Genomic DNA, 262,391 nt, shown 5'->3' on the forward strand with positions numbered 1-262,391 from the left:
TCTGTTTTTACAAGATGTCTAACAAAATCTGCAAACTTTTGCATGCTGGTGTCTTCTTAGGTGATAAATATTTAAGATCTTATATTTAAATAACTGTAATACAGATCCAAATACTCAAACAGTATGTTTGACCAATTTGAAAACATTGTATATCTACTGTAAGATTTTTTTTTATGTTGTAAATTTATACTTTTTTGTCAGAAAAGGATGCATTTAATACATCAAAAAACACAGTAGAAACTGTTACAAAAAATAAAAACATTTTAAATAAAGTGGGTTCTTTTGAACTTTTCATTCATCTGACAATTCTGAAAAACAATGTTTACCACAAAATATTAGAAAAACAGTTTGAACTGATTTTTTTTATGTCTCTTGAGCTACATATTAACATATTAGAATAATTTCTAAAGGGTCATATGACACGGAAGACTGAAGTAATGGCTGGTGAAAATTAAGCTTTGACATGACAGCGATACATTACCTTTTAAACTATATTAAAGGTGCTGTAAATTTTTGACTCTACTAAAGCTTAAAAATACCATAATATGTTTGCAGATATTTAAGAAACATGAAAAACTGAAAACCAATGCTACAGTCAGTTAATAATCTTTGAAAACATGCGTTCCGGGCCAGAATATCAGTCTCTGTATTGGTTTGTGAAACCCGCCCACTGCTCCCGAGTTGTCAGTTGGTGGGAAACACAGCGTATTTAATTTCAGTCATGGAAGCTGGCAAATGAAAGGGGTCACAGTGGGAAATAGAATGTTCTGCCCATTCTAAAAAGCCTTGTCATCCATTCAAAAAATGTTATGATCAACAGCGGTATAATAAAAGCAGAATAAATATTGGAAATGCTTTCCAGCGTCAGGTGTGCTCATTCCTGTTGGTGTAGTCAATCTGGCAACTTGCCTGTGTCAAGTCTGAAGAGGAGGGAACGTGAATAAAAACTCTCTCCAATATTTTTAATTTAGACTGCAATATAGTTCAATCACTCTGTGTCAATCCTACACTTATTTAAAATGTTAATAATGTTTCACAATATTACAGTATATTAATCAAAAAATGCAACCTTGATGAGCATAAGTGACTTCTAAAAACCTTTAAAAATCTTATAGACACATTCACACACAATCACATTTTCCCGTTTTCCATGCCATTTCGTAATAAAAAAATTGTAACATGAGGAAATGTTTTAGCTCAATGCATGCATGTATGTATTTAAGGTTCTTTTTGAATGTGATTCTTTTACTATTAAGTAGACTTAATCTAGTGTTTGGACGTCTGGGTTTTTGTTCATTCTACTAAGGTCAACATGTGACTTAGAGTTCCTGCTTTTTGTTTCTAATCTTTAATCTCTTTGTTGCTCCCTTGTGAAATAGGAATATGGCCCTTGACCTTCCCCTTCCACTTGCCACAATTTATAAAGAAGCACTAAAGGTAACATGTGTCCATGACAGAATTCATTGCTGAGTGATGTTACATATTATACACATGGGAGCACAAATTTTATTGTCCAGTTTACAAAACCAAGTCTCTTGTGCCTCTGTTAGCAACATTTAACAAAAGACATTTTAAGAAAATTTTCATCAGTTTACAAAATAATTCCCCTCACATTTAGAGAAAACATGCATCCGTGTTTCTCAGAAATCTGTTCATCCCACAACATCATAAGATAACACAGACATTCTTTGGAAAAAAGAGACACTTACAATTCATTTTGACTAAATAACCAATTAATTTACAGAGGCAGGATAAGACCCCCTCTGTAAGAAATGCTCTTCGTTTTCCAAAGGACAACACAGACAGATGGAGATTCTCCCAGCTCCATTAGTTTTGTTCTATCTCAGAGTTTTAAACTTGGGGGAGCTGGTGAACACTGTTTTAGTGAGAAAAGACAGATGCAATCAGATGATTCGCAACAGAAGCATAAATTTAATTTATCATATCCTATTCAGTGGGGTGTCCTGGGGTTTATTGTTTTATTAGAGCTAACAGATTTTTATTTTTTATTTTAATTTTGTTATATTAAAATCTCTATAAAATGATTTAGAAATCTTATACCATTCATTCATTATTTATTATTATTATTGGTGTTTCAGATGCATTTTATATATAGATTTTATTGTTCGCTTTCCCAGACACAGACTTTCAATCTTGAAAATTAATTAAATTAATTAACTTTCAATCAATATAAATTACTTTTAAAACTATCATAATCAAAATAAATTATAGAATAAATCACTTTAATATTTACTGTAATGTGTGAAAAATATTGTCTATTTTACTGATTCACAGTTTTGCCCCTATTAACAGATTTTCCAGTGTACTTATTTTTACTTAAAATTAGGACACACATTTCCAGACTGTCACGGTATGATGTTATATAACTGCTCGAAGAAGATGAATAAAAGTAAACAGTCTTTAATTAATCCACATACAGGTAATCCACAAAAAGCAGGCAGGAAAAAGCTAAAATCACGCTTTGAGTGTATATAGGACATGTTCAATTACTGGACACATTAAACTAGTCAGAGTGAAAAAGAAGTGTTATTAATAGAGTTTATATAAAGCCCACAAGGCCAAAAGTTCCTATTTAGCTGAAGAAACGAGATCATCTTTCTTGATTTAAACCTTCATACAGCTTTAAATCATGCTGATGGATTGGATATTCGGACTCTTAACCTGTGAATGCCTGTGAAAGTCAGAAAAATGCAGCTTTAAATCTAGAAGAAAACTGAACATGCACTTTAAAACTTGCTAGAAGAAAAAAGTCAGTGTATTAAAGAGTTTTATGGCTTGTTAGATGGAGATCTATTTCCCTCACAACATTCATATGACTGTCGCTGAAACTGCATTAGTTTATCTATATTTCATGTCACGAAAAGTGACACAAAACACTGCATGGATTCCATTTCTGCCGTCCAATAACGGGAATACTGTAGTGCTGTACTTATAAGGCAAAGTCTGAATACTGTAATAATGAACGCAATCCAGGCCTACTCCTGTCAAACTTTCTCAATTTGAGCTGTTAATTATACAGCGCTTTGTAGCTGTAAATGGGCAAGCCGTTAGACTACGATAGGGCTAAATTATTTTACTATGGATTTGCTGATTCTGACACTGACCACAGTCACAACCATAATTTTAAGGTCACTGTTAAAGGAAAATACATCCAATAAGACTTTTAACAAACATTCTCAGTGAGTGGGCACTTGTGGTTTTGATGCCAATGTTGGAGCCAGTCCTGGGTCTTTATATCTCTTTTATAGACATAGGGTTTCATTCACTAGCTGATTGTGTGTTAGGCACAGAATCTCTCCAAAATGTACTTTATATTCCCATTCACACTCATCTGGAAGCGGAAAGGGTAGGAAACATAAACTTTGCATACAACATGGCAGTGCCCAAGAACGTTACTTGCAGGCCACAAACTGCCTGGTGGCTAAAAAGGCGAATGCTTGGAAAGAAATATGAAATTTCTTGGGTGGAGCTGTGCATCAAGCACTTAGAGTCATTCAAATAAAGAGCTCTTTTTGTTAGCTCTTTTCAAAACTCGACAAAGTGCATGTTTAATCCAGCATTCCTTTAAAACTGGGCTCATGTAATGGCATTTAGGGGTCGATATAAGCAGTTTAACTTTGAGATCCAAATCTCTGCAGCTTAGCCATTGAAGAGTCGTTCACTGTTTTAAAAAAAAAAGAATATAATATGTAAAAAATATAATACAAAAAAAAAACTCTGGGATTAAAGAAGTTTCTAAATTTCTGAAATTATGATTTTGTCGTGGCCTTTATGTGCGTTTAACTCCATAATCTGATCTTTCCAACATGACTATATACCCAACATTGTATGACTGGTTATTAATAAGAGTTGAATGAATTCCAACAGAACATTCAGAATAATATTCATATGAAAGAAATTCAATCAGCATCAGTGACAGTATCAAACTGAAAGTTTGAGTTTATTCAAAATGCAACATCCTTGTTTATATAAATTAAATTGCTGCAGTCCAAGATTTAAAAAAAAAAAACATTATATCATCAAAGTGCACAGTTACTGTTGTTAAAAGCAAATGTAGTTAGCTATGCACTCAATTAACTCAAGTGCATTTTTATCAAGTGATTCTATAATTTGTCATCAAAAAAATGTTGGTGACTAAATGTCTCATTTTAGGAGCCAATGGTTCCCTAGTCAGTTGTATTGTCTGGAGCTCTGCTGTAATAATGAAGCAACTTACAATCTAAACCATAATATTATTCAATTCTGTTTTCGTGGTTTGTGGGCAATCTGTAGTTAATGAGTTTGGTTTTGAATGCATTTGTGGGAGAGGGGAAAGATAGAAATGATGAAAGGCAGCAGAACAGTATAGTCTTTGTTCAGTGTTATGATGCCCTCTACATTCCTTTTCTGTATGACACTAAAGACCCCGATCAGCATTTTTCCCTCCGTCACCCATCATCTTCTGTCTCCTTCCTTCTGTTTTTCCCTTCCAGGTTCCCCTTAATCCTGCACCATACATTCTATACAGGCACATCGGTCTGTTTAAAGACCTTTATGGAGCTCATAGTTTTTGAGTTATGATCCATACTGTTTTCAGTAGCTGCAGATTCCCAGGATGAGCAGGGAGGATAGGAAATATAAAACCTATAAATTTGTTTTCTTTAATGTGTAACGGTTACAGTTGTGCTCACATTTTTAACCCTTTATGAGAATGTGCATTAGGAATGTGCAGTGTGTTTTATTGTCGAAACCAGCCATCTTATCCAAATAGTCCACTAAGGTCTCTTTGGACCCATACATTTAAGCCCCTGTTGTGTTTATGTTTCTCCATCTACTATAAATCAAAACATCTCTTATGCACTTATTTGTTTTTTTAAATACAGTAAACACAGTAATATTATGAAACATTATTAGTGTAAAATAACTTGTCAGTAGCCATTGCAGCCTTCAGTGTCACAGAATCCTTCAGAAATCATTCTATTCTGCTGATTTGATGGTCTAATAATATTCAAACGGTTTTATTTTCAGGGTTAGGGGTGGGCGATATACCGACATAAGACATGATTAACCGAAAGAAATTTGTCAACCTGTAGAGATTTTTGACTGTTGTCTCTATAGCAGTTACACATCACTTGTAAAAATAGTTTGGTTGCTGTGCTACGTGGTCACGAGAACTTAGCGTGAAGACAGTGCTCGTATATAGAGAACAGGAGTTCTGAACAGGAGTATTGATCTATTTTTCTTCCTTTTTGGCCTTGAAAGGTTAAATACACACACTTGTATGTGTCAAAATGCCCATCTTTGCAAGTATCCATGTAAACACAGTAATTTAAGTCTTAAGTGAAAGCAAACAGCTTAAGAAGAAAACACATAAGAGTATATTGGATTTGGTCAGCTCTTAAAGTGACAGCAGTCTAATATTCCTGCTGTCATTCATGTTAATCAAAAAAAAAAAAAAAAAACGAGAAAATATCTCACTGCTCTTAAATAATCCACTTTTGTAACTCTAAAAAGAATATATATATATATATATATATATATATATATATATATATATGAAGAATATGCAGTGTTTTTATACATTTTGTTACTTTATATACAATTTATGTAGCATTTCTCATTTATAACTATATTGTTATTGTTATTGTGAAATGATATACTCATATCATGATATACGATTTTGGTCATATCACCCAGCCCTAGGGTTTATATACTTTATTAAAATGGTAAGGACTATGATGCAAATGTAGACTTGAAATGTATTCAGATTCATCATATACTGTAGTTTATCCATCAAGGAGCATTGACAGACTATTGCATGCAACATCTGTATGTCACAGATTGTTGTCGATACTGGCTGCATGGTTCCTGTACTCCATGAGTTTCCTGTCCCTCCCTGTAATCTCTCTAAACGGCTCGCTTTGCTCTCAGATCTAGTCAATGAGATCCGTCAACCGTCTGCACAGAATACAGACGTGGTAATGAGTTGACCAATTTACTTCCATCTCAATTAGGAACTTCCTGTTTTATCTATCCTTGAAATCCAGAAGAGCACTGTTACATTTAAAAATGTAGGATTTTCCCTGAAGACAACAGTGTACGTGGGGAGTTAGATTAAACTGAGTTTGGGATTCCTGCTTCACTCTGCTAAAATGAGTTTGTACAGTGGGCCTGCAAGCAAAATGATATTCATCTGAGTAAATTATTGCTGCCATGAGGCTGTATGAGATAAGGAGCCTGTGCCAGTCTTCTTAGTTTACAGTGAGCTCAGCATTTTTATATAGCCTAGTTTACAGTGAACTCAGCAGTTGCCTTGCTTAATCTATTATTCATACACAGCTTCAATTATCAAAGTTACTTAGCAAGTAGAGAGATCCTTAATGCTCTTTAATGATGCAAGCAGCGGAGAGCAGGAATAATTGTTAGGCTTTTAGCATTTGCTTATTTATTACAATTACTGTATATTCCAAACATATTAGCAGCCATTACCCAAGTCAGTTAAATTTATAACACAAGTCAGATACAGTTTAACTAGAAGTACACTAGACTGATGTAAGTTGAATAAATGTAACATTATGATATTGTGTTATGATAAATGTAACTGTGAATAAAAAAGCTATAATATGCACATACAATATACAATTACATATAATACATTTTTATTTAAGAAGTTAATACAATTTGTGTAGCATTTCTTATTTATAACTATCTATATCTATATCTATATCGAACTATTTTATTATAAGCTAAAACTAAACTAAAATTACAATTTTAGTTGTATTTTAGTAAATGTTTGCATGTTTTAGTGCTGTCACATGATTAATCGCATCCAAAATAAAAGTTTAAATGTGTGTGTATTTATATATACACAGTACACACATACATTATGTAATCAAACTTTTATTTTGGATGTGATTAATTGCGATGAATCTTTTTACAGCACTTGTGTTTACATTTCCATTAACCATTATTATACAAAACAAATAATGGCAAATGAAGAACAAATTAGTAGAAAATATAACAATGCCAAATAAGGTATAATTATAATGTGCCAAGTAATTAATAAAATAAGCTATGCATTTTGACACAAAGGTTTAATGCAAGTTATTTGCAACTTCCAACAGACAATTAGTTTCCTTTCTGTTTTTGTTAAAACTGCCCTCCTCCTATGACTTCCTGTAGAGAATTCTTAGGTAAGGATGATCAGTTTCCACAAACAGTAAAATAAATATTTATTTTTTTGTACAGAAAAGAAGGCTTTGTGGAGTTTGTATGTTTTTGGTTTTCCCTTACTGTCCATTCCTGTCATCACTGGGCCGCTACCTGAACAATGGAAGAGGGTTACATCTTATTTGATTTAGTGTGTGCAGTCTTGTTACACAAAACACACACATGCACACACTTTAGACCTCAGGCTGAAATGATCAGATTTCACACAGAGGCTTTGGAATGAAGTATAAGGCCTGGTTTCTATTAACCCTGATCAAGAGGGCAGTGTTACTAGTCTTGAGGGTAAACCGAGCTACCTAAACCCCAAAAGAGATCCCCTGTGTCAATAGCAATATGATCTACTTCTGTTCCTGCTTATGGTGAAAAATGTTTCAAGAATTGGACCATTATGTAAATTCACAACCATTTTCAATATTGATGATAATAAGAAATGTTTCTTTAGCATTAAATCAGCATATTAGAGTGATTTCTGAAGGATTGTGTGACAAGAGTCACACAATCTCAAAACTCAGGCAATTTGATAATACCTAGAATATCAAAATCAACTGCAGGCGGAAGATCCTTTTCCTATTTGGCGCCCAAACTCTGGAATAACCTACCTAACATTGTTCGGGAGGCAGACACACTCTTGCAGTTTAAATCTAGATTAAAGACCCATCTCTTTAACCTGGCATACACATAACATACTAATATGCTTTTATTATCCAAATCCGTTAAAGGATTTTTAGGCTGCATTAATTAGGTAAACCGGAACCGGAAACACTTCCCATAACAACCTATGTACTTGCTACATCATTAGAAGAATGGCATCTACGCTAATATTTGTCTGTTTCTCTCTTGTTCCGAGGTCACCGTGGCCACCAGATCCAGTCTGTGTCCAGATCAGAGGGTCACTGCAGTCACCCGGATCCAGTACGTATCCAGACCAGATGGTGGATCAGCACCTAGAAAGGACCTCTACATCCCTGAAAGACAGCGGAGACCAGGACAACTAGAGCCCCAGATACAGATCCCCTGTAAAGACCTTGTCTCAGAGGAGCACCAGGACAAGACCACAGGAAACAGATGATTCTTCTGCACAATCTGACTTTGCTGCAGCCTGGAATTGAAATACTGGTTTCGTCTGGTCAGAGGAGAACTGGCCCCCCAACTGAGCCTGGTTTCTCCCAAGGTTTTTTTCTCCATTCTGTCACTGATGGAGTTTCGGTTCCTTGCCGCTGTCGCCTCTGGCTTGCTTAGTTGGGGACACTTCATGTACAGCGATATCGTTGACTTGATTGCAAATAAATGCACAGACACTATTTAACTGAACAGAGATGACATAACTGAATCCAATGATGAACTGCCTTTAACTATCATTTTTGCATTATTGACACTGTTTTCCTAATGAATGTTGTTCAGTTGCTTTGACGCAATGTATTTTGTTTAAAGCGCTATATAAATAAAGGTGACATTGACATTGACAAGAGTAACCTGCTGAATATTCAGCATTGCCAGCACAGGAATAAATTATATTGTAAAATATTTTAAAATAGAAAACAGTTATTTTAAGTTAATAAAAATATTTCACAATATTTACTGTATTATTTTATCAAAGAAATGCAGCCTCTGTGAGCATAAGAGACTTTTCCTAAAAGCATTTCTTATCAGCTTCTAAAATGTTTCATCCAATAACAGGATCAAACATATGATATTATTGTCTGGCCTAATAGGTGTGATAATATGCTTTATTTTTACAAAATAGGGAAAGGAAAAAATTACAGATACTTCTGTCTTAGTGGTAAAACTGAGACCTGCAACCCTTTTGATTAGAATCTCTTGAGACGCAGAGACGGCAGCTGTCACAGGGTGGTCTATTGTGCACGGTCACCCACTGCGGTGGCCTTTATGACATTTCAGTTAAGATTCTATAGAAGTCTGTGGGTGGAGTTACTCTGGTTGTATACAACAATGCTCTCTCTTTTTTTCTGGAACTCCATTGCTCTTTGTTAGAATGCTGTACTTTTGTTCTGTCATTGAAAAGCTGGCAGCAAATAAAAGATCAAAAAAGAAAAAAATATATCACTGGAATGGTGACCTGAAAGTGTTATTTAATAAATGTATTACTCTCAACCTACCAAACTAAGCTCTTGAATGACTAGGACAACTCAGCAGTAGTCAAAGATGTAGCATATTGTCTTTTTCCACTAGGGGCAGTAAGATTGCAGGAGCGTGACTGAAGCTCTGCAGGAGGTGCTCAGATTATCAGTGAGGCACTAACAAATGCATACATTACACATATACTATTGTAGATATAAGATTTATTTATTTATAATAAGTAGATCATTGTGTGTGTGTGTGTGTGTGTGTGTGTGTGTGTGTGTGTGTGTGTGTGTGTGTGTGTGTGTGTGTGTGTGTGTGTGTGTGTGTGTGTGTGTGTGTGTGTGTGTGTGTGTGTTTATTGACAGAAGTCTCTCTTGGTAAATGCCCACCGAGACTACATTTATTTGATCAAAACAGTAACAGTAACAATAAAATATTTTAATATATTTAATATGCAATTTATTCCTGAAATGGCAAAGCTGAATTTTCAGCAACCATTACTCCAGGCCTCAGTGTGACATGATCCTTCAGAAATAATTATAAAATGATTATTTGGTCCTCAATAAACTTTTAGTATTATTTTTAATGTTGAAAATAGTGGTACTACTTTATATTTTTTTGTGGAAACTGATACATCTTTTCACTGATTCTTTGATCAAAAGAAAGACATAAAAAACAGCTTTAATTTGAAATAGAAATCTGCCTTATAATGCCATGTTTGTGTTTTTGAGATATAAAATGGTATGATATGATAATGTGCAAGAGGTGCATGTTTTTAGAGGGGGAGAAGGGGGAGCTGTGATCCAAGTTGGCAGAATGGAAACATCAAGGCCTGTGCTGGACATGATGATGCTTGCAATCTGCAAATCTCCTGCCCGTCTGGTCTCTGACATGATGGGGACATGAGACACAAGCTGCTGAATTACCCATCATCATCTACCACCCGCATTTTTGTCAGTTCTGGGCATACTAAAATAGTCCCCTTGATCAATAAGGAATTATGAATTATGAAGTATGAAATTTGATTTAGAGAGATCAAAAGAGATCTGAAGGAACTTGAGTAGATCCTGTCCATAAACACCTCATCCTGAATGCAAGTCAATTCACCCATAAACGATGACCTTAGGCAGTGATCCATAAGAACTTAATTCCCCTGTAAGCCATTTTATGTGAGTAGTGGGGCATTTCCAGACCACCTTCCTGTTAAGGTCACAGACAGGAGGAAGTCATATTGAACATCTGGAAAAAGTGTTGTGAAACTACTTTATAAGGCATTTAATTCCTTTTTATGTCTAAAAACAAATCTAATGTCTCAAAAACTGACATTCAGACTGTGTAGGAACCCGATTTTTCATTTTTCAAAAATTCCGCTTTGTCACAACAGAAATTACCTTCATATTTGCAGAACAGGGATTGATGAAAGAGCAAAGATAAAATTCCACTTTATCTGAGGTTTACCACTCTTAAAGTAAATTGCTCTGATTTAACAAACTGGGCCTATGTGACCATTTTAATTAGCTTAATTAGTTTAATTAGTTTATTTTTTATTTTTCATTATTACTGTACATTGGGTTCAACCACAACTGAAACAAATAGGTTGATGTTTGTGTTGGCCCTGGAATTAACTTTGAAAAGTTTCCGGTCAGTTTGGTGATTTCAGACATTTAAAACTCTGTAGCAAAGCTGCCAATAAATCAAAGCTGTCAATAATTTCCAGACAGTTGTAGATGGTGCAAGACTGTGTCCATGGTAACAAGCCTGAAACGAGAGAAGAGAGCATCTGGCATGTCAACAGGTCCAAGTGTGGTAAAAAACATGGGATGGAGGAGTGTAAAAATTTCCTAGTGGCTATTCACACATAACTATTTTTTTCATTCCACTGCACTACTTTTGCATTGTTCGCACACACTAGATGGATGCATCTGACCATTGCACTTATCATTAAAGTTGTGGTGTGTATTTTTATCATTGTAGCTAGTGTCACTCACAAAAACTACTTTTTTTGTCATTCCACTGCCTAAGTCTCACATTTTTCAAATAAAAAATACTTCATTTGAGATGTTTTTTTTGCAAATACTCTTCGCTTTCATAGTCTCCAGCTTTGCTTATAGCCGAAGCCTGGGTAAAGATCAAAAGAAAAGGCACATTTAATATGCATTAACATCCCCCCGTTTTAATTACAAATCTCTGAGGAAATAAAAATCCATTTCCTGCCCTTTAATCTCATCCTATCAGTCTTTCTCCCTCTCTTTCTCTCTCACTCGATGTCCACTGCTGTCCAGTCCCATTACATCACCGGTGTCATTTCTCTGATTAGGGATCTCAACCTAAACGCTGCAGGAAAAGAGAAATGTTGAAAAAAAAAAAAAACGTCCTAACCAGAAAAGAAATTACCAGGCTGAGTAGTTTTGAAGTAGGTCAGGGAAATGTGGTTTGGCTGACTATGAAAATTGCAAACAATAAAAAATGCCATTATGTACTTAAAGCCACTGCAAGTGGATTAAAAGATGCTATCTAATTGGTGAAGTAGATTCAATATATGTGGGTGAAGTCACCAAAAGGCACAGGATGAGGTCAGATTACATATTCACAGCTGTACCTCAGTGAGTCATGCTTTGTGTTGGAGTACACCATAAGAGGAGTGTGTTGATATGTTTTTAATAGACTGAAATGCACAGTAGTGGGCAGAATATTTAATATCTCAATACAAAAGAGCAGGTGTTTTTAATCCTAAACAATTTACAGTGAATGTGTGCAGTGCTGAGAGAGGGAGACTGTGCTTCCAGTAACTGTGTAATTTCTGTCACACCTCAGAGGGATTTAATTAGGGTTTTTATTCATTATGCTTCCACTGTTCCCTTCCCCTAAAATCAATACACAGACCGCACCTGGAGACACATGCAGAAGCACATGAGTCTCTGGGGTCCAGATTGTAAGAGGTCTGGAAGTCTGAGACCACTTATAAAAAAGCTTTTGTTTTGACTTTGTCTAATTAATACAAAATATTTCTTTACAAATGAATTGCAGCATTGCACTGATGCCTAAATTATATCATCACATCTTTTATTGTGCTGATGTTCCTCTCTCTTTCCAGTCAGTGTTTCAGTCATTAGATCAGGAGCACTGGCTGACTAAAGATCGTTCTTGTTCCTGTCAGAGCAATTTGGCTTGTATTAAATTGCAGTACAGTAAAGAGACACACCCCTTGTTTGAGTCCATAACTCCCTAATAAATGTATTTAGACCTTCTTGCTTCCTGACATCCCTTCATTTTCTGTCTTCTTCTCTTGTTGCATTCTTTGTGGACAGATACTTGAGTGACATTAAATACTCTAGGATGACTATGGAGTTCTGTAGCAGAAGTGGTGCTTCACAAATGTGACAGTAGTTTATGCGTTATGAAAACACAAGGTATAATATAATATAATATAATATAATATAATATAATATAATATAATATAATATAATATAATATAATATAATATAATATAATATAATATAATATAATATAATATAATATAATATAATATAATATAATATGTAACTTCTTTCTATAAAGTACAGGTGGGGAAAACTATGAAGTAATGTGCAGTAGAGCAATGTCTGATCTCAGTAAACTTTGAAATATATATTTTCACATTTTAATAATAAGTTCTAATAATCCAAACCACTTATCCAGAAGCATAGGATACATAACATAACATAACATAACATAACATAACATAACATAACATAACATAACATAACATAACATAACATAACATAATCTCCAAGCCACTTATCAAGAAGCAGGGGATATATAATATAATATCATATCATATCATATCATATCATATCATATCATATCATATCATATCATATCATATCATATCATATCATATCATATCATATCATATCATATCATATCATATCATATAATATAATGTAACTTCTTTCTATAAAGTACAGGTGGGGAAAACTATGAAGTAATGTGCAGTAGAGCAATGTCTGATCTCAGTAAATTTTGAAATATATATTTTCACATTTTTACGGACAATATTTTACAGAGATACAACTATTTGAAAATCTGGAATCTGAGGGCGTAAAAAAATAAAAAATACTGGGAAATAGCCTTTAAATTTGTCCAAATTAAGTTCTTAGCAATGCATTTTACTAATCAAAAATGAATTTTTTATATATTTACAGTAGGAAATTTACAAATATCTTCATGGAACATGATATTTACTTAATATCCTAATGATTTTTGGCATAAAGGAAAAATCGTTAATTTTGACCCATACAATGTATTTTTGGCTATTGCTACAAATATACTCCAGCGACTTAAGACTGTTTTTTGGTCCAGGGTCACATATTTTAAATAGATATTTTTGTTATATAGTTGTTTTATACAGTTTTTTTTTTTTTTTTTTTTGCTTTATTATTACCCTATATTTTTCATGGGCACCTGCAGTAAAGCACAAAGAGTTAACACCACCCGTCCTTCACAGTGATGGAGGAACGCTGGGCCACTCACCTCGTCCAATAGCAGCACTGGAAGATGATGTCATGCGGTAGGAGGGATGCTGCTGCTGATGCTGCTGAGCTCTTGTATCCGAGGAGCAGCAGGCACAGAGCAAAAGAGAGGGAGGTGAAAAAGAGGATACCAGGGAGAGAGAAAGAGACAGAAAGAGAGAGAGGGGGAGATAGGGACAACACCTCATCAAGAAAAAAAGGTAAGTGTGGGCATCACAAAATCAAATGAGAGGAGACTTGCTTTGCTCTGATGTTTTTGTGATTTGACTTGCATTGATTATTAAAATGATAAAGGTTACCTTAGAGTTAAGACTAAATGTGCCGCACCAGAGGTCTAGAGGGAACTCATTGTTCTTATAGCATGCTCTGTCATGCCATCTATAATGTATGCAAAGCAACTTGAAAATGGGAATGTATTGCAAATGTTTTTGAATCTGTGTGTATACGCAACAATGTGTTAAAAGATGACATAATTCAAGGGGTCACTAGATTATGTCATTCCAAGGCAAGAGTCCGTAAACAACTTTATCAAACAAAACAACCGCATAAATAGCACTGTCTGCATTGATTAGGGTTGGACTTTATTTATTTTATTCTGTTATGTATTAATGTAGTCATTTGAGAGTGGATTTTTACATGCGTTTAGCCTGACATTATGGGTATTTGCCATTTGGGGCATCAATTATGTAAAGTTGTAGTATCAGTATGTTTTGTAACAGAGATGTGAGAATATAGTTACAAATACAGTTACTGAAAAGCATCTTTACATGCAGGTCTTTGGATAAATAGTGTGTGTTTATTTATGTACAGGGCAGGGCAATGCTTTTCTATTTGTGGTCTCTCCATAAGCTTATATGTCAGTTTTGCTCATGGTTTTAGGATTTATGTCATGTTTAATGTTTATTGTTTTCTAAAATAGTTTTGTATTCTGATAAGTGGCAGCTTTGAGGCAGAGTAACAGTACAGAGATGGTGCGTGACACTCCCTGCTGCTCCTCATCTGAATTCATGCTCCTCTTTCACCAAGTGTCCCGCCACATCACAACACAACAAGCTCCTTTTCAGACATCTCATGAATAATGGATCTGCATTTGAATATTTATTTTAAAAGTACTGTATTTTTTAATTTAATGGTTAATAATTCTTATGTTTCAAAACATTTACTAGGCCAGAGTGTTTTATCATTGTGCAGGACTAAACACACACACTTTCCTAATCTTCTCTTTCTCTCTCTAAACAGGACAGAGTGACGAGTTGTAAACTATACACAATTCTGCATAAACATGACCTTGGCAGGTAAGCTACAAAAGTCCTCCCTGATTCCCATACTCCAAAGCCTCCATAATCAAGTTTAATATTTTTAAGGCCCCCCCTGCAGGCCTTGATTGTTTTCTCTTGTACTAAATGTTAACACAAGAGTTTCAGAAATAGAACAAATTCGATTTTTTTTTATTACAATTATATCTTGATTAACTTAAATTATAATTTCAAAAAGTATATTTTGTTTGTGTATTTTGTACATTATAATAGTATATCCAAGCGAGAGCTCAGCAGGTTCTGTTTTTTATCTCCAGAGAAACAAATATTATGCATTATTTTTAAGCATATTTTTTACGTTCTATAGACTATATTATACTGTTATAATTATATATTTAAAAATTGTTATTTAAATGCAAGTAATTTATTGAAATGAACTTGTTTCCAAACAGGTTTCCTAAACACTCCCCCAAACTCCCATTGGTCAAGCAAACATATAGTTCCACCCCCAATAATCACACCATTGGTTGATTTTGTGAAAGAGGCGCCTTAAATTTTTGTACTTGGCTAATGTAAGTTTTATTAGCCTACAAAAAGTGATTGATCGGTTCTGTTTACATTTAAGCATTTCACAGACGCTTTTATCCTAAAAAACTTACATTCTATTCAAGATAATTGTATTCATTCCATGGGAATCGAACCCATAATCTTGTTCTATTTGCTCTAATTATCTGCATGTAAACCAGGTATGATCAAGATCTTTGTCAAAATGCAAGCGTTTGTTCTTGTTTACAATGTATTTTGTACTTACCTGACGTTTCTCCGCACAGCATATCGAGACAAGGTGAAGGAGCTCCCTCTAGTGTCACTTTTGTGCTCCTGCCTCAACTCAAACCCTGCAGAAAATCCCACATACAAGGCTGAGGGTAAATAATAAAACTTTACTCATTGGTATTTATACTTTATTTATACTCACGGTACTCTATGTGTGCTCACTCTTGAAGATGCAGTGGATCTCAACTGGTGTGTGATCAAAGATATGGAGGTCATCGAGCTGAACAAGCGGGCCTCGGGTCAAGCATTTGAGGTCATCCTGAAACCCCCCTCTTTTGACGGCGTGCCTGAGCTTAACACATCAATGCCCCAGCGTAAGGACCCTTCTCTGGAGGAGATCCAGAAGAAACTGGAAGCCGCTGAGGAGAGGCGGAAGGTTGGAATTTACACTCAAAATAAACTCCCAAACCATGCCTCTCTTTGGTCTGACTTTGATGCTAAAACAGTATTCTTCTCTCCAGTTTCAGGAGGCTGAGATGTTAAAGCATCTTGCAGAGAAGAGGGAGCATGAGAGAGAGGTCATCCAGAAAGCCTTTGAGGAGAACAACAACTTCATTAAGAATGCTAAGGAAAAGTTGGAGCAGAAGATGGAGGCCAACAAAGAGAACCGCGAGGCTTTGCTTGCCGCCATGCTGGAGAGACTACAGGAAAAGGTATGAACTAACTGAAAGGGATGTAAAGTACTTTACTACAGCACTTAGTCAAGGTGAATTGCTTTATTTTTTTTAAATAATAAAAATAAATGATTTAAAGATTATTTCTAATGAAAATGTTTTTCATTTGTCTATGCATAGCTAAAACATTCAACTTTACTAAAAACTTTTGTTACTTAAAAAAAATATAATTACAATCAAATATGGAAACTTTTTTTTTCTTTTACCTTCATACATATAATTTTTCATATAAACTCACTACCAATCCAAAATTTGGGTTTTATAGGATCAAAAAGAAAAAAAAGGTTTAAAGTATCTTATGCTTACCAAGGCTGCCTTTTTCCTTTTTTTTTTTTTTTGTAAATATGTTTTAAAAAATAGTAGTAGTTAATTGTAAAAAAAAAATTATATTTGCTCACCAAAGCTGATTTTTATTGTAAAATAATAAAAATAGTAAAAATATATCAAATAGAACTAGTATAGTACAAATAGTAATATTTTAAAATAAAATTATCATTTGAAATAGCTCTTTCTATTTCCGAATATTTTTTACAAATAATTTAAAATGTAATTAAATATCTTTTTAAATAGTAAAAATATAAAAACCAGTAATAGTTCATATTAAAAAATATATATATTTTGAAATAACAGGTTTTTATTTTAGAATATTTTAAAATGTAACTTATACCTGTGAATTTCCCATTACTCCAGTCTTAAGTGTTACATTGTTCAGTACTCAAGAAATATTTTTAATTTCATAATTTTTTTTTTAAAGAAACGACATGTATCCATTTTTTTTCAATTAACATTATAAATGTCTACTATTATAAATGTTTACTGTCTGTTTTGTTTAATTTAGTGCACCTGCTGAATAAAACTATTTATAATATATAGAACAAAATATAAATTATAATATTAAAAATATATTATATATTATAGTATTTAAATTATTATTGTATTTAAATTAAATTATAATATTATATTTAAAAATATTTATAGATTACAAATTAGTCATAATAATAAAGTGTCCCGAATTTTTGTGACAATTACACATTCAGTGTTTAATTTTCCTGGCCTTTGTGCTTCTGAGTCCCTTCCCAGTCTAATTATAGAATGAGTATGAATATTGCATTAGAAAGGGGTGGATTGTTTGTTTCTCCAGTTTGTTTATGCCGCTGTATTTAGCTTCCCTCAGGCAAATTAATGCATGCATGAACACAGGTTGAGTAAGTTTTCTTTTGTGTCTATTTAGGACAAACACGCAGAGGAGGTGAGGAAGAACAAAGAGCTGAAAGAGGAGGCTTGCCGGTAGAAGACTGCTTTGACTATAGCCAAGGGAGATCAAACCAGTGAAGAGAAAATATAGCAAACGGTAGCCAACACATCTAAAAAAAGGGGACACATTGGACATTGATAAGGACAATTTGCATCACACCAAGCTTTTGTGGGGTTTGACAACAACAAAATGACTTAATATTATTAAAAACAGAAAGATATTGTCTAAATGACAATGCAAGGTGCACAAAGAGTACGTTACTTGGTAGAGCCCAAAAGGTTGCTTAAGAGAAAAAGATTGAAAATAACAAACCAGTCTTTAGAAATGACACGAAGAGGACAAGAAGACAAATTGATGAAGAGATGCTTTTTATTACCTCCATAACCAGTACAGATAAATATGTTAACATAAACTACATCTTAAAGTCACTCTTCATTAATGGCAGTATCATAAATGAATCTTTTTCCGAATTATGTGCCATCTACTGAGGCTTTGGCTCATGCTTCTTTAAAAATCGCTTGATATTAATATTCAGTACAATAGGGTTTCATAGAACCTCAGGCATACCTATACAATACACATTATTAAGCATCAGTAATCAGGTGACTAGAGGTTTATCTATCACATTATCTATCACATTTCCTGTTGTGACAATGTGAGGTAAAATATGATTTAAAAAAAATTAATATTAGATTAGAATTCTAGGTGCCTTTAAATCCAAAAGCTAATAACCCTCTCAGATACATTAAAAGTGGAGCACAGTGACACTTTACGCACAACTCAGAAGCACATTTAGCTTTTTTCAGTCATTAAATTTTTTATTATGATGCTCATCAGTAGGAAAACACATAATGGCATCTCAGAAATGAAGAATGATATCACTGAAGTGTGAGAAAAAGATCCTCTTTGGATTTGGGAAATGGTTTTAGATATGAATGGTGCACTTTGCTTTGGCATGTCACTGAGCTTTATTCTAGTCATTTATTTTACTCGTTCTATATACAAAGACAGAGGAGTTTGATGTTGGTGCCTGCAGCATCAAAAAAGAGCCGTTGTATGTGCAATGATGAGAAATGTTGTTAATCGACCAGATTTGGTGAGAAAATGGAATGTAAATGCTCCCTGTTTGTAATTTCAAGATGAGTCAAATAAATGCTTCTCTTAACTAAACCAAAGATTTTATTTTATTATGAATGTTTTTTGGGGGTTTTTTTGCATTTGAACTTGTACCATTCATACAATTGTTGCACTGAAACAGACTATTATAAAGCAAAACTTAAAAGAAAATGTTACAATATATTTTATTAATCAAGATAATAAATATAAGGCTGATCAAAAGTGGCACAGAAGTTTGCTGTACCTATAAGCAAATTAATACAACAATATACAGTTAGAGTACAGAACTAGTTCTGAGGCACAACGACAGGTTGGACACATGTACAGCCTAGACTAATTATTTTAGTCTCCAACTGAAGGGTGTAGTGCGTAGCCTTTCTATCCTTCACTCTCTTCAAGATGTTGATCTGGTAGTAGATGGGTTTAGATTCCAGTCCAAAGTCTTCCTCTCCATTTTTGGTTAAACAGCCTGCTTTTTCACATTTTGCTTCAGAGATTTTGGATGGGATTCGTGAACTATCATAGGAATCTCTGAATGGAAAGATTAATAAAAATTCTGTTATAAAAACGTCAAATTAGCTGAACTACTCAAAAGAACTCCAAATTGTTACAATTCATGTATTTGATACACAAAATCCTCTGCACATCACACACAAGATTAAAGTGAACAACTGTAATGATTTATCAGATCAAAGACTCACTCATATGTCCATGGTGACAAAGATCTGTTTGGAGACGGGGGGACATTCATTGAGAGGTTCAGTGATGGATCCAAGATTACCCACCTTCCTTTCTTTTGATACAATGATTTTCTGTTTCTTTTAGACTTTTTTTCAGAAGAAGCACTATTTAATAACAGGGCAAGCAGGTAAAGCAGCAGCACGGATCTGAAAACCTGAGGAGATGGAGACCAAGAGTGGTTGAATGGTTTGTTTTCATATTGTTCACAAAAACTCTAACTTCAGGAGTCATTTTTACATTTTAGACAGTTTATGACAATGACATTTCTGTTGAGTACTGTTGATGTACTGGGTGGTTGAATTCAATGTCAGTTAAAGTGAAACGTCTTCAAAATAACGGGTGCAAATCCCAAAAGTTCAACAGAAGATTCAGAGTCAACAACAGCAAGCCTTTGCAAACTTTTGTCCTGCAAGTCAAATTTTAAATTCAAGTAGATTATTTCTTGCTTAATTAAACTTGGCTAAAATAGAATAAAAACGACATCATTAGAGTTTCATTAATTGGTGTGTCAAACTCACCAATGAGAGCTGCATCTTCAGAATAAAAATGTAAGTTCCCTGGTGGCTCTTCAGAGCTGGTCTAGCAAGTGTCTGAGCCCTGCATCTAATCTTCTTTTTATATGGGCTGGTGAGAAAGCCTCAAACTTCCTGATCTTGATGTAGACGGAGACAAATCTAGAGTAATATAGATAGTCATCTTGAGATCACTGAACTCACTGACAGTGCGATCAACCTGCAATGGAAGTCTTTTTGCAATATAAATGCAAATTTTTTTTTTTTTTTTTTTTTACATGTAATCTGAAAGTTTGGCTAGAAGGCTGTTCATTAGATGTTCTTTTGTTGCACTATATGTTTCATTAGACACTTAATTCTGTGCCCTCCTGCGCGCTCACATTTCACTCATCTACTGAACACATCAACGGACTTCTGAATAACAAATTTGTACACCAGCAGTGCACTGAGATGCATTTTATATGGGTCAGCAGCCTGACAGGATTGACAGGATATGTTGATTTTTGCTGCTATTGTGAGACAAAGTGACCCATATACATGTGATTGAATGCATATACATTTTCCAATTATGGCAATGCACATAAAAAACCTAAGATGTCTAATCTAACTGTGTCTAGCCTTCCTACTGAGATCTTGTTTCTCAGCTGATAATCTTTTTGACCAATGTAGTTAGACTTTCACAAAATAACTGGGAAAACTTTTCCATTTTTTTAATCTTCTGAATTCTAGTTTCAATTATCCATGTCTTATATTTTGTTATACAAAATAACCTCATTATAAAACCCCATGAGGACTCTTCTTTCTATGTGTTTAGAGCAGTTTCATCCGTAACACAGTCAAATGAACACATTAACTCTTTAGAGTAAGGTTCGATTTTTTATGTTTTAAAAATGTTCATTTATTCATCTGGGTTAATGTTGATTTATACATGCAGTCTTTGTAATATTTGAACTTTTCAAAAGTTTGGGTCTCTACAATGTGTTTTTACAAGTAAGTTACAATACATTTATTCAGTAATGATGCATTAAATTTGTCAAATGTAACTGAAGATTTTTATAATATGAATTATATGTATAATATGAATTTACTAATACACAAATATTTAGTAACTATTTTAAACACTGATAATAAGCAGAAATGTTTCTTGAGCAGCAAATCAGCTTATTAGAATTATTTCTGAGGGATCATGTTACACTAAAGAATTGAGTAGTGGCTTCTGAAAATTCACCTTTACTATTACAGGAATATATTTAATTTTAAAATATAAAATAAAATAGATAAATATAAATAATTATACTTCTAATACTTTCATTTTTTTACTTTTGTATCCATTGAAATCAACAGGAAGTAACATTAATATTATTAATAATGCTGTAAAATTATTGTAATGTCTTGTGATCTGCTTTCTTCATGTTAACACAGCCCTAAAGCGTTAACTCTAAAGCGTTAGTGTTCATTAAGGAACATTCTTGAAAGGGTTACAGTTGGTGAATCAGTGTTAAATTTGCCCCAGATACACCAACTGACACTTGTAGCCCTACACAATGTTCTTATACACCCCCACTAATTTCAATGTAGGTCACTGAAGTGCTGACTTGGTTCTTGAAACAGTATGTTCCAGCAGCCAACACTAGCACGACCACGAGCATATGATAACATCTCCTGAGTCATTTTTAGAACATCACAAGCAGATGAGGAAAAAAAACAATGGTATGTTTAATGTTTAACTGCATAAGAACCATTTGCATAGAGTTGCAAATATGTACATTCTGCCATTTACTCACTCGCAAGTCATTTCAAACCTGAAACCTGTCTCCTGTCTTTTTGTCCCTATACTGTACAATAAGAGTCAGTTTGTTTGCCCCCCCCCCCCCCAAAAAAAGAATAAAATATATACATTATATTAGGAATATATATATAAGGAACACCTGTTCAATTTCTCATTAATGCAATTATCTAATCAACCAATCAAATGGCAGTTGCTTCAATGCATTTAGGGGTGTGGTCCTGGTCAAGACAATCTCCTGAACTCCAAACTGAATGTCAGAATGGGAAAAGAGAGGTGATTTAAGCAATTTTGAGCGTTTCATGGTTGTTGGTGCCAGACGGGCCGGTCTGAGTATTTCACAATCTGCTTAGTTACTGGGATTTTCACGCACAACCATTTCTAGGGTTTACAAAGAATGGTGTGAAAGGGAAAAACATCCAGTATGTGGCAGTCCTGTGGGCGAAAATGCCTTGTTGATGCTAGAGGTCAGAGGAGAATGGGCCGACTGAATCAAGCTGATAGAAGAGCAACTTTGACTGAAATAAACACTCGTTACAACCGAGGTATGCAGCAAAGCATTTGTGAAGCCACAACACGCACAACCATGAGGCGGATGGGCTACAACAGCAGAAGACCCCACCGGGGTCATGCCTTGTTACCACTGTGCAGGCTGGTGGTGATGGTGTAATGGTGTGGAGGATGTTTTCTTGACACACTTTAGGCCCCTTAATGCCAATTGGGCATCGTTTAAATCCCACGGCCTACCTGAGCATTGTTTCTGACCATGTCCATACCTTTATGACCACCATGTACCCATCCTCTGATGTCACAAAGCTCGAATCATTTTAAATTGGTTTCTTGAACATGACAATGAGTTTACTGTACTAAAATGGCCCCCACAGTCACCAGATCTCAACCCAATAGAGCTCATCTTTGGGATGTGGTGGAACGAGAGCTTTGTGCCCTGGATGTGCATCCCACAAATCTCCATCAACTGCAAGATGTTATCCAATCAATATGGGCCAACATTTCTAAAGAATACTTTCAGCACCTTGTTGAATCAATGGCACGTAGAATTAAGGCAGTTCTGAAGGTGAAAGGGGGTCAAACACAGTATTAGTATGATGTTCCTAATAATCCTTTAGGTGAGTGTGTGTGTGTGTGTGTATATATATATATATATATATATATATATATATATATATATATATATATATATATATATATATATATATTGTCTTGTCTGTCACAGGTTTGTAGGTTTTGCTCACTTACTGTAGTTTCTCCAGCTCACACACAAACATAAAGGTTACAGTCAGCAGTTTAAAAGAACCCGGGAAGCTGGACAGAAAAAAGACACATCTTGAAGCAACTCGAGCAGAAAAGATGATGAATGAGGAGCTGCACTTTGCATTTAAATCATCATTTGCTCTACATCTATGAGACAATCCAGTCATAATGATACAGACAGACTCTACCCACACAAGACTGAAAGGGCAAAGAGGGCAAACAGTAACTGTAATGACTGGGACATGTCTAATGCATGACTAGTTTGAGGTTATGTGGCTTAATGGTGTTTTATGCAAAAGAGCAGAGATTTATGTAAAGCTAGATTTTGATCAGTATTCTTTTTGTATATTATCTATAATGTAGAAAAAAAAAAAAATTTAGTCAATGAGAAAATCTTTCAGACACTTTTTATTAACAGAGGCAGAATAGACAGGACACAGAAAATATTGAGAGGGGGAGATTGAAACTCCCCACAACTCTAACTGAACAATCTGAAGTCTATTACTGAACATTATTCTGACACCAGGTTTTTTTTATTTTTAAAACAATATATCAGTATTTACAAGTTAAAAGTAAAAGAAAAGAAAAAATAAAATCTGCAGACACTGGTCCAAGCTGTTCTTAAGAAAAATATAAAACACTAAGAAAAGACAACTTTCAGAGGAATACTACCCAAATCTGAGAATGCTAATATACAAATGAATGTTACAGAGAGAAAAATATGATATATCTAATGAAAATGTCTTGAGTGAATAAAAATGTTAAGAAATATATGCATGTGTTTGCATGTACTAATGTATGGAAATATATATATATTGCAAATCTTCTGAAATAGACCTTCACTTGAACTTTTCTATGTCTCTTATTCTCCAAAAAACACACTTATATAAGGAAGATGATGTCATCGGCAACCATAACCTGGTTGTCGTCTTGCATGCGGCTGAGGGCAGCACGGACCTCAGTTTCTTTAAACGGTGATGGGAGGCTCTTGTTGATGCCTTCCATCAGAGCGATCATGCCAACTGACTGAGCATGAGAAGAGCGGAACACCTCCAGCAACGCGGTTTTGAACTCCTTCAACCTAAAGCAAAAACACAAAACGGTGCGTCAAACATACCACATCCGAAACAATCAGCCATCCAGCAAGCGATGCAGTTTCTGTTTAGAACTTAATCAGAAACAGTGCTTCAAAAGAATGTGACGACCCTTTAAAAAAGATGAGTGTAGAGAATAAGATCAAACTCTGAATGCTTACCTGTCGTCAGACAGCTCTGTGTGACCGTTCTGATCAGGAGTGTCCATTGGCTCCTCATCCTGCCTCGCAGGAGCAGGGGACTGAACTGAGAACAAAAAATAAATTAATGAATCAACTGAATATGCATTATGACGAAAAGTGATCTTCTAATTCAATTAAAATACTATGTAATTAATTATAATTTGAATTTGTTATTTATACTCATTTGAATTACTTAAAAAGTATTTCTTCAAAAAATGAAATTTAGAATGAATTTAAATGTAGTTTCAACTGTATCAGTGAAGTTTCTATTTTAATACACGTGTAAAAAACATATATATTTTTTTCAATAATGATGTTGTATTTACTTAAAATCATTAAAAATCATTAAGAACAAATTTAACCCATTCAATATAAGTAATATATAGAATGCTTGTTGTTGGTTTAGCTTACTTTGTGGTACATCAGTCTCAGTATTGAAGTCATATGGGTCATACTGCTCGCTGCCCTGTGATGCTCTGCGCTCAGAATGACGCCTCCTACAGGACAACAAGGAGAAAACTCGCTCTGAAAATTCAGATTTTCCATCACAGAAATTTTTTTTTTTCAGAATATTGTTTTCAAAAGATTTCAGAATATGTTTCTAGTCATAAAAAAAGCAGTCTCCAAGCTTTTGAACAGCAGTGTGTCTTGGAAAATTCATAAAAAATGATTTTGACAAGTTATTATGGAATAACACTAGACCTTTTTCTCTGTGTTCGAGGTGTGTCTTGTGCTTCATCTTCCTCCTCCTCCTCTGAGGCTGCATCTTGCTCTCCATTTCTAGAGCGTTTACGTTCCTTCTCCAAAACCTGAGGAATGGGGAATAAGGGTCGAATATACTCATTTAATAAATATGAAATTAACTAAAGTGCAACATAAGTACAACAAATCAATAAGTGGAGGTCTATAGATGCCATGTATGTCTATATCTCTAAAAAGCACAGATATACTTACATATTGCTGAACTGAACTAGTAAACAAGTGTGACAAATGAGCTACAGTATAAACAAACATACCTTCTTGAAATAGGCAAACTGCACAAGCTCCACAGCGACTTCAGTGTCCACCAGTTCCACAACTTTGCTCATTCGAGCTTTGGCATGTGCTGTAGAAAGACGGATCAGAGTCTCCAGGGTTCTAGCAGTGACCGGTGACGTCTGAGGACAAAACACAGCACAGATTCATCAAATTCGTTATCTGGTAAGATAAAAACTTATACTGACTCTTTACAATACCTGATCAGGAAACCATTTCATAAGCTTGTTGAGTTTGTCAATGCGTCTGTATTTACCCGTGCAATGTCAGAGCCGAGCTGCTCCTGGTTGCGCAGTCGTGAATACTCCTCTGCAATGTGATTGGCTGCGTCTTGAGTCAGAACAGGAGAAAGAGCCTTGGCAATGTGGATGTACTTCCTCATGAACACCTTACTCACCACTCGGTCCCTAAAAAGACCACAAAAAGACATTTAGCTGTGTGTAACTTAATAGTTATATTGTCATTTGTATTAGAGAAGAAAGCACAGAAGGTAAAGTAAATGAAGTGGGCACTTCTCCTTACTTGAGTTTTTTGCTGCCATGGAGGAGTGGATTGTGTTTCTCATACACTTGCAGCTCCTCTTCTTCCTCCTGAGTTGCATCAGGGTCTTCAGTGGCCAGTGCATCGATTGTACCACCAAGAGAAAAAGCTGAAGCACACAAACGTTAAAATACTGATGACACTGACTGCACAGAAATGGCACATCTAACACAAAATATCAAGCATAAAATCTTCTCTCTATCAGTTGGTACCTGCTCCATCCTGCTCATGAGGATCTCTGTAGCGGTGCATGCGCAAGACGTGGTCAGAGATTTCACGGTCCTGCTCTGGGTCCATCTGATCCAGCATGATGAAAAGCAAATCAAAACGAGACAGCAGGGAGTCCTGCAGACCGATGTTCTCCATGGGCGTCTTATACTGATCATACTGCAGACGAAGAGAGAGAAACAATGAAAAGACGCAGGCTAATTCAAAACAATTCAGGAAAACACTAGTAATGACTAGGGGTGTAACAGTAAGCAAAAATCACGCTTCGGTACGTACCTTGGTTTTAAAGTCACGGTTCGGTTCATTTTCGGTACAGTAAGGGAAAGAAATGCAAACATTAAACTGCAGGTTGTTTATTACTATAAAATACTGCTGCAAAGTTCTCCACTAAATAAAATACTCTCAGTCTCAAACCAATATCATATAATAAAATATAATGAAAAATATAAATAAATATCTATGATTACAGTGCAGCATTACCAATCCCAGCTTGTAGGCCTGCTCATATTTAAAAAATATAACTTCCAAAGTGTAAAGTGCAGCATCAACAGTTTCAGTTTTTAGACCTGCTCAGATTTCCTTTTTTTGCGTTGGATCGATCGGAATTAAGAGCAAAGGTCTGTTTAAATGCCGACGGGAGCTGCGTTTGAATTACAATCGTTTTTTTCCTAGTTGTAGTGATGTTCACACTCGCGTGATGCCTTTTGAAAACCTTAGGCCGGTGACACACTGGCATATTGCACCTGTCAAACACCGTCAATACTGTTGACGGTGTCCTTTATCAGTAGGCTTTATATTTATGCTCAACATGATGTATAGATATTGTTGTCGTGAAGACAAGATCCTGGTCTGTCGGCGGCCTCCCTTTATGTCACCTACAGCAGCAGCAGCGCGCCAGCGCCGCGTCATGCATGATTCTGGTGTGTAAAGACACAGAAAACGCGAAGCAGCCGTCACGCAACTGACACGCAGCAGAAACGCCACGCTCACGCCACGCAGCCAGTGTGTCACCGGCCTTAGAATCAGCTGCAGGGCGGGATTTGCGCTGAACGCGGAGACTTCCGCCACTTAATATGTTCGTTTGTAAACACGAAAATGTACCTATGTTCCGCAAACAAAATATTGCATTCGGTCATTCGGTACACACGTGCATCGTACCGAAAGCCCTCTACCGAAACGGTCCGGTATGAATACACATACCGTTACACCCCTAGTACTGACTAGTTTCATTTTACTCTGAAATTTCAGATTTCCAAATGAAGCACTTACTCTGCCATAGACGGGGTTGGCAGCTGCCAGGACACTGCAGCGGGCGTTCAGTCGAGCGTGGATGCCAGCCTTGGCGATGGTGACGCGGCCCTGTTCCATGACCTCATGGATAGCAGTGCGATCCATATCTGACATTTTGTCAAACTCATCAATGCAGACCACACCGCGATCCCCTAAAACCATGGCACCAGCCTCGAGACGTCGCTCACCTGAGAGACAGACATGACTTAATATTAACAGAATAACCAAAATACGCAAATGCATGGTTTCTTGTGTTGTCAGAGCGTGTGAAACGCAGTACCTGTCTCTTGGTCAGTGGTGACGGCTGCGGTCAGACCTACACCTGATGAGCCCCGGCCTGTGGTGGGAATGGCACGAGGAGCAGTGTGCAGAACGTACCGGAGCAGCTGAGACTTGGCCACTGAGGGGTCACCTGAGAAATAGAGAGATTTATGCTGAATTTAAACACGTGTCCATTTAATAAGCATTTTATGTGAATCGATTAGGTTTGAAGCTACCAATTAAGAGTATAATACTCTCAATAATATTTTATCCGACTAATATATTTCTGTTAAAATCCATACCACAAATTTTTCCTCATAATCAGTACATACATTTACAAACAAACAGATTTTTACACTGGTCTCAATCCGTTATTGTTTTAAAACCCAGAAAATGAATAAACTGTGCCATCTGCTTGCTCTGTAAAGAACAGCACTCAAAGACCTCATCAAAGCAGTGAAAAGTTCTTTTAAATCATTTTAATCCCCTTTTTAAAATGTAAAAAGCATATATATATATATATATAAAAATAAATATATATATATATATATATATATATATATATATATATATATATATTAAAAATCATTCTCTACAGAAAAGCAAAAAAAATTACAATAAAATAAAAATCAAGAGGGCTGCTAAAAAGTCAATGTAAATTATGATATAGTTCTATTTAAAAATACTTTAATTTAAAAAAATAATAAATAAAAATAACATTTTTACAGAAAACTGAAAATTTGCTAAAAGTAAAAATACAGGTTCCATCTAGGCCTAATTTAATAGTTATAGATACTATAGTTAGTTTATTATAACATTGCCTGTCCAAATCTAAACGAGTAAATACCTATGAGAAGCACATTGATGTCTCCCCTAATGCGTGAGCCGTTCTCCAAAACCTTCTCCACCCCTCCCAGAAGCAAACACAGGATCGCCTTCTTAATGTACTCATGACCATGAATACTGGGGGCCAGGGAGCGAGCCAACTGATCAAACAAATTCTACAGGAGTAGAAAGACAAATAAAGCATTCATATTAAGAGAACAGAACATACCTTTACAAAACACCAGTGTCCAAATTAGTGCTGCATGTGCACTAGGTTTCATGTGCAAATCCTAGACACATTCCATCCTCTTACCTTCGAGCGAGTTCTGCAGAAGCTCTTGATCTTGGCCACATCATCTGCAGAGAAGTAGTGAGAGACTTCTTTGCTCATCTGTTTGGCGTGGCAGGCGATCATGATGGTCCTGAACAAACACACATGGGGAACAAAACTTGTCAAAGCTGTAACAAATAATATTATAAATACTGATAGATTTTAAATACCAATTCTACAATAAAACTGATTTAACACTTAGGATATTTTAAAACAGCTTTACCTGAAGGTGCCCGAGGTAAATCCACCCTTCTTGCCAGGCAGGCAGCGGTATGTGCCGATCACTTGCGTACGGTCCCCTGGCTTTACAGTGTCCACCAAGTCATTGTCCAGGATGATGTCCACAGAGCGGGGCAGCTGTCCGGCAGGGGCTTTCTCCGGCATCTCCTGCACTGTGATGGTCTGGTGGTCCTTATAGATGGACAGACCGAACTCAGTCTCCAGTGGATTGTTTTCCTCGTCCTGAATGGATCAAATATAGAGAGTGAGAAAATTCAAGAAAGCATTTATGAACCATCTAACCAGGGATTATCAAACAGGGGTCCAGAAGGGTGCTACAGTAAAGTTTCTAGTAAAAACTTTCTGTCTGTACAATACCACACTCACTATTTCTCTCACAGACTCTAAATATGTATCTATAAATACATATGTGACTATGCATTTTAGAAAGCGGTTCCTTGCAAGCTCATCATCAAAATATTTTAAAACTTATTGTCCTCAATATCTATGTGCTATTCCACTAATCGAAGTGGTAAGGTGGGACAAAGTACCTTGGTGGGGTAAATGGCACTTGAAGGAAAGGCATCCAGAGAGGTCATATCAGTGTATTTGCGCTCCATGATCTTCTTAGTTGCTGGACAGTAGTGCACACTGCGTACTACTTTGGGACGCACCAAAGAGCCTGTGAATAGAAAGAGAACATTCTATTAATGCACCATCCATGCAACATATGAACTCTTTAAGTACAAAAAATAAGATGGGACCTACATTTGGTGACGATGCCCTCCAAACACACCATGCTACCCAACAGCCGAGAAGTGAGGGTTCGAGGGGAGACGTGTTTGCTGCCGAAGCTGCCCTCCAGACCGATGAAGAACTCTTCGTGCTGCTTGGCATAAGTGGCATCTATCGAACCCACCAGATCTTTGAGAGCACGCTGGAACGCCAGGAGCTCTTCAAAAGCATTATTCAGCAGCCTGAGGACCAAAGATTGCTCGATTCAAAGAAAACATGCTCACAATTTATGCACGTGTACACTGTACTGTAAAGTTTACGTGTTAAATAAGGCTAAACATACTTGGCTGCTCGCTGTTCGTTGCGGCGCCGGAGGTCGTTGAGGTCCACAATGAGCCTGGATTTGTTTTCACTGATCATCTGTCGTACTTTGCTCTGATAAATGCCCTGGTCTTGCTGGGAAAAGGTAAAAACGCAAAGAAAGTTGTCAACAAACAAAAAATATTTTAAAATAATTTAAATTATGCTTCATTCGAGTGGGCCTTTGTTCCTGTAACTCACACGAACTTCTGTAGTTTAACAGTTAATAAACATATAATTAATGCGTTATACTTACATCATCGTCAAGAAAATCCAGATAATCCCTCTGCGCCTCCCTCATTTCCTGATCGTCCACCGTTTCAACAGCCATTGTTTTCTTGTCTGGCTTTCCAAAGCGTTGAGAAATGGTTAGTGCAGAACACCTCGTGTCGGACTCGGCACTGTTGTGTGTCTTTTCGCGCCACCGGGCTTCTCTCGCTGTGGAATCCAAGTGCTGATTGGACGACACACCGGTGACTCATCAACATATTCCGTCTCCTGGGTTGCGGCGTCCAATCAAATTCACAGAATGAAGATTCGCCAGGCCCGCTTGAGTGTTTCCCGCGAAAAGAGTGGTGGTGCTGCGCATGCGCTCACATCAAATACAGCATTTGCGGAGGAGCTGTTGTAGCGAGTAATAATGGTCGTTGCCGCCAGCAAATATGTCGATACACTTTAAAATGAAGTATATTTCGGTGGAGGCATTAGTTCTGTCAAATGCTATTTTGTATTTTTAAATACAGGCCTAAAAGTGTTATAGTCGCCACCATAACTAGCAGTATAATAATAAAACGTGTTATTCTACCCTGGGGCGTAGGAGTGATTTTGAACCTGGGGGGGACAGTAAATGCCAGGGGGGGGGTTCGGGGGAAATTCCCCAGATTTATATATATATATATATATATATATATATATATATATATATATATAGCACCAAAATGCTAATTTCTAATGAACATTTGTTTTCTAATTTATTAAATATTGATGAAAATAAATATAAAGTATATATATATATATATATATATATATATATATATATATATATATATATATACCGGCTTTATATCAGCCATCAGCTGATCATAACATAATCATAACAACAACTAGTTAAATTAGTTGGACACAGTTCCCATGTATTCTTTTATCCTACAAAAATTAGCATTCTGTCATATTCCCATTACCTGTTTCTCACTTGGACCTAACTCTCCCTGTTCTGTGGTCTCTTCATCTCCTGTCTAGGAAAGTAACATGTTTGAGGACACAGAACTGGTTTCAATGCAAACTCTGATGACATGCCGTTGCCCTAATTTTACTGATCTAAAGTACTTTTACTATGTTTATACTATGTATACTATAAAAACTGTTCAAAAACCGCCAAAATGCACACAAAACCCCCAAAAATATGTTAGCACTGATCAGTATTTATTTCAGTATTTTTACTTCCACGTTTTTCTTTCCTACTATGTTACGGTTGGTTACATTTACATACAAGAAATAAACACTGGCTGCCGAAGCATGCATAAAATAAACCGTTTTATGTGCATTAGCGCCACCTTTTGGACTGGAGTCAAAACCTTACGGCGAAATGAAAATATCCTCCACACACTCGTTTATAAGGTGGCCTCCTGTATCTTTGCTAGTCGATTTTATTTAATCCAGTGACATGATGGGTTTTAACTTCATTCAGGAGATTTTGGGTAACTGCACAACTGACAGACTTTGAGCGCACCGCCAACGGTGCGTGTGTGTGTGTGTGTAACCATAGGGACAAAACGACCAACTTTCGGAACCTGCACTTAAGCCTATAATTTCGTTTTTAAAAAATTAAATATGCATTTAAAAGTTTCAGAATGGATTAATTTGGAGACTCTGAAATCGGCAGAGATAGGCAGGCAATGCAAAACAAAATCTGACATTGGGAATTAGTGAGGGGGACAAAACTTAGATTTTGAAATGTGGGGGGGACGTGTCCCCCTCACGTATAATGGCTCCTACGCCCCTGATTCTACCTAACAATTTTTGAATTTGATTGCTCTTCATTTCAGTCAAGCATGAGTTCTGTTGGACAATTAATTTTTTTTGAGATAATCATGCAAGGCTACTGTAGTGTTTTTGAAGCTGTATCCTTTTATTCTTATTCTTGATAATTTTTTTTATTCGAACAGTGAACTGAGTGATTATGTCTGCGTGTGAACTGAACTGAGTCATTTGAGATATTATTTGTAACCCCGCCCAGATTCACGGAGCCGTTGGCACAACAGGTCCCTCTTCGGACGGGCACAGCGCAGTTCTCAAGGGTAAAATGCAAAAAGTCTGAGGACCGGATTTAATCTTTGGGTCGATATGAACCCCCTTAGCCTATATCTTTAAAAAAATAACTGAGAAGAACGAAGAGTGACTTTGATCCGGTTCCGCACAGGTGAGAAGCTGCTAATATATTAGGGATGATAACTAGGCTATTTACTCCCTTTTACTTAAAAATATGAAGTAATGATTTTCTTTTTTCTTTTCTTTTCTTTCTTTATTTATTTTTACCACGCACACAGATAGTTTACGTCGTTTTGAAATAATGTTTTCTGGTGTATGAAATGTCTCATAGACTTTTCTTGCTCTCTCTTAACCTGATCAGGAATGATTAAAAGTGTAAAGTAATTTTCTTCTCTTTGATTTTATGCGTTTATTATCTATAAATCTAAACAAGTTTTGCAAACTGGTTAAAATCCCTGTCTGCTTTAACTGCAATAGTGAAGCAAGGTGTGGTAGCAGTAGATCATACTATCATAAACAAAGAATGAAGATGATGTCTGTGTCTCAAAACATAGCGAGCTCACTATCTAGACAGCATTTTCAGTGTTTTAGAATACAGAATGCTGCTTTGGAGCACAATGTGAGTATACAATGATCAATTCAGCCAGGCCAGTTATTAACTTATCAAGTTTAAGAGGTTTACTTCGGCAACAATCAGCTCTTTGTCTGGCAGAGTTCTGAATCATGGCATGCTGATTTTTCAATATAACTTATCCTCGTGCTGTTTTCTGCTTCTCGTTGCAGCTCATTTTTTGACACTGATCCAGAGTTTCACCATGTCAAGTGGAGCTTTGGCCCGTCTGAGTACGCTGACTTTGAGTATACAGCAGCTGGGTCAATTACCACACTTGTCGCACTGGCTTCCCCGTCTACCTTTACCTCAAGCCACCGTACTCGCCTCTGATGTACCGAGCCTGTTTCGTGAGCCCTATATCTTGTCAGGCTATCGTCCAGTGCATCAGGAATGGCGGAGCTACTTTTGTAGCCTCTTTCAATGCCACAATGAGTCACTCAATGTATGGACACACCTGCTGGCAATTCCTGCCATTCTACTCCAGTTTTCTTTATTTGCAGGGACATGGGAGCTGAAGCTCAATGTGGTGTCTTTGCCTCTGTTTTTGTACGTGTTGTCGTCACTTACCTACCTCAGTTTCAGCGTGGCTGCCCATCTGCTGCAGTCACGGTCTGAACTGTCCCATTACTCCCTTTTCTTCGTAGACTACGTTGGTGTAGCTATTTACCAGTATGGCTGCTCACTAGGCCACTATTTTTACTGTTCAGAGCCAGTATGGAGGCACAGCCTAGTGGGTGTTGTGTTTCTGCCTGGTGCTGCGGTCCTGGCCTGGTTGTCCTGCACCAGCTGTTGCTACGCTAAATTCCGTTACCACCGCCCGTACCCGGTCCGCCGGAAGATCTGCCAGATCATTCCTACCAGCATGGCGTACATGCTCGACATCAGCCCCATTGCACACCGCCTGGTCACCAGATCTTGGGATGAGCCGGTGTTGGTGTTTCATGCCCTACAAGTGGTGTTTTTCATGCTAGCGGCTCTGTTTTTCTCTTGTCCTGTTCCTGAACGCTTCTTTCCAGGGAGATGTGACATTGTGGGCCATGGACATCAGATCTTCCATATCTTCCTGGCTATGTGTACTATGTGCCAGCTGGAAGCAATGTTTAGAGACTTTCTGGTGCATCGGCAGTCTGTTGTAGATGTGCATGGAGAACATTTCATTATGTTGGCTGGAGGATCGTTCTTCTTGTTGGTGCTGTGCAGCGTTCTGACTGCAGTTCTTATGAGAGGAGCTGTGCAAAGGCAACTGAAGAAAAAAGACTGAAAACTATTTTGAAAAGATTTTACCAAGCATTTTTGCTTAGTTATGTACTGTATTACCAAGAGTTAAATTTATTAATATAAGTTGTCAAATTAAAATAGTTTATTTTAGTGCATTTATTATGAGAATTGCGATGGGAAGTCTTTTCTTTCTTTCATTTTTTATTTTAATAGCCCTACAAATCAAATGAAACTCATACTAAATGGGGTTTTCCCACAAATTAATTCACTGCTGAGTATAATCTTCCACTTAGCCGACATTCCTCTGAGATCCAGTACTGTATGGCTTTGAAGAACTGGCTTGTTTATAGAAGTTTGAGAATGAATTTTTTGAAGGCAAAAACATTCAAGTTAAGGAGAAAAGATGGATTTGGCCCAAATTAGAATGAGGGAGAGTTGGAGGGGTGAGGGATAAGGGAAACAAAGAGGCTACTTTTATTTTGCACCCAGTGTTGTCAGGCAAGGTGTTGTGGTGGAGGAATGGATCAGCTCTTGTTTGCTTCTTGTTTATCTTATAGAACATTCAGAATATAAATACTCTGTTAAAAAAAAGCCATCTGTAGGCCTGAACAAAAAAAAAATCATGCTTAAATACTTTGTTGTCTGTGTGTGTTGTTATATACTGTGGAGTCCAACAGTCTAGAACCACACTGAAAATCAAGTAGTCAAAATCTGATTTAAACCTAGAGAAAAATAAAGTTTTATAATAAAAAAAATGTAAAGCAACAAAACACTGTAACGTAAAATGTTACACTGATAAAATAAAGTTTTTTTTTAAACGCAGTAATTGTGCAATAATTCTTCTGAACATGAAATATTTTTCACCCATGATGTATGATGAACTGTATTTATTTAACAACAAATCAATTCTACCTCAGTTTAACCCTGTTGTTTAAACAAAAAGGTACCTTACATATTGCTTTGTTCTTTAATAAATGTAGCAATAGCCAAAAATACATTGTATTTTGTATGAGTCAAAATTGTTGATTTTTTTTTTTTTTATGTCAAAAATCATTAGGACATTAAGTAAAGATCATGTTCCATGAAGACATTTTGTAAATTTCCTACTGTAAATATATCAAAACTTAATTTTTGATTCGTAATATGCATTGCTAAGAACTTCATTTGGACAACTTTAAATCCGATTTTCTCAATATTTAAATTTTTTGCACCCTCAGATTCCAGATTTTCAAATAGTTGTATCTCTGCCAATATTGTCCGATCCTAATAAACCATCCATCAATGGAAAGCTTATTAATTCACCTTTCAGATGATGTATAAATCTCAATTTAGAAGAATTGACACTTATGACTGGTTTTGTGGTCCAGGGTCACAAATGTTTACATTATAATCAATGTAATAAATCTTTGGTGAGTTCTGATTTTAGTTAAGTAAGTTGAATTATACTTAATATTTGTATATCATATAGTTATTATTTTAGCGTATCAGAACAGTAGTGAAATACAGTTTATCAAACATCCTTTGTCCATTAGGAGGCAGCAGTGTTCCATACATGAACTGAGACAAATTTTTGTTTTAATTAGGTGTAGATATCATTCAGAACAGAACTAACCCTATTTATATATAAAAATCTAAATAAGAATAGAGAAATTATACTTTATTTTTCTAATGAACAAGTATGCGAATTAAGTGAATTGTTTTGAGGGATGTATGGATTAGGCACTGAAGTGACAGGAATCCAGGATGAGGAAGTGTGACTTTGTCAAACCCCTGTTGGATCAGTGTGTTCCTGCTCCCAGTAAACCCTACAGTAGCTTCGTGTAACTGAGGTAATTGGATATTCCCTTTAATTCTTTTTAACAAACTGAGAGATGGCGGCTGTTTGTAGATATTAGTTTATGCAAATTCTCACACAGATGATGTACAATATCAGTGTTTGAATATCTATTTGAAAGATCTGTATGCTTAAGGTCGATTTTACACTACTTTTGGTATTACTCTTTAATATTTCTACTTTTTAGGCATTACTTTTCATCCACTACTGTTTCCCCTTGAATTTCTTCAATTAGTAATACAGTTAACACTGCAGTAACACCTGTCTGTGTTAACATGAAAGAGAGGTGTGACTTCTACAAGTACTCGCCTGTATAGTCATCGTGATCGTGAGAACCGTAATAACTGCTTACATTATATTTGCTTTCATACTTTTTACTCGTTGCCCCATCAACAATCTCACTGAGAATGGCAGCTGTTACAGATCACTGAATTGACTTTCCCTCAGTTCTGACATTTCAGTCATTACAGAAACTGTATGAAGAGGGATGGATCCTGTTGAGGAGGGTCTGGTCAGCTGGTTATCAGGTTGTTCTTCCTCACTTCTGATTAGCATTGTGTCAGCCCTCTTCATCATCATTTATGTCACAGTCTACAGCCTTTGTACAAGCTGTTTCAGGTAAGTCTCTTATTTTCTCTTTTTCATTTGTTCTTTTTTTATATATTTTCATGCATATTTAGGAATTTGGTTATCACATTTTGTGCTGATTCAAAACACACCCAGGAGAAGGGAGTGATTGTAACAGAATGCTGTGAGTAAATGGGTGGACTGTGCAATGACAGGTCCAGAAGCACAAGTCACTAAGTGCATGTCACGCAGCATGAATAACGTTGAGGTTAAGAAAAGCAGAGACTTGTTTGTCAACTCCAGTACCTTTGTGTTTATGTAAAAAACCACAAAGATGGACTGATAACATGATGTTTGCATGCAGAGACCATGCAAAAAATGTCAGGAAAATAAACAGGATCAAAAAGGTGGATTCTACTGTGTGTCTGTAACATTTGAAATAGTGACTTTTCTTTTTTTTTGTCTCCAGTATATCTGAAAGTGTTTCACCCAGGCATTTGCACAGACGAGAGAAAACAAATATTCCATCTGCACCCCAACAAAATGTAAGAGACTGAAATAAGGCAAAACTCATACTCAGAATACAATATATTAATTAGTATTACTCTTGGTTGTTGGTCCAATGGCATATTGTTCACTATTAAAATATACTGTAAAAAAATATTTCACTTGAAAACAGCTAAATTACTTTTATATATTATATATTTTAACTCAAAATTCACCCCAAACATTTAAATTTGCTGAAAAATCGATAGATGAGTTTGTTTCTTCATCAGAACAGATTTTGCAAGTTTAGCTTTACATCACTTGTTCACTAATGGATCCTCTGCAGTGAATGGGTGCCATCAGAGAGTCCACACGGGTGATAAAAATAATCCACAAGTAACTCACACGACTCCAAGTCCATCAATAAAGTGTTTTAACTTTAAACCATTGCTTCTGGCTAAAATAGCAGTCCATATTCCATAATAATGTTTGCACCAGTGACTGTGAACTGTTTTGGACTGCGTTTTAGCTTGTAAATGTTGCTTGATCTGTGCATATTTATCTCCTGAGTCAGATGATTTTTTTTTCTATGGAGAAATCTATATTATTAATAAAGGGCTTGTATTCTAGCCAGAAGCAATGGTTTGAAGTTAAAAATATATTATTGGTGTATATGATTTGTGTATAACAAACATGCAAATTGTGTATTACTTCCATTATTTGCTGCTTGTTGATCATTTTGATGTTTTTATTAGCTGTATAAACTCTCATTTTGATGACACCAATTCACTGCATTCATTGGTGAACATCATGGTCTCTAAAGTTTTTTTTTCTAGCAATACAAATTTTACCATGACCAATGATGACAATTTGCTTTAAAAGGACAAACTCACTTTTTCCTGCTATGAGACCATTTGCAGGACACTATTGAACCATATCTATCCTATTATGGTCAATTAAAATCATTTAGTGGTAAATTGCAGTGAATCAGCAAGAGAGGATAAGTAATTTCCAGAGAGTTATTGGATTAATCTTCTAAAGGAAATTACACTGTAATGGAAAGCGGATAGAGAAAGCTAATAATGTTTTATTTATAAGTAAAACATAAAAGTTATAGTATGTGATAGTGATTAAAAAAAAAAAAACGAAACGATACATAATTGTTCTTACAAACTAATGTCCTTATTGCAGAAACTACCTGAGTCCCAGAGTGTTGAATATATGCCAGATGCCAGGGATCTGACTGATCATATATACTCACCCGTGGAGGCTCAACTGAATGAGGAAAATCCTTATGAGTGCATTAGTGAGCCTCCATTACAGCCTCCATCTGACAAAGCTGAAGGGGAGAATGAGAGCCCTTCCCCAGCAATGACAAAGCCTGATCATAATCACTCTGTCTCAGCCCCCAACGAACCAGTAAACAAGCAGGCAGCGGAGCAGCCTGATGCTTTACCTCAAAATCTGACCAACTCTGAACTGACTGCTGTCTATGCTGCAGTGAACTGGAAAACCAAGAGTCAGAAGAACATAGCACCTCTGTTTGATACGGATACTGTGGTTGATATGAGTGATATTGCTAGGGAGGCTGTCCCTCCTATTCCTGACAAACATTTCTAGTATGAGAGAATTTTAATTTAAAATACATTATTTGTATTTATTCAGATTTTGCAAGCCTTAAAACAAACTTGCAACACAAACATGTCATTAAAAATAAATATTTAGTATTTATTTGAGTTTTTTTTATCATGTGAACTATAATATGTCTATTCATTGCCATAACTTCATATAAAACTATAAAGGAATCCAACCATGTCTGGGTTATTGTAGGTCAGTGTGAGTCACATGACACAATGCCTCGAGCCAATGCCCAGACTGGATTCAGAGACTGAAACCCAACATGCTTGTGCTGTCCAGACCTAAAATCCCCTTTGGAGGATGAAGACCGTCGGGGCACGGCCGCCGACAGAAGAAAGCTTATAATCCCCAGACATCATTACATGATTAATGCTTTCTTCTAAATGTCTGTTTGCAAATACACAATGCTGAATATGTAGGAAATAGACCAAATGATGTAGGTGAAAGGTGACATGCCAATGGACCGCTCTGGAAACTGAAAAATCTGTCTATTCACACACACACACACACACACACACACATATATATATGAATAAATTGAAACAATTAATATTGTGGAATACTTTTTTATCATGTATATTACATTGGAAATAAAAACAATACTTTGAACTATAACTGTGAAACAGTATTGATTCATAAAACATGATTTTTTTTGTTTATGTTTCTATTTTTGTAAGAGTTGATGCAACATACCAGTATTAGAGGAGAAGCAGTTAAAATAACCCTTTTTTAATTATCTTATTTTCGTATACACCATAACATGATAGTACCACACAATCAATTAGTTTCTATTAATAACTATTAATTAATAAGAATAACACTAGTGTGTGTGTGTGTGTGACCCTGGACCACAAAACTAGCCAATAATACATTGTATGGGTCAAAATGATTGATTTTTATTTTATGGCAAAAATCATTAGAATATTAAGTAAAGATAATTTTCCATAGGCCTATAGCCTATAGATATTTTGTAAGTTTACCGTAAATATAGCTATCCAAACGTATTTATTGATTAGTAATATGCATTTTTAAGAAATTTATTTGGACACCTTAAAAGGCTATTTTCTCAATATTTAGATTTGTTTGTACCCTCAACTTCCAGATGTTCAAATCTTTGTATCTCAACCAAACACAACCCATGCTATATAAACGGAAAGCTTATTTATTCAGCTTTCAGATGATGTATACATCTCAATTAAAAATAAAATAAAATTACCCTTGTGACTGGTTCTTTGGACCAGGGTCACACACACACACACACACACAAACAAACAAACACGTAAGCTGCGCGAGCGCGACGCGCACAGCCCCCCGACTGACTGACGGCGGAGAAGCACGGATGAGCAGCAGACAGCGGCATCTCTCCCTACGAAAACATTCAAGGTAATATCTCTAAACACGCCGGTTTTTCAGTGATGGCATGGCCAATATTGAGTGTTTATTTTACTGCATGTCTACAGACTTTTCCCACTAAAATTATATAGCAGGTGTTTATGTGAACTGGTCTGATTTTAATCTCTGTCGAGAAGATACGCTGTTTAAAATGATCTGTTTTGGTGTGACAGCCTAATGCATGTGGTTTAATATGTTTTTATATCTGCATTTTCAATAATAATGAGCACAAATGTGATTTATTGTATTGCAACTGTCTGTTTTGCCTATTGGACTGTGTACATTGACGGGGGTTGAGCAGAAACTCGTGTACGAACACGTTGTTGGGCGAAGGTGTGTCCTTCAGGGAACCGAGTCAACCAATCAGAATGCAGCTTCCGCCTCCAGTGGGAAGGCTGTTTTTTGCTGGATGTATACACCCATTACGATAGTCAGAGCTAAAATGTGGATCTGGATTTAACAAATTGCATAGTTTAATATAGCTGTTCCGAATATATTCAAACTAGAAATAGCATTTCCTGAAGAAAACGCAAAGTGTTTGCAAGGCAGCAGTTTTTAGACAAGCCTTTGCTTTCGGCTTTGGCTTTGTGTAAATGATATTCTCTCAGCAAGCATCTTATTTCCTGTCAGCTTTGATCGAGGCGAGAATCACTTGTGTATGCCACTTACACATGCAAGTGTAAAGATGGATATGAGCTGGTAAATACGTTCAAAAAGACAAAAAGTCACAAAACAAATAGATGGTATATTGTCGAAATGGATGAAAATACGATACAGACTTCGAACTGGTGGTTTCTAACGAATCGGTTGTGTAAGTGATTCATTGAGTCTCTAATAAAAGACTCGCCTAACGTGTATCCAATCAATGGTATGGAGCTATAGAATGAATCAGCGAATGAATCTTTTTAGCGAATGGATTCAGGCCCGGTTCTAGAACCAAATCACTGAGGGTGCTTCTGAATATAGTGAGGGTGCTGCTTACATAATCGTAGGAAATAGCTCAGTCATCAGTCTTGAAACATAGTATCTCAAATTTGGGGATGTTGTATACAACAATACTACTGTAATTGCTGTTATGTTAAACATCATACGATCTGACAGTAAATTATAGAATAGCATATAAACAAGCAGCACTCTTCACTTTGCAAAACATTAAAACATGCCACACATAGTCTACCTACACTGTGGTGATACCATTGTTGTAACCGGCTTCAACTTCAATTGAACACTCTAAGAATGGCCAAAAGTCACTGCCTTACACACGTCTCTCTCCAAGACGGTGAGAGACACATTTTTACATAACAAGGCAGAAAATGTACCAAGAACATCCAACCTAACTTGAACATAAACACACGTAACTTTACTAACACAAACCCCAACCATATTGCTGTAATAACGCATAAATTAAAACTCCCAACAAACAATTACCCATAATGCACTAGCGCTGACTGCCGGGTCTGTACAATATGACAACCATGACAACACATCAACACCCAATCAGTCATTCATTGTTAGCGTTATGCATAAACATATTGATAAAGCACTGCTGCAGTAACGTTATTACACCAAGGTATTGCTGCTATATTCTTTATGACAACTCCAATAACAACGACAAGCAGTTCAAAACAATTGACAGCAAAAGACCAAGAAGCTGCGCTAGCTTAACGTTACACAACACACATAACGTTACACAAAATACTTATTGAGCATGCTACAATTATTAATAATAATACTTACAGGTTGTGATTCGGAGGAGGAGGAAGAAGCTAATCCAAATATATTCAGTACTGTAACCTTCCTTCAAACGGCTTGCGAATCCAGACTTGAAAGCATTTATGTTGGAGAACATTATGTTGGAGAAACGTCATTAAAATGACGCAAGGTTCGGCCTAAACTTCTGTGTTAGTAAATATGAACTGTAGCCACAGACTCTTCACATTCTTGTCCCTGGGCAGTGGAAAAAAAAAAAGGTCACAGAACACAGCGCGTCTTGTCGACATGATGTTTATCAGCTGAGGTATTTTGAATGTTTTTACGTTTTCCCTGGTGTCTGCAAAGTGGGCAATTAAAGAGACAGCTTCACCTTTTGCGTATCGCGATCACGAAAGGACAACTACAATGCATTAAACTTGAAAGCATAACGAAATAATTTATTTAATATATATATATATATATATTTGTTTAATTTTATTAATTTATTTATTTTGTGTAGGCCATCCTATTATAGGCAAGAGTGTGAAATCCGTCTGTGTTTTATTTTCGGCAAAATCTTGTTTATGTGTGCTATTAATAATTTTTCATCTGAGGGTGCTTTCACTTTTATTCGAGCACCCCCGTAGAACCGGGCCTGAATGGATTCAAAACACTCGAGTCACAACGATGAACCCGAATTCCGATCCGGGATTTTGATCTCTCAACGATTTCACTCCCTAAATCCGGAGTTACAGTATCTGAGAGGCTCATAGTCAGGGGGTGTGTTGCCCTAAAAAAAGTAAAGGCACCGAGCAATATCCGACTGCGCAGCTTATCTGTATGCAAAAATCTATCGCGTGTATTCGCTAAAGGTATTTTTGATTGTTACAATACATTGTTGTCTTTCTCATGTTAGTTCTGAGTAATTAATTTATACTGAAAGTCTAGTATAAGTGCTTTAGTTTTTAATAGAGGGTGTTGCTTGTAAATTCCATTATTTATTTATTATTTTCCACGTTTTCATGACCTCGTGGCTCTGTCGCAGAGCTTGTGAGTTGTTATAAGCCAACTTGGCGTTTAGCTTAAAACATGCACTGTAAATGCACGGTGTTTTAACATGCTTTTCCCTGCTTTCTAGCTTTTTGTGCGGAGAGCCAAAGCCGACTGTTTAGCTGAGAGGGCACAGCATGGCAACGGTGGGATCCAGAGCAGGACTAGACACGATATCGATGTGCACAGATGGCCAGGACGGATTGGTATGTGTCATAATAAATGATGATATATAGCCCCTGTAACTTATACATAGATAAACCTAAGTGTGTAATTGATTGTTTCCGATCCTGCAGGTCTACATGCAGTGTTGTGGTCAGGGAGAAGGGGTGGGTGTGCAGAAGAAGCTGAAAACAGGGACAGAGTGGTCAGCTGATGGAAACGCACAGCAAACAAACCTTTTATCCTTCCCACGGTCTTCCGGTGTGGACTTACTATACAGGTTAACCTACAGATCCATTTCATCTGTGTAGTTCGTTGTCTTCTAAATATAATGTAATACCAGCCTTTTTCACTTTAGAATAACCCAGACTCTGTTAGAGCAGAATTACTCTGCAGATATTGTATGATAATGGTGAAACATTATTGTGGGCAATCTTACTTCATAGATCTGTAATGCAGTGTAGTGTAGTCGTGTGAAGAGTTTTCACTCTCTGCCTTGTTTCAGAAGTCCTGAGTCAGTGGAGATGGATGAGATCATGGCTGCAATGGTTCTCACCAGTCTGTCCTGCAGTCCAGTGGTCCAAAGCCCCCCACAGAAGGACCTCCTACCAGGTGAACTGGTTTCTTTTGCAAACCACACCTTGCCAAACACGGAACACTTTGCAGAGTTTACTTGACAAACCACTGCAGACAGTTTATTTTAAACAAAGTCTCGTTAGATTCTCATCTAGTATATTTCTCTACTCTTTCAAATGTATTCATGTTATTATTTGTACTTTTTAATGAAGTGCATCTTATATATTTTCAATGATTTTGTATAACGCACAACCCAACAATTAATTTAGCAATTCTTTAGATTTGTCAATCTTTCCATTTTTGTATGTTTTATTAATTTGCTTTTAAAGTATGCACTCAATCAATTATATATTTATTTAGAATATTAAATGTTTCAGTTTTATTTTACAGTATAAAACACAACCCAAAAATTATTTAAGGAGTTATTTGTTTTTGTCGCTGTATTTTTTGTTTGTTTGTTTTATTAATATCTCTTTTTAATTATAAACTTATATTAAATCTTTATATTATAATTTAATTATAAAGTCTAACATGCAGCCTAATAATTAATTTAGCAATTTGCTTTCATTTTTCTTGGCTTATGAATTTCCCTTTATACACTTTATATTAAATTATAGAAATATTTGATGATTATGTAACATTTTACACATATATTATACAGTCCAACATACAGACCAGCTTTACAACCCAACAACCCTTCACACATGTAATTAAAAAAACAACTTGTTATTTTTTCTTTAATTATACACTTAATTATATAAATATTTAATTATTATATTACATTTTATTAAACAGTCCAACATGGAACCCAACATGTAATTGACCAATTCTGTGGTTTTCTCACTCACTTTTGTAAAAAATAGTTTTATTAATTTAACTTTTTTTTTGTATCTAACATTTAATTATAAAATGATTGTGTTACATTAAACAGTATAACACACACCCCACCACTTAATTTATAAACTGTATGGTTAAGCGTGTTATTCACACGTCTCTTTTTTATCTGTGACTACAGGGGACATGGAGTGTTGTGGAGGTGAGCTGTCTGACAGCGGCAGCAGTGGTTACTGGAGCTGGGACCACGGCAATGTCAGCCCAGCCCCTTCTCCATCGGTCACTGAGATGGACAGGAGCCTGGGCCAACCAACAGATGAAGGACTGCACATGGAGCTGGACCAAGCCGCATGTGAGGAGCCTGAGGCCAGGAGGTGCAAGGTGAGAATGAGAAAACTGTCAGACTGCAAAACCTCAGGGTGAAGAGACTCTAGAGTTTTAAGCTGACGTTTTAAAAATACATGTGAGTCACTCTTTGTTTTTCTTTCTCATTCTCAGAGCTTGAGCAGGGGAGCATACAGGTGTCTGTGGCCTGGCTGCGGGAAAGTGCTGACATCACGGGTTGGAATGAAACGGCACATTCGCATTCTTCACCTGGGGTGAGTATGTCCTCACACACACCAAACTCTTGGAACAACCGCAATACCAGTGTGTATAATATTGAAAAACCATGTATAATTCTGCAAGTTTACATTATTTACTAGGCCTGAAAATAACATTCAAATAATGCATTGTATTTTTTCCCTTTATTTCTCTTAAACAGTGGGGGCTCAGAGCAGTCACACAGGGAGGAAGACTTCTACTACACAGAGGTCTCCTCTGAAGATGAGGAAACTGCACCTCCATCTCCTGCTCCATCCTTCTCCAGCGGGGCCTGGACCTCCTGCAGCTCCACACAAAGCCAATCCACCCCAGGACCCCAAGATGCTCCAGTTCAGTCAAGCCCACTCAGCAAATCAGCTCCAAGCAGCGTGTGGCAGATCCACACTGAACATCTCTATCAGGTACAGATCAGCTGAGATAGCAGCTAAAATCGAGCGGTTTAGTCTAAGTCTAATAAACAGATTTAATTTAATGGGTGAACTATCCTTTTATTATTGATTGTAGAAAAAAGAAAAGTGATTTGTTTTTTCCATCACTGTGTTGTTTTCTGCAGGCCTGTGCATCCATTCAGGTGACGGTCTCTCCCGGCTCTCCCACCTTTTGTAACTGGACCCCATCTGGTGACATCCAGCAGAAACCTCAGGTTTGTCTGCCTCTCCAAAAGCAGTTAACGTCATAGATGGTGCATTTTAAAACACTTAATGCCATCTGTGCTTTTATTATGATGTTGATCTGTAGATTCCAGCATCTCGCAGCCGGTCGGTGAGTGTTGGGGAACAGTGGCTACAGAGGAACAGCGCCCCCACCAGATCACAGACCATGAGCGCATCTCCCTCCAGAGGGCACTGTTCATTCAGGTATTAGATCATGCTCAGTTAAATGCTGCCCTCTGTAGCGAAGTAAAACTGTTAGCCCAGTTAACTTAGTATGTTTTGACGCCTTAAATATTAATATGACTGATCATTCTGACTACAGTGTGTTACACCACAAAAGTTATATTAGATAACAACTGTACATTTGAATTTTTTCAATATGCATTTCTCCTTTTATGTCCTCAGGAAGGGCCGAGGTGAGGCCAAAAAGTGCCGAAAAGTGTACGGCGTGGAGCGGAGGGACCAATGGTGCACTGCCTGCCGCTGGAAGAAAGCCTGTCAGCGGTTCCCAGACTAAACAAAAAAAAGACTTTAGGAGATGAGGAAGAATCTTCATTTTATTTCTTTCCTCCAACTCTTTTCCTGCACTGTAGAGGACCCGTCTTTTCACTTTTCTACCTTTTTTGTTTTCCTAGCGGAGTTAAAAGTGTTCTTGTTATGTTTTCCCACAAAGTGAGCGCTGGTACTAGCTGTTGAGACTGTGGAGTAGTAGGATCCCAACCCTTCAAAGGTGAATTCTGCCCTCTCACGAGACTAAAGTGTAATCCTTTATCTGATCGAGGTGTTTTTCTACCCCAGTCCTGCACTTCATCCATACCTGAGATATTTAAGTGATTGTTGATTTTTGTATACTGTGGACAATGTATTGCTTTGAGCATTTTCATGATGTTTTTCTATTGCCGTTTTGTTAGCCTGAAAGGTGTAACAGTGTAATGTCATGTATTGTCTTTATTTTTTTCTATTTACCCTGAATTTAGTCACAACTTTTCGCAAGGTTTGACTAAGGTCGTATGCCATAGCGCTTCCTAATCAATCTAAACTGCCAGATATAAAGCTACAGTGGTGTTGAGTGAAAGATGTGAATGATGCTGGCCACATTGGTGGCCACAGTATGTTTTCTGATGGAGATAAAAAGTGCAGCTATAACCTTTTGATTGAATACCAAAGTGCTATTGCAAAGAGTTAAAGGGAGCTTGACTGAATATTGCCCGGAGAATAGATCGGGCTTGTTTCCTTTTGTACGTTTCTTGTCATCCTTCCAAAAAGTGTTAAGGTCTTGTACAATACTGGAATCATCCCCTTGGGAACATCTAAAAGGATTTGAAAGTGTAACATCATACTGAAAAAATAATAATAATTATGTATGATTAAAAGACAGATAAAATATGCAAATATCAAAAGCTTGTCATTTGTGCATGACAAATAACAAGAACCATGTAAAATTATTTTATTGGCCTTTGTGTGCATTTCATGTACAAGTGGAGAGGATTAAAAGAAAAAAAAACTCACTTTCTGAAAATGCTTGCAGAATGTGTTTGAAATTAAAAAATATTCACAAATCCAAGATGTCTACACACACAAAACCGTACATTTATGTGAAGAATACTGTAAAGTAAACTGAAAGCCTATCTGCTAGTTCTTTCTTTACATGTGGGGTGACAGTTTTCAAAACTCGTAATGTGAGGGAGAGTCTGTCAAGCACTAAAGATGACCTCAGTAATATATGTTCATGCATAAACAAATATCAGAAAGCTTGAACACATGCTAAACCGAAATGCCATTACCATCAGGATGAACCAAACAATTAAAGGCGACTTTTTGGCAACATACATATTTTTAATGTAATGTAATGTAATGACTGAGTTGTTTTTAAAATAAAGTGATCTTTTATTTTTAGGGCAAACTGGTTAATCCCGCTCCCAAACTCACACTCATTTTGGTGAGGTTTTGATTACAAAGCCTAAAGTTGTAGTATATTTTCAGCGATATTGTCAGAATTTGTATTTTTTTGTTGTTGTTGTTGTTGTTGTTTTTTGCGTGGCATTGCACAAACATTCGGAGTATAATTTCGAGTGTACACTCCAGGGGGAAGCATCGATCCAAAAAACGTCAAACAGCCCATAGAAACGATCGTTCTTTCAATAATGTGCTACATCACCCATTAGCTCGTTTGATTGCTCGTGTAAATTTTAAGACAGTTCTGTGCATCAAGGACGTGTGCAAAACAACCAATCTTAGCACAACACAGTGTGCAAGGATAAAATATAAAGTGCTTTTCTCTCAAACAGAACAAGCAAACCCCATCCTCCACTACAAACCACTGCTCTCATTTGTAACTGATTCAAGTGCTCGATTCAAGTTTCACTGCTTTGCCTTTTATTTTTTTCACAATGCTTCAAGGTTAATTCTAGGAGTTTTGATTCTGTAATGAACAATCAGTTCTCATCAGCAATATTTGTCCTAACGACTTGATTGAGATGTTTTTGATGTCAGGAACAGGACTGTCAATGGAAATGTCAATGATAAAAACCAACGCTATACAAAATATTCCGCTTCTTTGATTAAACACAGATTTAGCTAGTTCTGGGCTGTTGTGGATGATAGATGTTCACAGTTACTGATGGCTGATGAGCAGTTGAGCTGAGGTAAGTGAAAAGGCCAGGGCCTGTCCTCTAAGGCCAGCTAAACTTCATTCTGTCTTCAGATTCTAGTGGAGAGGTTGCTTGTGTGACCTGAACGCCCCGAGCGACCCGTCAAGCTCAGGTACTGCCTCAGTAGCTGACTCACACGCTTCTGGTTGTTCCACTTGCGGGCAGATTTCCTTATCCCTATGAAGCCACCGTAGCGTTTCTGCAAAGGCCTTCCGGAGCTCACCAACTTCCGGAAACCGTGACGACCTTTCATAAAGCCTCCAAATCGCTTGGATATGCTTACGGCTGCTTCACCGCTCTTCTCTTCTCCTATACCTTCCTGGTCCTCCTCTGTCCTCGGGTCAAGGTCAGGGTCATATGAAATTTCCAGTTTCTCCTCCTCTTCCTCTGAAGGCTGCTGGCTGCGGAGTGCTTGCACAGCTTGTCGAAACCGCTCCAAAGCCTCAGTATACTCAACACCATTGTCATTTTCTATGCTCACTGTGGCCAGAGGCTCCGCTTCATCCTCAGAGCGCTTTGATGTTTTCTCCTCCTGTAATGGTAGTGAAAGCTGGTTCAGACCTGCTGCCTGGTAACACAAATCCCAGGTCAATGCAGGAGATGCCTGTGCTTCACATTCCAGGATACATACCTGCAAAACAATGACAAAATATTTTTAAATATTTAAATAAAATTGACAATTATTGGTTCAACTTTAATGAACATAATCTCTCTCTATTAAAAAATGTATATATATATAAAGTAAAAATAATACAGTGACAGTATTGCTTCAGTCTCCAGCGTCACATGATCCTTCAGAAATTATAATATGCTGATTGGTGCTCATGAAACATTTCTTATTATTATCATGTTTATTAAATGTTATTTAAAATGTCTTTATTCCTGTTTTGTATGTATGTGTATATATATATACACACATACCGTGGCGCCAAACCCCCTCACGAAAGAAAAAAGACGTAGCATTTATAACTGTGACGACTAGCGCTTATTAGGATCAACTAAACGCTGAAAAGTATGTGAAATATTTAAGGTTTGCGGCATAGAAACTTTAAAATATGTCAGAGAGTTTTATACGTCTGTTATTGTGGAGACATTTCCACGCCTCGAAACGTGACGATGAACGAAACGAACTGTGATTGGTTGTTTGACAAATCAGTCAAACAGCCTGATGGGCGGGCCTTGGCCAATAAGAGCTGCCATGAATACCAGACCTTCAGTCTGAAGCTATGGTCTGAAGGTCTGGCTACGTGAGACTAATAGAAAAGTGGCACAATTCTGCATGCAACGGTCTGAAATACTACTGAAGTTATGTGGCATTGGTGCAAGAAATGATATGATAATTAAGTGACTAGAATGGGATAAAAATCATCAGCTGTAGACAAATGAAGGTTCTTTCCACAAAATGTTTATGTCCCTATTAAGGATGGGTATGTATCGGGTGAGCCTTTTTTTAATCTCCCATTTAAAGGGAGAAAACCATAAATTGTACAGGGGCTTATAACAGTGGACTGAAACTAAAAGTTGAATGCATGGAAAGTAATAGGCCACAGCCCACTGCGAAATTTAATGTTGATGGCAAATGAAAAACATTCAGATAGAAGACAGTTACGAAATACAGATGTGTATTACTTAAAAAAAAGAATGGTTCTCTATGGGCATAGATGGTTCCATGAAGAACTTTCAACATAAATGGAACCTTTCCTTTGTACAAAAAGTAATTTATAGTGGAAAAGGGTTCTTTGGATTTTTTAAATGTTCTTCACAACAAGAAAAAAATAAGGCTAACATAAAATTTTCTTTGGGGGAACTAAAAATGGTTCATCTGTCAAACCCCCTTTTTGGATGTGAGTGTGAATGCACTATCTTCTAAGTCTGTGTATGAATCTGTTGATGAAATTTTAACATCTGGCACCACTGTGGTGTCACAGAGTAAAAGCATGCCCACAAGGACCCATCTGGTAATGGCAAGAGCTCCTCCACCAAGTGTCAATCACTGCTACCCACAACATCAGCAGCTGACAGCACCACAGCAGCCAGTTATGGGCTGACATTACCCCAATCACCCCAGTCACAGCTGTTTGGTCTGAACAGTCATTAGCAACTTGAGTACAGCCACTATCATGACAGCGACCAACTTTTAACAATGTTAATTTGTATCACCGTTTCTCATCCACTCCTGCAGTAAGATAAGACACCTCTGACTTATTACAATTTAGTTTCAAAACCACAAATATTAATAGGGAGTTTACTTTTATGTTAGTTAGATGTGGTGCTTACCAATGTGTTAAACGCTTGGTGTTCAGGTAGGATGAGTCCACAGGTCAAACAGTCCCCTTGGCAGTCGCTGTGACCCGAGGAGCACAAGCATAAGAGCAGCAGGGTCCAAAATGGGGTCTTCATGACTTCTTCACGGAACACACACCGGAAACAAACAAATGAAGCAGGAACTTAGTCAGAGTAGCCAATGGGATATCTGATGAAGGAAAGAGAAGAGTAGAGGGGTGAGATTTTTCAGTGGTAATTATTATTCAATTTTCCGCTTATAACATTAACTTTTACTGTATAGGGGAGAATAAATGAATGATTCTCCAGATGCTCTAAGAACTTTATAGTGGCTGAGACAGTGTAGTTTCATAAAATAACAGAGCAAATTTTAAGTGGCTCCAAAATATTCAGAAAAGAAAATCTTAAAACTCTAATGGAATATGTTAAGCAATTTAGCAAGTATGCATTAAATTAATCAAAAGTGACAAAGACATTTTTTTTATTTTAAATAATATTTTTCTTTTGTGCTTTCTGTTTGTCAAATAATCCTAAAACTGTTCGACTGTTTTCAGTATTGATAATAATTTGAGTTATATATGATATATATATATGAGCACCAAATCAGCATGATTTCAATTATTTCTGGAGTAATGGCTGCTGAAAATATAGCTTTGCGTTCACAAGAATAAGATGCATTTTAAAATACAGCCTATCTTGAAAAATCTTGAAAGTGATAAAGGTATTTTCATACATTTTCTAATTATTTGAATGAACATTTGCTAATGATCCATGATTTAACTGAGTAATATTCTTAATAAAAACATTAAATAATACCAGGCAATTCTGTTTTCCCCCAATCTTTCACTTTCTTTTTCTATTAAAAGGTTCTGATATTCATGAACATTCATGTAACTTTAATATCACACAAAAAGGTTCTTTATAGTGGAAAAGTGTTTTTAAATATATATTTTTAAACGTTCTACACACTAAGAAAATAAATGGTTCTGTACTGCACACTGAAAGGTTCTTTGGGGAAGCAAAAATGGTCCTTCTTCTGCGAAAACCGCATTTTGGAACCTTTTTTAAGAGTGTTGCTGAATCTATATATGTTGAAAACACTTGGTCTAGAACATTTCACAAGGACGTTCATAGGTTTGTGTGTGCACATTTGCCAATTTGACCTGTAGCTATAATCCGCTCTGGAAACACCTTTTTTAACCTATGTCAATCAGCTAAACGAATTCCTGCTAATCCCAGATATTAGGACTGATAATCAGGCATTTTAAAGATAAAACCCAGAAATGGGTCCAGTTTCCCTAAAGCCAAACACATGTGCTTCTAGAGATAAGATCACCTTATGACAATCACAATGAACACAGAACCAAAGAAGTGGATCAAACATATCTGAAAAATACACACATTAAAAACGTATAAGGTAATGATCACCACCACTACTGTCACCACTGAAACATGTCAAAATTTGCAATTCACCATCTGTTTTTTCCCCCACACATACTGAAGTTCATTAAGGAAACTCATCATAGGCCCTAATTAATGTCTGAATTAGTGTGTGTGTGGCATAATGAGAAGGAAATGAGTGCGGGAGAGAAAGAGCGGGACTGCAGTTTCCATCAAACTCTGACTCACGCACTGCACCAGCACACATTAAGTCACGACCGCATTAGGAGAGAAACGCACACATGTATGCTCATCTCTAAAAGCTTTCTTTGATGAAAGCCAAAAAAAATATTTCGGTGAACTCCAGAGCAGTGATGAAAAGTTGACAATAAAAGCCAGTTGAGAAGTCTCTGCTCAGTGAGCAAAGAGTGTAATTATAGCCCTTCATGTAGAGCACTCTGAGAGAAGGACTACCAAAAAGCTCAGCACCAAAAAAGTTTTTCCAACCAATTAAATCCCTTGCATCATTAATACAGTTCAATTTGGAGAGTGATTTGATGGAACCTTTTTACGATCATCCCCTGCTACAGTCTCTTATTTGTCGGAGATAATGGAAAACATGAAAACAGCTGGAGGGAAAGTGCAAAAGCATCAACCTCAGCAACTGTCATCTGCAGTACTAATACTGTGCCTATTATTTAGCAGAAAGATAGAAGTGTCCTGTTTGACCTGTAAGGTACTTGTTGACCCCCAATTTTTATAAGGCGTAAGGATATATAGTATGTCTTTAAAATATTAGTGATACATGTCGTACAAAACTCTAAGGCTTTCTACCTTAAGTGTTTTTTTATTCTGTCCATACAATGTAAGTTAGTGGGCTCCAGTGTCGTTTTGATAACTTTCTTTTTCTGGACAAACAATTTGGGACAGCATGAGGGTGAGTAAATGATGACAAAACTTTAACGTTGAAGCAGTGTTGAATTATTGTACTATTTTTTTTATATTTTTGTACTACTGGAAAAAATGATAAAAAATTAATATTTTAAATGCAATTATGCATACATACATACATGCATACATATATATATATATATATATATATATATATATATATAGACAGACACACACACACATATTATGCTTAAATGGATTATTTTAAATCAAAGTTGTAATTTATTTTTCTAGTTAATTCAACTCATTTAGGACATAAGCCGAGGCTGAGCTGAAGTTCTGTCCAGTATAGAAGCAAATAAAATAAAACATAAATAGTTAAATAATATGAGAAATAAAGAATAAAGCAATAAATAAAACACTGATCCATAATGAGGAGTTTTGTTCACATCATTAAAGATGGTTGTTTTCGAACCCTGTTTTTGACTTCGATAGTTTGAACAAAAAGGTTTGGATTGACATGAAGGTGAGTAAATGATGACAAAATATTAAGGGGGTGATTTTTTTTGTCGTGATGCAGTGCTCACAGAGGAGGTGCTCTGTCTGCAGTCTTTGACTAATCTAAGGGAATGCGACTAATCTGATTTGACCGGTCTGCTCGCCCTCTCCTACAGCCACCTGATCGTATCACCTCCACGGCAAACACCAAACCCCATTCTCATTCTGTTCCCGCACCGTGGCTGAAACACAAACGTCTGAGTCAACACTAGATTCTTGAAAAGCTGCTTTTCTTCTGCTTTCTGTCTTTGATTTTTCCCATTAACATTTGCGTTGGTCAACTGTGTCATGACATGTCAAGAAAGAGCAAATAATAATTACTTTTATTTATTTGCTACACAGTAGATGGAAGGAGGACCATGACCTCTTTTTCATTTCTCATCCACATTAATATCATCCCCTGAATGCGAAGGCACTTCATCTCGGATTTATTATGCAGTAAATGATAGCTCACCTGTTTGCTATATCTAGCAATTTTGCCATTCGTAATAGCATTGTATCAAAATAATCTAGGCTCTTCTCATTGTCATAACCATTTCCGTTGAGGAATGGGGGATTCGCGTGGTAACTTTAATTGAGAGCACAATGATTGCCAGAGGGCTCCGAGTCTGCAGTCCCGTTGCAGATGATCATGGTTCCCCTCCACACACACTGCCTCTTTACTGGCAGAACAGCAGCAATCATTGCATTATCCTCCCCGTGGCCATGACAATGAGCTGAGAATTTACCATAAAAAGATGGGGGGAGGGAGTGAAAAGTTTCTTTCTTTATGGATTTTTGAAGGACTATGGGCATGATATTCCAATAGCAAGGATATAATGCAATAAATGCCACTGTCACCAAAAGCAGTGGTGAAAGTAAATAGCCAGATGCATATATTAGACCGATTGACCCACGGAAAGTCACAATTTCTTCACAGTGTTTGCGATTTCTGAAATCAAAAGAAATAAGCTTCAGAAAAAGGGTTTTTGAATAATAATGCTCGCAATGAGCTGTAGAGGTGTAGAATGAAGTTTCTATGCAGGGCATATAATTCACCATATAAGAATACACAAAGCAGTATTCAGGATGGCTATTGTATGATAGAAATACTACGACACAGTATATAGTCCAAGTTCAGAAGCAGCTGAGATCATGTGGATGGAATAAAATACAATCAAGTGTCACAATTATGCATAATTACAAGTAATAGAAAAAGTGAATATCAGATATTGCAGCTTTGACCTTATACTGGTTCTATCTGAGTGTTTCTTTAATTCAGTGCAATTGTTTTGGTCATTGCAATTAATATTGAACATGTAGCTCAAGCTTAAATGTAGACAGCTTTTGGAAATCCAGAACACTAATTGATTTAATAAATTTTCTCTTGCCTGTGTAAGAGTATACAACTCTTATTGATAGATGTATGTAATTATGCATGCAACACTTCTGCTCTAATGGATTTTACATGACGTAGGTAATTAATCTGAGGAAACCTAGTCTCCCTAATACAGTGCAAAGTTTTAAAATAATTACACTAAATTAGACAAGCAGCTTTCATGTTTAAATTCTATTTTGCATGAATTTGTTATGGCACGCATAATATGCACAATTTGGAAGATTTATTTAGACGCGGTGTACACCTTGACTTTGCCTTGATGCAAGTAAAAAAAAAAAACCTATTGAAACAGAAATTGATTCAAAATATATGTGCAAATTTCCATGTATGAATACGTGAAGACATTTGCAGGCCTTAAAAAGATATTGGATTGGTTCATATGGAGTATAGACTGCTTCACAGAACATGAAAATAATGAAAAATCAATCAAGTTTAAAAAAATTCAATCATTCAATATATATAAAATCTGAAATTAAGCTTTATTTAGTTTTATATAGGTTAATTTTCTAAATTAAATATGGTTTGATCATTCTTATATGATATATTTTTATAAAACAAAATATACTTAAATAATAAACCATAACCAAACCATTGTGTTATTTAGTGTAAATGAATTGTCATGCTAAAAGCACGAAACATTTATGCAAACGAATAGCGCACTTGTTGCTATTCTGCGCAGGCTGTAATTGCATGAAATACTGGAATGAGCATTATGCACAAAATGCTATGCTAGTTGATTAAAGGGAGTCTCAGTGGACACATCGTGTTAAGATTAGTTTAATTACTGCAAATAAATAAAATTAGAAGTAAATGGAGTCAAAAAAGCTGTGCTTCCCTCATTCCCTCATCACTGACTTCAAACAGTGCACTCAGGTCCCTGTGATCAAAGCTTTGAATGAAATACACTTGTCCAGCACTGTCTTCTAGAGTGTTATAGTGTTATATGGAATTTCAGTCAATTGTCAGTAGAGTAATAATTTTGAAAGAGTCTGTAACACTAACCTCTCTAACCTCCAAAACAAACATAATCCAGACAAGTTCTGTTTTGTTCTTACACAGAAAAACATCATTTGAAAAAGTAGCTTATTAAACAAAGAAATTTTTTTAACGAAACGAAACGAAAACAAAACAAAGCAAAAAAAAAAAAAGTAAAAAAAAAAAAGAAAAAATTTATTTTTTACTGATTCATGCAGAAAAGCTATGAGTAATGGAAAAAAATGTTATTTACAGAGCAGCACTAATCATTAAACGTCATCCAGGGACCTCGTCACAATAATATTAGCCTAATCGCACTTCCATAAGAAAAACAGACTGTGATTACAGCTGCAGTCACTTTTGCTTAAACAAATATTAATATTAATAAACAAGCAAAAAAAGTGTCTCAAAATATTTATCACATCAAGCAAAACAAAAGAAAAACAACAACTGACCCAGCAAAACTGTTCTAATCCTCATTCTGTCACTGTGGAATTAAATCAATACAAAAATACAAAAGAGGTATCGCATGACCCCTTGCTTTACCTACTGTCTGTGATAACGGGTCAATCTCTCTCTCACTTTCAGGTCTTGAGGTGTGGCGGTTATGTCCAATCTTCAGCTTCTTGGTTTGTTCAACTGCTTGCCTGCTCTCTTTCTCTCCCCTCTTATAACGGCACACCCCTTCCTCTGGATCAGCCCCCACCACCCCCCCTCTGTGGATGGGGCTACACCAAGGCAGGGTATTACGCACAACCTGGACAGCCATACAACCCTTAGTCAAGACTGACGTACAAGACACTACCAACGTCACCTCTTTCCCCACCCCAGAAGATATTACCTGGGCTAAAAATACACATCATTCAATTTGTAATGGACTAAAAATGCATTGGTTTTATCCAATGGCATATTGACTGCATATGTCCAAACATAGTTCCCATCAATTAACTGATGATCAGAAACTTAGATATCGTGCCTTTAACAAGCTAAGCACTGGCTTGGGAGTGCGAATTGCAAATTAAGCCCGAAATGCAATTTACAGTTGAGCGGTACATACAGGAAAAAAACAAAATCTCCCAGAGGCAAATAGAAATCTCAGTGGACGATGAGACTTCACATCCACTGCAAAAGGAAAGACATGATTGTGCCAACAAGAATACGAGGAGAACACTAACAACAAGAGTTATGAATCATACAGCTATACAAATACCTTGCTTTAATGCAGCATTTAAATAAAATGCATTTGCTTTTCAGTCAAATTGAGCTCATATCTGAGCATATCTTGAATTCAGTTGGCACTTCTCAGTATATAAGTTGCAATTTCAGTTGGAACTGAATAGAATTGGCAACACCCCACATGAAGTTAAAATGAAATGTAAATATGAATGACAGATAAAGGAATTGACTGAATTGATATTCTGAGAAAATCACCTAGTCCTAAAAAAAAAACCCACCTCAACCAAAGCACTGGGGAAAACTGAAATACTGTAACATTGTGTTCTAGCTGATAATTATTTTGAATGGGCATATATAATTGTAAGTGGTCCGGCATTAGGAAAAGCCTGTTGAAAAATAAACTCATTTGGGTAAGACCAGTAGCTAATATACGTAGGTCTGAATATGAGCACCCATTAGGTTACAATAGCTTGCTTTGATCTCCCTAATCATGTCATTTTAGAGGCTGTTAAATAACATGGATTAGATACAAAAAATAAACACAAATCCTGATTTGTAATTAATCTCTAAATGAACAGTGATTATGAAAAACATGTGTCATGCATTTGCGCCACTGAGGAAATTAACCAATAAGCATCACAATTATTAACGTGATGCATCCAATATTCAGTCTTTGATAACTCATTCCTAAATCATAAACAACTCAAATAACCCATCACCTGAGTCCCTGTCCCAAGCATTTGCATACTGGTCCACGCAGTAAGACTGGAATGATAGATTATTCAAAAACAAACAGAAATGCACCATGCCTCTACAAAGGAACTCATCAGATTCTGTGCCACATCATATTACAGCAGTGGATGAATCACAGAACCAGCAGCTGAATGCATTGTGGTGAGACACCACCTCAGAGTAAAATTCAGTTCTACACAAGATTTGCAATTATACGAGTGGGCTTATTCACCTCCGTGATGCAGAATGATTGGAGGCCTCTCTGGTCAATGTTGTTTCATTCCCTTCATCATTCCAGGGCAATGTTTTATTGTTATATGAGGCGATGAAGACTGCTGAGGTATGTCCATGTCCCTGTGGGAGACACAGCTATGTTTTATGGGAGGCCCTTGGCAATAATTTCCAATGATGACTATTAATACTAGACACTTAATTGATTTCAGCAGAATAACTCATATGACTCAGTATAAGAAAATATGTAAAATACAAAGCCTGTGGATGACAGAGCCAATGTTGAAAGACATTTAAATATTAGCTGTATTTTATTTCACATTTTGTACATTTGAATAAATAAAGACAAAAATGCAGTTCTGAAAAGACTAGGAAATGTAGCACACTAAAACCAAGCTGGAACGTATGCACACTGGGTGAGAAATGAGAAATTCTTTGGTTACTGGTAAGACATTGGTGCTGCTATAGTTAGCAGAGAAATAAAAGAAGAAGAAAATAATTGGTTGAGTATTTTCTGTAAAGTGAGAATGTGGGAGTGACAGCCTGGTCAGACGGTCAGGGGTGTTCTTGGGTTATCATGGAGGTTTCCTTATCTGTGTCTGACATTTTGGTTAACTTTAGGCAAGCATTAAAGAGCCACCTTGTGTCAGGGGTTTTATCACATTTTAAAAGTTGGAAAGAGTTCGATTCTTATGGGGGATTTTAGTGCTTTTAACCCAAAATTGCTATATAAAAAAAGTTTAATCCTAGCTTTAGAGTTGGAAAATCCTTGATTTTAACAGGGTATCTAGGGGAGACCAGGGCTAGTTGTTAAAAACAGCTTTGACGTTTTATCACAATAAACCCAGTATGGGGTAAGTTGTGACAGTGGAACCTGCGTAGACTTTTCGGTTAAGTTAAATCTAAAAAGCGACAGAGTAAAAGGAAATGAAGTAAAATGTCAAGTAATTGTTTAAAAACTAAATTATATAAATGTACAGAATTTAAAACATGTGACAACTTGCCCCCAATACGATTTTTTAAGTAAACTACTCTGAGTAACGTTACACCGTTCAAATCTAACGTTACATACCTGCATTATGTAACTGTCTTGTAAATATATGCATGTTTTTTGTGCTCACTTGTTTGCCCAACAGCTATGGGAAAAATCTTATTAAACCGAATATTAAGCTTGGCAATTCACCAAAATATTATTCATTTGGGTTTTGAGCACATCTGTGTAATGGCTTTTTAACTCATAACTCTACGGAGATTTAGTCCCTTTAAAAATCATGTATCAACACCAGCCTTGTTGAAAAGAGAGATGATCGTATTACTGGTCACTTTTGAATCGGTGTTGTGACGTTTTCGTATCTTATTGGTGACCACGGTCAACTGCAACGGTATTGACCAATAGAAACGTAGAACAGCACCAGACGCGCGAAGATCTAAAAACTACGGAAGTGTTATTACGGAAATGCTGTTTACGTTGTACGTTGCTATGTTGTTGTTCAAGTTGTTATAATTACAAGTGTGTTGAGATAGCACGTTGTTAATACGTTTTTATATTATTATATTAATTATACTTGGATCAAAAAACTTAGAGCAACGACATCTGCCGTTTGCTGCAGTTTAATGGGTAAGTTCATTACTATTGTTGACAACAAAAAGAGGAGTGTAAATGCTGAATTAATTTAATAATTTGATTGCGTCTTTTTTCTGCTATTGTAAAGGAATATGAATATTTATATAATAAGAAAAGTAATTTAGTCCTGTATTGTTAATAAGAACTGTAAAAACGTACAGGTGAGTTGTCCAGTTAAGGGGGTTTGTTTACATTTTAATATCCGTGTCGTGTGTATTTGTGCGTGTGTGTGTGAATATATCTATATATCTATATCTATATATATATATATATAGATATATAGATATAGATAAATTGTGTATAACGTAACACCAATGTAGTTATTGTAACTAATTTTATTTTACTCTGCTTGTAATATCAGAACAATATAATAAAACACTCAACACTTGAGAAGACCAGCGAATCTCGCATTTGATTCAGTGAACTACAAAGGCTGTTAGGATGGATGATATCTATACTTTGCAGCAGGAAGTGGGACGAGGCAGCTATGGAGTGGTCTTCAAGGGACGTGTGACAGAGACTGGGTGGTGGGGCGAGAGGGGCGACACGGTGGCCATTAAACGTCTACCATGTTGTAACCCAGAGAGTATAGAGCTTTACCTGCAGGAACTGTGGGCTATGAGAATCACAGCACGAAACCATCCCAATGTCATCGCTCTATACAACTGCCTCTTACAGACTGGACCTAGAACACTGCAACCCCTGAAATCAGGGAGGCTTCCTTTGGATTTAGTGGAGAGTGCTCTCAAAGGAAGAGTGGTGGACAAAGACACAAAAACCCAATTGAAGAATCCCTCCAGGTCAAAGAGGAGGCTGATGTCCACAGAAGAGGTTCCCCGGCGCTGCTTTGCCCTTTGGTTGGTGATGGAGTACTGTGAAGGAGGGGATTTGAGCCAGTACATCCTATCCAGGCCGCCAGATGCTGAGTGCAACTATGCAGTGGTTCAACAACTCGGCAGTGCCATTGCATTCCTGCACAGGCATGGAATAGTGCACCGTGATATAAAGCCAGATAATGTTCTTGTCCGTCTTACTAAAACAGGACTGGTCATGAAGGTACAAAAAGGATGCAATCTATTCTAAATAAATATTTTTATATCAAATTATGCTTTTACTGCAGTGTTACAAGCATGTACATCTAAGAAACAATAATATTGGTTAAAATGCTAATGGATTATGGAGTCAAACTAAGTGCAGTTGTCATGGGACCGAATCCGATTTGCATTTGTACAAGCTTTCATGTTGTTTTTGAAATGGTCTATACTGCTTTCAGAGCCACATTGTCTTTTTTTTCTACCCCTTTCCCTTTTTATTTGATTTGTATTAGTCTGGAGGCATGGAAAATGTTCCACTATTAACTTGGCTGTGACAAATAACAAAGCATTACAAAAGTACTTTTGAACTTCTATTTGCATGATAGACAAAGCCTTTGGTATTGCCCTACAACATGAGTCACAATTCATGGTTTGAAGCACCCAGAGAACATTTTATGCGATGGATGATAAGAAAATGTGTTTGGATTATTGCTGGTGCACCCGTAAACCAGATAATGTTTTTTCTCAAAAAAATTTTTTTTTGTATGATCAGGATATGTGCCTGAACATTTTGAGCCTATTCTGTAAATCAATACAAATACCAGCAAAACAGTCACTATAGACAAAGCTTGAAATGGATTGTCTTAAAATCCATTCTTCTAAAGTTTCAAATAATGAGTTTTTACATTTCATTGCACGTAGAGACAATCAATGTAGTGTGCTTTGAAGCGACAGATGAATTGTGCTCTAAATGTGTACCATTCAAAAAATTAGGCATAGCACACAGTGGATAGTGAGTTGCCCTGGGCTTATCTTGAATTAGAGTTATCAGTTGTTAAAATAAATGCTTTTGTAGTTTCCAACATTTTCCAGCTTTGTCAATAATATTATACTAGATTTTAAGGTTGTTGTTGTTGTTTTTTTTGAAGAAAAAAACATGAATAGCCCGAGTCCCTTGTTCATTGAAACTGTCCTATGAAGTGAAGAAATTATTTGAATATATATATGGTTTTGTAGATTTGTTAATTTGAAATATTTTATTATTTTAATACTATTTAATATTTAACTAAATACATTTAACAGTTATTAATTAAATATAAATATGAAAAAAATTAAAATATGTTTCACTCCCCATATCTAAAAGGTGGTCCTATTTAACTACTTCTTTATGTCTTGCAGGTGGCAGACTTTGGCCTCAGTAAGATGGTGGACAACCCTACTGATGGTGTCCAGAGTAGACTGGCTCTTTCCTCTACCTGTGGCTCAGAGTTCTATATGGCTCCAGAAGTTTGGGCAGGTCGTAGTTATACAGCCCAGGCTGACATCTTCTCTCTGGGTGTGCTTTTCTGGGCTGTGCTGGAGAGAATCACATTCCTAGAGGATGGCACCAATCAAGAACAACTGGGTTAGTTTTTTTCCCGGGGGGGGATTTACTTTGGCTCATTTGGCAATACCCATTTAATGTTTTTAATGTTTTCATCTTTGTTATTTAATCAGTCTAGGTCCATGATGCATGTATTGTTATGATTAAAATTAAAGAGGAACTTGTATCTGGAGTAAATTAGGTCTTATGATGGGTTTGAAGATTAATATAAAACCCACCATCTTGTGATTGTCACAGCTACTTCACAGAAACGAGAATAAAATTAGGTACAGGAATAGTACACCTGACAATTTTCAGAGCCTCGCTTTACTAGCATTCGGAGGCAGGTGGCTATTTCGGTTTCTCTTCTTACTGGTTACCTCATCCAGACTTCACTTTATACCGCTGTGAAAGCTTTGTTGTTAAGCATTTGACAGTAGTTCATTATCTTAATGCATAAAAGCTCAGATAAACTAAAGTGGTCTGAGGATGCAGGTTTTGGATGGAGTGCATAAGCTATTCAAGCAGTCCTCAGTAATTACTCGAACCCAGCGACTTTCTGCGCTGCTAGCAGGAGTACAGAAAGGTCAGATGTCGCAGCTTATTTATATAAGGGCAATTAACATCCTTCCACCCATTAACCTCTCTGTGGTGGGTTTGCCTTGAAGTTTTGTGAATAATAATGAGTTTGTGCCAGGCATGTGCTTTGAAGAAATGCACTGGATTGTTTTTATTGCCGCTTTTTAGTGTTGTTGAACTAATGGTGCAAATTCAAATGCACCAATTAGGAGATCAAAGGAAACTCCTCATACAGGAATGAATGAACAAAGGACCGGTTTCACAAAATGCTTCAAAATTGATTAAGCATAACATCTGTTTCCTGTTTATTCCATGGTGTTCTAGGTGCATATGTAATGCGCGGCCGCTGGCTCATCCCGTTAGGTGAGGCTCTGTGTCAGAATCCCGACCTGCAGTTAATCATCCCTATGAGGGCACGACGTGCTCCGCCACTGCCGCCACCTCCAAACCCTGCTATGTGTGAGCTGCTGATGGACATGCTAGATTGTGACCCTGACATCCGGCCTACGGCAGACCAGTTGGAGAAGAGGGTCCAGCGTGCCATGGAGGTCCACTGATCTCAGAGCAGCATACTAACAACCAGTCTCCTTTATACACTAAAAAACTTGAAGATAAAGCCAAAAAAAGATGAAATTGAGATTTATAGATTTGTGTTATTTGTTTGAATTTTCATTTAGTCCCGTGTGTCTGTTACTGTGTGATGCTTTATGATTTATAATATAATTAGTATATAGGGCTGCATGATACACATACAAATATCACAAATTAATAAACTGCTATATGCATTTAATGACTTGCGATAATGGAATGATTTTAATACTTCTAAAAGTTGCCACTCTTAAAGCATTATCATACAGCCTTCAATATTGTGCAGCCCTATTAGTGTAACTAAGCTTTATTTTTCTTATTATATATAAGCAATTTTAGGTATTTGAGAAGTCAACGAAAGAACAATATAAAATAAGTAAAACAATACAATACTGTGTTGAAAAACTTATTTTCCCAGTCCAAGCTTGCTTTATCTGTAGAATTTGTAACACAGCTTTCATGCTTATAAGAATAGCCAGTCAGAATCGGTTATAGTTGTGTTGTCAGACGCAGCAAGACACGAGAAACTGAGCATTCAGAATGGTCACACCACAAATCGCCACCTTGAAGCGACAGTGTAATTATAGAAAGTCAAAATGACTGAAACCTTTGAAGTTTCATAGCTGGTGGCGCATGTTCAATATCAAGATTGGAGGGGAAATTATTTTGTTTCCTGTAATGTGTATCTGTGAAAAATGGCACAAGTATCAATCATTCAGATCGCCTGTTTTCCACTGACAGAATTGTCATGGTTTCTGTGGCTTTACTGGCCAGTCTCGTAGATGGTTTTGTCTTTACAGGATGCTTCAGATAGTTTTCTGGTTGGGGAAAGCGCTCCATCTTCCACAGGAAATTAAAGTCCTCATTGTGATGGATATAAATGATATTTGGCTCAATTTGTTGTTCAATACCTCTCAGGTCTAGAAAATGAAAAACTTCTCTAACACTAAATCAGCTGATTTTGAAAAAAAAAAAAATATATTTTTTTTTACAGATCTCTGTGATCAAGACAAAGAGCAGTTAATTGCGGTGTTGAGCTGATGGAGGCCAATAATAATGCCAAAGTTGAATATTAATGACTTGCGAGAGTGTTCAAGGGTTTCAAAACCTTACAGCCTCACCGGCAATAACATAAAGCATCTGAGAATCCTTCTAAGTGGATCTCATCTGTGACTGTGACATTTCCATCTCTAGAGACACCTTGCCCTTTTCCCTCACGCTTCGCTGGTTTGCAAATGAAACGCTGCGATGCCTCATCTTGACCTCGGTGGCGAAATATGCACATTATCTAAACACAGCACTCGTTCATTCCCTGAGGTCATCATTTCGGCTACATCAGTATTATTCTGCATTGGTAAGACTTTAAAGGAATCATGACAGTTATGAGCCAGTGTAATTAACGCAACTTGTTCTGGGATTGTCTCGTTAGAACTTGCTGAGATTTAGTGAAAGCTGGTGATTAGTGTGTCGGATGACAGTTTGATGTTCACTGTTCATCGTATTAATGATGAGGTTATTAAGCCATTAAAGTCCTAACAAAAGTATGTGCCTGGAAATTACGAATTATGTTAAATCATCACTTTATTGTGGGGTGGTGGCAAAGCAACATCTTGCCATTTATTGGAAGCCATTTCTCTAAAGACAATCCTCTTACAAGTGTGATCTGACTGAACTTAGCTTTAAAGGGTGGTCGGTCATCATTCGCCTGACACCTAGACTCACAGACAGAGATAGCGATTTAATCTGGTATTGCGATGTCAAATGAAGCAATAAAAACCCATCAGCGGACATATCATGAGGTCTCCTGCAGAAGAGCTCTCGCCACACCGCACGACATTTCTCAGAAATTGGTGGTGTGGTGACAGACACTAAAACGCAGCGGAGTAGTTCCAGTGAACTTTTCATTCTGTCAAAAATAGAAGCAATTGGATTTCAATCATCTTGGCTATAGTTTTTCATATCTGAGCCAGACAGGAGAGTGCTGCAGATGATTTCTTATCCATTAATTTCTTTGAATGTTCAGTGATGGCTGTATTGTCTATTCGACTCCATCCAAATCGTCTGCCTTTGTGCCAACATGCGATTTATTACAATGTACAATCATGTGGTTACTGAAATCCTGGATAAATGTCTTTAACAATAAAAAAAAGACCAGATTCATTCATGCACAGCCAAGAAAACATGAAAATGCAATCAATCCATCTTCAAAATTAACAGAACAGGAAAAAATGGTGGATTAATCAAATGTGCCAAGCGGCAAGCATATTATTTTCCCCTCCCAAATCCAAAAGAAAACTATGCGCATTTATAATGGGATAACTCAAAGCCTCTACAGTTTTTTTCCCCCCTCCATTATGGCCAATGTTGTCAGTAGAAACCAAAAATAATGAGTGTTATCCCAGAGAAGTAAATGCACTGGCAAGTATGCTAAGGCCAAGGGAGAATGGTGTATTTTTCTAGCAAGCACGGATACTTGCATCATAGTCTTCATAAGAGAACTACCGAATACTCTCTTTGGCTGGCATGTAACAGAATAGTGCAGTCTGCTTTGGTTTGACCACACACATGCACTATTTAGTCCTTATGCCCAGTCCAATTATAGGTGGGGTGTAAAGATCCCCTTAAAGACAGTGTCCTGCATGCCACACAATATTCTCTATGGAGTCCTCTCTGCTTCAGTAAAGGTTTTTCACCATATATGGCCCCTCCAGTTCATAACCCATTTTTCTGTAGTAATTCCTTGTTCCAACACCTGAACCAAAAACAAAACAAAACATGAACAATGACAAAAAATTCACATTTACAGTAGAAAATAATCTTTTTTCAATAATACGTGCTCTAATGGAGGCACCCTGGGGAATTGTCATTTGGACCAAAAACATGCAAATTTGAGAAAATGACAAAAACAATAAATTAATCAAAAGTTCAACATTATAAGATATGTTTTTTGAGCACCAAATCATCATATTAGAATAATTTCTGAAGAATCATGTGACACTGAAGACTAAGAACATCTGCTAAGAATATAGCTTTGTAGGGTGCCCCTAAGGTGACTTGGTCGGTTTATTTAGTTTTGCCATGGCCACGACATAATAACTCGTGGGAACGTGATTATATGTTGTGGCCACAAGATATTAATTCATGGGAACGTCATATTAACTCATGGGAACATCATATTATGTCATGGCCACAAGATAATTTTGTTGAGGTAAGGACATCCTTATGTCGTGGCCTCGAGATGTTATGTTGAGGGAACAAAATCCATTTCTCGTGGCCACGAGTTTAATGCGTAAATGCGTGACCATAGCAACCCAGGATTATCAGAGATGTATTCATTAATATTTAATTTAGAATTACAAAATTATTATATTATAGAAAATATTAAATTATAAAATTATTATATTAACCGTATGCCTTGGCTACTGGATTTTTTTTACGTGTGATAATCAGCATTCAAATGAAGTTTATCATGAATAAATGTTACATAAAGTGCATAATATAAGAAAAAAATGTTATCCACCCTACAGTTTTGTCCATTAACTGATCGTCTTTTCCGTAATATTTTTGTATATTATTATTGTTATTAGATAATTCTTATTGGTTTTATTTTATATGAATTTATATTCCTTTTTTCTTTTTTTAGTTTTTTTGCTTCATTTCGATCTCTATACTTGATGTTCTGAATACTTTTGTAAATAATAACCTACTGTAAATTCTCGAAATGCAAATCAAGCTTTGATTATGCTGACTGCAATTTTTGCTGGAATGCATTTTAAATGCAACATATTTCATTTTATTTCGGCTAATTAATAGACCACAATTATAAATACAATAGTGTTTTGTTGAGGAATTAATCATTCACATAGTTTCATTTGTTAATTAAAACAAAACACACTCATTTATCATCATATCACGTCATAACTTTATAGGCATAATTGTCAGATAAATGATAAATGAGGCTGTTGTGTTTTCATTTACAAATTAAACTATGTTTTGTGCCAGGGCTATAAGCAAGTTTCTGATGTGGCTATAGCCAAAGTCAAGCACCGCCCTAGCGCCGCCACTGGCACGTAATAATATAATACAATACAATCATTTAATAATAAAAATATTTTCTATAATAAATAATATAATATTTTCTTAATTCAAAATAAAATATTGATGAATACATCTCTGATAATCCCGGTTTGCTATGGTCACGCAGGTTTGTTTATTCATTTAACTCGTGGCCATAAGAAATGGATGTTGTTCCCTCAACAGAACATCTCAAGGCCACAAAATAAGGATGTCTTACCTTGACAAAATTATCTTGTGGCCACGGCATAATATGACATTCCCACAAGTTAATATGAAGTTCCCACAAATTAATATCTATTGGCCACGACATATTATCACGTTCCCATGAGTTATTATGTTGATGCCACGACAAAACTAAATAAACCCACCATGTCCTCTCCCAGGCACCGTAGCTTTGCCATCACAGGAATTCATTAAAAAAATATTAAAACAGAAAACGGTTATTTTAAATTGTAAAAATCAATATACATCTTGATATTAATACATTAGCTCTGACTGAACGAAAAAAGAATCACCCTTTTTAGTCATTTAAGAGGAAACATAATACCAACCAATGCTGCCATGCAGATTCAAAATATTTAAAGCAAGAAAACAACACTGTATTTCCAACACATTCTATAGTTGTATGCAAGTACAAAAGTTTTATTAAAAACGCATTAAAGCGTCAGAGCCAGAATAATATGAATACAGATTTTCATTTATTTTCCAATTGCTGTTATCTCCATCCAGCAGCTGATTTGGGCAGTTGCATGTCAACATTTTTTATTCATTCTTTTCTAGCCAGGGCAAGAGAAGAACCAACAAAATGAATGTGCCATTCCGTTAACGCTGAGAATATTTTTGATACCTGAGATAACAGCCAATTTGCTTGAGCCGTGCTCATCCCTGGCTATCCTCTCGGCCTCCTCCATCAACATCATCCCAAAACCCTACAAATGCACACAAGGAGAAAAAGAACATTAGAATGTGCGGTCAGTGAGACTATGTCAAACAGATGACAAGACAAAAGCCTCAAATAAAAATTTAATATTAAAATGTACACATTTATCGCCATTCATTTTGAATTTAACAATTATTAATGACAAATCATGTGTTTGTCATTTTTCCAAGTGACAAGTAAAGTTACTTTGCCTTGTTTTACTGGCAGAAATAAGGTGTCTACCTGATGCTGAAACTTGCTGGGGTCTCGGCTGCTGACAGGGACCACGCTTCCGTAGACATGCAGCTCCCGAACAATGGAAACGCCACCCTTCAACTCGGGCCGGAAGGACTGTGGTGAGCAGCGACGAAGACGCAGGAGACCAATTAAAATGTCCTGCTCGGGGTCCTCATAAGACAGGAAGGTCTCCCAGCCCCCATTAGCCACATAGTCTCTGCGGATCAGCTCGACCTAAGAGAAGCACAGAAATGATTTTCAATCGCTAACTCTACACACTTTAACAACAAGTTTCTGCTAATTGGTTACACAGAACATGAAATACCTGATATGGTCGAACTTTGTGATGAATCTCTTGTATGCCCACTTCTCTGGTTCGTACATCTCTACACTGCAGGGATCAACAGCAGCTTGTACTTAATGGCCTTGAATTCATACATCAAACGAACTAAATGATTGATAATTAAGGTTACCTCAGTGCCCATGTCTTTCATTCTGGCCAATGCCAGTTCTCTCAGATTCCCATGTTCCACCCCAGAGCTCACCAATGGCATTGGGATATCCCTGAAAGAGGCCAGAGATCATCAGCTCAGCAAAACTAAATGCTGGTCACATTAGAATGAATATAAGGCAACAGGTAAATATTTTGTTTTGGGTAAATAATTAGTTAGGGATGCATGATACATTGATACCACATTGGTTATTCATTTTAATATTTATCTCAATTGATTCATATGATTTATTTTTTTTTAATTTACTAGTATCATTTGATATTGGATATTTAATTGTTAATGCACTTTTTTTTTTACATTCAATTTAAAAGTTAATGTTTCAAAACAGCAATATTTTATTTTTTACAAATAAATGTAATCTTTAATAAATAATAAATGTAATATCTGATATCTCATAATACATCAATTTTTTACACTGTACTTTATAATGTTTTGATGCATAAACTCCCTTATTTTACTTAGTTTTTAGTATTTTATTTAAAATTCATTCTCATACAAAATAGCAAAGATTTAAATATCAGCCAAATTTCAGCCACAACATGAAAATCATTCAAAATTAGCTTTTTCTTCATGTTTGTGAGGTCAGTTTATTTGTTTAGATACTGCCTTACCTCTGTACACGATACACGCGAGTCCATGGTGGGACTAGAGCTAGAATTCGTGCAACAAGATCCACTAAGGCACTGGGAGAGTAGCTTTTATAGCGGCCCGTTTTCCACAGCTCATACAATCCAGTGCCTCGAATCACCAGTGTAGGGTAAAGTTTGAGCCCGTCTGGTCTGAATGCAGGATTCTCAAAAAACTCCTGGTGACAGAGACAAGAGTTTTAGCAGAGCAGTGCTAACATGAGACTAAGAACCAGTAATGAGTACGAGTTTGTTATTGCAACACTGATAAAGACATTAAAATCATATTCAATTACATTTTTGGGGGTAATTTTTTTTTCATTAAATATTTCATTGACATTATAAACTAAAATATCTATGATATATAGGCATAATATCAGCCATACGTCTAGACTTGTGCCGGTATTCGGTAATGAGATATATCATGGTAATGAATATGCACAATATTGTTATCGTGGGCACTTCTAAATACCGTGAATATTTATATATTACAAATTATTCCGAATTTGGAGTGCATTTTAAGAATACTATTCCCATCAACTGTTCAAAATGCACAACACCGCTGTATGCTGCTTGAAAGACTCTGTGCCCTCTGATGTAAATAAGCACGTAAGAGAAGCACATGGAGGAACACGTGAGAGATGCGCTGAATGAAAGCACATTCACTCTCTGACAACAGATGGCACTAAACTGCAGAAAATGCAGTCCTTACCCTTGAAACACCACAAATAAACCAGCTGCCCTACTTTCTAAAACATATTTGTAATGATTTAACACTTCGTAATCATCGGGAAGAAGGAGGCGGGAACCGGCGGACAATCCAATAACATTTTAATAATGCAAAATAAACACAAAACAGCGCACCAGCCCCTCACGGACGACTGGTGCACATAAAATGAAACCAAAACACAACTAAAAGCCCAGGCCTGGTCCCCCCCTGTCCTTCACTGTCGTCGCTCCAGTTTTATATCCTTCCATCTCCTCTGTGGGACTCAAGACCGGTGGTGGGTCGACAGGTGTAGCGGATTTCCCAATCACTCCACCGGCCTCCCTCGTGTTCCCACATCCCTCGGCCCCGCCCCACTCGTTACAATATTTAATAATTATAAATAGCCAATCAGATTTGTGTATTTGCTATGATGTTCATCACAGTGCCAAATACTTAAGTATTAAGTCTTAATAGGCTATTTTAATCTGGACTACAACATGACATCGAAATTGTTTGAAAGTGTTTAATTTTTTTTATAGTTAATTTACATTTTACATTAGGGCTTCATTTTTAACATTAGTTAATTCATTAGTTAACATAAACTGCCAATGAACAATTCTTCTGAACATTCATTCATCTTAGGTATTCCAATATTTAATAACACGTTGATAAAATATAAAGTTGCAACTGTATTATTTAATGAGCTAAAGTGAACTAAAACTTTTATTTTTTAACAAAGATTAATAACTTCTGTAGCAAATGTAGCTATTTCTCATTGTGAATGTTAATGGTGAACTAAAGAGATCTTATTGTAAAGTGATACCTATGGGTCTTTATAGTTCTTTTGCACTTTAATCTGTGCAAAACTTTTAACTTTATATATTTTTATGTATAACTTTATTGTATTAAAATGTTCAGTTATTTTTGTTATAAGAATTTTTTTTTAACCTAGTATATACTGTATTATGAGCATTTAGTTTAGTTTTTTTTTTTAAACTAAATTTCAATACCGTGGTAATACCGTTTACCGTGATAAAAGCATGAGCAATTAACCGCAACAGGAAACTTTGATACCGGCATTCCCCACATAAGTCACTGTGCTCTCAAATTTTTGGAATTTGCCATTGAAAAACCATTGACCACTCATAATAAAGACTTCACTTACGGTATTATAACTTTCGAAAGTATAACATAACAAATGTATATTTTATTAATATGTTTAACAGTTATCTTTTTCCAAACTGTTGTTACTAAAGAAGTCTTAAATTGAATAAAAAGCTGTAGGCATGAGTTCTTTAGACAATTCTAAGCAGAAAATAAGCATATTCATCTTATATTGAATGCTGATAAGCTTTGTACTAATTTTGTACTTGGAAAGTAATATCATTCACGTTCAAGAATTTGGTTAAACTGCTAACTAAAGTCCCATGACCTTTAACACTGAACTTGCTTACGTCTTCTACTTAATGTATAATTGTGAGGGAATCTGTTTTACCCTTGTCACTTTGAAAAGCTCAGGGGTCACGGAGCACACTCAGAAACATAACCATTACAATCAAAGAGACAATGTCAGTGGTCATTAAATTGGTACTGTCCTGCTTCCTGACACACAAGTGAATCATCGAACTGGACACTGGTGCGTTTAAACTAAACTCTAAATAGCACAAACAAACAAAAATAGTTGCCTTTAACAGACATATTGAAATGACGGATTATTTGAGTCATGACTAGTTATGCGCTTTGAGCTTCTCCTTACTCTAAGAGTCAAATGAAGTCTTTGTGTGATATATTTACGCTGAGTGTTATTTTGTATGTAGGGAGGGGAGCCTGCAAACAGTCTGATAAGTGTGCAGTGAGAGTCGGACGAGTCAGTAATGGGATTCCATTATCACTGAGCCACGCTCCTTTCCACCGCACACTCGTCCTGAGATAGCGCCGACAGGTTCCCGTCTCAAAGTGGGGGAGGCGTGACGGAGAGCGAGAGAGCAAATACCGAAGAGGGAGGGAAAGAAGAGAGCACGAGCATCACAGAAAGCAGGTTAGGTGAGATAAACCGGCCGAGCACTGCTGGTGGGTGACACAGGTGAGGTTGTGTGGGCACACGGCGGCGGAGGAGGAGAGCTGATAGCGGTGGGGTCAGAGACCACCTTCCACAGCCATTAATCTCCCTCTCTCCCGCTCTGACATACTGCCTTCTAATGGCTCTCTATCACAGAGATATCACAACAGGTATGTGAAAGACGAATTAATATACACTCAAACATATGTGTGAAAAGGATTCCAATAACGCGCGGATGGAATTAATAGGTGGAATGGTAAAGCAATGAGCCGATTATCGTCAAAACCATGCTTTGAGTAGGTGCTTATTACTGAAATTAAAAAAGCAACAGCATTGTCAGGAATATGAAGGAAAGGAATATGAAGAAAAACAAAATGGCAGGCACTTTGTTCTGATGAACACACTGAATATTATATTGCAAGTTCTAGTTCTAGTAATGACTAGAACATGAAAATAACGGATTGTGCTTAAATATCAGTCATTTTCACTTAACAGTCATAACATGGTGATTAATCATTTTATCCGTGTTAGAATAATCTTGGAAATGTATCATTTAACCACCATAACATAATAATAATTAATAATCTTATCAGTATTAGCCAGAATTTTAATATTGGTAATTTAATGATTAATGTCCAAAGTAAAAATAATTAACTGTGTTAGGCAAAATTTTAATAGCAGTCATTTATCATTTAACAGCCATAACATTTTATCTGTGTTAGAATAATATCAGAAATGTATTAATTTAACCACCATAACATGATAATTACTCATCTTATCAGTATTAGCCAGAATTTTAATTTCTGTAATTTAACGATTAACCTCCAACATAAAAATAACTAACCGTCTTATCAGCATCAGGCAGAATTTTTATAGTGGTAACTTTTTGATTATTGGCCACACCATGATTTGTAATATCGGCCATTTAACATTATAACAATTAATTGTATTACCGGTATCAGCAAGAACTAAAATATTGGTGCATTCCTATACTAAAGCCACAAAAAAAAATTATGTCAATAAAATAATTGTTGAGCACAATCTTTGACCCTTTATTGGCAATTTTCCTGAACTTTGATTAAAAAAAAAAAAAAAAAAAAGTTTATTTCACGATTCAGAAAACTGGTAAAAGAATCACACTGGTTACATTTTATTTAATCAGAATTCATGCCTCCAAATGCTATTTTTTTTGGTACAAGAAACACTGGCTAACATTAATAAGGAGCCCAAAAAAAAAATCACAAAAGTGTAAAAAAGGGAATATGGTTTGTACCTTTAGCCTCTAATTGCAATATTACAATTACAAATTGTACAAATAAAGAGTAAAAAGGTATTGCTGTCCAAATATTTTGGAGCTGGCTGTTGATGGCAGCAGTGTGGAGGCAGTAAGAGCCTCCCAGGGGGAAATGAGGTAGGTGTAATGTGTGCTTGGTACAACAATGTAAAAATCTAAGCAAAGACTTCCGAGACTCTAGAGACTGGATGAATGCAATAAAAAGTTAATGGTTCTTTTTTTACAGTTAAGTGGCATTTATGTGACTGTTAATGCAAAATATTATTTATATAATTGCACTCAGTTAATCATGATGTTTCTTATGCAACATTAACGTCATTCACTTCATTCTAGGCTCTTCTGTTCTCCTAATGGGAAATAATCACCCGCTTTAAAATCGCTAAACTCCCAAGATCGTACACTGACAGTGCTCGCTTAAGACATCAAAGAAACCTGTTGGCACCTGGATTGCTCCCGGTTGGTGTTTAATACAGTCTTTCAGAGAGAAGCACTTTGAATGGGTTCCAGAGCACAGTCACTGATTGGATCTCCATGCTTCGGTAATGAAACCCACCATAATGAATGCTCTATTCACTTCACATAATGAAGCCCCTGATAATGCGAACCAATGCGTCACAGCTGGACATTGACAGAGGCCATAAAAGAGCAGCCTGCCATGACACAACACTCCCCACTTCATTTACATTTATCCATCATTCCTGCTATGTAACAATTAGCTACTGCACCCGATAAAAGTGGATTTCTCCTCAGGATAGAAATGTTAAGTCTTTTTCTGTAGTGTACATCTCATGTGTACAACCAATTTAGTCTCTCCGCATTGTAACCTAGGGCTGTGTGTGATATGGGAAACTTTTTTCATTTTTGCTATTTATTGTTTATTCAAACTTTTCTAAAGGAGCGATATTTGATTTCACATTTCTTGTCCTAATACTTCTGTGAAGCCTGCTCGATGACGACTGTGGCTCAGTAGTTTCTGATACTTTGAGTGTCAAAGTAAATAGAGCACCCGAAAGTAATATGGAAATTTTGGATATCCCAAAAGCCATTTCACAGAAATGTTGATTAATTGAAGTCCTTAGTTGATGAAAATGACATTTTGAAAACCACCTGCGTAACCCGTGAGGTACACAGAGATAAACCTTTGCATTTAAATAACCCTCTGCAGTTGTCTCTCAGCTCCTCAGTTCATTTACATTAAAAGAACTTACAGAATAAACAGTTGTACGTTTGAGAACCTTAAATTACAAAGCACTACTTCCCATAATCTCCTTGAAGCTTATGCATGAGTCTTATTTGAAGTAATCCAAAAATGATTATTCAGTTAGCACTTTTGAAAGTGTTTAAGAATGAAAATTGTGTCATTACTTCCTCACCTGCATGACTAATTTTATTCAAGCAAACACCAAAGGAAACATTTGGCAGAAATTGAAAAAGTTGTAGTTGAAGTTGAAAAAAACAACAACACTCTTCACTGAAAATCTCATAAATATGCCATGGTTAGTAATACACACAAAAAAAAACAGTGATGCTTGACATCAAACCTGCTGTGACGTGTCTCTCTGCGCCTTTTTAAAATACACACTACCATTAAAAAAAAGTTTGGGAAAGAAATCTTTTAACCTCTCCAATGCTGCATTTTTTTGGACCAAAAATACAGTAAAAACTTTAACATTGTAAAATATTACAATTTAAAACAACTTTTTCCTAGTTGCCTAAATAACTGTTACATGATCCTTCAAAAATCATTCTTATATGCTGATTTGGGCAAAAAGAAACATTTGTTATTATCAATGTTGAAAACTGTTATGCTGCCTAATATTATTATTAATATTGGAAACCATGATACTTTTTTTCAGGGTTCTTTGATGAAGAGAAAAATAGATTTTTTTCTGTAACATAAATATCTTCATTATCACTTTGGTCAATTTAAAGGTGACATATCATGAAAATCTAATTTTCTAGGTTTTAAGTGCTATAATCAGGTCCCCGGTGCATCTTCCAACCAAGGAAACGGTGGTTTAGGGTTTAAAACCCATGATTTCAGCACGATAAACATGATAATCAACCAAAACAGATGTTTTTTTAAGGGGCGGGGAGCAGCAGCTCATTTGCATTTAAAGAGACATGCACAAAAAACAATGTTTTTCTGCTTCCACTCAAAATAGGCATTTTCAAAATAAATTAATAAATTATCTGTTGGCTATTTTGTTCTGAAACTCCACAGACACATTCTGGGGACACCGGAGACATATTACATATTGTAAAAAGGGACATAATATGTCTCCTTTAATACATTCTTAAAAAAAAAAAATTCATACTAACTCTATGCTGGAAGTGTGGACGTGCTAATGGAAGTGTATATGAATGTAAATGACTTCTAAGACTTTCTACTTTAGTAGTGTTTCTAAACACCCCACAAAAGAAAGTCATACAGGTTTAGAATAACATGAAGGAAAAAGTTGTAAGAGGACAAAATGTTCATTCTTATGTGAACTATTGATGTATTGTACACCAAACAATTTTGACTAGTAAAAGAGTAATACTACCAAAATATAAAATGACTCCATGATTGCACTCATTTTCACATTGTGTTAGGTGAATGCAGTAGAATTGCACTGATCCATAAAGTACTTACTAGAAACTGCTCGACATCTCTTTCCATACCGACATTGGGTAAGTCTGGCATCATGTGGGCTACAACTTTAAAACCAGCATCCTTAGACAGGTGGAAAGATTCACACACAGCCCGAACGGTATGTCCTCTGGAAAAAGTTAGTAAGTTCCGTAACATAGTACATAAGTTCAATATAACCATGCCCAAGATACATGCAGTTACTAAAGAAATATCATCATTAGTTTTGTAAGACAAAACATAAATGACCAAAACAAGTTTTAAATGGTCATATGGCTGTATATTTTAATCAATCATGTTTTTAACAAGGTCATTTAAATTCAGCACAGCACTTACAACTACACCAAAGAGAATAAGTATAGATTAATTAGCATAGTTGATAAGTCTACTAATTCCTCAAAGGGATTCCTAAATGACACATAATCAATCGAGTAAACTGAAATTACCAACATGAGCTAAAATCTGTTGGAACAAAATGACTCACTGAAAGTCTTAACACTGATGTTACACTAATAGTATCCCTGGATCAACTTTATCCAATACTAAACACTCATCTTCTAGTCTGTGGCATGTCCAATATTATAAATGCAACAAACTCTGACCTGTTGGTATCACGAGCCACATCCTCATAAACACTCTGTACGCCGATCTCTAGTCTGGTGCAACCGTAGGCCAGCATATCACTCAAGTGTCTCTTCAGGCAATAGTCTGGTCTGGTCTCAATCGTGATGCCGACACATTTGGTGTTACTGCGTTCAGAGTATCTGGGGAAAAGAATATCAGCTCAGAAATTCTGATATTATTTTATATATGCATGTATTCATTCTTTAAAAAAAAAAAAAAAAAGAAATTAATAGAGAAACATTAAATTGTTCAAAAGTGACAGTAAAGAAATCAAAAATGCTACAAAAGATTTCAATTTCAAATAAATGCTGTTCTTTTAAATTTTCTTTTCATCAAAGAATCCTAAAGAAAATGTATCATGGTTTCCACAAAAACATTAAGCAGGATCTGTTTTCAGCATTGATAATAAGAAGAAATGTTTCTTGAGCACTAAATAATTTCTGAAGAATCACGTGAAACAGAAAAAAAATGTATGACTGATCTACAAAATGAACAAAAACAAACAAAAACTGTTTTTTAAACTTCTGAATAAAATGGAAAATCTTCCTTTTACGGTTTCTGAAGATGATATGAAAACTATTTTACGACTGAACTGGTTTCAATTGGCCAATTGTATTGGTTTGCATCAATTTAATAATAATTCTGAAATGCATGGTTTTTGGCTTCCTGTCATGCCTGACATTGGTCTGAAGTTTTAATGGACATTTAATAGCCCCAAAACTCTTTCTGTCCATTTAGCTCCTGGTTCTATCCCTAGATTTCAAACAATGTAGTTATGAAACCAACAGAGCATTTCTCATTTGTACTTATTCTCTTTATATCCCCCTCCCTCCCTCCCTCCCTCCCTCCCACACACACACACACACACACACACACATATCATCTGCCGAGATAAGCAATGGGCCTGAAATCGAACTGTTGTCTCCTCCATCTCTGGCTGATTAGCCGCCGGAACAATTATGGCAATCGTGTCATCTTAACAAACCTGCTGATAAGCTGTGGTGTGCCGACAATCCTGTGGATCTCTGTCTACGTGCGCACACACACACATACACACACTCTCTCTATCTCTTATGAAGAAAATAAATAACAAAAAAATCACTGCAATAAACTAGCAGCGCCCTGTAGTGGCAGTCTATCCACATCCTGCTATCATCCCTTTTGCCTTTCATTCTAACTTCAAAACTTTAGCTTTCCTCAGGGAGCTGATGTCATCAGGGTGGTCAGCAGCATTTGAGTCACCACTTGTTCAAATCTGACGCAAAGCCTTTGAGAAAAGATATCAGATCTTATCAGAAACTTAAAAAGATATAATTTTTTCAGTTTTGCTGGATAAGTTAGTTGCACAGAAATCACATACGTCACCTTTATACATATTTAGACAGACATAGACTAATGGTCAAAGTGAAAAGACGGCTTTTATTTGCTTGGTTAGCCATTAATGTGCAAGATAATTTCGGCTAAACTGTTAAATTACATATTAGGAGATTGACAAATAACACTCTTTATCTTGTCGTCATCATTTAAGCAAAGAGCCCAAATGCCACATTCTGTCTTATTGTTCTGTGACTAGGCAGAAAGCAGAGCCAGTGCAGCTGCTCTGATAGTGGAAGACTGGTCCAGAAGCCTCCCAATACTGACACACTACCAAATTTGCTCACCATGAGGTTTTTGGCACTGTGCTTTAACTGATCCAAGGCCTGCATTTGTTCATTTTGCTTATACCGATTTATATTATCCAAAAACAAAAACACTGGCCCCAAGTCAGAGCTTATTAACTAGTGATTTTCCCTAGACACACATAAGACAACACAGCTGCTCCATCCCCTATGCTTTTATCTAACACTTGCACTTTAATTCCTGCACTAATTGATTGATCTTGGATCAGTTGTGTAATGGGCTGAAGACAAGTACATTTATGTGTAATTACTTCTGAAGAGTAGGCATTCATGATTTACTAGTCACATCAGTCATTGGTCAATATTAAGTAGTTGTTGTTTTTTTTAATCTATATTGGTTGATATTGTATATATTAGCCAATACTGCATATTTATAACCTTTTATTACATTTAGACTACCTTTTTAATCATGAAATGCTCACTAATAATTTATTAACACTGTTAAATGCACCCATTTATAACCAAGAAATATTATATTTCTGATTTATGTTGCTGATTTATATTAATTATATATATATAGATATATATATATATATATATATATATATATATATATATACACACACACACACACACACACACACACACACACACACACACACACACAGAGTTATAATATAATATTTAAATATATTGCAATTTTGTGGAGCCTAAATTTATTTGAATAAAAAAAAAATAATTAAAAACTTAATTTCAAGCAACATTTGACATTTGTTTTTATGATTTTATCTTTTGAATTTTTTTATCCACCTTATTTTTCCTATAAGAGTGGGCCTACAGGATTTACCGGCATCAATTGCTCTCAGCTATTTTTAACTGTAATAAACAGCTTGTTTTGCGGTTTAATATAGCAAACTGGTGTGTCGTACCATATCATTTTAATGTGTTATCTTAATTATGAACACACTGGTTTGCAGTTTTACTGTTTACTGCACTTTGTTATTCTTGTTATTTCCCTACTGCAGCTAATGAACCAGAAATCTCACACATTCACAGAAAACAGCTTATATGAAGTCTGTAATAAATGTAATAACTGAAGTCAATAACTGTGAAGTTGTGTTGAAAAATAAGTTGGAATTTCATTCACTGCATGTCATACTCCGCATGGTTGTGTGAGACCAGTAAAATTTAAGTGACGCCTAAATTCACTTAATATTAGTTTTTTGCGTTGTATTTTTAATTTAATTAAAATAGCAGAGAATGTTCAATACATGTTTTAGGAATGTCAGGGCCAATAAATTTTTTTTTAACTGATCATTATCAGCTCTCCTGAGCCCGATCCTTATTTTATGACACTTGTCATGCTGCTTTTATGCAGCAGGAGTTGGTATGCACTTTTAAGTGGGTTTGCAAACAGCCATTAAAAGGAAAAGAAAAGGCTCAAATGTGCATGTTTGACACGTGAGGAAAAAGTGAGGTTTGTTCTAGCCTGTTATACACGTTAGAGCTTCCGTGTTCAGTATATTTGAAGTGCACTTTTGTAACAATCATTCATTCATTTATCGTATACTTTTATCTGCCATCTGAGACATCTTTGATATAACTAATATGTTTTAACACACATATATGCGCTTGTCTTTGTAAGAAATAGTTATTTCTTAGTTATATAGTTATAGGCAATTTCTTTTATGTATCATCAAATGTTGCTTGAAATTATGTTTTAATTCATATATGTATATGTGTGGTACTAAGGATGTTGTCACCAACAGGTGATAGACTGTTCCTGGCACTATGAAATTTGTGCCACAAAACTTATAATTAAGGGTGGCCTGATTCTATCAGTCAAGTTTATCATGGGGCGTTGGTACCTGACAGCTTCAGTGACATTGTTGGACGTGTGTCCTGACAGCGCGTCGTGGAGGTTACGGATGAAATAGTCCCTGTACTCCTCTGGCAGAGCCATGAATGTGCCTCCCATCACAATAAACTCCACTTTATCCACGCTGTGACCCAGCTGTTTGAGCTAGATGTGCAAACACAGCAGCATAAAGACATTAACACCATCCAACGAGTGGAAAAGCTGAGAGGATCATCAACCGTGCAGATGTATATCGTAAAATCAAAACCATTAAGTAGCTTATGATCCCTTAAGATTTTTACTGTACAATGCCAAAAATGCAGCTCATGAATATGTATAGTGAAGATGACTCACCTGTTCTACTCGGTGCCTAGTCTGGAGGAAAGGATCATATCGTGCACGGATGGCTCTCATTGACGTGGGCTGTGTAAGAGGGGGAATAGACGATCAAAATGAAGCATACAGCATAACATCAGTGCAAAACTCATAAAAAAGAACATTTGTGACAGCATTGCTTTAGGATACAGAAGGATAATTACCTCATATCCCGTGTAAGACTGTGTGGAATATTCAAAATCCGAGTCCGGACCCCCTGGGCAGTAGCTGTTTGAGCAAATGAAAACAAACACACCACATAAACATCAAAACTAAGACCAGTCTTATCACTATATTTTGCTCATAAAAGTTTACCCATCAACTGATACTGTAAAAGGTTATTGGTGTCGTTCTTTACGGTGAATAGCTTGTGTTGAAGAATTACTCATTTGTAAGTCATTTTGTATTAAAGCACAGACTGAATGAATAAATGTATGCTATTGTTCAAAAGGTTAGGGATTGGTCCAAAATTCTAATGTATTAAAAGGAATCTCTTTGATCGAAATATACAGTAAAAATATAGTAGAACAGAAATACTGTGAAATATTATTACAATTATTTACAATCTCTATTTCAATACATTTACATGCACAGTACTTTTCAATACAAATGTAATTTATTTATGATAGCAAAGCTTCAGTTTTCAGTGTCACATGATCCTTCAGAACTCATTCTAATATGCCGATTTGGTACTTAAGAGTTTGTTAATATTATTAGTGGTGAAAACAGGTGTGCTGATTAATGTTTGTGGAATCTCTGATAAAAACAACAACTTTTGAACGGTAGTGTAACAGAACAATGAAACAGAAATACAAGGACGCATTATTTAAGTCGTACTCACACGCAGATGTTGCCTGTAAAACTGATGTGTGGGCAGCGGTGAGGCTTACACATCACAGCGACAACTGCAATCTACAAAGAAATATGAAATCAAACTCTGTGCAGCCGTTTCATTTCTACATTATGGTATCTTTACATCACACTAATACAAATAGCGAAGGGGCAACATGCCATCCTTACCCCACTGGCAGTCCGAATGGGTTTGGCCTTCAGTTTGGGCACCAAGGCTCTTCTGTAGTGAGGTGGCACTGCAGCAATGATGTCCACCAGCCGTGGCTGTGCTGAGAGACCATATTTGGCTGATGTCTTCGTCTTGACTCTATAAAAACATTAGCTGTCTTAGTTTACCGTCATCCAGTGAGAAAACAGCTCCAGAAACTTTAAAAATGCACTGACTTGTTAAGGTTAATATCTTTTCCCTGTTCGTGGGCCTCAACCAACTGCTTGATGACATCTGCAATTGTCATCATCATCAGTTCTGCACGGCTCAAGTCACCTGAAGTGGACACAGAGATTTAACCAGACAGATAATGTTAGAGAAACATTAGTAACTAGCTACCTTCCTGAACGCTTCTATAACAACAACAAAAAAAATTAAGTATTATTTTACAAGACTTTGTTGACTTTCTGTCACATTGCCATTTAAACAGTGACAAACATTTACGAAACTGCTTGTGTTAAGAAATCAATTATAACATTTCCTTACATGTGATGTTAAGCATACAAACAAAATGCTTTCAACATCTAACAGAAAACGTAGCAGTGAATACTTACTCTTCTTTTTCGGCTTTCCCATTTTGTTAAAAAGCTACAAATAATCCAGAACTCTTATACAATAAACACTGAAATTTGCACTTAGTTATTTGCTTGAACTACGAATTAAAATGTCAACATCATTGAACATGCTACACTCTTCCGTAAAGCGATTTGCGTGACGTGTGTCGTAAAGCAACACATGTAAGTACAGTTATCGTAAAGCTGTCACGCACTCTCAGCAGCTCTGCAGTGCACTGGAGGACCTCTAGTGTTCAGACAGAAAATCTCTGTGCTAGAGACATTTTGTCTCATAGGGTTATTGTCTAATACAAATCCCTCACATTAAGTGATATAGAAATTATATTGTAAGAAAATACCGTGAGAGATTGTTATGAGCGCCATAAAAGGACTACTGTAACAGAGTATCGTCAATGTTTCAAAGCTGCCTCTGGCCATCAACTAGTACGTCTAATACGTACGTTTTTATACAGTCTATGGTCTAATATCTGATATCTGATTCTCTAACATGTACTAAATTATAATAATTGCTGTGCGGTCTTTTGAAGGTATATATATTTAATCCATTGCACTATATTTTCACTGTTTTCTTTTTATGTAAAATCATTTTCTAACTGTTTTTAAATTCATTTAAAGTAATGTTTTAATAATTTTAAAAGTTTTAAAATTGCTTGTTTTATTTTTGTTATTATTTTTCTTCATGATTATTTTACTTTCTTTTATGTAAAGCACTTTGAATTACCATTGTGTACGAAATGTGCTATATAAATAAACTTGCCTTGCCTTGCCATATCTGACTGCTGTAGTAACTCGCTATATTTAGGATGATCTAGGCCTAGGGATTTGTTTCTACAGCTGTATAAAAATTCTACGTTAGCTGTATCATATTAACATGCAATAATAATAATAATGCTATTAGTACAAATAAAAAAAATATATTAGTTATAATTAAAAAAAAAACATGCTATCTATCTATCTATCTATCTATCTATCTATCTATCTATCTATCTATCTATCTATCTATCTATCTATCTATCTATCTATCTATCTATCTATCTATCTATCTATCTATTCAAGAGTTGTGAGTAGTTATAGGCTATGATATATGATACATACAGTTCATAGTGCCATGAGAAATGGGAAGTTAAGCATGAATTACTAAATGCAGCCTCTGTTGAGTAATTCTTGCCAGTGAGTCACACACAAAGAGAGAGGGAAGAGAGAAAAAAACCTTCTTGAGTTTGTGTACTTTTGGGTGTGTCCTTCTAAAACGAGAAGGCACCTCGGGCAAATACCCTAGTCCCTCCTCCTCAGCACAGCCCTGACGTCTTACATATTAATCCTGATACAGTGGTGAGTTTCAAGCGATAGTGGAAATAAAAGTATGACTACTATAGTTTAACTCGGTGGGGCAATAAGGCAGGGTCTGTTTTCTCCAGCTGTTCTTCTTCCGCAGTTTGCCTGCAATCTTCGGGTCCCGTGCAGTAAATATATAAATACGGTATACATCGCTTTTTATTATGTATCAGCTTATAAGGAAATTCGTGTTCACCGAATCGCATTGCATGGAAGAGGACAACACGAACAGTTTCGAGGAGTTGTTTGAGAAGCTGGATGTTAACAAAGATGGGAAAGTGGATGTTTCTGAGCTCAAGACGGGCCTGGCTGCTATGGGCTTCTCTATGGGCAAAGGAGAAGCGCAGGTAATTCCAGTTCACCGGCTCACTGCATTTCTGTTGTTGACTCACTTATGTCGTAGATCTGGGGTTTGCTGCAGTATAAACCGCATAAACCAATAAACCACTTTGACAGGCTGTCGGGTTCCTATATTGTTCGCATGCAATATATGATGGGAAATTATGCATTTAGTGCCAGCCCACAACCTCCTCTTATTCCTCCTCTAGTAATATTTGATGCTATTTAACTTAGGAGTAAATATAGTCATGCTTTTTATTGCACATAGAAATAGTCACCAAACTTTCAAAATAACAGACAATAGCTTATTTGCATCAACTTTCCCCTAAAATCTCAGCTGTCATTTCAGAAAGGGTTTTTCCAGTCATATACAGGTAATGCCATTTCCTGTCTTTGGCATGGAAGTGCACTTTGAGTAGAAGGGTGGGAAAGACACTCCTGTACTGCTCATGCTCATATTAAACCTATGTTCCATTATCCTTTGACATTCCTTAGTCCTGAGACAGGAGATATAACCCCACCTTGCTTAAGCAAATGAGACTCACTGTATCAAAGTTCAAAGACAGAGTATGCCAGCAAACTCATCAGGTCACATAGATACATTATAATTTTGCTTGTTTTGTCCATATTGATTTTGAGGAGAAATTTGCTCATCAAATTGCTCATTTGATTTGTGTTAACCTGAATTTCTGCATTGCACTGTGAAGAAGTCTATGATTGCATCTAAATGACAACACAGGGTGGCAGTGTTTTTAAAGTTTACATTGATGTCAGATCAAACTGAGCTGGGTTTGTCTGTTTGAATTTGAAAATGAGGGCTAAAAGTTTAAAAAAAAACTACTATAATGTTGAGATGTCGTTGTTTCCAGAGAATCTGTTTTATGTGCAAAATATTCATATTTATATTATATTTAGGATCTAGTACTCAGTGATGCACATTTTCCAGGAATCTCATGGACTGTGTTTTGTTCCTCTCTTACAGAAAATTGTTGCCTCTGGAGACACTGATAAGGATGAAGGGCTGGACTTTGAGGAGTTTTCAAAGTATCTGAAAGAACACGAGAAAAAACTCAAACTGACCTTCAAGAGTCTGGACAAAAATCAGGACGGTAAGATTAAAGTATACAGTGTTATTTTATTTGTTGTTGTTGTTGCTTTTTTCAGGACTAATCAATTTTAACTATTAAATGCATAGGATAATTTGTACCCTAAAACCACTCTGTGTTATAGCATCAAGGCATTATAGACAACAATACAACTTTCTGTAAAGCTGCCTTTGAACTGTGTATATTGTAAAAGGTGCTATATAAATAAATTTGACCTTAAGTCTTACATCCAGTAATGTAAATTCTTACAACCACTAACCATGCTAATTTAGAGACGGAAACACTTGTCATTGCACCTATCGCTTTTGTTGATCATAAAATAATACAATAATTAACAACATTAATTGCATATGCAGGTTGCATCGATGCCAAAGAAATCCAGCAGTCACTTAAAGACATAGGCATAAACTTGACAGATCGAGATGCAGAGAAGATCCTCAACAGGTACTCCAAAGACCTGCTCACAACAAGAAGGAAATGAATGAAAAATTTAATGAGAGGTCTAATGAATTAGACTTCATTTCATTTATAGCAAAGCAGCCTAACTCACTGGATAATAAAGATTACACTCACTTTGCAAAATATTACACGCCTGATACAAATTTCAATTGCTTTAATGTAATAATAAAGTGATAGCGTTTACTTATAAATGGAATAGAACATTTATTTAACACATGTTGTCAGTGATTAGTAAAGTAAAGAGTAGTATAGTTTTTGCTTGTGAAATACTCATGCTTAATCTAAATAGTCCACTGATAAAGTATAGTAGGGGGCAAGGTTTCTTAAGATTTCTATAGTTATCATGAAGGAAATGATTATATATGACATACTCATTAGGCTTTAGGATAACTTCATCACTTACTGTAGGTGACCCTGGACCACAAAACCAGTCATAAGGGTCAAATTTGAGATTTACATAATCTGAAAGCTAAATAAATAAACAAATAATGTTTTCCATTGATGTATTGTTGGTAAGGATAGGCCATTATTTGTCAGCGATACAAATATTAGAAAATCTGTAATCTGAGGGTGTAAAAAAATAAATAAACAAAAATTGAGGAAAATCGCCTTTAAAGTTGTCCAAATGAAGTTCTTAGCAATGCATATTACTAATCAAAAAGGAAGTTTTGATATATTTACGGTAGGAAATTTACAAAATATCTTCATGGAACATGATCTTTACTTAATATCCTAAAAAAAATGGTTTTATCCATACAATGTATTGTTAGCTATTATTACAAATATACATGTGCAGCTTATGACAGGTTTTGTGGTTCAGGGGCAGATAGGACATGATAATCCAGGTTCACATGTCTTCTCTAACTTGACCCTTTGTTCTCCAGTATTGATGTGGATGGAACCATGTCTGTGGATTGGAATGAATGGAGAGAGCATTTCCTCTTCAACCCAGCAGATGACCTTCAGGAAATCATACGCTACTGGAAACACTCAACTGTAAGTTCCAAACAAACATTATACCACATTTTGCATACATTACCATCTGATTTGAATCAGGTATCAGTTAGGAAGATCACTAGATAGAGTGTAGTCAAACGATCACATGTCATCGGCCCAGTCAGACGCCCGTGGAGTTGTCTAGCCAGACACACAGTTCAGTAGCCCTGTAATCAGCTTGGGCAGCCATTTATATCCCTCTGTCAGTGGGAAGGATTGGGGAATCATGGGAAAAGGGTTGAGACTGGCAAGGATGAGGAGTCTCTTGATTACGTGTCAAAAGTAAAGTGAAAGTGAGTGACACAAATTGCAAGACAACTTAGCATCTCTCAAATGTAGCTATATTAATAAGGACATACTATAGACTTACATTGTTTAAAATGAAATTCATTATAAATCCTACTGATTACCTCTAACATAAACCAAAGCCCTGTAATAATACAGTTTTTGGTTGTCCATTTTTTTTTTAAATCTAAAACCTTTTCCAGTTGACTTAAACATTTTTTACTTAAAATAAGCTTAGGCCAAAAGTCACACTGGGTGATTTTCAGATTTTTGAGCAGTCGGATTCAGCTCGAGTCATCTCAGCCAATTGCAGCGAAGCTAATTTAAGACTGTCCTGTACTGGGATTATCCCTGGATGCGCTTGTCATCTGACTGCTGCACTGATGGAAGAGCAGCAAGGTTGGGTAGAGATGAAGAAGTGAATCAGGACTGTAATATTGTGAAGAGAGCAGTAGGTCTTCATTGCAGTTGTCAGCATCCACGGCTGGTGTCAGACAGGCTGGCAGCAGAGTATCAGCATGGCTTTGCTGCAGGAGCACAAGAGAGAATGTCTAATCATTGATTTTGAGGATTAAGAGGCTATATATGTGATGGATGTAGATATGGTAGGTCCTCTGAACCAAATTATTTCGTAGAGGCCAAAGCATTTTTGGCCCATTGAGCTATAGCCCCAATGTAATATATAAAGTGACAATATGAAATTGTTTCATGGTAGAAATTGAGATTTTTTTTATTTCTAAACTGCTACATTTAATATAAACAATTGCATAGTTTACAAAAAGTCTTTATGTAAATACATGGTTTATTTACTTACCCTTGTGTTGTTCCAAAATTGTATGACTTTTGTATGACAAAATTACCAATGACTTTCATTATGTGGACTAAAAATACAGTGGAAGTCAATGGGAACCAAAACTGTTTGGTAACCTACTGTACATTCCTTAAAATATCTTCTTTTGTGGAAGAAATAAAGTCGTACAGGTTTGGAACGAAATAATGGCAAGTAGATGATGACAGAATATTAATTTTTGAGTGCACTGTCCCTATTCTTATTAAAATGAATGTAACCCTTGTAAGTCTGTGATGCAGTACTGATATGTTACATAAGATGATGGCACTGATGCCATTAGATCACACCAACTTGGATTAGGAGCAAGGTTGTAATTAATCGTCCCTTGCAAATGATAAAACTTCAGGGAGTCAGTAACTGTGCTGTGTGAAAGGTTAAAGGTCACAGCTAAACCAGCAACGAGGGCAGTGTACATTCTACTTCTGCAGCTTTCATTTCATCCCTGATATTTGCCTCGTTATCATATTCTTTGCATATTATATGGACAGTCACAAAATGTTAACAGGATATTATTTTCATACTTCAACCCAACACTTTTTTTCTCAGTTTAAACATTTCTGCAAATCTGAAATATATTTGACATTATGTATGGATCAGTGTGGTTCAGTAAGTTGGTTAGTAACTAACTTCACCTCTGTTGTGTGCTAGGTGTTGGATATAGGTGACAGTCTAACTATTCCAGATGAGTTCACTGAGGAGGAAAAGACCACAGGCATCTGGTGGAGGCAGCTTGCTGCTGGGGGCGTGGCAGGGGCGATCTCTCGAACAGGCACCGCCCCCTTGGACAGAATGAAAGTCTTCATGCAGGTGCATTTAAACCCACATTTATACTTCAAAATACTTTTCCTTATCTAATGTTTATTTGTTGTAAAATATGCACTCATCCTTAAAACAAGACGCATTTACTTTAGAATAAAATTGTGTGAAGTAATAATAAAAAGTATTTTTATGTAGTTAATGGCAATGTGTCTTGTTTTAAAAAACGTTTATGTAGTTTTATTGGAAAACAATACAAAATACTGATGAAGAAAATTATTTGACTGAAAAAAACTGATTGCTTCAGTAATTTATGACTTATTGAAATTTAAATTGTCTGATACATATTACAGTATTTATATCTACTTGAATGGCACAATGACAGTAAATCTATTCTTTTTTTAGGTTCATTCCTCAAAAACCAACAAAATCAGTCTGGTGGGTGGGTTCAAGCAGATGATTAAAGAAGGGGGCGTGGCCTCTCTGTGGCGGGGTAATGGAGTCAACGTCATAAAAATCGCCCCAGAAACTGCAATCAAATTCATGGCATATGAGCAGGTGAGAAAATAGAGAAAGAATATTTCCAGCTTTGTTCTTACATATCTAGTCCAATATGAGACTGAGAAAACCACGTTACCAAGAAACCCACAAATACTGAAAACCACTTCCACTTTTGTATTTTTCTTTGCCACGATCTCCCTTTTTATCTTTGTAGCTAGTATTTTTCCTGGTGAAGCAAAACAACTGATCATATTGGATGAAATGTCAGTGTCTCGATATTAATTTGTAGATTACGGAACTGTTTTACTGAATAACGACACGCCTGTGATTTACAAAGGCCAAATTCTCATGTGACAGCATGTCAATGAGAGCTATATTAACTGCAGCCATTCACAAAACCCTGGACTGGCAATCCGGTGTGGAGGACAGAGGATGATTGCAATAAAGAAGATCGCATTTCCTTTACCTAATGAAAAGATTAAACCTATTTCATTTTTGCTCGGATAAGTTTTACATGCATAATGTGTTTTGGGTTGTGCTTTAACAGTATAAGAAATTGTTGACCAAAGATGGTGGGAAAATCCGGTCACATGAGCGGTTCATGGCTGGATCTCTGGCTGGTGCGACCGCTCAAACCGCCATCTACCCCATGGAGGTGAGAAATTAGATCCATGGAGATGGAATATTGTATAGATGTTCTTTAAAGAAAGAATAGTGTTTTAATGTAGTGTATTGTGGCTCCAGCATTGGCCATTTAAAATTAACTGTAGCCCTCAGTGGCAATAGTGACACATGGTGCACATTTGAAGGTAAATGATTATGATAGTAATATTTTTAATTGTAGGTAATGAAGACCAGACTTACTCTGAGGAAGACTGGCCAGTATTCTGGGATGTTTGACTGTGCCAAGAAGATTCTGAAGAAGGAGGGAGTGAAGGCCTTTTATAAAGGCTATGTACCCAATATCCTGGGAATTATTCCGTATGCTGGAATAGATTTAGCAGTGTATGAGGTGAGTACAAACTCTGGAACGCTGTGAAATACTTCAAGTTTATATTGTCAGACTGCATATCCGTTTCTAAATATCATATCAAGTTTATATTTTCAGACTAGGTTATTGGGCACCCCCCCCCCCAAGTGTTTAGGTTTGCAACCTACTTAAAATGCAGCAGATGTTTGCATATTTGTAAATGATTTGCCCCTTTTTTAAGAAAATTGGAATGCCATTAGAATATACTTTTCATTTAAGATATGTATTTAAAACAAAATAAATTTTTTGCTTCAACTGGTCAAAAGTGAGAAAAACAGACTGAATTTTTTAAACATTGGGTATTAATAATATAGGTAATCCTTACAATTGTTTCCCTTATTGATGGGTGGTCTGTCTGTTAACTAAAAACTAAAACTGAAAAATTGTTTTCATTAAATGAAATAATGCTGATGTTCTTTCTGAAAGCAGAAATGTTCCTTTGGCAACTAACTGAAATAAAATATGTTTAGGTTGAAGTACTCAAATGACTGCTAAAATGACTAAAATAAAAAAATTAAATTTTTGAAATTAAAGTAAATGTAAAGCTAAATAGCTAAAAAATTTCAATTTTTATTAAAATATTAAGATAAAATCAAATTCAAAAAATTAGTAATTACTATAATATAAAAATGACTAAATTCACACTGGTCTCTTGCTGATTGTATCTATACACTGAATTAAAACAAGAACAAGAAACTAGTGATGCTAAAACTATTGTGTGTTTTTCAAAATTCTAATTCTGCAATATGGGACTGATTTGTCTGTGCTATCTTCTTATACAATAACATCCTTTTTTTTTTTTTTTAAATGAAACATTTTTACTCTTTTTCTCAAACAGACCCTGAAGAACGCCTGGTTGTCTAAGTATGCTAAAGACACTGCTAACCCAGGGGTGCTGGTTCTTCTTGGCTGTGGGACCATTTCTAGCACATGTGGCCAGTTGGCTAGTTACCCTCTCGCTTTGGTCCGCACACGCATGCAGGCCCAGGGTAAATATTCAGACCAGAATATACACAGGATATGTCAATTTAGCTCTGTGATTTGCCTGACATTTTCCTTTTATTGTCCCCAGCATCAATGGAGGGATCGGAACAGGTGTCCATGTCCAAGTTAGTGAAGAAGATCATGCAGAAGGAGGGCGTTTTTGGGCTTTACCGTGGGATCCTGCCCAATTTCATGAAAGTGATTCCAGCTGTCAGCATCAGCTATGTGGTGTATGAGTACATGAGGTCTGGACTAGGCATCTCAAAATGACCAATGTCTTGCATGTTTTAACCTCCTTTCTTTGAGAACACCCTCCATGATGGGACAAAATGTTTGTTGAGTAACCAAAGTGTTTAACATATCACAATGACAGTATCTTCTATTGAGGTTGGGGCCCAACCTAATTCATGTTTACACTGATATAGAATTGTACCTTTATATGTAATTTAATGAACTTCTAAAATATTTTACATTCGTCCCTGACCAAATCAGTGAAGCCATTGTGAGCCAGTGCACTATAATGTTTTACATTCAGTCTCTGTTTTACTGATAGATAGATAGTCAGACAGACCATGGAAATCTGCCTTTTTTTACATAAACTGTACCTAAATATATAGTGTTTTTTTTAATGAATTAGGTTGATTACGTTGGGTCGTAGTCAAGTCTTTACATGCTGCAATCAGTACTGTTTGTATTTGTTCTGTGAAAACCGCTAAATACACACAGTAAAACAATGAACACAGAAACAATGCAAAATGGGAACCCACATTATGACATAAAGAGTTAAATGTGTCTTATATTATTTGATTGATCTCTGTGTGGGTTCCTTTACTATACATTGGAATTACAATTAAAATTTTTGTGTTGCCTTTATGCCCCAAAGTTTGCTTATTTTAGAAACTCTTGTTGATATTAAAGGCTGTATTTTAATAAAATGTGTTCTGATGTCTCATTGCACATATTTTAAAGAAATTAATACTTTTTTTTAATTTTTTTTAGCAAGAATGCATTAAATTGATCCAAAGTTACGGTAAAGACATCACTTTACAAATGACTTCTGTTTCAAAAAGGCTGTTCTGTTGAATTTTATATTCATCAAAGAATCCTGAAAAAAGTTTCTTTTTTTTCAACATTGATAAAGGGAAATATTTCTTGAGCACTCAAATCAGCATATTAGACTGATTTCTGAAGGATCATGGGACACTTATTAAAGACTTAATAGTGGTGTAACCTAGGAGTAACTGTATTGTGCCATCTGCTGGTGTAAAAACATATTATTAAACACAACAATTAGGGTATTTGTATGAAGAGATGAAAAAATGATTTTAGATTTTTGTGTAATTAAGACATAAATATTGTTAATATAATCAATAAATACAGACAAAAATACACAATGAGACCTGTACGATTCCCTTTTTATTAAATTGTCCCTTTTTGTTTTGAGTTTCCTCATCACCTTTCCATGAAATATGCATGCACTACCCACTATTAACAACCATAACTCAATTAACATTGTTTACAAAGGGAAATTTAAAATCAAATTGCATTGCTACCAATATTTTAAACAAATGAAATTCCAAAATTCAAAACCTCTCTGAGAATTATTTGATTGTCATAGAACACTGAGTGCAAGGTTGACTTGAATTGACCCATGGCTCTGTTATGTCATCATAACATGTGCATGCCTGACCTAATGACAGCAGCAAACAGGTGTCTCAAACATATAATACATAATATACAGAGCAAACAAAATGGCACCTGATCATTACACATATACAGCAGTAACCCCAGGACTTCTTGCACTATTGTGGAATACTGAAATACTGCAAATGACAGCGTAGTTCATGTGGTTCATGCAAGAGCAACAGGCTTTGAAACACAGAACAATAAAGCTATGCATGTGTAGCGTAATGTCTCTCACAATCTACAATTTGCAAAATTGTCTGCAATATCTGACAAAATAAGTTATCTAACTCAGTAACTTAACCTATTAAAAAAAGAACAAAACAAGAAAATAAAAACAAAACAAAAATAAACAAAACACAAACCAAGTAACAAAGTAAATGAAAAAAGTGAAACAAAACAAAACACAAATAACAAAATAAAATAGATGAAAATAAAAACAAAACAAACAATAAAACAAAATAAAGATAGTCCATTAAGAGCTGATGCAGCAAATAGAAATATAAAACAGATTTTCTTCTGCCATTTTTTGGACCAAAAACCAAAAAGTAATAAAAACAAAAATACTCTCCAGTACAGGAAAATTATACATCAAAAAACATCAACAAATGAAAGATAAAAATCAAAATAAAAAAATAAACAATAAACAATAAAAGCAAGAAAATTAATTATTTTCTTTTTTAAATGTACATTAGGTTTAATGGGACAAAACACAGCAGAGGGTTAGTTCATTTAAAGCAACAGACTCAAACTTTGGCAATAACACAAGACAAACAAACATCTCCTTTATTGGGATATTCCAATTTCAAGACTTCAGTAGCAGGCTGATTGAATATTGCACCGTTCTTCAGCTCGTCCCTGGGGTGACTTTCATTTACAGTGTAGCAGGTCTATCACTAGGCTGGTAGCACAGTATCATTGCACGTTAACTGTGTTGCTGGTTCAATATAAACCCTAACACTAAACGCAAACCAATATGATGTTTCTTTGGTTGAAGACATTATTGCTAATCCAAACATCAATAATACTAATCTAGTCAAATGCAACTTTGAGAGCTTTTGTTGGTTTTTATGAAGTTTATTAAAGCTAACTAATAGTTCTAACTGAGTGACTGATAGCAGCACTCACAGAGTCTGTTCTTCGGGACACCTGTAGGAGGCGCTGTATGTCACTCCCCTGTGTGCATTGGTTCGTGCTGATCCTGAGTGTGAGTGGTCACGAAATTCCAACCAAGAGAGGAGGCATGTTGGAGGGCGGCTCCTGAGACCTCACCTGAACAAAGAGTGTCAGATAAAAAACTTATAATCACTAATACTGAACTGTAAAAAAAAATCTTTTTTTAGATTATGCACAAACAAATAAACAAAAACTGCTTCTGTAGTTTCACTTCAAGCCAAGAGAGGGCAACATACAGTGTGATGACTATGTTATTGTCAGGTCTTTCTGACTAGTCTCAAAATGAAAAGAGCTGACTGACATGATGAATTCCCATCTGACTGACTGGATTCTCCTCAGTTTAGGTGCATGACACGTCATGCTGATGGTCAGCCGTCTGGTTATGTGAGATTAGGGCATGCATGTGTTGCTAGACAAACACATACACACTATCACACACATATACCCAGAGCGCTGTACCTCTATCAGACCAGGAAGGAGTGGATGGGACCGAATAGAAGGATGAAGGGAGAGGGGTGCAGCCTAGACAGGCAATCTTGAGTTCATTCTTCTGGAATAACTCAGAAGACATAGAAATACACAGGAGAAGGAAAATAACCCGATGAGAAAGAACCAGAGACTGTCTATTCAGCTAAAAACCATTCAGAGACACTGAAAAGCCATCTGGGCTTGGGTTGTGCCGATAGACTATAGTATTGTGTATCGACGATAATTAAGAGTTATTGCATATGGTTGATGCCTATTAGGTCGATCATTATTATTAGGCTAGTATTGAATGAAGTATACTCATGAATGGAATAGCCAATCAGAGGCATTCAGACGAGTCATCGCTGAAACACCAGAGTTTTGCTGTTGAGTGTGCATGCTCGCTGACTGAATTCTGCTCTCTCGCAAACTCTCTCATCATAAACAACAAGTGTCGATGTACGTGCGAAGTGAGTTTAAGAGATAGCTTCACTGATTATAACAAATGTTTTTTATAATGCACTATAGTGATGATGTTCTATGATAATGTAAATGTTCTTTGCTCGTTTTCTGTAGCTGAAGGAAATGTAAGCATTATAATTAGTAACTTACAATAGTTTTTATTCAATTGCGATCATGTTAAATATAAATTCAGTCATATTTAAAACATTTTATGACATGACATCCATATGCTACTTGACTGAAAATATAGTATAATGTGTAGTTAATAGATTACACTAACATTAAGCTCCTTTTAGCCTGTGTATCGTGATCTCAGAGGCGTACGATATGACTATGGAGCGTATCGCCCAACACTAATCTGGGCTACACATATTTGAGTGTGTAACAGAGAAAACTTGTTTTACAAATAAAAACATGCCCGAGATTGTAAAAGAAATGCATGTTTGAATTATAGAAAAGACTCACCTCTAGATTTGAGCGAGCTTGTTTCAACACATCTCGTGTTCTTGACACTAGAAATAAATGAAAATAAAGTGAAGAGAAGAACAATAAACATCAACACAGAGAACAGAGAGGAGATTAACTCACATTGAGTGACAATGAATTGCTCCATGCTGTCTTTAGTGCGACTGGAGGTCCTTAGATTCTCCATCGTGTCCCTGAGGAGCTGCTCTTTTTCTGACAACTTACGCCTCAGTGCGACAACCTCTTTTCTCAATGGCTGCTCCTACACAAACACATTTATAAGAAACCTTTAGGATTACAAAAACATCCAACATTCAACATTATGTAAATGGGCGCTGCTGAAAACTGTCACTGTCAGCACAAATTTCTCTAATAGGTGCATGCAAAATGATGTCTCAGGAGCAGAAAAGTGGGTCTCCCCTTTAACCTTTTTGAGCTGCTGGGCTGAGGCCTCAGTGCTGGGCAGAGCCGCCCTCCAGAACATCTTTAAGAGAGAGCTTGTCTCCTCCAGAATCTGCTTCAGTGTGTTAGTGCTGGTGTGCAAGTTCCTCATATAACCCTGTAGAGAGAGACCGCGTGTGAATGACAATTCATTTGGAATATTCAAACATTTTAGCAAGTACTGTTTTTAATTTCAGGAAACCATTACATTAAATGTAGTAAGTGCATTTATTAGATTAAAATGATTACACATGTTTAAATGAAAATGAAATAAAAGAAAATATTTCATTTAGTTTATTAAAGCACAAAATATTTTTTATATTCAGTCTCTAATGTGTTAATTTAGCATGATGAATTATTTTTTAATAAGAAAAAAATCACAACCATTCATGGCCATAAAAAGTACATAGATTAACAATTAAAATAATACCACAAATCTACATTCGAAAATTGTTATGTGTTTATGTAAAATAGTGGTATATACAACTGATTCCCCTACTTTTTAATCAGCTGAACCCCTTTGAATTAAAAGATATTTAAAATATTGAGGATTATTTTTTTTTCAATACTTTATACATTTATTTACATCTTCCTGGTTCAGTGATGTTGGTTAATGTTTAAATAGAATATTTCCCTTTTTTAGTGAGTGTCTTATTTTAACTGTTTTTATTTTTAAAATATTTATTTTCATTTTTAATAATTTTTAATCATCAGCTTTCCCCCTGATAAATGCAATTAATTTGATTATTTTAATAAATTAATCATCATACCCTGCAATTAATTTAATTACATTTTTTATCATTTGACATGCCTGCTAAAGAAATATATATCTCAGAATTATCCCTCCACTCATTATTGCACCAGCCTTTCATCTTAATTCAGATCTATATTCTGACCTCTGGTAGGTTAGGTGCTTCTGTGCTGGACTGCAGTGCTGCTTCTATCCTGCGGATGACAGTCTTCCCTTCCAGTAGCTGCTGCTGCAGGGCACTGAAGTCATCCACGTGACCAATCATATGACGCCCAGTCTTGCAGGCGAAGCAGCCATCAGGGACCTCAGCACCAGACCTAGATGAGTCTAATCAGAAGAGACGCATTGATTAATCAGTTCTCTGTGTCTTGCCCTTATTTGAGTGAATTGTATATCTTTTATAAAGCATCATAAGTGTTTAATATAAAACTCTTACCACTAGCAGAAGACTTTGGCTCATCTGTTTCCACAGCTGGTGAAGCAGGGCTGGAGAACCCTGTATCTCGAACAGGAGGAGAATGTGATTGGTCTACAGCAGACAGTGAGACCAGGGTAAATTAAAATATTTATAAATATGTCACAATTCATCCACAAACGTGCAAATTGAAGTCATGATTTATTATTATAATTAGTTGTCTCACCATGGAAGAGCTGTTTCCTGGCTGAGGAATGGGGCATACACCGGTCCAGCCTCTCTCTCAGCTGCTGCTCCAACAAATGTATGTTAGACTCTCGCTCTCGTAGGTCAAAGGTCAACCTCGATCCTGAGCCTGCAGCAGTAGAGGGCACAAGACATTTTAATACTCTGCTTATACAATCCAAAGCTGGTTGCTCAAGACTTTAGCTGTAATTGTTCCATCTAAAACAAATTTCAGTCATTTTAAAATATTTATTGAGTTTGTAGGGCAAAATGAGCAATATTTGATGCCTTTGATTGAGTTTCAGACAGGTGCAATTGTTTCTTACCTGTGTTGCTCTCAGTAGTGCCACAGACTCTCTGATACACGTGTAGTTCACACTGCAGAGTGTGCACTAGACACTGAGACTCACTCAGCTGCTGCTGGAGAACATTCACTTCATGCTGTAGCCTGTTCACAGATGTATACACACTAATATTATTCAATGCAGTCTGACACATTTTTGTCGAGAGCCAAATCTCAAAACTACTAATTCATTTTCGAGAGGATACAAAGGGGTATTGTAGTCTGACACTGTACCTGGTGCTGTTGTCCAGACTGTTCTGTTTGTCTTGTTTGAGCTGGAGTACTGCCTGAGCCTGCTCTCTAACCTGAGACTGCAGCTGTCTGCACTGATCCGCCCACCGGTCCGCCTCTAGCTCCGCCTGCTTCAACTGGCCACACCCAGACAGCACCACCTTTCTCAGCTGCTCCATCTCTTTACTGGCGTCTGCATGTGAAACAGACACAATAAAACAACACCTGAAATATAACTAATAATGTTTAATAATATATATATTTTTTTAATTTCCAAGATGAATGCCTATATAGAATGAATACTGTATGAACTAAGCCATATGACTATTCCATTGTCAACGCTGACAAGAAAATATGCTTAATTATTTACTTCTAATGCACCTGAAGTTGCTGTAGTACTACTGATAGCATTCCTTATGAACATAGCAGGACTAAAATTCTACCTGTCCTGGCCTGCTGGAGTTGGGTTTGGAGGGCATGATTTTCCTCTTTCAGTACTCGAATCTCATTGGACAGTTGACTGACAGAATCAAGGCCTTGGATATAGATGTTAGTGGGCGCTCCCCCTGCTAGTGAAAGGTAGGAGAAAATATACATACATTTGAAACAGACAAGCTAGAACATGCACAAGTATTACAACATAAACACACTGATTGGGTTAATTTGATTGTGTGAGTCTCTGACCTCCGTTTCGCCCAGAGGAGGCCAGTCTCTCCTCCAGCTGTTGTCTCAGACGGTCATTGGTCTGGATAGAGTCTTCTAGACGCCGCCTGAGAGTGCGGATCTCCCTTAAGTGTTCTTCCATTAAGTCTGTGCCTAAAGCATTGAATAAAAATAAAAAAACCTTGATAAGTTTTACAAAACATTATATGACAACAATATGTTACCATTATAATTGACTCTGAGATTTAACCTGTATGGCCTGACTGATATCCAGAGGAACCAGAGGAAATGTCTCCATACGTGCCTGGTCTTAAAGGTCTTGGGCCATACATCATATCCCACATTGCACTGCTTTCCAGAAGGCTTGCCCCTGATTTCATAGCGGGACTGCTGTGCTGGCTGCTGAAAGGTGACTGTTCGAAGGCATGATGGGATAGGGGGTGTAAGCTGCTATGGTCAGGCTGAGTATGGGAGCCCAATGGAAACGCAGGAAGGGGTTTGATCTGAGGACCATGGTAGCCTGTACCGGGATAAGAAAACATTATCGGAGACTATGTAAATATATATATATATATATATATATATATATACACATTAACGATCAAAGCATTTGGGGGTTACCAAGACTGCATTTAATCAAAAAGTACAGTAAAACATTAATATTGTAAAATAGTATTACAATTTAAAATAATGGCTTTCTATTTTTTTTAAATATATTTTAGAATGTCATTTATTACTGTGATAGTAGAGCTGAATTTTCAGCAGCCATTACTCCGTCACATGATCCTTCGGGAATCATTTTAATATGCTGATTTGGTCAAGAAACATTTCTGGTAGTTATCAATGTTGAAAACAGTTTAATAATTTTGTGAAAAATGTCTAACGGTTTTCATACAATTTTTAAACTGTTTTCAACATTGATAATGTTGTTGAATTTGTTGAATAGAAAGTTAAAAAGAACAGGATTTATTAAATCTTGTAAAAATTACTGTCACTTTTGATCAATTTAATGCATTCTTGCAGAATGTAAGTATTAATTTATATATTAAAAAAAAAGCAGGTTAAAAAAATGAGTAGCATGATGAAGATGAAAATGTGAGCGAAGCTACCACACAATGTATGAAAATTTAGGTGCAACTAATACAATTTTGCATGCTATATTTTTTTCATTAGTAAATCATCTCTTCAGTTCAATCTTGTATAAAGGATGTTTAAATAAAATGCTTAAATGATTTAAGCATGCATATTAGTGATTCAACTTTCAACAACTGCATATTGCATCAATGACTTCTTAGGTTTGTTTGACAAAAAGTTTGTGTTAATTTCATTTTTTTTTTTAAATTCATTCTCTGATTTCTGTTTGTCAAAAGCATTATTCCAGTTAAGGTTCAAATCTTGCCAATACTTATTCATTGTCACAATTAGTATGAATCATTCTGTGCCACACACACTCAGATGCAGGCTCACTGTTCCCAAGCTGTCTCTGGAGCATTTGAAGCTCTCGGTGAACCTCTGCCAGTGAAAATCCCCCACCATAAGGGTGACGGGTTCTCAAGGGTGGAGTTTGAGGATCAAACAAAGGTGGAGAAGACATTTGTGGACAGTGCAGTGAAGTGGAGAAAGAAATGGAGCTGGACAGAGGTACAGTAGAGAGGCCTGATGGGAAAACATAGAGAAACAGCTAAAGGTACTTCAATGAATGCGACTTTGTATGCCTAGAAGCAGGCTATAAGCTGGTCAGTGCAGATAGAGATAAAATAACATTGTTATGAGAGATACTAAAAAGGGCATATGTGATTTGGTACCCCTCACTCTTCCTACCTGTCTGTGCCTGGGTTTCCAATGGCCTATGTGGTGTGCAGTGCATGCTGGGACAGGTGTTGGAGGAGGACTGGTGGCTGTGTGATGAAGTGATAGATGGTGGATTGGATGGATGTAATGAGGCTGAGCCTCTATGATCACGTGAGTCTAAAACAAAACAGGCAGACAATAAAAAAGTTGGATGAGAAACTATCCTGATGAGGACATGATAAAATATTGAAATTTGATGTTAATAGTCAAAAACCTGTGACACTTCTCGTTGCCTCCTCTTGGCCATATTCGCTGGGAGCATCTAGTTCGGAGCACAGCTCTAGATCCTCATTGGTTGAGCCGTGGTCATCTGATACAAAAGAGGTCCTGTCTGTTTGGTCGGTGGCCACAGAAAGGGCATGACTGCTAGTAGGTGTATCCGATCGTTGCTGCTGGTCAAGTTTGGAGCGTAGCGACTCGATTAGCTTGTCTTTCTGTTGTAGCTCCTTACTTAGCCTGAGAACAGACAAAAATGACATTTAGCAACTGTTTAATGTAAGTATAGTTTAGAGGAGCAGTGGCTTTGGACCAATATGTTTTCACAGTGGACAGGGCTACCCAGCAGCAGAAATATAAACCAAGTGATCAACAAAACATCCTGTTGCTTTACGTAGTCATGGCTAGTTACTCTGGTTATTACTAAAACGAACAATGAGCACAATCTGCAGACACAAGATATCTGTAATTATGTTGTCAGAATATAACCAAAATTCTCACTTTTCAGAATTAATTCAAAACAGTAGACTCCTGCAATTTACCACATATGTTTACTTTTGTTAATGTGCCATACATGTGATGAAGCAATTGTGCCACGCTTCTCCTTTTCTGTAGGTCAAAACTGCAAAACTAATACATGCAAATGTCAGGGTCTGATAAAAGTGAGTTTTGGGTTTATTATGCTTATGTGGATACAAATTAAGCATGTTGTACATGCAAATTGTCACCATATTTTGTTTGCCATGTGCCAGGTGTGTCCTGCATGCTGGGCATTAGGCTAATTTTGTACCAACAATTCATTCCAAGCTGGATTAATTAGGACCTGTTTTTGTTCCGTCAGTGCCAAAACACACACACACACACACACACACACACACACACACACACACACAGTAGCGTCCTACCAGTGTGTGCCACCTCTCTCACATGTGATCACTCTCCAGTTATATTTACACAGGGCCAATGCACCAAAATTGAACATGACCAGCACCAACCAACATAGACACCTGTCTTCTAACATCCTGATTGTGAATATCATGAGACTGATTTTAAAACACACTATATATTCACCTACACTCTACATAATAGAGCACCTCATGTAAAATGCATGGATTTTTTTTTTTTTGGGGGGAAGATATTTTTTGCTCAGCAAGGATGCGTTATCAAATGTGTAAGACATTTATAATTCAAAGTTTATTTGAACTTTCTATTCATCAAGGAATCCAAAACAAATACCAAATTTTAATAAAATTATTAAACTGCGCATATATGTGAACATTAAACTTTGATAATTATAAAAACAATTTCTTAAGCACCGAATCAGCATATTAGAATGATTTTTGAAGGATCATGTGACACTGAAGACTGTAATTATGGCAGCTGAAAATTTTAGCTTTGCCATCACAGAAATAAATTACATTTTTGAGTATTTTAAAATGGAAAACAATTGTTTTAAATTGTAACAATATTTTCAGTATAACTGTTTTTACTGTATTCTTTAAGAAATCTTAAACAGTAGAAAAACACAAATATTGCTTTAAATAGTTAAGTTTTATGATTTTTTTTCACCTACATAAAACACCCCAAAGCTCTTACTTCTCCATCTGTCTGTGCAGCATTCTTTTCTCCCTTTCTGTCTGCTTCTTGAGAATGGCCAACTCTCTTTTCTGCACCTGCCATTCCCACAGAGAGAAGGAAAAGAGGGAGTCGCGGTACAGGGGGCTGCTTTTGGACAGCATGGACTTCCATAGCGGAGCCATGGCCCCCCGACCTGCCTGAGCCCTTATGCTCCTTTGAGACCCGATCACAGCCACTTCATCCTGACCTTCCAAACATTTGGCTGGCTGGGAAACACAGAGGAGCAGGTCAGGGGCCGCAGGACCGGCAGCCGATGTAGCGCTTGTCAACTGGGTCTCCGTGATAACTGGGTCGTGATCATTCGTGTGATGAAGGCTGGGGGGTTTGCCCAGATTGCGAGTAGTGATGGGGGAGGAGTTGGGAATCTCCAGCAGGCAGTTGGATGACGAGCAACGCAAATCCCGAGATTACAAATCCCAAGTGCTGCTGAGAGACAGATCTGTTTATTCCCAACCTCAACAGAGAGTTTTAATACATCCACAAATGCAAAAATACCAACTGTTTTGACATCCAGCATGGTCTGGACATTCCAAACATCTCTTCCTTTTCAAGTCCTTGCTGGACAACAGATCAAACACATCCTTGCGGAACTAATAATCACAAACTCAACTTAAAAATTCCTAAAGTCCGGATTTCAAAGAAACAAAAGCTGCTAGGGTTGAATGTTCAGTAAGTCCTTCTTCTCAGAAACCAGTTCCTCTGTGCTTTTCTATTTATTCCCAAAGGAGGAAAAGGGTCATCAGAGTGTCTTCCTGAAACGTAACGTCCTTCCCCATGAGCTCTCAAACACAACAAACCCTCATGGTGAAGTGCGCGTGTGTGTGTGGTCCTTGCCGTTGGGCTGATGCGTTCCTCTGTGCATAAACAGGGTGCTTCAGTCAAAAGAGACACATCTGTGTTCCAATAAACAAACATAAAGCATATCCAAACTATTATATGCTTATAATAGTAGGACATCTAAATCAACTTATCTTGTAAATCATTACAAAAAAAAACAGAACATGTCCTTATTGTTGCTCATGGTAAAATTTGCTTCGTATTTTTCCATGGTGCCGTATCTGTAACCATCCAAAAGGAAAACCGAACAGAAAATCCATTTCTATAGGCAGGTTAATATCAATATTCTGTCGTCCCTTCTCTTCTGGCATTTAGTCATGCTCTTCTTTCACATGTCCTCGCATGTGGTCTTCTCCTTCCACCATCTTCTCATCTTTATTGCTTTCTCTCTCTGTCAGCTTTAGCTGTCTCTGACCTATTTCACTCATGAGGTTTTAATAACTTAACCTGATTACCGCTGAAGTCAACACCCAATCCAGAGCCGGGTGTTCACAGCACAGCTACCAACCATGTGACACAGCTCTGTCCCAGGGCAAATGTTCACAAGAGGACATGAAAACACACATAAAACACTTAGGACATCAAACCAATGCAAATCCCCCTCTGTTTTCTCTCAATTACAAACCCCAGCTAAATGAGCTGACTGGCAACAAAATACGGTTAAGTCCAGTCGTGCATCTGGTTGGCCATCTGTGCACCCTTTCGCTCTCTTTCACCTCATTAAGGGCTGCAGTATTAGAGACAAACAGAGACATTTCCACAAAGAGATTACACACTGGAAATCATCCATTTCTAGCTGTGAGCTTCCATTACGCTACGATGGAAATAAGAGGCGAGGAGGTGACGTGCACTACCAGATCAGATCAGAAGAAGGTTTTAAACTGCAATTAAAACCATGAGGAAGATAACAGATTGACTGCAATGCATCATACAGGTTAAATTGGTCCTTTGGAAAATATTAATGTTTTGGTGTAGCAGGGATGGGAATCATAAAGAACTTAATGGTTCTGGTTCCTGTTTTTTTTTTTTTTTTCTTTGGTTCAGCAAACACATCCAGCAAACCGATCCATCTCAGCTTTGGATGATTCAAAGTATCTCCAGACAAAAAAAAAAAATTAGAAACACCATCTCTACACCTTTCCATTCAATATACAAAATAAGTATTATCCAAACAGGACAGATCCTTCCAGCTCATGCAAGCTTACCCACTGACTACCGCTCAACACAATGCATCATGACGTAAGGGAAAGAAAAACAAGGGTCATCTCCTGTAGCCATTCTGAGGGGGTACGGAATGAGGACATGAATTCCGCTGAAATGTCCTTCGAGTTTTAAACATTCCAGAGATGCCCTAGAACCAGCGGTGACATTATGTAGCAAGCTTCTGACAGTTCACATTAGCATTAGCATATAGCATCGCTCAACCAAGCCTGCAGGCAAAGTCAAATAAGTTCACTTCAGTGCTCATGAAAGGGTAGAAATGAAGTGAATGAGTTACAGAGGGTGGTGTAGGGGAAGATATTATGAAACAGGAAAAAAAAGTCTACTGGAAACAAATGTCTGTGTAAAAAATGTGTAAAGTAAAGTGCAAAAATGCCATTCTCACATATTTGATTCTTATAAATTGCATAATGGAGTCGAACTTCACTGTTACAACAAAAATATATTGAAACACAATGTAACACATGAGCAGCCTGAGGATGTACAGTATGTAGGATGCAAATGCCAGTCATTGACTACACAATGTCTCATTACTGAAATAATCTCTCACATTGATCCATCCAAGCGAACTTTTCCATGATGCTTACTGGGTGGGAAACTCATCACAGCTGGTGTCCAAGTCAATAGGATGTCAGAAATCTCTATGTTCGTGCCACCTAATACACTCACTGCTAAAACTAATCATAACATTACAAGCTGATCTGCTTTATGGACATGCAAAACATACGTTTAATGCACAGCAAGCAATTTTACTGAGGAAAAGATGCTGCGCTAAGGCTCTTTATTAGGAGTTGAAATTTGTGTCAGTACAGTTTGTCAATATTAAACAAATCTCAACAAATCAATATGGCCCATGTGCTATACTCATCACATGTTTTGGCTGATTGGGTGTAACTGGCAGCAAGAGGGGAACCTGATTCAGTTCTGAAGTAATATAATGACAAGGTGTGATCGATAAAATGTTCAGCTGACTCACCGTATTGCGAGCAGCTCATGGCCTGATTTGTCATCTGGGACTTCAGAGTGATCCCCTGTAATGTGATCAAGTAATTAATTGCATTGTTTTTGTTGCAGAAAAACATTGAGAGATGTATGTTGGTAAGTATGCATGTTTCACTCACGGCCGCTGATTTTGGTGCTGACTCTCTGAGCGAGTGAGATGCTCTGAGAGAGCTGGTCTCTGAAGCTCTGTCCCATGTAGTAATCGATGTCATTGGAGCGCAGCAGCTCTTCAAAGGTCTTGGTGGTGTCTCCCAGGTGCTGAGTCAGAATGTGGCACACTCCACGGCCCTCCCGCATCCTCTGACGCAGATGAGACAACTCACGGGCCTGAGCCTGGATCAGCGTGTCAAACTTACTGCAGGGAGAATGGTGAAAATAGCATTTATTCACCAGTATTACTTACAGTGAATATACATTATTGAATACATAATAAACTGAATAAAGTTAATTAATCACAATTAACCACATTATATTTACAGATTATTTTTCCTGATCTTTGAGAAATCAGTAGTATATTTTCAATATATTTAAGTGTATTTTAAATATCTGTAAGATAATATTTGTAATATTTAAATGTAATATTTAAAACCTTTTTTTTTAAAGAATCACTAATTACTAACATATATTTATACCAATATATTAATATATAATCATATATAACATATTCTTTAAAATATATACATATATAAAACAAACATCATATTGCAAACAATACTAAATTAATTACTGACTAAACATGATGAATTGCTATTACTCATGCATTTATTTAAATGAAATTTAATGTAATTGTAATCTTAGAATGTATTTAAAAAAAGCAATATTCCTGTAAAGAAAAATAGAGACAAAAAGACAGAGAGACAGATATAGATAGATAGATAGATAGATAGATAGATAGATAGATAGATAGATAGATAGATAGATAGATAGATAGATTGATTGATTAAGGTTAATAAAGGTTTTTATGGTACTGTTTTCCTGCAAGAATATAAATGTACTCACCCTGGCCAGTTCACAGCTTTGCCATCTTCTGCATGACCTTTGCCCTTCTTGAGCTGCTCCTCCAGTGATGTCACACGAGAGATGAGCTCCTGCAGCTCTCGGTCTTGCTTTGGCTGGCGGGGAAGAGACCCAAAGCCGTCAGACGACTGCCAGCCTTCGTCCTCCTCAGCTGTGCTCTGTGCCTCAGAGTGATCCAAGCCCCAGTTGACCTTACGAGTAGAGCTGACTGGAGTGTGAGCACACTTTTGGGCCTGCAAGCTACGGATCAGAACCTGAGATTGGGAGAGCTGACCACGCAGGTCCTCTACCAGCTGCTGCAGGTACGTCACGTCATGTTCAGTCTTCCCAGAGTTCAGTGAGCTGGACCCAGCCCACCACTGAGAGCCTCCATCACGATATGTAAGAGATGTGCACAGCTCCAGATCATCAAACTCTGCAGCAGAGGAAGACACACAAATTTTATTTACAAGAAGTTGTGATGTTTTGATACAGTGTTTAGAAAGTGAAATTAGGCACCACAATTTTAAGACATGAGCGCCCCCTGGTGGTAACACCAAATGAGATTACCTGGGCTGCTGGTGTCTTCTCTCTCTGCCTCGTTCTCACTTCGGCCACACGTCTCATAGCCCAGATCCTGGATGTCCACCTGGACCTGCTTATTGTCCTGCTGTACTGATGTTTCCGCTAAACGAAAGAGCAGAAACGTTGGTGCTTTAGGAACAAAAACTTTTTATTCATGCTTGTGGGTCAGTGCTAATACACATACACACACAACAAAATGTATTTGAAAACTGTGTTTGTTTTAAAAACCTCTCCTAAAATAACTAAACATAGTTGAATGTACTATTGTGATAATTCTGTTTATTTTACATACATTTGTTAGAGAGAGATAGAGAGTCGTTCCAAGTTTAAAAAGATCTAAGTTTAAGTAACATTTGGATTTGTGGTATTATGTGCGTTAGTTGTTAACAACCATTTCTTTCAGTGGTTTCATAGACGAGATCACGTGTTAACTCACTGAGGAGTTCTCTGTAGTCTTTAAGCTGTTCGGCTTGGGTTTGAACTGTGGCCTCGGACACCATGAGTCTCTCCTGAAGCTCTTTGCTCTCCTGCTGGACCTGCTCAAGGTCAGACTTCAGTCGCACTGTCTGGTCACACACCGCCTGCCTTTCATTAGGCTGACACACAAACATGATTTAAGGTTTGCAGTAAAAACCCACGGATGCTATTTACTATCACATGTAAAGCAAACTCACCTCTATGCCAACTGCATCCACCAGCTGTCCATCGCACCTATCTGAAGTGCTCTTCTGTCCATCGCTCTGAGGCTTTCTTCCTGTCACCATAATCTTGAGCTCTTCATTTTGAGAGCGTAGAGTAAAGAAAGCTTTCCTGTTTTAGGAGTACACACACATACAAATAAGAATTTCACACTTTTAACATTTCTTATTTGAAAAATAGCCTTTTGTGACTTTGTTGCATATTGATAACTTTACCTCATTTGAGAGAGAGAGGAAAAACCAGCCTTTTCCAACTGGGACTTGAGCTCCATCAGTTCTCTCTCGACTGCCCTCTTCTGCTCCACCAGAAGCTTGACCTCCGCCAGCCCTGGACCCTCAGCTACTGCATCCTGGCAGCCCCTAAGACCTCTGTGCTGATCACAGCTCTATAAAATGGAAATAAAGTATACAGTGTACTCTGTAACATATAAAATGATACTTTTTATATGGATTAATCCACATCTGATGTCTTAAAGAAAACCACTGTCAGATAAAGGATCTGCACTTGCTACAACTTCTTAATGAGATGTAGTTTATTTTTATTTTACAACAGGGCAATCGACAATCACCATGATGCTTTTAGAAAACAATGATTTTACCTAGAATTTTGATATTATAAACTTCAGATGGATGTTTATTGTTAAAACTGTTAACTAACACTACGGAGAAATAAAATAACATAAAAAATAAAATCTGAAAAACTAAAAATAAATAAGAAATGTTATTGAAACTAAATGTAACTGAAATAAGTTTAGGCTGAAATAATAAAATACTTACTGAAATAAACTTACAATCAAATTTGAAATAAAACTAAAACTATTTAGTTAAAGATATAGAAAGATGTTTAGTTATGGAAATGTTTTTTTTTTTAAACCAATAAAAATGACAAATGCAAAAAATTAAGCTAAAATAGATTTTAAAAATAAAAATATAAAACGCTTAAAAAAACAAAACTAAAAACATAAAAATAAACGCTAATTCAAAATAATAATACAAACATTTATTTGTATTAGTTTATTTGCATTTGTGTTATTTTATGCTTTTGAACAGTATGTTCTTAAAAAAATGTATATTGACTTATACATGTTTTATTTTTTTCTCTCTCACTACATAAGATTAAACACTGAATTACCATTGTTTAAATGAACCAATATTATTGCATAGTATAAGTCAGCATGGTTGTAGAACTGAATAGGTTTTTAGATTTTGGTTATTGTCTTTTTTATATGTTGCATTGTATAGTATACTGTATAGTTAGCTAAATCTTTGAACCTCAATATAAAATCTAAATATGTTTAAAACGTGCTGTATATACATATTATACTTTTAGACATAAACCTACATATACAAAATATATTTCTAACTATGACCAAAATACATGCAGTACCATTATACTGTAAGCATGTTGTCATACCTGCACGCTGAGCAAAGCCTGAGAAGTCAGTTTGGAGCGCTCCTCGTCTTCTGCACTGTCCGCAAACTCACTAATGCAGTTTTCATCATCCTCCTCTCCATCATCTGATGTAACACCTAGAGGAAAAAGTATTGCATTGTTAGCACTGAAATACACCCAAATGCATTCACACACTCATACAGACACTATGCGCTGACTGTTGCACGTGTCACTATGGAGACTAGTGAACATAAAACTCTAATGAGGCTCAACTTACTGACAGTGGGCTTCTCTGAGTAACCTTTCATCTGCAGCATATTCACAGACTATTCTACCATAAAATCAAACTAATCCAGGACCATACTGACTCTCCGTGACAAACTGATACTTCAGACCAGTATACACACAAAAAAAACAAGCAGAAAGACAGGAAGAGCCAGAGAAAATAGATAAAATCCTCATTTCCTGAGTGGCAGCACGGCCCACTTCTGGATTCATTCCATTACTGTACAAGTTAACATGATTTGTAAAACTTCTGCAAAAGCCTATTTTGGGTACTATATTGTAAATTCAGTGGTATATTATATATTCTGAAGGTTATATATATATATATATATATATATATATATATATATATAAATAATTTAAATAAAGTATAGATGTTATGGATAAGTATACGACTAACGGCAAGCTAATTTCTCTGGATACTAGAAAAGAGTTTTAGCTGTTTATAGCCATCAAGGTTCTACTATCAATGAATATTAAAATATAAGCTTTATAAAAGGGAAGCTGCTAACATGCTATCATATTATGAATTAATGCTTAGTGTGCGCTGCATTTACTAATGAACAGTATAATGTGACAATTTCATGACACAGATTTAATACGAATCAGCGACTGGCTTCTGTTCAGATCTGAGAACCTCGAGTGATTTACGGTATTATTCTGGATTGTGTCACAGGACAACAATGAGCAATGATCTCTTATTTATGTTGTGTAGTATCCAAAACAGCATCTCTAGGACTTTATGGATCATAAACGGATACTAACAAAATGTGTTTGGTTAGGTTAGCATTAAAACTTGGGTATTAATTGTGCTTGTGACTTTAGGAAATGGGAAAGAATGGAAAGAGAAGAGAAAGACACAGAAGAGAAAAGATCAGCCCAAAGGCCCAAAATGTCCCAGTATATATAAACACATTTTCACCACAACACCCCAATGTTTTTTTTCTTTTGATTCAGTATATTTCATTAAATAATTTACTGAGAGTCAAAATGATCATGGTACATACAAAAAAAAAAATGCACAACACATATATTATTTAAATATCCATAATCGCATCAGTTAGGCAGTAATGTGGTATATTCAGCTCAATGCTAAGTGCAAATGACATGCTACAAACATCAGTTATTTTGCATGCAGACATACTTATGTTAACATATATTAAATATATGTTCTAAACCTACTCAATAAATCATTCTAAAACAACACAGCAGCAGTTAAATACAATAAAACTCATTCTGAAGTATTACAGTGCATTTTTTTACAGGTTTCTACGGTAAACACAGTGACGTGAGACTCAATTTTGCTAGCCCTCAAATGTATGTACAGTATTAAGGTTTTAGATTATTTCTGCTTTAAATTAATAAATTAAATTAAACAGATGGAACATTAGAAATTAAAAGAGCTCAAATACAAACGATTGGACACTGCTGAAAATAAAATAGGACATTAAAAAACGTCATGCACACATGTAAGATTAAATATACTGTAAGTAAACAATGTTGTTAGATTTCATTACAATAGTATCTACAAAACTCTAGTGGCTTCAAATAAATAAAAATGCACAAATCAGTCTTTAGTAGTTACTATTTAAACTTTTGTTAAGCTCAGCACATGCCTATCTAGTAATTATAATTGCGATGCAATGCACAAGGCATCATTTGTCCTCTGCAGCCCAGGAGGCCACATTACAGACCAAACTGCAGCTTGTCCCCACCTCCAAAATCAGCATGGGATTTAGCCTCCTGTCCTGTTTCCATGGACACCAGAGGATCCAAAACAGCCTGCTTAAAAAATAATAATCATACAGTATATGTATAAACAGCTGAAATTGTACAGCACCAAACAAGTCATGTAGTTTAATGCGGATTCAATTTGTTTCGTTTAAACTTAGCCTTATTTTGTTGATATGCTTACCTTGTGATTAATGCAGGTGGCGTCCTGATGTTCCACCTTCTCTCTCAGCATCTGTAGCTCTTGGGTCAGTCGCTCTACCAACGGTAAATCTGACGGATCCACCAACTGCATCTGTAAGTCCTGAATAAATCAAGTAAATTAATGGCCACTCCTACAGAAACATAACTATTTTAAACTCAAAGGCTAAACACAAACCTTGATGATTTCCTCTTTGATGCTCATACTCCTGGTCAGAGCTTCTATATCTGAAGCCTGAGTCTTGAGTTGGTCTTGGTGGGAAGCCAGGGTGGCGTGCATGGTGGTAAGCCGGATCTGGGCCTCTCGTTCTCTGCGGAGAGTCAGTCGGAGTTCATCCTGAAGAGTTTGTATGTCTGCTTCAGTCAACTGTGGGTTAGCTGACCCAAGTTGCCTACGCAGCTCCTGCAATCGAGCGGTCTGTTCAGCCATCACCTGACCCACACGCCCTGCAGAATCCTGGGAGATTGAGTGGGATGTTAGTGTTGTCACGGTACCAAAATTTCAGTATTCGGTACCGATACCAGTGAAAATCCACGGTTCTCGGTACCAAAGCAAAACACAAAAATATTCTAAAAAAATAAATAAAACTTTTTATCACTAAAAATAAAACCAATAACATTCTTTATACTTATTTACAATTATGTTTAAAGTTTTTCTACAAGTAATATAATTATGAAAAATAGTAAACAAGTTTCACCCAAATTTAATTTGTCTTTTAATTAATGAAATGTAAACATTAAATTTTTTTGATAAATAAAGGGGATTTGCTATTAAAATTTAAACATGGAAGAAATATTGCGTGATTTATTTCTTTAAAAAATAAAGCTTTATAAATTTTTTCAACAGTAGTAGCAGTATCACATACATTCTACTAAAAATAAAAATATTTCTAGTACAATGCCTTTATGTAAAAATGAACTTTTATTTTGACGGGCTACTTTTATTTTGACACTGGTTTTACTCAAATGAAACGGTAAAATGCTTGTGAAGTGACTCAGAACAGTTCTGGTGATGTTTATGTATTTCTGTCCTCATTGAGACGGCAGATGCTGAAATTACTGCAAGCGGCATGCGCTTCAGTCTATGTAGTAAACAAACCATTCATTCATTCACTCAGAGACGTGCAGAACATGCAGGATTCATATTTCAACCCACTTTGGCGGCTTAACATATACAGATACTGGTCCATATGGAGATTTGATTTGATTAATTTATGCTAACTTTGACAAATTCCGTGACTGTCCATATTAAAATGTAAGTTTCATTATCAAGACTGTATTTTGAGATTCCGTCCGCGTTTTCTGCTTCGCGGAAATCATAGCGCTGTATGCGTCAAGAACTAGGGTTGACTGGGTCCTAGTTACCACCGGTACTTAAAGAAACCTGGTACCGTCACATTTTCATTTTTTTAGTACCTACTTGGTACTGAAGTACCGGATCTTTTGATAACACTAGTTCCAATGCATGTCAGTGGTTGAGAGTTACCTTGATGTACTGCTCCCGTGCACTGATAGTGTTAAGCAGGTCTTGGACCTGTGAGTGATGCTCTTGAGTCAGTCTGCTGCGGTCTGACAGCAGCTCCTGGAACAAACGCTCTTTGAGCTGAAGCCGAGATTTGAGCTCCTCAGCCACCTCACCAGTTCCGACTGACACCTTACTGAGAAGAACCGCAGTCATCTCCTGCAGAGAGATGCATGTTGGATGGAATGAAGTTAAAGAGTTCAAAAGAACACTCATGTGCATTATATCTGAAGCGTGCATTCACCTCTGCCTCTTTGGTGCGTGTGTGTAGCGACATCTGCAGCTGGCTGATCAAAGTGTCTCTTTCTCTCAGGCTGCGTATGTGTGACTCTTCTCTCTCACGCTGAACGCCCTGAGCATTGCGCCAGGCCTCACACACCTGCTCCAGCTCTAAACCTTTACCACGCAGCAACAACTCCAGACTCTGCACAGATAAGCACATGAATATAGTTTTAAGTGGAAGGTATGTATTGCTGATATTCATAAGTTTTGCAGTATCATCAATACCGTGATGGTTTCCTCGTTGTTGGACAGCACACATCGAAGTTGCTCCAGGTCTCTTTCTTTCTCTCTCAGCAGCAGTTGCAGTTTATGCACCTCGTCTTCCTTCTGTTCCATGCATGTGAACTTATCGTCTATCGCTCTCTAAAACAGGTAAGGCAAACTTTACTGATATAGCACATTTCATATACAACAGCAATTCTAAGAAAATAAAAATGATGATATACACTACCATTCAAAAGATTGAAAGAAACAAATACTTCAAATTAATTAATTTAGCAAGGAATCATTAAACTAATCAAAAATGACTAAAGACATTTATAATTATTTTTATTTCAAATAAATGCTGTTGCGTTTTTCAACACTAATTATAAGAACCAGAATATTAATGTGATTTCTGAAGAATCATGTGAACTTCAAGACTGCTGATAATTCAGCTGTCATCACAGAAATAAAATTAAAATACACAGTTGTAACTCTTAATATTTCTCAATAATACTGTATAATATACTTGGTAAAGAAATAAATGCAGTCTTCATGAGTATAAAAGAAAACATTATAAATCTAACCAACCCTAAACTTTGTAGTGTATAAAAAGCTATTTAAAAATAGTTAAATAGGTCAAATAGCTTGTATATGTGTGTTTATGTACCTCCAGTGCTCTATCTCTTTCCTGAATGCGTTGTTTGAGCTTGTGGATGAGGTTGTCTCTATTCCCGACAGGCTCTTTCTGAGCATCCACCAGCTCACTGTAGTCCTGCTCAAACAGAAGAGTACATTGTATTAGAGATTAACATACTTACAGAAAGTCTATCAGTACTAATACTAGGACTAATAATCAAAATGTCCTTTGCATGTCGTACTTCTATCAGACGTTCTTTATGCTTTAGTGAGGTCTTCAGTTCTCGGATGGTCCTCTCTCCTTCCTCAACCTCTTTCTCTCGTTGTCTCCATTCGTCTCTCCATTTCTCCTCCATTTGTTGTACCTCAAGGCGAACCTTCTCTAAAGCACCCTGTAGATCCTGGCTGTGTCTTTCTCCCTCTTGGTGCTGTTGCAGGGCTCTCTGCAGGTCAGCTTGCAGGCGCTGGTTTGCACGAGCCAGGTCTTCTTCTCGCCTCTGGCCCTGCTGCTGTGCCCTTCGAAGGCCCTGCAGCTCCAGCTGGGCTGAGAACAAAGAGCCCTGGAGGTCCAACAAATCAGCCTGCAGACGACTCGGAGCCACTCCAGACACCTGCACCAGCCAGCCGTTGGGAGAAATAACCAGCTATAGTCACTAAAATCTTTTAACATTGAACTTAACAGAACTTGACAATAAATAGTAAACTCGGAGGAGTGTGATCTTTTAATTTTAGGAGGATTCCCACCTGCTGCTGAAGCTGGTAATCGTTGTTCTGTTGCTTCAGGGAGCGCAGAAGTTCCTTCTGTTCTTCAATAAGCAGGTGGAGATCAGTAATCTAGCATGAAAATATATGATTTTTCATTACTACAGTCTGAATGGCAGCTATAAAAAATTATTCATCAATTAAGGACTGCAAATGGATTTAATTACACACTAATGAAATAATCTATCATCGAGTGTTTGAGATGTTTATATAACAAAATTAAGCAAAAAGTACTTAAGTTATGTAAAAGTTTTGTCATTTTTGATCTAGTCCTCAGCTTTTTAATATTTTTTTTTACTATTTATACTAACAACCCAACTGCCAAACCGTGTAGGAGGAAAGCCTGATGTTCAAGTGACCGCTTTGAACTTTCGGGGCAGACATACCTCACAGTCTTTAGTGTTGAGTGAGTCACTCAGGGTCTGTATTGTTCTCTCCTGACCGCATGCTGCTTCTCTGAGAGAGCGTAGTTCACCTTCCATGTCCCCGAACCTCTGTTGTAACTTCTATTTAGACACACAAACAAAGAAGCTCAGCACAATGACGGTTTAATGATTCTCATTCCTGCTGAGACATAACAACACCCTAGCAACAACAGTACATCATAATAACTTGCCAGTCAAATGACTGTCAATTGCCTGGTGAAACATCACATTTGATGTCAGTACCTTATTACTGGCCTCGCTTTCTCGGATCTTGGTCTGGAGAGACTGGACCTGCTGTTGGGCCTTCTGCAGCTCACTCACACACTGACCTGCTGCGTTCTCATACTCTGCCAGCTGACACTGCTGCTCCTCAATCAACCTCTGAAACAGACAGGTCATAGAAACAAATATTTAAAACTCTAGGATTACAGCTACTTGTTTTAGAGACAGAGAAATGTATTAAAATGTCATTTGATTTGACTTTTCTGCTAATGCAACCCTGATCAACAGTCAATGAAAATGCAAGCCTTCATTATTTCCTACTCAGTATTCATGTTATATAAATTAAATACTCTGCAAATTCTGTTTCATGTTTTCAGGATCAATAAATACTTTGCATAGAATCTAAGTCGACCACTAAAGAAGTATAATTGTGAGTGAGAGGACACATGCAGTGCTGAACAAACACTTATGACCATTGCCTGCCTCTACAACTTCCTCAGGAAGTCCTATTTTTCCATGGCGGCATGCCATTCACTTCCTTGTTTTTCATTTTCACTTACATTATTTATCTCTCTATTTACTGGCTTACATTCTTATAATAACAAATATGAATGAGTCTCTATAATAAACAGAGACTTTATTGTGCAGAAAAATAAAAGTTAGTCTAGCACAATAGTAGCAGAGCAATTAATTAAAGGATAATGTTTCTGAGCCCTGTCTATGGTAGCATACAGTGATTACTGCTGACTGTGAACACTAAATATCAGATTACTCATGTTGCTTTATCTGTCATCACATGGACTCACACAATTGGTGATTACCTATTAATGGATTAAATTAAAAACATATTGCCAAAAAGATCATATATCATTCATTCTGTTTTTAAACATATATACAATACTGTTCAAAAGGGGTTGGAAAGATGTTTTATTGTATTTTTAAAGTCTTTTAAGCTTACCAGTACTGCATTTATTTGATCAGAATTATTTAAGTATTTATTTTTTTTAATTTTACAATTTAATATAACGGTTTTATACTTTAATATATAATTTATTCCTGTGTTAAATTTTTTAGCAGCCAGTCAATGGTGAATTTTGTTAACTCCAGATCCTTTAGAACTCATTCTAATATGCAGATTTGGTATTATTCTTTTTACAGAATTATTTTGCAAATAGAAATTTCAAAATAACAGCATTTGAAACTGAAATTTTAATTATTTTGCAACATTTTAAATATTTTACTATTACTTTTAATCAACTCAATTCACCCTTGCTGAAAAAAAGTATAAAATTCTTTAAAAAAAAAAAATCTCACTGACCCCAAACTTTTGATTGGTAGTGTAAATATAGAGCCAATGTGTATTCATCAGAGGAGTGAGAATACAATGATCTCTTTAGAAGTAGCCAGTGGCAGGAAGCACTGTTGCTCACAACAACAGTTGCTAGGAAAGAATTGCTAAGAATATGATTGGTAACCTAGTAATCAAAAGCAATCAGAGAGCTGGAGAGCTCTGGGAGGAAAAAAGGCCTGAGGGAGTTCTTCACCTACTCATCTAGTTTATGCTCTATAAATTCATGTTTCTTAATATACTATGTACAGACAGTCCACAAAAGATCCTTTTCAAACAACCCTTATAAATTTCTCCTTTTCTTCATTCTGATGGTTTTATGAGAATCCTTAGGTCTTCCTGTGTACCTTCTGAAGGCCCAGTGGCTTGCACTGCACATACTCATCTAACCACAGGTCTTCCATTTCTGCCAACTCAAGCTGAAGCTCCTGCTGGATGCTGGAAGGAGCATCTGGAAGATGGGGAGAAATGGGACACTCTATCCCAATGGGAGGCACCTGTAGCAGAGGGTAAGGACTCTCCATGGCTGTAGCATTAGGTTTGAGGAGCACAGGAATTCGACTACCTCTGTGACTCTGGAGAGGGTGATATTCAAAGCTTTTAAGCAAGCTGACAGCCATATCAAGTCCACACACAGAACCAGGCCTTGTGATAGCAGATCGTTCCTCTTCAGACTCTCCCTGCACGGTCTTAGGATGAACTTTTGCATAAGACTCTTGGGTGACATCTACAGCGGTGTCCAAAGACTCCACAGAGGAGGCAGGACTCACGCCGACAGGCTCTGGTGGAAGAGCGGATAGGACGGTTTCCTCAGCACTGTCCAGAACACTACCCGAGTACCGTGTGGAGGGCCCACAGGAAGTGCTCCGACCCACTTTCCTGGGAACCTTGCAGACAGCCTCATAATCTGAATCTGCCACTCGCAGTGCAGCGCACCCTTTGCACTTCCTGGGACGGGGACCTGAAGTGGCGTCCACTGCCGCATGGCATTGATGGTGAACAGAGCATTGGTGGTCTTGAACCTGCTCTTGAGCGCCTTGCTCAGCCCAGGACTCATAAATAGAGTATGTCAGATCTTCCTGCAGTAGAGCACTGTATTCAGATTCAGCCAACCTGGAGAAGTCAACTACAGACGAGTCCGCAGCACCGCTATCCAGTCCAAAATCATCAGCGTTGTTTTTGCGGTACAGTCCACCAATGCACTGTCTGAGCCTGTCTTTCTCCAACAAGAGCTTCTGCATCCGTTCAATGGACAAGGCCTCAACCCTGGCGATCACAGTGTCGAAGCGGTACATTCGGTCCAGCATGAAGGCACACTTGCTGCAGGCGAACTCTCCCCTGCCGTCTCGAGTCATTTCCCTGCCCAATGCATAGGACAGCAGCACCTGCAGACTCAGCTTGGCCGTTGGGTGGAAGATCCATCGCCGCTGGTTACCATACAGCTCCCTTGCACAGATGCGACACACGTCCTTCATCTTCGAGTCCAACATTACAAATCTTCAATAATTTTTTTTTTACAGCAGTTTGTGGCAAGAGCAAAAGTGAAAATTGCATGGCATTTTCAGTTCCTAAATTTCAGTTCTTCTCCAGTGCCCAGCAATGAATAAGGCAAAGTAACAATTTAAAAATGTAACAGCAATATTATATTATTTTTTTGATTATGTGACACTTTTAAATAATTCCAGTCAATCCACTAAGTCTTAAAGTTGTACTGTTTTTTATCCTTTTATGTATGGCCTTCCGATTGTTCTTTAAAAGGATATATCGCTGGAAATAAATGTCGATTTTGATTTCAATGTTGAGATGCTCGTCAGCGGAAATAAAGATGCGTGTTTTGTCCTTCACTCTCGCGCTCCAGATCATGTTTCATTCGCTCTTCTGTAAAGACGCCGACATGACAGGACATCATTTAAATCAATCCCACCGCCCGACTCCGGTTTAAAACCGTGTCCTTTTTATATAACCACCGCTACCCGAAATTAAGACGAAAATAACATTATATTCTGTCCCCGATCAGCCACACTAGAGACTGCCAGTATTTCGTGTAACCGGGTCTCACAATGTAAAGACAGCGGAGAAGCAAACGATGTGGCAAGTGTGAGGCAGGAAAAATGGCTCGTACTATTTTCTGGACAAAGAGGGGTGTCCTAAACGTTCGTTTTAACAATACATCTTACTTATTTAAAACGTTATAACGGTTACTAACTTCATAACACGCACTTATGTAAACCGCCTTATAGATTCGCGTTTTATCGTCCACTGTTTGTCAACAGTGTTTTTGTAAATTATTCGATTACCCCTCGGTGTACCCAGTGGTATCGGTATCACATAGAGAACAAGCCAAGCAAAGGATGACACTGCTTTACATGTATTTTCATTTTCGACAAAGAAAAGCAACTGGGAAAGTGATTTGTGTTTCGACGTACATGGATCTATCATGACAATTTATATAGGGATGTAATCATATTCAATATTGGGGGAGCTACTGAAAGAGCTATTCTATTGATTATAGATAGATACAACTGAATGTTTTATGGTGAAATTTGCACATTTTGGCAGTTGTGTGGCGTCTCTGTGTGAATTTTTCATTCGAATGTCTTTAGAATGTATACAACGGAGACAGAACACAAACTGCCCTTAATCAAAAACCTATTTATCCTAATCAAGCAAATGTAGCATTATCTCATTGTTTATGTCAAACAGTGATAGTGATGGCAAGGAGTTCCCGAGAGACAGTAAACTTAACAGAGTTTTCATTACTATACAGTGTGATGTAATTTAATGTTTATTTTTAAAACTAACCGCAAGTCAAACAAGAAAGTGAATACTGCATTCCTTTACTCACTTAGTTGTATGATTTTTTTTTCTCCATGTTATGACAAAAATTATTTACAAAGAGCAGCAATGAAAGTAAAATGCACGAAAATAGTAGTAAAACAAGCTTGGATTAAGTTATTTAAAATACAAGGAAGGAACCAACTGTTACATTTTTAAAACAGTTTTAAATGGGTGTGCTGGCGTGCAGTTTCAGCTTGCTATGAATGTAAACCGTCGCTAGATGTCGCTCTCAGCGCACTGGTAAAGCCATGTATTATATTAAGAATCTGCTAAACCTCCATAATATTTATGTGTAGATTACATACAAATAGTAAAAAAAAACACTAACTTGAAAGAAAACATAAATAGAAGAAAAAATCTTACTTGCATCTGCTCTGTATTGCCTTTTCCATGATCCAGTTCTTTTCTAGTCTAAAACAGAGAAAATTATGTAGCCTGCTGCCTGACAAAATAAGCCATGTAATGTCACTGTTTAAAAATGAAAATTCAGAAAAAGATTACAGAAGGCATGTAGTAGATTGTGTCTGCAAAGTGTTGATCATATTGATAATTTAGAGGCCTTAGACATTTGCGTATCAAATGCGATTGAGCAGGCTTTGCAGGGTTAAACAATTTCCTTTGAATTTGTCAATTCCCATGTTTTGGTCAATTTTAGTTCATTGTTTATACAGTGTTAAACAAGTTTATCTACACACAGGCTTTAACAATTTTATATGTCTCAGTTTGCATATGAATCTAAGGCAAAGTTAATATAAATCTCCTTGTGTATGTGATTTATACCCACACTGTAAATATACTAATCTGGGTGAAGTATTGAATCACTCCTGCATGTGCCATGGTGCCATGACCTATTTGCAATGGCATGACTGTGTGTGTATGTGTATATAAATACAGTCTGATATCCGAACCCATTTTCCCTTTAGGGGCTGAATAGGGGCCAGAGGCCAAAGTGACCTAGTTAGTTGCTGGCTTTTAACCACATTGAGGAATACAGTACAGCTAGATATTGCATGCACAATCTTGATTTGAGTGTGTATGCTATTTGCCCAAAAGCATTACTGTGACACATTGGCTGCTGGAGAGGTGGGGTGACATTTAAAAAAATGTTGCTCAGTATCAAATCTATGTGTGCATTTTAATGGTTGAGATATTATACACGCTACCTGTGTGTGTTTCTCTCTCTGCTGGAGGGAAATGTTAAGGCTCTGCACTTGCTCTTCCAGTTGAGCTAGTTTTACAGTAAGTGTGTCCTTCTGTGCACTCAGATCGGCTGCCTCTTGCTCTCTCCTGCATACGGTTTCATTCAGTTCTTCTATCAGCCTAACAGAAACAAAGAGGCATCAGATACTGTTTTTTATTTTTCATTCAGAAATCTCAGGATGACATTTAGTACAATTTCTGCACTGTTTACCTGTCCTTCTTAGCCATCTCTTCATGTTGTGCCATGACAGACAAGTTTTCATTCCCTCCTTGCACTTCCATCATCATCCTCCTTTCTAGGGCCAAAAAGCGCTGGGACTCTGAATCTGCCAGGGAAGCCATTTTTTCTGCTTCACTTCTTGCCAGTTGAGCCTCCTGAAAACAAAAATCACATAAAACGCAATGCAATGAAATAAAATGCAAAAATGAAATAAGAATTTGGTCTCTTTCAACAGAATTTGCTTCAAAACACATAAGAATAAGTAACCAAGAACAGCAAAAGCGTTTCAAAAAGTAAATGCTGGAAATATGGATTTCATTGTAATGAGGTCAGTTTATTGCGCATAGGAACACAATGTGCACCTCCTGCAGAAGCTGGATCTTGGTCTCCAGAATCTCTTGCATGTGTCCGATCTCCTGCTGCCGCTCCTCACAGCGACGCTGCACCTCCACCTCATTCTGATTGGTCAGACTTTCTGCTGTGCTTCTGCGAAGTGACACAATGCAAACAAATTGCTTTAGTGAACAATTCGGAAAGAATGTATCAAAACAAATCCATCGATACAAATTAAAAAAGGTCTGAATTTTGGTCTGAAAGCTCAGAGTTAACTAAAATGCTAAATTAGTGAATTACATCTTCCATGATCAACTGAAATGTACACTATTGCATTTTTTTAAACAAAACTGTAGAAGGCAAACAACACCGAATCTATAATAAGTCTTAGTAACATAGAAAGGAAGTGTGTTTGCACTGAAACAACTGACAATTATTTGATTTAAATTAAATGGAACAGTGCATTTTGCACCTGATTAAACTGGCCTGTGATTGGAGGGCACCATACAATGAAATTGTACAGCACCTAAACTGGAACAAATGTTAAGTGAATTCACCACTAGAAAGTAACTGACTAGGACAAGAATTATTCTTATAATTATTCTCATTATTTATTATCAGTATTTGTTCTGATTATTATTATTATTATTTCATATTATTTCATAATGTAAGATTATAATGATAATGTACTTATATTTATAAATATTTATAAGAAATCTAATACAAAATTATAAAACAATGTAAAAATGATTTCAATCTAAAATTCTAGATTCAAAAAAATAATGCAAAACCTGTACTTAAAAACAAAAAACAAACATGTTTTGGGTAGATTTATCTGTGTCCTTCGGGAAAAAATCGAATGATAGCGTTAATCTTTGTCCCTAAGTACATACCTTTCAGACGCTGTAAAAGTGTTTCATTTAGTTTTTCAATCCTCCAAAGTGTATTAAAGCAAAATAAGTGAGTCACAAAGGTGAGTCGTAACAGTCTTTGCTCATGTCTCCTCTGGGATGTGTTTAGCAGGTCTTTGTGTGTTTGAAGGGTGTTGCTCTGACACTTCAAGTATTCTGGAGTGTCTATGAGAGCCTCTCACCCTAGAACGCTCTCAAGGACCTCGTAACGGCTTTTCCAGACTCCTTTGCTGCATTGCAACAGAGCTGTTTTTGAACGTGATGATGGCTGCGGCTCTGACCCTGCTGTAATTGTTCAATCCTAAGCAAACGGCACCTCTGGGTTTTTTGAATGCACCGCGCCAGGACATCCATTACTGCAACTAACGGTCGTCCCGATCAGCCACTACATCAGTTAGTGTTAGTAATCACAACCTACAGGCAAGTCATTTAACTTGGAAGGTGATATCATTCAGTTCTGCTTGTTTTTTTAGCCCTCAGAGAACCGAATGTTAGTTCACTCAGGTCACTGGCAGACACATCATCAGAACTGAACAGATTGTGTGATGGAAATGACACATAGCAACCAGCCCTTCAACAGAACAATGATGTCATCTGAAGAATAACACAAAGGAAGGGGCTCTCATTTATAGGTAATCCCCCGAAGGCCCATGCATCCTACTGTAAATTTAAACATTACTGACACACTCCCACTGGACCGTACAATAAAAAAAGTCAAGCATGAATCTCAAAACCGCTAATGTGTGGACTGAGTTGCTCATCGTGTGTTTTACTGAGAATTAATTAGCTCTAGTTGCAAGTGTGTTTGTGTACTGTAGTGAACACACTAACGTTCAAAAGTTTGGGGTAACTGACAATTTTCAGTGAGAATGCATGAAGTTCACAAGTGACATGACTTACAATGTTAGAAGAAATTTAAAATTCCACAAAAATAGTAAGCAAAAAGTTCCACATATTAAGTTTCTTGAGCACTTAATCAGCATTTCTGACACTGATGATACTGTTATAATGGTTGCTGAAAATCCAGCTCTGCAAACAGGAATAAATCATATTTTAAACTATTAAAATAAAAAATATAACTAAACCAAAACTTTTGAATGGTAGTGTATGTATGTATTTGTATCTAAAAAGGAGCAAATATCATCTCCATCAGCAAAAAGGGTTACAGGACCTTGTGCACCTTTTAAAGGGCATCATGACACTCTGCTCTGTCCCCCCAAACCTGATAAGCATCCAACACAGACTTGGCAGTGGACTCTGGTCTTTTGCAATTGGCAGGTCAGCAAGATAAGTTGCACATGCCTATGAGAAGCAGTTATGCTAGTTGGCAGCAGAACAGCATTCTGGGTGAGAGAGAGGATCACCAGACTAAAGAACAGACAGATTCATAGAACACAGACTTGTTTTAGCCAGTTTAACTCTTTTCCAGATTATGTTTGGCTTCACTATCTGGACTCTTAATTGCATAAAGACATAATGATGTCAATAGCAGTAAAACAAAATATTATTCAACATGATTTTTCCCCCTTATATAGCTTGACAACTAAAAGTCTACATTCACATGGTTGGTGAACCATGTATTTTCTAAGAAATATGATTTTTAAATCATACAGCAGCTCTCAAAATGCAGCAGCTGTAAGACTTTAAGGGTCAGTTCATTTGTACTTTAAATTATATTTAAACTGTGTAATAACTGAACTGAACTCTTTGGACTGACTGACAACCATATTCTGCTGTAATTGTAGCCCGACTGTAACAGATATAAAGAATCTGTCAACCGCAACTATATAAAGATATAAAGAATATATTTGTGTTGTTTGATACTTACAGTGCCTTTTCAAGCTGTTCCTGTCTTTCCTGAAGATCCTGTTTCAAGCTTTCAACCTCAACCTTCAGCTCAATGTTCTGAAAAAGAAAGGGGTTAAAAAAAATTTCATTGCAGTCACATTTTACTCTCCTCTTACAGCAATACTAGCTCTATAATGCAATATCTGGAGACAAATGTTTTGATGTTGTGCTTTTGAATGTACTGCATTCAAAAATTTGATTTTCAAAAAGCATGAAAAGTGTGCGAGTTTGCATGCTATTCAACCACATTTCCTGTTTTTATCTGTTTGCTTATAATAAACTCTAATACATATTCCATTAGAAATTCATGCAACATTTACAGACTTGTTTCATGGATCTTCTCTGCTGAGTCTGCAGAGCTCAGCGTGAGCTCTCTGCACGTGCAGTTGGAGTCTCATGGGTGTGGGGAGACCTTAAAATAGAACAAGAGACACCAACCACCTGCTGTTTCACTCTCTCTGACATGCACTCAAACCTGACCTCTCTATTTTTTCCTTCCCACAATGCACCAGGCCACAGCAACAGAGACTTTTTTTAAACTCTCACCACCAGATACTCAGTGTAGCTGGCATGAGATCAGTGCCTAGTACTTTGTGTGTGTACTGGTTTTTTTATTTTAAAATTATACATACACATTCCATTATAACCCTCAGGGACGTTTGCCAGTAAAAATGACAGCACTTTCATGTATCGGTTGTTTCAGTATGATTTGTGTAGCCTATATGGGTCAGTGGGACTAATATTTGTTTTATCAGGTTCATTTGAAAAGGTCAGACACAAAAATAGCATCGTTTTGGCACCTATAGTGCATCTTTCGGCTTTGTTTGCACAAACAAAATTCAGTTGTAGATGCACATTTATCTAATTATTCAAAATGAATTATAATGTTAATTCAAGTCTCTGAAGACTTGTTCTCTGAATACTGTTGGATCATGTATGCTGTAAAAGTGTGGTTTTCATTACAATATAAATTTTACATGCAATTACAATATACATTTTACACTTGTGTATATTATATTAGATCCATGCACCACAGGAATAAATGGCCTCCATGTATAAACTTATGTGATGCATAAATATAGAGTCTGGGATTGCTAATGAAAATTCTTCTGTTTTGCATTTTGTATAATATATATATATATATTTGGTTACACTTTATTTTAAAGTGTCCTTGTTACAGTGTAATTATATATTTAAATACTGAGAAATATTAATTAACTATATGTACTTACTATATGGTTTGGCTTAGGGTTACTTGCATGTAATTATGCATAATTTATTGTTATTATGATAGTAAGTACATGTAACATGCATAACAAGTACACCGTCAAATAATGAGTTCACAAAAAGTTTCCATTACATTAAAAAAAGTTTAGGTTTCATAATCACAGATTTCAATGTGATCTCAGACTTTCACTCTACATGCAATAACAATAAGTTTAAACAGAGATAAACTCTTTTTTGTGTGTGTGTTCCATACTGGTATATTAGGGTACATTAGAATATGGACAACAGCTGCTAGACAGTGTCACCTTTACTTCCTAACAGTAACCAGACTCAACCAGAGTCATCCAGTCTAACCCTCTACCCATAATCCAGTTTTTCCAGTGCTGATAGTCAGTTTGTGACAGCTGCAGCAGACTGCTGATCCACATTAATGTTGTTTATTTAAACAGAGCCACATTTCCAGGCTGCAGTTGTTGTGCACTACAAATGTATAGATGACTGGCGGTCTGCAGGCTATTTTAGTCCTTTGCATTTGCCAAGCCAGCAAAACATATGCCGCAGTACTAGAATATACCTGTGCAAATGCTTATTGTCAGCTCCAACACAAAGAAACTGTACTAAAACAGGAAATTTAGTGACAACAATCATGTTTCAAATGTTATACATTTATTCTATACATTTATTAATCACAATATTTGTTGGATAAAACAATGGTTTGACATTTTTGCTTGTTGTTACTTTTTACAATTTATGCTTTTTCCATGTATTGTTTGAATTTGTGATGAATAATTGGTTAATAATTTGTTGAAAAAATGAATTGGTTAACTTTCCCTCAAGGTAACAATCATGCAATAGCTTTATTCACAGTATCCCAGTGATACTCACCCTGCGGTGGACATCCTCACTGCTGCTGTCCTCAAATTTCTGCTGGAAACGCTCTTCCAGGAAGTAGATGCGAAGCTTGAGGCTGAAGTTCTCCTTCTTCAGGTCATTGAGGTGCTGTGAAATAGTACGGTAGCCGTTAAACATGACCGCTCTTGTCACGTTGGGGTTCTCAGACCCCTCATACCTGTGCCATACTGTCTAAATCACACGCTCTCTTTATTTGCAAATAAAAATATCTAAAACAAGCCAACTAAGATGTAGTAGGTTTTCTAATACTAGAACAAACAACATCAACATGAACTGCAAGTGAAACACTAAGGGTCCTCCTCCTGAAAGGGGTCTACCCCATGCATGGTGAGTGCAGAAGGAGTGGGTGTCAAATTGATATGGGGGGTCTTTTTTTACTTCAGCAACCACCAGAAGTATTTTCTGTAAGGATCACTGGCATACTTGATGTGTTAACTGATCTGGATAATAAAAAAAATAGAAGAGAAGGCTTATGTGCTAAAATTCAGACTGCTCATTCCATTCAACTAGATTCAACTGGATTTACAGTTTACACAAACCTGTTCCTCAAGTTTCTCTCAAACTGCTGTGAGCTTCAGTATGAATGTGAATATGCTTAAAAAAAAAAAGAAACATCTGAAATGTTTCTTAATGACAGTTTTTCATTTTACAAGACTTAATTGAAAACATTAAACTGATCAAAATTGACCAAAATTTACATTTAAGCCATTTATAATTTTAATAAAGATTTGTATTTTAACACAAACTCAGTTGTTATGAACTTTCTAACTAAAATGATTTCTGAAAGATCATGTTACACTGAAGACTAGAGTAATGGCTGCTAAAAATGCAAAGGAATAAATTACCTTTGAAAATATATTAAAATAGAAAATATAGTTACCTTAAATTACAATGATATTTCACAAGATTACTATTTTGATTCCATTTTTCTCAAATAAATGCAGCCCTTGTGAGCATAACTAAACTTTTAAAAATCGTACAGACCCCAAACCTTTGAACAGTATTTTCACATCTTTAAAATCATGAGTTTAATACGTTATCCTATATATGAATAACAAGAATTTACTTACATGTTGATATGCACTTTATGTTTATGTTAATGTATTTTAACCATAGGAGGGCAGTATGGCTCTTAACTCTGAAGAAAGTGAGCTTTAGTGAGACTCAGGACTTTTCAAAGTTATTTTCGGTATTCTATACCAGCTGTCACTGAGGAATTCTGGACTACCAACAACAGCCTCTTCGAACCCCAACCAACATTAACCAGCTGAACACTTATTTGGAAATACATTCACTATTTCTAAAAAAAAACCCAAATAATAATAATAATATTTAAGGCCCACATTCTATATGCATCTCTGTTGGGAGCATCTGCCTTCTGTTCCCAGCTGTGGTTCACCATTCAAGCATCAAAAATTGTTTTTGGTTTTGAAAAATTGCTGCACAAATCAATAGATGGCTTAAATAAGGTGAAGGAGTGGATGCCGAGTTGCCATATCCTTCATACTGATATTAATTATATTATTACATGATTTCTTGTTTGACTATTAATCAAGTTATGGCAAGAGTGAAATGTGTAACCTTATGAGCGCTTATGAGATATTAAAGAATCCTGTTCTACCCTGTATTTCTTTTCCTCAAGATTAATGTCCACATATTATGTACAGTATGTGTATCCAACCGTAATGATAAGACACTAGCCAGTGCTAGAAAGCCTTGAATTTCAGATAAGTTCTCTGTGTATGTGTGTTAATATCTGTCTGTACAGGGAGAAGCTCAGACAGTCCCAGGACAAACGATCAACTGCCAGTGTCCAGCGTATCAGATATACGTCTTTGGAGAGTTTATCTAGGTTTTGGAACCAATCAGAATTTTGTTGACTTATGTATTGACGCAATTAGTATCCTCTGTCAGGGTATAACTGTGGTTGATTTTGAGTTGTACGGGGGCGGCCTACGAACTCCATAGAGAGTATTGAAGCTGACTTCTGCTGATGAAATTGCAAACTATTTTCTTCAAGTAAAATTATTATTATTAATTGAACTCATCTCTGACTCCTGGTCTTCATTGCGACATATCTGGTCCTTGGGTTTTAACTGTAAATTCCCCTACAAAGGGAAGCTGAATATGATTGATTTCATTACAAAGGGAAATTTCATATGCACAAAAGCACAGCAGACTAAACTTCAAAGACTAGGATTGACAACTGGAGCCCACTAAAAACTCATTAGGGGATACATAAATTTATAGGTCATATAAATGTAAGGCAAACCCTATTCTTTAAAATCTGGATTCAGTCTTACCGACAAATGCATTTGACTTTGTTAGAGGCAGTGGGACTGGATTACATAAATGATTGCGTTTCTCATTCTGTCAGCGAGGGAACTTGAGTTCTGCAGGTCTGAGGTTTTCCTTTGTGGGGGGAAAATGGGAGGTTTGACATGTTTGTAAAGAGACACATCGGCGTCTGGACTCTGTCTTTCTGTCACTGTTTGACCGGGGCAGAGGTCTGACATGAGAAGACCAAAGACAGTGAGCTTCTGTGTATTGTACTGAGGTTCATTTGCACGCAATCTCCAGTGCTGACTGACTGACTGACTGACTGTTATTGACTGCTTTGATATTATGAGCAAGTTAATGGGAACTGGTTTTGAAACAGTCGTTTAAAGGATTACACATGGCAAAACAATGCAAATGAAGGGATTCGTCTGCCATAAAAGTAATACCAGATGACAAACTCAACAAGCGATATGGAGTTCTGGTTAGAAATTAGGAATGAAAGTATATATTAATCATTACTAGAAGCCATTAATCATTATAATAACTAGGTATAAAGACAATGAGCAACAAACACAGAACCTCAGTCAGCAGGTCCTGTGATATTTCCCAGACTCACAGTTCATTTAAATCCAAGCCTTATTAATCAAATTCATCTTGCTATGGTTACAATGTCTTAAAAATACAACAGAAGAGCTATAAAAGAAATGAGGAGTTTGCAATGAAGTGCATCTAATAAAGCCAGGGTCGTTCTTGTTTCTGTGCAGGAATGCATTCATGAACAGTTCTGTGTCTGCCTCATTTGCATTTACTGTAGACGGTTTAACGTTGCCATGGTGCCCGGTGTCAGACACTCGCTTTCTGAGTCCCAAATGCTGCTTCGCTCCTCTCATGTCTTATCAGTATCCAGCAGGGTTTTTTTTTTTTTTTTTTTTTTGCAGAATACTGCAGTGACAAATGGATTAAGGATTGAAACGTAATGTGAGAAGATGACACGGTGCCAAAAGACACAAACACAAATGATTTCATCTCTCGTTTTCATTTTGTATTAACAAATGAGATCACTTTGTAAGCCCAATTGTTTCTCATAGACAGCAGTAAGATTACATGAAGAACAAATGGAGACTTTTGCTTAATTGTGCTGCATTTCATTTGAGAAAAAATCACCTTCAAATTTCTATAGGCCAATACAAAATAAGCCAATAATTATTTTTAATGTAAAAGCCAATGACTAACAAATGTCCAATATTACTGTACCATTCAAAAGTTTGGGGTCGAATAGACTCTTTTTTTTATGTTTGAAAATTTAGAATTTTCTATTTATCAAGGAATCCTGAAAAAAAGGTTAAAATGAATGCCATCTCAGCATAAGAGACTTTTGTCCAAAAACATTTGAACAGTAGTGTATAAATATATACCATTTTGTTTAATTAAATGAACCAAAGTCAATCATTTTAAATATGACAAATGAATTTAGGCATCACAACATTATAATGTACAGTATGAAAAATAAAGATTGATTTAGATATTACTTCAAAGATTAACTTTGAGTGTTAGGTGATTACAAATGACATCTAAATGTAAAAGTAGGCAAAGTGAGGCATTATAATACCAGCTGATATATGTCCTATAATAATTCATTTCATAATTCTACGATCAATAATTGAGCAACTGCTGAGAAAATTTTTTTCTCTGGGACAATATGCAATGAATACGTGTACAAATACACACACAAACAAAGCATAAAATGAGGCAAACTAATTCTGAAACCCTTCATGTAGTGAAATATTTCAGCTATTAAATTATAAATGAGACTAAGGAAACAGCAAGCCCTCTGCAAATGTGGTCTTTGGGCTCAATGGGGAAATGCCTTTAGATAATGCTATAAAAACATATTAAACAGCCTGATGTGCTATAAACATGCTGAACGCCTGCTACGGCTCTCATCTGATATAAATTAAATCCAGAACAAATTATTTAAACTACAATTTTACAGTTCAATAAAGACATCAATTATTTTGGACCATTTCTGTGTTTATTTGAATCTTGTAATTATGATGACCGAAGCACATGGCTGATGTGTTTGTGTGAAATTCAGCCTGACAGGCTAAGCCTGAGAGGGTTGAGAGCTCATAGCCTGCGCTCTATTTAACACTGACATAAATCAAGCAGAAAATCAACAGTCATGGCCACTCCGCTCTACACAGCCGAGAATCTACAACTACCGTTGTATCATCCCATGTAATGATTGCATTGAGTCACATTACGTCTGAAGGAGTGGCGCAGCAGCAGTTTGTTACTGCATTTTCATGGGTTTTCTGCCCTTAAGAGGGTTTTCTGAAGCTGATCTTACAGAGGCCCAGATTCCAGAGCCAATTCCACGGGACATCCTTCTTGTTGCCATGGAGATGGAAAAGATGGATGGAAGAGAGGCGGAAGGGAATCTCTCTTTGAGTTGAATTCATGCTATTGTTTTATGAATACAAATCTAAAACAATTCTTCTTAATTAGTGATATGCAAAAAACTTTGCGAGTTAGGGAGATTGTGCACCCAAAATTTTTAATTTTGTCATCATTTACTGCTTTCTTCTAAGGAAAACGAAAGAAGATATTTTGAAAAATGCACATTAAATAAACTAAAGAATAAAGCAATTCTGTGAAGTCCATTTTTTCCATTGTTTTTTCATTGTTTGGACATAAAATATTCTTCGAAACATCTTTTCTGTTCCATAGAAGTAGAAATCGTTTAATTTTCCGTCTTTTCTTCATATAAAGGTACCATATGGTTTCAGAAGACTTGAAATATAGCATAAGAGTCATGTGAATCACTTTGATGATGGATATTTTGATTTTAATGTCAGATAAAAAGGTCATACGGGTTTAAAATGACATAAATGAGGACTGAATTTTCAGTTTTTAAGTGAACTCTTTCAAACCCTTTTTCAATTCCCCCTATGCAACCTCTGTTTCTTTTCCATTCACAACTCCCCCTCTTCTTCTCTCATTGGTAAATAATTTCCAGATGCAATGGCACAGGATGGTGCTAGTGGTACGTGTACAGTAGAGCCTCAGCCTGTTTGCCAGGATCATACTGAGGCGAGGGGAGAGCTTTTCCACAGTCAATGCCAGGCCCTCCGAGTCTAACACGCAAGCACAAGCACTCCCAGAAAACAAGAAAGCCATACACGTACATATGAACACACACTCCAACACTGCTATGCAGGGAGCAGGTTCTGTTTTCAAACCAGTATCCCGGCCCCCTACAGTGGGGACTAAATTTTTGAGAAAAAAAATCGAGATCCCTCTTATTGACTTCAACACTTTATTGGAGGAACAGGCATCATTTATGAGGCAAATTTGACTTGGGAACTAACACCCAGGAGCTAATAGGACAAACAATGCCCAGTGCAAAGGTAAAGGTGTCAACAGATGTCGCAGAATGAAAATGTTCAGAGTAGCTATATCACCCTTCAAAAGTCAGATGTGTGTAATCAGTGAGATGCATTGTGGTAACTGTAGTCCAGGGTGATCTGTGACAGTCTGTGTGGCACAAGAGTCAATGTAAGGCACCGGCAAATTCTGGTGGCGAACGGACAGAAGACTACAAACCAGGTCCGTTACAGTAGAATAGGATGAACAGAAAGTAGTCTAAGAAACCAAAAAGACCCTAAAAACATTCAAACCTTCAAGAGAATATTACTGCACGAGATACTGCACAGCTCAGTTGGTTTGCAGCTGCTTTCTTTGCACTTCTAGAAGAAATGAAGTCAGAACATCACATCCTGGTGCCATTTACGCATCCAAACCACACATTTTAACAGTGAGATTACTTTTCAGCTTGACACTGAATACCAGACTAGAGCCTCTTGGCCAAAGATCTGATGCTCCAGCCGAAGTTCTCCGGCCTCGGCCGGCTTGTGATATTTCACCCAGGGAAATGTGGACGTCTCTGGGCATGGAGTGTGAAGGATGGCTCTCAGCGTTGAGCTCCAAACCACTCGCAGCAGACCAAAACTCCCGCTGAGACACTAGGCTTCGTTTCAGGCTTCAGCACAACAACGGCTGCAAAATGGTCAAACTGCACAAGATGACTTATTCTCATATCTGACTTTGTATGTTAATTTGTTTACTCACATCTTTCCTCCTTTTGCTAAATTCCAATTAATGCCAAGCCTCTTCGCTGTGACTCACAGGAAATACATCATACATCATCACTTCGATGGCAGCACATATTACTTTCTGACAGAAATCGATTCAATATTTCCACATCTGTTTTCAGTAATAAAAGGAAGGACAGTAATCTGAGTTTTAAAGAAAGGCTTAGCTCCACAGTCAACAACATAAAGCCATTAGAGAAAACAGGGATCAATTCATCATGCTGAGTGAAGCGAGTCTCTGGTTCTTTAAGAACATCTTATAATTTAAGCCTCATGTTAATGTTTGATGTCTGGGAGACCCCAAGGCCCTTTTGCTAACTTTAAACATACTTAATATTGGTTTAATACTTCATGACTTTTTCTAATCTTATGATAACTGATTCTAAACTACATGTGATAACATGCTTTAAAATTAAGCCTACTATATGAAAGCTTCAGGCAGAACAGGTGTTGATGGTTTTCTATACCACATTGGTCATACTTTCTCCATTCCTAGTAGGAAAAAGAAGTATATGAGAGAAAGATAGGGCGTTTTATGGGCAAAACTGAAATATATAAAGTTGTGCCAAGCAGAAGATCTAAAGCCTGGCACTTTCTCGCTGTTATTGCTCTCTCTATCCATCTCATGTCATCCTTCAAAACACATTCAGTGGTGTGAGTTCTGAGTTCCTGCCAGGAGAGGAAGTAAACTCAACATTTCTAGTGGAAACAGAGGAATGGAGGAAAAAAGCAGTAGGTGCAGGTAAGTTACAGCAGGCTTCAGCTATCCCCGAGATTTACAGGCAGGTGCAATTGAATCATTTAAAGAACACTACCGTTCTAAAGAAATACCTTAATTTAGCAATGATGCATTAACTAAAAGTTACAGCAAAGATTTTTTTTTACAGTATAATGTTACAAAATACTTCTATTTCAAATAAATGCATTTTTTTCTGTTTTATCAAAGATTCCTATAATAATTTATTAAAGTTTCCACAAACATATAAAGCAGCACAAAAAACAGCGATAAGAAGAAATGTTTCTTAAACAACAAATCAGCATATTAGAATGATGAATCATGAAGAATCATGTGACACTAAAGATTTCAGTAATGATGCTGAAAATATCCTTTTTAAAATATACTAAAAATAGAAAATAGTTTTTTTTTAAATGTTTAAGTTATTTTAAAAGGCTTTTTAAACCTTTCAAAAACAAAAAAAAAAAGTTTTCATATGCTGCACTACATTATTGTGTCACGGTTGGTAAACTCTGGGTTTTGCACTGAAGTCTGTGTTACGCGTCAGCACTGATTAGTTTGTGGGCGTCTCCGTTAATTGTCATCAGCAACAGCTGTCACTCATTACTCATCCCTATATATTGGCTTGTCTAGCGTCTTGTGTTCGTGAGAGCGTTGTTTCATGTTTGTGACCTGTGCTTTGCTTTCTTGTGTGTTTCTGCGTTGGATGTCTGTGTCTCCCCGGAACCCCGTCCACTCTACGCAACCCACCACCAAGCAACACTACTTACCTTCGCTCGCTTCCCCGCAGTTCCTGTGTCATCCTCTCCTGCTGCCAACTCACCTCCGCCTTCCGGATTCGTCACTCATCACCACCATCTTGTACTGTGCATTCCTCCCAGCGTTATTTGTGTCCCAGTATTGTATTGTTTCATTGTTTTCATTAAATTACCTTAACCTCGCACTTGCTTCCTGCCACTCCTTCACCCCAGTCGTTACATATTGATTCAAATGCACTAAATAAATGTATACATTCATACACAAACTTATAGCATTTAGCATTACTGACGTCAAATCTGAAAAAAATCATCCTGATGCCACAACTTAATGTAAGCAAACAAAAACAAGTGTGAAGCATTAAATAACTTAAATTAATTAGTTAAACACATTGATTCCCATACAAAGCTGTTCTACTAAGAGCTTCTCGTCACTGTATTGTTTTGCTATATCGACAAGATTCTGCCATTTGTAGCTGAATAACAAACAAGCAATCATCTTCATATGTCTAACAGAAGTATCTCATCTCAAAAGAAAAATCACTTAGCGAAGGAATAATCATGTTTATGTAACATAAAAGTCACTATAAAACAAATCAAGTCATTGTGATCATACCAGCCTTCCTAAATGAAGTACAACAAAAAGCGACTGAGATTGACTACTGGGTCATAAGCTATACAGTGAAGCATTTTTCCTGAACCAAACCGTAAACACAGCGAAGGAGACCTCCTCTGTGAAAGCATTTTATGTTACAGACTGAATTCTGTTTGGAAGAAGCAAAATAAAACACTGGTTTTTCGATCACACTTCAAAGACCAACTCTGCCTTTAATTCAGCGTGTTTATGGTGAGACTAAATTATGGGATCAAGTTCAACCAGCTCTGAAAACCGCTGCCAATTGTCATGGACTTTTGCATTGGATGCTATTGTCCATGTGTGACGTACAACACAATTTCCCCTCGAACTCTCTTTGTTTTCTGTCTACTTCTGCTTAACATGATTGGGAAAGTTGCTTCAAATCAAACGAAGCTCAGAAACAAAGAGAGCAGTCATTCTTTAAAACCAAAGCATGTGAAAAAAAGCCAACAACCAGACCTCCACCGTCACTGCAGTCTTCCAGCATCTGTCCGTGTGGATTCACTAACTCAAAAAAGAGAAATTGCAAGCCTTTGAAATATAGACAACACAGATTTCTGCAGTTGGAACAAATGTGTCCTTTATAGCTGATCTGGGTACAGTGTCAGTTTTGAGCTTTTAAAAGCTGACTTTTAAACACTGTGTCTAAGAGACTTCATTGGGTTAGTTTAGAAGTACAATTTCTGGCTTTCAAATATAATAAAATGAATACAGTTCACGTATATATATATATATATATTTTTATATTGATTCTATTCTTCAGTCTAATTTATTTAAATAAATTAAAATCAACCTGAAAGCAGGTTCACAGTGTGTATGTTTTTTTTTTACTTGTCTAATATTGCTAAACAAAAACATATACAAACATGAATGCAACAGTATTATGTTGTCCATTTATAGTATATGCGATATAAATGGACAGACCTTGCATTAAGGCACTTTAAGGATATATGTAGAGAACACGCTGCTGTGGAAAAGCTTCTGGAGTGCTCAGCATGCTCATTGTACACGTGTACATAACCAAATCCATGAGAGATATTGAGAAATACATAATACTGTATATGCACAGGATGATGGTGCCTGACATATTTCAATTATGCTTGCCATATATCATTATATATAATTACAGAGTGATGCTTGAAAGCACTACTGTCAAACACAGAGTACTCAACTGAACAACAGACCATCTCCATCTTTCATGGCTTCCCTCTTTCAAGCTTTTATGAGAATCAGCAGTCAACACATTCAGCCAAGTGCTTCTTGCTTTTGCCACAAAAGTCAAAGGCTTTTTTTAATTTGGCTTGTGAAATGCAACAATGCATACTAGAATCTCTAACACTTGCACTAAAAAAACTATGTTTTTAAGAAGTTTTTATGCATTTAAAATTTCATGGTCAGTACTGCATATGGTGCTGTGCAAATTTATATAATTCTTGTGAATATTTAAGCTTCAGAAAGAAAAAAAACCTGGCAGACAGTCTACAAGTCTAACTGGATTGAGATTTAAGTAGAAAAACAAAACAATTCTTAATCAGAATAAAACAATCTTTGTCTGATTTATTCTATCTTAGTTGTATGCTTAATTTAGGAGAAGTGGAAAAATAGTCTGAAATCCAATTAGACAGAGTAAGTCAACCCTCGGCATTTCCTGACCAGCTAAATGTTTGATTATGGCCTTAAAATATCAACAAGAATAACACAAACACACCGGTGCAGGAGAACCGTATGGACTCAGTGCGGCTCCATGACTCTGAGCCATGCTCTTCTTAATTTTACCTTCCTGACAAATTAAATAAACGTTCATCTGGTTCCTATTACTGGCGCATTACGGATAATTGGAGTGGTATTTACAAACACCGCTATTCCATCCTCCCAGGCCTGTCATGGCCCACCGTTTCTACAAAACCAGCCAGAACACATAACAGCCCTGAGCTTCCACCGCACAGAATCATCCCCTGAGCTCTGAGTGCTTTAACAAGGGTTTGATGGTTCAATTCTTGTATTTCATAGGCAGTTAGAATATTTTCACAGGGGGTATAAGGGCACTCGAGTTAGCTCATTAAAGCAGACGTTAGGTATATTTTTAAAATCGGATTACGGCCTCGCCTGAGAACATGCAGGCCTGTGCGTTTGATGTCAAAACTGGACCGAGATCTCAAAATATGATCTCACGGCCTTTAAGTTTCCCCCAGGAAATAGTGCCTCTGGTGAAATTAGTATTATTACCATTCCAAACTACCACGCCAGAGCGCAAGCATGGCGCAGACAGAGAAACTAAAGAACATTTGAGCACTGGCAAGATGTGAGAAAATGTAACTGCATAAACTGCAAAACCTGAGTGGGCCAAGGAAACAGAAGATGGAATGAATAAGAAAACCACCAAATACTGGAACAAAACAGAGCTGTTTGAAGAACCCAACAGCAAAACAGCTGGAGTAGAAAAGGATTTAACATTAATATTAAAAAAGAGCCTAATTCTGCTATACCCAAATTAACAATGAGCTAATAACCTTTTAAATATATACATCTTAGTGCTGTCAAACTTTTAATCGTGATTAATCATATCCAAAATAAAAGATTTTGTTTACATAGTATATGTATGTATGATGTGTATATTTATTATGTATATATCAATGTACACACAGGCATGTATATATTTCAGAAAAAAAAAAAAAAAAAAAATATATATATATATATATATATATATATATTTTTTTTTTTTTTTTTTTTTTTTTTTTTTTCCTGAAATTTATACATGCCTTTACACAAATTTATACATGCCTTTTAATTTATACGATTATGTTTTGTAGAAGAGACAGAAAGGCAGTTGAGTTGTGTGTCATGGGTCTGGCCTAAAGTACGCACTCCTATTTACACAGCGACTCACTACAATGATATATGAGTGCTGGCATACACAAAAGTCAGGTTACATTTAATTAAAAAAGTTGGCTTCATGATTTAAAAGCCTTTTTGAATCGAAGAAAAAAGGCTCGGCCGATCTTTCTGTCATTCAGGAATCCGACCGCAGCTCATTCATCATCCGAGGTCTCATTAAATCTGTAAATTTGAATGTTTCTTCATTTTTTTTACCCAGCTCTGCCATGCAATGAGGCCAGCAACTGTCAAGATTTACAGAGTACAGTTTGGTTTGCTGGTTCTTTGACCTCAGTTAACGTCTTTGCTTTATTGTACAATAATTGCTGCATTAGGTCTGCCACTAAGTGCTGAAGCAATTCATAATAATATGGCTTTTGCCCCTCCCTGCATATTTTGTTTGTAATTGGTCCCATATGGTCTCAAGGAATAATAAAAATATTGAAATGGAGATGGGATGGTTTACGAATTCAAACTCAATCGTGCACACTCATATAGCTATAAACGCACACAGATACTGTGACACACTCTTCCTCTGGGAAATACATACAATACTCAATCTGTGAACAATGTGCATACAGCTCGAAATACAGATGATTTTAAACCTGCAGTGGGATCCAAAAGTATGAGACCATTACAGTGAAAACATATCTAATTTCATACAATACATTCTCTTTACAAATCATATTATTTATCATAGCAATTTTAGTAATTATTTTTTTTAAATTAAAATTTAAAATAAGTAAATTCATTCATCATTTCTTAAAATTTGGTTTATCCTCCATTGAAGGAATTCACATGGTCAAATTTATTTAATAATTTAGAAATAGTGTACATTTCCTATTCATTTTACACCACAACGTTTGCTTTCATTTTTCCCAAAAACTTGCTTGCAGCTTTAAAACAGATTTTGAATCCTGTATTTTTAATGTGGTCTCCGACATTTTACTGCAGATCAGGCTTGTCAAATTACTAAATATTTGTACCAATTTCACAGTTCCTAATATCAAATTTGATACCACGATATAAATTGTTAATTTAAATATATATATATATATATATATATATATATATATATAAAACAGAAGGTAATTAATATTAATATAATTAAAATGAATGAACATGTATCAATTATGTGTTGATATTTTTCAACAACACATCAAAGATGCACATAAACTAAATAATGCTTTAATCTTTTTTAAGGTACTTAGTGAGCATGTGACAGTATCAAAACTTCAAATCATGATAATTGCTGAAGCTTTTATTATAGTTTTGAATTACATTACAAAAACTGGTTAAAAATATAAATAATATAAACAAACCCTAATCCTAACCCTGTTGTCCCTTAAATAACAAGTATAACTTTTTACAAATAACAAAAAGAACCTCTAATAATTTAATACAATAAAAATGTATAAAGTAAAAATGTACACAAACATAAAGAACGATAAAAGATTAGAATGTTTTTAATCAATATAGTTATCGTTTCTGGGCTGGCATGTCTTGGTCCATATTAAAATGCAAAAAACAAAAAATTGGCATTGTGATGTTGTTTTATAAACACCATAGTGAATACAAAAATGTGAATAATTGTTTGAGCAGAAAGTGTGATTATGCTAGATATTTTCGTTTATTATCGATTTGGTATTGGACCATCTTACTGCCAAGATTTTTTCCCAATTTTTTCTTGCATCACCACAATCTGTCTGATACTTCACAATGCAACAAAATACACAACATATAGGGGTGATCTGTGAGGATTCAGCAAATAATACAGTAGAAAAACCCTAAATTAACATGGTGCATCGAATCTGTAGACAGACATGGTGCAGATTAGATCAAACACTACATTATCATCACCATCAACCATGACTGTCTCCATAATTTACACAGCATGATGGCTCTGTCCCTCTGATGCGGACCACTGATTTACTACAAAGATCTGGCTCAAATTAAGCTGTCTGGCCTCAGTTCTCTCACAGTATGCTTGATAGTGCTGATCAGTGAGAGTGTGGGGGGAAAAGGAAAAGGAAATGGGGTCAGGGGGTGGATCAAATATACGCTGTATTAAAACAAACCAGTAGAGGGCAGTGCAAGACACTTATGGGGCTACATGCGCTTTCCAAAGTCCAAAATCTAACAAAAAACCTCCCACACAAGATCCATAATCTTAAACATTTCCTCCCACCTCCTCCTTCCAGGTTTTATATAGCTGCTATATTGGAAACGAAAGCCATTTAGACAGACTGTATCAAATATCACTCACATGTCAGAGAATAATAACCCAACAATCCAGATGAATTTGAAAGAGATGAGAGAAAAAAAATTCAAAAGATAGCTTTCCATATGTAGAGATGGGTAGAGAAAGGCCACATGTAAGTGATTATACCAGTTCTTACTAAGCAGATATTAACCAGGAGCCTATGATATCCAGTATGCTTGGTAATAATACTGAAACGATTCCCTTAAAAGACCAAAATGCACTTAAATACACCACGTGTTTATAACATTTATCATTTTGTGTATTACCTCTGCTGGCATTGTTTTAGTAATAATTAGCAAATAAACCCTCAGTCATTTTGCCTTTGTGACATTAATCAGACATGAAGAGCAAAAAAACATGAATGCTTCAAGGCATGTATTGCTCATCATGCAGAAAATGTTGACCTATTTTCTATCTAAATAGAACCTAAAAGAAGAAGTGCTGCAAAAAGCACAGAATCTATAGAAAGACAAAACCAGCTCTTGTTTGTCAGTTGCCATCTGAATTTTGCAACCACTTGCTGAAAGGTACATGGAGGGCCAGGCCACAATGATCAGGTCTTTTGACTGAGCCTGTCAAAATCTCCACACTTCTGCCAAGCCTTCAAAATAAGGGCAAAATAACAGATTAGCAATTGTAATTTGTACTGAGGTTTTAATAGTGCACAAGCCATCTTTTTATATCAATTTAAATTGCCTTTGTGGTCTGTACAAAAAACAGGCAACCATATGCTTTCAATTTCTTAAATGCAGCAATAGGGCTTTTTGAAGAAGTGCATTTTGATTTCCAATCACACCCCAGCAAGTTGTTTGACAGTTACAAATTCTATTTTGGCAGATTCATATTCCAAGCTAGTGTGGAAACGATCGGCGCTTCCAGTTGACAGATCTGTGGAAAATAGGCTAGAGGCCAACTGTGTTCAATAGCACGAGTTTCATCCATGGAGAAATGATCACTACTCATTTAAATCTCACATACACATCAACACAAAGGTACATCACAAATACAACATAAATGGTAGACAACATTAGCAGAAGTACACCAGTGTTACTGTATGTAAAAACTTTCGAAAAAGGTTACAAGTCAGCACAAAGTCAATTTGATTCAATTCTGATTTGAGTATATTTCTGCAATAATTTCCATTTTGCTTACATATTCTAATATATATAGTAAAAAATCTTTCTCTGTTAATATTGAAAATTATAGGCCTACAGGGCAGTATTTCAGACCGATTCAAATGGTTAAACAGTTTGAGCAATTCATTACAAGAATCAGAATGCACTGCTTGTGCTTTATGTTTTTGATTCACTAAAAAGAATTAGCTGATAAATTCATTTTTTTGTAAATGAAAGAATTTCAGCATTCACTGACAATGGGGATAGCATAAAAGAACTTGGGAATTTAACTCATTTTAAGAATTAGGAATAATAAACAAAGAACGAATTAAGATCTCGATTGGTTTACATAAATTATGTTACATTTCAAAAATATAATAAATATAATACATAACAATTTTATATCATAGATTTGAAAGATTTTACATTTTCATCCAGCCCTTAAAAAACAGGCCAGTTTCAATTACAGCAGTTTTGGAAAGCATCACATGAGATTTCTTCATACGAAGCAATGAATATGTAGATTTATGAAAATGAAACTGCAGAAAAACATGAGTAACTCAGTTTCAGATTAAGTGGGTCATAAAACAGTAGCTAACACAACTTAAAATGTTTGTCAAGCATTTTGTTATGGAGTACTGATATGTCTTATGACATTCTTATCAATGGATCGTGATCTTATTCTATGGCGTCTTTGCGAAATGTTCTTCAGAAAACCTTACACACTCCAAAAACTTTCCTAAGAAAAAAACTGCAGTCTTTCACACAGGCCTCTCATAATTGAAGGTAGCGAGCCTGTAGTTATATCACAGCCATAATAGGCTGGCTCACTTCCCAGAAAGCATTTCACATACAGATAAACCACAGCAGTGTGTGCACAGCAGACATTCCCGATCCTGCTCTGTGCAGAGTGTGTTTTATGAAAATCACATAAAAAACACTACAAAAACCATATGAAGGTTTACTCGGCTGTGCGCATACACATGTAGTTGTTGGGACTCTATTGTGTTTACCGGACAACAGCACGAGTAAATCTGATTAGACAGGACAGTGAGCTGAAAGAACATGTCAATAGTGATGTTGTTCACAATCTGGTGTTTCCAAAATGAATTAGGACAGCTTGATGGCGTATTAACATGTCAGAAATGGTACAAGGAGCAAGTAGCTACACACTAAGAGAATGGTTCTGATTAGGCTAAAAAACTAATTACAGTATTTATCTGTGTTTTAAGCAAGCCCTTGAACTATCTGCAGGCAAACGCCAAAGATGCACATTCTCAACACAGTGAAAACCTGTCAGAGGCCTGACAAATGGCTTTCACAGGCTTGCAGTTACACGCAAAAGCTAATTTAGAGGAAACGAAAGTAAGCACCTACCTGCTCAAACTCTCTCAGGCTATGTGTCTGCAAACCAGAGCTCTTCTCAGCGTCATCACTGGAGGAATCTGTTCAAATACAGCCAACAGTTCGAATGTTTATAGAAAAAAAATACTTTTAGGTGATTTTTGCTTTATTAATAAGTTAACGGACAAATCTTTTGGGAGGAAAGAGAGGGAAACTGGATGCTGTGGGCCAGAAGATATAACTATGCCTAAAAGATATAATTTGTAGATAAAATATTATCAGACATTTTTATTATTCTTTTTAGTTTATCTTTAATGTTTTGTTACTTTATTTTACATTTTATTTGTTACTTTTATTGTCGTGTCAGCATTAAAAGGCTATATTTGTGTCAAATATATATTATAAAATATTATACTTTTTTTAATATTTATTATTATTACTATTATTATCAATATTAAAGGCATATAAACATTAGGCCTATATTATATAATATTATATAATATTTTTGTTCACATATCTGATCTATCTTACACAAACATCCACATACATAAGAGCAGAACTGTGCCGAACCATTACAAAAAAAATGAATAAAGTTCCAAGAATAGGGCTAAAATGATGTGTTTTTTCCCCAGCTTGAGAAGAGGAGAGTCCCTACAGGGCATAATCACAGAAACACTGGCAAGGCCCAATCTTCTTGCAGTTCTTTAAAACCATGGCATGGCCTCATTAAAGCTTATTAAAGGACTTTTATTTAATATGTGCCAGTGATGTGTATTGGACGTGTGCCTGGGGTTGACCTGCTGTACTATACATTTACTGTGCCAGAGAAATGTCAAACACGCTCATAGCAAGGTTTTGTGTAACTTTAATAATTAAGCCGTTACCTTTATGTTTGTACAACCCGAATTCCGGAAAAGTTGGGACGTTTTTTAAATTTTAATAAAATGAAAACTAAAGGAATTTCAAATCACATGAGCCAATATTTTATTCACAATAGAACATGGATAACGTAGCAAATGTTTAAACTGAGAAATTTTACACTTTTATCCACTTAATTAGCTCATTTAAAATTTAATGCCTGCTACAGGTCTCAAAAAAGTTGGCACGGGGGCAACAAATGGCTAAAAAAGCAAGCAGTTTTGAAAAGATTCAGCTGGGAGAACATCTAGTTAATTGATATCAGGTCTGTAACATGATTAGCTATAAAAGCTTTGTCTTAGAGAAGCAGAGTCTCTCAGAAGTAAAGATGGGCAGAGGCTCTCCAATCTGTGAAAGACTGCGTAAAAAAATTGTGGAAAACTTTAAAAACAATGTTCCTCAACGTCAAATTGCAAAGGCTTTGCAAATCTCATCATCTACAGTGCATAACATCATCAAAAGATTCAGAGAAACTGGAGAAATCTCTGTGCGTAAGGGACAAGGCCGGAGACCTTTATTGGATGCCCGTGGTCTTCGGGCTCTCAGACGACACTGCATCACTCATCGGCATGATTGTGTCAATGACATTACTAAATGGGCCCAGGAATACTTTCAGAAACCACTGTCGGTAAACACAATCCGCCGTGCCATCTGCAGATGCCAACTAAAGCTCTATCATGCAAAAAGGAAGCCATATGTGAACATGGTCCAGAAGCGCCGTCGTGTCCTGTGGGCCAAGGCTCATTTAAAATGGACTATTTCAAAGTGGAATAGTGTTTTATGGTCAGACGAGTCCAAATTTGACATTCTTGTTGGAAATCACGGACGCCGTGTCCTCCGGGCTAAAGAGGAGGGAGACCTTCCAGCATGTTATCAGCGTTCAGTTCAAAAGCCAGCATCTCTGATGGTATGGGGGTGCATAAGGGCATACGGTATGGGCAGCTTGCATGTTTTGGAAGGCTCTGTGAATGCTGAAAGGTATATAAAGGTTTTAGAGCAACATATGCTTCCCTCCAAACAACGTCTATTTCAGGGAAGTCCTTGTTTATTTCAGCAGGACAATGCAAAACCACATACTGCAGCTATAACAACAGCATGGCTTCGTCGTAGAAGAGTCCAGGTGCTAACCTGGCCTGCCTGCAGTCCAGATCTTTCACCTATAGAGAACATTTGGCGCATCATTAAACGAAAAATACGTCAAAGACGACCACGAACTCTTCAGCAGCTGGAAATCTATATAAGGCAAGAATGGGACCAAATTCCAACAGCAAAACTCCAGCAACTCATAGCCTCAATGCCCAGACGTCTTCAAACTGTTTTGAAAAGAAAAGGAGATGCTACACCATGGTAAACATGCCCCGTCCCAACTATTTTGAGACCTGTAGCAGAAATCAAAATTGAAATGAGCTCATTTTGTGCATAAAATTGTAAACTTTCTCAGTTTAAACATTTGCTATGTTATCTATGTTCTATTGTGAATAAAATATTGGCTCATGTGATTTGAAAGTCTTTTAGTTTTCATTTTATTAAAATTTAAAAAACGTCCCAACTTTTCCGGAATTCGGGTTGTATTAGCAACTCATAAATATTTCCAGAAATAAACTGTATGTACATTCATCTAAGAAGGGGGAGCTGAGATGATTTCATCTTTTTGAAAAAGCTTGAGTCATTTAATATCCAGATTGAAGCTACTCAAAAAAGAGCTGGGAGCTAAGAGATAAGAAGGATAGTTCACCCAAAAAGAGAAAATTCATCATTTATTCACCCTCAAGTTGCTGTAGAATTCATCCTCCTTCAAAATATTTTCTTTTTCATTTAAGAGAAGAAAGAAATTTATAAAGGTTTGGAACAACATGAGGGTGAGGAACATATTTTTGGGTGAACTATCCTTTTAAGTACAACATAAAGTGACATTTGTGCAACTGTAAAATAACTACACATTTACATCTTTAGTGTAAAATGGAAGATCTACCAAATTAATTTAATATACTTACCGCCGATGTTGATCATGCTCTTGGGCCGGGCAGCTTTATGTCCATTATAGTGTCTGAAAAATATAAGAAAATATTCATATTTGCCCTCTTGTATCAGTTCAATCTGTTTCTGAGAACATACTGCATTAGATAAGTTCAGACCCATAAGTAAAAAAACAAAAAACAAAAGGGGTTGTTTTTAGGCTCCGGCCATATTTAAAGAAGCAGGGTTATGAAAAGGCATTAGTGAGAAGAGTTAAAACGCCAAATATATTTTCATTTCACACAAATTTTCCATCCATCTGCTTCACATTTGTTATTAAAGACAAGTACTCTAGTTTTGTATACCATCTTATACAAAACAATGAAGAACAAATGGCTCTTATCAAACAGACATGTTGTAAAACTAGACTGCAATGTCTGTATCTGTTGAGACAGCACAGTCAGTTGTATTACTAATAAACAAATATTCTTTGTGCTTCTCAGTAATGCAATGATAATTATAGTAATGCGATTATAATAACAGGTTATATAATTGCATAATGATGATGCTGACACAAGCTGTGGGATAACATACATTTGATAAAGTAGCTTTCTCCTTAGTCTGCCCCATTCTCTGATACAAGACAGAAAAGTTCCTAATGCTCTCTGAGTGCAGTTCCTCTAAACATTAATATTTAATCTCAAATTATTATTGATTGGTGCCCACAGACTCTAAAACGCTGCTCAGATTGCAAATCATCAGCACAAATGGACACAAGGACATTTGAGAAAGACTCATCTTACACATGCACTCAGTGCAAGAGTGCTATATTCGAATGACATTGATTTTGTCATTGTATATTCTAGCAGTCTTCAACCTTTTTTCAGGCTAAGGAACCTTTGGTTTTAAGCCAAGCCTATAAAAACAAGCATATAGTACCACATTGCAATTATGTATTTACATAACCTACCATTAAAAAGTCAATGAGATTTTTTAAAAGGTTTCTCAAAAAAGGTCTCTTACTCTTACCAAAGCTGCATTTATTCATTTTATTTAATCAAAAGTACAGTAAAAACTTAAAATAACTTTTTTTAAACATACTTGAAAATATAATTCAGTCTTGTGATGCAGACCCGAATTTTCAACATCCATTATTCCAGTCTTCATGGTAACGTTAGCATTTAGAAATCATTCTAATATGCTGATTTGCTGATCAAAACACAAATTATTATCTTGATAACGGTTGCACTGCTTAATATTTTTCCCTATTTTCATATGACATTACACTGTTGTCATAAGACAGCTAAGAATCAGCTGTTTGTTGCTGCATCAGTAAAAGGCCTATTTTAGGCAAGTGACAGTATAATAGGATAATACGGTAAGATGATGCTTTCCCATGCTCACATGTCTCAAATATCACAAACATCTGAATGCAATTTAGTTTTAAATGGCTAATTCACTAAAGATGTAAATTGAATTTGACACATATCAACAAATGCATGCTTGTCTGGAAGCAACATGCTGTAAATGCAAAAATGTTTGCATTGTTTTTCAACCATTTTTTTCTCATGTTTATTAGTAAGATTTTTGTATGTTTTGAAAAGAATTCTCTTATGCTTACCAATCAAAATCACAGTAAAACAAGGATATTATGAAACTTTATTACAAATTTTATAAACTGTTTTAATGTAGGTTTTAATATACTTTTCAATATAATTTATTCATGTGACTACATAGCTGAATTTTGAGCAGTCAATACTCCAGTCTTCACATAATCCTTCAGAAATCATTCTAAAATGCTGATTTGGTGCTCAATAAATATTTCATTTATCACTGTGGAAACCAGTTGTGCTGCTAAATGTCTTTTGTGAAAACAAAGATTTTTGTCCACTATGTCCAGTATTCTTTTAAATGGTTTCAGGCTAATGTGCTGCTTTATTCACACCAAATTAGATTACTTCTATACTGTTTTAAAATCTTATCAAAGGAAAGGAAAAATCTTAGTCTGTGACCTGCTTAAGTACCCCCCGGGGAACATCTACCCCCACTTGGCAATCACTCGTCACAATCACTAGAAAAACTAAATCTATTTGAAAACCACCATTCCAGTTTACCACTTGATGTAACAAATGCAATACAATCCTTATTGCTTTGTTTGAAAACAGAACTACACCCAGCGAATGTTCATGATGTTAGTTTTCCTCTTATCATATATTTTCAATACCACATTCAAACTATATATCCCTGGCTATTTCCTAAAGTCCCATTAGATGATGACTGCCGCACATGAGCTCTTAACACCTATCAGATAAATGAGTTCAGACCATAATACAGGAGTATAAGACAGAAGTGTGATAGATGGGACCATTTAATTTTCCTCACTTTGATGTGAGAGACAAAGAAGCAGGCGCCTAATTAACATGATCCATATTAAACCACTTAAAAGTCTCCTAGAAGCCAAAGAGCATCCATCTCACATCACATTATTGCTCCACAGAGAGCGACAGATAGAGGGGTTCAGCAAGCAAAAGGAACATAAACAGATGGTCTTTCACACACAGCTGACCGAGAGTGTCAACAACTTCAGCATGTCGGCATGATCCAGCCACTAAGGTGTGCATGTCATGGGGGATGGGCCTATGCTAATGAGTTTCTAACGTTTCTCTTTGTTTCGCGAAACAGCCACCATTGCAGTAAGATTTTCCATGGAGAAGGAAACATTACAATTCAGCTTCATCGCATACAGACAAAACATGCCCAATACCTTCACTTGCCAAGAAGATCCCTGATTCATAACCACCTGCTCTAGTTCACTCATAATCACACTTGTGGTCAGCTGAGAAATCAACTCCCCCATGCTGACAAATGGTGTGCTCAAATGTGAATGCTGTTTAAACAGTGGGATTGCATAAACGGAGGGGCACAGTTTAGTATGCGGAGCTGCATAAACATAAATAGCATTGAAAGAACTTTCTGTACTTCATTCACTCATACAAAGTGTACCAATGTAATGATTTCAGACATTTTACTCCCACATTTTTCAAATTACTGCAAGTTATGCCTGGATTCAAACTCAGCAAACAAATCCCAAACACAAGAGTACCGTGTAATACAACAAATTCCTCAAAAACAGAAAGCAAGCTGTCTTCTCTTTTAAAGTATATGTTTCCCATTTAGTTAGAGGGGAATAGCTTACCTGCCACGATACAGAAATCCACTCATCTTTGCGACATCCAAACCACACGAGTTGAAAGTTGAAAAAGAATAGACAGGAACAAACTCAGCTCTTAAAGAGGGAAAAAGCCAGACTCTCTTCTGTGGCTCTGATCTCAATCCAGTGTTTTAGTGAAGAAATCTTCATTTCCAAAGACCAGGCTGGTCAGGAGTCCAACCAAACACAGACACACACACACACACACACACACACACACATACACACTCAGGGCAAAGTTGCTATTTCTCTCTGGACGGCAGACTGGAGACGGTCATTTGACGTGGCAGGGCCAGACCGGGAGTCAGCGAAACACACACATACAGGGTTGGTAAGTGGTAAACAGCACAGAGGTGAGGGTACACACAGTCACACAGAGCGCCACTGGCTTGCCCTAAAAGAATGATCTGTTTGTGCATGCTCAAAGACAGGTTTCTCTGAATATGTGTGGGGAGGAGGGTGTGTGTGTGTGGTTTTCAACTACAAATCACATTGGGCCTTCCTGCCCAGGCTTGAGGAGCATCCTTTTTAGTTGTAAATGGGCTATTCGCCCCTAGCTGTTACTGTCTATGTGCTGAGAGGAGGAGCTAGGAGAGAGGGACACAGGCTCAGACAGGTCTGTAGGTACAGCACAGCATTTAAGAACATTATCTCTTGCTTCTGAAGATGAGGAATCTGAAGTTACTAAGCTCAGAAAGACTGAAAGTAAAGTTAGCTGTAAAAGACAAGACAAAAAATAAATATATAGCACAGACATAACTGTGAGTTTCTGTCTTGTTCCGTGATGATTTATAAAATCCCCAGTGAGTGTGACTGAACTCAAGGAGACCGAAATGGAAATTCCAGGGGAGTGGCTGATGAGTTGCCTAACAGTTTAGTCAGAGAAATATTCACATTTTCATTCTTCATGCAATCTTACTGAGTGATATAGTACATTTTATGGAGGTTAGAATTTATATACACACACTGCTTTTAAAGGTATAGTTCAGGGGAAAATTAAAATTGTGTCATTTTTTATGTACTTATTCTCATAAATGGCCAAACCTATATGGCTTCTCTATGGAATTTTTGAAAACAGCTAAAATGCTATTAATAAGAACAGGAACGGAAGCTTTCAATCTTTAAAAGGGACACAAAAGCACCAAAACAGTATCTTAAATTGGTCGTATTACCTTATTTAGTTGTCAAGTCAGTTTTTCAAATTTTTGCTTATGTTTGCCATCTAATATAAATATTTCATTTTATTTTAGATTTGAACTATATTTTTTAAGGTATTCTGCAGTCAAACAATGAGAAACAGACCAAAATTAAGGTTCTCACAGAAAATGTTTACTTCCATCATGATTCTCAGCATTTATGAGAGTTCATGACAGAACTAGCAATGTTCAGTTCATCAATGAATCATTCTTAGTCACACAACCAATCTGAATGATAAGCTCACAAAATGAACTGATTCGATTCTCAAGTTCAACTTGGCTTAATGATTCATCATTAAGGTGATACTTCATCCAAAAAAAAAAAAAAAAATCCATAGATTACTCACCTTTCACTTGTTCCAAGGAGGATTATCAGTAAATAATGACTTAAATAATTATCTGTGCCTATCATAGAACTTCAAATGGGTGCTTAGGGTTATTTGGAAACGTGAAAGCTTCAGTCCTCATTCACTGTAATTGCCTTACAAAAAAAGAATAGCAGAAAGTCTTAAAAAAAAAATTCCATATGACATAAAGGTTAATAAATGATGACATCATTTTTTATTTCTGAGTGAACTGTCCCTTTAAATGAAGCTTCTCTGAACAGTTATGTTACAGTTTTTTCCAAGGTACAGACTGACTCCAAGAGCAGAGCGAGAAATGCCATTCAGGCATCTTACATAATTGCAAAATCTTCACCCACCCCCAGTTAAATAATTGATATTGGATGTGCTTTCTAACTGTTCATCAGCTACATTTTATTCCTTATTAAGCCTGCCATTAGTCTTCTTACAGGCCTGGGAAATGGCACGCATTACTCTTTCAGAGGTTTCTCCTCAGCTCGACAGAATGATTAAAGATTCTTTGACATTCAAGGAGAAAACAAAACTAAAGACAGATAAAGAACACGAAATGTACAAAAGGATTCACACACTAAATATTTCCACAGCGAAAGAGGGAACGTATCTAACCCAGGAGCCACAGTGACCCTGTAATTACCACTGAGATTACACTATGTTCCCACCCTTCAATCTGAAAACCCAGTGTTTGAACAGCTGCCCAGGACCAGCTGCAGGGTGTACGACGAACGGAGAACCACAAGTCACACAGGACTCTAGAACTAAACCGCAAACAGCCCATTTCATATCAGAAAAGTGGATCCTTTCATAGTGAGCACTTTGCCTCAGAGCAGGTGATCCTAACAGCTATTACATCACTACATCCAGTTTTTTAATAGACAATAAACATATAGCAACAGAGCACCCTTTTATCCCATAATATTTTTGAAACATAATGTGGGTGAAATTTTTCCAAGCATTACGCATTACGCATGACCTCGCATGTTATGGTTACATTTACAGACCATTACATGCTACGTAAGCAGGGTAGGCTATGGCTATTATTATCATTTCACTGATGGAATTGTTCACGCTTCTATGTCTTGTATATAATGAATTCGCAGCACTGACAGGGTAATTCTGGGTTGCCATATGTGTAGAATGAATCCCAGGCAATCCCTGTACTGGCTGATTAGAAACAGGACATGTCCTTCATTGTATATATACATCTGCGTATAAGAGGGAGGGAGGCGATGGACTCCGTAATTAACGCTGTCACATTTTTACAAGCTGTTAATGAAGTTGTATAACTCCTACAATTCCTTGCTACGCGTCCATCTGCGATTGTAGAATTAGAAGCAGACACAATATTATGTCAATTACAATTAGAAAACCATTAGGAAGCAGATGCAATGCTAAGAACGTCATTATCAGAGTCATTTTAACATTCCTGCTCATCAAGCACTGAAAATATTAACAGAAGTAAAATGACATTGAGATAACATCAAACAGCTGCTTGCACATATGCTGTAGCATTTACCAGCAATCTACAGAAGAAAACTAATTTGCCTGAACATAATTTTTGACTATGAACATTGGTAATGTCCTATAACAACTGTAGTTTACTCCTAGTTTACATCAATACTGTAATTTAGATTAAATCTAAATGTTAGACACAAACAGGATAACTGACATAACAATAATGAGGGAATGGCAATGTCTCAAATGGCAGTTAAAAAAGGTTACATTTGTTTTACTGTTTAAACTGAAACTTAATTTAACACAAATATTTAATAAATAAAAATAAAATATTTAAAAATGTATATATATTTTGCAGCCTTCAAGTACTGTTGGAAATATCCTATTTACGAGTTCAAAGTACATCACTCATAAAGCAAAGTCATACCAAATACGATTTTTCCAAATTGAATGCATAATCTGCTGTAATGTAGAAATGCCCATTTGTAAGTAGGAGCTTCCCAGGTGCACTTGATTTTTCTATGATTTAGTAGTTTAGTCAAAAAAAGGTCAAGACCTCCTAGGTGGGAAGGGCCAAAAATCACCATTGTATATAGAGAAATACAGACATTTGATATTTTTTAAAACTAGCATGCCAGAATTCATTTGTGCCTGTATTGGTCTAAAAAAGAAACTGGACACTAATATTATTTTCTCTAATATTTGGTTACACATCACTTCCTCCCTTCGTTCTTATGGCAATTCAATGGAGCAGTTTCAGCACCTGAGACAAGCACCTGATAATAAGTGGTATTAGTATCCTTGCATGCCAGATGAACACAATTATCCTTCATTCATGTGGTGAAGAGCAAAAATGGTCAAAAAGCACTGAACCCCACAGGAACAAACACAGACATACATTTCAACACAGGCTTAAACCATATAATATCCAAACACATCAATGTGACTGGATACAAATGGTCTGGACAAGTGATGGTTCAGCGAGGTCTTGTTGTCATTATTTTGTTCGTTAACCCTTTGCAGCTTATAAAACAAACAGGTCTTGAACTGTGTCATGGACAAATAGGTGAGACGTAGCCTAACAGCTGTTCGCCATAAATAACACCGTTTTTATTATAGTACATACGTTGATATGCAATAGGATAAACACAACCACTGCATCTCAATCTTGTTTTTATACACTAAAGACTCGCAGACATACCTTTCAGCATCTCTCTGGTATCGCTCAACAGACGGTGTCCAGTCCATATTATTTGTCCATCTCTAATGCGACTCCTTGGATATCTACAATAACGCGAGGGATCACCGTCAAATTAAGGTACATGAACCTGTCATTGTGTAGCAGATGTCAGAAAACCAGACTCAGCTTCGAAGGCAATATGAGGATGCGCAGTTCATTGTCATTGTTGTAGAGTCAGTACGAGCTAGCAGCGCTCCAGTTATCGCACGCGTCGGGGGATGCTGCCCTGCGCGCGAGAACCAGATCAAAGAAGTCTCGTGCTGAATGTGCCATCGTCGCTCAACAATTACAATAACAAGCATTCACCATGTGCTTGTGTCTGCCCGTTAATAGGGTAACTTATTACAGAAAAATGTTGGTTTTGGTCAATGGGATTACTGTGTAGGATAAATACTGACATTGAAACAACAACGATATTGACTAAATATCAAATTTATGACAACTAACGTAGTTTCCGCCATACATGTTACTACAGTTATTATTATACGGAAACATAAACTAACTCTATCGGACTCGGTTTCTTTATTTGTTTTCAACTAAATTAAACAATAGGATTTGGTTTGTAATTTTATGAAAACCTGTTTTCAAACTTCTACCATACAGGTGCTGGTCATATAATTAGAATATCATCAAAAAGTTCATTTAGCCTATTTCACTAATTCCATTCAAAAAGTGAAACTTGTATATTATATTCATTCATTACACACAGACACAGCAGCAGGAAGCATGAAGTGCTCTAAAACTTCCTGGTATATGGCTGCATTGACGCTTCTGACGCTATCTGTTGTTCAAGAGTGGCTTGACACAAGGAATGCGACAGCTGAAACCCATGTCTTGCATACGTCTATGTGTAGTGGTTCTTGAAGCACTGACTCCAGCTGCAGTCCACTCTTTGTGAATCTCCCCCACATTTTTGAATGGGTTTTGTTTTTTGAGTGTGGCACCAGGTGTCTTCAATATTGAACCTTTTCACGATATTCTAATTTTCTGAGATACTGAATTTGGGATTTTCTTTAGTTGTCAGTTATAATCATCAAAATTAAAAGAAATAAACATTTGAAATATGTCAGTCAGTCTGTGTGTAATGAATGAATATAATATACAAGTTTCACTTTTTGAATGGAATTAGTGAATTTTTTATGATATTCTAATTATATGACCTGCACCTGTATGTCAGAAAAAAACAGGTAGTTCCGCCACAAAGCCACGCCATTGGTTGAGCAGATGTCATTTATTATGTCCAAACTAATAAAGTCATTTAAAACTACAGGATAGATTAAAGCTGTTGTCCGTATCTTTTCGATTCACAACCGATTATCTTACACTAATGTTTTCTAATTCGAGTGGTACTGGTAGGTTTTCGCGGGTAATTCGAATATGCTGCTGCGTCATTACATTACCCCTGTAAACATAAGTTGTCCCAGGCAGGACACGGCTACTAGGCTATTGCATGTGGGGATCCTGCTGGTGGCTGATCGTTTAAAGCCTTTTCTCACACCAGCTAGAATAATTAAATGTATCATTTTGATGGCGGATTGTAATCCAGAAAGGATTATGTGTTTATGAAACACATGTGAATGAAATATATTCATTTTTAAAATTTGCTTCTGATTACAGATAGCCTGAGATTACACAAGATTTGTATTTTAAAGACATACAGTTAGAAAGGAACAACCCGAATTCCGGAAAAGTTGGGACGTTTTTTAAATTTTAATAAAATGAAAACTAAAGGAATTTCAAATCACATGAGCCAATATTTTATTCACAATAGAACATAGATAACGTAGCAAATGTTTAAACTGAGAAATTTTACACTTTTATCCACTTAATTAGCTCATTTAAAATTTAATGCCTGCTACAGGTCTCAAAAAAGTTGGCACGGGGGCAACAAATGGCTAAAAAAGCAAGCAGTTTTGAAAAGATTCAGCTGGGAGAACATCTAGTGATTAATTAAGTTAATTGATATCAGGTCTGTAACATGATTAGCTATAAAAGCTTTGTCTTAGAGAAGCAGAGTCTCTCAGAAGTAAAGATGGGCAGAGGCTCTCCAATCTGTGAAAGACTGCGTAAAAACATTGTGGAAAACTTTAAAAACAATGTTCCTCAATGTCAAATTGCAAAGGCTTTGTAAATCTCATCATCTACAGTGCATAACATCATCAAAAGATTCAGAGAAACTGGAGAAATCTCTGTGCGTAAGGGACAAGGCCGGAGACCTTTATTGGATGCCCGTGGTCTTCGGGCTCTCAGACGACACTGCATCACTCATCGGCATGATTGTGTCAATGACATTACTAAATGGGCCCAGGAATACTTTCAGAAACCACTGTCGGTAAACACAATCCGCCGTGCCATCAGCAGATGCCAACTAAAGCTCTATCATGCAAAAAGGAAGCCATATGTGAACATGGTCCAGAAGCGCCGTCGTGTCCTGTGGGCCAAGGCTCATTTAAAATGGACTATTTCAAAGTGGAATAGTGTTTTATGGTCAGACGAGTCCAAATTTGACATTCTTGTTGGAAATCACGGACGCCGTGTCCTCCGGGCTAAAGAGGAGGGAGACCTTCCAGCATGTTATCAGCGTTCAGTTCAAAAGCCAGCATCTCTGATGGTATGGGGGTGCATAAGTGCATACGGTATGGGCAGCTTGCATGTTTTGGAAGGCTCTGTGAATGCTGAAAGGTATATAAAGGTTTTAGAGCAACATATGCTTCCCTCCAAACAACGTCTATTTCAGGGAAGGCCTTGTTTATTTCAGCAGGACAATGCAAAACCACATACTGCAGCTATAACAACAGCATGGCTTCGTCGTAGAAGAGTCCGGGTGCTAACCTGGCCTGCCTGCAGTCCAGATCTTTCACCTATAGAGAACATTTGGCGCATCATTAAACGAAAAATAAGTCAAAGACGACCACGAACTCTTCAGCAGCTGGAAATCTATATAAGGCAAGAATGGCATCAAATTCCAAGAGCAAAACTCCAGCAACTCATAGCCTCAATGCCCAGACGTCTTCAAACTGTTTTGAAAAGAAAAGGAGATGCTACACCATGGTAAACATGCCCCGTCCCAACTATTTTGAGACCTGTAGCAGAAATCAAAATTGAAATGAGCTCATTTTGTGCATAAAATTTTAAACTTTCTCAGTTTAAACATTTGCTATGTTATCTATGTTCTATTGTGAATAAAATATTGGCTCATGTGATTTGAAAGTCTTTTAGTTTTCATTTTATTAAAATTTAAAAAACGTCCCAACTTTTCCGGAATTCGGGTTGTATAGTAAATATCCATACCTGTGCAGTGACTGACTGCCACTAGGGGCTGAACGACTTCTGATTTTTTTAAGTAGACTTTTATGTGATGAAAGTCGAGTTGAAGTCGACTGGTCACTGATGACATCATTAATGAACAAATAAGTCTGGAGCCTTGTGCACAGCTATGTCATATGACACAGTGCTGCCCACATGGCTATTGCTCCTATAACAGCTCATTTTTATCAGTTCTTTTGTCTTAGGGCTGTTATATTTCTCACAGATTTCTGCCTGTTTTAATTCAGATACAGATAAAGTAGCACAGTAAAGATTAGATTCATATGAATGCATTAGTAAGAGTGATATCGTGTATGTGAATTAATTCTACCTGGCAGCGTCTCCCTACTAGTACTGAAGCTGTGGGATTTAGTTATTAAGAAATATATGCTTGAACTTTTCAGTTTCTAAGCTATTTTACTGAGTAATCACAGTGTTGACAATACATTCCTGCGCTGAATGATTGATTCTGTGAGTATGAGATCAGCGCATGATGTACAAGCTACTCTCTATAGTCTATGTTGTGCATTACAGTGCAGCAGTACATTAGATTCGAACAGCGATTAACTTGCCTGAAAAATAAGCTGTTTAAACCGTGCATTCTCCTATTCAAGGCAGAGCATCTAGTAATATAATCACACATCTTGTGGAGTGCTTTCATAGTATACATTTAGTTGTAATTTTAAATGTTTGGAGATGGAGCGTATATGTGGAAGTCCTTCAAAGATTTATCATCCTGTTGCGCTCTCTATAGGACCAGCGACTAGGCGACGTCAAGCTTAAAGCGTCATGGCAGAGCATTGAAGTTGACTAATCGATTAGTCGGTGCAACCCTAAATTGCCACACCTCAAAACATTAGATTCAACCACGAGTGAGTGTACCAGTGCGCAACCCACACAAGGAAGATAATTCTGAAAATAGCTGCAATTGCAGGTTTTCAAACAGAGATGGCCACAAAGAGGCAAAACTTATGGACTGCAGCTTTAAAATTCTAGTCGTTGCTGCTAGTGTGTAGTGTCGCATTTAAAGATAGATACTCTGTATTGACAATACAATTAACAAAGAGTAAAAAAAACTAACATTGTCATCAGGCAAAAAAAGCTTTTTATTTTCCTTTATTTCCTACTTAATTAGCAGCTACAGTATGAACTGAAAAAAAAACCCATCTTCAGAACCAGCTTTTTCCTATGGCTGTGCTAAAGAAAGACGAGGAAAAATGTAACACAGTTGGTCCTTTCTGGCAGTATTTTAAGGATGAATTAAGAAAAAAAAACTTTTAAAAAGACTCATAAATTTAAGCATGTATTACTTTAAAAAAAAAAAAAACTAGAGTTACATCCTGGTTACATAACCGAAGGAACAGCTGAATGAATACCCCCCACTCCCCCCCATGAATAGGGGAATTCAATTCAATTCAATTCAAGTTTATTTGTATAGCGCTTTTTTCAATACAAATCGTTACAAAGCAACTTTACAGAAAATTATGTTTCTACAATATTTAGTAGTAGCTAGTAGTTTGTGCACGTTTGACAGGATTTTAGAAAAATAAAAATAATAATAATAATAATACAAGACGTAGTCAGCTAGATGATGAACTATCAATATTATTAATTAATAGTAATTATATGATGCAGTCACACATGTAGCAATAATTGTTAGTTCTGTTTGTTGATTCAAGGTTAGGATCATCTGGGGTCCTCTGAGGGTCAGCATCATCTCTTCTCAGGTGTTCTGGATCCAGACTGGAGCTTGTGTAAATCCTAGTTACCACAGGATGTAAATCCTGTGGCAAAACATAGAAACAAAATAGAGACATCATTAGCATAGCTGCTGATCCAACAAAGTAAAATTAGTTTAACCCAAGCTAAAGAATAAAAATGCAGATGCAACTACACTCACAATTTAAGAGATACATTATTCGAATGCTTGGCGAAAGAGATGCGTTTTTAATCTAGATTTAAACAGAGAGAGTGTGTCTGAACCCCGAACATTATCAGGAAGGCTATTCCAGAGTTTGGGAGCCAAATGTGAAAAAGCTCTACCTCCTTTAGTGGACTTTGCTATCCTAGGAACTACCAAAAGTCCAGCATTTTGTGACCTTAGGGTGCGTGATGGGTTGTAGCATGGTAGAAGGCTAGTTAGGTACGCAGGAGCTAAACCATTTAGGGCCTTATAGGTAAGTAATGATAATTTGTAACTGATACGGAACTTAATAGGTAGCCAGTGCAGAGACTGTAAAATTGGGGTAATATGATCATATTTTCTTGACCTGGTAAGGACTCTAGCTGCTGCATTTTGGACATTTTGGGAAAGCAAGGACAAGGTAGAAAAAAGGGAGAAAAATGAAGGAATATCTCTCATAGCTATGGGACAAAGTAACGATTATTGATCTGGTTGTAGAGATGCTTTAAACAGTTTGTTCAGGTCACATTAGCATATCTTTTTTTTTTTTTTTACTTTAAAACCTCAGTGGTTTAAAGGTGTTAATATCCTATTTCTAAGATAATTACAGATTGTTGCTTCCCAGAGTCCGTTGAACAGTCCGAGAAAAGAGATTTTAGCATATTTTGGCTCTCGTTTCTCTTTTTGGTAAGCAAGGAAACATTTTTTTGCTACTGCAGCAACACTTAACTTGAAAAGCATAATTAAGTGTTAGTTACTACTGTAGCTCATTTACCAAACAAACCCGGCCTTCAAAATTTACCCACAACATGGAAATAAACAAATTGTCAAATGTTTTGGGGTGACATGGGACCTCTGCCACCCACAGCCTTCTAAAAGTCCTGCTGGTTGCTGCTTGCTGAGCATTTTAAGGCCACCTTGTGGCCATGACTTGTTAAAGCTCACCTTTAGATTCACAGGAAACCAATTTGTTATCAGTTTATTCATTTACAGTATGAGGAAATGCACTTTTGTAACTTCGAAAGTAAGCACAAATTTTATAAAAGAAAAAAAAAAGAAAAAGAAAAAAAAATTGGTACAAGAATGTATAAATTATTGGCAGAAAATTAGCAGTAGCCTTACCATTAATTTTTCAGACATTTCCCAAAACAAAAGTCAATTCAATGTGTAATTCAAAACACCTGTGGAAAAATCCATACAGAAAATTCCTTCATATCACCAAAGTACATTCTGCCAAATATTTTCTGCTTTTCAAATTTGATTTGCAGAAAAATCATTCATGTCTTGTACAACTTCAGGCAAAAAGCACATACAAAAAGTAACCTTCCAAGTCCACAAAATATATGTACAAACGTCTGAGACAAGTTTTTTATTTTAAATCTGTCACGACCGGGATACAAGGATTCACGGAGAGAGAACCAATTGCGAGTACGTCTTTATTAAGGGGTAATCCAAAGAGCATAAACAATCCAGGCATGAGTCGAAACCAGAATATCCAAATCCAACATAAACAAGACACGAAGACAAGGCAAAGCAAGGCAAGAAGCGATGGACATGAATTAACTTTCAAACATTAAACAAGGACTCCGTAACACAGACTCAGACAGACTGGGTATAAATACACAGAAGGATAATGAGGGAACAGGAGACAGGTGGGGAACAATCAATTACTCAACAAGGAGGAAGGTGACCAAATAAGGGAACAGGGAGTCATAAGGTGACAGACACCGTGAGAAAGGAGGACATCTAGTGGAACCCCAGAGAACACAACCCAGACACTGTGACAATACCCCCCCTCTACGGAGCGGCTCCCAGATGCTCCACGACAAGACACGACACAGACCAGGAGGGAGGCGGACAGGTGGAGGCTCAGGGTGAGGGACGGAGGGCCAGACTCACTGAGGGGAACAGACAGAAACATAACAGAAACCAAGAAACACAAAACAGAAGTCCATGAAGGACATCATGTGGCGCCCACCAGGGCGGAGCAGAAGACCACCACAGCCGTGTGGTCAGGGCGGAAGCCCCCCAGGGCGGAGCAGAAGACCACCACAACCGTGTGGTCAGGACGGAAGCCCCCCAGGGCGGAGCAGAAGACCACCACAACCGTGTGGTCAGGACGGAAGCCCCCCAGGGCGGAGCAGAAGACCACTACAACCGTGAGGTCAGGACGGAAGCCCCCCAGGGCGGAGCAGAAGACCACCACGTCCTTGTGGTCGAAGCCAGAGTCCTCCATGGCAGAGCGGAAGACCACCACAACCGTGTGGTCAGGGCGGAAGACCCCCAGGGTGCGGCAGAAAACCACCACAGCCATGTGGTCAGGGCGGAGCAGAAGATCACCGGTGACTTGACTCTGTCCCTGAAGATCACCGGTGACTTGACTCTGTCCCTGAAGATCACCGGTGACTAGCCCTGACTCTGGAGGGTCCACGGTGACTAGCCCTGACTCGACTCTGGAGGGTCCGCTGGAACCTGACTCGACTCTGGAGGGTCCGCTGGAACCTGACTCGACTCTGGAGGGTCCGCTGGAACCTGACTCGACTCTGGAGGGTCCGCTGTGGCTGTAATCCTGTGCAGCGGCGCTGGGCAAGCAGCCATCTTGGGCCATGACTCTGGACGGGCGGCCATCTTGTGCTGTGGTGCTGGGCTGGCCACCATCCTGTGCTGTGGCGCTGGACCGGTGGCCAACTTGGGCATTGGCGCTGTGTTAGCGGCCATCTTGTGCTGTGGCACTGGGCTGGCAGCCATCTTGCACCGTGGCACTGGACTGGTGATCACCTTGTGTTGTGGTGCTGTGTTGGCGTCCATCCTGCCTCGTGGCGCTGGACTAGCGGCCATCATGGGCAGTGGCGCCACCGTGGCGGACGTTCGCTTCCTCTCTCCTCTCCGTCTGCCATGGTGAGACGGTGGCTCTAATCCATCCCACACGAGCCCCGGGTCGAAGGGAGGCCATGGTTGAGAGCGGTGCGGAGTCTCCTCTCGACCACTCCCTCCTCGGCGACCTCCCCTGGTCCCCCGGAAAACCACCAGGCGAAAACCACTCAAATCCATTCCTCTCCCGCTCTGTGGCTGGGGAGGAGATATAAGCTGACATACCGCTGGCTCTTGCAGTGACGGAGTCCTTCTGTCACGACCGGGATACAAGGATTCACGGAGAGAGAACCAATTGCGAGTACGTCTTTATTAAGGGGTAATCCAAAGAGCATAAACAATCCAGGCATGAGTCGAAACCAGAATATCCAAATCCAACATAAACAAGACACGAAGACAAGGCAAAGCAAGGCAAGAAGCGACAGACATGAATTAACTTTCAAACATTAAACAAGGACTCCGTAACACAGACTCAGACAGACCGGGTATAAATACACAGAAGGATAATGAGGGAACAGGAGACAGGTGGGGAACAATCAATTACTCAACAAGGAGGAAGGTGGCCAAATAAGGGAACAGGAAGTGATAAGGTGACAGACACCGTGAGAAAGGAGGACATCTAGTGGAACCCCAGAGAACACAACCCAGACACTGTGACAAAATCTGGAGATAAATAGGAGGTTTTTGGTTTATGAGAAATTAAAAAACAAAAGAAATTGAGGAACCAACCAAAATAATTAAAATATTTAAAATTAATAAGAAATATTTAAGATTCTGCACTATTTTAGGTCACTAATTAATAACTGTAATTACTTTTTTATTGTTATGCTTATAATAGTATTTATAATAATAAACATTTTTTTACTGCAAAATAGAAGCATTTTCTCCATTGCTCTCAGACATTTAACCCTTGTGATTTGTATGTAACAGGCTTACATGTTTAAAGAAACATTTATGACTGAATGCATGATTAAGAGGTGTTTTGGGGTGGGGTGTCATTAACTGGCTCCTCCCTGTCTTATCCAGTCATCCCCAGGTTTGTTTGGTGCTGTAATAACAGCCTGTGATTCATTAGCCATTCCACAGTGTCAATGATAATATTACACTCTGCCCTCCTTGTCCACAAGCTCCCATTTTTGTTTTTCCAATTATCGATCTGCTCGCTGTCATGGTGACCCCTGAGGGAAGAATCCATGTGGAGGCGAAATGGAGCCCAGACTTGGCAGCGAGTGAACAAGTCCAGCGCACGAAAGGGGAAATGCACCAAATTCCACTATGCTCCCCTCAGAGCAGCAGGGCTGGAGCGCAAGCTGCTGTTCCCAACACAAGAAAAGCCTCATCTGGACAACAAAGCAATTCATGGCTAGTTTTTATTACAATGACATCCACGGGAGTCCATGAGTTTGTCTGGCATCCGCATGCTTAAACATTGATTTAATTATAGACAAAATAGTGATGATCAGTTATGAAAAATGAATGCTAACTTGCCGTGGATTTATTTAGTTTATAAGTATTTTATTTGGCTTATAAATAGTGCTAATTAAAAAACAATATATTGTATTTTTAAATAATCACACATAAAGCCTTAGCCTATTTTGTTTTAATATTTGAACAATGGGTGTCTCTCTCTTTCTCTCTCGTGTTGGAAGGTCTGATTCATTTTAGTGAATCCTCTCTCTCATATATAGAGTTGACAAGTCTGAACAATTCTAGTTTAGTGAATTAATGAATCCTAAATGACCTCTCTTTCTAATGTAGTGTTGGAAATTCCAATTAATTCTAGTAAATCAGTTCATTCACACTGTAAATGTAAATGAACAGATTCACAAAAGTGATTCATTGACTCTCTGAACTATTTGTTGACTTGGATGTATAAATTAGGTGGTTTTTGTTGTATTTAGTATGAATTTGCCTGTTCAGGTTTGATACTATCACCCTGAGTGTGATTCAATCAAATTCCCTGCATTTACATTTACATTTCTGCAATAAGCAGACACTTTTATCCAAAGCGACTTCATTCAGCGTTCAGGCAATACATTTATTTATATTTTTAACCAGTATGTTGCCTACAAAATATAGCTCAAATATTATTCTTCATAAGGTTCTTATCTGCATTTTGGGTAGTTTTGAGATATTGAGCCTCAGTTTTTGCATTCCATAGACGTCTGTAGATAATCAAATATTATGTAAATAAATTGTCACAGAATAAGAATATGTGAATACCTCAATTTTTACAAAAATGTCAGATAGAACCTTATAAGTCTAAGGCGACTAATAATTGTCATCATTATAATAGAGATTAATGAATAGAAGTTAAGCTGAGGAAGAATAATTCTACCACATAGTTACAGTTGGATTTCCTTTTTTTCTGAAACCAAAGATTCTAGTAAAACTGGAGAATTACTCCATCCCTTGAAGCCAAAACAGGTCCACTGGCGCATAATTCCTGTTTAAAGACATTCTTGAACATTGCAGTGTAATATTTCATTAATTTGAAAGGCGGTGGAATGGTTTTCATTAAATGCAGAAAGATGGTTACTAGGGTTTCCCTTGGTAAGAGTTGAATATGAACCAAGACGTCATGCTCACCTGTGGATTTTGGGGCCGCTTAATTTTAATGAATGCCAATATAAAAACATCAACAAACTGAGTTTTAAATACTTGCACATATCTTTATGAGCCAAATGATTTACAAGCCTCACTGGACACGTGCTTGAAAAATGTTACAATTTATTCATAGGCCCTTGTATAGAGCTAGTCTTATATAAATATACTTTTGATTAATAATGTTAAACAAAGCCTAATATTTCAAAAGTCACGTATATCGTCTCTTTAAATTTTAAAATAGGCTCCAGATGTGCTGCACATGACTTAAAATTATTAATAAACATGTTTGATATAATATACAGTTAAGGAATGTTATTTTCATTAGTGTACGTAAAAGTGGAGACCCAGTTTTACCAGTGCAGTTCTGTATATCTCCACCACAATACAGTTTTTAAAATCCCATCAATCTCTGTTCTCACATCAAAGCCTGCAGGCGGATGGCTGAATGCTCTTACAATAACCCTGTTGATCATAAATTAGTTCTTTGTTTGTTAATCTGCATTTGTGGACTGTGTGTAGGCAGTGCGAACACTCATGATGAATGTTGCAGCTCGGTAAGCTCAGTTCTGAGATAGAAAATGACACGGACAGGATCCAAAAACATTATGTCCTATAAACATGAAATTATTTAACAATAAATCAGGTTATGTAGCACTGATGTGAACACAAATATGGTGTATTGCGCCAATTGATTCTAGAATTTAACCATGCAGCATATATAGGCACCAAAATTAATACTCGCTTTGTTAGGGCATTGCGTTTTTGCATTCCATTGCACTGCATTTCATTGTTTTTCAATATAAATGTGTCAGATGAATGTTTTTATGTATAACATTGTTCTAAAAACATGGAGCTCAAGTTAAAATAAAAAAGCATTTCTAGATTTTCTCATGTTCTAATGTGTAAAAGGGGCCTGTTAACATATAGGTTATTCAATTTATTTTTACAGCATCATATTGAAATAAATACATTTGGTTAATAAAGACCCCTAATTTCTTTTTATCGAGTCTCATGTCAGCCCTATATTTAAAGCCGAGAACTTAGCAGAATAAATGCTTACATTAAGTTTGCACTTGCCTCTCCCAGTATCTTTCTTTCTTGTTCTCTCTTTGCAAGCATCTGTATGTGTGTGTGTGTGTGTGTGTGTGTGTGTGTGTGCATGCACATGTCAGTGTGTGTGCCAGTTGAGAAAATTGAAGGCAGATTTTCCGTGGCAGGCATCATCCCCAAATTGCACATTTGGTGGGGAATTTGACCTGGCTCGAGATGTGACAATAATATTCATTTTAGCGTGTACCCCCCTGCACCCTCATTTACACAGAGTAGAGATTGTTTCTGAAAATAGAAAACCCCAAACTAACACAGAAAGAAAAGAAGAGTGATTGAGAGAGAGAAAATTATTTCTCTCAGTTTTGGAAGATAAAGACCAATGGTAAGCAGATCTAAGCGTCGGCTGTTTGGAGAAGATATGATGGATTGTGGCTTTAAAAAAGATTAATGACCAGATTATTTCCTCCCTGTAAAGTTGAAAGAATAGACTCTACTATAGAATATAAAGCTAACAGTCACTTAAAGTGGAGGGGGATTCTTAAAACAAAAGCTTTTGACCTTTTCTTTTGATGCGTGTATTTGCTAAGGGTCTCTGGACCTCATACCTTTTCTATCGCTTATGTCTTTGATTTCTTTTCCCACACAAGTTTGAAGCTGCTCAGTGTTAATCGTCATAATCCTAACGAATGGCTTCCTTACATAGGATGCTTGATGAAGAACTGATCATATGTTTGAATTAACATCTTAAATGATCCTCTACAGAAATTTAAATTTCTTTTAAAACCTGAGGAAATGGTGTGACACAACCTATTTGCATTGTCCTGTGGTTTTAACAGGCACTAGGGGGATTTGGGTACACGGTGGATGTTGACCTTTGCATTTGACTCGGCCCCGTTGTCACAGTGCTGCTTCCTCTCCAGCAGCCCGGCGCCACTGGGACTTTCTGTCATCTCAGTCCTGTTGGCAAGAGTAATGAAAGCAGGAAGTTTTCCAGCTCAAATTAGTGATAGTTTAAACACCGAGGTCAGCCTAAACAGCCTGTTCCACACTTCTTGAATATATCAGCAAATGTGTGACAAGGCCTCAGATGCTGTCAGCAAGGTAAAGTGGGAACTTCAGGTTTGCCCTTTTTGAGAAATGCTTGTTTCTTCTCATTTTTGTAATATGATAACATTTTAGCAGGCACAGCAACTTTTATTAGTGTGAAAATGAAGTGTGCTTGGTATCTTGGAATGGACCTTGTAGTTTCCAGTCAAGTTTTCTTAGTGCTGGCAAATCAATGCATAAATAAATGTTATTTCTAACCACTTCCTTTCAGTGAAAGTCTACTCATTCTGATGAATATTTTGGCTAGCATGAAAGGGGTAAAGTGCATCTGTAAATATTCCACTGGGAGGTGCTGAAGAGCTTGTCATATGCCATGTCTTTGTTGAGCTTATGAACACATTTATAGAAATAGTTTGAGATATATCTCAGTTTTTATCTTACAATTCTGAATTCTGAGTTTACGTCTTGCAATTTCTTGGAATTATAAGTTTATATCTTGGAATGTTGGCTATTTTCTTGGGATTTTGACAAGTTCTCACAAATGCATTTTTTTTCCAGCTGTTTTTTGAGTTTAAATTTCACAGTCCTGTTTTATTTTTATTTTTTTGGCCTCAGAATACAAACTTAAAATTACAGGGTAATTGTGTCTTTTTTAATCTCTTTTTCCTCTCACAAATATAATATATCAAGTTTATAACTTTTTTTCTCAGAATTGCAACAATCTTCCATAGTGATGCCATTCAGAAGACTTGAGAAAAATATAAATTCTCCATGTGACCCTTGCTCAATATTTAGACATCCTAGGAATTAATTTTGCATCACATGTTCTTGTAGTTCATACAGAAGGTCTGCTGTTATTTATTGACCCCTTCAAGGTCAACTAAATGGTTAACTATTCCATTAGAAGGTTTTTATTTTTTAAATGTAATGCCAAACCACACAGAAGGAAAGAGATTTTTGCTCTGAAGTAATTTAGCAAGAGAGAAAGATGTTTTGGTCTGCATTTCTTCTCCGTTCCTCACTCCAGAACAGGGAGAGTTGAAAGCTGTCAACAGGCTGGGCTCACATGTGTTTTGCTCTGAGCCATGTAAACCCAAACCCCAATCCACTTCTCCATTGCCCCATTTATAAATAAAAGCCTTTTAACAGTGCATATTTTAAATAGTTCAGCTGTTGAGGGAATAGATGTGACTTTTCGTGCCGGGGGAAGCTGAAGTTGATTATAAGGCGATGATGAAGACCAATGTCACATCAGCCACCAGCCTTGAGCACGCTGGCGGTTTGTTTGAGAGATGGAAATGAAAACACATATTCATCCAAGTCTGAGACGTCCAAACAGCCAGTTAACATCCCCTGAATGTCTATTGCATAATAATTAGCATCCTTTGATAGTAGAGAAAACCCGTAATTAAAGACACAGTTAAAGCGCAGCAAAATAGAAAGCTATATGGCTGCCACTGGAGACTAGAGAGTAGCTATAACTTTACTTTCAGCAAGTTTGTGTAAGGTCAATATTTTTTAAAAGGTCTTCATTTTTATCATTTATATAGGACTTCATCCATATAATTTTAGTAAGAGTAAAATATACTGACTTGCGGGAACAAAATTAATTCTTCTTGATACTGCCATTCAAGTTTAATTCACACCAACAAACTTCAGGGGAGATGAATTAGTGCAGTTTCTAATTTCCTTTAGCCACACACACACACACACACACACACACACACACACACACACACACACACGTTTACTTAGCTTTCTATATGGGGACATTCCATAGGCATAGTGGTTTTTATACTGTACAAACTGCATATTCTGTCGTCCTACACCGATGCTACACCTAAACCTACCCCTTACAGAAAACTTTTAGCACTTTTACAATTAAAAAAAAACTTGGAAAATATTATACAAAGATTATAAAAAAAGAGTCAAACATTAATCTCAGACATTCATTGTCTTAGTACAGCAGCCTCACGCTCCTAATGCTAGAACTTTTTTTTATTTTATTTTTATGTAGGCTAAACGTGCACAGTGAGCACTGATCACTTAACATTTAAAGGCCAGGAACAGAAAACTTGATTTCTGAAGATCTTCACACATCTTTCACACAACAGGATGATCTCCATGGACCTTTCAAACGGTCACTCTCAGTTACCTCATCGTTTCATCAGTAACGTTACTGTCCATTGGGATCTTTATTTACTTTACTTTGTTTACTTTATTTTTTATACCAGTATTACAAATGAGGACGTCCCCAAAGGTTTAGCTCACTTTTGGGTACAAATTTGTCCCCAAACACGGTTAAGTACACACACACACACACACACACACACACAAAATTAGTTATTCCCAGGATGCACTTGTCATTTGCTTAATGAACTGCAGAGTAACGTTAGGCTAATTATTGTATAATTTTTATATTTATTTTAAGTGTCTGTAAATACTTCTTATCATATTATACAGCTATTGACTTTACTTGGGTTTCACATATTTCCCAAATAATACTGAAAAATAATTGTAAACCAGTTACGCTCGTACGTACGTACATCCGCTCGCCTCCTAAAGTCTTTGTAAGATAAATGCGCGCTGCCGAGAATGGCGACGCGTGGCGATGGATGGCATTGCAAAAAATAGTTTTGAGTTCACTGAATGGAAAAGTTTTTTACATTTCTGTAAGCTCAACGTCGAAGTACAATTTTAAACTTGGGGAACGAGTCTGTCATTTCAGGTAATACGGTAAAAATGTGTTTGATTATAAATCATGGCAACTTGACATTTTAAGTTAAATCACTGCATTTACTTAAAACATTTAAGCACATTGATGAAATGTAGTAAAGAGCTGCTTTCATATTTTTTTAAAGCTCAAACTAACAGTTCGTTTTTACAGTGCAGTGTATAAAGCAACCAAGTAAAATTCCACAAGGGAATTTCACCATGCATTTAAAATGCCAATCAATCCATCTGAAAGGCCAAAAGTGTTGTGCTTTTTAGTTAGAAGGATGATTATATGTTCCTATGTTGCTTAACCTAGCAGGTGGATTGTGGTCTGTGAACTCGGAATAATGTGTCAGAATCACATTTCATTCAACTCCATTCAGCATCAGGCTATGTCAGCACACACAATGCAGTCTTGGCAGTCGATTCTACCGCACACTGTAAACAGCTGGACTGTATTTTACAAAAGACAAGTAACTTTTAGTATTGTGCAAACTCCAGTTAATAAACTGGCTGTGGCCACATGTTCTCAGCGCCCTATCCGATAGCCAGAGGGCTGACATGGAAGGTGGTAGATTTGTTATGGAGCAAAGGAAAAAACGTCAAGAAGGGAAACCTGTGATTCACGAAACAAAAAAGGTCACGGGAAGTAAGCAGTTGCACGCACGCTCAAATTACTCCAAACATCTCCACCTTATCATACATATATTCCACACACATGCTTGTTCAGACTCTTCCCCCCATGCTCACTTTGACTGTCTCCTCTGTAATAGACTCCAGATGTGGTGCTGAGGGGGTGAGGTGTTTGTATGTCATCTGCTCCGGCGGCTACCCGTACACCCATCCGAGGGGGATGCTGTCAGCCCTGATGAAGGGGGCCCAGGCCTGAGGTGATGCGGCTGGGGGTGGGGCGAACGGGTCACAGCCTACGCACATCTGGAAGCACTTCAGGTCAGCAGGGCCCGGCTGCCTGAAAGGTGAGATTCTTTGACCTGACCTGAGCAGCACAGCATGGAGAGCATGCAACAGTCTGGATGGAGAACAAGGCACTACCATATACACACATACACATGAGTCATGTCGCTAATCAACGCCCGTGGGTGTAAACACAGGCCTTGGAAATAATTTTCAATAGGTTGGGCTGAAAATAATGATGGGAAATAATAACAAACAATCTCATCCCTTGTCTTTGATTTAGTGAATATCTCAGAATTTCTAGTGTTTCTAACTCATGGTCTTGCACTTTCGGAAAGTGGGTTTGACTGTGTTTCAATATGTGACATCGGCAGGTTATCAATAAATAAATGATAGTAAATTTGTAGCATAAAGTAAATGTAACAAAATCACTTTGCAGATCGTCATTTCAGTTTTCACATACACTGACATACATTACATGCATTATATTTTAGCTGTTGGAACGGCTGTTGATGATTATATATTGATAAAGCCTTTAATTATGTATCTCCGATACAGCACACAGTACATCATGTAAAAGTGAAAGTGTGACGTGACATTCAGCCAAGTATGGTGACCCATACTCAGAATTTGTGCTCTGCATTTAACCCATCCGAAGTGCACACACACCGTGAACACACACCGTGAACACACACCCAGAGCAGTGGGCAGCCATTTATGCTGCGGGGTTCAGTGCCTTGCTCAAGGGCACCTAAGTCGTGGTATTGAAGGTATAGAGAGCACTGTAAATGCACTCCCCCCACCTACAATTCCTGCCAGCCCGAGACTCGAACTCACAATCTTTCGATTGCCAGTCCAACTCTCTAACCATTAGGCCACGACTTCCCTAGGGCATAATTGGTCATATACACGTTGACTTATTGAGTTACAGATGTTGCCACAAACTGCGCGAGTAAATGAAAAATTTAAATTCATGCTTAAAAAGCATTGTGTATCAGATCTAGGAACTAATCTGTTCTTAACATTTTAAGTAACAGATGTTCAGTACAGATGTTAAAGAAAAATATAACACTACTCCATGACAACTGAGATTCTGTCAAAAAGAAAAAAAAAAAAAAAAAAAAAGATTTTGCATTTAAATTGAGAATAGTCAATTGATTATTGATGAATCAATTCATTGTTGCAAAAAAATACAAAATAAAAAAACAAGTACATAAATTGAATTTGATTTAATTAGTGGGGAATTTTCTTTTTGTACATTGGCAAACCATGAGGAATATTTTGACAGGTTCAACACAACCAGAAAAACATAGCTTAGCGGCATTGCATAGTATCATATGATGCTCTAAATTTAATTGAACAGTCAGAAATAATCTAGATATATCGTAGGATAAATCTAAAAACCCATATTTCTCTCACATAGTTTCAGACACAATTGAAATCACATTGATGACCATCAAAATCTATAATATGAAACAAAATTCATTTTGGATTATTTATTTTGTATTGTTGGTGTTTTCACTAACATAATGCAAGAAATGTTACATACGGATATATTTTGTAAGGTCATGTTGAAGTAATACTGTTGCCTGCAACAGTTTCTCAAATAAGAGGATTTAGCAAAAACATATGCATGTCTCTCTTTAGCTGCGGGATTCAACACAATAGTATAAGATTTATTGCTTGAAAATGTTTTATTACTATATGGTTTTCAAATATAAGGAAAATATAATTGATTAAAAAAACATCACCTTTGGAAAAACTGAAACATAATGTGTTTATGTACTGTGAGTGGATACATAGGTCACCATGAGGCATAGTATTTACCTTAAACAGTGGTGTAATATTCAAGACGTTAAAAGATGTAATCCAACCTCAATGCTTCAATCAGCATGGATAGTTTTAAACATCTCCTGTTTACTGACTAAAGTCCACAAATGTGTCTTTATTCTACTGTATGTAGACATGAAGACATTTTGGGTCAGTATTTTGCCAAATCTCAGCATTAACTTTTTTGTAGCGTAATTTAAAACATTCAGTGATGAATGGTGAACAACAGTCTTCCATTGTTTGCCATGAAAGTGTCTCTACTTTCCGTCCGGTTGAACAAAATAAAGCCAAAAAAGAACAAGGAAAGAACAGCTTACAGCATCCAGACGCTCCGTCTGACACTTCTTACAGATTTAGCAGAGCCCTGCTCGTTGATTTGTTCTCCAAAGAGCAGACCTTGTGCTGTCTTTACAATCTTCGGATCAGTACAAACTGAGATTATGTTTTTCAAAAACATACCTTCATCCGTGATGAATAAAAAAGCCAAATGATAGGGACAACAATTCAGTTCCATTGTTTTAGGAGGGGGAGAAAAGTCACATCGACTCTGCTCTGAACACTGCAGAAGGCCAAACTAATCCAGCTCCTCTGCTTTCTTCTCTTCTCAACATCCCTTGCTTCTCTTTGTCCCCTCATCTCATCCCCCGTTTCAGGCTTAATTGACAGTGGGCACCTGGTTGAGGCTGTACTCTTTGGCCTTGAGTCTCAGGTTAGCAATGCTGTTGGCCATATTCATTCCCTGGGTGGAAGTGGTGTTGGCACAAGTGGATGTGTAGGTTGCCACGGAGCTGAAAATAAGATAGGAGATAGTCAATATACATTTTAATATTGTTAAACGCATTTCAAATTCAATTGACAAATAACCCAAATAACAAATAATATATATATATATATATATATATTATTATTTTTTTTTTTATTCATGTGAATCCAAAATATAGTGCTTAATTTTTTAATTTAAATGATAAACCATAAAAAGAAATTTAAAAAGTACTTGCTTTCTGTGGGCAGCATTTTCTGTGGCATTCGCATTGGCCCTCCCTCCGGCCTTGGGTACCAGCTTAAGAATATATAAATAGTTAATAATTCTTTATAAATACTGCATTAACATGTATGCATTATATGTGCACAGTAATGCGTTAGGTGTGCGTTGAAATTGTGCAAGCTTGTTTTATTGGCATGATCACTGGTCAAATGCGTATCCATGCCAGAAAGTGTTCCCAGTCCATTTGCAGATTTCAGTTGCTGGGAAAAAAGGTATTTGGCCGGAGTTGCAGGGTTAGTTACTCTATACGGCTTTTAAGAATAAAGATTACTGTAAATCATAACCAAATTGTTACTATAATCACAAAAAATCCTGCCCAATGGACTTTTTCCCTCTGAAAGTCCATTTGCATCCTATGGCCCAAAGGTCATGAGGGTCACAGGCGGATTTAATATGGTTTGTTTTCAGATTATCACTTCATCATCAGGGGATCTGCCCACCATCACTTTCACAAAGAGTGGCAGAAAACGACCTGCTAGCCAGTCCTTGTGCTATTTTGGACTATATGGACCTACGCAACGCTGCTGGGAAAAGCAGAGCATTGCCGTTTCTGCTTATTTGCCCGCGTAGCCCTCCGACTCCACCAACATTTTGAAGGAAAACAAAAGGGCTTAAGAATGAAATTGTACAAAAAAATCTTATCTAAAACATTTGGAAGAAGAAAACATGGGCAACCTGTAAAAGAAGAAGTCACGGCAGGAGAGCAGAAGAGACGTGCAGAGAGGAAATGAAACCAGAGCGCTGTGATGAGAAGGATTCAGAGAGTTACCTGTACGGGGCTGCGCTCCCCCAGGACAGGTAGTCATTTGGACGGGGTGCGGGACGGGGGACGATAGGCTGCTCCACTGCCGTTACGTCGCCTGAGTACGATTTGAGAAGCGAGGCATTCTTACTGGCCAGCATCGCCCGCTCATTGCGCCGAAACTTTGCCCGTCTGTTTTGGAACCACACCTATGAGAGCACAAGCCGACATGACAGAGTATGGTGGTTATTCTGAATATTTAGTGCACAGCGATAAAAGATAAATTGCTGAGCAAAGCAGATTCTAAGACTCAAGATATACAGTAGCTGGTACAATACTGCCTGCATCGGAAAAAAAATGCTAGATTAAAGATATAAAGTTTCAGATCTTTTTGTGTTCTGTGACCCTAGATGATGCATTTTTCTCCTTGAAATTGTTCATTGCTCACATGATTGGCTCAGCTGTGATCAGATTAAGAAAATGCAGTTTGACAATTGATGTTAAAACAAAATGCAATTAAAAAAATGTTTTTTTCTCAGTTTCATAGCTCTGTAGGACAATATTTTACTGCACTTTTAAAAATTTGTCCTGATCCGCTAGTGCACACATGTACACCTTTTATTTTTTTCAGAGGTTTGAAGAATGAGCAGACGTGCTTGTGAAACATGGTTGGAGACAGAGCGGGAAGCCCAGATCTCGAAGCCTTGGCTGCAGCACCAGGCCTGGTGGAGGCACAGTGTCCGGTTACGCAGCGCCTGAGGAATGAGCTCAAAGTCTCTTTTATCAAAGCATTTCTGTATTGCTCCCTTTCTGGGACACATTAATTGCAGATGTGTTTGTTATATTTCTTTCCTTTCGTTCTCCCCTTCCTTCTCTTGATCTATAAACGGGAATAATCCCCATCTTTCTACAAAAACAGTCTCATTACAGGAGAATGTGGAGACTGGCTGCGGCCTACAGCATGTGTTCTGAGAGGCAGAGTGATCGGCTGGGGATTTTTAAACAATCATGCTGAACTCTGACGATGGGGCCGATGACAACACCAAACTTCAGTGTTACCATCACGTACATCTGTAACTGAATCTTTGCTGAAACCTTGAATTAGGCAAGTGGTTAAATCTTCATTTGATTTTGGTTATTTTTATTTCTAAATGTATTTTAATTTTGTGGTATAATGCATAAAGCTTCAGTATGCTTTGTATTAAATTCTCAAAATTGATGCATTCTCTAGTCAACTAGTAAACTAAAGACCTGATTGTGGGGTTTACCTGAACTCTAGCTTCGGTGAGATTGACCCTGCGTGCCAGGTCTTCTCGAACAAAGGCATCTGGGTAGTGTGTCCGCTCAAACACTCGCTCCAGCGCTTGCAGCTGGCTGCTGTTGAACGTAGTTCTATTCCTCCGCTGCTTACGTTTCTTCTTTTCTTCTGAGTTCAGCTGTTCATCTGGTAAAGCACACACACAAATTTATCTCAGGAGATGCAGCTTTTAGATATTTTACATTTAATCTCCATCAGCAGGTGTTTAGTTCTCATTATGTTACCATTATAGCCATTTTTTATTATCTTGTATGCTGTTAATTTAGAAATGAAAACAAAGATTTTTCTGGGATTAACATTAAAGGAAATAATCTATATATTTATACATATAAAATGGATATATTTTTGCAAAGCATAAATCATAAGCAACTACTTTATTTAAATATATTTACTTTTTTGCATTTGTGGTTTTACAATGGCTTTAAAAAATAACATTTAACACAAATTTACACTGCAACCAGTAAAGTGATCCCAGTTATTAAACTAGTGAACATTACTGTACAGTGTAACTAATGAAAAATATTTTGTAATGAGCCAAGACATTTCTCACAAGACCATAAACCCACAAGAGGGGCTAATTTACCCCCCCCCCCCCCCCCGCCCCCCCGCCCAGTCATTATAAATATAACTTTTTTTGCTTTTTGTCATGGAATTCTTTAGACAAACTCTGTGTGCGATCAGCAAAACATTTTTTGTTCTTGCTCCGGTTTCATCTTAAGTTTGCACTGAAGGAGAGATTTATAAACGTAGAGAAACTCATAAGAAATGCCTTTGTTGTTCTTTAATCTGACCAACAGCATATGCAAAATGTCCACCAGCAATCAAGCAAATAAATAAAAGATAGAAAAGATTCCTGTCAAAACAGGAATATTTTGAAACAACCTTTAAATAGCCTATTCCCATCAGTACTTTACAGCCAAAAGCACATAAGTAACTTGCATTCTCACGAGACTCGATAATCATTCAACTGACAGCACAGACAAACTGCAGCCTATGGGGTTGCCATCCCTTTGCTTTTCATGACAACAGTAGTTCAACGACCATAATTTTCAAAAAGGATCACAGATGAACACTGACATTTGACTAAGGCATAGCAGGGGGTATAGGCTCTTTAGGCTTGGTGGAAAGATTGTTAAATGCCAGCATTTTATTGGTTCAGTTTCAGATTGTATCATTGTAAAGGTCTGTTTAATTACTATTTAAACTTCCTGTTTGCTACATTTAAATGAAAACTCAGGCGGTTTAATGGGGCATTGGGCTTGTTATAGGAAATGCTTAAAAAAGCTTTTACAAAATGAGTCCAAGAGTTTTAGGAAAAACACTTTTTTGTCAAATAACACATGAGTGAATGGATTCTAACAAAATATGAAATAACTACATTATGTTTGAATACCTCATTCAGATTTCCTGTAATTTCTCAGTATCTTGGAACAGTCCTCATACAATGACAGCAATAAGAACATATATTTTAATATATAGGCCTACATTTCAGTGCGAGTTTAATCGATTTTAATCAAATTTGGGGGGAAATTTCATCAAAATATTGTCCTTAAAAACATAAATTACTTGGTTAACACGTAAATTATAATCAAAAAGCAAACTCGCGTTCTCAGAGTTTGAAATTATAATTGTGTGAATGATGTGCGAGTAATTTTGATTTGCACACCAAAAGAGAAGTAATCTATTTTTTGTGTGTGGGGGGGGGGGGATTCACTATAGCTACTAAGAACGGCACTGTAGCTACAAGCAAAGGTGATTAGGCCTACATTAAAATGTTACGATTAATAATAATAATAATAATGATAATAATAAATAGGCTAAATGTAAAATAGAAAGTGTAACATAAAAAGTATGGCCTACCCCTAGGCTAATATAGCTTATTTTAGGTTAATAAAATAATTCCACTGTAACATAAGTTTGAAAGAAAGCAACACTAGGCCAAAATATTTTTCCCGCAAAAGACGATTTATATTTGTACACTTAATAAAGTTTGCTATTCGATACCATAATCACATATGTATGTTCTCCGGATGCAGGATAATGATGACAAATTATAGTGTTGAAATGAAATGAAAAGGTCCAGAATTTAGGAATTTTTTTTTTCTGTGGGTTTTCCTATAGCGCTCTTTTTTCTCTTAAATATTTTCCTTAAACCAAGAAAACTGAAAAATGACAGAGACGTGCCTGTTGTTCATAACTTTTTTTCACCGTTGCAAATGTTCTGCTAATTATATAGGCTAAAGCAAATTATAAAATAAAGCCAATTTCAGGAAGCAGTTCTAGCCTACTCATAAAAATGAAAACAAATTTCGCGATTTTTACGGGGCCATATTTTCATTAACGCACAACGGGCTGGAATGACAACAATCATAAATTATGTAGAAAATGCGTTCAAGACCCATAAACTGATCAAGCGGAATAATTTTTTCTCTACTAGTAGGCCTATTATTTCGTGAGAGAAACCTCGCGTCACCGGTCTACACATTTTATAAACTGTGTAGTAGTACATTTAAAAATCATAAATTCAATTTAATGATTAATCCAGTGTGTAGGCCTACACCACATAGGCTACAGAATCAAATAGGCTAGCCATTAAAATTTGACAGTATTTTTGTAAGCAAAATATAGGCTACCAATATTGTCAGTTATTATTATTATTATTTTATTGTTTTAAAATGTTAATGATTCTCTCTATAAATCTACAACAACACTTGATTTTCTTAGGGAGTGTGAGCAGACTTACTCTCCTGTTGTGTTGTATCACTGCCGCTGGTTAAACCCGGAGATTCCAGCATAGTCCTGCCCGTTTCGCCAACACTGTCGTCCGCCTGAGAACCGACCATTTCTCTAGCCTCCTCTAGATCCAACAGGTGGCTCACTGAGAAGTTCTTTTTGGCTTGCAGGTTTTCCAGGTTGGCTGTAATGGGACTCTCCAGTCTGCTGGATATGGTTGCTTGTCTGTCCATTACATGTGCATAGCTAGAAGTCATGACGCAAATACGATACAAGAGAAAAAAAACCGGGCAAGTGTATAAGGTTAACCAAACAGGTCCTCCTTGCGTAATTTTGAAGACAAACTTATAAGGAACAGCGCCTCCAAACCAATGCCTTTGCTCACTATGATAGCTACTTATCCAGGTGGAGCAATGTTTCAACTTGAAATAACACTTTGTGGAACTTAATAGTACTATAAAGACCACGAAGTCTGTTGAATGCGTCCACTCAAAGCCATATAATCTCTTTCTGAAAAGTATTGTTGATTCAAAAAAGAAAAAACTCCCAGAGCTCCACGGAGTTGGTGACTGAGCGCTGATCCAGAAATGCTGATGCCTTTCAGATGCATGTGTGTAAAGCAGCGAGAGGAGGCAGGACACTCCAGCGCCTTCCCTAAGCTGTTGGCTCTTGGCTCTCTCCTCTGCTCCACGCCGTGCTCTCTACTCTCACACACACACACACGCGCGCTTGTGTGTTCTGGCACTTCAAACGGCGCGCTCACTGGCATGCAGTGGAGTGGACTGTAAATGAAAGATTGAGACCCCTGGGAGAGAAGATGGAGCTGAAAGGCTCTCGTAATTACGTGGCAAAAGACTTTTTGCTGTCTTTGACGTCTAACAGCCCTCCTCCCTCCTCAATCACAGCATCCTTTCGAAGGTTAACCCTCCCCAAACTCCGAATTCCAGATATCTGTCACTTATTATCATTTCGCTCAAAACAATGTTCAAGTAAGTGGTGGCACAAAGACATTTGTAAAGTTTGTAGGAAACAACCATTAATGGGATGGTTTAGTTGAATACCTCTAGCTGTAGTAGTCAGACGCCATCTTTAATTTTTAAGCGAATGAAATCGAGGCCGTAAGGTTAAAGCGTCGAAGAGGTCGTTTACACAGAACGCGTTTTTGCGTTAAAAGTAGAATAGGAGAACGCCTCGTCTTTAGAACGCTGTGTCATGCGCAAAATGCTACATGCATGTTTCCTTAAAAAGAAGAAAAATCAGCTCCGTAAAATACAAACCTTTCCCTGTGAACGGCCCCTTAAGGTCCTATGTCACAGTAAATTTTATTTTTTCTGAGATTTTTTAAAGATTTGTATAGTATAGTATAAGAACATTCTAAATAACCATAACAATGCACATGCATTAACTATTGATGTTTAAACACTTAAACGTTTTGAAAAATAATGTTTTGTCATCCGGACTCATCCGGCAGATACGTAATTGGTCGAACCAAAAACTGGAGAAAGTTCACATCTCCAACTGGAGTGTCAGACCACTTGGTGAGTTATAAGTGGAGGCTTTCACAAGGTAGATGTCCATGTGTTTCAATGGCAAGAGTCTATAGGCTCCTCACTGCCACAGACATCCCGTAGCTTCCAGCCCCAGATCTGGGAAAATAACACTTGATGCCATCAAAGGAAAACCGATTGAAACCAGATGTGGTGCTTTCGTTCTTTCCATGTATTTAATTAAGCCGCTGTTGGGATGGCGTAGACCTTTTTCATCATTAGTTTTCCCTCTACATTCCCTCAGCTGCCAGCTCCTCTACAAGCGACTTCTCTCAAAAAGGCCTTCTATCGGGCTGAAGGATCGTGCAAAACCGTTCCTTTCAACCACTACCAGCAAAACGTTTTCAGTCCAATGTCAAATCCGTGTGGCACATGTCCATCATCGCTTGAACGCAGACGTCGCAGTTGAAAGAGATTGGGGTTTGTTTATGGCCTGTCAAAATCCGAACTTAAAAATAGTTTTTTTTCTTCCCCTGGTTCATGATGACTTTGGACAGCTTAAATTTAGACAGATTTATAATTTTGACAGCTACCCTAAAGTGTGCTTTAACCATTTCCATTGCTTCAATTTGAATCGAATTCATTTTATTAAAAAATCTAAAATATTTGATCAATGGAGTTCCATGACTTTGAATGAGTTCCATTCATTTGATATTGTTGAGATAAAATAAAATATAAAGGGACTGCACTAAATGTTTTAAAGCTGAACTAGAATAAATTACGTTTTTTAAATTTGATTCATCTCCATTTTCCATTTCAGTTTACCCGGCCTGTAAAGCACAGTCTTCCCAATATCCATAGGTTTTCCATGACCTTGGGAAAGCTGTAGATAGATGGACATAATGACGAAACGAAAGGCTATTATTTTTTTATTATAAACACATGGATAATAATATATCAGTAGCCTAATAATAATAATATATATATATATATATATATATATATATATATATATATATATATTATTATTTTGTATTTTTTTTTAATTATTCAAAAACATCAACGGACAAATCATCATTGAAATGTATTTTGTAAATGTATTTCTTGCCTGTTAGGATTTTTCCACAGATGATTTTGTAATGTAGCCTACGTGCGTAATTGAAAACATAACTCATAACTCTGTGGATTGACTTTATGACATTGTGATAAACACAGACTCAACAATCCAGCTAAACTCATGAATTACAAAAGGAGTTCATTAGTAATCGAAATAAAACCCAGAACAAGGACAATACACTTCAGTTCACGTCTCAGAATATATAGGCTATATATTTTGTATCCACAGAATAGTTGAAAGCCCAGTGAGCCCACGAATTAAAAACGCGTGTATTCCGATTGTTTAAAAGTATGCAGTTTACAGTAGTTAAAACAATATACACAAGATCTTCGTACACGAAAATAATAAAGAAAAAGCACAGCAATTTTGTCAAGGAATCTGTACAATTTTAATGCGCCTTTATAGCCAGACTAATACAAGAATGGGAAATGGGACTTTATTTGGTTTGGTAGTATTATAGCACGCAATCTTACAACAAGCAGCATTCTCGCGCCAGTAGTGATAAATTATTTGCAAACATGTTTTAATATAGCCCAGGTCTGACTAAACCAGCACAGAATTGTTCAGACATAGTTTATAATGTCTTAAAAACGTACTTAAAAACAAGTCGTTCAGTTATTGCTCACGACACCATTAACATTATAGGACTTTAACTAGTTTTAGATGGAAAGTTGAGCGAAAGGCACAATTGAATTCCCCTGACGCTGTCATCAGAGAGCGCGCGTGCATGTCTGCATATGTTTTTACGCGCAGGATATGAAGCGCGAGCACAGAAGGAGGCACTGTAATTGTAATTAGTGAAATAAAAGCTGGCGGTCGTCTAATCAGCACCAGGGGTCAATGGACAGCACTGCCGCACTTGATCGTGTTTAACAGGAGAAATTCCGTCGACATAGTCGTAATAAATCATATTTTGTTAGACCTTATTTACAAATATGGTCTAACAAGAAGATTTAGGCCTATTAAAACCATGGCAATATTGTTCTCAGTATTAAAATGTTCCATTAAAACTTTTTTGATTTAACTCACGATTTAATGCAGTTTGGGTTAGCACTTTTGTATTGATTTATGATATTTTTTATGATTCCAGTGTTTTAATCTGCAATATAAAACTGTAAATATTTTAGATTAGCCTACAACGGTTTTGTATATGTTAAGTTTTTTTTAGAAGTATATTTTTTAAATGTAGAGGATGATTTTATGGTTACAGTAATATAATTAACATAATGAATTTTAAAAAGAAATAGCATTAAAAGTCGTTGCTTTTCATTTTACATTGTTGCATAAGGGTAATCATCAAAATCAAAACCGGATAACCAATGACTTGCCAAAAGGCAGAATGTTTCAGTAAAAGTTGATCTCGTGCGCTTTTTTCTTTTTCCCTCGAGTTTCTCGGGTTACGAAGTCTTTTCAACCTGTCCCGACGGACGGAGGGCACATAAATCAGAAATGCGCTCTCACAAACTGAGCTTCCCGAAAATCTCCTTTCCTGTATTTACTTCCAGGATTTGTTAGTCCTCGTTTTATATAGTCAAACTAAATTAGACAAGAATAGAATATTGTGATGATTTCATATATTGGCCCTGATTAATAATTTTTTACTATTAAGCATATTAAAAATAATATTAGTATCAATATTTTTGCTTTAAATCGGCGGAGTAAAAGTGCAATATTCTAACAAGAATTTAAGCGGGGCTGAAAAAAACGTTAACAAATGTTAAATTACAAATATTTGTCTATGTGTTTCTCAAGGGCTGTCCAGACATTACTGAATTGCTGTAAAGTTTTAGGTGGATATAAGGAGCCTTAGAAGTGGAGAGACACTTATAGGGTTTGTGCCTTTCCGTAAATTCGTTTATAAAATAAACCGTTATATGAAAAAATGAGATCAGTTTACATATTTAAAAATAACGAATTCATTACCACTTTAAACAATGTTTAAAACACAAGCAAAAATGCAAACTGTATTCCAAATAAATATTATTAAACATGCCATGAAGTGTGCAATAAAAAGTACAAAATCGGTTAAAATAGTAAAACACTTTATTCACCAACAGATCATTTAAATATGGAATTTTTAGCATTTATAGTCATTATAATGCATATATAGTCAAATGTATGACATTCATAATAAATATATATATATATACTGTTATATAATGTTACATTTATAAGTGTTGGTGCAAAGCTGTGCATGGTGTATGCATGGAGTTTTATTCTAAAAGTATAAATCATATACATACAACATATTTATAAAAATAAAATAAACACTATGCCATTCAACTTCCCACATTCCAATCGTTTTTTCCTCTACAGTACGAATCAGTTGTTCTCATCTCTGCTGAGCAAACTGTCAGCTTTGTATGATAAAAAAAACCCTGCTGTTATTGATTTGTTAACATTTGCATCAAGTTATTTTTATGAGACAAGCCATATACAGATAAAAGATTCCACAATTAACTTGTGCAACATCATGCTAAATAAATCACAACTACAAACTACCACCAGGCCATTTGCCACTATTCCACTATTCCATGTCAAAGTTATAAAACAATAAAGTTAACAGTATTTAGTCTTTAATAGTGTTTTTAAGATGCATAATGTTTTCAAGAAATTTGTACTCCATTTACTTAATGGAAGACATATTAAATTGTACAAATGACTGACATCCAAAGGAACCACAATAAAATACATAGCACTATTTTAACTGCCCACATTTAGGATCATATAGCACCCTTAATTAAAACCAAAAACCGAGCTTAATAGATCATAATCAATATTTTAGCCCTGTAATGTTCAGCCATTTTTAATGCTAGTAGTAGTAATGGAATAACGCTCACAGTATTTGGGAACTTGACACCAATATCAGACTGAGGCTGCCTTTTATCCTCACAAAATGCTGGCTTGTTGGTTTGTTCAACACTCAAACAATTTCTAAAGTTGGTAGCAAGTGTTATGTCAACCGTCATACAGCCTCTATTAAATTGATGATGTTTGGAAGCTAGCTTGGCCCATCTGCAGAAACATCTGTTGCTTTGCTCTCTTGATTGTCTTGGCTGATTGTTGGTTCTGTAATGGAACTGTCTTTGCTCATACTTGAGCCATCCACCTCTGTACACCCCTCCGTGTCTGCTGCAGGACCGTTTTCAGTAACAGGCTGGGAGTTGGCCTCCCTCTCTTTGTCCTCACGATCTGTTTCCTTTGGGATGGGGACGTCCTCAGCATTAAGCTCAAGCTGAATCATCAACTCCTCCAGTTTGCGGGCCTTGCGCATCTCATTTTGTTGGATGATTGCACACAAGTGCTCTGTCAGCTGCTCTTTCACCTCTGTTTTCCTGTGCAAGTCCATCTTGGCTGCAACATACTCAGCCTCGGCTTTCTCAAAACGTTTCCTGTCAATAAGAGATTGGCAGAGACAGAAGAGTTATGTATAGAAATGCATATTCTAAGCTTGATGTACACAGGAATCGCCACCATTTTGCTGTAGTCAAAGAACACGCTCAACTGATTACAAACAGCTTCTAAGAGAAATAGAAAGATTCCTACCCTGGTAAATGATTCTCAAAATATTTGAGAGAAAAATAAAAATGATTCTTAAGAAAGTTATTACATATATATATATATATATATATATATATATATATATATATATATATATGCAAATATACATTAATATACTTTTTACAATATATAAAAGATTAAAGTTGTTAAACTGAATAACAAAACTAGAAAAAAATGAGTAACAAAATCAATATGAACGAATTGTTCTGCTACAGGAAATAATTTAGATGTGCATGCATTTGTCGCTTTCATAATTTAGCCGAATTAATATAGAAATGCTACAGAGGGCAGTATTTTCACCCCTGAGCAAATACTGGATGTACTAAGCTAGTCTATTATTTTAGATTTGCTATTCTCTGGATCACAAAGTGAGAGTAATTTCAACAAGAAATTACTGTGAACTTGACTGACAGTACACTTAAAATGTACTGTAAAAATGGGCCTGAAATTAACATTTACCATGCCTGGGAATAATCCATGCTTGATTGCTCTATCAGTTTTCTAAGAATCCCAATGTCGCTGGACACAGAATCATCCAGTAACTGAAGTTCTCTCTGGATCTTCTTCAGTTTCACAGCTTCAGCCTGTGTCTGTTTGGACCTGGGGAACAGGAAGTTGTATTTTCCACATTCTGCTTTTTTACATAAGACTTTTGGATTATCATACTTGCAAATGGTTATCATACTCCAGACAGACCGATTTTGGTAATTGTTTAAAAATAGACATTTGATCTTACTTTTCAGCAATGGTTTTTGCAAGGAGAGCTTTTCTTTTTTTATTCTTCTCTTCCATTATCCGTTGCTCCCACTGCAACTGCTCCAGATGGTTCTTCTCCCGCCTGTTATTAGAAAAGTTTGGTGGAGTCTTATATTTGAAGCCATTACAATAGAAAAATAACATGTGGTTTTCTACCTTAATTCCTACAAATTCAATGTATATTACTATAATATAACCAGGATTTTTTAACACCTTTACAGTTAGCTTTATTCCATTATTCATTAAATATAACAGGCATGCATAGGAAACAGACTTACTAACAATTCCACTTGCTGTTTGTCCAGCTCCTTGATGACTGCTGCTGGTGCAGACTCTGCAGGAGATTCTGGGTCATGTTTAACAGGTTCATGTTCAACCAGTTGCGTCTCCAATGGTTTGGGCTCATCCCGTGGTTTGACAGGAGCGGCGTGACTGACAGCAGGCGGGTCTGGGGGCTTGGTAAGCTGTTGGTCGGGTGGAAGAGAGCGGCTGTCCTTCTGTTTGGCTGCCAGCTGCAGAGCCATTTCCCGTTGTAGCTGCTGTCTGCTTCGGTTAGTAGGAGCAGCTTTCCGGCCACGACCCAATGTGACTGACACAGCCTGGTTTACTGGATAAGAGCACATTAGAGCAGACTTATTAGTATTCACAATACGAGTTAGAGGCTGTGTTAAAATCTAGACGAGAATCCTATCACGATGTCTTCGAGATACATGATTTGAGACTTTTTCCGCTCTCAATAACTTACAAAATAACACTCAGCATCATCATGTGTGCAGTTCATTTCATATACAGGCAGACTGCACGAACGAAAACCGTTTCTAAGTAAAGTTACAATATTTGTATTCACCGACATCGCCGCCGTGTTTCATTCTTCGTAGTTCTTCCTCTGAAAATCCAGCCCACGAAGCCATTCTTAGTAGCCTATAAAGTTACTTGCAACTAAATTACAAATCGGGTTTATCAAGAACAAATATATGTGGGTTTAAATGGTATTTTTCAACATGCACACGCGGAAATTAACTTTACTGTATCATCTTGCCGCCATGTTTGTGTGACTGCCACGTTAGACGCATAGACAGGCCCCTTCGCTTGTGCCCTCGGCATTTGCCTGTTTGTTGTTACGTGTATTTTATTTGCGATTATTTGAGTGTAATGTCGCGAATCATAACTTTTTATTTTATATTACTTTCCTAATCGTATAACTTTTTTTGATAATTAAGTAAAAAAAAACGGTACTGTGTGGGTTTTATTAATTCTTTCCTATCCAATGAGTTTTCAAAGTTATGTACCCAGAAAGCTGTACTTCTAAGAATAAAGATTTTACTTTGTCCACATACGATTATATAGAGAATATATAACCAGCAGTGAAATGTGAGTAAATAAACATTTGCTAAGTTTACATAAGTTCGCAGTCATTAAAAAATTTAATATTAGGAAAGGCTTTTAGGGGGATTCTTAAATAATATAAAAACAGAAAAAAAACAACACAAAACTTGGCAACCCTGGTCACAATGATATATAGATAGACAGACTATTGGAGTCAACGGCTAATTTTGTTTATCCTCCTCTTCTTGCTCCAACCCTCTTCACATCCACTGAGCCCTCCTGCACTCCTAATGATAGAGAGGTCAGAGGTTAATGAAAGAGCATGCTTGGTAATAAAAAGCATGAAATCCACAGAGAAAAAGAAACGTCAAACAGTTGTATCAAGTTACACTTTTGTTTTATTGCCAGAAGCACCCATGATTGTGGCAGGAGTAAGTGCAGAGCTCAGGCTTTCTGTGTGGGGCAGTAATTTCTCTGGATCAGCTACTTATCTGAGGGATCTGGCACGTATTGCCAAATTAGTCCTGAATGAGTGAACTCTTGTCTGCTACTTTTGCTGCAACACTGATGTCTGATTTCCCATTATTACCATTAGCATCAGTGAGGCATTCTGGGTATGACCTCCATTTCTGGGTGGTTTTGTGTGTTGAACTACAATTAATTTTAGTGTTTTTTTGTTTTTTCTTTTTAGTTTAGTTTTTTTGTTTACAGGGACAATGCACATGAATAAACATAACTGTAAATGTGCCAGAATTAGCCAAAAAGGCTATTGTTAATCTATAGTCCCTTGACAGAATGTTAAAAGGTCACCCTAAAACAAAGACAAAGCATCATTGCACATAAATCATACGAAAAAATTACAAATACATAAATGCACAGTAAAAAAAAAAAAAACACACTAAAATACAAAACCAAGTAAATTATCTAGAGGAAGTTAAATTGATGGCGAGTAGAAGTTCTTAGAGGTCAAACAGTGAAAGAAATAGGTTAGTATTAGTATTTCACATGCATTGAAAAACATACAGTATTTAGACAGGCTTTAAAGAGTGAATAAATAAATTGTAATTTTAATGCAAATATCTAAATATCTACTAGATTTTTTTTCTTAATATTTTTTCAAACTTTACATACAAATTACTACTAGACTCTATCATTTGTATTATTACTAGATTTAAAATTATACTATATACTGTATAATTACTCCTAATTCATTACTCTAATTGCTGATTATAAAAATGCAATAAAATGAATGTAAAAATATTGAACACAATATGAAATACTATACAAAATATAAAACATTTACATTTCTAAATATACATGTGTGTTGTGACGAGAGGAGCCAACGACAGACACAGTGGGCGTGGCGTCAGGCCTCAGAGAGGCTTTTATTAACAGAAAATAAAGCAAAAGAGGGAATAAGAGTGGCCAAAGGGGGAGAGTGTCCAAAACAAACAGGGGATCTGGTGTCCTTGTTGTGCAGCAGGGTTCGTGTGGGTCGGGCAGTGTTCATGGATGAAGAATATCATCAAAAAGTTTATTTATTTCACTAATTCCATTCAAAAAGTGAAACTTGTATATTATATTTATTCATTACACACAGACTGATATATTTCAAATGTTTATTTATTTTAATTTTGATGTTTATAACTGACAACTAAGGAAAATCCCAAATTCAGTATCTCAGAAAATTAGAATATTTTGAAAAGGTTCAATATTGAAGACACCTGGTGCCACACTCTAATCAGCTAATTAACTCAAAACACCTGCAAAACCTTAAAATGGTCTCTCAGTCTAGTTCTGTAGGCTACACAATCATGGGCAAGGCTGCTGAATTGACAGTTGTCCAAAAGACAACAATTGACACCTTGCACAAGGAGGGCAAGACACAAAAGGTCATTGCAAAAGAGGCTGGCTGTTCACAGAGCTCTGTGTGCAAGCACTTTAATAGAGAGGCGAAGGGAAGGAAAAGATGTGGTAGAAAAAAGTGTACAAGCAATAGGGATAACCACACCCTGGAGAGGATTGTGAAACAAAACCCATTCAAAAATGTGGGGGAGATTCACAAAGAGTGGACTGCAGCTGGAGTCAGTGCTTCAAGAACCACTACGCACAGACGTATGCAAGACATGGGTTTCAGCTGTTGCATTCCTTGTGTCAAGCCACTCTTGAACAACAGATAGCATCAGAAGCGTCTCGCTTCAAAAAGGACTGGACTGCTGCTGAGTGGTCCAAAGTTATGTTCTCTGATGAAAGTAAATTTTGCATTTCCTTTGGATATCAGGGTCCCAGAGTCTGGAGGAAGAGAGGAGAGGCACACAATCCACGTTGCTTGAGGTCCAGTGTAAAGTTTCCACAGTCAGTGATGGTTTGGGTTGCCATGTCATCTGCTGGTGTTGGTCCACTGTCTTTTCTGAGGTCCAAGGTCAACGCAGCCGTATACCAAGAAGCTTTAGAGCACTTCATGCTTCCTGCTGCTGACCAACTTTATGGAGATGCAGATTTGATTTTCCAACAGGACTTGGCATCTGCACACAGTGGCAAAGCTTCCAGTACCTGGTTTAAGGACCATGGTATCCCTGTTCTTAATTGGCCAGCAAACTCGCCTGACCTTAACCCCATAGAAAATCTATGGTGTACGGGGAAGAGGAAGATGCGATATGTCAGACCCAACAATGCAGAAGAGCTGAAGGCCACTATCACAGCAACCTGGGCTCTCAAAACACCTGAGCAGTGCCACAGTGTGATCGACTCCATGCCACGCCGCATTGCTGCAGTAATTCAGGCAAAGGGAGCCCCAACTAAGGATTGAGTGCTGTACATGCTCATACTTTTCTATACTATTTTTATACCTTTTAGTTGGCCAAGATTTCTAAAAATCCTTTCTTTGTATTTGTCTTAAGTTATATTCTAATTTTCTGAGATACTGAATTTGGGATTTTCCTTAGTAATCAGTTATAATCATCAAAATTTAAAGAAATAAACATTTGAAATATATCAATCTGTGTGTAATGAATGAATATAATATACAAGTTTCACTTTTTGAATGGAATTAATTATACATCAACTTTTTGATGATATTCTAATTATATGAAGCACCTGTATATGAAGTTAATTTCAAATTAATTCATTTGCATTTCATTGATATATCTGTGTCTAAATGCACTCTTAAGTCTCTTTTATATGTCAAACACGACAGTCTAAATACTTCATATACATTTTGAAGTCTCTTAGTGTGATTCTATACAAATATCACCTATTAATTCATTTAAATTGGCAGCTATCTTTGACAGATTTGATGTGATTGGCCCATTGCCCTCAAGGTGCAGTGTTGCCATGACATAACACTTCATTCAGACAGGAAACCATAAATAAAAACTAGCAGCTAACAGTCCCCTTAATTCTGTCTAGTCTCTCTTTCTGTATTCTGCTCCCTCTGTGCTTCTGCGTGTGTTATATATAAGGGTCTGTATGTCAACACGTTGAGGACAAATATGTTTCTGACCTCCAAACCGTTCTTCAACTGTATTTTGTTAAAAAGTCAAGCTCTGTTAATTGCTCTACACAGGGCAACCAAAAAATCACTACCACTTCATAGCAGCTTTTTAAAGGCAGACTCGCATCTTTGATCCATCTGGATTTATTTGTGCACTTTAAAGGAGAAACACCTCAGGAAAGGATAAATGGAGACTTTGAGAAGACAGACTGATGTGTGGGCTCCATATGGCAGGCTGAGTGAACGTGAGCTTGTGTTAAATTAAGATGGAAGATTCTTTGGCCCAGACCTGACCATATTCTTAGTTACAAGAAAAGCATGTGAGCAGCATCCCCCAACTCCTAAAGAACAAGCAGCCTGAATTTGCAGTTCATATATTCAAACATCAGAGCAGGGATGGCAGTGCCATACACAGCTTATAGGTAGAAAAATCTTGCACTTTTGTTTTTCATTAATATTCAGATGTGTTGAGTGAAATCACTCCTACATCTGAATGTAAGACAAGAATGAACAAATATGGTTTAATTAGATACAAGACGTCCCCATTAATAAAACCACATTTATTGCATGATTGAAATGACATAATAATATTGGTAAAAGTAATATTGACCATGTATGTCATAAAAGGAACATCACTCAACACCTTGCTAACAATGTCTGCCTGGCTATCGAAAATTAAACAGGCAGATAAAGTTAATTTTAGACATAATATAATTACATATGAATCATATGGAATGATTTAAGAGAGAGAAAAATCATTAAAAAAATGAATGATTCTTTATGTGTTGTATCATAATATAGCTTTCTTCTTGATGAGATAGCAATGTATATATACAGTACAGACCAAAAGTTTGGAAACATTACTATTTTTAATGTTTTTGAAAGAAGTTTCTTCTTCTCATCATGCCTGCATTTATTTGATCAAAAATACAGAAAAAACAGTAATATTGTGAAATAATAGTTTTCTATTTGAATATACTTAAAAAAAAAAAATTACTCCTGTGATGCAAAGCTGAATTTTCAGCATCATTACTCCAGCCTTCAACATCCAGTCTGTCACATGATCATTTAGAAATCATTCTAATATTCTGATTTATTATGAGTGTTGGAAACAGTTCTGCTGTCTAATATATTTGATGAATAAAAGGTTAAAAAGAACTGCATTTATAAAAAAAAAAAAAAAAATTCTAATAATATATATTCTAATAATATATTTTCTTTACTATCACTTTTTATCAATTTAACACATCCTTGCTGAATAAGTATTGATTTTATTTAAAAAAAAGAAAGAAAAAAAATTACTGACCCCAAATTACTGACCAGTAGTGTATATTGTTATTGTTTATTGATATTGTTATTACAAAATATTAATATTTTAAAAACATAGCTTCTTTTTTTTTTTTTACTTTTTATTCATCAAAGTATCCTAAAAAAGTATCACATGTTCTGAAAAAATATTAAGCAGCAGAACTGTTTCCAACTTTGATAATGAATCATCATATTAGAATGATTTCTAAAGGATCATGTGATAATGATCCTAAAAATTCAGCTTTGCATCACAGAAATAAATGATAATTTAAAGTATAATAAATGTAAAAACAATTATTTAAAATTGTAATAATATATCACAATATTACATTTTTTTCTGTATTTTTGATCAAATAAATGCAGGCTTGATGAGCAGAAGAAACTTCTTTCAAAAACATTAAAAATAGTAATGTTTCCAAACTTTTGGTCTGTACTGTATATATATATATATATATATATATATATATATATATATATATATATATATATATATATATATATATATATTCAATAAAACTACAACTTGAGTCCAATATGAAGAGATATTTATTTTGTGAGCATGATGAATTTGTACATTAGATCAAGTTTGACATTTTAGACCATGTAAGGGAAACAGGAAGAGCTTTGGCGGCATTCTCAGAACTTTGGCTAAGTTATTATGATAAAGTTATGAAGTTTTTTCCAGTGATATTAAAAAAAGATTTGTTCATTGTATCAAGTGTTTAATGAAGTTCTCAAAAACGTATTTTTATACATGATTTTAGTTGGATGTTTATCTAACATTTAAAAAGAAAATTTTATTATTTGTTTCAGAATGTTCCGAGAACATTCAGAACCAGCACGAAATTATAAAATGGAATGTTCACTTAATGTTTTCATAACAATAAAAAAAACATTTTAAAACACTACAAAACTGGATGTTTTCAATATTCAGAGAAGATTCTGAAATAATGTTTTTTATAGCTTGATAGAAACATTAGCAATAGGTTCTTGGCACATGTTTTTCTTATCTGGGTAACACAGTTGACAGTCATGTATAACTTATGGGCAGTTAAGTAGGAATCAAGTAGGAACAGCAAGTGCACATCATGGCCTCTCTGTGACTTTTAGCCATCAATAAAACACACTTCCCTTAATCAGTCAGGGAACGGGTCAAAAAGACAAACAGCCAATTGATGGTTGACCTCAAGGAAGGTTGAGGTCAATATGGGGATGATTAGGGGTCAAAGCTGTCAAAGACTGAACTTTAGGCAGATGTAATGGTTTCAGATCCCACATGTTTTGACTCTCCCACATTTTTGTCTGTCACAGAGCGGTCCTTTCTGTTTGTGCTGTGAGACAGAGTTTCAGTTTCCAGTCATGTCCATCTGCAAATAGTTTAGGGGACCAGAGTGATCATTTTCTGTCTCTTTCACTGTATGTTTAGCATAAACTCTTCACTTTCTCTCCTTTAACCCATCTCTGATATTTCTAGAATGTTTGTCATGTCCTGTAAAAAAATATTGTTAGGTCAAGTAAATAATGCCGAAAAACAACCAAAGATTAATTTTGTTAATCTAATTAGTTTTGGGACAAATTACACATTCGAATCAAAATGAGCAGTGCAGATGAGTTGGATTAATGTTATTTTAACTCTTAACTTATTTGCTGTTGTTAATATTTATGCGATATTGTCTAAAACATTTTTGGTCTCAAAAAAGATTTACATGTCTAATAGAAAATATAAATCACGTAACATTTAAAAAATAATGCAAATTATTTCTTATATAATATTAATGCGGTTACAATAACTACAGATTTTTAATCTTTTTAATATTTTTTTTTTGTACTGTCCCAACTGGCATGATGTGGCATTGATTGACATAATTAACCTGTGTCTTGTTACTTAAGTTATTTGAGATCTCCAGAACAAGAAGATTTTGGCATGTCTCCTGAATCATGTCACCCGAATCTAACTCTACAGTCTATATTTGTGCCCGCTTGAATTAGCAGTTTTCCTCAGAGACCAGTCCAGGCTCTGATCCAGGACTTCACTGCAAGTCTTCTGTACAGCCAGAACCTCAGACATACAGCAAAACAAACATCAAGATGAAACAAGGGTAGTTTGTGTAAGAAACTTGAGACAATAAAGAGTTCCACAGCAATGCTTTGTAGGCAGAAATTGATAATAAATAGTTGAGAAAGGCCTGATTTTCTAGAGAAAATGGATGCATATGCTAGTTTAAGCAAATGAAACAATTTTAGCAATCATTTTATAGGAAATGCTAGATGAAAGCCCCTCCAATGTATTTGCTCAAATCTTGGCATAAATAATAATATAATGTAAATTCTTTCAAGATTTACTCACCTTCATGTTGTTCTAAATGCATAGGATGTTCTTGCATGGAATACAAATGAAGACATTTGGAATCCTTACACGAAAGGAAATGAATTACTTCAGAAAACAAGGAGTCTACCACAATCAAGGTCCAGATACATAGCAAGGACATTGGTAAAGTAGTCCATGTGACATCAGGGGTTCAACTGTAATTTTACGATGCTATAATACTTTTTGTGTGCAAAGAAAACAAAAATAAAGACTTTATTCAACAATTCTTCTCCTCCTCATCCATTATGCTTTTTCGCGCTACCATTGTGAAGAGATTATTCACTTGCTTCCAGAAAAGGTATTCTCTTAGCTTCGTAAAGTTACGGTTGTACTCACAGGTTTGGAATGAAATGAGAGTGAGTAATTAATGACAGAATTTTCATTTTTGGGTGAACTAACCCTTCAAGTACGCCGCTCTAAAAAATGCATGCACAGAACCATGAAAGTCTCTCAATTCTGAGCTATATATGTATATATGTGTGTATATTTGGCTTGCATTTGTTAACATTTCAGCTGCAAAAAAGCCCAGTATGTATATAGTTTTAGCACTATTTGTTTGTGGACCAACATAGTTCATGCATTTGTGCTCCATCTCTCCCAGTGGTCTTCTAAAAGTTCATTTATGAACATCTGGTCATAATTCTTGAAGTGTACCCATCAGCAAGATGGAATTGGCCCACCCTGAGCCCCCATCAGCAGCCACTCTGTGCCTGCAGCCCACTCACTCCACCTCAAGATGCACTCAACACCAGCCGCAAGGCCTAGAATAGTTTATATGGGATTTTTAACGTATTTACTACAGGAGAAACTGGCACAGTCACAGGCACCTTATTCCATACAAGCATGCCACTGTTGCACACACTCCACCCAACCGCAGCCCCCTAATGCGAAGAACAGTTACTGTAATGCATTTGTTCTGTTGTTATATTACACACACATACGCCTGGGTGATTTACTGCCTCTATCTACTTTATGAATGTAATTAAACGTTTACAGTCATTTTGCGTTGGAGGAAAGTGCTGTCTTTGTGTTTTGTGGAAGGTTTACAGCAGCGTGAGATGTTGTTGAGTTTTAACAAGAGGCCACAGGCTTTCTTTGATGTATCAGAAACACAGTGAGCTTGTCCATCGCAAGACAGCAGTGTGTATGGGTTCGCTTTACTGTTTTTTACCATCTGAAATCATTTAATTATCCTCACGTAGTCGAGTTAGCCTTGTAAGGGACAAATCCAAAAACAAATCCATAAGCGCTGTAATAAAACACTTGTTTGGTTTAACCTTCAGCAAAGAAAATGAGCTAAACAACAGCTGTGTGCAGTCTCAAAACTTACGTCTGTATGTCAACAGGCTTTCCTCTGTCGATGATACTTAGTTGTATTTATGTTAAGGACTAATATGTTTGAATGAGGACAGAACAGACTAAATCAAAACAGGTTAACAAATGTTAGCTCTGCTTGTTTTATTTCTAGTGGCCTATAATGTAATGCTGAATAATATGTGTACATAATGGCTACTATTTCCCAGGACACACTATACTGTCAGACACAATGGGTTATACTTTCATATTACATTCTTGATGTGAAAAACAGAAGATATAAAAACAAAAGCTGATTAAAAATGACATCTATAATATTATTTCAGTTACACTGAATTAATACATAAAACTGATGATGGCAATCAGTGTAACTAACTGCATGATATGCGGATTAATTTTTCATGTTATTTTCTTGTAAAATTCATTTTATAGAAATATAAAACATTTATGCAAACAACTTGAAAGGTTTCCATCCCTTAACAAATCCATGGTGAATTTAATCCAAAATTGTGTCTCTGTAGGGTAAATGTTCAAATGTGTCTCCTTAAATTGTGGGTGGCAAGTCAACTAAATATTCAGCCCTGGCAACCATGACAGACACGCTGTCATCAATACATGGTACAGTGTGGAGGTAATGTGTCTATCAGCCTCCGACCTCTGGCAGCTCCCATTATGTACATTTGCCTGACACTGTCAAGAGACTTTGTGAAGTTAACTAGTTTTTTCCCTTGTTAGATACTGAAGAGTTAAAATGACATGCAGCCAGCGAAGGATCCTGAAAATGTGGTTTTGCTTTAGCTCAGCTGAATTCGTAGAGAAGGCAAACTAAAAGCATCTGTCTTTATTTTAGTGCAAGTTATATGTATACAAAACATGCCTAACTTCACCAATGTTCCTATGACGTTCTTAACTGGCTTAATTAGTTACATATTTATGGCGTGGTGTTAGAGCCGTATGTTTAGTGTATGATGTACATACTAAGACTTTAAAAGCCGTTGCTAGTAAAATCTCTATATGTGTTGACAATTAACGCTGCTATGGGAGTTTTAATGGGGCAGTCTAGTTTTTCCTTTTGTGTTTTTAAATGTTTTATTATTCTATTTTTTGTTTTTTAACCACATTTTCATTATATAGTGAGAATAGATGGGAAAAATTAAGGGAAAATAATAAAATGTAAATTCATATTTGCTGAAAGTCAAAGACTAAGACAAAAACTTTCAATTGACTTTAGAATACATTTTCTCACCCTGTTTTCTATGCAATTAATTACATTAAATTAAAGTGCTGAATTAGTTTCATATAAATTCAAAACCTTTATTGTATGGTAACAATTTCAAAGATACATATAGGTTACATTGCACTATTAAAATAATTGCAGCACAAACAAGTCAGTACTAAAAATGGCAAATGAAGCACATTAAGGGACACAAGCATTCATTAAACTAATTTTGACTCTAAATAGGTAAATCATTTCACATCTGACAGTGTGCCCTGAGGGTCCTGTCTATGACGATTGACTTGGAAAAACTTCATTTAGGCACTAATGGGAAACAAACCTCTCACAGAGTTAATGAGGTTAAGTCACTATTTTCTTTGTTCGTTCAGTCCAAATGAAAAATAACCAAGAGTGACAGAAACAGATGGGAGTCAGATCTCAGTGGCCTGCTGATGAACTGTCACTCAGGGAAAAAAGCACTCAATTTTCACTTCCCGCACTTCATTTTTCTTCCCTGATGAAGATCTGTCACATGCAGCCTCAAAATCACACTTTGAGCATCAGAAGGTCTCTTTGCATGAGAGCAGGAGCAGAACGTGTGTTTGTAGTCATGTCATATTTGTGTTTTCAGTTAAAAGAGTGAACCAAAGCATGCAAATGTCCATGGCGTGATATTCAAGAGGAGAGATTTTCTCATCGTTTGCCATGTGTGATTACGTCAAAGCAGACTTCAGAGTCACTCAAGAGCCTTGAGGAGTAATTTTTTGGATGTCTGTCCCCTGAGATGTCAGATTGAATAAGATGTCTCCCTGTTGCCTTTCACCACAACAGGAAGGAGATACTATGCTTTTGCTTTATGTTCATGGGAAAATACTGAGAGAGCACTAGATCTCCAGCAACCCACGGCTTTCACACTGCATGTCTGTGACAGCTGTATTGGATTAACTGATTGACTCATTATGGTAACTGCCGAGAAGTGACGGAGTCAGCGAGTAGGTAAACAAGGCTCTTTGGAATGGAATACCTCATTCTGATTGGTCAAATCACGCAATCCAGCAGTCACTGGCGATCTTGGCAATGCTGTATATCAGCGATACTTTCAAGTAGTGATGGGAGAAAAAAGCTTTTCAAAACTCAATCAATTCACACAGCTGCTTCGCAAAAAAGATTCACCATTTAAAGCACTCTGATCAAACTGGTGTAAATGCAAAGTGGACACAAATACTTTATATTAGGCACTTCTTTATAAGTTTACCACATCAACTCTCTCCAGCAACGAACCATAAGAATTCAAGCTTCGAAAACCTAGATAATGCATTTTTATGTCCTTTAATCTTGGCCTATAACTGTAGCCATAACTATAAATTTGTAATAAACGGTAAACTCTATTTGATTAACTTTATTTTTAATGAAGTTACAGACTGGGTCCGTAAGAACTTTCTTTTACCAACTATATTGGATCCATCAGTAATGTCGCACCACACAAGTGTGAGTAACTGTTTTTATTTTAACTTGAACTGTTATTACAGATCATTTGAAATGTACTGAGTATTTATTTATGTGTTTTTGACCTAAAGCACAGCAGCCTCCATCTATGAAGGATGTAGCCTGTCAAATATACACAATTATTAGCCAATCATACCAGCAGGCATTTACTTCCAAGTCTACAATCTGCCATGCTCAAAGAGAGCGTTCTGATGAGGGGGGTTAAAAACACGACAGAAAATAGCCCGTTGCTTCTTTATTATGATGTTTTTTGATGTTTCATTATAAGTGGACCTCAGAGAATGGTACAAAATAAAAAACAAAGGCTGGTCATGACCCCTTTAAAGAGCTCCAGCATATATGACTTTATTTAACTGGTGTGGATGCTAATGTTGTTATCGTTAGTAATCTTTATAGTTATCGCTCTTGGTGTGAACGGGCCTTTTTCACATTTACCCTAACAATCTCATTCCCTCAAACATGTGCATGTACCTTAAATCACTCAGCAAATAGCTTCATTTAACACAGCGTGAGACCGTGTAACTCCGATCTGTTTGCTTCTGTCAGCTTTGCTTCACAGTGATGACTCCTAAGGTCTTTGTTTCAGTTTACCCTCACAGCACTAAATGATGAGTAATAAAAATATTTTCTCCTACCACGAGGAGGCTGCCCAGGCACTGTTTAAAAGGTCTAATATTTTCCAACCCATATGTCCGGCACTTTTTACAGTTGGCGTCAGTGAATGGAGAAGGTCTAAGTGCAGGCACTTTGAAGTGTTTGTGGTATCGTCACATCTGCCAACAAGATGTTTGCGTGGGATATGGAGCTGAGTTTAAGCCTGGGGTTTCAGGGGTTGTCTGTATTCTTTAACGTCATGTGACAATGAACAACATCTCTTTCCTGGTGAGAGAGACTCATAAAGTATGACCGTTTATCTTAAGAATCTGCAGGGCATCTGCATTTTAATTTGGGTTAATATGGTCATTGAACAAGAGAATAAGTATTACGTGGAAGTCATTGACGGGAAGTGACTACATCCATTTTCCTGACCTCATTTGGATTAGCTTAATACATCCTGAGTAATAAAACTAAAATTGCCCCTGTCAAATTGTCCTAGAACATGGGTACGGAAAATGCAGAAAGCTGTCAGTGCAATTTCTCATGCCAGTACATGTCCTAATCCTTTCACACATTCCAAATTTGGGATAGGAATAACAAAAAAATTAATTTCAAGGCCGCTTTTAAAACTCCAGGTTCCATTTGGATCTTTAAATATAGTAGCTCGAGACCATGTCTGAGGCTAACTAGCGCCAGGCAGAGCCATCTCCATATTCCTGTTAACCTCTGCACCCACAATTATGACTACAACAGAGCCTGTAACACAGTTAAATGATGGCAAAACCACAGAAACTGTAGTTTAATCAGGAGTTTATAGAGCCAGTTTCTGCTGTGCCCATATCTGACACACTGCAAAGCATTTTCACAGTTCATTAGAATTTCTTTTGCCAAAAGCGGTTGGCCTTGGGGTGTTATTTTCCTCTATAGCTTTAGTCTCGCTACCAAGTGCCAATCCCGACAGCAGCTCTGCCATTTGTTACCATTATTAAAGTCATATTTCTCAGCTTGGTTCATAAATCGTACTTGAAATTGGTGAGCGAGCTGCCTGCTCTCTCATTAGCAGGGGCTTTGCTGTGGCCTGGAGACGTCTGTTTGCTTAGAAAGATTCTGCATTCTTTGGTTGCAGCCAACCAATGTGAAATTAATGAAACTGAATCAACATGTTGTGAGCTGTAAATGTAATTTAATTAGGCTTAAATGTACTGTGATGTTGGTAACAATCATTTAGCAGATTTTTTTTGTTGTTGTCCAGAGTAACTTACAGTACATTAAAAGTACAAATAAATTTGAAAGTTAAAACTTTTATTCAGCAAGGAGATATTAACCTGATTAAAAGTGACTGTAAAGACTTTTATAATGTAACAAAAGAGTTCTGTTTCAAGTAAATGCTGTTCTTCTGAACTTTGTATTCATCAAAGAATTATTCTATGGAGCCATCCTGGTGTCTATTTTTGGATCTGACCATTTCTTCACTATTTGTAGTAAGCATATCTATAGACATCACAGGAATTTCTTAACGAGAAAAATAACATTGAATTTAAATGTATACATCCAAAATTCATTTCCATTCAAAATATTTTGATCACCTGGCATATTTCCAGCCAGTTTTCCCCCTTTGAACTGTTTTTCTTCCAAAGAAAAATGAATAATAGACTGTTGGCATTATCCTACAAGTTATTATACAAACCAAACCTGAACCCCCAGTGGGGAAAAATGAGCTCAGCCCTAGAAGATCAAGAAGCAGGAAATACCTGCCACTACATCCACTCTTTTTTAGTCCTGTTAGATTTAATGGCTCTCTCTGGCTTTCTCTATATTTTGTTCTGTTATTTACTTTCTCTCATGGTGATCTGTTCTCATGAGCCAAGCTGCAACACCATGTAGTTCACCACAAAACAATCTGAAAAAGAAGAGACTGTTCTCAACAACAAACCCAACCCGTCCTTGCCTAAATAGCTTTAGAGGGAAATGGTTCAAGCAGGCTCAGTGTGCATGTGAGAGTTATTTTGGCTCATTATTGTGTAATCTGAAAGGTTAGTGAATTGAAACCAGCATGAGCAATGATTCTTCCAAAGCATGAGAGGAAAAGAAAATGCCTACAAGATGATTATACAAGTTTTTTTTACAAACAGTAAAACCAACAGATTACAAGAGATGGATTGTGTTGTTACCCGTTCCTTTGAATCTAATTGGGTGGGTTTACAATTAAACTTTGTACAACGTCATTAAATTAGGTGCTAGCTGTAGCTAATTAGCTTGAGTTAGTTAATAGGCTCACACATATAATTTCCTTCTCTTCTTTGTGATCTAATTTAGCTGGAAGACCCTATGGATACCCTAGGATATAGCACACGGAACAAGCTTCTGGCGCAGCTGTGGCAGAACTAACACATGTTACTAGTCAGGCTAGTAGCTAAGGCTGTGCTAATTAGAAAAACAGGCATAAAATCTAAATGCAACCATGTTTACTGTTTGTGCCAGTGTGGTAAATTTTTATCCCCCACACTGTAAAAGCCCAATCCAGTCACAAGGACAAATGTCTGACCTCAGCGACCAATCAACCACATTAGGCCTGGCCAAACAGGGTCACATGATCATTGATGAGGCAGCCGTGGTTTGCGGCTGACATTTTAAGGTGACTGTGGTGAAATGGATTCTCCTTAATCCTACCAGTCTGACCGCATTGAGGAACCAGACAATTCTGAAACATTATGGTGAAGTCCATAACATCCATTTCAAATTTCTGATGATCTTTAACAGGGATTCCCAAACTTTGTTTTTTCTTTTTTGTCAGCTGAACCACTTTAACCTAAAATATTTACCAATATCCTCTTAAATTTGAATTTTTAAAATATTTTAATTTAATGAAACATTCACATGAACTCTGATGTCAGTTTAATGCTCACATGGCATGGATGCAAGCAAATAAAAATATTTCATATATTTTTTAGTTGTTTTAGTTTGTTAATATTTTCTTTAAATTTTTATATACTCTATGCACATGTGTGTAATGTATATATATATATTTTCTCTTGTTTCCAGCCAAAATATCTAAAAATCAAATGAATCAAGAAGTATTTTCTAGACACGTAAAAATTGTCTTGTTTTTAAAAATTTAAGTGAGTTTTGCTTTAAACAAGCAAAATTATCTGCCAATTGGGTAAGCAAAAGAATCATATTTCAAATAGAAAACAAGATTATTATGTGTGTGTGTGTGTGTGTGTGTGCGCGCGTGTGTGTATGTATATTGTATACACAAAGTGTGTTCAGTGGCATCCTGACATACTGATTGTTAAGCTGATTAAACATTTATCTGAAAATAAATAAATAAATTCAATATGGTGTCTAACCTGACTAGGGTGTGCGATGTATCTTCTTTCTACTGACTATAATGGTAATCTTAAATGTATACATTTTTACTAAAATTATTTACAATGACTGTCAGTTGAATAATATTAGCACAGTTCAAAAAAGGTAATCATATTAAATTCACTAAATGTGCAAAAAAAATGAATTACCAGTTATGTTTGAGGTACTTACCGTTATAACAGTCCAGATTTTTGTCAGATTTCCAAAATACACAAACATATGCCATTGGTTGAGCCAATGTTGCATGCTTTGACAGATGGTCAAAGCTTTGACTAAGAGTGTAGAGAACCAAAAAACTTTTCCTTAAAATGCACTTCTGTGTTATTAAAAAAACCTTTATCAGTGTTTATTAGTTTTACCCCTTTAAAATACCTCATTCCGAAAGGCACTTTAAAAAAAAAAGCAGTACATGATAGGGGGCAGTGCATATCTGAATAAACTATTGAATATCAGCATGGCCTATAAAAAGTATGTGTAACTGAGCTCTGGCCTTTGAGCTGACATAGAATAAGGTTGAGAACCGGTACAGACAACACACTGTGAATATTTACGGTTTTAACTCTCTTCTGGCAGGAACCAGCTTCCAAATCATCACGATCCTTTATAATGATTTAAAGCGAGTATTTTGAGATTTAAATGCATTTTTTAAAACTATTTTTCTTTTCTCAATGCCAAACCATAATATGTCAATGTCAAATGTATCACATTTCAAACCCTGAGGACCAATTTTCTTGGTATCAAGCCTGTAGTTGTAAGACTTTGAGGTTAAAGTCTAGTTAAGAAAGGCATAAATTCTTATTAAATTCAATTTAAATGAGATTTGAAGCAACTTGCATAAACTTTGACACCTCAAATGAGCATTTATCATTTTGAAAAATTAGAAATAATTGTTAAATAAACTTGAAATTTGATGTCGCTGTCCACTGCCAGCTCTAGGTACAGGATCATTTGTCGATAATTACTTGTGTCAGTACAACACTCCCAGTTGTCTGTCAATGTTATGTTTGACTCTCTGTGCCTGGAGCTTGGCCCAATACAGCTCTAATATGACCAAATTTATTAATGTTATTTCTGTTAATACAGACCATTAACTGCCAGACTGCTTGTGAAGGAAACGAGAAAGATTAGACTTGATAGCAGAAATTGCCAGGTACGCTAACCATTTCTGAATAGGCGAGTAGACATTTGGCTGTTATTTACATAGATTTATGAAAGAAATGTGACTGCAGCCTGAGGATTTTTTTGAACTTTGAAAAATGCAATTTCAAAATCCCATGAGAGCAAGGAATTCGCTTCGTAAGGAACCAGCGTAGATCACTCCAATACATGACAGGCTGACTGCATTGCGTGCATTGAGTGTTTGCGCTTTTTTTCTTGACAAACTGCCTATTCACAGGGAAAATGACCTGCTTGATTTTTTACACTGCACTTCTCAAGACATCTTTGTGAGGCTTATGTGCCAAATATTTGAGGTGACTTGCTGATGCTCTTTATGCAGACACGTTCTGACAGATTTGGACAGAGCCCAAGGCAGATACAAAAGAGTAGTCTGTCAAAACCTGGGATAATTCCCTTCCTCTCTACAAAGACACCATCTGAGAGCCATTTACCTAAACAGTGTGGTTTTTCATAGTTTGGGGAATACAATGAAGTTTTGAACTTGTTTAAACATTATTTATCCCTCAGTTCTTTAAATATGTGAAGAGAAGCTCTGCTTTCAAAGACACCAAGAATACTTCAAGGAAATATCCACTAATGCGCATTATTATATATTTTTAAGCAAGCTAAAAGGTCCTCTAGAACTGTAAGTCATTTTATATTTTGCCTGTAAAGCATGGTTGTTTTAAGAACATCATTCTCCCACAACTTGAGAGACATCATGACAAATGTCTCTGAAAAATGTTTACTAATGTGGTTCAGTGACTTATTGCTCTATGATGTATTGTTGTAAAAACAAGAAATGACACTTATACCGTTAAATTTTTTTTAATTAATATTTCTATACTCTAAAAAACAAAAAATGACACATTGGCGGCAACATTCTTAATTCTGTCAGTTAGACATAGACAACAGCATTATTTTCTTGTAAAAAATAAATAAATGATTTGTTTTACGTTGTGATACTAGAATAAATGTACAAAATACTAAATCATGTTAAAAGGGTGATACAATTATATACATCTATCTGTTCCATTTCAACAAAAAAGGAAGTTATATATTTTGAAAAAGTTACTGGAAAGATGGAAACTGGATGGTAACAAGTAAAAAAATAAAAAATAAATGGAAAATGGTAAATGGAATAAAAATAAATACATTCGTACGTTTTTATAATATATACTATATATAAGTACATGTACAACATATCCATTTAAAATATGATTTCCTTTAGCGCATGGCGATCATCCATACAGGCACGATAGCCTCAGGAAAGCCTTCCTGCTTTTCCACGTCCAGTATGGTGAGGCCTGCTGTCTGAATGATGTTCTTCATGATGTCCAGGTGGCGAATGATGCTGCTGTCAATGGGGTCCAGCTTGCACCCCTGCCGCGCCATGTTATCCTTAATGAAGATCACACCGTTGGGCCTCAGGCTCTGCTTAGCACGCTTTAAAAACTCCATCAGGTCCTTATCAGTAAGATGACCTGAAAAATGTAAAAATAGTTGAGGAATCAGTTAATTCTTGACTAAAAGAGAGTGTGTAAATTTCAAAATATCCACAGTCCAAAACTCATTTAGCAGAAACGGTTCATGCAAAGCTGAGCAACATCTGTATAAAGTCCAGAATTCTTTATATTTTATATAACTTCTTGTTAAGTCACCTAGGTCTTAAAAAATCTGTCACCATGCACAATTTCAGTTTCATATAGATATCTGTGCCGTCGGTGTCAAATGTACACAGACTGCAGTGAGGGAGATGAAACTGTATAATGAAACAAAAGACTCGGACTAGCTTTCAGCTGCTCTCATTAAAGCAAATGGGCAAAGATAGCCTGCATGGACCTACTAAAATAAGCAAATGTATGTGGGCAGAAAACACAGGTCAAATTAAATATTTGTTACATAACATAAAATAATCCATGAAAACAATCCATCCACTCACAGGCAACCCACTGCAGCCAGATGACATCGTATCTCTTTGTAGGTGGGGTGAATTCTTGCAGGTTGTAAAGGTAGTAGGCCTCCACTCGGTCTGCGTAATCTCCGAGGTAAACCTCATGAGCGTGGAGGATGAACTCTTCCATCATGTCAAGCATCTCCATGGATTCAAACACAGGAAACAGAACTCCTTTAGACACCCTCCCGATTCCACAGCCACAGTCTAGTGCCCGCTTGGTGCCAGCCTTTCCTGGACCCTATAATAAATAAAAAAAAGTGTATGTTCAAAAATAATAAATAATCATGAGTGCTAGTCCAGGTTCAGGGTCAAAGTTTCAGAAGAACAGCTGAACACTATTTATTAAGCTAAAGCTATTTGTCAACTTAGATGTGTTAATTAACGATGTTCAAATAGCATTAAAGAGACAGCTTGGTTATTCTGATCTTAAGGTCTTGATATCTAAAGAATATGTGTGAGCAGACCGAAAAGGCAATATGCAATTAAAAATTATTGTCTGTCATAGACTACCTAGGGAAAAAGTAATACATTAAAATACATTTATTTCATACTTGTATACCACAAACACCAAATTATTTGTAATACTACTTGTGCACAATATTTCTTAATGTCAAACCTAAAATGTGTTTTAATGTCACTATTGATAGGGATTGTATGATCTTTGAATAATATCAGCCTTTAAATGCAAGATATTTAAAGAGTACCTAAAGTAATATTTCCATTTTAGCACAATCAAATATAATTCGGTATCTTTAGCCGGACTTCATCACTATTTACACACAATGAAAGTGCATTATGCACATAATTAGTTGCTCCAATTTTACTTTAAGTATACCAGTTTAGTGTACCAAAAGTACAATTGCAGTTAAAATTTTCATTAAGTACATAAATATGTAAATGTATTGTATTAAAAACTTTTTATTTCAATGTATTTCTTGTAAATAATACACATTCATTAAGAAATAGAAAATGTAAATTACATACAACAAACTTTTTCAGGAACTGTCTTGAGCCTTCCAGGTCGATCTCTGATATCTCCACAAAGTCTCCCATCATGCCCTCCTCTGATGCCGGGACATCCTTGTAGAAGTTCTGTGACCTGTAGTAAAACTGCTTCTCCCCTTTAATGTACTCACAAGTCACGGCATAGAGTTTCACTGTCGGGCAATAAACATATAGACAGTCACTAGACACAAAAAAACAAGCCCTATTTAATTACCAGAAATCTAATATTGTGAGGTCAGCTGTGGGATCAGAGCATTTCAAGGGAAAGTGTACAGTTATGAGATGAAGTTTCACAACAACACAACTTCTCGCAACAACATTTAGTCATAAGCAGTTTTTTGAAAATACCAGTTATTAACAGCATTTATTTTTGCAATTTCCAAGATGTTTTCTTTCTGCAAATGGGATTGAAGAACCAAGATACTATTGGTACTGACAGTGTTGTACTACACCACAAAGGAATACTTTATTGTTGGCACATTTAGGAGTTTAGATGAAGCAGCTCAACATATGAAACTCTGTCAGCATCAGTCCAATGTCACATTATTAAGTTCAGCTGGAACATCTGCTTTCTTGAATGGCTGGTCACTTAAATGACAGACCAGTTATTAAGTCAAAGCATGTTTGGAAAGTTTGAGTCAAACATTGGATCAGCAGATGATTAGCGGGAAGACCTTGCTGAAGGGTTATAGGTGCGAGAACTGGCAGGGCGACACGACTGTGATTAGGGCTGTAGTACTCGAGTCCGCTCCGGACTCGAGACATTTTTCTGTCATCTCGGACTTGTCTCGGACTCGTTGCATTTGCACTCGGACTTGTCTCGGACTTGGCCATTGGACTCGCCAAGTCTTCTAGTTGGTCTCGACCAAGTCCAGCAAAAAAATAAAATAAAAAATTTCTTCTTCAAAACAAAACCACATTTGCATGATGTCGCGGCTGAAAAGTGTGGAAAAAGCTAGGCGCACCGCTCTCCTTTTTTCCAAAGCACTCTGTAATCTGGTGTCTGCTGTTGCTAGGCAACCATGACCCGCTCTCCATGAAGACGCAGAAGTTTCAGCAAAGAATAAATGGATTTCCAGCACTAGAAATCCCTTGCAGTAGCTCTGCTACTAGATTCATTTAAAAAATGGCTTGTACAGCTAGATGTTTCTAATTTAACTTTCTACCTGTTAGATTGTGTTTTATTTACGTCTACACCTAGATAGCCTTAAACGTACCCTTTACAATAATGAAATACTAATTAATGTTGTACAGTATAGGGGTTGCAAGACTACTGATTTCTACTAGTCGTTTTTTTTTAATAAAAAAATGCTTGAGTTACTCGACTACTCATGGTTCATTCTATTGTAAATGAAAACACATTAAATAGTTTTTTTTTATGAATAAACGCTTATTAAAGTATAGCCTTATGCAACAATTACATATGTAAATTTAAAAAACTTTACGATTATGACATTACATATTTAAATTTTCATGTAACAGCCAGTATTTGTATATGTAACAATCACAACATTTTTCGTATCGCATTCGGATACAACGTCGTACAGTTACTTGATAAGACCGTTATTACTTTTTATCTTTTTTTCGTAGTTATCACTGAACAAGTATGTCATGTTAAACTAAAATAATTATGAATTTCTAAAATAATATTTATCATGCAAGCAGAGCGATGTCATGACAAACGTTTAGTGATCATCTGAACACGACTGAATCCATTCAATGCGCACATTTTCATTACGCAGAACTCTTTAAATGAGTCTTAATGTTTAGTGAACTTCACCAAACAAATGTGTGTGTGCCGCGCAAACCAGCAAAAGGTAAAGATGCAAACACGTAGGCCAAGTAGACAATGTATCCGTATCTAAGCTGATTATTAGCCTACTCTCGAGAGAGAACTGGTTTGGTTTTTGAGAGAGTGAGACGCGCAACGCTGCTGTTTGATTGGTGAGCGTGCTGTGCCGACTCTCCTTTATTAAACCGTCCTAGCCCTGCGTCTCATCCCTATCTCTATCGTAGCCTAAGCTTTAAAACATTGCCTTTTAAATATATACAAATACTATAACGTGTATGATGTATTATTATAGGTAAAATTACTCTTGCAACGCTCTGATTTCTGAGAGATGCACAGAGAGGCGACAACAATGCAGTGTTTGATTTGCTCTCTTTTTGCTCAAAAAGTTTACATTCACTTCACACTCGTGACTTTAGAGCTCTCCGTGTAATATTGCACTGATCCCCTGGCTCAGCTGTTATCTAGCTAACCCCGGACTGTGTCAGCTTCAGCCGAGTATTCAGGCAGAATTATTCCTTGTCCGTTATTCGTTTTTTAAGCCATTATCCTTGCCATTCTGTGACGTTCGTGCACCAGAGAGACACAGGGAGATTGCAGATCCAAATGCAGGTATTTATTCAATCAAGGTTAATCCAAATCGTAGTCAAACACAGCCAAGGTCAAAACCAAAAGGACAGTCCAAAATAAACAAACAAAGGAAAAGGGACAGGAAAGGGAACTCGGAAAAACGAGAGGACTCGGAAGATGAGCAGACTGGGAAGAATCTCGTGGAACGAGAATGCTGGCAACATGAAGGGTAAGGACTCCATACAAACAACAGGAAAAGACTGGTATTTATAGGGAGGCTAATGACAATAAAGTGACTGCACCTGCTGCAATTAACAGGAGTGCAATTACTGTGATGACAGGACAAGAGTAGAGGAATTCTAGTGCCTACGGTGAAGTGCCTAAGGGGAAGTGAGCCCACTAGTGGACACCCAGGGAAACAGAGACTAGACAGCGTGACATTCCCCCCTCCTCCACGGAGCAGCTGCCAGATGCTCCACCCAAACCCAAGGGAAGACCAAAAACACAAAGAGACCAGGAGGGAGGTGGAGCGGCGGAGGACCAGGGGGAGGGACGGAGGGCCAGGTAAAATGGAGAAAACAGAGACAAGACGACCAGGTAAAATGGGAAAACAGAGACAAAAGGAGTGCAACACAAAACAAGGAGTCCAGGAGGGTGGAGGACCGGCGGAGGATCAGGGGGAGGGATGGAGGGCCAGGTCCTTAGAGGGAAACAGAATGAAAGACACAGACAAGAAACCCAGGAGGGAGATGGACCGGCGGAGGATCAGGGGGAGGGACGGAGGGCCAGGTCCATAGGAGGAAACAGAAAAAAAAGACACAGACAGAAGAACAAAAAAAAATTAAAATAAACATAAAACCACAAGTCCAAGAAGGACATCACGTGACGCCCGCCAGGGCGGAGCAGACGACCACCACATCCGTGCGGCCGAAGCAGACGCCCCCCCAGGGCGGAGCAGAAGACCACCACATCCGTGCGGCCGAACCAGACGCCCCCCAAGGCAGAGCAGAAGATTACCACATCCGTGCGGCCGAACCAGACGCCCCCCAGGGCGGAGCAGAGGACCACCACATCCGTGCGGCCGAACCAGACGCCCCCCAGGGCGGAGTAGAAGACCACCACATCCATGTGGTCGAATGAACAGGAGGACAAGTCTGATTGGGCAAGTCTGAAACAAAGGACATGAACAAGTTAAGGGTTGCCTCCGTGGCCACAACAGGATCAGTCGGGTGCTCAGAGAGTTCAACTGAGACGTGACCAGGCTCTGGAAGTTCCGCAGAGGCGAGGAGAGACTCTGGTAGATCAGCAGATACGTGGAGAGGCTCTGGTAGTTCAGCAGAAACATGGACCGGCTCTGGTAGTTCAGCAGAGATGTGGAGAGGCTCCGATAGTTCAACAGCAAAATGACGAGACTCTGGTACTCCCATGGTGTTTCTACTGGGTTCCAGAAAATCACTGCTGACTTGACTCTGCTCATGAAGATTATTGGTGACTTGCATTTGTTCATGAAGATCATTGGTGATTTGTTTTTGTTCATGAAGATCAATGGTGACTTGCCTTTGTTCATGAAGATCAATGGTGACTTGCCTTTGTTCATAAAGATCCCCGGTGACTGGACTTGGTCCTTGAAGATCACCGGTGATTTGACTCTGTCCTTGAAGATCACCGGTGATTTGACTCTGTCCTTGAAGATCACCAGTGACTTGACTCTGTCCTTGAAGATCACCAGTGACTTGACTCGGTCCTTGAAGATCACCAGTGACTTGACTCGGTCCTTGAAGATCACCAGTGACTTGACTCTGTCCTTGAAGATCACCAGTGACTTGACTCGGTCCTTGAAGATCACCAGTGACTTGACTCTGTCCTTGAAGATCACCAGTGACTTGACTTGACTCTCGAAGGTCAACGGTGTCTAGTCTGGACTCTGGAAGGTCCACTGTGACTAACCTGGACTCTGGAGGGTCAACGGTGACTAGCCTTGACTCTGGAAAGTCCACGGTGACTAGCCTTGACTCTGGAAAGTCCACGGTAACTAGCCCTGACTCTGGAAGGTCCACGAGCACCTGACTCGACTCTGGAAGGTCAACAGGAACTAACCCTGACTCTGGAAGGTCAACAGTGACTGACCCTGACTCTGGAAAGTCGACGGTGACTAGCCCTGACTCTGGAAGGTCGACGGTGACTAACCCTGACTCTGGAAGGTCCACGAGCACCTGACTCGACTCTGGAGGGTCCACAAGCATCTGACTCGACTCTGGAGGGTCAACCGGAAACTGACTCAACTCTGGAAATTCAACGGCCACCTGACTCGACTCTGGAAGGTCAACAGGAACTAGCCCTGACTCTGGAAGGTCAGCGGTGACTAACCCTGACTCTGGAAGGTCGACTGTGACTAACCCTGGCTCTGCAAGGTCAACGGTGACTAACCCTGACTCTGGAAGGTCAACGGTGACTAACCCTGACTCTGGAAGGTCAACGGTGACTAACCCTGACTCTGGAGGGTCCATGAGCACCTGACTCGACTCTGTAGGGTCCACGAGCACCTGACTCGACTCTGGAAGGTCAACCGGAACCTGACTCAACTCTGGAAAGTCAACGGGCACCTGACTCGACTCTGGAAGGTCAACAGGAATCTGACTTGATTCTGGAGGATCAACTGGAACGTGACTCGACTCTGGATGGTCAACAGGAACCTGACTCGACTCTGGATGGTCAACAGGAACCTGACTCGACTCTGGATAGTCAACTGGAACCTGACTCGACTCTGGATAGTCAACTGGAACCTGACTCAATTCTGGAGGGTCAACAGGAACCTGACTCAACTCTGGAGGGTCAACGGGAATATGACTCGACTCTGGAGGGTCAACCGGAACCTGACTCAACTCTGGAGGGTCAACGGGACCCTGACTCAACTCTGGAGGGTCAATGGGAATATGACTCGACTCTGGAAGGTCAACCGGAACCTGACTCAACTCTGGAGAGTCAACGGGAACCTGACCCAACTCAGGAAAGCCCACTGTAGCTGCCATCCTCTGCAGTGGCTCCGGGCTGGCGGCCATCTTGTGCAGTGGCGCTGTGTTGGTGGCCATCTTGTACTGTGGTGCTGGCTCAGCAGACGTGACGTGAACAGTCTCTGGATCAGTAGACGTGACGTGAACACTCCTGGGAATCTCTAGGATCTTTGACAGCATTGAGAAATAATCCAATAATAATAATGGGAATTGGCGCTGAGCTGGCGGCCATCTTGCACCGTGGAGCTGGGCTGATGACCACTTTGTGCAGTGGCACTGTGCTGGCGTCCATCTTGCCTCGTGGCGCTGGGCTGACGGCCATCTTGTGCAGTGTAGCTGGACCTGCGGCCATCATGGGAAGTGGTGCTGGGCCAGCGGCCATTCTGCGCAGTGGCTCTGGGCTGGCGGCCATCTTGTGCTGTGGCGCAGGGCTGGCGTCCATCTTGCCTCGTGACGCTGAGCTGGCGGCCATCTTGTGCTGTGGTGTTGGGCTGGCTTCCATCTTGCCTTGTGGTGCTGGATTGACGGCCATCCTGTGCAATGGCGCTGGGTCGACGGCCATTCTGCGCAGCGGCGCTGGGTTGGCGGCCATCTTGTGCGGCGGCACTGGGCTGTCGGCCATCTTGTGCAGCGGCGCTGGCTTGGCAGACTTGCGCCTCCTTTCCCCTCTCTGTCCACAATGGTGAGACGGCGGCTCCCATCTGTTCCTCCCGCACCCAGGGTCGAGGGGGGGCCATAGTGGAGAGTGATGCCGGACCTCCTCTCGACCACTCACTCCTGAGCGACCTCCCCTGGTCCCACGAAACACGACCAGGCGAGTACCCTCGAAACCATTCCTCTCCTGCTCGGTGACTGGGGAGGAAATATGAACAGACATACCACTGGATCTTATGGATGGAGTCCTTCTGTGACGTTCGTGCACCAGAGAGACACAGGGAGATTGCAGATCCAAATGCAGGTATTTATTCAATCAAGGGTAATCCAAATCGTTGTAAAACACAGCCAAGGTCAAAACCAAAAGGACAGTCCAAAATAAACAAACAAAGGAAAAGGGACAGGAAAGGGAACTCGGAAAAACGAGAGGACTTGGAAGACGAGCAGACTGGGAAGAATCTCGGGGAATGAGAATGCTGGCAACATGAAGGGTAAGGACTCCATACAAACAACAGGAAAAGACTGGTATTTATAGGGAGGCTAATGACAATAAAGTGACTGCACCTGCTGCAATTAACAGGAGTGCAATTACTGTGATGACAGGACAAGACTAGAGGAATTCTAGTGCCTACGGTGAAGTGCCTAAGGGGAAGTGAGCCCACTAGTGGACACCCAGGGAAACAGAGACTAGACAGCGTGACACATTCCGAATAAGGTATTCGGCTTCAGGCACAACCCTAATTATTACATTACATATTTTATTTACATGCAACATAGATAAGGTCATATAGTAACAGCTCCACGCAATATTGTAATTATAAAATTCACATCGTATTTGCAAACACTTTGTATGCATTATGGTTAATGCATGCTGGAGTAGTTGATTATTTCCGACAGTGCCGAGTAGTCTATGCAAGCCCTAGTACAGTATGACAAAAATGTCGCTGTATTTATGTGCGCATGCCCAGTAGAGCCAAACGTATCCCTTCTAGCCTTAACTGCGCGCATTTGTCATATCCCGAGCTTTGCATGTGTGTGCACTGTGCCAAGGCATCAGTCATTTTAATTTTTGACCACAGACATAATGTCAGCAAAAGCAGCATTATTAAGTAAATAAAATGAAATAATGGATATTTTCATGGGTGGGGGGCATGGGGGCCCATCAAGACTGCCTATGCATAGGGCCCGGGATCTTGTGTAACGCCCCTGTTAGCCCCAACCCTAATTATACACCCTTGAACCAGCTAATCAAGCTCTTACTAGACACACTAGAATCTTCCAGATAGGTGTGTTAAGGCCAGTTGGAGCTAAACTTTTCAGGACATTGGCCATCCAGGATCTAGTTTGGAGACCACTGTCCTACAGAGTTGTTACTTTGCACATGCTTTTTTATCATTACAAATAATAATGTAAAATTATTTTCTTAGAATAGGAGATATGCTGTCTCTCACATCACATACATTATCAGTAGTTAAGTATGTGGTCTTGAAGAGGACCCTTTTTTCTCTCATTTGGACTCGGTCTTGACTTGGACTCGAAACTTTTGGACTTGGACTTGGACTTGACTTGGACTAGAACCTCTTTGGACCTGGTCTTGACTCGGTCTCGACTAGTCCTGTACTTGGACTTGACTTGGACTCGACAAAGCTGGACTTGACTACAGCTCTAACTGTGATACTGAAATTCTGAGCAGGGTTTAATATGTGAACCACAAGTTTACTAGTTCAAAGTCAAAAATAGTAACACTGAGCAGTGATTCGCTATGGACTGTTTTGTTTTGGTCCTGTTTATTTTTGTTGGCCCTCTTTATAGCACTCACTCAACTGCTTTGCCTTATTGGTCATGAGGCAACATTAAAACCTGCTAGTATTAGGAAACATTTAAGCCAAAGCAAGACATTCATTTTAATTTTTCTCTGAAAGAGATCGTTCACCCAGTAATGATAATTCTGTCATCCATTTACTCACTTCCATACCATTCCATTTTCTGTAGAACATAAAATATATTTTTTCAAATAAAGGTTTAGAATGACATGAGGGTTAGTAAATGATAACAGAATTTTAATTTGTCTCACAAAACACTTTCTGAATTCATATCAGTCTTTTAAAAATATGAATGAATGATTGTGTTCACTTTTGGTCTAAAATGCAATTGATGTCATTTATGATGTACTCAAAAATATTTTTGCTCCTAATGCTTAATTTTATTGTAATTTATTACACGAATACAACATGTATAACATGGATTTCACTGACCCTAACATAACTTTGCAGTAACATTTGCCGTTTCCAGCACTAAATGTGCTTTTTTTGTGTGTTGAAAAACTACAAGTGATATTGTTAGCTTTAAGTTACCTTCAAGTTACTATTTTGCATAAAGTTCACAGTTTAAAACTAAAGAAACACTTTTTTGTATTTTTCTTTTCACCTCAATTTATTATTCCTTTACATATTATTTAACACCAACTGTTTTTTTTATTTAATAAAGAGGATCCCCCCCCCCGTGTTGTTGTACATGAGTAAAGGCCAAGAGTAATATCTGTTGATCTCTGTGTTTTTACCGGACCAAACTCATCAGTTACAACACATATAGTTATGATTGAGTCTGTTGAATTCAAGCAGTAACTCACAGTAACACTGGCAGACTGCTTTGATTGTCTCCACAGTTTACACTACACAACATCTGATTAACGGTGTGGACAAGTAGAAATATAAGCTAACATTCATCAGACAGAGACCACTGTCAACGACACAAACAAAACTACTTATGAACTCCATACCATCATATAATATTCATGGCTGTTTAAAGGAGAACATTTGCTCAGTTGTTTATGTTAATGGTTCAGGAATGTTAACACAAAACATCTCCAAAGCCTATCAATACTTTGAAATATGCTGTTATTGCTACTAATGCACCAGCATAGTAAAGTCACAGCTGATATTTTATTATTCAGTAAAATGTAACCCTTGTGCGCTCCTCATTTGAGTCACACTCATGGTCTTCACGGTCAAAAGTGACCAGACTGTAACTTTTTTTTTCTTCAGTAAAATCAATCTTATATATATTTGTACATATGTTTTTATAACATAATGTTTTTTATTTTGTATTTTGAGATAACTTTTTAGATAACTATTGAGATGCTTGTGAATTCCCTAGTTGTTTTTATACATGTCATGATTCTGCCTTCTTGTCTCTGATTTTTCTCTAGTCTTGTGGCAGGATCATGACCGGCCCATGTTTTATGTGCAAGCACATGGCCATTTGTTTGGGCCATGTGCTTGCGTTGTCTCGTTCCCTTGCCCCGCCCCCCTTGTTACCCTAGTTTTGTCTTCATTGATTTACCTGTTCCACCTGTTGTGTTCATTAGTAGCCTCCCTTTATAACCTCGTGTGTTTCTCTGTCCCTTTGTCGTTCATTGTTTAAATATTGTCACGTTGTTTAAGATTGTCTACTGTTGCTACCAGTTGTGATTTTGTCAAGTCTTGTCTAAGTAATTGTTTGATCGTGTTTTAGTCATAGTCTAGTTAAGTGCAGTGTTAGTCTAGTTTTGTCTTCCTTCGTCTGTCTAGCCCTTGTTTTGCCCCCTCGTGGGTTTTGTTTTCCTGTTTTTTGTATAATAAACTGTGTTGCTGTGACTACTGTCTGCATTTGAGTTCATCCCTCCACCACCCATCCTGACAGAATGAACCGACCAAGAAGGAACTCAGCAGACAGGGGGTCCTCCGAACTCCAGCGACAACTAGAGTTCCGCAAGCAGTGCTGGCTGTCATCCCCTACTGACAAGAGGGTCACCCTCCCTTACTCGTCCGAGGGTGAGTGGATCCTGCGGAACTATGCCCAACTATGGGAGAGTATCTCCCAGGAGGAGCCGCAGGTCTCCCCCTCGAGGTCCCCACCTTCGGCCAAGCTGCCAGTGATCCCAGAGGGTCGTCTCCTGGCCGTTGCAACACTGGGGGATCAGGCACATCCCTCCTTGAGTCCTGAGGCACCTCCCACGCCTGTTAATCTTCATGGTAAACGAGGGAGACGGACCTCGTGGGATTCTTCGTCGGAGTCATCCTCGGCTGAGTCAGCGCTGTCTGAGACTGCCCATCCAACGCATGTCACAGATCCCGCTGAGCTTCTCCAACCGGTCACAAGTCCGGCTATGACTACCACACCGCGACCTAAGAGGAAGAGGAGGAGAAAGGGAGCCTCTCGCCCTTCATCTCTGCCGGTCCCAGAGCCCGCTACTGCAAGCGCTGTCCCAGAGCCCGCTATCGTGAGCGTCGTACCCCAGTCGGCTGCCGTGAGCGTCGTACCCCAGTCAGCTGCCGTGAGCGCCGAACCCCAGTCAGCTGCCGTGAGCGCCGAACCCCAGTCAGCTGCCGTGAGCGCCGAACCCCAGTCAGCTGCCGTGAGCGCCGAACCCCAGTCAGCTGCCGTGAGCGCCGAACCCCAGTCAGCTGCCGTGAGCGCCGAACCCCAGTCAGCTGCCGTGAGCGCCGAACCCCAGTCAGCTGCCGTGAGCGCTGTTCCAGAGACTGCTACAGACAACGCTACTGACAACGCTGTTTCCAAGGCGGAGATGTGGAGCGTGGGTTCTGAGTCAGATTCTGTGAGCTCCATTCCTCTCTCCGCTCCTCGGCCGCCTGCTACACCCCCAGTCATGTGTCCCCTGCTGTTTCCCCGGTCGGGCTTCCTGTTTCTTCGCCCTCTGTACCCCTGTGCGTTTCCCCGGTCACCCCTGTCACCACATCACCCCAGACTGTTCCTCATGTGTCCCCTATCGAAGTCTGCCCGGACCCCTCGCCATCAGCCATCGTCCTGTCCACCCAAGACCCCCAGTCCACCTGTTCACCCTGGACTGCCCCCTATGAACTTTGTTGTACCCCCACCCCCCCTCCCGTGTTTGTTATTTTTGTTGTTTAATCCCAACCCTGTTTTCGTGTCTGCCTTTATTGCTATTTGTCATGTTTTGTTGGTTTGTGTCCTGGTCTCAGTCTGTCATGTCACGTGTTTAGTGTTCCCTTAGGGAGCGTCTGGAAGCCGCTCCTTAGGGGAGGGGTTCTGTCATGATTCTGCCTTGTCTCTGATTTTTCTCTAGTCTTGTGGCAGGATCATGACCGGCCCATGTTTTATGTGCAAGCACATGGCCATTTGTTTGGGCCATGTGCTTGCGTTGTCTGTTCCCTTGCCCCGCCCCCCTTGTTACCCTAGTTTTGTCTTCATTGATTTACCTGTTCCACCTGTTGTGTTCATTAGTAGCCTCCCTTTATAACCTCGTGTGTTTCTCTGTCCCTTTGTCGTTCATTGTTTAAATATTGTCACGTTGTTTAAGATTGTCTACTGTTGCTACCAGTTGTGATTTTGTCAAGTCTTGTCTAAGTAATTGTTTGATCGTGTTTTAGTCATAGTCTAGTTAAGTGCAGTGTTAGTCTAGTTTTGTCTTCCTTCGTCTGTCTAGCCCTTGTTTTGCCCCCTCGTGGGTTTTGTTTTCCTGTTTTTTGTATAATAAACTGTGTTGCTGTGACTACTGTCTGCATTTGAGTTCATCCCTCCACCACCCATCCTGACAATACAAAATTGTTTATTTTTATTAGGCTGTGGATTAAGATGTATTTTAAGGCATTCTCAAAGACTACTTTTTGTCAAGGTTTATATTTGTTGCTGTTTTAAATATTGATTTGAAGTGTGATTTGAAGTGAAGTTTTCCTTTATCAGAGCTTAAACCTTCTGGGTATGATCTGATTTTAACCTCTAATTTCTGTCTTCTGACTCATTTGGGCTATATGGTAGCAATGCCAATTAATTTGAGTATGTATAATTCTGTATGTGTGTTTGTGAGTCAGTGTGTGTGTAAGTGTGAGCAGATGTATTCATTTTAAACTCTTGATGTTTTAGAGTGTAACCCCTTCCTTGCTTTCCACTGTTTTACTGCATTGTAGTCGAATTATGGATTTTAATTGCTGCAAATCCATTCATTTCCTATGGTCGGTCATTTTTGACCAAAGACCAGGAGTTTTTTTGTGTGTGTGTGTTCACATACCAAGTGCCATAAAAGTCACCAAGTTTCGTACCATTCTGGTGAAGCTATGATTTTTAAACATTCAAAATGTAAAATTCTCCAATCAGAAATGACCAAAGACTGTACAAGGGTTAAAGTATGCAGCATGCATATACATGTGCTTAAAATAGACACATGACTCTGTACACTTTAATGTACAGAGCAGCTTTAATAGGGACAGATATGCCAATAACATGAATATTAGTGGATGCAAACTAAATATTTATTTGTGTGTCTTTGGAACTTCATACTCCAAATGTCTGCCTTACGGTTCTCATCACAACAATATTGCAGGAAAACTTCAAAGGGTCATAATACACACAATTCACTGAGCCACCCTCTTACCCAGAGGAATCTGCTCCAGGAGGTACAGGTAGCTGGCGAAGAACTCCTTCCTCAGAGTATTGTGCAAGTGGAAAGACATACTGTGCTTGCACATCTCATTATCCGTCTTTGCCCAGCGGTCTCGGAAAGCTTGATGTGTCCCGTTAAACTCCATAATGGAAGTGGAATCAGACATTCTGAATTTTCTGCAAAGAGACTCAAAGCGTGTTTGATAATGCGTAGCTCAAGGTGTCTCTGAAGACACCACTGTGCTGCTATATCTGTAGGAGGCCTCTGGTTACTGACGGTTGAGCGTTCTTTTCTCAGCAAAGTGCTTCGAACTACCACATCTTATCAGATCATCACCACCTGGGGTAGTGGAATGAGAAAGGGATGGGTACGATTGCCTCAGAAGAGGGGTGGTGCCTTCTTCTTCAGTTCCAGAAGAAGCTCCTCTCTTATGTTCCATAGATACATCCAGAATGGCATATTAGTGCATACCAACACATGAACCAGAGAGTCGTGCATTCATTCACAGCTAGTGACAAGCGGCTTATGTAGTGGCTATTCTTAGCACTGCCTTCTCATGTTTGTATACACAGTATTGGTGGCAAGTTCACAGTGGTGAGGAAAGATCAAAGACAGGTCTAATCTGAACATGCTGTTGCTGCTTACTGTCTGCATGCATTGACATGAGAATGACACAATTGCTAAAAACAAAACATGTTTTTTAGACTTATACAAATTGTGTGAAAAGCAGAGATAGGGAGAGAGAGAGAAAGAGTGAAAGAGAGAGAGAGAGAAGATGGATAATATATCAGGCCTCTCATCTTTAGACATGTCAGCTCATGGGCCATGTGTTACTCATATGGTTGCAAATTTAGATAAATTGCCAAATGATCATCACCTTATGTGTATGTGATATTCAGTGAACCAGAACTGAACCAGTGCTTAAACTGGAAATGCATGCTCAATGCAATTAGAGAAGACTGTTTATAAATAAAGCAGGTCCTAAAGTTGGTCCAAAAAGCTATGTTAATATAGGTAAATGTTTCAAACATTTTGTTTGAGTTTTTAAAAAAATCGAAAAAAAAAAGGTCACAATACTTCCCTACCTGATTCATCACAGTATATACGACTTTTTTTATTATTATTACAAGTTTTCTGTAATGTTATGTTTAAATATTTAAATCATGCATTATTTAATTAAAAATGCACTCATTAAAAATCTTCTATATTTCCAGAACAGAAATCTTAACACTGGATAAAGCCCGGGTCAAAGTTCTTGTCTTTGTTTTTATAAAAAAATTTCTTACTGTGTACTTTCTAAGACAAAACTATATTTTTTTCTAATAGTCCAAAAACTGTATAAAAACTGGGTTGGTGCTTAAAAAGAATCATGTATTCTTACAATCTTTACTGTTCTGACAGAAATTCGTACAAGCTAATCTGGTTTAGAAGCCATCAATAACAAGTTCACTTCCAATTGAAAAATAGGTAGCTACTAGGTAGTTAAAACTATTAGCCTTGAACTAATTCATTCAGCACTATAAAATGCGTTGAAGAGAAACAAATTCCCCGTATAAATACATAAACACAAATAAAAACCAACAAAGGTCTTGCCAGTACATGTATTCCACGTGAGCGATACGTACCTCCACATATACAGGTGGCGCTAGAGGTTCTTCCGCTTATTTCTGCTTCTACGCTTATTCACAGAATTTCAGTACACACCCATAGCAACACAAACAGCAGCACCCTGCCAGAGCAGAAACGATGAAGCAGTCCAGACATTAGACACGCGTCAAAACAGCAGACAGAAATCAGCCGCACAGGTTTATTTGCTTTAATTAATGAGCAACAATGCAAGCGGACGACGCCAGATATTTAAAACGGTGAGTGTCTGTGTAATGCGAGCGAGCTCTGTCATTAGCTGTAGTGGTCGAGCTTGAGCTAAACCCTGCATTAAAGTAAAAACACAATATATATGCCTGTGAATGTTGTTTTCTAAGGTGTAAGACATACATTTTTCATGTATATGTACAGCTTTCAAAAAGTGCAGGGAAATTATGACGTCAATTTATATTTATGTGTCTTCAAGTGACGTTTATATGGGCATAATCCTCCTCATCATCACCACCACAATATCATCATTCAGCATATTAAACAGAGTTATTAAATTAATAAAATGTGTTTGTACGTATATTTACAATGGTACTGAATGTTTACATTAGTTTACAGTGATATTTAATGTTGCTTCAGGTTTACTATTTTGGAACATTTCTGATAAAAACAAAACAAGAAGGATAACAAAACATGATTGTTTTACCAATAAAATACGACTTTTTTAAAGATAAGCTTTATGCATTGAACATCTTTTATAGGTAACTCAAAAGTAGGAGAAATACATAATTTATAACTTTCAATGATAATCTGTAATGTGTTGTGTTCAGGAAATATAAGGGTGGCAGTTTAGATGTCCACCCCACAGAAAAAGCCCTTGTTGTCCAGTATGAAGTGGAAGCTACAATCCTAGGAGAGATGGGAGACCCGATGCTGGGAGAACGCAAGGAGTGCCAGAAGATGTAAGATCATTCAGATAAATGGAGTAGTAGGAAAAGTGATTGTGTGGTAGATTTTTTTAAAGATAAAACTTTCTTCCGATTGCAGAATCCGTCTGAAAAGCCTGAATTCCAACACGGATATTGCGTCTTTAGCACGGAAGGTAGTGGAGGAGTGTAGACTCATTTCCCCCTCCAGACTTCCTGAGGTGGAGCAGTTATTGTTTTATCTGCAGAACCGCAAGAAATCTGCTGGTAGGCTGAGAAGAAAAAACAAATTAAAAACAAATTATAAAAAGTGCTTCAGTGCTATAGCGATTGTTTGTGTTTTGTTTATTCAGAAAAGAAAGAGAAGAAACAGATCAAGCCAAGAGACCTGACTCCTTTTGAAGGCATAGAGGTATAGTTGAAATGAATATTAATTTGTTTTTGTGTCACAAATGATATATATATATGATAGTTCTTATCAAGTCCTCAACCAAAATGTATAAAAACATTTTTGACTCATTTAATGCTATGTTTCCTGCAGCTTGATGAGGAGGCCAACATTAATAGCATAGAGGACTATGTTGAGCTTCTGTATGAGGACATCCCTGAGAAGATCAGAGGAGCTACACTCATTCTCCATTTGGCCCGTAACCCTGACAACCTGGAGGAGTTGCTGCAGAATGGTGTGTTGCACACTGGAGCTAATGGTTAAAAAGTCATTTTTAAACAGTTTAGGATTTTATCTATAAACCTTCCTCATAAAGCCTTACTTTAAATACATTTACATTACCATATAACAAAGCTTTGGTTTGCTCCTCATGTATGATTAAAAGGATAGTGCCCCTAAAAAAAAATTAAAATTCTGTCATCATTAACTCACCCTCTTGTTGTTCCGAACCTGTATGACTTTTCTTTCTTCTGTGGAACACAACAGAAGGTATTTTGAAAAAATGTTTAGTTTTTTTGTCTGTGCAATAAAGGTCAGTGGGCTCCTATGTTGGACCCTGATATTTTACAAATTATCTTCTTTTAGGTTTGAAAACAAGAAACATATTCCTACAGGTTTGAAAAAACTGAGGGTGTGTAAATGATGACAGATTTTTCATTTTTGGGTGAAATATCACCCAGTTTTGTAGGATGCCATATTTAGGACATTATTATCATATCTTTGCAGTCATTCTCATTCCATATTCCATTATTTCATTCTTTCATAAGAAAATGGTCTCTAAGCCCCAATGTTTCTGCTCTTACTCTTATGAAAGAGGGCTTGTCATATTAGCACAAATACTTTATACACTACTATTCAAAATCAGTCAGTAATAATAATAATAATAATAATAATAATAATAATAATAATAAAAAATTCAGCAAGAATTCATTAAATTGATCAAAAGTGGCAGTTACAAAAGTATTTCATATAAATTCTGTTCTTTTGAATCTTCGATTCTGTTCCTTTGTGTTTCTACAAAAATATTAAGCAGCACAACACTGATTATAATAATAAATGTTTCTTGAGTGTCAAATCAACACATTAGAATGATTTCTAAAGGATCATGCGACACTGAAGACTGGAGTAATGGGTGCTTAAAATTCAGTTTAGCTTGCACAGAAATAAATTACACTTTAAATAAATATTACATTTTAATAATATTTTATATAGGGAAGTTGTGGCCTAGTGGTTAGAGAGTTTGACTCCTAACCCTATGGTTGTGGGTTCGACTCTCTGGCTGGCAAAACCAAGACTGAGGTGCCCTTGAGCAAGGCATCGAACCCCCAACTGCTCCCCAGGTGCTGCAGCATAAATGGCTGCTCCAGGTGTGTGTTCACGGTGTGTGTGTGCACTTTGGATGGGTTAAATGCAGAGCACAAATTCTGAGTATGGGACACTATACTTGGCTGAATGTCACGCCACTTTCACTTATTAATGTTTTTACTATTTATGATCAAATAAATGCAGCCTTAGTGAGAATAAGAGACTTTCAAAAGTAATTTTTCACTAAACTTAATGCCACTAACAGTAAACATTAGTAAAATAAAACAGAGTATGGGAATCCATTAATAATAAAAGTAACTCTCTTACATTTACACTCTCCCTTGTCTGATCTCTTTGAGCCCTTTGTTCACTGTAACTCAATCCATATTTGTAGTACTACAACCTGTATTCTACTTCCCTTTGACGATTTGCCTTTTAGTATCTACAATAGTGTCATTGGATTTTTACCCACAATGCAATTTTCTCCTTTGCAAATGTGTTCTTTCTTTTCCCATTAGCCCGTATCCTAAAATATTCTCCATATTCACAAGTTATTCACAAGCAGCCACATATTTCAACCCGTTGCCATTTTGTATTCACAAAGGGAGTTCTTTTCATGAGCAATGAAAGCATTTAGGGTTTTGTCTGCTCTCCCACAGAGACTGCTCTGGGCGCGCTGGCCCGGGTCCTGAGGGAAGACTGGAAGCAGAGTGTCGATTTGGCAACCACCATCATCTACGTCTTCTTCTGCTTCTCCAGGTAAACGGGCTACACTTCTGCATACTCTAGCCAAGACTCACTCTTCAGTTTGATGGGTGTTGTGTATGGAGCTGAGACACAACAATGGCGATGTGCCATGAGAAGAATATATTTTCTTGCATGCGAGTCATAATATTAAATACTCCTATCATAATACAACACATCAGCTGCTGTCAGGACTCATGTGAAAAGCCAGGCTCTAGGTAAATGTGAAAGCTCGAATCATTCTTGAATCTCTTGCCTTCTGATGTTATTTTGCTAAAGTCTGCAATGGTTTGGTTAACATTCATCATGCTCTCGGTGAGCGAGTGTGTTTGACATGGGTTAAGGTTTTATTTTGGAATGGTTGAATGCATGGTGAAGGTTAGACAAACAAGTTTTTTTATCTCCAGTTTCTCCCAGTTTCACGGCCTGATCACGCACTACAAGATCGGAGCGCTGAGCATGAGCATAATTGAGCATGAGCTGAAGCGCTATGACCTGTGGCAGGACGAACTGCAGAAGAAAAAGAAGGCTGATATCCTTTCAGTGTAGCAGGGGGCGTAGGTGAAAGGGTGACAGGATGTCAGAGAAAGGGTAAAGGTAAAGTCATGCCAAGGGTCAGGGGGCATGGGTGTTATGTTTTAATTAAAATGTTGCCCTTTAATTACTGCTCTGAACACAAGGGTTTAATAGACAAGGTCCTTGACTTTTTGAACGGGACGATGACCCAGACAATCAGAACCTGAAGAAGGAGTACGAGAAAGCCCTGAAGAAGTACCATGGACTTCTGACCAAACAGGAACAGCTTTTGAGAGGTAGAAAACATTATTACCCACACACCCACAAAGAATTGTCTCATTTTACAGCTTAAAGATGCGTTTTGACTAGCCAGGCTCCGATGGAAATTTTGGCTGATGCTGATGCCAAATATGAATGTTGTCGCTGATTTTATAAATATGCACTGTTCTATACAAATTAAAAACGATTTGTCCTTTTTATAGTTGATGTTTGTGATTTTCTTACTAATAATCATTATTTTACGAATCTGATGTTGCAGAAATTGCACTGCTCTTTTTAAGAAATAAGTACAAATGAAATCAGACATTAAAATAATGTAAAGTGCACTACAAAAGATATGTATACATAAACACTGTCAAAAGTTTGGTGTCTGAAAGATTTCTGGAAATGTTTTTAAAAGAAGTATTCTCACTAAGTATGCATTAATTTGACCAAAAATGGAGTAAAATCTGTAATATTGTGGATATATTATTACAGTTTAAAATAACTATTTTCTATATGAATACATTTTAAAATGTAATTTATAACTGAGATGGCAAAGTAAATTTTTCAGCAGCCATTTCTCCTTTTTTCAGGATTGTTTGATAATAGAAAGTTCAGAAGAACATAATTTAAAACATTGTTTGAAAAATCTTTACTGTCACCTTTGATGTCTAATGCCTCTTTGCTGAATAAAATAATATTTTTACACAATATAGACTTTTGAACTATACAGTTTGACCTGAAGCACTAATTGAAGCACTAAATATGCTTCCAATATTATCGGTTTTAAAAACAGATTTGAAAATGTATTGATGACTTCCCTGTTTGTGTTTCTGTGCCATCAGTTGCTCTGTACCTGCTGCTGAATCTGTCTGAGGACACTCGCACAGAGCTGAAGATGAGGAACAAGAACATTGTCCACCTTCTGGTGAAAACATTGGACAGAGACAGTGAGGAGCTACTGGTGCTGGTGGTGTCCTTCCTCAAGAAACTCAGTATCTTCTTAGAAAATAAGAATGACATGGTAAGAAATACTTTCAGATGCTTTTATCCAAAGTGACTTATTTATTCTGTAAACTTGTAGTAGTACACTGATGCCCTCAAAGCTTATAGGATGCACTAATAGCCCCAGAACTCCATTGATGTTGAACTCCATGGGGTGTTAAAATGCTGTGTTTAAAGATTGCAACCTGAAAGGCCCCACAAGGCTACACCACCCCAGTTGTCACTTTCTTATTATTACTCTCTCCTTTCTAAATCAGCCACACCTGTTCTCATAACTTGTTGCTCATGTGATGTTCTGTATTGCAGTTTAGCTGTACTGTTTAGTCGACCACTTATCCCACACTTCCTCCACCTGCAACCAATCACACACTTAACTCTAGACCGAAGGTTATCTCAGCAGTCATTTATTTGGATTCATTAGTCAGCTAATTTCTGATCTTCTAAATTAAACACATTAGTCGAGTCAGCCACAAAAAGATTATTACGACTTTGACAAATGCTATACAACAATACACACACTCTTGTATGATTAATTTAATGCTTTCAGTCGTGTGGAGATTACGGTTCTGTCACATTGTTTGACGCCGACTGTGAATGCAAGGTTTTAGATGTATGCAGTTATTAACATTGAAGGCTTGATTTGAAAACTGGTTCCAGGCTGTGAACAGTGGCTTTAATGGGGATCACGTTTCTGCTGGGCTGTCCGTCTGTGGCTGTGTTTGACCACAGCTGGAGCAAGCAGATGTGTTAACAAGCCAAGCCACAGGCACAAAAAGAACTAACTGACAGACCTGACAACGGTCTCCTACATCACTCCATCACAATCATCTCTCTCTCTTTGATAGGCAGAGATAGATACAGTAGAGAAGCTGGCAAAACTGGTGCCCTGTGAACATGAAGATCTCCTGAACGTAACTCTTCGTCTCCTCCTTAATCTCTCGTTTGACACTGGCCTCCGCAGCAAGATGGTGCAGGCGGACCTTCTGCCCAAACTCACCTCACTGCTAGGTAAGATTCCTGTAGGAGATTTTTTTTTATTTGAAATATATTATAATTATGTTATGTTGTTCTATAAATTATCATTTTATTATTTTTGTTACATGTATGTGTGTGTATATAGATAGTAGAGATAATCAAAATATATTTTTGTCGGTTTTTATTTAATATTTAATTATTGACATTTTATTTTATGTTATACTTTTTTTTTTTTTTTTTTTATTATTATTATATCACTTTATATGTGCTCATAGTAGAGCGAGTGCTGGACAAAAATGGGGAAATACTCAAAATTTTGTGAGCTGCTTCAAACCCACATTGCTCATGAAAAACGCCCTATTTTATCTCATGGTTATGATTTCAAATGATTGTTCAAACAAATGAATCAAGTTTGTCCATTTGACAGACTTGCAGTGTTACAACCATTGAGACAGCATAAGTCATAGAAAGTAAATCTACTAGTCAATTATTTTGTGTTTGAGGATACAAATGTTTCTTAGCCTCATAAAGCAGTTACAGTCTGGATCTGTCCTGTCTTTCAAAGACCACTTTCCGAGATTAAACGAAACACACGATAGGTGCATGGACTACATATACAGGCGTGGTTGGCTTTGGCACCAACAATGTGTTTTTTGCAAGGCCTCAGGGGGGTGTCGTGTGTCCCGTGCAGTTAATGTAATATATTTGTTAAAAAAACAGCTTCAGCTCTAAAGTAAATGTTGTTCTTCCAGCTCGAGGGAAGTCCACATTTAGCGACTTATGGAGATTTTCTCTCTCCGTCAGACACGTACAACTACTCATTCTTTATGAACACTTTAGACTGGCTGCCAACAGCTAATGGTCCTTTTGCACTAGTGTGGATGATGTGATGTTCTTGTAAGTATTTTTTGAAGAAGGTGTGTGTGTATGTAAGCTCTGCTTTTATCTGGTCTGGTTTGTAAGAATGTGACATCAAGTCCTGTCAGAGTATTGCAGATGCCTCATGAATCTTCGGCGTGCACTGAATGAGGCTCCTATCTGCTCTTCTGACCTTGCTGATAAGATGAAAGTGAAGTTTGGTATCCTCTCAGACCTCTTTGATGAATTATCTCAGAACCAAAACCAACTGATCGACAACTCCCTCTTCCATCACACTGCAAAAAAGAAAAGAAAATTAGTTTTTTCTTGTTTATCTATATCTAAACATTCTTATATCAAGATGCATTTACTTGAGAAGCAAATTGACAAAAAAAAATATAAAATGTTGTTTTCTAAAATATGTATAAAGATTTTTTTCATAAAACAAGAATTAATATCTTCTAATGTGGTAAGAACATGGTCACAGGGACATCAAGTTTTTTTTTTTTTTTTATATATTGACAGATTTTTCTTATTTTAAGCAAAAAACTCACTTAAGTTTTATACATATTTAAAAAAAAAAAAACAAGGCGTCGCATCTTATTTCATTTTGCTTCTCAAGTAAATGTATCTTGATTTAAGAATGCTTCGGTATTTGTACTGGAAAACAAGACTTTCTTACTTTGTAAGAAGATAATTTTTTGCAGTGCAGGAGGTGGGTGTCTTCATCTAAGTGCAGAAAAGAAATCACCATTTCGCCTGTCACACAGCAGACCACTGCTTATATATCACTTATATATTGCCTTCATATGCAACCATCTGCCACATTTATGGTTTCAAAACTTAAATGTGTTTTTCTGCCAAACATTTTATATTGTTAAAAAAATATAAATTAGATTCTAAATTATTTCAACAAAAAAAAAATACATTGCTAATAGCAAAAATATAACAATGTTGGCAGGGCATGTACAAATATGAAATACATTTTATCTAGATAGAATCTAAATAGGTCAACTTCACTAATTGAGTAATTGGTTATTGGATCACAAATCTACCAACCTGATCCCTGTTTACCATTAAAGTGTAGTCAATGTCTCGATCAGCTCTGAAGGACATGGGTGTCAAGGATTGTAGTGGTCGCCTGAAGGCCTGGCTGCCGTGGCTTTTATGGCGGTTTGGTGGTGTAAATCTTTCTGGGGTGTAATTGAAGTTTAGCTCTCCTGCTCTCCCACTAAACGCACCCTGAACAGGATAATGAATTTTTAATGGGCTTATTTCTCCCAGGCTCTGGGGCTGTTTTGGACATTTTTACTGGCCCTTCTCCTCCATCCTCATAAAGGATTCTCCATTTTCCTCTCCCAATGTGCAGGCCGAGGCGTTAACCCGGGGTTTGCATGTGTATGTTTGCGCTTGACCTCTGATTGTGCGCTAGAGCTCGATTGTACGCTTGTGTGTGTCTTTCACTAATGAGAAGCACATGTTTAGGCCAATCGTGGTGCTAGCGGTGCAGAGCAGCTTGGCTTGAAGTTATTAATGGCAGTAAAATGTATGCTTCCTTCTTTTTTCCCCAATTAAATGGAGAAGCCCTTCTTTTTTCAGGGGACTCTGGAACACATCTGGCTCCAATAGGCTGAGATAACCTTGCCTAAAGGGTCCAATGCTGGCTCCGTCCCGTCCCCGCCCCCTCTTCCCTCTCTCGGGGTCTGGGTCTGTCTGTCTGATTAAGTCAGAGGCTCAGGTTCTTACCAGGTCCAGGTTTCAGTCTGCTTTGTGAAGGGAAACTGTGCTTTCTCAGGGTCAGAATTATTCAGGCCTGAAATAAATACCAGATCTGAAAAAAAAATCCAAAGATTAACAAAGTAATTATTGCAGATGTGATTTGTCTATAATAACGTTACTGTCCAAAAATTTAGTGTTTGTAAGATGTTTTATTGTTTTTGGGAAAAAAGTAGCTTATGCTAAACAAGGTTGCAGTTATTTGATTAAAAATAAAGTAAAAATAATAATATTGTGAAATATTATTGTGATTTAGAACTGTCAAGTCTTCAGTGTCACATGATCCTTTAGAAATCATTCTAATATTCTGATTGGATGCTCAAGAAACTGTTTGCTGCTTAATATTTTTGTGGAAATCATGGTGCATTTTTTTTTTTTTAAGAATCTTTTGATGATTTCTTTGATGAACAGCATTTGTATAAGTTATACGTTTTTTTTTCATCAGTTTAATTCATCTATTTTCAACAGCAGTATTATTTTCTTTCTTTCCAACAAAAAAGTCTCACTGACCACAGATTTTTGAATGGTAGTATAGGTCCATAGCAATGACCAAAAAAGTGTCTCATTCCACTCTCTAGTTCCCTATGACGTAAATCCTGGACACGAATTCTGGCACTAGCAAAGGGCCTTGATCCATTAAATATTGGGACGATTGTGACTCTAATCAGAATCAAATGCTTAAAAGTGCAATCTGGTGCTGTCCTGTTTATCCTGCTCTGTATTTCTACTAAAGAAAAAGTTGTAGTTCAGGCTACCTTGAATATGCAGTGTGTCTCTCCATTCATGGCTTGTGTGTGGTTTTTTCAGGAGACGAAGTGCAGAGACAGATCGCCATGTGCATTCTGTACCACATCAGTATGGACGACCGTTTTAAGTCTATGTTTGCCTACACGGATTGCATTCCACAGGTGAGAGATCAGCCTGCATTAGCATGATCTTATCGCAGGGGACAGGAGAGGTCTATATTCACTCTCACATCATGTCAACATTTGGTGCGAACATTGTCCCATTGCTCCACAATGCAACAGCTTGAAGCTGTCTACATCTGATGCATCAAATTTCAAGTTCCAGATCCTTTTCTACTGTTTTCGAAAATGTGGAGTAAGTCAGAACTAGAACAGCATCAGTATACTGTCACTGTCTTGTTGCATCATGATGTTTTGCAACCAGTGTAGATGGAATCAGTTGATCACAAATAACTGGAAAAATCTTGGAAATTCAGTGGTCAAAAGGTTTGAGAACCTAGTGCAGTAGAGGGCTTTTTCTTGTCGTCTTTTAATTTTTTTTTCATTGGGTCACTATGTGTTAGGGGTGTAACAGTACACGTATTTATACCGAAAATCTTCTTGTATGGGTCTTTTGGTTCGGTACGCATGTGTTGTAGAATATGATAAGGGATATATGCACATGTATAGAAATGAAAATGATGGAGTGTAAACCTGATTTTAAGATAAAAGAATAGACAATAAAGAATTAACTTGACGGAGCTCAAACTTAAAATGCGTGGCAGCAACAAACTGGAAGTGAAATTCTAGAGAGTCTAGAGAAGAGCATTTTGAGAAATACTAGACTATATTCTTAATTATATTTTACTTTACCTGTTAATTATGTCTTATTTAATTTAGGCTATGTTTAATTAAATCTTTTAGGAAACATGTCAGCCACTGTGTAAATGATTGTAGGCCAGCAACAAATGGAATTTGTATAATTTAGAAACAGCATTATGTGCAATTTACACGTTTGCAATGAGTGTTGATTTATTATAGTTAAAAATAAATAGCAATTTAATTTAAGTTTGGGCTATCTGTTGTTAATTGTAACCTTATAGTAATGTGAAAAGGCTAGAACAGAAGCTGAGGTAGAAAATGTTAACTGTAATCAAATTTATTTAAAGGAAAAAAAGCAATTTGTTCAGTAAAGTATTATTTAATAAAATTACATTTAAAAAAAACCACAACGTACACATGTTTGTGTACTGTTACAGCCCTACATATTGGGTGTAACAAATTTAAATAAGATCACAAAAGCAGATTACTGCTAACATTCAGAATAAGGAACCAGCAAACATTAAAGTGTAAGAAGAAAGGAAATAGAAAGGCTCTTCATGGACAAATTGGGTGAATAGAAGAGGAAAACATGGATACTGCAGGCTGGGGGTTACCAAGGTTTTGGTGGGGCGATTGGATGTAGCATGTGAAAGCAGGGCAGGTGCCAGTAAGTCTAGCCACAGTGATTTAGGCTGCAGGGCGGCTGCTATGTGATACTCAGTATGGGACTGTATGCTTTGCATACTCACCACTGCCTTTTTACCCTCTCTCCGGGCCTCCTGCTTATCATTAACATCAGGGGGCGATGTTGACAACCCTTGACCACTTCAGCCCAGGCCTGGACCTCTGCCCACTCCCTTTCCCCCCACGCTCCCTTCCTGGACCCCTACTGTCCCCTCAGGTAGCAGAGTCCAGTCCTCTGTTCCTCTTGGGGTGTGGTGAAGTTAGCCAAGCTAATGCAGTGTGACATGTAAGGTTTGTGTCTAAAGTTAGGATTCGCATGAGAAAATCAGCAGCCCCTGGATGTCTGGGAAAAGTACAAATTGGGTGCTGGAGTTTGGAAAAAATGTTTCAGGTCTGTCAGCTTTTTTTTGTGGGACAAAGGCGGGTTTGATTAGGGTTCTAGGTGGGTCAGGACTTCAAGGCGCTTGCTGACTTTGTTGAGTTGTATCTTTCAGGAAAGAACGGGGCAATTGAGCTTGAAGTTTTTGGGTATGAGGTAACTGGACTAAAATTTACTGAATTTGATGTCAGTAAATATATATTTTTTATTATAATTTTTGTAATTTTTCTTTTATTCAGAAAGAGTGCATTAAATTGATCAGTGAAATGACTGTAAATACATAATATTACAAATGATTTATATTTTCAGATAAATGCTGTTTTACTTAATCAAAGAAATGTATCACACGTCCACAAAACTTGTCAGTGGCACAGCTGTTTAAACATTGATAATAATAAGAAATGTTTATTGAGCACAAAATCAGCATATCCGAATGATTTCTTAAGGATCATGCGACACTGAAGACTGCTGACAACCTCACTCTGTGGCAAGTGCTCTGATTGTTTTATTATTTCCTGGTGTTTTGTTTGTAAGGTAATGAAGATGTTGTTTGACTCTGGTGAGGAGAGGATTGACGCAGAGCTCATTTCCTTCTGCATCAATCTGGCTGCTAACAAGAGGAATGCCCAGATTATTTGTGAAGGTGAGAACAGATACAAACGTGCAAACAAAAAACATTGAAGAGCAGACTCCGTGCTTAATTGAATGTTTCCATTCAAGGCAATGGTCTGAAGATGCTGATGAAGAGAGCACTGAAGATAAAGGATCCTCTGATGATGAAGATGATCCGAAATATATCTCAGCATGATGGACCTTCTAAAAATCTTTTCATTGTGAGAGTCAAAACCGAGAATATACTCACCCAAGTTCATTTAGAAAATGTAATTGATGTTTATTCCATTGAAAACTAATAAGCATGTGATGTGTTTGAGGATTATGTTGGTGACCTGGCGGCTCAGATCGGACTGAAGGAAGAGGAGGAGTTTGTGATTGAGTGCTTGGGAACTCTTTCCAATCTTACTATTCCTGATCTTGACTGGGAACTTTTGCTAAAGGAGTACAACCTGGTGCCTTATCTCAAAGACCACCTCAAACCAGGTCTGTCTCAATCAACTTTACTGTTTTATCACGATGGACAATATAGGAGAATATTAGTTGCAGGGTCTCACGATATGTGACTTGCTGTTGTTTTTCTTCTTTAGGCTCTGCAGAGGATGACCTCATTTTGGAGGTGGTGATCATGATTGGCACCGTCTCCATGGACGACTCCTGTGCTGTAATGTTGGCCAAATCAGGCATCATTCCTGCTCTAATAGAGCTGCTGAATGGTGGGAAACATTCTGATACTCAGCGTGCTTTTAAAGTGCATGTTCTGTAGTTGTTTTTTTGACATATGTTAGTGGAAGTAGAGGAATGATAATCTCTTTCTTCCTTCCATCCTCAGCCCAGCAAGAAGATGATGAGTTTGTCTGTCAGATTGTGTACGTCTTTTACCAAATGGTGTTTCACCAGGCCACCCGAGATGTCATCATAAAAGAAACGCGTATCCCTCATTTTGTAAAACCTGCAGTTGCGTGATGTTGTTGTTCAGTCATACAGCAGTTCCTCTTTCAAAGGTTTTGTCCTTGACCGTTATCTTATCAGAGGCTCCTGCATATCTCATTGACTTGATGCATGACAAAAATGCAGAAATACGCAAAGTGTGTGACAATACATTGGACATCATTGCTGTGAGTATGAATCTGTACCTGTATGGTGTTTTTCCCCACCAATTTCAAGTTAATTTATTTCTTAATATTTCAAACAAGGGTTTATTTTTATATTTTTAGTATTCATTGTAGTCTTAGTAATTCGAAAAAAAAGTGTTTTTGCCATTTTTATTCGTTTTTTATACTTCTAGTTTACTTTTCTATTTATTTAGTTTTAATTATTTTATCACCTCAACTTTATTTGTTATATTTCAGTTAATTGCCAAAGTGGCATTAGTAAGTTTTGTCTAACATTGATATTTTATTTCAGATTCATATAAATTAGTGGAATTTTTTTTGCCACATCATCTGACTTCCTCTTTTCTTTTCTTTTGAGTCAAGAGGGAGACCATCCAATTGTCTTAACCCACATTTCATTGTTAAAGTTAAATATGGCACATACGGTTTGTAGTCAGGGTCATTTTACATAAAAGAATGTTGGATGAACACCATTGCTAGCGGTTTAAATGTATAAGCTGTTCTGAAGCAGCTCTGTCGTGTGTGATCTGTCCCAGGCCTCAGATTAACGTAATTAGGGTTGGTCTTGAGGCCAAGGGAAGTGTTCCATACATCTGATCGGAAAGGGCCATTAAGGCAGGGAGCCACATCAAAGAGAGAGGAGGAGATGCCTGCTTACTATCATGTGGGGATAATGGATAGAACGCAGATCTGCTAAATGCCACACATTCACATACATGTTGTTGGTCATCCTCCCCGTTTTCTTTTTTTATGTTATACAAATATGAAAATCTGATGAATATTGTTTAAATGAGTTTTTCTAATTTAGGCTTGTCATAGCCAAGTCTTTTTTTCCTTTGTGACAGTGGTTTTTAACCCAGACAGGAGAAGTCATTCATAATTCATTTTTAAATGCTATTTCTGGACATGCTTGATTTTTTTCCCCCCAGATTTATTTATAAAACACCCAAATCTGCTTTGGATCCAAATGTTCAGTAACGTCATGAGCTCAGCTACTTGAAGATTGATTAGCCAGAGTATCAGACCACATTCATCCTGGTGATTGGCCACAGGAGTGCAGCATGTGGTGCCTTTAATGCTTTACAATGATAAATCTGTGTCTTGGCAGAAAGTGTCACTGTGTGTGCCGGTGAGGCCAGGACTGGTGACAATGAGGCCTGTTTGAGGCCTGGGCCTCAGGTGGCCATCAGTGCCCCAGGCCTTCCACCCCGTGTGGGGATGATTAATCAGAGAGCCGGGTTGCTCAACTTCGCTATTTCCACCAACCTCAAAGAGGTTTTATTACGCTCAGTCCCTGTAGAGTTAAAATAAACAGCTACTATGTTATCCGTCTGCCAGGCAACACCGCTCACTTGATTCATCCCACATCTTAGGTATGGCACATGCAGAGAGGCAATACAGGCAGAGCCTCTCTGTGTACTGTGCTAATAATCTCTATGTCTTTGTCTGTAGGAATATGATGTGGAGTGGGGTAAGAAGATCCAGAGTGAGAAGTTCCGCTGGCATAACTCTCAGTGGCTGGAGATGGTGGAGAACCGGCAGATGGATGAGGCAGAGCCTTTCATGTATGGAGATGATGGAGAACCCTTTCTCCAAAATGGTGACATCCTGGAACGGCCAGACCTCTTCTACAGCGCAGGTTATATTGGACGAGGATTTAGATAAATATAGCTGCATTTAAATAGTAGTTCTTATGAACAGGGCATTTAAATTTAGTATTTTTTAAATATGTCAGCATACTTTGAGTTTATTTATTTTTTAAATATCTTTGTAAGCAATCAGACATGATTTTTTTCCTGGTGAACAATATTGGCCCCATATACAAGATATTTCCTTGGTAATTATGACAGTGTTGATTGTTTTCAAACATATTAATGAACTGAAAGTATTGATTGATATATTTAATAATTAATGAAACATTCCTCTTTGTGAGTTTCGAGATTCTAAATGTGTATGTTTTTCAGTAAAAAATAAAAATAAAATAAAAAATAGTTATTGGGGTAAAAAGACATGATTTCAGTTAACCTTTTGATTTTTTTTTTTTTTTTAGCATTTTAATGTGGTTTTAATTCATTTTATTTAATTAAATTAAATATTAGCACCCTACTTTTGGGGTTGGCTGGTTCCACAAAAAATCTCTAATATATCTCTCATATATAAATACAAAATATACTGTAATCTGTAATCTAGTAAAAAATCCTATATTACTTTTAGATTATTTTTATAATTAATTTAATTAATTTTAATTTAAAATTTTAGATATTTTGTTTAAATTTAAATTATAATTTTAATAATAAATGCAAAATATTATGAGTAATTTGATGCATCTCTGTATTTTCTGTAATGCTTTAGCACAGAGGTGCCACTGAAATTCGATCTCTTTGTGATTCCCACAGATGGAATAATCCCAGCAGATGGTGCCATTAGTCCAGAGTTCTTCACAGACTTCCAGAATGGAGACCTGTTAGGACCACAGGGTTTCCCCAGCAGGTACATTTAAATATGATGAATGAGTCAAACTGCCTTTTGTTATTACTGCATCACACACACATATCTTTGTCTGCCAGTTTTGTTGGCTTTAGCAGGAAAGGGCTCAAAAATGCTGCGTCAAAGAGTCCTCCGGCATCCCAGCAGGACGCAGCACTCCTCCAACAGTAAAACCCTCAGCTTTGAGAGTAAACACAGCTCCCTCTATTCAGCCTTTTCCAAAACTGCTTCAGTTGCCATATACCTACTGTTTAGGGGTTTCAGCAAAGCGCTAATGTGATGACTTGATGCTATGATTTATGGTGTGGCCCACTTTGTCATGGGACGTATTGCAAAATATTTGAGCTCTGTTCCAAATATTCAACTCATTAATCAAAGAAGGGATTATTTGATATGGGGCTGTTAATGATAATACAGTGACCCCTTTACATGATTAGACAGTCATATGTGTTAGGCTTATAACAGATCTAAAAACAGGGAGAGCTTGCTGAATTATACATTAGTCTCTGAGAGAAAGGATGGAGTGGTGAAGTCAGAGAAGAGGCACTGAAAAATAAGGAGCATGTGAATATGAGGGGGAGGAGGGCGGCAGAGGAAGCCATGTTTGTTTTTCACAGCTCTTTGTAAGCGATACCTGTAGAATACACTGAGAGTGCAAAGGGAATTGTGTGACCTGAAAGTGTGGTTTTCATTTTATCTGTGTGGTGTTAGAGATCCAGGTTAACACAATAATGAAATCCAGCCTAGGTTCCCCTGCGCTGAATCAGGAGCCAGACACACTGGGAACGGCTCTTTTATAAGCCTTTAATAGAATCACTTCTATTTATAGAATAGCACAGAGCAATATTTAATTTAGCACCCCAATAACGCTTAGTTATTTCAGATGAAAACAAATTCTTGGCTGCATTTGCTTGAAAAATGCGAGTTCCTCATTGTGAATGTTATGATTAGACCAAAAACGCATTACACGTTAATTAATTTAATATTTAAAAATGAAATAAGATCATTTTAAAGCAGTGAAGCATAAAACATTATTTTTGGTGAAATATTGCCAGGGCCAAACAGGACAAGTACAGTTCCCACAAAAAGTATTTGGACACTTAAGCTACAAAAAATATTTAAATGACATTGCATTAGAAAGTGTTAAACCACATGGCGTTTATTTATTTGACTTTCTTTGGATACTTTCTGATTGCAAATGTTATGTAACATGTCCAGAGGTAATGTGATGAACTACACCTGTGGTTACTCTGCTGGGACACCTGTGTGAGCTTGAGGGGAACTGACTTCATATATTCACTAATAGAGACCAGTTGGTTTAAAGTAATAGAACAAATGGCTAAATAATTCAAATCAGCTCTGAGAACAGGTCAAGCATGATTTGTTTGCAGATAACACTTGATTTGATATACTACTGTTTAAAGTTTGGGGTCAGTAAGATTTTTTTTGTTTTGTTATTTTAAATAAATTTTATTTTCAACAAGGGGGCATTTAAATGAATGAAAAGTAAATAATAATTTAATAAGTTTTGTCATTCACCCTTGTGTCATTTCAAAACTGTCATATGGAAATTCTTTTAAAATACTTTATGGTGCTTTTTTTTGTCTCAATACATAGAAAATAGCACTTTTTTCTAATTTTGTGTTTCATGAAAGAAAGAATTTGAATTTGGAAAGACATGAGGGTGGGAAAATATAACAGAATCATAATTTTTGGGCACCAGAGGAACGAAAGAGACTGGAAACAGACACTTTCTTGTTTAGAGGTGTCCGGGTGTTTTATGTATTTTTATTTTTTTTTTCCCCCACAGGATCTCACCTCAGTGTTAACTCTCAGGGGCCACCGGGGCCAGACATGGGGATCTTTTTTCCGTTTGCGTCCAGCCTAAGATCTTTAGATTATCACTAAGTGCACTGTGTCTGTGACCCTCAAGTGTAAAGGGCCAAAGGCTATGTTTCATAAGATGGTAGAAGGATAAACGGTAAAACATCTCAAATGATTTAGTTTAGATTAAATGATTAGACAAATGAACCTAGATGAAAAAAAAGTTGGTTTCAGTCTCTACTAACATCATTATTTGTGTAAACCTGCAGAAAATGTCATCTTTTCAACTTTCCTGGAAAGGATGACAGCATCCCTTTGGGATGAATGATTTACTGTAAGAATGATTATAACACAAACGCACACTTTTAAGGCCTGTCTTTTACCTGGACACTCTTTGGAGTGATCATATGATTTACAACATGCTGCCTTTTCCATCCCATTAACCCTCTTGAACTTATTCTGTTAGTTGTAAGCTTCGGTTTCACCCAAATTCTTTGGTAAAACAGCTTGAGTAGTAGAGGCTGGATGTCAAAGTCTGAAATTTCCCCAGATGGCAGTGGTGTTCCTCAGAGAATAAAGACAGGCTTGCTGCCCAGAGAGGTGGGAGTGAAGGGGGTAACGCATGTAACCGATCGCTGGAAGTGATTTGGTCTAAAAACAACACCGCATTATGGGAGCTGGAAGGGGCAAAGCAAACAACCCATATTTTAAGAAGACAGGCTGATGTTGGATGGGTGATGTTTATTTAAAGGCAGATCATACTAGTCCTTTCCAACTGATGTGACGTGATCCCGTTAGTCATTTGCCTTGAGGAATTATTATACTACTACTGGTTTTAAAATCTAATTTTAAATTGGTAAACACTGCTGGTGTGAAAAATACAATAAAGTACAATAATAATATAATTCTGTTGGTGATTTGACTTGAAAAATTGACTTCAACTTTCATTTATACATATATATATATATATATATATATATATATATATATATATTTATTATTATTTTTTTTTTTTTTTAAACCGCTTTGTTTCACAGAGTGCTTCAAAATTTAAGTTAAAAGTAAATCAATATAATTATTATTATAACTTATATTTTTGGTATTGGAGCAGTTCTGTTTTAAGCTTGGTAGTTCTGTTTTGCAGAATCAGAGCGCCATCTAGTGATGCTAATGACCTTTATCTAACCCATACAAAAGTAATTTCCTAATAAATTACACATTAACACGATTTATGTTAGTTTTTGTGATTTATCTCTTCATAAGTGATGTGACAGGCTGACAGTTGTCTGTGTTTTTCTTCCTCCAGTTCTTTGACAGACGGGTACGGACAGATGGGTGTCACTCCAGCACGTCCTGTCACGGCTTACGGCTTTCGGCCTGATGAGCAGTTTTATTACGGTTACACGGCATCACGGTAGGAGAATGTCAGGAAAGACCTAAAACCTATTAAAAACCAATTAAATGGTTCTTAGAAGATGCTAGTTAAGTCTCTTTACCATTTCTAATGAAAGAAACACTACTGATTTTCTTCATCATCAGTATTTTTTTCTATGTAATATGTGTATATTACATTCCATGTGAATGTGTTTTAAGCTGACTGTTCTCAGTGAAGCTATGATTTGCAGCGCTCACTTTGAGCTCGATCATGTAGTTTTAACATATCCTACTTTAGCCTACTGTGTGTTGCTTGTCAACACTAAAGAAACTAATGGCACCGCATTGCCTTTTCTGTGCAATACAACAAAAGTAGGGGTTTAGTTGCATGCTGTTTCAGTGATGTAGGTGAGTTAAGTTATGGGCGTTGAAAACACCATCTATTTGTACATTAAAGAAAATCTGTTTAATGCATGACATTTGCTTAGGTTTCTGGAAGAAAAATATTGTGTAGCTTTAGCTGCATTTCATGTACTTAAAGTCATTCATTGTCATAATAGGATTCCTTCAGTTTTGCATATGTTTACATAAAGCAACTGATCTAATGGTCATTTTAATGATAGTGGGTCACATATGAAATAACATATTTTGTTAAAATCCATTTCATACATGACAACACAGCACAGTGCCCACGGGAACAATAATGTCACTTTACAGTCTTAATATCTACTCACTAATGTGATCGTGCAAAACATTGTTGCCTGTTTATTTGCTTTTGATACTGTAGTACCAGTTTTATAGCACATATTGGCTTGGTGCACTGCTAACAGCTTCATATGTATTTTCTAATGTAGCCAAACTCAAGTGTTCTTTTGACATAATACTGGTCTCTTTATGTGCGTTTTAGTATTTATGAAACTCAGTTTCATTGGTGCCTGAGACTTGTCTTGATTACCGTTTTATATACATTGCCTTTTTATTTAATGTGCTGCAATATGAAATACATAAATTGATGTGCAAAAGCTTTCCTTGTGTATGTTACTTTGATAGAAATCTTTTGCATATAGTTGGGTAAGCAAATGCTTACCTTGTTTACTTTCATTGATTGCTCACTCATTTTTAATCATTCACTCCCATCATTCAGACTTTCCTTAAAAGGGTGGTTATGCATATTTATGAATTGACGGACTGTCTTATTGTTAATGTGGATCTCATAAAGGGAGCCATATCCATATAACACAGATCTCAGTGGTTTTGCTGAATGTACCTGCAGTGCACATGTGGCAAATGTACTTTACTTGTCACTCAACATTTGTTCATTACAACAAACAGCAGCTCGCTGTCGATATGTCACAGATTCCATGGAAAACAAACCTGTCAGGCCTGCATTCTGGGTCTAAAGTAAACAGTCATCCCTGGTTCGTGGCAGACTTTGACAAAGCTTTGCATTTTGGGGAAATGTATAAGAACCTTATTGTTTAAACTTTGCTCATGTTGTGCCATTTTCAGCAAGGTAGTTTTCAATCTTCACGTTTCTTTCTGAAGGATTTCTCATAAAGATTCACAAAGGACACTTAATATTTGTTTAATTTTTTAAACAATTTAGACTTCATATGTTATTCAAATGCTAACAAAGCAACTCATTTTTACATATTAGCTTAAAACAATAATTAAATAAGATGATCTATATTACATTTATTTTATTAAAATAATCCTTATTAGAAAAAAAAAACATTTAATTCTCTAACTACTTTTATACAACACTATATATATATATATATACCCTTTGAAAAGTTGGTGTCGGTAAGATTTTTTTTAATGTAAATATTCTGAAATATTATTACAGTTTAAAAAAAGTTTTCTATTTTGTAATGTAATTGTATAGGTGTTCTGTATATTATTATAGTGGGAATTGTGATACTTTAAGATATTTTGATGAATACAAAATTGAAAAGGACAGCATTTAATCAAATTATTATTATTTTTTATTTTTACTGTTTTTAGTGTCAGATTTCATCAATATAAAATATTATATATTTTTTTTTTAAATCTTACTGACCCCAAACATTTGAATAGTGGTGTATATATATATATATATATATACACATCTACAGTCAACTATAATTACCTTCTGCGCAATGATGAAACCAACTTCAAAATGTACAATTTGTCAAGGGGTTAAGGAGTTTTAGATCATGACCCCACATGGTCCTTGAAACTTAAACTACAGCAGCTTGTTCATCGAACATTTGAACTTGAGCTTTTTCTCCATTGTCTTTAGAGGGCTGAACTACGTCCTCTATTTCAATAACCTCCACTACCAGGTCCCGGATCTCCTTCACACAGTCCAGAGGCCTGGGCTCATCCTCTAGGTTTAGTAGAGACTGGGATTCTGAGGCTTTTTCTGAAAGATCCATGATTTGTTTGCCTGTGATCTCTTTGTAGATATCTCCATCCTCTGCATCTTGAATAGATAAACAAACTGAGTTTGGATATGTGCTTTCTACATGTATAAGTGGCTTAATCCGGACCGAATCATTTGGCGAATCTTCTGTCATTTCCTCGCTGTTGGCCTCCGTTTCAACAGGCTCATCATTAGAGCCAGAGGTTTTCATACAAATTGGGTTGACTACTACTGTGGGTTCATTAGCAAAGTCTGAAGAAGTTGCATCACCTCCTGTTGGTAAATTGCTGCTACCAGCACTTCTTACAGCTTCTGTTACCTTAATAATGGGAGTGGAACTGAACAAAGCTTCCATGGCATTTGTAGTGAGTTCTGGTTTAGTCACAGCTGATGTTTCCAAGGTTGATGTTTCATCAGTGACAAATACATCATCACTGCTCTCCTCTAAGAGTGTTTTGCTTTCTCCTTCATCGATTTTACCCATGATGGGCAGAGCTTGGTTCAGTGCACTGCTTTCTGACGAGTGAACAGTCACAGATTGGTTTGCTGTCAGGGGATTGCCCAGCAGCGGGGAGGGCGGCATGGGTGTGCGCAGGCTTGAGGAGGTATTTAAGTGTCCTGGGCTGCTGGGTGCAGATCCTGGGGGTGTGAAGGACAAGCTGGACTCACTGAAATTGTATCTGCTCTCTGAGAACAAGTTGAATTTCTTCTTGCTGGCTGCCTCCTTGACCACTGCCAATCAGAAGCACAAATTAGATTTGAGAATTGTATTTTAGGGAAATCATAAAGCTAATTCTAATAATAATATATATTTAATAATTTCTAGGGCCCTATGAAATCCATTTTATTTTTTCTCAAATTCAATTTTTTCCTGTTTACATTTTTCTGGATTCTATTTGTTCTTCTTCTCTAGACTCTGTTTTAATGGTTAAATAAATTTTATCAAAATTCTGTTTATTTTTTCCAAATTCTTTTTTTTTTTCCATTGTTTTGTTTTTTGACTCTTATAGTTATAATGGTTAAATTAAATGTAATCAAATGTTTTTTTGTTTTTTTTATCGAATTCATTTTTATTTTACCAAATTCTGTTTTCCATAGATTTTCTGGGTTCCATTTTAATGGATTCATTAGATATGAATAATCAAAAGCATCTCTGATTTTAAAATGTTATTAAAATCTATTATTCTTGTGATGGCAAAGCTGAATTTTAAGCTGCCATTACTCAAGAAAAAATTCTTTTTATTATCTTATTATATATTGGAAACAGTTGTGCTGTTATATATATATATATATATATATATATATATATATATATTTTTTTTTTTTTTTTAATTAAATCCATTTTTTCCAGGATACTTTGATTCATAGAAAGTTCAAAAGAACAGCATTTATTTGAAATAGAAATCTTTGTGTGACAATGTAATAGTCTTTACTGTCACTTTTGATCCATTTAATGCTTCCTTGCTGAATAAAAGTATTAATTTCTTAAAAAAAAACATACTGACCCCAAATATTTGAATGTTTGTTTGGTCTTAAAAAATATAATTTGGTTTGATATTTCGTTATAATACAAAGACATCTATACGTGTTTATTTTTTTTTTTACATTTTGCGGCCACTGTACATGCATTAATTTATTTTAATTCAGTGATTCATACCTACTGTTATAATGACCCTAATATCAAAAACATCTTTGTAAAGGCAATGTATCGAGGCTTTGCTCTGATCATGTGACATACCCATGCTGACGTCTTTTTCCAGTATCTCCTGGATAATGTCCTCATACACGTTTTCCACATTAATGAAGTTTGTATAATCAGCAAATATGTACTGCTCAAATTTGGGTAGTTCCTAAAAGTAAATTTTGAGAAAAGACACATTTATTAGAAGATATAAACCATCAATATGAGTCGATCACCCCTATCTTATTCAAACTCCATTGGCTACCTGTTAAATTCAGAATTGATTTTAAAATTTTACTTTTTGTGTACAAAGCTCTTAACAATTTGGCCCCTCAGTACCTGACTGATCTGCTCTGTCCGTACACTCCTTCTCGTACTTTGAGATCCAGCGATCACTGCCTTCTCATCGTGCCTAGATCCAGGCTTAAAAAACGAGGCGACCGTGCTTTTGCGACTGCAGGTCCAAAACTTTGGAACAGCCTGCCTCTCTATATCAGACTGGCTCCTTCAGTTTCCATCTTCAAATCTTCTTTAAAGACTTTTTTGTTTTCTCTTGCTTTTGATGCTCATTGATTCTGATACGATTACTGCTTATTTTTTCTTTTTGTTTTATTTTTTCAGTTGTTTCTTTTGTCCTTTACTGCTCTGTATTTTATTCTCTGCTATGTACAGCACTTTGGTCAGCCTTGGTTGTTTTTAAATGTGCTTTATAAATAAATATTGTATTGTAATATTGTATCAATGGTAAATATATGAAACTTCACTTCACTTGTATTTACTTAGCTGTTTATCTATCATTATGCAACTAATGTCAAATGTACCTCTTTGAAGGATGGGGCCAGGTGCTTCTTGATGCTGGGTAGAGTGATGTTGATCAAAGCCTCCTGCAAGATCCTTTTCCTCACTGTGCTGCTGTCATAATCAAATTGCTGAAGCACGAAGACAAATTAAATGAAGCAATCTAACACAGACATCTGTGTTTGCCAATTAAAAGTTATAGGTTTACCTTCAGAACCCTGTTTGAAGCCTTTGGCATAGCCATTGAAAGACTGGCTGATGGATCCTCTAAAGCCTTTCGCACAAGCAGCTCAAAGGAGTACTCTGTATTCTCCATCAGCTAAAACAATCACACAACAGACACGCTTTGGATCAGAATCAGTCACAGAAAGTTCCAAAAGAGTTGCTTCTTGGATACACAGTTTTGGGTACCTGTTTTAATTCTGTCTGTGTGCTGTCCACTAGACCTTTAATGCAATAGTTGAAGGTTTGCTGTAGCTCTTGGACGTGATCAGCCAATCCATTCACTTTCTCATAACAGTTCTGGAAATTAGCCCTGCTCATCTTAAACAGAGCCTTCAGTCAGAGAGAAAGAGTATACAGTTAAATATAGTTCAAGTCATAAGGACTGATGTGATTAATGAGTGATTAATTCTAAATTTGTCTGTTGTTCTCACCTGTCGGAGCTCCTCCCTCTGCTCAACGTCCTGGAAGTCCTGACACAGCTGCTCCATCATGCCCTCGCTCAAGTCCCGGGCCTCTGTGAAGCCCAGGCTTATGGGTCCCATCACTTCCTCCAAGATGGCTGGCAGGAACGGCTGCACCTGCTCTGTGCAGTATTTTGTTGCTGGCTCAGTTACCATGGCTGACCAGGTGGGAAGAAAAAAAAATGTAGAACTTAGAGCCAGCTATATATATATACATTTTTATAACAGTAACTGGGACTAAAAACACATTAACCTTCACTAATGAACATGCAAAAGAAATATACATTTATGTTTATATTTACATCAAACACTACCCTTCAAAAGTTTTGGGACGGTAAGATGTTTTTGAAAATGCTGCATTTATTTGATTACAGTAAAATGGCATTATTTAATAATTTAAAATGACTGTTTTCTATTCTAATATATTCTAACTCCAGTCTTCAGTGTAGATGATTCTTCAGAAATCATACTAATATACTGATTTTGGTGTTTAAGAAACATTTCTTATTCTTATAAATATACATTTTGTAGAAACCTTAATCATTTTTTCAGGATATGAAAGAAGTTTTTTTTTTAAATGGCATTTATTTTTTTAAATATTAATGCTTCGTAGCAATATAAATGGTTTTTAATCTCACTTTAAAATGCACCCTTGCTGAATAAATGTATGAATTCCTTAAAACCTTTTGAACGGCTGTACATTATGTAATAGTACATTTGGCCAGTGAGAGATTTGATTTACTTTTTGAACGGCTCTTAAAAGCAAGAAACGAGATCATGTACCTCTGAGCTTGCTCTCCAGGAAAGCTCTTGAGCTGGTGATCTGGTCCATATCAGAGCACATGAGCACGTCCTGTTTATTCACCATCTCTTGGCACTGCTGCTTCAGTGTTTTCATCCTTCCAAATAGATGCTCTTGGAGCAGGAAATAAGTGGCTTCAACCGTCTATAAGACAAATGGCTGGGGTCAAGGGTCATTCATTAATAACATTAATCATTCATAAGTGTTCTATTAATCATTCTTTGTTTTTCAGTGAGGAATATGTCAGTAATCACAGCTATGGAATTTAATGGGTTTCTGGTTTGTTCCACCCTTTAGGGACATTTCTGGCCTCCCTGGCCTAGAGCTATTAGATGCACGTCAACATCACACCCCAGTTTCAAGTATCAAGGGCAGGTTCTATAAAAATCCAATGCCATATTTCGGAATTTATCTGTACAATCGCTACAGCAGTAGCAAAAGTTCCAAGTAGGAAAGAAACACACCGCAAACCACACTCTCCTCTTGTCTGCCCTCTTGCTTTTCAAACATGGCTCCAATTCTTTCTCTAGAAAGGGCATTAAGTCCTCCATGAACAGATTAGCAAGACCCTAAACACACACAAGATTCAGAAATATTACACACATGTAGCTGAACAAACACTGAGAGCAAACTCTTAATTGCTAAACCGTTAAAGGCACAGTTTATGTAACCTTAAACCACAGACTAGACTGAAATGAACAGTAGATTGATATGATCTGTTAACCTACAACCACAAATCAATCACTGACTTGCCTTCAGCCATTGCTCAAACACAATCCAAATAAAAGAATTTAAATGAATCGGTAAAGTGACAACAGGCAACAGTACTATACAGTATTATAAAATGTATATATGTGTAAAATGTACATAACATAACAATAGATTTGGTTTGTAATGTGCCTTTACAACATGTAGAAACAAAATAACAAATCAACCAAAACTACATATCAAATATAGAATCACAGTAATAAATCATAAATTAAAAGCTTTACTAAAAAGATATGTCTTAAAACATTTCTTAAAACAATCCAAGGAAACAGTAGTAGAATATATAGTGGAATATATGGTAATTTATTATGAAATTTATTTATTTTTTTTTAACTTTTTTATAAGCAGTTCAAACAAACAAAAAAATAAGATTGAACTCCCACTGTATGTGTTTATGGTGTCAAACATGAATAATATGCTGTGCATTACATCATATGTGATGTATTGATTGTTCATTGTCATGTTGGCAGTAATGGGTGATTCCACATCGTAATCAATCCTTATGTAACAGTGTGTGTCTTGTAGCTTTGGAGTTTGTTTTATGCTCAAATCTATCATTAAGTGAGAAAAACATGAAATTATTCAGAAAAAGAAAAAAAAACGAATTATACCTTTATAAAAAGAAAGAGAGAATGTGCCTGTTTGGTTCTGCCCGTTTCCAAATGATGAACATTGTCATACAGTAAATGTCACATTAAGTTACAAAACATGTCAATTAACAGGATTTTTTTTTAACAGCTAGAACATTCCATGTCATACTAGATCAACAAATGATGATAGCTGTGTTGTTTATTGTGAAAGGACACCTACCCGCAGATCACTGCCTATGAGCATATCCCATGATTCATACTGGCCTTTCTCTTGCCTATAGAGCTGAATGGCTTTGAGGAAAGCCTTAACCTCACACGTCGTCTTCTTGAGAAAATCTGTTGAATAGAGCGAATATTTCTTCACACTACAACTTTCACTGGGTTACAATTTCCTACTGTGCTTTCAAAATCATAAAAGTCATACCTTTGTTCTGGTGGCGGACACAGTCAGATAAGATGGAGATGAAATCAACTTGAGAGTCCTCATCTCTGAAACAGAAATAGAAATCCCTGCGGTATGGAAGTCTAAGATAAACTGGGAACTCTCCTGGCATGTCCGCCACAAGGGGTGCAAAATCTTTCTGGCTGTCTGGAAGGCATGGAAGAATCATTCACAATAAGACCATTAAGTAAACCATTAAATAAATAGGATCATTATTTATTTCTTTTGAAAACAAGGTAACGTATCATTCCATTAGTAATGAATAAAAAAACTCTGACTCTGTCTTTCTCTCATTAACTTTGTAAAACTGATCTGAACTCAATGAAAAGATTGTATATCTTGGAGCTGAACAAGTGTGTAAAATTAGCTCTCTTAAAATATGTGCATGTACTCTAATTGTACTCACTGTTAGTGCAAGGGCAGCACTGGTTAATCATTTCCATGTATTTCTCTTCTGTAGTCAGAATGGTGCCTCCTGTAGGCATCAGTCTGTGTAGTGGAGGTGAGCCTTTCAGAAACCTCTGCAGGGAATCAGGTAAGAGATGACGGGGTACATGTTATCATCACTTCACACAGCAAAAGCTAATTTGTTATATGGTGTATGATGGCTCATACCTTGTAGCTCTCATAGCACTCCAGGACGTAATTAGCACGGACTACTATGTATCTATCCTTCCACTTCCTGCTGCCATAAAAGCATTGCACATGCTCTTCATACAACACCTTTCCAGGCTCTGGAGAGGCCTGGGTAAATAAATATAATGAGTCGATCTCAGAAGGAGATGATACATGTGTCTTCGTTTGAAGTTAATCCATGCATGAGATCGAATTCCTACCCGTTGTTTGAGAAGCTGTGTGTGCTCCTCTTTGCGTTGCTCAAGTTTATTTTGGATCTGGGACAGGTAAGCCAGAGAATATTGTTTCCTATAAATTGGTGCAAACTCCTTAAATTTTTCGTCCACTTGCCCTGCAAGACAACACAAAACAAAGACAACTTTATTTCAGCCGTTTCATGTGGAGTTGCTCATTTTTTATCAATTGCATGATATTATTACATGCTTCAAGTAACAAAGGGTTTTTATGTAGCCTATTAATAGATGTTGATATTATCATTATCAGATATTGAGAAATGAAAGTTCAAGTGTTCATGTTAACTTAACAAATGGAACCTTATTGTTGTTATTATTAAAGTGTTACCTTGTTTCAAGAGATTATCAACAACTTTAATAAAAAATAAAAAACTCTTTAATTCAGTTGGAAAAGTATGCAACATCAATGAGTCTGGGCTATAAAAACAGCTTGCAGTACAGAGGGCATGAATCAAAAATGAGAGGAAAGGAAACTGCTTGTCTAAAATAACATCCGAAACAAAACCGGTACAGTCCAGAGGTGAGTGGAGAGGAAATTTCACAGCAGATTGTCTAAATGAGCTAAACGTCTGAGGCTCAAAGGAACATTGTGTTTTTCTCAGTACCGCATACAAAATTAGCCAAACAATACAGCAGTGAACAGAATATATTCATGTGTGTTTACAGCCAATCAGACTACTTCCTGCCTGAACAAATTTCAACACTCTTGTCAGTGTTATATAGCTGTATAATCTTAATTCTAAAATGGAAAGTTCCAGTTCGGGGTGCTGATTGGTCAATACAGCATATACAGGGTATATACTGTATTGTGGTTACATAAAATGAACATTAATATTAAAATGATTTTAAAACACCGACAAATAAATAAATGCAGTTCTCCTGCATGAAAAACCAACATAGTTATAATTTTTCTGACTCATTTGCCCCGTCAAAAACTGAAGAACTCGATAAACAAATATATATATAGTATTTACTTGTAAACTATTAATATTACTTGTAAAGAATATTTGTGTCTTTTATATTTTATTACGTTTTTATTAAATAATAAGGCAGAAAGCTGCATGTCGCCACAACTAACATTTGACTATATTTGTTTCTTCTTAACTGTTTATATACTGATTTTCAGAAATAAAGAAATACATCTTGGCAGTCTTGAGTGAGACGATTTAAAAGCATTTGCCTTGATGTAAAAATTTTGCAGTGTTAATAATACAGTATGTGTAATTAATCGTTTGCCCGGAGCTGATTGAACGTTTGATTTAACACCCAAACCAGAATGTTCACTCTGAGAGGGTGTTCCTACTTTTTAAATTCCTTGTGACCATTTTTTTTTAAATACATTTTCAGATTCTTGCATTACATCACACGCAACTAAATTTAGATGACAGCTGAGAGCTATTGCATTCACTTCCAACATATCTCACAATTGAGTGAAAGTACTGTAACGAGCTGCTCTATCACCATTTTGTCTCTCTCTTTGCAGTCTTCCTTGATCTATTGTTTTGAAAGGAACTGTGGTTTGAGATGTATTAAATTCTTGAGGTCTAATGTGTAAGATGCTTGGCCTATTTTAGACGTTATGACACAGCATGACCTGCAAAGCCAGTTCTGTATGAACATACCTCAACACAGACATCATTACACTTCAGCAAGAGTACGAGGTTGACAGGGGAATGTTTCTATTCACCTTCTTAAGTGTGAAAGCACAGCATTTAAGTTGACTCTCAGCTCATTCACAGGAGATTTATGTTCCATTTGTGTTCCAGTAACAATTAACAGGATACTAAATATAAAGTCACGTTATTGATTGATATAGCTCTGTTTTGTGAGATGGAAAAACATCACCATTAAATCAAATTTTACAAACAAAAAAACAAAACAAAGAGATTTCTTTTAATATAGATTTTATTCTATTCTATTTTATATTTAAAATCCTCAACTGGTAGAATGTAGCACGTGGAACACGGTTCAGTTACCTGGGAATGCACAGATTGGTTAAATATATACACTAGCTTGAATTCTCTGTAATTTGCTTTCAATGAAAATGCATGTGAAATGCATAGATACAAAAATACAAATTATTATCAAACTTACTATGATGGGACTAACATTTTTTAATGCTTTTACACAAAGATACACATCAAAATTAGTAGTATTAGTAGTAAGTTTGTAACAACTTATTCAGGAATGGAGGAATTAATAGTTCCAAATTCAGCCAATGAAAAACATATATTTGTTAACCATTTATATAATATTTGAGGGACATGCCCTTTTAGCAGTTAAAATTTTTGTGTGCTGAAAGTCTAGCACTAATAGACATTTTCAGGTACAAATGGCCCTGTTTCCTGAGAATGAGCCTTTCATTCAAAATCAAACTAAGTTTTGAGAATGAATGGAAAAATATCTGAAATGCAGTTTAAAAACACATTTCAACATGGGCGGATCTACAGGGGGGCAAGGGGGGGCAGGTGCCCCCCCACTCTAGAGCCTTGCCCCCCCAGCTGCCCCCCTAACTTTAATGATCCAAAAGCTGTACTTACAAAAACAACCCACCACTATGTCCAATACATTTACCAAAAGGGAACAATGTAATTTTTAATTTTAAATGTATTATTCGCCCTTCCCCCCTGCCCCTCAAATACTTAGTTACATCCCTGATTCAAACGTGCAGAGCGGCGTTCGCTCAGTCTGGCTCATACACACAGCGAGTCTGCTTCGGTGCGGTGGCCCTGAAACCAGAGACTGAGCTGCCCCGGACAGATCCTCTGAAGGTGAAGTGAGTTTCCCCAGGTGTAGTTTAAACACACGTTTAACTTAAAGTTACATTTGTAATGAATGTATTGTATGCTAAAGACGATTCAGCATCAGCAAAAACAGCGAGTCTATTACGTTAGGCAAAATCAGCGGTCAAGTCAAATCTTGTCAAAAGACAAGAACAGCTTAATAAAAAATATAAAATATTGAGGGGCAGCGCTAGGGCTGGGCTAATGGGGCTTAAGCCCCGAAAGTTTTTAGTAAAGCCCCGAATATTTTGTTAAATTGTCTTTCTCACAGAGCAAAACAATTCATCAGAAAAACAAATGTGAAATTACAGCGGCCGCGATTAACTAATCACGAACAGTGCATATTACATTTTTATTTATATTTTCCCGTTTGCATTAAAGGTACTTTTGACGTGCTTTTGCAACGTTGAGCATTGTAGCCAATCACAGACATGTCTGTTGATCACATCGGCCAATCAGGCGTTTAAATGAGTCGCTGTGCTGAAGATGTGTTTTGCGAGAACTCACCGAGTTCACGTTCGCAAACCTGTCATTATTATTGGCAATAAACTTAAGATGCAGATAAGAGATTCACTTGATATTATTATTGATGCTGCTCTGATGCACTACATTACGCAACGCTCTGTTTGTTGTTAGGAAGACTAAAAGTTCAGCGGTCTAGCTCATCAATGTCTAAATTATTAAATAAGTTAACAAATGCCTGGTAAAATGTAAGTAGATAATTTAATATTTGACTGTTTTACAATAGAAAAGTTCAACTTTTTTTATTTATTTATAAAATTTTGCCTTTTTGAATTGAAAATATGCTATAATTTCCTTGATTCATTTATGTAAATTACAAATAAAATATTAGTTGCAAATAGTTACAATTATTTCACTAATACAACAAGCCTTTCTTTTTCTTTATTCCCTTAAATCGCTTTAATAATTAATTAATTACTTTAAATAAAAATACCCAATTTTAGTTTGGGCTGTTATGTTACAACACACAATACAGTGCCAGTTAGGAGATCGATCATTTGATTAGCTAAGCCTAAGCAGTCCTATTAAATCCAATTCCTCTCAGATATCACAGCAATGAAACCAGGTTACAACTGGGGAAATAACAAATACAATAGAATTAAGTAGTCTAAACATAACACGTGTGTGTGTTGTGAATTAAAAAACACGTTGTAGTGTGTAAGGGCATGATTAAACAATAACTACTGTAGTTTAAAAGTGTTTTTGTGTTTTTTTTTTAAAGCAATTCATATATAGGGATTCCATGTACCCCTGCCACGACCTCTTGCCACCCCTTTGCCCCCCCATGCAAAATTTTCTAGATCCGCCACTGCATTTCAACAACACCCTCAGTAACGTCATGCACTTTCAGCATGTTTTGTCAGCTGACAGATCTGAGGTGTTTTTCCATTTGAGCAAATAGCAGAGCTGCTTTTAATCCTTTACACACACACACACACACAACAAAAAACCTCCACCCATATCGTTTCAGTGGCCAAAAAAAGAAAAAAACAGGTTTCTGCTTCTCACTTTTCAGCTGTGCAGGTTGAGAACTGCAGTTATCTGATAATAGTCATTGTCCAATGAGGCATTTACAAGTACAAATTCAACATTAATCTTTTTCTATTAGAGAGGCCATGCAGTGTAACATCCACCCTCTTTCTCTGCCCATTTTACTGCAGGATAGGGAAAAGTTTTGGAAAACCTAATATCATTGTTTACTATGTAGAGGTGTCCGGAAATAAATCATTCATGTACAAACAACTTTTAAATGCTATTTCCACACTAACACTCTTTTAAAGTAAATTCCAAAACCACTTAATGACTAACAGCACATACCTTTTATGTAGTTGGATTTGTTTTCATCCAGTAAACTGGATGCTGATCCCATAATGCTCCGCTTAGTTCAGGTGAGTACTCCTCTGCTGTGGTGAAGATGATTCTGTGTCACTGTGTTCACTACTGAAGGAGAATCTGAAAGCAGGTGTTATATTTCGGGATGGTGGGAGGGGCATGAATGAAACTTGTCTCACCGGGACATTCAAGGTCTGTCTTTTAAAACCCAAAGAGCTGCCTAACAACAGCCTGTGATGTCCAAAATGCTGTCTAGGGTTTTGACACAGATCCTTTGATTTCATGAAAGCAATATGCTATATGATATATGCTTTGTACATCAGTATTCTCTGTAAATATGCAAGAGCATCTAAACTGTGGTCAAAGCTGTCAGGTTATTACTGTTACTATGTTGTGTTACAGCTTTGTTTGTGAAATACGATATACCTGTGACATACTAGACAGACTTGATCCCAGTAAGGTCTGTTACCACAGCTTCTTTTCAAATTAACATTCCAGCAAGTTATTTTAGTACATTTCAGGGAGGTCTATACATTGTACTATGCAAATGAAACAGGTGTGCCACTAATTAAGGTGTAAGGACTTCTCACAGGACAGTAAATTCCAGCTGATGACTAATAAATAAAGCCCATTTTTCTGTGATTTGTGTTTGCGTTTCCATAACAAAAAAGCATGTCTGCCTAATGTTCTCAATGTCCGTTTTCTCATAAAAAAAAGATACAGTATATGCTATGATATGTTTTTATTAATGTTGTAGAAGTCAGGTAAAATATTGAAGCAAGAGTAAAGTGGAATAGAAAATCAGATAAAGGAAGATCAATATAATCCTTTGACATGCTCTTTATAAATATTAGAGATAAAAATTTTAAAACCAAAAAATAACTGTCAAATACTGCATCACTGTCAACACAGAATGATTTATCAAATACTGTAAGCCCTTAATGTCTCAAAGCCACAGTGCAATCCACAAAAAAACATTAATAAAACTGAAACAACCCTTTTCATTCAGATGAAACTCTTGTTTTTATCCACAAGTTGTCATAGAATAACAGGTAACTTCATCAATGAAGACAGCCAAGAAGCTCTAAAATACATGTCCACATGGGCAAAATCTAAATTGTAGTTTGGTTTCATGAATATGTGAAATCAGAGAGTTAGCCGTCGGTCTGAGCTGACAGCGCTGCTCTGAGGGGCGGACGAGTATGTAGGCACGCTGTATTTCGTGAGCACTTCTTTAAACTGTGCCAGGGTAGCATCAGTCCGAACGCCTGTTGGGTCAAAGTGTGTGCGGCTCACTCTGAACCCAGCCTCCGTTAGATACTGCAGGAACTTATTCAGTCTGAAAGAAGAACAGAGAGTAGTGTCAGCATTCTGCTTGCATTATGATATATTATTGTACATGACGTGCTGACTAACTTGGGCATGTTCATGCCGCGGATGCTGTGCCGATGGATGCTATAGTAGAACGCTGGATGCTCTAAAGATGTATCTGCTTTGATTTTCTTCAGCACATTCCCAGATTCCTCCCCTGTGGTCTTTCTTTTCCCTGAAAAAAAAAATATATATAAGATGCACCATACTTTTTTATACAATCTATCCATTTAAACTTTTATTTCACCATAAACCCCACTTAAAGGCATAGTCCACCCAATCATGTTTGAGCTTAGATTTATCATGTTTAATGAGCTCTATCAGGGTCGGCCCAAACCTTTATGGGGCCTCAAGCTGAATTTATTTGGAGGCCCCTCTAATACAACTGATCATTGTCAATGCTTGATTATCTGCGCACTATAAATCTAACACACCCATTATCAATTTGATTTGCTGTAGTGGTGTTGCTTGTGTCATACCAATGTCTTCCTGGCATGTTTTTTCCCTTCTATGATTTTTAATTGTAACAGTAGCAAACCCTCATGAGTAGTCAGGTAAGGCAAGGCAAGTTTATTTATATAGCACATTTCGTACACAATGGTAATTCAAAGTGCTTAACATAAAAGAGTAAAATAGCCATGAAGAAAAATAATAGAAAAATAAAAACAAGCAATTTTAAAACTTTGGAAATGATTTAAAAATTGCCTTATTTAAAATGAATTTAAAAAAGTTAAAAATAGAAAATGATTTTACATAAAATACATTGAATACGTAAAATAATGGTGTTAATTTGCACTTTAACATTCGAGTACGTAAGTGGTATATTTAAAGTGGTGTACTGAAAAGTAGCTAAATAAACCAGCAGACAATGCATTTACATAACAGAATGTTATTTAAACAACATGCATTATTAAACACAGCAGCTAGCCATCTGTACACTTAAAACAACAGCTCTTAATCTATAACTAGTTAGTTGAGGCATAATCATATTGGAATATAGCAAAGACTCCAAAGGTAGGCTAATGTAATTTACAGACATATACAAAAGTAAAATGTTATATTATATTCTTATATATATATATATAAATATATATAAAATGTTTACCCTTTCACACACACCATGCTTTGGCTAGCGCTGGGCCACATAAAGTTTATTTTAGGTTTCAGAAATGTAAATAGATATTTTAATTAAGTACTAGCAAAAAACTAAATTTGTAGTTTGTTAAATACACACTTATAGCCTGGATCAACATGGTCATTAAGGTTGTTTAAACAACAAAACTTATTAATTTACACACATTTCCCAATCAGAATAAGCTATATCATATCATTTATTATATAATCAACAAGTTTGTGGATATTTTAAGGATAAAAAAATGAAATAAAGCAAATATTGTGCTATTGTGCCTACATGGTGCGTTGCTAAGAAAATAAATAACAATTGAATTTTTTAATATTGCTTTTTTTGTATTGTTACCATTGTGCATTCACATAATATTTCACACACAAAAAAAGAAATCAAGCTGTCATTTCATGTACTCTTGGGGGCCCCCAAGCAGCCGCTTAGTTCGCTTATGACTTGGGGTGGCTCTAAGCACCATGTATGTGCACTGATCAGTGTTAAAAGCTTAAATTAAAATATTTTGATGCTTTGAAATTTAGGTGTAATGGACTTGAAATGTTTCAAAGATAAGCATAAAGCTTATGGGTTTGGAACGACATGAGGTTGAGTAAAATATGTCAGATGTTTAATTTTTGGGTGAGTATCCCTTTAATCTGGGATAGACAGGAACTATTACATCTAGAAGAGTAGGGAGGAGAACAGCAGATAAAACATTGATAAAGCAACAAATACCTGACTGGTCAGAAGTATCTGCCTCTTCAACCTTCTGTAAAGTTTTTATGACCACACCACACTCCACTAAAAACAAAGATGCATTAAAATTAATAAAACAATTCAAGTCAAGGCCCCATTGCTCAAAAAGCTGATTCAGTGTCTCCTTTTGTACTGAATCACAAATGAGTATTACTAAATAAGTCACAGCCAGAATGTGCACACCCAATCACACCTTGGCTGGAGAGGGCAGAGTATCCTGGGACAGGGAAAGGCTTGAGAGTGGTGCAGTCAGCTTCACAGATGAGAGTCTTTACCAGAGGCTGGATGTCTTCCATATTGTGCTGCACTGCCGCCACCAACATCCGCCTCAGAAATCCAGTGTTAAACAATGGACCAGCCCTGATGTTTGAAGCAACACAGACAAAGAGGAAAAAATAAGAGCATTTAAGAGCGATTAATGAAGGAATTATGCATCATCAAGTGTTTTATGTACAAATTACATTAGCTTACCAAAGTGGTCCAAGCTCTACTGCAGTTTTTCCTGGCATACTCCCATGGCACTGGCAAGGCAGCTGTCTGTACAGGTTTTCTGTTAATACCATTAGTAGAAATGTGATTATTTATGCTTCGACTACTTTTACCTGCATTATGAATTTGGGAACTTTACATTTGATCAGTTCAAGCATTCCTTGGGAATCAAACCCATGACCTTGACATTACTGTTTGGGCTACAGGAAGGCTATCAGGATGCTGCTATTTGCTTTTCTAAATGCCTTGTCACCTTCCACCATGCTTCCTGGTTTGAGGAACACCCTTTCTTCACACCACTGGCAGTGCAACAGCTGCCGCAGTTTCTTAGCAGACGCATCTGCCTGGGTGGGCCCTCTGAGAACTCGCACCACCACGAGGACAAAGTGCTCAAGAGCCACGGCCAATAGCACCTCGATCCCTTTGTTGCAGCGTGCGGCCGCCCTGCAAGTACATGCATTAACAAGACACTTTGCAAACTGTCAAATAAAATACATGCGTGTTTGGTAATTCATTTGAGGAAGTGCCCACCTGGCCACAGATGCCAATACCATACGTGCAGCGAGTTCCCTGTAATACTCGGTTCGGACGATCTGGCAGCCATAATGTCGAAGCGTCACATTCAGGGATTTGGAGTAAAGCGAACCAGTGTCGGTTGACGTCACCGAGACTATGCCCAAGTTTCGAACGTTGCGAAAAGCTGCGTCCAGATAGTTCACAGCCGTTCCAAATGGGTCGAGGTGTCTGATTTGAACACAAGAATGTGGTGAGATTTGATATTTGCAATAAATAACCATAGGTACAATGTTTTAAGTCATTATTTTTCAGTCTCACATGTAGTCAAAGGGTCTCAGGTGCATGATGACATTGGCGTCCATCTTCACCACCTCTACCGAAGCAATGGAAGTGTCTGCGTCTCCCGCTCCATCTAGCTGCCGGCCCGTACGATTCCCCTCTACTCGGATGTGGTTCAAATGACAATTCTCCTTAATCATCTTAACGCACGCTTCATTTATGTCATTTATAGTAACCTTTACAGAGTTACGCAGATGCTTTGCCCACTGCAAACCCATGATGCCTACAAAGGGGATTAATATGTTATGCAAATAAGCTTTGTTATAATTCAATTTCTATTAAACAACTTAAAGCAAAACCTTAGCAATGATATCATCATCATGAGCTATTAGCTTGTCTTTATGTCCAGTAGATTTCCTACCAGTGGCTCCAAAGGCATCGAGACATTCGAGTGGATTCCTCTCCTCAGTAAGAACCGCGATAGAGCAGAACACCAGCTGCCTACAACAGAGATAGACACTTAATTATAGGTTTTTTAACAGGATGTACATGACCCATATATCTGAATTATTTTCCAATTCTCAAACCTGTTTGTCTTCATCTTGCGGCTGAAGTAGGTGTCTGTCTTCTGGGGAGTGGTGTGGTTGGGCAGGAGCTGGACATTGGTGCCCAACTCTTTCATGATCTCATAGGCCTGTCCACCTGGGACTAAAGAAGACGTTGAAAATCAAAATGGAAAAACTATTTCTAGTTATTGCAGCTAAATGCATATGTGACCATGGACCACAAAACCAGTCTTAAGTCGCTGGGGTTTATTTTTTAGCAATAGCCAAAAAAACATTGTATGGGTTAAAATTATCGATTTTTCTTTTATGCCAAAAATCATTAGGATATTAAGTAAAAATCATGTTTCATGAAGATATTTTGTCAATTTCCTACCGTAAATATATCAAAACTTTTTGATTAGTAATATGCATTGCTAAGAACTTCATAGGTGATTTTCTTAGTATTACATTTTTTTCACACCCTCATATTGTAACGAATAAAAGTGTTCTTTTGTTACAGATGCCTCCTGTGAGACTTTAAACTGCAAACCAAAGGCCTAATCATGAACAACCACAAGACAATCTTCTACAATTTGTTACTCCCGAAGACATGAGTGCCTTAGGATTTAGGTTAGCTTTCCCTACCTGAATACACAGGGTTTAAATTGCAAGAAAAAAAGACATGCAGCAAAAAAACCTTCCAACATCTACAGTACATTATTCCACATGAACAAACTGGCATCTAGTTCAGGCGGTTCTCTTTTAATGGCAATTGTCTCACTCGTCAGCACAAATGCACTATTATCTTTCATGTCAGTAAAGCACATCAAATGAGGAAGCACTTTCACTCTAAAAGATGTTACTCTGTCAACATCTACAAAGTAAAGGCTCACCAGGGTCTTCAAAGGGGACATCCGAGCTGCCTGAATAGCTGGCTTCTGTCTCACCCTTGTTGATGTGGCGTTTGAGATGACTGATCATGTCCGTCTTGCGAGCAATAGTGACAGAGCAAACCACACAGTGGTAGTGAGCCACCAGTCTGCCTTGAGTCTGGAGATGAGATAAAAATCTACATTAATAGATGCATTCCAGACGATCTATTTGAAGTGACATTCAGCCAAGTATGGTGACCCATACTCAGAATTTGTGCTCTGCATTTAACCCATCCGAAATGCACACACACAGAGCAGTGAACACACACACACACACTGTGAGCACACACCCGGAGCAGTGGGCAGCCATTTATGCTGCGGCGCCCGGGGAGCAGTTGGGGGTTCGATGCCTTGCTCAAGGGCACCTAAGTCGTGGTATTGAGGGTGGAGAGAGAACTGTACATGCACTCCCCCCACCCACAATTCCTGCCGACCCGGGACTCGAACTCACAACCTTTCGATTGGGAGTCCGACTCTCTAACCATTAGGCCACGACTTCCCCCAAATTTCCTGATTAATATATACAAGAAGAAATATGTCATAACCCTGATCTCACCTGGTCAGAGCCTAGACTAGACTTGAGTTGGCGGCAAGGTAGATGACAGATGCACATCCTTTGGCCTGTAAAAGGGAAAACAAAATTACATTTTTCACAATGTATTATCTGATACCTGAGGCAACGGCTTACAAATGCTTGTTGGAAAAGACAGTTATAGAGGTGCCAAAGGACTAAAGACTATTAACCTTCAAATTCCACATAAACTTTCCAGTGCAGGTTCTGCAGATGCCGTCTGAGCTTATGACTGTAACAGGCCTTGAATTTCTCTTCTGGACACAATGGACAAGACTTCCTTCCAGCTGTTGAAATGAGTGAACATATTTGTCTGCTGGCGGCTTTAATAAACACATAGAATAAAAAGATACTATGGTTTCTGTACCTCCATTTAAATCCACGAGCGCTTCGAGCCCTTCCAGTGTAGTTTGGATAGACACGTGTCTCTCTGAAATCGAGATGGACAGTTTCAATGATTTAACCTTGCTGAGGGACATTATGCCTGGAGAGTGTAATAAGTTTCATAGGGAGTTAGTACTGTTGAATATTACCTGACACAACAGTGGAGGATGTTTGTCCATTTTTGTCCTCTGTTTTCACTGGATTTGTTGAGGCTTCATGAATAGGCATTTGCTCACATGCCTCAGAATCTGCAGGCATTTTATTAGTATCACTCTCGGTATCTGTTGAGGCACACAGAAATTCACATTTCAGAACAAATAATTGTTGAGACAATCCAGTTTTCATTTTGCATTAAAAATATTTAATCCATAAAAAATAATTTTACAATTTTTTTTAATGATGTCCCAAGGTTTTATTTATTTTTATTTAAAATAAACAGATCCCAACTTCTTTCTTTCTGTTTTATGAACCCCACATTAAAATTGCCTTGGTATCAAATCTTATTTTTTTTAATTAGTCAGAATTTCAACATTAAAATAAGAAACCCTATCTTAAAAATGTAACATATTAAAAACTAGGATATTTAAAACGTGGAGTGAAATAATAATTTTAACATTTATCGTGTGAATATCGTGTGAATGGTTAGATTTGGTCACATATAAATATATTAGAGTAAATCAAAATAATTATCACATAAAATGTTATAAGGTACAAAGCCATATTTGTTAGATAAAGAAAATAAAAATTATTACATAAATCCATCGATTTTTTTTTTAATTCTCAAATTTTTATGACTAAATATGTCATAATTTCGACTTTTAAGAAATGGGATAACTTCCATTAAAGACATTTTAGTCTTTGGGCTTTTACAAAAATGTATGATGGATAGTAGGCCGATCCCTTTGCAGACACTGCAGTGAAAGAAAAAGAAGAACAAAAAACCTATAAAAATTCAACTACTATACTGGAGCGCCCTCGTATGTTAGCCAAAGCACGTTTCCATAGAGTGAACCATCCCGCTTTTCGAGGCTGATGTTTCCAAGCAGAACGGCCCTAGTGCGGAGCTCCGCGACAAGACCATTGCTACATACACAACACTGTTATTTACCGCTTATTGTTCATCTCAGAAAGTTCATCGATTGATTTAGTGTTTTTAATATATCTACATGTCAGTTCTTTGTCGATATGCGCTGCGATACAGAGATGTTTTGAACATTTACATTATTTACACCTAGGTCCTGTGGCGGAGCTCCGTGAGGAGGCCTATATTTACTTCAGCAGTTTTGAAGTTGTATTAAGAATAAATTGCATAAAAATACAAAATTTCTAAATGCAGAGTGTTATTTAAGGAACATACAAAACACATTGTAATCATTTTATCATTATCAATTCGAATTATTTTGCATTTTGTATTGGCGTCCTCCTGGTGAAGATGTTCAGCGTCCTTCTCGCTGAGCTCCGCCATTTTCCCAAACTAGAGTACGTAGAATCCGTACGCATTGAGCGTTGTGCGCGCGCACCCAATCGTTTTCTCTCAAACTACGCAAACTAATAAGAGAGCGGAAGTGAATTCAACCAGCCGACTGCAATGCAATCGGAGGAAAAACTCACATGGGAAATTCATTTAGATAAAATTAAGAATAAGTGCAAAAATATTATTAATATTCTTCGGTGTTTATCAGGACGGGAGTGGGGAGCTAGTAGGGCATCCCTACTAAGTATATACTGGGCACTCATGAGATCTGTGTTTGATTATGGATGCATTGCCTATATGTCAGCAGCAGAAACAAACCTCAAACAATTAGATGTATTGCAAGCACAAGCCCTAAGAATCTGCAGTGGATCATTTAAATCATCACCGGTATCAGCTATGCAGGTGGAGATGGGAGAAATACCGTTAGGTATAAGACGAATGAAGTTAATGTTGGCATATTGGGTCAATATCCAGGGACAAAGTGTTTCACATCCTGTAAAAAGTGTACTGACAGATTGACATAATGAAACTAATTTTATGAGTTTTGGGTGGATAGATGCAAAGGCGAGGAATATAGGATTAAATCAATTACAGTATAGCAACACGGTCTCAATATCCTCCATCCCTCCTTGGTTATTCCCCTTGCCAACTGTTGACCTCAGTATACAACAGGAAATAAAGGATCAATCCAAGCAAACTCCAGTGTGGTATATAGTGCAGAATTATTTTGAGAGGCATTTCCAAGATCCAGTGTTTTTGTTTACGGATGGATCAAAAGACCCGAAGACAGGATATGCAGGTGCAGCCGTGTATATTCCAATGAATGATTCTTACATTAAGAAAAGAGTTTCTAACCATTTATCAGTTTATGCTACAGAACTATTGGCAATTTTAATGGCCCTGCAGTGGACAGAAGAAAAGCGAATGAATAACATAGTTATTGCATCTGATAGCTACTCGGCACTGGAAAGCATAAAATCTGGCAGATCGTCTTTTAGGATGGATATAATCAATTAAATATTCCAGAAATTGTATAACATAAAGCTTATGGGTATATCAATTCAATTTATTTGGGTTCCTGCTCATGTTGGTGTAGTGGGTAATGAGAAGGTAGATATTTTGGCTAAACAATCTTTAAAGTTAAAGCAGATAGATTTACAAGTTCCATTAAGTAAAGCAGAAGCTAAAGTGTTCATTAGGAAATATGTACAATCGATATGGCAGGTACACTGGGATGGTATTGAAACAGGAAGACACTTATATAATATTCAACAACAAGTTGGTGCTGGGAGGAGAGAGAGCAGGAACAGAATTGAAGAGAATATTATAACCCGTCTGAGAATAGGTCACACAGGATTGAATAGCACATTGTTTAAAATTGGCAAGCACCCTACAGGGGAATGTAATCACTGTAGTCAGCAAGAGACAGTTGAACATGTAATACTTCACTGCAGGAAATACAACAATGAAAGACGTCATTTTATTCAGTCACTAATTAAAGCTGAGCATAAAGATTTTTCTATAATAGGTATACTAAAGGAAAACGCTATATATGATAGTATTATTAAGTTTATTAAAGAAACGAAATTAAGTAAAAGAATTTAGTTTTTTTTTTTTTAGTTTTTTTTTTTTAATGTGTTGTTTTCTTTTGTTTCCTCATGTCGCATTATGTCAATCCTATAAGCATGTATCCTGTCCACACTCCAGTCCAGTCGGTGGCGGTAATGCACCTTTAAGTTGGTTTGCCAACCGCCAATAAACACCAAAGAAGAAGAAGAAGAAGAAGAAGAAGAAGAAGAAGAAGAAGAAGAATGCAATCTGAGAAGTGAACACCTCTCATTGCTTCAGAATTTTCTACTCTTTGTTATTTAGGGTCGTATTTAACAACATTTCACCTGCTTGTGGTAGGTAAATCTCCTTTACACTGAAGAAGTAGAAAATAAAAACTTGTAGTCTTGAATTCCCTCAGTTTCTCACTATGATGGTTTGTAATTTGTAAATAATTAGGATGGTCAGGACAAATATGTTGTATTGTAAATATATTCAGTTGACATTATTGTGTGACCTAAATTGTCACATATTCAAAGTTGCCAACATATTCACTGACGAGATGTAATTGTTGTGTTTCAGTTCAGTTGGTTTACACTGGTGTTATCTGTTCCTCAAGGATGAACTGGATTTCAGTCTGGGATTTGCTGATATGCAGCTCTTGGGAGAAAAGCTATTTTCCTTGTACTTAGTTCTTACTTGAAGGGCACTCTAAGGTACTACATTTTTGTATTAAAAGTAATATGTAAATAAAGTTGTTCATGATATCATTGTAGCAAAAATCTGTATGTCAATTTTAAAATCCAAACCTAGGACTCATTATCTTTCTATACTTTTTTCCTATTAGTTTCTGTTATGAAACAACATTTATAATAATAAAAAATTTACCCCACTGTTACCTTTAAATTATTGCATTTTATGTTTTTATATATATATATATATATATATATATATATATATATATATATATATATATTTTCATTTCGATACCAGTTTTCTTGTATCATTTTTAATATATATTTTCATTTCAGCTTAATTTCAATTAATGTAAACTTTTTGTTTTTTGTTTTAGTGCATTTGAAGTATGTTGTAAATGCTATTAAGCACTAGTTTCACTGCTCTACGCTTTTAAAAGTAATAACCAAAATGTGGATTTTATTTTCATTATACAGTGTATTTTTGATTTTTGAATTAAATTGTTTAAAACTGAAAATATTATGTTCTGTCATAGGGTTCTGAGGGTGTCAAGCAAGAAATCAAAGAAGATCTGCAAACAAAATCAGTCACTATTAATCTAGTTATTCCTAGCATATGATTTATGCTAAAAAAAAAATCAAATTTTCTGAATATACAATTAGTAAATGCTGGAAAAATGCAAAGATACCTAAATATTAAACTAAACCACCAGTAGGTGGTGGCAAGTGACTGTCTTAATGAGTGAAGCATTCACTCGTTAATTCAACCGTTTCGTTGAAACGACTGACTAACTGAACAAGTCCATTTGAACCACTGACTCACTAGATTCGTTCAAAAACGCTGAATCATTCTGCGACGAACCAATGTAGTCTGTTGCTCACGTGCAAGTTCTGCAGTATATTTGTTTGGAACTCTTGTCGTTGGCGAAATAGAAAAAAAAACTATGTCTAAAATGTAAGTCACTTTATATTAACAGTTGTTTATT

At 37.0% G+C, this 262,391-nt stretch overlaps 17 protein-coding genes across 32 annotated transcripts; 7 read left to right on the plus strand and 10 right to left on the minus strand.

Moving 5' to 3' along the window:
* The first annotated feature begins 13,877 nt into the window (after window positions 1–13,877).
* On the plus strand, window positions 13,878–18,098 carry stmn4 (stathmin-like 4). The gene is made up of 6 exons (XM_059512507.1): window positions 13,878–14,023; window positions 15,063–15,118; window positions 15,910–16,005; window positions 16,084–16,289; window positions 16,375–16,566; window positions 17,819–18,098. The coding sequence occupies exons 2-6, from the start codon at window positions 15,106–15,108 to the stop codon at window positions 17,876–17,878; spliced, it is 567 nt and encodes a 188-aa protein (XP_059368490.1). The 5' UTR covers window positions 13,878–14,023; window positions 15,063–15,105; the 3' UTR covers window positions 17,879–18,098.
* Window positions 18,099–18,785: 687 nt separating this feature from the next.
* Window positions 18,786–20,271, minus strand: il17a/f3 (interleukin 17a/f3). Its single transcript, XM_059512508.1, has 3 exons — window positions 20,218–20,271; window positions 19,660–19,853; window positions 18,786–19,489 (listed from the first exon to the last, which is right to left on the minus strand). Exons 1-3 carry the CDS (start codon window positions 20,230–20,232, stop codon window positions 19,246–19,248), a joined length of 453 nt encoding a protein of 150 aa, XP_059368491.1. The 5' UTR covers window positions 20,233–20,271; the 3' UTR covers window positions 18,786–19,245.
* Window positions 20,272–23,991: 3,720 nt separating this feature from the next.
* On the minus strand, window positions 23,992–30,797 carry LOC132107261 (DNA replication licensing factor MCM3-like). The gene is made up of 17 exons (XM_059513495.1): window positions 30,626–30,797; window positions 30,353–30,465; window positions 30,043–30,251; window positions 29,826–29,956; window positions 29,279–29,517; window positions 29,038–29,146; window positions 28,747–28,900; window positions 27,919–28,050; window positions 27,618–27,826; window positions 26,333–26,507; window positions 26,103–26,229; window positions 25,837–25,987; window positions 25,562–25,702; window positions 25,248–25,354; window positions 24,957–25,042; window positions 24,525–24,609; window positions 23,992–24,350 (listed from the first exon to the last, which is right to left on the minus strand). Exons 1-17 carry the CDS (start codon window positions 30,698–30,700, stop codon window positions 24,152–24,154), a joined length of 2,442 nt encoding a protein of 813 aa, XP_059369478.1. The 5' UTR covers window positions 30,701–30,797; the 3' UTR covers window positions 23,992–24,151.
* A 1,824-nt stretch (window positions 30,798–32,621) lies between these two features.
* Window positions 32,622–35,299, plus strand: paqr8 (progestin and adipoQ receptor family member VIII). Its single transcript, XM_059513496.1, has 2 exons — window positions 32,622–32,788; window positions 33,421–35,299. Exon 2 carries the CDS (start codon window positions 33,453–33,455, stop codon window positions 34,509–34,511), a length of 1,059 nt encoding a protein of 352 aa, XP_059369479.1. The 5' UTR covers window positions 32,622–32,788; window positions 33,421–33,452; the 3' UTR covers window positions 34,512–35,299.
* A 986-nt stretch (window positions 35,300–36,285) lies between these two features.
* LOC132107264 (uncharacterized) lies at window positions 36,286–39,508 on the plus strand. Its single transcript, XM_059513497.1, has 3 exons — window positions 36,286–36,920; window positions 37,339–37,414; window positions 38,547–39,508. The coding sequence occupies exons 1-3, from the start codon at window positions 36,790–36,792 to the stop codon at window positions 38,973–38,975; spliced, it is 636 nt and encodes a 211-aa protein (XP_059369480.1). The 5' UTR covers window positions 36,286–36,789; the 3' UTR covers window positions 38,976–39,508.
* Window positions 39,509–40,265: 757 nt separating this feature from the next.
* znf395b (zinc finger protein 395b) lies at window positions 40,266–47,474 on the plus strand. 2 transcript variants are annotated; one of them, XM_059512510.1, is made up of 10 exons: window positions 40,266–40,376; window positions 43,216–43,333; window positions 43,424–43,569; window positions 43,795–43,901; window positions 44,881–45,080; window positions 45,198–45,298; window positions 45,463–45,703; window positions 45,856–45,945; window positions 46,041–46,159; window positions 46,361–47,474. In XM_059512510.1, the coding sequence occupies exons 2-10, from the start codon at window positions 43,265–43,267 to the stop codon at window positions 46,470–46,472; spliced, it is 1,185 nt and encodes a 394-aa protein (XP_059368493.1). In that variant the 5' UTR covers window positions 40,266–40,376; window positions 43,216–43,264; the 3' UTR covers window positions 46,473–47,474. The 2 variants fall into 2 exon arrangements, with proteins under 2 accessions (XP_059368493.1, XP_059368494.1); XM_059512511.1 differs by lacking the exon at window positions 40,266–40,376 and adding an exon at window positions 42,800–42,949.
* An 834-nt stretch (window positions 47,475–48,308) lies between these two features.
* On the minus strand, window positions 48,309–56,716 carry pnocb (prepronociceptin b). Its single transcript, XM_059512512.1, has 3 exons — window positions 56,618–56,716; window positions 50,884–51,079; window positions 48,309–49,237 (listed from the first exon to the last, which is right to left on the minus strand). The coding sequence occupies exons 2-3, from the start codon at window positions 51,004–51,006 to the stop codon at window positions 48,656–48,658; spliced, it is 705 nt and encodes a 234-aa protein (XP_059368495.1). The 5' UTR covers window positions 51,007–51,079; window positions 56,618–56,716; the 3' UTR covers window positions 48,309–48,655.
* A 2,924-nt stretch (window positions 56,717–59,640) lies between these two features.
* On the plus strand, window positions 59,641–63,583 carry si:ch211-63o20.7 (Serine/threonine-protein kinase pdik1l-B-like). The gene is made up of 4 exons (XM_059512513.1): window positions 59,641–59,828; window positions 60,196–60,890; window positions 62,048–62,273; window positions 63,135–63,583. The coding sequence occupies exons 2-4, from the start codon at window positions 60,276–60,278 to the stop codon at window positions 63,365–63,367; spliced, it is 1,074 nt and encodes a 357-aa protein (XP_059368496.1). The 5' UTR covers window positions 59,641–59,828; window positions 60,196–60,275; the 3' UTR covers window positions 63,368–63,583.
* A 1,378-nt stretch (window positions 63,584–64,961) lies between these two features.
* elp3 (elongator acetyltransferase complex subunit 3) lies at window positions 64,962–82,728 on the minus strand. The gene is made up of 15 exons (XM_059512514.1): window positions 82,554–82,728; window positions 82,176–82,275; window positions 81,960–82,098; window positions 81,781–81,851; window positions 81,104–81,167; window positions 80,919–80,987; window positions 80,575–80,729; window positions 77,066–77,227; window positions 76,467–76,593; window positions 69,755–69,948; window positions 69,105–69,195; window positions 68,957–69,022; window positions 68,638–68,865; window positions 68,323–68,404; window positions 64,962–66,150 (listed from the first exon to the last, which is right to left on the minus strand). Exons 1-15 carry the CDS (start codon window positions 82,573–82,575, stop codon window positions 66,074–66,076), a joined length of 1,647 nt encoding a protein of 548 aa, XP_059368497.1. The 5' UTR covers window positions 82,576–82,728; the 3' UTR covers window positions 64,962–66,073.
* A 1,213-nt stretch (window positions 82,729–83,941) lies between these two features.
* Window positions 83,942–92,150, plus strand: slc25a24 (solute carrier family 25 member 24). Its single transcript, XM_059512515.1, has 10 exons — window positions 83,942–84,256; window positions 85,231–85,357; window positions 85,711–85,798; window positions 86,698–86,809; window positions 88,593–88,751; window positions 89,106–89,258; window positions 89,749–89,856; window positions 90,046–90,213; window positions 91,070–91,220; window positions 91,304–92,150. The coding sequence occupies exons 1-10, from the start codon at window positions 84,074–84,076 to the stop codon at window positions 91,483–91,485; spliced, it is 1,431 nt and encodes a 476-aa protein (XP_059368498.1). The 5' UTR covers window positions 83,942–84,073; the 3' UTR covers window positions 91,486–92,150.
* Window positions 92,151–92,618: 468 nt separating this feature from the next.
* On the minus strand, window positions 92,619–152,731 carry pde4dip (phosphodiesterase 4D interacting protein). 10 transcript variants are annotated; one of them, XM_059512524.1, is made up of 44 exons: window positions 152,537–152,731; window positions 145,150–145,202; window positions 142,271–142,338; window positions 126,053–126,166; window positions 123,921–123,997; window positions 121,211–121,334; window positions 120,840–121,003; window positions 120,592–120,748; window positions 119,792–119,839; window positions 115,264–115,401; window positions 114,982–115,101; window positions 114,578–114,667; window positions 114,076–114,444; window positions 113,865–113,969; window positions 113,219–113,356; window positions 112,956–113,135; window positions 112,676–112,870; window positions 111,368–111,646; window positions 111,173–111,292; window positions 110,973–111,042; window positions 108,994–109,109; window positions 107,796–107,965; window positions 107,556–107,691; window positions 107,318–107,477; window positions 106,867–106,983; window positions 106,300–106,732; window positions 105,420–105,655; window positions 105,275–105,329; window positions 100,601–100,842; window positions 100,357–100,503; window positions 99,985–100,191; window positions 98,786–99,055; window positions 98,557–98,688; window positions 98,316–98,441; window positions 97,876–98,065; window positions 97,625–97,746; window positions 97,300–97,428; window positions 97,095–97,187; window positions 96,804–96,985; window positions 95,894–96,025; window positions 95,590–95,728; window positions 95,467–95,513; window positions 94,534–94,624; window positions 92,619–94,170 (listed from the first exon to the last, which is right to left on the minus strand). In XM_059512524.1, exons 1-44 carry the CDS (start codon window positions 152,581–152,583, stop codon window positions 94,067–94,069), a joined length of 6,432 nt encoding a protein of 2,143 aa, XP_059368507.1. In that variant the 5' UTR covers window positions 152,584–152,731; the 3' UTR covers window positions 92,619–94,066. The 10 variants fall into 10 exon arrangements, with proteins under 10 accessions (XP_059368507.1, XP_059368508.1, XP_059368502.1 ...); XM_059512525.1 differs by lacking the exon at window positions 152,537–152,731 and adding an exon at window positions 148,308–148,725; XM_059512519.1 differs by lacking the exons at window positions 119,792–119,839; window positions 120,592–120,748; window positions 120,840–121,003; ... (4 more) ...; window positions 145,150–145,202; window positions 152,537–152,731 and adding an exon at window positions 116,938–118,178 and having other exon boundaries at window positions 110,973–111,039.
* A 17,933-nt stretch (window positions 152,732–170,664) lies between these two features.
* On the minus strand, window positions 170,665–177,696 carry prrx1b (paired related homeobox 1b). 3 transcript variants are annotated; one of them, XM_059512529.1, is made up of 5 exons: window positions 176,668–177,696; window positions 173,875–174,050; window positions 172,634–172,815; window positions 171,814–171,879; window positions 170,665–171,607 (listed from the first exon to the last, which is right to left on the minus strand). In XM_059512529.1, exons 1-5 carry the CDS (start codon window positions 176,912–176,914, stop codon window positions 171,475–171,477), a joined length of 804 nt encoding a protein of 267 aa, XP_059368512.1. In that variant the 5' UTR covers window positions 176,915–177,696; the 3' UTR covers window positions 170,665–171,474. The 3 variants fall into 3 exon arrangements, with proteins under 3 accessions (XP_059368512.1, XP_059368511.1, XP_059368510.1); XM_059512528.1 differs by having other exon boundaries at window positions 171,818–171,879; window positions 176,668–177,678; XM_059512527.1 differs by lacking the exon at window positions 171,814–171,879 and having other exon boundaries at window positions 176,668–177,695.
* Window positions 177,697–181,407: 3,711 nt separating this feature from the next.
* Window positions 181,408–184,659, minus strand: gorab (golgin, rab6-interacting). 3 transcript variants are annotated; one of them, XM_059512532.1, is made up of 6 exons: window positions 184,430–184,659; window positions 183,861–184,185; window positions 183,559–183,660; window positions 183,282–183,422; window positions 182,381–182,653; window positions 181,408–182,149 (listed from the first exon to the last, which is right to left on the minus strand). In XM_059512532.1, exons 2-6 carry the CDS (start codon window positions 184,100–184,102, stop codon window positions 182,098–182,100), a joined length of 810 nt encoding a protein of 269 aa, XP_059368515.1. In that variant the 5' UTR covers window positions 184,103–184,185; window positions 184,430–184,659; the 3' UTR covers window positions 181,408–182,097. The 3 variants fall into 3 exon arrangements, with proteins under 3 accessions (XP_059368515.1, XP_059368513.1, XP_059368514.1); XM_059512530.1 differs by having other exon boundaries at window positions 184,426–184,657; XM_059512531.1 differs by having other exon boundaries at window positions 184,324–184,457.
* Window positions 184,660–202,369: 17,710 nt separating this feature from the next.
* Window positions 202,370–217,051, minus strand: LOC132107265 (N-terminal Xaa-Pro-Lys N-methyltransferase 2-like). Its single transcript, XM_059513498.1, has 4 exons — window positions 216,611–217,051; window positions 204,175–204,347; window positions 203,176–203,428; window positions 202,370–202,717 (listed from the first exon to the last, which is right to left on the minus strand). Exons 1-4 carry the CDS (start codon window positions 216,783–216,785, stop codon window positions 202,461–202,463), a joined length of 858 nt encoding a protein of 285 aa, XP_059369481.1. The 5' UTR covers window positions 216,786–217,051; the 3' UTR covers window positions 202,370–202,460.
* Window positions 217,052–218,301: 1,250 nt separating this feature from the next.
* On the plus strand, window positions 218,302–238,073 carry LOC132106643 (kinesin-associated protein 3-like). Of its 2 annotated transcripts, XM_059512533.1 has the most exons (21): window positions 218,302–218,484; window positions 219,043–219,174; window positions 219,260–219,405; window positions 219,492–219,550; window positions 219,680–219,821; window positions 221,551–221,650; window positions 222,043–222,172; window positions 222,354–222,447; window positions 223,258–223,436; window positions 224,263–224,425; window positions 227,834–227,934; window positions 229,373–229,474; window positions 230,171–230,279; window positions 230,357–230,469; window positions 230,569–230,734; window positions 230,839–230,964; window positions 231,081–231,179; window positions 231,281–231,366; window positions 232,816–233,002; window positions 233,760–233,853; window positions 236,981–238,073. In XM_059512533.1, exons 1-21 carry the CDS (start codon window positions 218,453–218,455, stop codon window positions 237,090–237,092), a joined length of 2,472 nt encoding a protein of 823 aa, XP_059368516.1. In that variant the 5' UTR covers window positions 218,302–218,452; the 3' UTR covers window positions 237,093–238,073. The 2 variants fall into 2 exon arrangements, with proteins under 2 accessions (XP_059368516.1, XP_059368517.1); XM_059512534.1 differs by lacking the exon at window positions 229,373–229,474.
* Window positions 238,074–239,136: 1,063 nt separating this feature from the next.
* Window positions 239,137–250,823, minus strand: LOC132107266 (protein Niban 1-like). The gene is made up of 14 exons (XM_059513500.1): window positions 250,711–250,823; window positions 246,056–246,186; window positions 245,835–245,963; window positions 245,626–245,740; window positions 245,202–245,366; window positions 244,998–245,113; window positions 243,884–243,988; window positions 243,401–243,563; window positions 242,588–242,775; window positions 242,343–242,486; window positions 242,140–242,250; window positions 241,955–242,062; window positions 241,191–241,302; window positions 239,137–240,184 (listed from the first exon to the last, which is right to left on the minus strand). The coding sequence occupies exons 1-14, from the start codon at window positions 250,760–250,762 to the stop codon at window positions 239,268–239,270; spliced, it is 2,556 nt and encodes an 851-aa protein (XP_059369483.1). The 5' UTR covers window positions 250,763–250,823; the 3' UTR covers window positions 239,137–239,267.
* A 923-nt stretch (window positions 250,824–251,746) lies between these two features.
* On the minus strand, window positions 251,747–258,048 carry LOC132106644 (TRMT1-like protein). The gene is made up of 15 exons (XM_059512535.1): window positions 257,838–258,048; window positions 257,672–257,734; window positions 257,478–257,591; window positions 257,290–257,354; window positions 256,695–256,851; window positions 255,844–255,964; window positions 255,678–255,757; window positions 255,296–255,539; window positions 254,993–255,205; window positions 254,715–254,905; window positions 254,444–254,522; window positions 254,166–254,332; window positions 253,952–254,017; window positions 252,142–252,271; window positions 251,747–252,064 (listed from the first exon to the last, which is right to left on the minus strand). Exons 1-15 carry the CDS (start codon window positions 258,031–258,033, stop codon window positions 251,872–251,874), a joined length of 2,079 nt encoding a protein of 692 aa, XP_059368518.1. The 5' UTR covers window positions 258,034–258,048; the 3' UTR covers window positions 251,747–251,871.
* Between the last annotated feature and the right edge of the window lie 4,343 nt (window positions 258,049–262,391).

This window comes from Carassius carassius, chromosome 27 (genome assembly GCF_963082965.1).
Source record: "Carassius carassius chromosome 27, fCarCar2.1, whole genome shotgun sequence".
NCBI lineage: Eukaryota > Metazoa > Chordata > Actinopteri > Cypriniformes > Cyprinidae > Carassius > Carassius carassius.

Excerpts from the sequence above, each read along its gene's own strand:
- il17a/f3 (XM_059512508.1), bottom strand. Across the intron at positions 19,490-19,659 it reads TTGTCACCATGGACATATGA|AGATTCCTATGATAGTTCAC; the intron begins GTGAGTCTTTGA and ends CTTTCCATTCAG.
- LOC132107265 (XM_059513498.1), bottom strand. The coding sequence starts at position 216,785 with ATGTCTGATTCCACTTCCATTATGGAGTTTAACGGGACACATCAAGCT. Across the intron at positions 204,348-216,610 it reads CCTGGAGCAGATTCCTCTGG|TGAAACTCTATGCCGTGACT; the intron begins GTAAGAGGGTGG and ends ATTGCCCGACAG. Across the intron at positions 203,429-204,174 it reads AGTTCCTGAAAAAGTTTGTT|GGTCCAGGAAAGGCTGGCAC; the intron begins GTATGTAATTTA and ends TATTTATTATAG.
- slc25a24 (XM_059512515.1), top strand. The coding sequence starts at position 84,074 with ATGTATCAGCTTATAAGGAAATTCGTGTTCACCGAATCGCATTGCATG. Across the intron at positions 89,259-89,748 it reads AATTCATGGCATATGAGCAG|TATAAGAAATTGTTGACCAA; the intron begins GTGAGAAAATAG and ends GTGCTTTAACAG. Across the intron at positions 89,857-90,045 it reads CCGCCATCTACCCCATGGAG|GTAATGAAGACCAGACTTAC; the intron begins GTGAGAAATTAG and ends TTTTAATTGTAG.
- si:ch211-63o20.7 (XM_059512513.1), top strand. The coding sequence starts at position 60,276 with ATGGATGATATCTATACTTTGCAGCAGGAAGTGGGACGAGGCAGCTAT. Across the intron at positions 60,891-62,047 it reads AAACAGGACTGGTCATGAAG|GTGGCAGACTTTGGCCTCAG; the intron begins GTACAAAAAGGA and ends TATGTCTTGCAG. Across the intron at positions 62,274-63,134 it reads CACCAATCAAGAACAACTGG|GTGCATATGTAATGCGCGGC; the intron begins GTTAGTTTTTTT and ends ATGGTGTTCTAG.
- LOC132107266 (XM_059513500.1), bottom strand. The coding sequence starts at position 250,762 with ATGGGATCAGCATCCAGTTTACTGGATGAAAACAAATCCAACTACATA. Across the intron at positions 243,564-243,883 it reads AGAGGAGAGTGTGGTTTGCG|ACGGTTGAAGCCACTTATTT; the intron begins GTGTGTTTCTTT and ends TTTGTCTTATAG. Across the intron at positions 241,303-241,954 it reads TGGCCCCATCCTTCAAAGAG|GAACTACCCAAATTTGAGCA; the intron begins GTACATTTGACA and ends ATTTACTTTTAG.
- LOC132106643 (XM_059512533.1), top strand. The coding sequence starts at position 218,453 with ATGCAAGCGGACGACGCCAGATATTTAAAACG. Across the intron at positions 221,651-222,042 it reads GTCTTCTTCTGCTTCTCCAG|TTTCTCCCAGTTTCACGGCC; the intron begins GTAAACGGGCTA and ends TTTTATCTCCAG. Across the intron at positions 233,003-233,759 it reads AGACCTCTTCTACAGCGCAG|ATGGAATAATCCCAGCAGAT; the intron begins GTTATATTGGAC and ends TGATTCCCACAG.
- stmn4 (XM_059512507.1), top strand. Across the intron at positions 16,006-16,083 it reads TCCCACATACAAGGCTGAGG|ATGCAGTGGATCTCAACTGG; the intron begins GTAAATAATAAA and ends TCACTCTTGAAG. Across the intron at positions 16,290-16,374 it reads CCGCTGAGGAGAGGCGGAAG|TTTCAGGAGGCTGAGATGTT; the intron begins GTTGGAATTTAC and ends TCTTCTCTCCAG.
- LOC132106644 (XM_059512535.1), bottom strand. The coding sequence starts at position 258,033 with ATGAAAACTGGATTGTCTCAACAATTATTTGTTCTGAAATGTGAATTT. Across the intron at positions 255,206-255,295 it reads CTGAGACCCTTTGACTACAT|ACACCTCGACCCATTTGGAA; the intron begins GTGAGACTGAAA and ends TGTTCAAATCAG. Across the intron at positions 254,018-254,165 it reads CTCTGCCCTCTCCAGCCAAG|TGGAGTGTGGTGTGGTCATA; the intron begins GTGTGATTGGGT and ends CTTTGTTTTTAG.
- pde4dip (XM_059512516.1), bottom strand. The coding sequence starts at position 118,080 with ATGTTGGACTCGAAGATGAAGGACGTGTGTCGCATCTGTGCAAGGGAG. Across the intron at positions 107,692-107,795 it reads TCCTCTCTCTCTCAAATGAG|GAAAGCTTTCTTTACTCTAC; the intron begins GTAAAGTTATCA and ends CTCCTAAAACAG. Across the intron at positions 100,843-105,274 it reads CATGAGCTGCTCGCAATACG|GCTAAGTAAGGAGCTACAAC; the intron begins GTGAGTCAGCTG and ends GTCTGTTCTCAG.
- elp3 (XM_059512514.1), bottom strand. The coding sequence starts at position 82,575 with ATGGGAAAGCCGAAAAAGAAGA. Across the intron at positions 82,276-82,553 it reads GGGAAAGCCGAAAAAGAAGA|GTGACTTGAGCCGTGCAGAA; the intron begins GTAAGTATTCAC and ends TGTCCACTTCAG. Across the intron at positions 80,988-81,103 it reads AGTCTTACACGGGATATGAG|CCCACGTCAATGAGAGCCAT; the intron begins GTAATTATCCTT and ends CCTCTTACACAG.
- prrx1b (XM_059512529.1), bottom strand. The coding sequence starts at position 176,914 with ATGACTTCTAGCTATGCACATGTAATGGACAGACAAGCAACCATATCC. Across the intron at positions 172,816-173,874 it reads TCACCGAAGCTAGAGTTCAG|GTGTGGTTCCAAAACAGACG; the intron begins GTAAACCCCACA and ends GTGCTCTCATAG. Across the intron at positions 171,880-172,633 it reads GGGAGCGCAGCCCCGTACAG|CTGGTACCCAAGGCCGGAGG; the intron begins GTAACTCTCTGA and ends TATATTCTTAAG.
- znf395b (XM_059512510.1), top strand. The coding sequence starts at position 43,265 with ATGGCAACGGTGGGATCCAGAGCAGGACTAGACACGATATCGATGTGC. Across the intron at positions 45,081-45,197 it reads CTGAGGCCAGGAGGTGCAAG|AGCTTGAGCAGGGGAGCATA; the intron begins GTGAGAATGAGA and ends TCTCATTCTCAG. Across the intron at positions 45,299-45,462 it reads ATTCGCATTCTTCACCTGGG|TGGGGGCTCAGAGCAGTCAC; the intron begins GTGAGTATGTCC and ends TCTCTTAAACAG.
- paqr8 (XM_059513496.1), top strand. The coding sequence starts at position 33,453 with ATGTCAAGTGGAGCTTTGGCCCGTCTGAGTACGCTGACTTTGAGTATA.
- LOC132107261 (XM_059513495.1), bottom strand. The coding sequence starts at position 30,700 with ATGGCTGTTGAAACGGTGGACGATCAGGAAATGAGGGAGGCGCAGAGG. Across the intron at positions 30,466-30,625 it reads TGGATTTTCTTGACGATGAT|CAAGACCAGGGCATTTATCA; the intron begins GTAAGTATAACG and ends ACCTTTTCCCAG. Across the intron at positions 26,230-26,332 it reads TCATGAGCAGGATGGAGCAG|CTTTTTCTCTTGGTGGTACA; the intron begins GTACCAACTGAT and ends TGTGTGCTTCAG.
- LOC132107264 (XM_059513497.1), top strand. The coding sequence starts at position 36,790 with ATGGATCCTGTTGAGGAGGGTCTGGTCAGCTGGTTATCAGGTTGTTCT. Across the intron at positions 36,921-37,338 it reads CTTTGTACAAGCTGTTTCAG|TATATCTGAAAGTGTTTCAC; the intron begins GTAAGTCTCTTA and ends TTTTGTCTCCAG. Across the intron at positions 37,415-38,546 it reads CATCTGCACCCCAACAAAAT|AAACTACCTGAGTCCCAGAG; the intron begins GTAAGAGACTGA and ends TCCTTATTGCAG.
- pnocb (XM_059512512.1), bottom strand. The coding sequence starts at position 51,006 with ATGAAGACCCCATTTTGGACCCTGCTGCTCTTATGCTTGTGCTCCTCG. Across the intron at positions 49,238-50,883 it reads ACCAAGCGTTTAACACATTG|GTATGTATCCTGGAATGTGA; the intron begins GTAAGCACCACA and ends ATTGTTTTGCAG.
- gorab (XM_059512530.1), bottom strand. The coding sequence starts at position 184,489 with ATGGCTTCGTGGGCTGGATTTTCAGAGGAAGAACTACGAAGAATGAAA. Across the intron at positions 183,661-183,860 it reads GACAAACAGCAAGTGGAATT|GCGGGAGAAGAACCATCTGG; the intron begins GTTAGTAAGTCT and ends TTCTAATAACAG. Across the intron at positions 182,150-182,380 it reads CCTGCAGCAGACACGGAGGG|GATAAAAGGCAGCCTCAGTC; the intron begins GTGTACAGAGGT and ends GCATTTTGTGAG.